Source organism: Periplaneta americana, chromosome 12 (assembly GCF_040183065.1).
Source record: "Periplaneta americana isolate PAMFEO1 chromosome 12, P.americana_PAMFEO1_priV1, whole genome shotgun sequence".
NCBI classification, from domain to species: Eukaryota; Metazoa; Arthropoda; class Insecta; order Blattodea; family Blattidae; genus Periplaneta; species Periplaneta americana.
Genome location: NC_091128.1, coordinates 6890633 through 7178990, shown reverse-complemented (window position 1 = coordinate 7178990; position 288358 = coordinate 6890633). Strand labels below are relative to the sequence as shown.

Here is a 288358-nt window from a genome sequence, read left to right as displayed (position 1 = left end):
AGAAGAATGAGAAGAGAGTCTGATATTTGGTCTAGTGATTTTTCCCCTATAATTATTACTGGTTTATTTTTTTTTATAGAACGGAGGATATTATAAAACAGAAGAAACAAGCCAAACAGTGACAGTAAGCAATTCTTCAGTATTCATAGATCATAGTGTGTACTCCTTACAGGCTGCCCATAATAGTTATATGACTGAATATTTACATGGAAAGCTATCTTAAAGAAATATTTTGATAATGGATTACTTATTAGAACAGAGATATTGATAACAGTTTCGCATTATAAACTTTACCTTAAGTACTTTTATTTTTCTCCATCCATATAAAAGTTGCTAAGAGTAAAAGTCTCCATGTTACACACCTTCCTTAGTTCTTAATCATTCATTGGCACATTCTCTTCAGAAATTTGTTGCTTGAGCATGAGTTATTTGATTTTTTAGTTGAAGAGCCATGTGCCAGAAGAATTCATAGAATAAGAAAATAAAAGTGTTCAGATGGAAGATAGCTGTAGATTCTTTTCTTTATTGTTATTAGGATTGGTAATAAATCAGTATCAGTATCTCTTACTGGTAAATACTGAGCCATTGATATATTTTCATCATAATTATTATTGCTTTATTTTCTCTTTATAGGAGTTATACCACCCAGATCTAATGGCAGTTGTAATGGCGCATATTGTAAGTTACTTCAGAATATACCAATTTACAGTAACATATTATTTATAGTACATAGATATTTAAAAGTTGTGTCACTGGATCACCATATGAAAGGTATTAAATGAAAAAAAATATAAAATAGATTTGATTTTATGACATAGATACCGATAGACTATCAGTTTTGGATTATACCGGATGTCTCAAAAGTCCGCTGTCTTAGTGCAAATCGCAAGGCTTGAAATAATGAATGATGTATAATATTGATACTTTAGTTTTTTGTATGAAATAGAAAAAGCATTAGTGTAAATGATGTTTAAGTTGGTTTCTCTCATGAGCCTTAAAAATATAGATGCGAGCTTCACAAGAATCAGTTCTTTGATTTCTTCATCGCATCGATCTTATTACTTCTGGACAACATTATTAGAAGAAACAAATCTAAGCATAGCATGCATGTTATCATCGGACAAATTGACCATTAATCATTGCTTAATTAGTTCTTTCAATAGAAAATGGTTTAAATATGTATGTGAAACTAAAAATCAGTTGCGCAGGGAATTTACGAATCTTCGGATTCTGTTCAGAGTTTAAGTAACTGTTAAAGGTGCGGCAGTTCTCGTTATTTTACGAGTTTTTGAAAAGTGTAGGATGTGAAAAATCAATTATTTCCAGCTGCAACTCTAAGGATAAGATAACAAAAGGGTTCTAATTTGGATTGAATCACGTTCACCTAGCCTAGTGTCTCTGATTACTTTTTTTCTTTATATTCATAGATTATCCACGTATTGACCGCATTACATCTCTTTTTTTACTGATCGCAGACTTCTGTATCTCCATGCTGAATGCTAAAGGTACAGTGTACAGTGTACACCCCTTTCTCATACTAACCAGGCCGCTGAAGCTTAATATAGCAAGAAGATTGAGACGAGAGTGACATATTTGGTCCAGTGATTTTCCCCCTATAATTATTACTGGTTTATTTTCTTTTATAGAACCGAGGCCACTATTCTCTACAAGAGAAGTGCCAGACTGTTTCCGTAAGTAATTATTCAGTATTCATAGATCACAGTGTGTACTCCTTGCAGGCTGTCCATAATAGTTATATGACTGAATAATCACATGGAAAGCAATCTTTAAATAATATTTTGATAATAGATTACTTTTTAGAACAAAGATATTGATATCAGTTTCCGATTATATACTTTATCTTAACAAAGTTTATTTTGCTCCATCCATACAAAAGTTGCTAAGAGCAATAGTCTCCCTTTTACACACCTTCCTTAGTTCTTAATCATTCATTGGCACATTCTCTCTAGAAATTTGTTGCTTGAGCATGAGTTACTTGATTTTTTAGGTGAAGAGCAATGTGCTAGAAGAATTCATAAAATATCTCAGTTGTTCTCAAACATAAAAATAAAGGTTAGAAGAAAGAATTCTTCTTATGCCTAATATTCAAACACTCCATAGACAGTACGTCTAGTAAACACTTAAGTTTGTGTACGTTCTCCTCTTGCAAGTCTTGCCGAGTGAATAATAATTGGAGTTGCAGTCACCTCCACTGAAGGGCGATGACCTCAAGGAGCACAGCTACTCCTTGCAGTGTTGCAACACGTTACATTTCATATTCTCAAAATTATTGGACGTATCAAAAACGTATTGACATAAGTTGTTCGCATTGACTTCGTCTATTAATGTAATAGATTTCCTTCCACGCCGTATAATGCAATGACTTTTTTAAATAAACTTTTCCCTCGTTTAGTCAAATGTTCGAAGACTGGTCTGAACCTCATAAGTTTTTCCGAGGTTTTTCCAAACCGCAAGGTGAATGCCTGGTAATCTATGGCGAATCATCGGCCTCATATCGCCAAATACCATTTCGCTATCACCAATCTCATCGACGCTAAATAACCTCGTAGTTGATACAGCGTCGTTAAATAACCAACTAAAAAAACTTTCAAAGGGACACTCATGAATCGATTCTAAAGAAATGTGAATGGATTGCAGATCCATTTCCAGTTAAGTAAAAACCAGCAGCCCTCACTGCGGCAGAATATGAGGTCCTTATAAATATGGTTTCGGAAAGCCACTGTCAGGCAAAGCACTTCTCGAATTTTGGGCTACGTTAGGGGAGCATCTTTTGATGTTAAGTTCAGAAGCAAAATATCTCTTACCACCTTTTGGTATTATGTTTGGTACTACGTACCTTTGTGAAACGACCTTTTCGAGGTACACAGTAACAAAAACAAAATATCGAGCTTGTTTGGACGCAGAAAACGATATATTATGTCTTCAACTGACTTCTATGACACCGGACATTGACAAACTCTACCGCAAGAAGTAGGCATATTCTTCACATTAACTTCGGGTGTATATGTAACATTGTAACATGTTTTTAAATATCTTAACTACTTGTTATATAATTTTGTAGATTTAAATAATATTATCTTCAGTACTTTTTTACTATTGTTTCCTTTATTAATGTAGCCTTATATAACTTATTATTCATACTTCCGTATATACTTACTTACAAATGGCTTTTAAGGAACCCGAAGGTTCATTGCCGCCCTCACATAAGCCCGCCAGCGGTCCCTATCCTGTGCAAGATTAATCCAGTCTCTATCATCATACCCCACCTCCCTCAAATCCATTTTAATATTATCCTCCCATCTACGTCTCGGCCTCCCTAAAGGTCTTTTTCCCTCCGGTCTCCCAACTAACACTCTATATGCATTTCTGGATTCGCCCATACGTGCTACATGCCCTGCCCATCTCAAACGTCTGGATTTAATGTTCCTAATTATGTCAGGTGAAGAATACAATGCGTGCAGTTCTGTGTTGTGTAACTTTCTCCATTCTCCTGTAACTTCATCCCGCTTAGCCCCAAATATTTTCCTTAGCACCTTATTCTCAAACACCCTGAACCTATGTTCCTCTCTCAGAGTGAGAGTCCAAGTTTCACAACCATACAGAAGAACCGGTAATATAACTGTTTTATAAATTCTAACTTACTTCCTTCCGTATATGTATCGTGTGTAATATGCTTAATCTGGTTTCGTCTAGGAGCTTGGAGGGCACTTAAAATCGTAAATGAAGAGGGGGCGAGAATATGTCCTCTTTGCGGTAGAGGCGAGACATCACACCATATTTTATCGGAGTGTGAAGCCACAGAAGCTCTGAGGAAACGATTCCTGTCAGAGTCCTTCATTACATCTAGCAGGAGGCACTTGGCAACATACGATATATTAAATAACGCTATATTCTGTGACTGTGTGGAAAAATTTATGGCAAAAGTTCGACAGTTGAGGGTGGAACTGGCCGAGGGGGAGGGAGCCGAGAAAATAAGGGAAAGAGTTATTAATTAGTGTTGTAATGAGTAGTATTAACACTGAGCGAATGAGGTAATTAGGGGATAATGTTCTTTTTGCATTTATTGTGTCTTTTTTTTCTATTTGTATTTTATTGCGTGTGTATGGTTTTTTATGTATTACCTTCATATTTATTATTTGGGTTATTTGGTGCAGTTTCAATAAGGAATTGAATTGTTTATGTATGTATGTATGTATGTATGTATGTATGTGTGTATGTATGTATGTATGTATGTATGTATGTATGTATGTATATGTGTGTGTGTTTCACTGTTTTTCCTTCATATCTTACATTTATTTTATTTTTATTATTTTTTGTGAAATTTGGTATGAAGTTAGATTAGTTATAATTGTGATAATTAATTATAACGGTAGTAGCAATAATAACTGTTGTTTTACTATTTTATTATTAGTAGTATTATTTTTGTTTTGAAGTTTCACACTATGCATAGTTATAGCACGAATGGCCGTATGGGCTTGTGCGAAGGATCTTGTGTACACGAGTTTGTAATATGTTTCATAGAACGTAGACAGATAAAAAATAATAACTAAATATTTCTTGGAGCTCCAGGAGAAAATTTTGCTTCAAATAGGGCTCCGTGGCTGAAAAAGTTTGGGAACCGCTGCTTTATAGAACAGAGATATTGATATCAGTTACTTCTTACAGGGTAATTACAAGTTTCTTTTCTTTTCACAGGTCCACAATTCTCATTTCAGAACAGTTACGAGGTGTGTTAGGTCTGTGAATCTGTTCTGAGAACATGAAGGTTAAGTAACATATCTTCATACAGAGACTACAGCGCCATTACCGTGTCGTTAGAAAGGAACAGAGGACAACAGTATGCAATTCTTCAGTATTCATAGATCATAATGTGTACTCCTTACAGCCTAATTACTAGTTTCTTTTTTTTTTTTGTCACAGGTCCACACCTCCAACTCTACCATCATTTGGAGGTGTCAAAGGACTGTACGCCTGTTTTAGGAACAGGCAGGGTAAGTAAAATGTCTTCATACATAGATCGCAGTAACGTGTAAACAGAACTTCCATTTCAAAACTTTCTAGTCTAAATAACTACTTATGTCAATTAAATGAAATTTAAGCAAGAAACACGTCAATTTAGGTATTGAGGGGAAAGTTTATAAAACCAGTGTTAATTACATTTTAGGTTCGACGCCCTCCGAGGCACATTTCAAATTCCAAATGCCACCCATGTATTTTTGTTTTTTAGACAACTGTCCGAAGACTGATCTGAACCTCACAATTGATACCAAGAAGTCACCACTTATGAGGCAATTAAGATAGGAGATAATGGGGTAATTTAAGGTATTCCACGTTACAAAGTTCAGCTTGTAGTATTTCCCACTTAAACATTCTTCTCATCATTACATAATCTGTTATTCATGACATTAAATACCCGCTCTGCAAACACGTCTTGCACTACTATTCTTATTTGTGAAGATTTCTCTGAGGCACCTTTACTATGAAGATATTTACCTAGTTTCCTAAAACTTGTCAAATATTCATTTTTGACAAAGAAAGGAAACACTTCATTTAATCAGCACAGGTCACCATAGAGTATATTTTCATCTAGGTGTAGCCCTAATTTTTAACTAATACTTGAAATTTATCCTTCTTTTGGTGTGCAACCATCAAGACAGTGAAACTGAGAAATACTTCAAAATTCCCTATCTTCAGCTACACGAAATAGAGAAAAATTCCTTTCATACTATTTAATAAAAACTCTTATCACAAGTTCTCAAACTTATTTGATAAAATTACCGGGCACAATTAGAATCTTTAACGGGTTGATAACAATGATAACAGCCAAGGTCCTTATAATGAGAACACTTAAAACTAAAAAAAAAAAGATTTATGATTGCTTCTGGTGTGCCATTAGTGCTAGAAGAATAATGGGAATCGCTCGACATACACTTTAAGGATCTGAAAGATAACACTGAGTTAGAAATTACAAGAACTACAGTGGACGAACTGGAGAGAGTCAACGAAGACATATTACGTGATATTACACTTGTGTGAGATAAGGGGATCGACTTTTCAGTATGTGTTGTTGTAGTTAAATTGCGCTATTACGATACTAATTCTGATGGCCGTAACTCCAATCCTCGCCGAGGATTCGTCGATCGGTACATCGGAAAACCAGACCGATGACCACTCTATACTTCTCCTCCATAGTCGGCTTCCAAATAAGAAAAAATGTGACTCTTATTGTACTTTACATGTTTGGATTTATCTTGGAAAAAACAGAAAATTCTGTAAGTAATGTCACTAAATTTTCATGTGTTTTGTGTGCAGAACCACACAACCCGCTAGAGACAGACTGCAACTCTACCCAAAAAGTTCCAGGTTCTTAACTACAGCCGCCATCCGCACCTCCACCACATGAGTCACCACCCAAGAAGTTGCAGATTCTTAATCACCGCCGCACCCGCACCTCCACCACATGAGTCACCACCCAAGATGTTCCAGATTCCATTTTCTGAGTGGTTGCTTCAATTAGAAAATGGAACACATCAATCTAGTAATCTCGATGAAAATATATTTAACATTTCAAATAATTTTATGTACATGCAAGAAGAACTTTGTTGTCAGCCTCGTTTTGGTAATTTATTAAATGCTGTTATCGTTGATGAATATTTGACCCGAGTTATCTATTATGTGTCCTCTCAAAGACAATTATTATCAAGACAAGGAAGTAACGCATTTAAATACAGGGGATTCCAAGGAGTACTGCAGAGTCGACGCAATCACCACAGATGACCCGGTAGAAAAGTTAATCATATCATTAGAATATCTGAATTCCATTACACCTCAGGAATGTCATCACAGAAACTCATCCTCAAAGTTGGTGCAATTGTTATGCTCATTAGGAATACGAACATGGGCTCTGGCTTAGTTAATGGAATTCGCATGAAGGTGCATGGCTTAATTGAAAAATCTGTGAAACTTGAAATTATTACAGCTGCTGGAAAGGGAAACATCGTTTGTGTGAGATCGTGCGTATTTGCTTGTTTTCCGCACAAAACCAATACGCGGTAAGTGTGAAATACCACATTCAGTATTCCCAACGTAACACACATAACAATTTCCCTCTTCTTACCGCTTAAGCGCGATATTCATTTTACTGCTTTAGGCTTTTAACATATTATTTTTAGAGACGTTTTACATAGTAATAATTATAAATTGGAAACTTACCACTGCAATTTCACCTAAATTGCACTGTTAATTATTGTTTTTAAATATTTGCAAAAATTAAGTAAAGTTTACTACTCCACGAAACTTATTGCATTCCTGATACAAGTAACATTAAGGAAGCCGTGAAAAAAATCAACAAGATTCCAGATGCCGATGTTATTACTGCAATATGTTATATAAATAATATTGTTAAAATATTAAAATGAAAAATAAATCATTACATAACCTTACCGTTTGTTTTAAGTTCGCATTTATAGACTGGGGGAAAACAGAGACAGACGTATTTCACAGCCTCCTGGAGTATAGCAAACACAGAAAACATTTTACAGCAACAATGTTGAAGAAAGATATTTTGGTGTTCCGAAGTTGGCGTCATTAAACAGAAACCAACATGGAGATTTCATTGCAACTAATTAGAAATTCGTCTTTCAGGTATGTAATAAACGATCTTCGCACAAAATAATGTACGATACACGAGCGGTATGTTTGTTTTCATGTTCTCGGAAATTAAAAAAGCTCAACTACGTTTCGTTTTTTCAATCTTTTCCTCGACCATGAAAACGTCAACATATCGCTCTTGTAACGCATATTACTATTTTATGCCAAGGGTAAAGCTAATTTCTACTGATCCAAATATACCTTCCTCAATGACAAGGTTCCAGTTCCCATTGAGGCTGGCATTTGCTATGACCATCAACAAAGCACAAGGGCAGACATTTAAGATAGTTGGCATCTTGCTTTCTAAGCCTATGTTCACCCCGAGCCCCTTCAGCCGAGGCTGGGCAGAAGTTTACAGTAGGGACAAATTGAAGCTTGCGTCCGCCGCCATGCTTTGGGAGAAGCACCGGCTAGCAGACGGCTGCGCTATACAATGCTGAGTGTTTAATATATATGTTTGGTGTCTCTTATAAATCAATCTGAATGGATACATGAAAAAAAATCTTATTAACATTTAAAGCGACCACGTTAAAGACATAATCAAGCTTAGTTACCGTTAGTTTGACATGAAACGAAAGAAAACTGTAACAATTTGATACCGAAACTAAAGATGTTGTATAGTTATTTGACAACATATAGAGCGAACAGAAATACAAAAGCATATAGTAGTAATAATTCAGATGAAAAGAAAATTATTAGTATTAACTATTATTAACAAAACACTGCCTGTGTAAGACGTTACATTAGGCCTATATTGTAAACACGTTTGCTTTGATGTGGACGAGAAATGAACAATTATTATTTATTCGCTTCCATATCACATAATATAGGCCTACACCTGTAAAATAGCAACACGTACCTAATGTTTTAGTTTGAAACATAAGTATGCCTATCGTGCAATACCTTATTATCACAGCTGTAGAATGAAATAAACGTCACATGCATGAATTAGTCAATTAGTCATATAATAGAACTCAGGCCTAGTATACAGAACATCTTGCCTATTGATGTATTATTATTATTATTATTATTATTATTATTATTATTATTATTATTATTATTGACTCCGTTAAATATTGTCTTACAACATTTTATGTAAAGTCGTGTTGTACTGGTAACCTTCAGCTGTGTGCTAACATCTGCTCTTTATGTAATACTTTCTTTTATTTGATTATTTAATGACGCTGTATCAACGACTAGACTATTTAGCATCGATGGTATTGATGATAGCGAAATGATATTTGGCGAGACGAGGCCAAGGATCCGCCATAGATTACCTGACATTCACCTTACGGTTGGGGATATAAGAAAAAACCCAACCAGGAAATCAGCGGGAATCGAACCCGCGACCGAGCGCGACTCCGGACCGACAGTCCTTAGTCCACTGAGCTACGTCATTAGATCTTTATGTACTTTTACGGTCAGTTTAACAAGTTTAAAATATGATTCTCGGGAGGGATCTGGGATCCATTTTCTGAAATATTTTCCTATACGTGTAGAAAGATTGTACAAGTGTTCTACTTCTAGAGCACATTGTTTTCACACGATGTAAGGGTGGGTGGTAATATGCCATTGAACTGTCAACGTGTGTATAATCGCTCTTTCACTTAAGCGGCGTATTTCTATAATCTCAGATGATGATATAACAAGACTCCCATTATTCTTTCGTTAAAAAAAATAAAAGATTCTGTTTATTGCTGTTAGGCTACGTACCATAAATTGAGTCTTTAGATTTATTACACCATATCTTTATTAATGATTTAAGAACTAAGCCAGCAATGAATACAGTCACATTTTGACAATATTGTATCATTGAGAATGATGTAAGAATGAGGGAATTGCAATCAATGTCTGCAGTAGAAAAAATACCATTGGGTATATAGACATTTTTAGCTGACATCCCTCTCTTTGTAATATAATTTAAATAAAATATTTACGTATTTTTTAACGTATATAAAAACCATAATTAAAAATATTCCATGTATTCGGTCATAGGAAATAGAAATAAACTAATAAGTCTATTTATGAGCAATATAAGGCGTTTATATTTAAAACAATGCTGTTACAATATTTAGATTTACTTCTGTTATTTTATATCATACGTTAGAAAATACGTAAATAAGTTTAGTTATATTACAGTGAAGGAGGAAATCCACTAAGAAAACGCCTATATACTCAATTGTATTTTCTAAACTCCGAATGCTTTATAGAAACAATCATTCGTGCTCCCAAAACATGGCGTCGCGCGAACCTGCGCGAGAGGTTTCAAATTGATACACACCAGCGCCAATTGTGTGTCTAGATATATAACTACAACGTCTTTGGTTCACCAATGGACAATTTATTGTTGTTTCATTCAGCCGTGTCAAGAATCCACAAGATATACAAGTGAACAAGGCTAATATACTCACAGCACATACAAAAAACATTGTTTACAAAAAATGTTATAAATACGTCTCATTCTAATTGTGTCAAGTTATGTTTTTCAATTAGTGTTATGCTTGACTCAATTATTCGCATATGCAGTATGTAAAGTTAGACTTATACAAATAATTGTGTTTTGATCGAATTGGTGCCTTCAAGTGTTCCTTATTGCTTTAATTTTTAGTCTAATTGTCCTATTCATTTTTTTAAATAGTCGTGCAGTATACAAGCTGCTATGGTTGCTTCATTGTTTAAATAGTCGTGCAGTATACAAGCCGCTATGGTTGCTTCATTGTTTAAATAGTCGTGCAGTATACAAGCCGCTATGGTTGCTTCATTGTTTAAATAGTCGTGCAGTATACAAGCCGCTATGGTTGCTTCATTGTTTAAATAGTCGTGCAGTATACAAGCTGCTATGGTTGCTTCATTGTTTAAATAGTCGTGCAGTATACAAGCCGCTATGGTTGCTTCATTGTTTAAATAGTCGTGCAGTATACAAGCCGCTATGGTTGCTTCATTGTTTAAATAGTCGTGCAGTATACAAGCTGCTATGGTTGCTTCATTGTTTAAATAGTCGTGCAGTATACAAGCTGCTATGGTTGCTTCATTGTTTAAATATTCGTGCAGTATACAAGCCGCTATGGTTGCTTCATTGTTTAAATAGTCGTGCAGTATACAAGCCGCTATGGTTGCTTCAGGCAATTAGTCTTAAACCAGTTCCATTGGTCACTTATAATTGATATGACTTATCTTAAAACTGTACATTTGGCCTTGTCGGGGTTATTTTCTTCCAAGTATTATGAATCCATGATCTTTTTATTTATCCCATATGTGAAGTAATAGTTCATTACAGTGTTTTTATGAAGCAAATATGTTTATGCTCGACCATGCCGAAATGTAGTAATTATACACCTGGTAGCAGTCCTTTAATGCATGTCATTAAAGTACACCTATTCATTAAAGTTCAGGTTTTCGATTATTCTCGGATATGCAATCGAAAGACAACGAGGGAAACGTCACAGAGGCTGGAAATCCAATACTGTCGCAGAGGGTTATGTTCTGTTACTATAATAATTAGCGTTAATTGTAAATAATATTCAAATAACTTCAATTTGTCATCTCGTTTTTCAATTCTAAATCAATTTCCAGGTTATGTCAAAATTAGTTCATGTTATTCTTTACATTACATCAAGGTCAATGACATTATTGTTCCCCGGAAAAAATCAATACTTTCGCATCTGCGCACATCTCACAATATACGAACTATGCACAAGGTCACTTCCGATCTTCAGTCATATACAAATAAAATGAATACTTCTGAATAATTTCAAGTTAGAAATATGTTCGAGCATAAAAAGTCGTATGAAACTTGCCTATAATGGTAATTAAGACGCTCGTATGAAAATTATGAAACTCGCTTGCGCTCGTTTCATAAACAAACATACACTCGTCTTAATTACTATCATTAGAGGCTCGTTGCATAATGTACTATTAGCGTAAAATTATACCTCTTATTATAATTATGGCTTTAAATTTGTCATTATTAAAATATATCTCCAGAGAGGTTATCAAATAACATATTTTCCCTTGAAATCTTTAGTAAATAGTTAACAAGTGACTAAGTTGTATGCACTTTACTTATGTACACCGTCCAGTTCGACAACAGCACTAAGCAAGAAAACAAAAACAATAATTGCTTATGAAATGTAGACATCTCATAGAGAAAAAAACGACACAGGTGAACTCCAAATGCTCCTCTCTACTTGTACGCAACTTCCATTCTAATTCATGTACAATGAAGAGTTACTCACCCTCTGGCCGCCTCCTGAGGTGATATCACAGATGTCAGTACGTTCTGTGGCAATTTCTGGGTCTAAGTTGGTGATGTCCTGCAAAACGAAATGAATAAAAGAATATCAGGCATTTTATAAAATCGTGTATTCGTCTTCAGGTCTACAGAATTTTCCAGAACGAAATATGCTTACGAAAGAAAATTTAATTATAGATCGTAACAAATCTGACACAGAGGGTTTGGACTTGAACGAGTTACATCAGCTTCTTCTATGTGGATGACGTGAATATGTTAGGAGAAAATCCACAAACGATTAGGGGAAACGAGGGAAATTCTAGTTGAAGCAAGTAAAGCGATTGGGTTAGAAGTAAATCACGAAAAGACTAAGTATATGATTATGTCTCACGACTAGAATATAGTACGAAATGGAAATATAAAAACTGGAGATTTATCCTTCGAAGAGGTGGAAAAATACAAATATCTTGGAGCAACAGTAACAAACATAAATGATACTCGGGAGGAAATTAAACGCAGAATAAATATGGGAAATGCCTGTTATTATTCGGTTGACAAGCTTTCATCATCCAGTTTGCTGTAAAAAAATCTCAAAGTTAGAATTTATAAAACAGTTATATTACTGGATGTTCTGTATGGTTGTGAAAATTGGACTCTCACTTTGAGAGAGTAATAGAGATTAAGGGTGTTTGAGAAAAAGGTGCTTAGGAAAATATTTGGGGCTAAGAAGGATGAAGTTACAGGAGAATGGAGAAAGTTACACAACACAGAGCTGCATGCATTGTATACTTCACCTGACATAATTAGGACCATAAAATCCAGACGTTTGAGATGGGCAGGGCATGAAGCACGTATGGGTGAATCCAGAAATGCATACAGAGTGTTAGTTGGGAGGCCGGAGGGCAAAGACCTTTGGGGAGGCCGAGACGTAGATGGGAAGATAATATTAAAATAGATTTGAGGGAAGTGGGATATGATGGTAGAGACTGGATTAATCTTTCTCAGGATAGGGACCAATGACGGGCTTATGTGAGGGCGGCAATCAACCTCCGGGTTCCTTAAAAGCCAGTAAGTAAGTAAATAAATAAGTAAGTAAGAAATCTGACATAATCATATCCCTAAAACATATAAGGCCTTTTATATTTATATTATAGTAACGTAAAGTTCTTAAAAGTTTTATAATTATTAATATTTCTCAATTATATTTTCGCCTAAATTTTATCATTTATCTCTAAGTTACTTCTATTCAAATAAAATGAAAGAATCAAGACATACATTTCTCTACTTTCCTGCAACCAACACAAATTACAATAGGTATTAATACTTCTAAAGAACACAGCAAATGAATATATTGTAGTCAAAAGACAGTGGAACAGGACGAAGGGATTGTGAATTTGGAGAAAGACGTGGCAAAAGTGATTTCTAACGAAACTGTGTCATATTTGAAATTTCCGTCCCTAGATAAAATAAAGTATTTCATAAAAAAAAAACGAGCAACAGGCAAAAGAGAAAACACAGATTATTACTGTTATTATTATTATTATTATTATTATTATTATTATTATTATTATTATTATATTATTTGGTAATTATTGGAGACTGTGAATGTGGTTTTAGGCGTAATAGGTCGACTTTTAATAAGATTTTCTGTATTCGACAGATATTGGATATTTGTAGACTTAAAAAATGCACATGACTCGGTTAAGAGAGAAGTTTTATATAACACTCTTGTTGAATTTAATATTCCCAAGAAACTAGTTCCATTAATTAAAATGTGTCTCAGTGAAAAGTACAGCAGAGTCCATATAGCTAGGCCAGTTTCTGTCTGACGTTTTTCAAATCACTGCGGGCTAAATCAAGGAGATGCACTATCATATTTACTTTTTAAATTTTTTCTAGAACATGCCATTAGAAAACTGGGAGGGTTTGGAATTGAACGGGTTAATCTGCTCCTTGATATGCGGATGACGTGAAGCTGTTAGGAGAAAAACCACAAACCATTAGGGAAAACACGGGAAATTGACTAGAAGCAAGTAAGGCGATTGTCTTTTCGAAGTTTAGGGGTGAGTCGGGTAGTATCGGACATCGGGTAATATCGGACAGTGAGTTTCTTTCATCTACCACCAGATGATAGTAACTGAATGACATGGTTACGTTTCTGTATGCGACATCACAGAAACGTAACCATGTCATTCAAGTACTATTATCTGGTGGTAAATGAAAGAAACTCACTGTCCGATATTACCCGATGTCCGATACTACCCTACTCTCCCCTAAAATGGATTTGAGGGAGGTGGAATATGATGGTAGGGACTGGATTAATCTTGCTCAGGGTAGGGACTGATGGAGGGCTTATGTGAGGACGGCAATGAACCTCCTGGTTCCTTAAAAGCCGTAAGGAAGTAAGCATAACAATAGGTGAATAGTTGAATCAACGAGAAATTAATTCTGTGCGTGCTGCAGAAAGCATTCTTCACGTTCTGTATTCCCTTGAATGTTAACACACAGCTGCATATTGAACAGTATTACCAGTATTGTTGTTGAAATTTCCCTCAAAAACTGTATGAATGACATGAATACGTGCGTTGCGTATTGACTAGTACAAGGAGCTCTTGCGGTTCTTCATCCGTCAGTACGTACGAGAGTGCATTCCTTCTGTTAAATTCATCAAATCGAAACAAAGCCATTGTGCAGTTTCTGTAAAATTTAAATTTTCAGTACTTCATTGAAAACAGTCTATTATAGGCTATTGGTTTTCCAAGTCGGATAATTTTATTTTAATGGGTTATTTTACGACGCTTTATCGACATTTCTGGTTGTTTAGTGTCTGAATGAGATGAAGGTGATAATGCTAGTGAAATGAGTCCGGGTTCCAGCATCGAAAATTACCCAGCATTTGCTCTTATTGGGTTGAGGCAAAGCTCCAGAAAAAACCTCAACCAGATAATTTGCCCCGACCAGGAATTGAACCCGGGCCATTGGTTTCGCGGATCGCGCTAACCGTTACTCCACAGGTGTGGACGAGTTCATCGCTGTGGAACAAGGGTTAGCATGTCTGACGGCGAAACGAGTGGTCCTGGGTTCAAATCCTGGTTGGGACAAGTTACCTGATTGAAGTTTTTCCGGAGTTTTCCCTGAACCTATTAGGAGCAAATGCAGATAACTTTCGGCGCTGGACCCCGGGCTCATTTCGCTGGCATTATCTCCTTCATTTCAGTTACACGCTAGAATCATCGTAGTTTATAAATCGTCATGAAATAAAACAATTTTAAAACCTATAATGCGTTCGGAGTTTATAAAATACTGTTGTGTATATAGAAGTCTCCTTAGCGGACATTCCTCTCTATGCAATACGACTAAAATTAGTTATTTTCCGCTTGGTCTGATTAACTGGTTGGGTTTTATTTTATAGCTCAGTTTTTCATTTTGAAATTTTAAGCTAAGTTTGTAGAAAAATAAAATAGAGTAGAATATTTTGTAAAAGCATCTTAAATTATTTTCAGTGGATTTTTCATAAATATAATAAAAACTGTTTTAGACAGTAGGCCTATATGCAGATACCAGCATGAAAATTGTTTTCTGTGTATATACTACTAACATTCCTTATTAATAATAATGTCTGTTTGGGAAAAGTAAAAGTTTGGCTTCATAAAGTCAGGAGCAACAATGTAAACTCGTAAACTGTAAATTTTATATAAAGGGCCAAATTGAAGACAAACATGACTTTATGTTTTAAACAATTAGGATAAAATAAAACAATTAGAAAACGAGAGAAGCAACTTATAATATTAAGTATCTTTAAAAATGTTTTAATCATATAGTTTTAAACGTTTATTGTTATTAACTGAGAAATAAATAATGTAAACATAACAGAGAATTCTGTTTGCTTAAAAATTAATATAATCATATAGGCGATATACGGAAAAAAGGGCAATTCCACGTTTTTATCATTCTGAGATAGTCCATTTTGACAGTTTTAATCTTTCATATTTTCTGCAATACCGGTAATTGATAGGCCTATAGAAATGGTGATACATATTTAGCCCAATGTATTAGCATCATTCCTACATAATAATGAAAATATTGACCAAGCTTTTGTATGTATACAAAAATAGAAAATAATATCAAGATACATTTGTCACGAAAATAATGGGGACTCTCAGTGGCATCATAACAAAAAATTGTGATTTTCACACACACTATCACATCACCAAGCTTCTACTACTTATTTGAATATTAATTAATTTATTTAAATATTTATTTTTATTTATTTATTTATTTTTATTTATTTATTTAACCTGGTAGAGATAAGGCCATCAGCGTTCCTTATCTTTTTTTTATTAGTGTCTGTAATCATAATGAGGCAGACCATCAACAAAGATCTTACCTCTGGTCCACAAGATGACCTAATGACTTGCGCAAGTCAGCAAAGTTTTCATTGGACATCGCATATAGACCTGCAAAAGAAATTAAGAACATAAAAACATAATCTTTAATGCAGGTTAATGAATGAAAAGCTACTTAATATAATTCTTCCACTTACATTCATATAATATCTCTGCAAGGACAAACTCGTTGGCTGATGTTGCTGGTAAGTGTAAAGTTGTTCTTGGACCATTTATAACAGATCTCTCCCAGTGGCCATTGTAAGTGTCTCTGTAGTCAATGAATCGTGGTTGCTCCATATAAATGATGAGTTCCATTATGGGTCTTGTTTTGAATGGGCATACTTTACGGTTCATTAGGGTCAAGTACATGGTCCATTGACGAATCATTCTTTAATCGACTTCTGTAACATAGAAAAGTGACGGCTTATTTCGGGCACTCTGAAATGGTTGCCCCAGCTTCTGGCATGTAGGCTCGAAACTTTTGATTAATTAGTATGATATTTCTATCGCACTCTAAATACGAATGCCCACGAATTGGAAATATCATTTTAACAATTAGGCATTCGGCATGATGAACAACAAAATGGAGAAACCGAAATTAAACTGTCTGGCTTTTGTTCTGTCTACGTGCAGAATCACAGAAGAATGTTTTATATTTTTGTCAAGTTCACAAAATATAAAACGATGTTACATGTAACACACTTCATCTGCCTCTTTACGTGAAACTATCTCTGGGTATGTATAAAAAAACAGAATGTTCACTAGACAAAATGTAGGCCTACAGCTCTTATCAAAAGTTTAAGGACACAAATTCATAAGTGATGTTTCACTCCGGTCCTTATACACCATCTACCAAAAAGTAATTGGGCACCCAGGATTTTACGTGCTAGATGTCATGTTTCGGTGGCTACTATGCAATGGTATGCAGACAATAATGTTCACCGGTTGGACTGGCCTGCACAGAGTCCTGATCTCAATCCCATTGAGCACCTTTGAGACGAATTGGACCGGCGATTGAGGTTTCGGGAAATTCGGCCAACTTCCATTGTCCAACTGAGTGTCATATTGCAAGAGGAATGGCGACGCATTCCAGTGGATATCCTACACAAACTAGTGGAGAACATGCCTGACCGGGTGGCTGCTGTAATAGCAACAGGAGGTGGTTCCACGAGGTTCTAAAGGGACAAAAACTGTGCCCAATTACTTTTTGGTAGATAGTGTACGTATGTGAAACCTCCTGAGTTTATAAAAGAAACAGATTCCTTTGAAAAGCGAAGTTTTTACTACAAACCCAATCTATATATCTTCAAAGCTGTGGATTATATAACAACTAGTGGCTTGTGCAGCAAATACTGCTGCAAACTAAGTTCGTTAGACGTTCAAATAAAAAATTTTTAGATTTATTTTCAATGAAGAATAGGGTAAGGTGGTACATTATGGATCACTAAAGACAGATTTTATTGTTCCAACCAACATGCATGTCTGTGCATTATGATTTTATTTTTATATAATCTTTGGACATTTTCTGATATGATACAAGTGTTTAAACAAAATTACTTCACTTAAGTTAAGCACTGAAAAATAAATTACATTTAACAAAAAATGATCCATAATGTACCTCAGTGAGTACAATTCGGATCCCTACATAGTACATGTAGAATCACTGGAATTTGCCACAAATAAACTGTTTTTTGCCTTTTCCACCTACACAGATTTCATGATACCACATTTGGCACCCTTGACAACAAATCCAGTCCCCTTTCCTTATGGAATCCGGACTATAATAATTCAGCAAACAGAATCTACATACATATTTTCTTTTTGGTGATTCCTTGATGACACCAACACATTCCTTTTAACACTGTTGCGCTTCTCGTCTTGGATTTTTGTTTTATTTGTGGTTTCATTGCGACATATCTTAACACGAGTGGTGCCAATGTCTTGTGGGAAAGGAAGGTGGACAGAGGCCTGCAGTTTCCGTTTTCGACACGACTCCTTTCTAGGTAGAAAAGGCAACAAATTTTTTATTGTATCCTCTGGTGACGAAAAACAACTTTTATGACTCGAGAAGTTGTCACTTGAGAAGTTGCCGCTAGTTTTGGTGGATGATCCAGTGGTTTGGGGCCTACTAGTGCTAGCAGTTGCATGAGCAGCATTATTTTCGGAACAATGTCATCGTTGAATGGGAATATCCCAGTACATTGAAACCTTTTAACAGTTACACCTACGGAATCCGCGCTGTTCCAAGCCATGTTGAATATGCGACAGATTTTAATTTGGATGAATCCATTCAATTGCATTCTTATGGTATTTGGTCTTCAGTGACTTAAACAATGTTTTGTCTAATGGTTGTAAGACATGATTGCTATGTGATGGTAACCCTAAAAATTCATCTCATTCATCTGAAAATATTCCAAGGCTTGCAAACTCACATGGCTTGAATGATTGTCCAGAAGTATCAAGACTCTGCCTGGGGTTTTGTATGTATTGAAGTGATTCAACCATGCCAAGAAGAGATTTTCATTTATGTACCCTGACTCGCTCATTGCCACTACCGAGTCTGGAGGCAAGCTGTCCTGAAATTCTTGGTGTTTCCTAACACTTTCAAAAATGACTATTGGAGGGATGAATCCACCGGATGTGTTACAACATGCAACGATGGTTACATTTTCCTCTCTTTCTGCATTGATAATAGCAACAACTTTTCATTTCCCCTTTTGATATACTATCTTAGAAGGCCTGTTATTAAGTGGAAAACCACACTCATCCATAAAGGACACATTATAAGGCTTGTCACACAATTCAAATTGGTCCGTAACTTCTTTCAAGTTGCCGAAAAAATGCGCAACTGATTGCCTATTTAACCCTTGAGCTCTGGCACGTGACAGACACTCGGGTTCCCTTACACTCGAATTTGAATGCCTCGTTAGAAATGCGAGAAACCAATCAATCCCTGCAACTGTGTTCTCCGTATTCCATGGGTGTTTCACCTGACTTCCCTCTGCAAAGTTAAATGCGGCTTGCCTCACCTGAAGAGGTGATAAACCAAGACTGTTGCATCTCCTACACGAAGCTTTCACCCAGTAGCTCTCTGTTCTTCAAGCTTCAGTTTTCTATGGATTGCAGTAAAAGTAACTCGAAAGCCTCACGTATAAACAAATACCCTTCCTTGACGCTCTTAATTGCAGTGTTCATCACCGATGGCTTACACTTTCGTCTGCATTTAGGTTCTTTTTTTACCCTTGACGTCTACCCATGAACATGTAAGAAAAAATATTAAAATCAACAATAAAACGAAAAAAAAAAAAATTGTAATATATAAAATATACGCGTAGGACTACATATCAAAATAATTACAACAAAAAATAATCGTCTAGCTTCTCCCGATCCCATTTGTACTACTAGGCTATATCCATATTGTAGCTAGACTACTGATCCATATTGTACCTACACTACTGATCCATATTGTACTTTAGTAATGTTAAATGTATGGGGATCATTCATTGTTACAATGCAACAATAGATGACAGCACTTGCACCTACAGTCGTCTATTTCATGGCATCATAAGACTGTATAAAAAGGAAAATGATTCTGCTATGTTTGAAGCTACATCAGGAACTTAAATACTGTGCAGTTTTATAAATTGAATATCTTCCATGTGCAAGTATTTACCTTGCTATGCAAAATAAATTGTAGAGCTTCAATGAAAGGCTCAGCTGTACTGAAACTCACACGATAAATACAACAAGGATCCTCCTTCTTGACGCACTGCTCAAAACAGTTCTACCAACAATAGTCTTGTAGAGAATTACGTTAATCTTAGCGTGATCCGTTTTGTACCTATATCCATAATGTACCATCTTACCCTACTTGTCTTTTTGATAGTTATTTGCTTCCATAATAATGAAACATACTCCCTCTGAATTGATTTTTTTAGGCCAAATACTTTTTCTTAAACCTATCAAACTTCAGTTTTTGAGTTTCAACGCGAAAACGCAAGTATCAAAGTCAGGACGATAGCAGTAGCTATTTCAGGTCATTGTGGATTGTAGGCAAAAGTTAAAAAAAATGTCAGGTTTGCTAAGCTTTCGAACAATAGCATTTTCGTATAGCTGCTGCATGTAGAACTTGAAATGTAGATCGTAAAATCATTTTATCCTACTAAGAGATCCTGCTGAAATTATCTGGAGAATACAAAATTTTCTAGGCCTCTTATTTTATCAGTAAGTAATACCTTTTTATCTTTCCTTAGGAACTGTAATTTTTGTGCTCTCTCGAGCCAATACTGAAGACAATGACACATATCAATATCTACACTACACCGCCATTAACTATATGAAAAAGACCCAACCCCACTGGGTTAACAAGTATAGGCCTAAACATATTTGATTTTTAATAACAATATTATTATCTTACTTAAGTTTTGCAGTTATATATAGCAGCCACTCAGTAATAGAAATGACGATCTAAATTAAGATATTCTCTACATTTACTTACATAACCACAAAACGTTTCACTTTCATGTCATCAATATAGCATCAATTTTATGTACAATTAAAGAAAAAATAGATGCATCATGATATTAACTATAATAATATATAATTCCTAATGGCAATAATGTCATCAAACCACCTCAAGTTTCGTAGAATTGAATATCCAATACACAGCTGTACTCAGAAAATTGTACACTGCAGAATCAGTTTTTAATAACAAATTGAATTGAGCTCTAAATATGTCGGCAATCCTGCAGGTCATGGCCTTCGTGTAATAGCCTATTGTTTATTGTAGTGTGTGTGTTTTGTTCTGAAATTCAATCAAGTCGGCCGTGATTGAATAAAATAATTCTCAAAACTGACAACAGATGGATTTTGGAAAATAGGAAAATTATGTAGGAAAATTGACATTTCACTGAGAACTACTACTTTTCCGAAAAACTTTGGATTCCAGGCATGAAAATGAGGAGTCACTCATTAAAATCCGTTCAGTCATTTTCCCGTAATTTCCATTACCAGTTCAAATTATATATATATATATATATATATATATATATATATATATATATATATATATATATATATATAGATTTGTCGTTTGTGAAAATTATGCCTGATAAGCATACCGTGCACATATCCGCCTACTGTATTACATTGCACTGCAATAATGATTATTATCTAGCGTCTAACTGAAATGAAATATAATGCACGCGAAATGAGTCCTGGGTTCAGCGCCGAAAGTTGCCCACCATTTGCTCTTAATGGTTTGAGCGAGAACTCCGGAGAAACCTCAGCCAGGTAACTTGTCCCAACCAAAATTTGACCCCTGCCCACTCGTTTCAGGTTCAAGCAACATCATGGTACATCATGTAGGCTTATCACTATGATAATACTGAAAAGTGCTGTGTGGCTACCCTACCTCCCGAAGATATGTTGTTTCTTAAATGTGAGAAATTCGTCGAGCATGAGCATTGCTACGTGATAAAATTCGAATAAGTAGGCTGCCTTTCTAACAGTGTCAACCTTTGAAGAGCGTATCCATGACTAAGAAGCGATACCTCGAACCCTATCTGTAAATTTGCAGATGAACTAAGAATTTATTTTATCCCCTTTCATTATGTAATGTGGACTTTATATCACTAATAAAAATGGTGTGAACACATTCATTACGCAACTAAATACTTACTTACTGGCTTTTAAGAAACCAGAAATTCATTGCCGCCCTCACATTAGCCCGTCATTGGTCCCTATCCTGAGCAAGATTAATCCAGTCTCTACCATCATATTCCACCTCCCTCAAATTCATTCTAATATTATCTTCCCATCTATGTCTCGGCCTCCCTAAAGGTCTTCTTCCCTCCGACCTCCCAACTAACACTCTATATGCATTTCTGGATTCGCCCATACGTGCTACATGCCCTGCCTATCTCAAACGTCTGGATTTAATGTTCCTAATTATGTTAGATGAAGAATACAATGCATGCAGTTCTGTGTTGTGTAACTTTCTCCATTCTCCTGTAACTTCAATCCTCTTAGCCCCAAATATTTCCCTAAGCACCTTATTCTCAAATACCCTTAACCTATGTTCCTCTCTCAAAGTGAGAGTCCAAGTTTCACAATAATAAAGAATAACCGGTAATATAACCGTTTTATAAATTCTAACTTTCAGATTTTTTGACAGCAGACTGGATGATAAAAGCTTCTCAGCCGAATAATAACAGGTATTTCCCATATTTATTCTGTGTTTAATTTCCTCCCAAGTATCATTTATAAATGTTACTGTTGCTCCCAGGTATTTAAATTTTTCCACCTCTTCAAAGGATAAATTACCAATTTTTATATTTCCATTTCATACAATATTCTCGTCACGAAATAAGTAGGTGATAATACTTTATTTGACGATAATTAAGTAGTTGCTTAATAGAAGTATTATTATGCAACTAAATAGGTAATAACAATTCTATTACGCAACTAGTTAGATAATGATCGTCAAATAAAGTTTGTTATCTGCTTTCAGTAGGAAACTGTGAATATCTTCTTTGGAAAAGATATTAGATTTCTTAACATGGTAGCCTTCAGCTTTTCGTTTCAAAAACGCGTACAACTGCATGTACTTTATTTATGTCGGCCTTCTTAGAAAATAATGTTCTCCTTACTATCAAATAGTATAATAGTCCACAATGAACTTGGCATTACGCATGCAGCTTTCTCATTAAATTATATCAACATTACCTTCTTCGACACACTTCCTACATTTTTTTTTTGGAACACCAATCTTCAAATATTTTATATTCCACTTCATATCACACACGGGATTTCGATGGTACTTAACACTGACTTGCAGAATTTGCAGCATTTTTAATATCTGATTCCTCGTTTGAACTCATTTTAACAATATTTGTTTATTTCTCCTGCTGTTCTTCTGTTATAAACAAAACCCTATCGTGTTCAAAACACTGCGTGCTGCTTACGCAGCCATAAGATGTGATCCATCAGGCAGTGGTTCAAAACTAATAAAGCCGAGTTTACGATAGACGTTCGTTTGATTTACGTTACGTTGCGTTCATCTGTACTTCGAATTTCTACCAAACTTTTTTTTAATAAACTGTGCTATCAGAAATTACGTGGTGAGGTGTTTCAGTCCCCATCACGCGAAAGATAAATCATATAATTCATATCTTTCAATCATCACACAACACAGTTTAAAGTTCCCCCCCCCCTTATGCTAATACTTTGTAAGTTGCCCATATTTAAACGTTAATCCAGAAAATCTGTGAAACTAAACAAACATTCAAAGTAAACTGACCACACTAATGATTAGGATTTTAAACAACATTTTCAACAATTAGATTAGAAATTCTGAATTTAATTCTTACAACAAACTAAAGGGGTTATTCCAACAAGCTCTAACGTAAAACTGCAACTCATCTCAGGCATCACGATGCCTGCATGCCCGCTATAAGACACGTGATTTCTAAACTTCACAGGTGCACTGAGAATTATCACGTGACAAAGAACACACTCATATTATTAAAGGAAGTAACTATTCTTCCGTAAGGAAGTCTAACGTTTGAAGTTTTTCCCTAACATGTACAGTTGTCAAAAAAAGTGGCCGCACTCGTGAACAGCGAATATTTTCAAAGTCCACTTCGGGTCGCGGCGATGTTACACGATGCATGTGCTTGTACAAGCAGTTCCGGAGCTATGAAAGTGTGCCATATCTGCGCCTCGTAGACCAGCGGTAGAGTGCTTGTTCAATGATTCAAAGGTCGTGGGTTCGGGCCTTCTGCAAGTTTTCATTTTATTTTTTAATCTTTCTTTAGCGATGTAAATGATATTCAAATTATCATTTATATCCAGTTATCGTTCTTTATGGATATCACGTTATTTATATTTTGTTATCGTTCTTTAGAGATATGAATAAAATCTAAGTCATCATTTGTATTCTGTTATCGTTATATAACGATATGAATAATAATAATAATTATTGTATCTCCAATGGGGGTTAGCTCTATTTTACATATGCATGTTAGGGCTATAGTTTTATACACAAAAAAGACAAGCATAAAGAGAAATGGAAAAGAAACTTAAATTAGCTCACGCGATGTAAACAAAACATAAACAATCCTTAAATTAGGTATTGCGATTGCAGAACAAATATCAATTATCAATATGAAACATACAAAAACATTAACAACACACATACGTAACACTTCTATAACAGAAATATGCAGCTTTCCGTACCATACATCATAAATTAATACACAATAGTCACACAAACACAATCAAACTATAATTACGACATTGCGACGACATCAAGTATCCCATAACTGACTCACATACATAACAAATCAAGCATCCGTTGCAACACATACACTTCAACATAGTAACCACACTTTTAAAAGTTACAAATTTGGCTCCAAGAAGAATAAATAGGACACTGTTACTAATTACTATTCTTCTACAATTTCTTAAATACATTTGTAATAAAACTGTGAAATTCCGATATGAATAATATGCACGTTTTTTATATTCTGTTATCGTTCTTTAGCGATATAAATAATATTCAAGTTATCATTTATATTCTGTTTTCCTTCATTAGCATTATAAAATAATATTAAAGTTATTTATATTGTTATTGTTCTTTCGCAATATAAATCATCTGTATTTTATGTAAGTAATTATTATAACACAAATAACCACCTTTCTTTGTAAAATAGGTTATTTTATTTAGATAATAAAATACGTACTATATACTATCTTATATTAATTAAACAAACCGATATTTATCATTTATATTCTGTTATCGTTCTTTAGTGATACTGTATAAATAATATTCAAGTTATTTATATTATAATCGTTCTTTAGCGATATAAATAACATAAATTTAATATTATGTTTGGAAAAATCCTGTTGCATAATACTGGTATTAGTTTTTCTTTTTGTATTATTACATTATACTATCTTGAGCCACAATAAAATGGAAAGGAGTAACGAGGAATTGAACCTGAGACGTTGACATCTAAATTCCGACGTTCTTCCGCTGAGCTACGAGGGCAAAAGTGTGGAAACATTTTCGGAAAAATTGGCCCAATCACACTCTAAGACATTCTGATGATTTGTAGAAGCTAGTCCAGGATGCGGGGGGAAAAGGCTAATTGGGATTTCCCGGTCTCTGATCGGGTCAAATATCCTGATAGAACTAATATTTAACCCTTGCCGTGACTTTCGGTGAAGTCCGGAGGGCCCAGTTAGTCAAATCCACTCTCCTCATCTCCACGCTTGGGCCCCCTGGAATCTAATAAGATGCGAAAGACATAGTGGTGTGCGGAAAGTAACGGGAAGTTACTGCATTTATCCTTCCCAAGAAAAACTGCAAACATGAACAAAGCAAGCTTTTAATAGAAGAAGAAGGATCTTCTGCGGACCTCTGGAAAAAGAAATAAGGAAGAGACTAGTGAAGTGCTTTGTGTGGAGTGTGGCATTGTATGGGGAAGGAACAAAGACATTACGACGAAATGAAGAGAAACGAATTGAAACATTTGAAATGTGGATGTGGAGAAGGACGGTGCGTGTGAAGTGGACAGACAGAATAAGAAATAAAGTTGTGTTTGAAAAAGTGGGTGAAGAAAGAATGATGCTGAAACTGATTAGAAAGAGAAAAAGGAATTGGTTGGATCTCTTATTGAAAAGAATAATAGACGACATTAGGATATGTGGATCATATGCGGAGACTAAGAGTAAGGCAGAAAATAGGAAAGATTGGAGAATGCTGGGTTTGCAATGAAAGATCTGCCCATGGGCAGGACACTTATGTGTGTATGTTCAGAATACCTGGAATATCGTATCTAAGAACAGTCGCTATTTGCAAAGACCAGTCGATTCCATGCCCACTCGACTGCAAGATGATCGAGATAAGAGGAAGATAGACTAAATATTGAATTGTGGCTTTTTGTTTTGCTTTTTTCAACGCTTAATTGCTGGAATGTTCTAAGGGCGACGCCAGTAAATTTGTTTTGTTTATGCCACGAAAGATATTTTTATTGAGAATAAAATATTTTTTCTTACCATTTGCAGCCACAATGTCATAATGTTAAAGTCATGGTATAATATATTAATGAACCTGATGTTAATTACTGAAATAATCGTAAAAGAGGAAGGAGCAATTATGTATATTTTGTCTCTCTCTTAAAACGAGAACAAAAAAGAACATTAAAAAGCACGAGGTTGTATCCGAACGCAGGACCTCACGAATAAGAGGCCGGAACGTTACCATTACGCTATCGAATAACACACAGACTACTTCAATTATAACTAGATATCAGGCATCGTGGTCCAACAACATGTAACATCGCCTGTCTCCGAATTGTAGCGAAGATACCCGAAGGGAACTTTGTTTCAGGAGAGCGGCCACTTTTTCTTTTGACAACTGTACATATCAGCCAGAACCTCAACCAGAGGTATGTAAATATATTACAAACTTTTAATGGCAACTGGACAAACAAATACTGCATGTGGGCCTATTCACATACAGGCCTGAATATTATGATCTAAAATATAAATATGATTATAAACAAGTGGTAGAAGACGAGAGTATTGATTTGTTAATGTGTTTGAGGGAAGAAATAATAATACATACGCAACGAGCCTATAATGATAGTAATTAAGAAGCGAGTATGGATCTTTATGAAACGAGCGCAAGCGAGTTTCATAATTTTCATACGAGCTTCTTAATTACCATTATAGGCGAGTTTCATACGACTTTTTATGCTCGACCATATTTCTAACTTGAAATTATTCATTTTATTTGTATCTAACTGACCTTGAGCAATACCTCGTAAATTGTGAGATGTGCGCAGGCGCGAAAGTATTGAAAGTATTGAGGAACAGATGTCCACATTGACCTTGACAGCCTATAAGAACCTACAGAGTAAACTAAATATTAACTATGATATAACATTGAAATTAAATTAGACATTGAAAAACGAGATGACAAATTGAATTTATTTGAATATTATTTACAATTAACGCTAATTATTATAGTAACAGAACATAACCTTCTGCGACAGTGTTGGATTTCCGGCCTCCGTAACTTTTCGCTAATTCTCTTTCGATTGCATATCCGAGAATAATCGATACTTGCGATTTTATAACGGTACAAAGCTGACTCGTCATGGCTGAACACCTGTAATTTTATGAGTACGTGTACTTTAATGACATGCATTAAAGGACTGCTATCAGGTGTATAATTACTACATTTCGGCATGGTCGAGCATAAAATTAATTCATATTATGAATCTGGAAGAATTTGAAACGTTTTGCTTTTACAGCTTTGGTAAGTGAACACCTATTAACTGCGACAGGAATTAATTATTAATACTGATATATAATCGACTATTTGTTAGTTATAATAACATTAAGACCGAACAAATGTTCACTTGGAACTGTATTAACGGCTAATTATGAAATAGTTTATAATACTAGCTTCGCAATACCATCCGTTCATAGATGGGCATTTTCTGTTATGAAACTGTTAAAAAACCGACAACAGGCGAATGTAAATGATACAGTATTACATAATTTGAGAAATATTATATGCATTTTTGTATCTGACATAAAACACGATTTCATCTATATAGAAATAAAAAGAAATTCAGGAAATGAAAAGAGGAATTAGCCCTCGAAAAAGATTCAGCACGTTAACACTAATTTTTATATACGTAGGTTAAACAAAAATTATTTGAAAATAGTTTGTGACATCACTAAATTAAATTAGCTAGCATCTTACGTATTAACTTACATAATATAAGATATAATTTATACAACACTATTCATATTACAATACATGATATCTTGTGATATATTAACAAATGAATTACATAATAAGCATTATTTATAACAGTACACAGAAGAACAATTTGAAGGAAGGCTGTTATGTAATGCCTTGAGCAGTTGAACGTGCTTTCTCATTCTTAGAGACCTGCATAAGGTGATCGAAATGGCCAGAATATGACATTTATTTTGACAAAATATGAAAAAATATTTTAATGCTAAAATGTATTCTACCTTAAATCATTTGTTGCTGACATATCGCTATTTACAAAATACACCTTTACAAACTATGTAGTAACTTTACCTACAGATGATGCATGTATACAAGGTTGCCTACGCTGCAACCATACAGCGGTCAGATGTGAACAAGAGCAGGTTCGAACATGCGAAGTGCAGTGTACTTCGGTGGAACATAAACTGTTGAAATGAAATATAACCAATTTTACAGTTGTTACTCTTGGTAGTCTATATGGAGTGTACAATTCAACTAAAGCCTACATATGAGTCGTTCGGAGCTAAAGGGTGTAGATCAAAAATGGTTAATGAGGTTTAAAGTAAACATTCTGTAAAATACAGTGCAAAGTAGCAATTAATATTCAATTTATTTAAACTATTAGTATTCAGTGGATAGCACGAAGGACATATTAATTGCTACTTTGCGCTATATTTTACAGAATTTTTTACTATAAACCTCATTACCCAATTTTGACTTACACCACTTTTGCTCTGAACGGCTCATTTATTAGAAAGACTTAATACATAAAGTAACGACAGTAACGCTGCACTGCAGGTTAGAAATCGACTCGCTCACTTACTACCGCACTTTTTTTTAAGATAAAGATTATTTATTTACTACTGTTTTAGTAATCTATACTAATAATAAATCTGTAGCCGAAATTTGTCTGGTAATTTTCGATTTTCTAAAAATAATTGATCCTAACATATATAATTAATCACCCTGAAACCGAAAATTGCTTTTTTGAAATTTTTATTTGTATGTCTGTCTGTCTGTATGTTTGTTACCTTTTCACGCGATGATGGCTGAACGGATTTCGATGAAAATTGGAATATAAATTAAGTTCGTAGTAACTTAGATTTTAGGCTATATGGCATTAAAAATAGATTATTTACAAGGGGGTTATAAGGGGGCCTGAATTAAATAAATCGTAATATCTCACTTATTATTGATTTTTGTGAAAAATGTTCCATAACAAAAGTTTCTTTACAAATAATTTGCGATAAGTTTTATTCCTTGAAAAATTTTGATAGGACTGATATTTAATGAGATAAATGAGTTTTAAACTTAAAATAACTGCCATCTAAGGCCGTGTAATGAATTAAAAAAAAATGACTTCGTCTATAAGGGGCCTTGGACAGCAACAATCGAAAGTTATGAAAGATAGCCTACAGAGAATGTTTCTGTTTGTATGAAGTAATATCGAAAGCTAAATTAACCGATTTGTATAATTACCGGTAATTATTATTTCACCATGGGAAAGTGTAGTTTCTCTAGATGGACATAATGCTATAATGTTATTACAGTAACTTCTGATATAATATAATATAATATAATATAATATAATATAATATAATATAATATAATATAATATAATATAATATAATATAATATAATATAATATAATACAATATAATATAATACAATATAATATAATACAATATAATATAATATACAGTAATATAATACAATTAAGAAACATGTTAAAGGAATTGTCATTGCACCAAATGAGTGGTCTCTGGACCAAAATGATCGCATTTTAATTATTTGGATGCAATTTAAATTAACATAATAAACGATTTATCCTTCTATCAAACACCAATGTTCCCTGGATCAAATGTCCTATTTTAATTATGTAATTACTTTATATTTATTTCTAACGGGTGCAGCGGAGCGCACGGGTACGGCTAGTACAACAATAATTCAAGAGCTTACATCACACTATACCTAAACGATAGAAACATATTATTCATATTATACACACTTTCATTTGCCTAAATAACGTTGAAAAATTAATTCAAATTTACTATCTTCACTGGAGAAGAAAAGAAAGAACACTTTCATTCTTAGCAGTCACATTACAAAGGCCAGTGGCACAAATTAAATAACATTGTTGATACATTGTAAAAACAGGATCCAGATGCAGACACGTGTAGCAGTGTATTACCACATGGCCGACTTCCCCCCCCCCCCTCGGTGCTGCCAAAGCTGAAGTCGCCCTGTGTTCCTAATGCTGACGTCACTCTGTGTTGCCAACGCTAAAATATTCAAAGCAGTAGGCCCTAACTATTCTTCCGTAAGAAAGTCTAGAATTTGAAGTTTTTTCTAACGTGTACACCAGTTTGTAGACATACCCTTCTGAGTTCGGGTGAAGTTATTGTTTTGATTTGCAGCATATAATAATAAAACCCATTGCAAGCCACAATATACTAAAATAATGGGGAGTCTGTGGTAAGTCCAGTTCAAGAACGATCCGCAGATTCGTGTTCGGGTTTCTTGCCTTGTGCACATTGTTTAGCTGTTGCTGTACCATAACCAAATACCACTTTAAGTTCTGAACATCTTGTTAGTCTGTGCCTAATTGTATCAATATTCCCACATGTCTTGCACTGTGGAGTTGGAACAATGTGACACATGTACAGTGAAACCTGTCTAAAGCGGCCATCTGAAGTTACCTTGTAAAATGGCCGTTTTATCAGGTGGCCGCTTGATTAAGGTTGAGGTTTTTTATGAAAATACTGAATTTCATTGACTTTTTATTACTGTGCGCGTACAACAATCGTCCATATTAAAGTCAGCCTCTTCCAATTCTTGCAGAACTGAAGGCAGTCTATTTTTTCTATTCTTCAATAACATTGGTTGCAATGTCACCTCCTTTACCAGACACAGAACGAAATTCAATGTTATGCCGTTCTCTAAAGCACTCTACTCTAACCTCCCATTACTAGCAACAAAATTGCTTACATTGAGTTTTTTTGGCAATTTCAAGAGCTTTCTCTTGAATCATAGGCCCACTTACTGGCAATTTCTTCGCCTTCGCACACTTGAATCATTCATAAACTAAATCATTCACATTACTAAACATAGATTCTCTCTTCTTTTTTGGCATATTTTTTCCCAATTCTTTCAATATTTCATCTTTATTCTTAATTATACCATTTATTTGTGTCCTTCCACATTTGAATATTTGTGCAATTTTTCTCGCAGATGTTCCCTTCTCACTTTCTTCAATCATTTCTCGTCTCACCTCTAAACTACTCTAGATTTATTGTTAGACATGATTTCTCTCTCAAACTAACTTCACAGTTCCTCTGAATCAACTGAATGAAAAGAAGAAAAATTCGTAAAAGCTGGTCCAAATAGAGAAAGATAGAAAGAGGAGAAAAAAATTCGAATGGTTAACTACTGACCTGAAGCATACTGTGACATTGTCGATGGAAAACATCAGTGTTTCAATCCTTCAAAAACGAGTATGAATTTATAGCTGTGCAGGGTCGAAGTGGAAAGTGACAAAAGAGTCATAAAACTGTAACCAACTAACCCCAAGATATGGAGGGTGTACTGTTGTACACTTAGGTATTGTCCTCGTGATATTGCTTCCTGTCCTCTAACCATCGAAAAAATAGGTCAGACAGTATCCGTGAAAAGATTTCTTGTTGGACAGTGACTGTTATAGTCAGGTTCCAATCCAAATAGACCCCGGCCACTGGCCGGTGCATGAGGTGGCCGCTAAATAAAGAGAGAATTTGTATTGATCTTGTGGCAAATCCAATTGGTTCCAGAGAAAATTGGCCTTTTGGCCAGGTGGCCGTTTAAATGAAGTGACCGCAAAGGCAGGTTTCACTGTAGTTTCTTCCTTCATAATTATCCCATTAATTAGCGCATGTCTCCCATTTCCAACTTGATGGTATTTTAAAATATGACCAAATCTTTGTCCAGTTCTTATTAGGAAATTTACATTCTACATTCGATAACAACTTCACTTGGTCTTGTAAGTAGCTGTAGATCAGTTTAGTTATTTGTTCTGGTGCAATATTTGTGTCTTCCAACAATTTTTTGGCGTCACTGGTGATGAGTTTTTTCAAAGACCTGTCATACTGGATGCATGAAATGAAGAAATATAGTTAGATATGAACACGAAAGTGTCTATACTGTGGACAGCGCGTAATATATCTTTTATAAATAGAGCATCACATTCAGATTTTACAGTAGTTAACTGTAAACCTCCTTCCTTGATCGACAATCTGCACTGAGGTCGTGCGATACGAAATACGAAACCTTTCCACAAATAGAATCCTAAAATCTTTTCAATTTGTTGAGTTGTATGTTCGGGTATCGGAAGAACTTGCGCAATGTACCATATTTTGTGAGGGTGTCGTGTATAGTTCCTGGGGTAGCTCAGTCGGTAGAGCGTTCGCGCGCCAAGCGAAGGGTCCCGGGATCGATACCCGACCCCGGAACAGTTTTTAATTGAAATTATTTAAAATAAACGTGTTTATATGCCACACGTTTTGGATACCATTCAAATTTCGACTGAGATGTCTTTGTATTCCATATCTGAATTTGTTAACAATATCCTTCCAATTTAATTCAATAACATCCATAACATTGGGTGTAAATAGTATCCCTAAAATTTTCATTTCATTAACATTAGTAAATCGAGTTGATATCGTTTGCCCCTTTGGAGTTAGGGCCATGAAAGTAGTTTTCGTAAAATTAAAGACAGAGTTTGACGCACTTCGGAATAGGCTACCTGTAGCACTTCTTGAATACGAGGGGGGTCTGTTGTTTCTTTGCATAAAATAATCACATCGGTGGCATAGGCATAAACCGGTGTTATAGACGCCATCTCTCTGTTACTACACAAGGAAAAGGTCAGCATCCTCAGCAGCGTTTCTAATGCACATATAGATAATATCATTGGCATTGGACAGCCTTGACGCACGGACCTTTGTAAGGCGATTGGTTTCATAAAATACCCGTTTATTTGTACACGTGAATATGCATTCTGATATAATTGTTTGAAGGTATTGATAAGTTTTATAGGGATATTCAATTTATGTAACACTGCAAACAAATAGGAATGATTGATATTATCAAAGGCTTGCTCAAGATCTATGTTCAATAACCCAGCAATATTATCTCTTTTTTCAATAACAAATCCCTAATAGTAGAGAGAATATTGGTTATCTTTCTTCCTGGCACTGCGCACGTTTGCCCTATATCTATAATTTGAGGAAACAGAGTTCTTAATCTATTTGCCAAAATCTTCATTACAATTTTATAGTCGGTATTTAGAAGTGTAATCGATCTATAGTCTTTAATCATTCCGGTACATTGCTTTTTTGGAATAAGAATTACAATGCCCTCCGTAAAACTCGTACAGTCTACTTGACACATAAATACTTCATTAAACACTTGTAGGAGTTGCTCTTTTACGAAGTCCCAATCAGCCTTATAAAAAGTATAGGTAATTCCATCTGGACCTGGAGCTGATTTTGAACTTGCAGAAATTATCGCTCTTCTAATTTCCTCTTCAGTAATGGGTTGTTCTAATAATTGTTGATCATCAAGTGAAATGGCTCGTTGCAAATATTGAAGTACGGTATGTTGATCTTGCTCAGAGTGTACTCTATGGCGAAATCTTGCTTGAAAATATTCGAAAGATTCTTCCAATATTAAGGGGGTACCTGTGATATTTTGGTTATCTGGTGTTTTTAACTGATGAATAAACTTTGTTTGACCTTTATTTTTTTCTGTAGCAATATGAAAAAGCGCGGCTTTTTCTTCAGCAATGATAGAACTATTTGTGCTTCGTGTTAAGGATCCTTGCAATGCACGCTCTTGAAGTAAGTTGAGTCTCCTCTTAGCAGCTTGCATTTGTTTAAAAACATCTTTACCGCCACATTGTTGTTGATAGATGTTCTGCAGGAGTTGATAATGATAGCGCAGCTTGTTACGTGCAGTACGTGCCCTTTGTATGCCTTGGGATTAAAAAAACTGCTGAATAGCTGGTTTAACAATGTAGGTCCATTTATGAAGAATGTTGGATGAAGACCGTCTCACTCTATCAGTCACTGCCTCCCAAAAAAATTTAAAATCTTCGGTAATTTTGTCATCACGTAATAACTGAGAGCTCAGTTGCAATAACTTTTCCCGATCTGTGGTACATGATGAAGTTTTTCCACTTTCAACATTACGCAATCATGGTCAGTAAAGGAAACTGGTATCGTACTGACCGTTTTAAGTTTATCTGTTGAAGCTGCGTTCACGTAAATTCTGTCGATACGAGAAGCTGCATTCAGGTGATGATACGTAAACCGAATGTTGTTGCCATGCAGTTATTCCCACACATCATATAAACAGAGTTGAAGGATCATGCGGTCTAAGGCTAACGATGGATTATATTCTCCAGTTTGGTCTTTTGCATGGAGCACACAATTAAAATCTCCACCAAAAAATAGGTGATCAAAATTATGTCTTACATAATAAGGTAATTCATGTGTAATAAAGTGTTCTCTTTCTTCTCTTTTATTCGAACCAGACGGGAGGTAAACATTTACATATAGCGTATTATCATTTGTTAGCAGCGTCGTTATTCTGCCGCTTGGATGGATTTCGAATTGTTTAATATCAATACTGGAACGATACACAACGGCAATACCTCTTTGATTTTCCCCAGGGTTGCATATCGCATGAAACCGTGGACCCAGAAAATGCATATTATCTACATTTATTTCTTGTAACAAAAAAATATCGATATCATTGTCATTAATAAATCTTGTTAATTGCTGTTGCTTAGATCTACTGCGAAGAAGATTAACATTCAGAGTTGCCACTACATTTAAAGGGAGTGCCATCAAAAATAAAATGCACAGGCAAAGGTGCATTTTATAATAATACAACTAATAATGATATTATTACCCTTCGACTTTGGAAGTTACGGTTTGTTTCTTTTTAGCAAGACGAGGATCTCTTGAATTAACCTGCCTCTTTAAATACGGTCGAATTATTAAATCAGTCGTTTCACTCTCCATTAGCGTATCCGGAAACATTGCATCATAAGAATCATCTGTTCCGTGTTCTTGATTCACCGTAGAAATAGGAAGGCCATTCACACGATCGACAGGCATACTTTCTTTCGTGTCTTGTTGTGAGGCAGTTTGTGTACTGACCTTGACATTGACATCGTGCGTAGAAGGACTATTCTGCGCTGAAGCGGTGTTAGGATGTGGGGGAGTGCCATCCTCGGGTATCTTGCCTGACGTTGTCTCTGTTGTTATGGTTGAACTGTTAAGTGATAAATCAATAACTTCAGATACGTCTTCTTTGTTTACTGATGACGTCGAAGCGGTAGCTTTAGTTTCCGTCGTATTGCTGGATATATTATTTTTGCTAACATCCACTTCCAGTCGTTGAGAAATATTATGCTCTCTTTCTGCAGGGTCGTGGTTATTTACATCCATCTGAAGCACAGATCGTCTCGCCGGCAGCGTCCCAGCTACCAACTTAGACCAAGCAGATTGATCACTTTTATTACGAGAAATCATATTCGCGAGGTCTTTTTTGTTAGGACAATTATTTCGCAAATGGCCAGTTTGATGACAGTATGAACAAGTAGTAGGTTGATTTTCATAACTTACTAAGGCTTTAAATCCACAAACATCAATATATGAAGGGATATGCGTTTTCAGACCCATTTTAACTGTGCGCACTCCATTCTTAATCTTATATCTAAAAGCCTGTCCCCATGAATCATCAGTAACTGAATAAACAGAGCCGTATTTTTCAAGAACAGTACTTATATTAGTATTAGAAAGTTCCGGAGGAAGGTTATAAATTTTGACAGATTTAATGCCGGGTCCTGCTTTCTCTATTTTCACTTTGGTTCTCTGTCCATTAGAAAATGTGAACGACAACTCACCTTTGGTTCTTTCTAATATTTCTTCAGCAATGTTAGTGGAATTACATTTAATGAAGACTTGCCGTGTCACTCCATTCAGTTGAATCATCTCTAGTTGTTCTTCCATTAGTCGGAGATCTTCATAAATCCATTCGTGAAGTAAATATGGTTCTCGTCGAGGAATATCTTGCTCGGTGAAGGATATCACAAGCGTTTGTTTCCTTTCTATCATCATAATTCTTATCAAATAAATATCAGGAGACTTAGTCAAACGTATATAGACGCAAACTTGTGCAGGAACACTTAACAAAAATAATCACAGTTTATAACTCCCACAAAAGTCACTGAAATCTAATATGTCACTTATGAAACTGAAACACTCACTACTCCACCAAAGTTTGCTCGCAACTGAACGTTCAGAGGCTGTGTATTATGATCGACGTTCGTGACAAGTATCACGCTCTGCCGGCCATAATGAATACTGAAATGCACACGCCAGTCAGTCAGCTGATTATGATAAACATTGCATTTTATGGTAACTTTGAGATAAATAAAATAGGCCTACCGGTATTACAAAAATATTTTACGGCAGAATAATATAGAATGACGATAATAATAATAATAATAATAATAATAATAATAATAATAATAATAATAATAATAATAATAATAATAATAATAATAATAAAACCATATACTAGAGAAGACTGTTGTACCTTGAAACATATTTCACTTTTTTTTTTTACTTTTGAGAAATGAAATATTTTAAATGAAAAATGCTTGAAATAATTATTGAAGTTTCCTTTACAACTTCCTGTATATATTTTCCTGTTTTACAGACCTATTAAGGAGGAAAAATAAAATAAAGAGATGTGTAATGTGTTCGAAGGTACAACAGATTCACGTACAGTTACCCTTAAAAAGAATGAGACGATTCTTGGTCGTCGGAAGTTAAAGTTCTACAGCGCGGTTCACTCGATATCGACGTAACGATACATAACATGACAAATAGTACAAGAATTGTTACAAGGACCACAACAAGGACAAGGACCAGAATAAGGAACACGAAGAACACTGCCATTTAAGGCAAGGATTTCACAACATAGCTCGAGTCACAAAATATCATTGCTTCACTGTACCGAATGGCAAATGCCTGCTAAGGGATCTACATTCTGGACTGCTGCTATCACTGTCTTGTCTCGGTAGCTCATATAGTAGCCTGTTGGTTCCGCTGTATAACCGAAACGTCTCGTGTTCGATCCCGGGTAAAACTTCTTTTTTATTGAGGTGTAATTAATTTGTTCAGAGTTCCTCGACTGTCTAATTTGTCGAAAAATATGGAATAATTTATGCCCAATTTCTGGGTTTTACAAGTTGGCTGAACCTCGTCAAAAAAATAAAAATAAAACTTACTTGGAAGTTAAAAGTATTCTTCCTCAAACAAAAATCATAAGAAACAAAAAGAGACCTGTTAACTTAAGATCTTGTCCACATGTCATCAGCTTCTATTACAGATCTAAGTCGATCCGGCATGGATGTCACGAGATTGTGAAATAAGTTCTGATCCCCGGCGAGATCTTCCCAGGTGTCAACAACTTGATCCCACAATTCGTCTCGATTTCGAGGGCGTCGGTGGGCATAGGGACTATCCTTCTATTTTTCAATTCCACCTATAAATTTTCGATGACATTCAAATCAGGTGACTTCGGAGGCCAATTAATGATTTCGATCTCGGGTCTCCTTTGAAACCATCTTTGAATGCTTGCAGCATAGTGCACGGGATGGCTATCCTGCTGGAAGAGCAATGTTCCTTCGGGAAAACGTTCTCGGGCGGAGGGAAGGAATATATTTTCCAGAATGTGCTCGTAAGTTCCCGCATTAAACCGGCCATAGATGCTTCTATAACGCCAGGTCCATCGTAAGACATCCACCCCCAACACGATATGCTAAAGCGCCCCGATCTTTCACGTCGGTGCACATAGCGCTGGTCATGTCGGAGACCATCCTCACGATAGACACGGACAGGACTTTCGTAATCACTCGAGATGGTTGTTTCGTCGGAGAAAATTACATTTCTCCAATCGAAATACACTCGATTGGTAGCGAAGGCAAGACGGTCGACAGCTTGTGCTTCCCCCAATATTTCCATTTGCGCAGCCCTCCAGCTCCTAATACCGCGGTTCCTCAACCTGCTGATCACAGTCTGTGAAGAGCCGGGAAAGTTAGATGCTGCTCTTATTTCGTTAGCAGTCAGAAAGGGGTCTTGTCGAACTGTCTCCAATAAGAGAGCATCCTCTTCCAATGAAGAAATCCGCGGACGCCCAGGAATAGGGCGATTTTCGACCTCCCCTAAATTTTGGTAACGATAACCCACCTCGCGGCTGTACTTCCAGGAACACCGACCAAACGGCCAGCAGATCTAGCCCCATATCCAGCCTCAACTAGAGCTATAACTCGCTGTCTCATGTCACGTCGGTTCGCCATTACGATGAGAAATGAGGGATGACGATAATACTTTAGTGTAGACAATGACTATTTAACGTGATATAGAATTATTGAAATAAGAGGCATCTTGCATAGTAAGAGTTAATAAATCAACCCTAAATTAAATATCTAAATAACAGGATATAACAGGAAGTCCACTGTTGCGAAACTAATCAAATTAAATCTAAGCTGAAGTAGCACAGCCATTGATACATGTTTTGTACACAGAATTAGACTGAATTCCTATTCGACAGAACCTATAATCAATGGCTTGTCTGAACATGATAAACAAATCCTAAGTGTTTCCAATGTCACTGAACAATTTCAAAATATTAATTTAAAAACTAAGAAAGGATCGTAAATTTTGTATCTAATGATTATTTACATTTATGTCTACAAAATGAATCTTGGAAAAACGTATATGATACTGGTACTACTGATATTAAGAGTTAATGTATTGCATTTTTCACTTAATTTCATAATCACTTCAGTGGATTTTCTCCACTCAATGTTGTGAAAAAATTCAAAAGTAAAAACATGTAGATAACGCAGGGACTTCAAAATCTCATGTATTAAAAAGAAGAATCTATATGTAATGAGTTGCAATGTAATGATCCTCATGTTCTTAATTACTGCAAGAAGTACAGTGTAATTTATAAAAAATTATGAAAGAGGGAAATAGAATATATTTGAATAGAAAAGTACAACATTCAGATAATGCAGTTAAATCTATCGGAATATTATTAAATTTAAACTTGTAGATATCCTAAGAAAGAAAATATTTTTTCACTAAAACCAATGATTATAAAGTAGAGGATCCCAAATCTATTTCAAATTCTTTTAACGTATTATAGTATATAGTACAGAAATATTATTGACAACTTAAACATTCAAGATTTTGCAAAAGATACTGCAATTGGTTACTTAACAGATGCATTTAATAATTAGTATTAATATATGTAATTAGTTAATAACTGCAACGGTGCTTTTCCATTCAATCATAGCATGAATAAAATTGAATGCATACTAAATTAAACACTATTGCAAACACGTAGATAAAATAGTTAAAATTAACTGAAGGTGTGAGAATGAAATAATCTAAAGCCATACTTTTAACAAAAATTGTTTTGTGCGAGTGCATTTCTTACACATATGGGAAAGCTATTAATAAAATATTGTAATAATTACTCAACAAATTACATAGCCTAAGGACTCTAAACCTTTGTAAAAGTTTGTCTATTATTAAATATATTTTTATAATTTCATTTTAATTGTTAGTTTTTAATATATATGCATTTACATTGTATATGTGTGCGTATAAATGCATTCATTAGATTAACGTTTATAATATTATAACTTGTAATTTTGTATTGTTTGCGATCATTAACACTTAATCTCAGGACTTTGTAAAACTCTATTTCAACGTTACTTAGCTATTTCAACGTTATTAAGACAAAAAAAAATCGTTGTATAGACTAAGAATCAAACTCGCACTCTTCTACACAACACGCAGAAGTCTTACCGTCTGAGCTATTGAAACGACATGAAAGCTTTCCTTTCTGTGCGGAGTGTCGATCTAGTCATGAAGGTCCATTGTCGATTTAACTACACGATTTATGTATATATTTATCTTTTATTTACGTAATATTATCATATTTTTTGCAGTTTTTGAAGTGAATTTCGGAACGATGCTAGTAACAAACCAAATAGTCTGAATTTAAGTAACTCAATATTCGTTATCTTGTGTATCAGTGCTCTGGTCTCCGATCATGCGCAGTGTCTCACATCTGAGACTTAGGAATACTCAATCGTCTCATCCTTTTTCAGGGAAACTGTACCTTGGAATATACCCTTTTGTAAGTTGGGGCACTAAGGCTTACTCTGACTGAGATTTTACTTCTTGGTTTTGTGTTAGAAACATATATCAATGAACGAAATGTTTACTTCTGATACTAAAAAGATTGTTTCGTCCACAGAACTCACACTTTGCAATAAATCAAACCGAAATTACGACCAGAGCTACTGAGCGACTCTCTCTACAATCTGCTTCAGTTCGAGTCCTCTGGGGAGCAAAAAAAAAAAATGTTCAAAGCTATACTATGCTGAAAGTATAACAGTCTTCCCTACTAAATAGCTGGACTAGTGCGAATTAGGAATATATTATTTATGAGGTAAAAACCCCTTTATTTCGGGTTAAAATAAAATAATGTATCTAAAATAATGTAAATAAATTATTAAAAAGATAAAAAAAATAGTTTAACCAAGGCTCGAACCGGAGCCCATCTACACCACGACCAGTCCCTTGACCATTAGGCTACGGAGAGATACGAAATACAATTGTTGAATTAGGATATAAAAAGCGTTTCATGTTTTCTGCCTATAGTGTTTAATTTTAAACAAAATGTGTTTTATGCCATATAGAGGAAATATATTCATGTGAAGTGACAATTTCAATCAAAGATCGTTTCTCGTATTAGCCTATGTAATTTTTAATTAACATGATTTTATTTAATATTTCAGTAGCAATATGGCGCATCTACAACGAAGGAAGAGATGAACACATATGAAGGACTTCTGATTCGTGATTGGTTGACGTTCAGCTTGCGTTTCTTTGCGTTTGTGAAAGCTTGACCTTGGCAATGTTGAAACAACGCCGTCATGCGTTCGTTCATTCTAACGCTGATCGTAATGAAATACACGGAGCTTGTATTTGTCGAACTTCTACGGACTGCACCGCGACGTGACGTAACGCAAACGAACGTCGATCGTAATCCCGGCCTAAAACAAACATGCTTCCTATGGTATAAACAGCCATCGGATTCGTTCGAACAGGCGGCGAAACAAATATAAAAAAATCGCCTCTCGCATGAAGAAACTAATAAATTCAGATGATGAAGGATGGGTAGAACGGAGAAAAACCGGCATCGGGACCCGAATCCGGGTTTTCAGCTCTACATGCTGACGCTTTATCTACTAAGCCACACTGGATTCTAGTTCCGATGTCGGATTGAATCCCTCTCATTTTAAGTTCCACGTATTATTTTTCCTTTGGTGGCCTACTCTCATGTAGGCCTACTGTGTCACAAAATATGTGTCAGTAGCATAATGACCAACACTATGTACAGAGGTGCACTCATTACGAGTGATCAAGTGGCCGGGATCCGACGGAATAAGCGCCGTCTTGAATCACTACGTGATTATTTAAGCGTATCATATTACTATGATGTACCGAAGTACATATGATATTTCCGTGCAGGTATTCTGCGTTACCATCCTAAGAAAAATAAAATAAAATGAAAAGTAATAAATTCAGTCTTAGGAATTCATAGTCCCTAACTCAGAATGAAGGGAAATGAAGTTTATGTTGTATGCGCTGTGGCGTGGCTGTGGAAGATGACGTCACAGAGCTACACGTAATATACATGTACTAATCAATGAAATTCAATGATTTTTAATAAATCTGGACTATCTACATCTGAATGGGTAATCTGCCTTAAAATTAATGTCAATTTAGCAGCAGTTAGAGGAGTATCTGGTCGCCTTTTGGACGGATCCCGGTGCAGACATGGATGCCCGCAGACTGAAACCACTGCCCACGTCCAAGGTCAGTGTAACAGAGGTTTACTCCTCCGAAAAGCCAGACATTATCATGTTCGATCCTTAATTGCAACTGCTTTGAAAAAAAAGTCTTGGACAGTAGAAGAGGAAGTTTTTTGCCTTGCTACTAATGGCTCCTCTAGACGTATTGACTTTATAGCGTATTCCCAGACTACCAAGAAAGGTTATATAAATTATCCTACCATAAGGATTGAAACGGGGAGTATCCAGCCGGAGGATGTCAATCAAGAAAATATCAACATTTATCTGCCAACAGTTGATTACTTCAAAGTATAATACCAGCTTGAAAACATTCAGGTGATTGGTCTTCTTATTGGAGCTCGTGGTGTGATTCCCAAGTCCTTTGAAAGCTTAAGGAAAACTTTTAAACTACCACAGACACTTACTGCTGACATCATAACTTAAGTTTTGAAACGCTCTTGCCAAATTTTGAGTCATCATATTCACCCTGTTTAATTTCTTTTTCTTCACTTTATAATTCATATATGTTTATTTTAATTTTCTGTCAACAAATTTATGTAAACATTTAATATTGTAAAATTCATATATTGAACACTACCATTCCAACCAAAAAAACGGAATTGATTATGTAGTTGTTCTGCATAATTAATAAATATGTTTATGCATAATATGTAGTTGTATTTCCACTTGTTTCAATAGCAAATAATGTAAAGGGTTAATGAAGCCATTAGAGTTGTGAAATAAAGTAATATATTTTAACCACATAATAAAAATATAAGGCATAGGACCCTATAGCCATAAACTGCTTCAAGGGACATTATGTTAAAAATGTAACAAACATCTCTTATATGTAATATGACTTTCAATAACATACAATCGTATACTTCGCTTAGTGTACAAAACACATTGATGGAATAACGGTCTATGTTGCCCGTCCGATAGTAAATTTATGAGTGGAATTACGCTGTAACATTTTTGTTTCTTCTGCATTAGTAGATTGTAACATAAACCGTTATTCGGCCCAACGCTTCAATTGTAATTTTCGTACTTCTGTTCGAAGCGGTCATTCGTTAGGGAGACAAGCTGCACATATTATAAAAAAATTTGTATACCTATTTTTCCTTGAAGGAGAAAGCAAAGAAAAAATATGTACCGGTAACAATAATTACAGAATATACGAAGTTTGCAATATTTCTCATATTATGCAGCTTTTATATAAAATAATACTGTTACATTAAATACTATTCAACATTTCTTAAGTGTCTCATATAGGCCTATTATTCCATATTAGTACGTACCTCACGTTGTAAATAATAGTCCGATTCCCGCTTTGTTAATATTTTTGTGTTTGTGGTCGTAATACCACACCTCTCCGTTAGCTGTCGGATCCGCAACATTTCACACTAACGTCAATGATGCTAGCAAATACCTTACTATAATAATACCGGACAGCTGTATACTAACAGCATTGACGTGAATGCGAAATATATAAGGACTTGACATCTAGTGGAGCGGCGTGGAATTACGTCCACAAATACAAATATTAACATAGCCGAATTCGACTGTTCTTTAAAATGTGAGTTACTAATGTGTAATAATAATTTGAAACACTTAAGAAATGTTGAATAGTAGGCCTATTCAATGTAAAATTATTATCTTCTATCAAAGCTGCATATTATGAGAAATATTGCATACTTCATATTACTTTCCGCAATTAATTGTTGCATATTTTTTCTTTGGTTTAGTGAGACAAAATCAAGAGAATGAATTTACAATAATGCTTTATATATGCATTGCTGACAACTGCAAAGATAAAACTGATAGTAATCTGATGCTTGTAATAATTAGTAAAGGCATGTGGACATCAATAAAACTTAATAATATGATAAAATCTTAAAATTCCAAATACCTATTAACTTCTATTCATTTATTAGGTCTGAATAAAAAAGCTAATTTGTATTTTTCTATCAACACAAAGACGAAGGAATTAGGCCTACTAAAGAATCTTGTTGACTCACGTTTTACGATCCCTCGGAAATCGACAGTACGATTTGGAGTAATTTGTAATGCTATAATTGTAGCAATTATAAACAGCACATATACACCCTGACATTTTAACACAACACTAATCAATAAAACTATTAACTAGCCCAGCAACAATATACATTGCAGGTGATTATAGCTTGTTTCGCGAGTATCACCACACCGGCCGCCTAGGTAGCAGCACCAGTGTCGTTCGCGAGCAGAACTGCTAGCTGTCCGGTATTATTATAGTAAGGTATTTGCGGCTAGCATACAGCTGTCCGGTATAATAGTAGTAGTAATAATAATAATAATAATAATAATAATAATAATAATTCTTTGTTTATACTGACAGAGTTTAGGCCATAGGATCTTCTCGTACACTCTACCAGGTCACAAAGTATACAAGCAGTGAAAATTTAACAAAAAGTTAAAGAACAGAATACTAACATATTACAATAATAATAATAATAATAATAATAATAATAATAATAATAATAATAATAATAATAATAGGGTAATAAAATCGACACTTAAACAACATGAAAATAATACCATAATAGAAAAAAAAGTAAAATACATTGGAATGTAGTAAAATGAACTTATTTATTTATTTATTTAACCTCGCAGAGATAAAGCCATGAGAACAAAAAAGGGGAAAGGAAGGAATAGAAATACATATATATATATATATATATATATATATATATATATATATTTATATTTATATATTTACAAAACTATCGCAGAGAAAAGGGCTTATAACTGAAAGGAATCTGAAATGAAAAAGTGCGATTTTAGTTTATTTTTGAAACTACACAATGTCCGACAGTCTCTGACATGTTGTGGTAGAGAGTTCCAGAGATGGGCTGCAGAGACGGTGAAAGATGAAAAGTAGAAGGATGTTCTGTGTTTAGGAATGGAGAGTGTGATATGGTGTTGTGAGCGAGTATCTATTTCGTGATATGAGGACAAATGTTGAAAACGAGAAGCTAAGTAGCTAGGGTTAGAGTTTTGAAGAATATTGAAGAGTAAAGTGAGAGAGTGAATAGTTCTTCGCTCTTTGAGACGGACCCAGGACAGCATATTTAGTCAAGATGTGATACGGTCAGATCTACGGACGTTGCAAATAAATCGAACGCATGCATTATGAACACGCTGTAGTCTGTCTGTCAGTCTCATGTTAAGGTCAGTGTAGAGAGTGTCACAGTAATCAAAATGAGGCATCAAGAGCGACTGCACTAAATTCTTCTTCAGAAGCAACGAAAGGAAATTTCGAATTCTTTTTAGTGTGTGAATTTTTCATAAAAATCATTTTACATATGTTTGTGATTTCAGTATACCAACTTAAATTTTTGTCCATATAAATTCCTAGATTGTATACTCTATTACTGTAAGGGATAATAGTTTCATTCATTTTCACATGAGATAAGCACCTTGTGTTCAATTTACTTAAAAGTCGATGATATCCCATTGCAATTGTCTGTGATTTCTCTGAGTTCAATACTAGTTCTAATTTTTTCGTCCATGAAATAACTGATAGTAGGCTATTATAGTAAGGTATTTGATATTTCTCAATGTAGACTTACGTAGCAATCAACCTTCGGTTATAAAATGTAGTAATTTAATATCCAGTTACTAGATAGTCATATAAAAGTTGCATAGCTATTTATACTTAATGACATACTATGTATGTTTTGATTTAAAAACATATCGCAACAATGAGTATCAAATTATTCCTGACTGTATAATGGGTTAAAGGATGGATGTTGATAACAGAAAACCAACTTAACAAGTCGAAAAATGTAAACTCGGATACTTCTTGTCTTCCGTTGACAGTTTTATGAAGACAAATAAATAAATATAAATAGTTTATAGGTAAATGAAAAGTATTCTGCTGTTCATGTCAGTTATTTCTACTTCATTCACAGACAGTATACTGACGTTAAGAAAATGCAATGATTTTACTCGAAATTATATCTTGGTAACTTAATACTGTAAATTATTGTATTATCGTATTATGCTGAACGTTCTCGTTTCCTTCTTGTGTGATTAAAATCGCGGACGCGAGATTGGTATTTTAGTGATTGAAGTGCTATCAAATACTGTACCTTACTATAATAATACCGGACAGTTGTATACTATAGTCGCGACGCTGTTATTCCCAGCGTGAATCCTCCGTCTTGCTTACGTCTTAGGAAGTGAAGACTCTATAAAGTCTAGGTACGTAGTATCATTCGCCATTTTTGTTCTCTCGTTGTCGAACTACCATACGAGGAATCTATTTACCACACCGTTAAACATTATCATGTTGCAGCTCCTATGATAATAAATCAAACGCACTGTAATTCAGCAAATAATTGAGCGGAAAATAACGTCTTCGTGTGCTTTCTGCAAACGACAACGAAAGAGGCAAAATGGCGGGCGATTATATTAAGTATTTATCGAGCCTTAAGAAATGAATAACGTCTTTCTCAGCGGATCACAAGACGCACACGTTTAAATGTAGCCGATCTGCAACGCGATTGGCTGCCGGAAATTAGAGCGACGGGACTATAGCAGCATTGACGTGAGTGCGAAATGTCGCGGACCTGACATCTAGCGGAGTGGTGTGGGATTACGTCCACACATCCCGTCGCTCTAATTTCCGGCAGCCAATCGCGTTGCAGGTCGGCTACATTTAAACGTGTGCGTCTTGTGATTCGCTGATTCATTTCTTAAGGCTCGATAAATACTTAATATAATCGCCCGCCATTTTAGCTCTTTTGTTGGCGTTCGCAGAAAGCACACGAAGACGTTATTTGCCGCTCAATTATTTGCTGAATTACATTGCGTTTGATTTATTATCATAGGAGCTACGACATGATAATGTTTAACGGTGTGGCAAATAGATTCCTCGTATGGTAGCTCGGCAACGTAAGAATAAAAATGGCGAACGATACTACCTACCTAGACTTTATAGAGCCTTCACTTTCTAAGACGTAAGCAAAGAGGCGGAGTCACGTCGGAAATAACAGAGTCGGGACTATAACATAGCGGGAATCGGAACATTGTTTAAAACGTGAGGTACTGATGTGGAATAATATACGAGACACTTAAGAAATATTGAATAGTATTTAATGTGACATTATTTTATATCAAAGCTGCATACTCGTATTATGATAAATATTGCATGCTTCATATTATTTTCCGTAATTAATTGTTGCGTATGTTTTCTTTGCTTCAGCGAGACAAAATTAATTCTGACATTAAAAATGAATTTACAATAACGCTTTATATACCCATTGCTGACAACTGCAAAGATAAAATTGGTAATAATCTGATGCTTGTAATAAATAATAAATGCATATGGGCAACAAAAAAAAAAAAACTAAATTTGCTAAAACTTCAAAATTTCCAATACCGGTATATTTTAACTTCTAGTCATTTATTAGGCCTGAATAAAGGAAGCTAAATTTTTTTGTTCTATCAACACAGGGACGAAGGCATTAGGCCTACTAAAGAATTTTGTTGACTCTCGTTTCATGATCCCACAGAAATGAAAAGCAGGATTTGTAGCAGTTTGTAATGCTTTAATTGTAGCAGTTATAAACAGCACATAGACACCCTGACATTTAACACAGCACTAATTAATAAAACTATTCACTAGCACAGCAACAATACACATTGCAGTGAATTACAGCTTGTTTCGCGGGTTTCACCACACCGGTCACCTAGGTAGCAGCACCAGCTTCGTTCGCGCGCAGAACTGCTAACTTCCGGGGTGATATCTTACTATTATAATTTGTTGCGAAAAATGTGAGTAATAACGTTTGACTATTTTTGGACAATTTTTTTAATCTTCCATTTTCGCAGTATTTTACCGTTGTAAAAAGGATAGAAATATTATCATTTGTCGGATATCAGCTATAACCTAAACTAACATAACCTAAGAATATTAAGTTAGGTTAGATTATGTTGTTATAATAAATCCTTAACCATCTGTTACAGCATGAATCATGGCTGCCAGGGAACATATTGTTACAAGCTGTATTACATCGAGATATAGGCTATTTACAGTGAAAACAATTAGCTGCACTCAATATTGAAGCCTTTTTAATTACATACAGATACGTTCATAAATACTAAAGTGATTGATATTAATATTAGCACTGCATCAGCAATAAAGGAAGAAGGGTAGTTTCCTAGTACCCGTATTCATTACATAGGTCGTATTTATATTTACCCAGTGGCTTTCTGAAAAGAATTTTAATAGTTTGTTACTAGATATGATTCTAGTCAGTTTGTAATATTCTTTTGGACCAGGGAAAATATAAATCTTTTATGATTATACAACAATGGCTGACTTAACAGCTTATGTAAGGAGTATCGGGTACAAGGAAACTTCCAAGAGAAGATGCGTGCTTATAACGTAAGCATTTCTGTGATTATTAGTCCGTATTAATAATTATAGTTGCAGATTTTCAAAACGATATTTCTTTACTTCACTAATGTAACAGTTTATATTTCATTATGACTAATGACGTGAAAATACGTTATCTAAGATATGAAAACAATGTTAACACTCACCATTGTATTCAACATCACAATCACCTTCATTTTCTATTGGTTCTCCTTGATCCTGGATAACTGAAAAAATCTTCGCACCCATATCTTCAACTTTGAGAGTGAAAGTACCACAGCCAGTTTTCAGACGTTACACTTTATCTTATGCATGACCCTTTTTAGTATTTCTCTTAATACTTTGATAACATCGATTTGTTTTATAGTTGGCGTTTTCACATCCAAATGGCGATTGAAATATTGGGTTAAAGAAACCAATGCTTGTTCCACCACTATGTTTGGCTACAATTACATTTTTATAATTAGTAATTGTTACATCTACTAAAATAATTATATTTTATCATATGAGATAAAATTACTGCTATACACGTTTGTGTTCTTCATTTCCATTCGAATTATATTATTGGTCTCTAATACTTCGACAATGTAACAATACAATTTTAAGCTAAAACAAATAACTACTCCACAACCATAGGCACATTCAGTAAACTTTCACATGATCACTGCCTCTTTGATTCTTGTTACATAGCTCAACATCATATTACTTAACCGAATTTTTTTTTTTTTTACTGTTATATTTTATACTCGCCTTAACGTCTCTGGTCATATCGCGAGTTAATCTTTTGGGTGAAATCCGAAGGTCTATGTACTAGTGTTGAGACTGGTCCTATTGTTGTGAAGTAGATATTGTACATGAGGAGAAACGAGCAATCTACGTTCCAAACCATCCCGTTTTTCTGAATGAACTGGCCCTCCTCATAGTTAGAGAGTCAGTCAAACTTTTACGGAACCACCTAATTCAGTGTATGGAAAAAATTGACGCACCATTATCAATTTTCTTTTTCCTTCTTAGCTTTCATTGATTCTTTACTTGAATTTTTTTTTCTATAAACTACCATTGTTTGTTTGTGTATTTGCCTTTTCCTTACTCTTTTAGCTCTCATCTTCTATTTGTTCTTGTATTGTTTTGTATGCTTTGTCTAATGGCAGCCTCTAATTTGAGGAAACTTTGATAAATACTGTAAATAAATATTACTGATTTGTTATATGATTTTTTTGGTGACGAATGAAGCCGGTGATATTCAGTGATGTTGTAGTCCGAATTTCCTGGAATTTTCTTTACACATAGTAGCCTCTTTTTATACAATGCTGTAGGCTGTGTAATTTTCTTTACACATAGTAGCCTCTTTTTATACAAATGATGTAGGTTGTATAAACATCTTCAAACATAGTAGCACAGTCTAGTATATACAGTCGCGAAGCACAATACGTAGTAAATATGCAAACAGATAGTTGCTCACCACTAGGATCGCTAATATCGCCTCATTACAGGCAATGCAAAATAGCACCGTCACAGTCTATTGTTTCTAGCACCCTCAAAACTCAAGCTTCGTGACTGTAGACTGTAGACTGTGATAGTTGCCTCTTTTTATACAAATGCTGTAGGCTGTATAATTATCTTCAAACATAGTAACAAATGATGTAGGCCAGTGACCGTCAACTCGACTGAAAACGGGCATGGGCGCTCATCACCCCTTCCGTGCGGGGCAAGCGTGCATTACCTCGTGCTCGGCATTATACAACCCTGTCTCCCGTTCAGTAGCGGCTCTTGGCAGAAGCTAGCTGCAATGTTGAAGTAGTAGGCTATGTCTCAACAGTCGTCAGGAATTTCATTCACAGTTTCAAGACTTGAACGTATGATTTCAGATTTCAAGATTTTCATAGCCTAGCGTTGGGAAAAATCGTTCTTTTTCTGGAACTTTTCCAAGAGTTTCGTTTCCAAGAAAGTACTAGTTTCAAAGAACAGTTCAGAAATACGAGCAAGCGTCTGACATAACGTAATAATCACCAAAATGTTATATTGTTTCGGAACTAGCTCCGTTTTCAAAAATCTTAGACAATAATGCAATTCGAACCACGACAGCTGTTGCAGTCAGGTGTAACAGTAATTTATACAAACCATAAAACGTCGCAATAATTTGAACATTCCTTCTTTTAAATATGGGATATTACTACTACGTGATATTAGTCTCTACTAAAGCTTCTTAATTTATTTGTAATAAACATTGAGATTAGTTGGGCTACATTTGCACTGTTGTTACCGTTGTCATTCATTCATAGTGCTCTGCCCAAGGGCAGGTATTTCACTGCAAATCCAGCATTACCCAGTCTTTCCATTTTCTGCCTTCCTCTTAGTCTCCGCATTAAGATCCATATAATATCTTAATGTCGTCTCTAATCTGATATCTTCTTCTGCCCCAAACTCTTCTCCCGTTCACCATTCCTTCCAGTGTATTCTTCAGAAGGCAGATATGTTACAATATACAAATTTTATAACACAATAGTGCAGTATATAAATCTGTGTATTTTTTTCATTTTATATTGTAAAACAGTGACTTTAAAATAGTAATAATAATAATAATTATTATTATTATTATTATTATTATTATTATTATTATAGGCACAATCTCACAATTTGATTTTGTTTTCATTCTTATTGCTATATTAATAGTAAACAATGTAACTGAAGCTGATTTGCCAATCAGATTGATTATTTAATATTGAAACGCGCCCTGCAAATTCATTGTAGTAAAAAATTTCGCTCTCCTTCCAACATACTCAATTGTGAGAACATTTAGCCCGGAACTGTTATGGTCTCTGAGAGAGTATCTGGAGTGTTCCAGACAAGATAATTGGACGGTAAGTTACACAGTATTCTAATTCCTATGAGAAAGATTCTGTCAGAAACTCCTACAGTTATTTTGGAACAGTGTTTTCCGACCTATAGGTCTTTTTCTGGAACTGTTATTTTCTCGGAACTGTTTCGAAAGTACTGTTATATCACTTTTCCCTATCTCTATCATAGACCCATCTACTGTGAATGTTGATTGTGCTCCTGCTTAGCTTCAGCTAGAAATTACAGACTGATAGTGTGATTTTTATTCACATTTTTCATTAGTCAGATTTCTCAGGCTTCATCAGCAGCTTTCGACAGACTGCATATTCGGATCCACATACATATACGAACATTTAAACGGTAGCCGTCGCAAACATAATTTTGTACATTATTAATATTATACGACATAGAGTTGAATGTACAATTTTTATCAAGTTTGGAGATATGAATGTTTTTTGTCATAATGTTTTGCATGGAATTACCCAGGTATCATCTTAGACACAAATAATGATCAGCAGCCATAGGCTAAGTCCCCTTCGGAAAAATTTCGTGTGCTTTCGTGAGAACTTACATAGTTTCACGCGTGAACGAATGTATTGCAAATATACGGCGGGACAGATCCAATAACTTGTCATTGTTTCAAATGACCCTTATTGTAAGAACACGTAACTGTCACCTCGAAACCAAGGTTCACATGGCGGTTTAGTAACAGAGAGGGTGTGATTGCAATACTGCGCTGTGTGTTTCTTTTATTTCGTTTCTCTGTTCTTCTTTCTGTTTATAAATTAAGTATTGTAAATAATTCAGGACAAATATGTATTCAATTATATATAATTGTAGTGTTAATACATACATACATACATACATACATACATACATACATACATACATACATACATACATACATACATACATACGTGGTACAGTCATTAAGTTCTTGGACTGACGCCTGGAGAGTAGGCAACCATAAGAATCTGGCTGTCTCACAAGATGCCGCGTAACACGGCGTACACTTAAACAGATCCACATCCTCCCTCAAAACAGTCGCCGTTGGCCGCTATGCACGTCTGCCAACGTTGGTATAGCTGCTGGAAGCACCGCTGAAAGCACTGGAAGGTCCCGTACGGCTTCTCTTGTGGCAGTCATGTCCTCTTCAGCCGAATTAAATCTACGCTCACGTAGGATTGCTTTCAAGTAGGGAAAGAGAAAAAAATCGCATGATGCGAGATCAGGTGAGTACGGAGGATGTAGCAAAACAGCGACCTGTTGCCTTGCAAGTATCTCTTGGACAAGAACAGAGCGATGAGTAGGGTCGTTGTCGTGTAGCAACAGCCAATATTCTTCCTACGCCAAAGTTCAGGACGCTTACAACGAATTGAATCGCGGAAACGGCCAAGGATCTGCTTGTAGCGGGTGTTGTTTATAGTTGCACCTTGTGGGATGAATTCCATGTGAACAATTCCTTTTGAATAAAAAAACAGTTCAAGCATCACCTTGCCTTTCGACCCGTCATCTCACGGTTTTTTTCTGTCGTGGCGATAATGGCGTTTTCCTGGTGGCGGATTGTCACTTCAGTTGCGGATCGTAAAGGAAACACCTGCGACTCATTGAGTCGTCACCGTAAACTTGCTGCATCATTTGAAACGATTCGATAGCGGTTTTGCCTGATTTCTGGGAGAACTTGACTGCGACATACTCGAGTTCCGACGCGCGCATTCAAATCACCGTCACAACAAAGACCGTAGTTCTGCTTACACTGTATGCACACAACTAACTCTTGCTGGGTCGAGAGACTAACTGACAAGGTACCATACCATGGCGCCACCTATCAGCCCTGGTGCACCACCTGTCATTATGCCCCCAGTCTTAAAATTTAATGACTGTACCACGTACATACATACATACATGCACACATACATACGTACGTACATACATATATACATACATACATACATACATACATACATACATACATACAAAATAAACATCTTTTCCCTCGTAGTGTGAACCAGGTGTTGTCTGAAGATGGAAAAGTGTAGTTGTCTGAAGTCGGAAATAATATCAGTCATTGCATTTGTGAGCTGATTCTTGAAATTATATCAGGATCTCAATTTTTATTTAGCCAGATTCATCTGCGAAAAAAAAACTGTTCGCATATGTAGGTGGAGCCAAATATTGATGCAATTTTCACAGTGAAACTATGTAGATTTTTATATGTTAATTTACAAAGTTGTTTATATCTGTCCAAGTCAACAGTATTAGTATTTATTTACTTTAGGTAAATGTGTTATTTTGTAGACGAATAACCTCCAAATGGAAATCTAATCGAACATATCGGATATCAACAAGAAAGGGGTTTGAAAATAATAAGTAGTTCTCCAAATTTTAAAATCAACAAATATATTATTGGAGAATTGTGAGGCTAATTTGTCTAGCACTTGGGTGGCATTATCATGATTATACAAATACACTGAACATTTTCAAATTCTTGAAATAAATAACATGATGTTGAGACCATTCAATTACTTAGATATATATCTTAGTTCTAAAATCTATACTAATAATAAATCTGTAGCCAAAATTTTTCTGGTAATTTTCGATTTTCCAAAAATAATTGGTGTTAACATGTATAATTAATCACCCTGAGACCGAAAATAGCTTTTTTTTTAATTTTTGTGTGTATGTCTGTCTGTCTGGATGTTTGTTACCTTTTCACGCGATAATGGCTGAATCGATTTATATGAAAATTGGAATATAAATTAATTTCGTTGTAACTTAGATTATAGGCTATATGTCATTCAAAATACTGTATTTAAAAGGTGGGTTATAAGGGGGCCTGAATTAAATAAATCGAAATATCTCGCTTATTATTGATTTTTATGAAAAATATTACATAACAAAAGTTTCTTTAAAAATGATTTCCGATAAATTTTATTCAATGCAAAATTTTCATAGGACTGATATTACTATAATGTACCGAAGTACATAATATTTCCGTGCAGGAATCCTACATTACCATATGGCGAGATATCTGTTTTAAAATAACAATGTTTTTTATATCATGGCCAGGTCCAAATAAAATACGAGTAATAAAGATAAACAAATGACTGCATTTATTTAAGGCGGCCTTGGAGTCCTTGGACAACATGGATGATATGATGTGTGTTTTATAATCTATACTAATAATAATCTGTACCCGAAATGTTTCTGGTAATTTTCGATTTTCCAAAAATAATTGGTCCTAACATATATAATAAACCACACTGAAACCGAAAATCGCTTTTTTGAAATTTTTGTTTGTATGTCTGTCTGTATAAAGTATACACGTTAAATCTAAATGTTGCCAATCTTCATTAAACTATGGTTGCATGTAATAAAAATTAAGAAACACGTTAAAGGAACTGTCATTGCACCAAATGAGTGGTCTCTGGACCAAAATGATCGCATTTTAATTATTTAAATACAATTTAAATTAAGTAGCATATTAAACGATTTATCCTTCTATCAAACACGAATGTTCCCTGGATCAAACGTCTTATTTTAATTATGTAATTACTTTACATTTATTTCTAACGGGTGCAGCGGAGCGCACGGGTACGGCTAGTAATACATAATAGTAATATGCGTTACAAGAGCGGTATGTTGACGTTTTCATGTTCGAGGAAAAGATTGAAAAAGCGAAACGTAGTTGAGCTTTTTTAATTTCCGAGATACACTTGTCGTATCGTGGGATCAACTTTTGTATCCCTCTGTCGTAGAACTCTGTCGCCTGTGAATGGAATCAGCGTGTGACAGATGTCTTCAGCTCTTCGTTGTTGCCAAAACGCCCACCGGAGGACAGGAATTTCTTGAGGTGCAAGAAAACATGAAAATCGCTGGGAGCAAGATCAGGACTGTAGGGTGAATGATCAAACAACTCCCAGCCAAATACCGTCAAAACAGCTGCTGTGCGCCGAGCCGTATGTGGACGAGCATTGCCATGGAGGAGCACAACACCTGCAGTAAGCATTCCATGCCTCTTGTTTTGAATGGCACGTCGCAATTTTCGCAGTGTTTCACAGTAACGGTCAGCGTTCATTGTTTCACCTCTTGGAAGGAAGTCAATGAGCAGAATGCCCTTCCTGTCCCAGAACACCGTGCACATCACTTTCCGTACCGACAGCGTCTGTTTCAATTTCGTTCTGACCGGAGATCCACTATGCCGCCAATACATTGACTGCTGCTTGCTTTCCGGGTTGAAGTGCGAAATCCAAGTCTCATCGCCCGTGACGATCCTGTCGAGGAATTCGTCGCCGTCATCGTGATACCGTTGCAGAAATGTCAGTGCTGCTCCTAAACGATGCATTTTGTGTTCGAGTGTCAGGTTTTTCGGCACCCACCTGGCACACACTTTTCTGAACAGCAGGTGCTTAGTGACAATCTCATGCAACAAGGATCGCGATATCTGCGGAAAATGGCTGCTCAGCTCCGTAATCGTGAAGCGACGGTTCTCCATGATGCACTGCCGCACCAGCTGAACATGATCATCATTGATGAGGGAAGGTCGCCCACTGCGCTCTTCATCGTGGACACTTTGACGACCTTCGGAAAACTGACTACACCAGCGACGCGCCATCTGCTTACTCATGATATTCGGCCCATAGACCTGACAGAGCTGCCGATGAATTTCAATGGGGGCAATGCTTTGTGCATTAAAGAACTTTATCACCGACCGAACCTCGCAGGCGGCGGGAGAAGGAATAAGAGCTTCCATTTCGGACCACTGCTGCCACGCTACTGGCACCAGACGGGACATGTCCGGCTGGCATATGATTGATACGTCATAGATCTGTTACGCATGCGCAACTGACACGGCTAATTACGTTTACTTTCAAGGGGAAAAAATCGGGAAACTTACTTTCTGGATGCGCCTCATAAATAAGTTATAAGGAGAAATGTTTCTATGTATGTGAATTTCTTATGAAGATATAAATAAGTTATAAGGAGGAATGTTTCTATGTATGTAAATTTATGATGAAGATATAAATAAGTTATAAGGAGAAATGTTTCTATGTATAATACATTATGTCATGCTATCATTATTAACAGGTTGTTACTACATCTAATATCGTGCGTAATCAGCTTATTATGGCACGCGTGCCAATAATAGCAATGACGTATTGACTATGACGTAATACCGGAACGCTTGGGTGCGGATGCGTGCAACTCGTCTGGATATCTTGCTTACCCGTTCTACGCCACACGTAAAACGAAATGAAACGAAGGGTTCAGAACCATAGTGGACCAAGTGCTATATATTAAAGACGTAGGAATTAAGGGTTAAAATTAAGTTATTACCAGGGAAAGGATTTATATGTAAATACATATTTACTTATAAAGCTAATATAATTTATATTTTGCATTATCTTTATGTTTCACAATGTGTAGGGTTGAAAAATCCTACTTTTATTTTCCATATTTTTCCATATTTTAGAGTTTAGTACATATTTTCGTTAATTTCCATATATTTTCCATATTTCATATAAAACAGTCCATATTATATTAGGTTTAACAATAAAACAAAACAAAATTCCATTAACTTTTAAAAATACATTTCAACAATAGAGATTTAAACACATGTTCAGTAATCCCTTTAACATCAGAGTTATTTGAAAATTAGCAGTCCTATCAACAATGGGAAAGTAAGTTACAAAACTGTATTAATTTAATTTAAAATTTTTAACAGACTTCAGTTGTGCAGCTCAACAGTTAAATGCCAGTCAGAGTACACATAGGTTCAGTTTTGTAAATCATACTATAAAGACGGTAAATATGCCAAAAGTACGTCATTCAGTCAATTTAAAATCAAAACTGACAAGTTACATTTCAGAATTTAAAGAAGATGGTTTATCAACTGACAATAAAATATTATTTTGTAATTTGTGTCAGTGTGCAGTATCATCTACACAAAAGTTCCTGGTGCAACAACACATTACAACTAGTAAACATCAGGCCAACAAACAACTAAATTCCAAGCAGAGACAATTGTTTTTAACACAACCAACAACATCGAATGTAAGATCTGAGTTTAACATCGACCTGTGCCGTTCTCTCATCTCTGCTGATATTCCTCTCTACAAACTAAAGAATAAAGTCTTCAGGGAATTCCTTGAAAAATATACTCAACATACAATCCCGGATGAGTCAACACTTAGGAAGACATATGCTCCATCCATCTACGATGAGACAATACAGAAGATAAGAGATGAAATTAAAGATAGTTCAATTTGGGTTTCCATTGATGAGACTCCCGACAAAGAAGGTAGACTTGTTGGTAATGTAGTTATCGGTTTGTTAAGTGAACAATATTCTGAACGAATTCTTTTACATTGTGATGTTCTAGAAAAGTGCAATAACAAAACTATAGTTAAACTGTTCAACGAAGCTATGGGTATCCTGTGGCCAAAGGGTATTATGTACGATAATGTGTTATTCTTTATTAGCGATGCTGCCCCTTATATGGTCAAAGCTGGACAAGCATTATCTGTTGTATATCATAAATTGACTCATTTTACTTGTGTGGCGCATGCATTTCATCGTGTGGCAGAAGTGGTCAGAGACAATTTCCCTAAAGTAGATTTGTTGATTTCATCAGTGAAAAAAGTATTTCTCAAAGCTCCCAGTAGAGTTAACGTGTTGAAAGAAATGTACCCTGAAATTCCATTGCCACCAAAGCCAATTTTAACTAGATGGGGTACATGGCTAGAAGCAGTTGAATATTATGCCGAACATATAGACTCTATTAACAATGTTCTCCTTGCATTGGACTCTGAAGATGCAGTCTCAATTGATACTGGGAAAACAGTTACCTGTGACATAAGTGTGAAGAATGACTTAGCTCACATTCAGCATACATTTTCATGCATCATAAAAACGCTCAAAAGTCTCCAAAATAGGCACCTTTCACTATCTGAAAGTTTTGAAATTATAAATAGTACTGTGGAACAACTGAATCGTGGTAGAGGTAAAGTTGCAGATGCAGTAAGAGCTAAGGTGGACACTGTACTTTCAAAAAACCCTGGATATGAAGAACTACAAAAGGTTGTTGCTGTGATGAGTGGTGAATCAACAGTGAAGATTAACTTGGACTTATCCCCAGCAGACATTGTGAAATTGAATTATGTACCAGTTACTTCTTGTGACGTCGAACGCTCTTTTAGTCAGTATAAATCTATCCTCAGAGACAATAGAAGAAGATTCACTTTTCAGCACTTGAAAGAAATGTTTGTAACCTATTGTTATGGTAACAGACAATAAAAATTGTGTTTTGTTGAAACTACATTGGAAGATAAGGTACGTCCATTATATTTTTTGTTTAGTTTGATTAAAATGTACCAATATTTAACGTACATAGTCATTTTTTTATAATTTTAAGTCCATATTTAATTCCATATTTTGGTAAAAATCCATATTTAATTCCATATTTTGGTAAAAATAACTACATATATATTTACATATTTCATATATTTTTAGTCCATATAAATCCGTTCCCTGGTTATTACCATAATTCAATGGAAACATATAGCAAGTAATATAAAGTATGCAAAATAAAACTAAATGATATATCAATCTTCATTAAACTACAGTATTCACTTACATTTAACCCTTATTTTCTCCGTTTTTAATAAATGACGCTTGGCCCACTATGCCTTTGAACCTTTCAAATGCAAGATAGAAGGTAAAGTATCATTTATTTCCAGTCTTTAACAATTTTGTATCTCTTTCTTAATATCACATAAAGCAGTTCTGTGGTTCAGAGAACCTATGTTAACAAAATAAAAGACTATATGTAACATAAAATTTCATACCTAAGCTATAACTAGAATTTGTAATACCTGCAAGGTCATCCATTTCTCTTTATTCAATGCCAATGCCAGGCGAAATTAATCGATACAATCAATAAGAACATATCAACACTTATGTCAGCTATGGATGATTTATAATTTATTTCCTACAATTTATAGTGCTAAGATGCCATAAAATGTTGTATCAGATCGTGGATAATCTCATGAAAATTGTCGCATCCACTATCGTTTGTGCAACAAATATTCGCTCATACCATAATCATTAATATTATCCATTTGTTGCGTAAATAGCTATTATGTGCTTTTTAACAATGAAAAATAAGCTGGATATAAAAGAAAGAAATGAACAAAGATAGTTTTACAAATATTTTGACGAGACTTCGTGTTACAGACTTGTAAAATGTAGAATACTACCCTTACTTTTAATTTCACTGTATTTACGACGATTATTTTTTTTCCTTCCCGTAATAGCTTCGAAAACATCGAACATCGAATTTGGTCCTTACTCTTCACGAAAAAAATCTTCCCATTCTTTGTGAACATATCTTATTTTATATTATTATGATGAACCGAAGTACATATTATGATATTTCCGCGCAGAAATTCTGCGTCATCATATGATGAAGGTTGAGTGTAACAGAGAAAAATTCTCTCCGGCACCGGGATTTGAACGTGAGTTTTCAACTCTACGTGCTGACGCTCTATCCACTAAGCCACACCGGAATACCATCCCGATGTGGGATTGAACCATTCCACGTGACATCAAACAGTCCTATTAGTGACCCGAAAGGACTGTTGGGTTCCGCCGACCTGCGCCAGACTGTGCTGCTGGCAGATGCATGGTAAATATCAACCACGTAATTCAAGCCTGATATGAAGCATACAGATATAGACAAACTACTGAAACTTGATTTGTTGTTTTCTGAAACGTAATAAATACAAAGAAAACTATTTCTCGTCAACATAATATCCATTAAATACCAACAGCTTTTATAAATTACTTACACTTTCCTTTTCATCATAGTAGGCCTAATGTAGATGTAATGCAAACCGTTCAAACTTTCAGCTTAACAAATAAAAAGATATCTTTCCCTCAGAAGTTAAATAGCAAATCAACATTATTCTGCAGAACGAAAAAGTTTTTTTGCATTTTACAAGTCTTCATGAGGCTTTTAATAATATTTGTTGATAAGGAAAAAGTTAAAATGGAATATTGTACGTAAAGATTTATTTATCACAATTATCAATATATCTTCTGTATTATTTTCCTCTCCTCTTCTTTCCTTCACTCTTCTGTTCACTCTCTCCTTTCTTCATTTCCTCTCCTCTTCTCTTCTCGACTGGTAACAAGTTACGAAATGTTACTATTGTGTTGAGTCAGATACACTTTGCATTATTATTATTTCATGAATTCTGTAGCGCAATAAATTGTAGAACTGTGTTTTTAATCAAGAAATATCTGACGTTCTTTCGTGAGTTACATACACTTTGCAGAAAAAATGAATATATATTATATTTATCTTATTATTTTATGAAATTCTATAGCACAATAAATTCTAAAACTGTGTTTCTTTAATCAAGGGATAGGGTCTATCTGCCGTTACTTCTTGAGTCCGAAACACTTTACAGAAAAATAAAATATATGATAATTATCGTATTATTTCATGAAAACATATAGTAGAATAAATTGAAAACTGTATATATTTAATCCAGAATTTTCTGTCGTGTGGGAGCAGAAAACACATATGTTTTGAAGTGATTAATAGCGAAAGAACTTAGATTTCAAATCAGTACTTTTTCATCTTAACCAGCGCAGACTGGCTTTCGTGAATGCAAGTCAATCTACTTTACAATGCGAGCAAACAGGCAGGTCTTCTTGGGTCCCGCCTGGACCGAGCTTAAAAAACCCGGGCTGAATGGGCCAGTCTTGAAAGTTAACATGCTTTGTAGGTTCATCGAAACTCAAGTCAGACGACAGGCTCTTACGGGCGCGAGACTTTGTGATTTGCCGGTGTCTATTTTCTATAGGTTTCATTCGATGTGCAATAGCCGTGTCTATTTTTAATTTAACATTCCAGATCTTTATATCAGAAATCGAAAGAGTGGTCGCAAAGATCTGTAGCTGCTCTCCATGCCGAGATATTATTGAAGTAGGCATCGCGGCAAAGCTAATGTTATACGTAATTTCGACGCCCTCATGCTCATAGCGAGGGGTGGTGACGTCATTGGATGTGGTCGCAGAAGTTACATTGGTTCATGTCCTAAGTATTAATGATATTAGCATTCGATTGTGGTTTCAAGAGTAGTTACAGTAAGTACTTGAAATAGTCACTATTTGTGTCACTATTGATTTCGGAACGGATAGCCTAGCCTGCATTTCTTCGCTCAATATGAATCGGCAACATTGATGGCAAAAGCGAAATTAATGACTTGTTGTATCCAATTTGTTCTTCTGAGCAAAACATGACAAGAGGTGCTCTACGCAAACTGCTCATGAACTATTTCAAAGGCAAATTATACAGGTCAGTTGTTGCTTTGGCAGAAGAATTTATGCTAAATAGTCACCATGCTTCTATTACAATCTTAAAAACAGCGAAGTTCATATTGAAGGAGGTAAATGAATTGTGAACTATTTTGCTAGTAATATCAATATAAATTTTTCAGTTTAATACTTTTCTTTTCTTAGAACCAAGATTTTGTTGTATAGTGTCGTGCTGTGAATTTAATATTACTACAAGTTACATTTTGCTGCTAGGGCATGCATCCTATTCTATTTCGCTACTTTTCCGTTACTCGCCCGGTATAAATTAATATATTGTGATTGTTCTTTACATTATAAAAATAACGGATTTCGCAATATGGCTGTAGACATAATAAAGTAATTTAATTTGGCTATAAACACATCCGACATTTCAACGCTTCAGGGCTATGCATTCTGAATAAAACATAGTTATATTTTATGTTAACGTCAACACGCAAAAAAATAACGACATTAAATATTGTGAGAATGGACACAGTCTATTATATACAGTCATTAAGCTCAAAACGTAGTAAATATGCATCCACAGATATATCCTAACCACTAGTTTCGCTAAAATCGCCTCATTATAGACAATGCGAAATATTACCGGCACAGTCTATTGTTCCTAGACCCTCACAACTCACGCTTCGTGATTGTATTTCCTAGACTGTGGCATTGATACATACAGTGGTGCACCCAAGGGGATATTAAAAGTGCTCTGGTCAACCCAAATTGAGAATGGGGAAAGGAATAAAAGATTGTAAGAAAAAATAAATAAAGTTATTAATTTAATTAAATGTATGTATATATTAATTAATAAATGAACAAATAAAATAATAAACAAATCGGTAGGTAAGTAAATAAATAAATACATAAATATATAAAGATGGAAAGAGGTGCTATGAAGGATTAAATTACCTTACCGTCTTACTTTTTGTTACTGTAGGAAGTGTGTGTGTTTGAAAATTAATATGTAAACACGCCAGTAGGTGATTAGATTTTCTACAACAGACTGTAATTTTGAAAGACTCGAACTTTCCACAATATCTGAAGTTGTGTTAACTTTTATTTGGAGCGTGGCTACCAGACTTAACTCTTTACACAGACAAGCACATTTAATTGACAATGTCTGCACTTCTCAAAATATCCTAGTTCAGCGTAGGGTTACCGATATACAGGTCTAATGCTGGTCCATAACAATGACATTGGTTATAAATGACTTTCCCACCCCATATTTTAGGGTGCACCACATGCCTGCACAGACACGAACGATCATCCAACCAGAATGGGGGGAAACGCGTGGTAAACACGTTAATGGCCAGAGTGTATTAAAACGTTACGGTATCTGTAGCAGACTGATTATGAATTGACTTTCCAAACCATATTTCTAGATGTACCAATTTAACAAAAAAAGAATAGTAAATATAAACTCACCTTAAGCACACAAAAACAGCGGGGGGGTTGGTAATTTTTCGGCCTCTTGTTGGGTACTCTAAAGAAAAGGAAATGACAGTCTATAATAAATTATTGTCACTAAATAATATTTATAGACAGAAAGTAACACCAATTAGGTTCATGCAGCGTTGAATATAAAATATCTTTGATCGAAATTTGGACTTTTCGCCCACTGATGTCTACCTGCTTCACAACACACTGCTCAAAAGAAATGTATTAAAAATTAGAGTTTACTACCTGAGCCGTATGTCATCATCTGTGGATCAAAGAACTACAACAACAAGGATACTTATCATATATCAAGCATCACAGTAAACCAATAAGAATACATAATCATTAACCCCTATGGAAAAAAAGCATTTAACGACTCATCAAGAAATGGCAAAAAATGCTTGATCTGCAAACAAGTAAATTGCCTACACCGTACAAGAACTAACAGGTGATGATGATGATGAATACGAATCTGAAACTTGATGAAGTTGGCAGAGAGAAACGCATGAATACAATGACAAAAATATTCTCATCATCACGTAAATAAGTAACTGGTAAATTTACAATTATTATTAATTAATCACTAATGTAGAAATGTAACCTTAATTTGTATACATAATGAACACAAAATAAGACATAGGCTACTTAGTATGTAATCTGAATTATTTTTTCTAGCATCAGACTGTATGTCCCCCTTCAACCTATTCCCAGACTGTGGGTCCTACTACAGTGTGTGGCTGAGTTCTCGGATACGAATACATTATTTAAGCCATATTAGACAGTTGAATATCAATTAAGACATTAAGAGTAATCCCTGTCGCACCTGCAAATGAAGTTCTAGGGCCAATCTTCAGGCTGTTGGGATGACGTTCACTTGCTTGCAGAGAGGTTAACGATCATCCAACAAGTATGGGAGTAACGTGCTTACGTAATACAAATATTTGCTGGGAGTGAACAAAAGTATTCATAGCACCAATCCATCACCCTACTAAGTCCGCGATACTAATTCTTCATTCCTATTCCTTTTCAAATTTTATAAGACACTCAACATTATCATATACGCCTACAAAAATATTGGCACATTTGCAAGGATTAGGGCCTATCTGCCGTTATTTCTTGAGTCACATACACTTTTGAGAAAAATGAAATTTGTATTTATCTTATTGTATTATGAAATTCTGTAGTGGAACAAATTGTAAAAACGTATTTCTTTAACCAAGAATTTTCTGTCGTGTTGGAGCAGAAAATAAGATTTTTTGAAGTGACTAAATAGCGAACGAACTTAGATTTCAAATCAGTACTTTTTAATCTTAACCAGCGCAGACGGGCTTCCGTCAATGCAAGTCACTCTACATTACAATATGAGCAAACAGACAGGCTTTCTTGGGTCCCGCATGGACTGAGCTTATAAACCCCGTGCCCAATGGGCCAGTCTTAAATCTTAACTTGCTTTGTAGGTTCATCGGAACCCAAGTCTGACGACAAGCAGTTACGGGCGTGAGTCATGTCTGATGTGCAGGTGACTATTTTCTATAGCTTTCAATAGAAGTGCATTATCCGTGTCTATTTTTACTTTAATATTCCAGAACTTTCGATCACAAATCCAACGAGTGGTCGCAAAGATCTGTAGCTGCTCTCGATGCCGAGATATTATTGAAGTAGGCATCGCGGCAAAGCTAATGTTATACGTAATTTCGACGCCCTCATGCTCATAGCGAAGGGTGGTGACGTCATTGGATGTGGTCGCAGAAGTTACATTGGTTCATGTCCTAAGTATTAATGATATTAGCATTCGATTGTGGTTTCAAGAGTAGTTACAGTAAGTACTTGAAATAGTCACTATTTGTGTCACTATTGATTTCGGAACGGATAGCCTAGCCTGCATTTCTTCGCTCAATATGAATCGGCCACATTGATGGCAAAAGCGAAATTAATGACTTGTTGTATCCAATTTGTTCTTCTGAGCAAAACATGACAAGAGGTGCTCTACGCAAACTGCTCATGAACTATTTCAAAGGCAAATTATACAGGTCAGTTGTTGCTTTGGCAGAAGAATTTATGCTAAATAGTCACCATGCTTCTATTATAATCTTAGAAACGGCGAAGTTCATATTGAAGGAGATAAATGAATTGTGAACTATTTTGCTAGTAATATGAATATAAATTATTCAGTTTAATACTTTTCTTTTCTTAGAACCAAGATTTTGTTGTGTACTGTCGTGCTGTGAATTTTATATTACTACAAGTTACATTTTGCTGCTAGGGCATGCATCCTATTTTATTTCGCTACTTTTCCGTTACTCGCCCGGTATAAATTAATATATTGTGATTGTTCTTTACATTATAAAAATAACGGATTTCGCAATATGGCTGTAGACATAATAAAGTAATTTAATTTGGCTATAAACACATCCGACATTTCAACGCTTCAGGGCTATGCATTCTGAATAAAACATAGTTATATTTTATGTTAACGTCAACACGCAAAAAAATAACGACATTAAATATTGTGAGAATGGACACAGTCTATTATATACAGTCATTAAGCTCAAAACGTAGTAAATATGCATCCACAGATATATCCTAACCACTAGTTTCGCTAAAATCGCCTCATTATAGACAATGCGAAATATTACCGGCACAGTCTATTGTTCCTAGACCCTCACAACTCACGCTTCGTGATTGTATTTCCTAGACTGTGGCATTGATACATACAGTGGTGCACCCCAGGGGATATTAAAAGTGCTCTGGTCAACCCAAATTGAGAATGGGGAAAGGAATAAAAGATTGTAAGAATAAATAAATAAAGTTATTAATTTAATTAAATGTGTGTATATATTAATTAATAAATGAACAAATAAATTAATAAACAAATCGGTAGGTAAGTAAATAAATAAATACATAAATATTTAAGATGGAAAGAGGTGCTATGAAGGATTAAATTACCTTACCGTCTTACTTTTTGTTACTGTAGGAAGTGTGTGTGTTTGAAAATTAATATGTAAACACGCCAGTAGGTGATTAGATTTTTATACAACAGACTGTAATTTTGAAAGACTCGAACTTTCCACAATATCTGAAGTTGTGTTAACTTTTATTTGGAGCGTGGCTACCAGACTTAACTCTTTACACAGACAAGCACATTTAATTGACAATGTCTGTACTTCTCAAAATATCCTAGTTTTGCGTAGGGGTTCCGATCTACAGGTCTAATGCTGGTCCATATCAATGACATTGGTTATAAATGACTTTCCCACCCCATATTTTAGGGTGCACCACATGCCTGCACAGACACGAACGATCATCCAACCAGAATGGGGGGAAACGCGTGGTAAACACGTTAATGGCCAGAGTGTATTAAAACGTTACGGTATCTGTAGCAGACTGATTATGAATTGACTTTCCAAACCATATGTCTAGATGTACCTATGGAAACAAATAAAGAATAGTAAAAATAAACTCACCCTTACTTCAATAGCCCAGGGCGGTGGGGGCCGCTTCAGTTGCACTTTGTCGGGCGCTCTAAAGAAAAGAAATGACAGTATATAATAAATTAATGTCATTAAATAATTTTTATAGACAGGAAGTAACAATAATTAGATTCATGCCGCGTTGAATATAAAATATATTTGATCGAAATTTGGACTTCTCGCCAGCTGATGTCTGATGCAGAACACACAGCTCAAACAAAATGAATTAAAAAATAGAGGTCACTACCTGAGCCGTGTGTCATCATCTGTGGCTCAATGAACGAGAACAACATCAATTCGATATATCATTTATCCAATCGATTAACACTGTAAACCAAGAAGAATACAGAATCATTAACCCTACGGAAAAAAACATTTAACGACACATCAAGAGATGGTGAAAAATGCTAGATCTGTAAAAGGAAAATTGCCTAAACCGAGCAAAAACTAACGGATGATTGTGATGAATATGAATCTGAAACTTGCATGAAGATGGCAGAGAGAAACGCATGAATACAATGACAAAAAAGTTCTCATCATCACGTAAATAAGTAACTGGTAAATTTACAATTATTATTAATTAATCACTAATGTAGAAATGTAACCTTAATTTGTATACATAATGAACAGAAAAAAAAGACATAGGCTACTTAGTATGTAATCTGAATTATTTTTTCTAGCATCAGACTGTATGTCCCCCTTCAACCTATTCCCAGACTGTGGGTCCTACTACAGTGTGTGGCTGAGTTCTCGGATACGAATACATTATTTAAGCCATATTAGACAGTTGAATATCAATTAAGACATTAAGAGTAATCCCTGTCGCACCAGCAAATGAAGTTCTAGGGCCAATCTTCAGGCTGCTGGGATGACGTTCACTTACTTGCAGAGAGGTTAACGATCATCCAACAAGTATGGGAGTAACGTGCTTACGTAATACAAATATTTGCAGGGAGTGAACAAAAGTATTCATAGCACCAATCCATCACCCTACTAAGTCCGCGATTCTAATTCTTCATTCCCATTCCTTTTCAAATTTTATAAGACACTCAACATTATCATATACGCCTACAAGAATATTGGCACATTTGCAAGGATTAGGGCCTATCTGCCGTTATTTCTTGAGTCACATACACTTTGGAGAAAAATGAAATTTGTATTTATCTTATTGTATTATGAAATTCTGTAGTGGAACAAATTGTAAAAATGTATTTCTTTAACCAAGAATTTTCTGTCGTGTTGGAGCAGAAAATAAGATTTTTTGAAGTGACTAAATAGCGAACGAACTTAGATTTCAAATCAGTACTTTTTCATCTTAACCAGCGCAGACGGGCTTCCGTCAATGCAAGTCACTCTACATTATAATATGAGCAAACAGACAGGCTTTCTTGGGTCCCGCATGGACTGAGCTTATAAAACCCGGGGTCAATGGGCCAGTCTTATATGTTAACTTGCTTTGTAGGTTCATGGGAACCCAAGTCTGACGACAAGCAGTTACGGGCGTGAGTCATGTCTGATGTGCAGGTGACTATTTTCTATAGCTTTCAAAAGAAGTGCATTATCCGTGTCTATTTTTACTTTAATATTGCAGAACTTTCGATCACAAATCGAACGAGTGGTCGCAAAGATCTGTAGCTGCTCTCCATGCCGAGATATTATTGAAGTAGGCATCGCGGCAAAGCTAATGTTATACGTAATTTCGACGCCCTCATGCTCATAGCGAGGGGTGGTGACGTCATTGGATGTGGTCGCAGAAGTTACATTGGTTCATGTCCTAAGTATTAATGATATTAGCATTCGATTGTGGTTTCAAGAGTAGTTACAGTAAGTACTTGAAATAGTCACTATTTGTGTCACTATTGATTTCGGAACGGATAGCCTAGCCTGCATTTCTTCGCTCAATATGAATCGGCCACATTGATGGCAAAAGCGAAATTAATGACTTGTTGTATCCAATTTGTTCTTCTGAGCAAAACATGACAAGAGGTGCTCTACGCAAACTGCTCATGAACTATTTCAAAGGCAAATTATACAGGTCAGTTGTTGCTTTGGCAGAAGAATTTATGCTAAATAGTCACCATGCTTCTATTACAATCTTAAAAACGGCGAAGTTCATATTGAAGGAGATAAATGAATTGTGAACTATTTTGCTAGTAATATCATTATAAAATATTCAGTTTAATACTTTTCTTTTCTTAGAACCAAGATTTTGTTGTATAGTGTCGTGCTGTGAATTTAATATTACTACAAGTTACATTTTGCTGCTAGGGCATGCATCCTATTTTATTTCGCTACTTTTCCGTTATCGCCCGGTATAAATTAATATATTGTGATTGTTCTTTACATTATAAAAATAACGGATTTCGCAATATGGCTGTAGACATAATAAAGTAATTTAATTTGGCTATAAACACAACCGACATTTCAACGCTTCAGGGCTATGCATTCTGAATAAAACATAGTTATATTTTATGTTAACGTCAACACGCAAAAAAATAACGACATTAAATATTGTGAGAATGGACACAGTCTATTATATACAGTCATTAAGCTCAAAACGTAGTAAATATGCATCCACAGATATATCCTAACCACTAGTTTCGCTAAAATCGCCTCATTATAGACAATGCGAAATATTACCGGCACAGTCTATTGTTCCTAGACCCTCACAACTCACGCTTCGTGATTGTATTTCCTAGACTGTGGCATTGATACATACAGTGGTGCACCCAAGGGGATATTAAAAGTGCTCTGGTCAACCCAAATTGAGAATGGGGAAAGGAATAAAAGATTGTAAGAATAAATAAATAAAGTTATTAATTTAATTAAATGTGTGTATATATTAATTAATAAATGAACAAATAAATTAATAAACAAATCGGTAGGTAAGTAAATAAATAAATACATAAATATATAAAGATGGAAAGAGGTGCTATGAAGGATTAAATTACCTTACCGTCTTACTTTTTGTTACTGTAGGAAGTGTGTGTGTTTGAAAATTAATATGTAAACACGCCAGTAGGTGATTAGATTTTTCTACAACAGACTGTAATTTTGAAAGACTCGAACTTTCCACAATATCTGAAGTTGTGTTAACTTTTATTTGGAGCGTGGCTACCAGACTTAACTCTTTACACAGACAAGCACATTTAATTGACAATGTCTGTACTTCTCAAAATATCCTAGTTTTGCGTAGGGGTTCCGATATACAGGTCTAATGCTGGTCCATATCAATGACATTGGTTATAAATGACTTTCCCACCCCATATTTTAGGGTGCACCACATGCCTGCACAGACACGAACGATCATCCAACCAGAATGGGGGGAAACGCGTGGTAAACACGTTAATGGCCAGAGTGTATTAAAACGTTACGGTATCTGTAGCAGACTGATTATGAATTGACTTTCCAAACCATATGTCTAGATGTACCTATGGAAACAAATAAAGAATAGTAAAAATAAACTCACCCTTACTTCAAAAACCCAGGGCGGTGGGGGCCGCTTCAGTTGCACTTTGTCGGGCGCTCTAAAGAAAAGAAATGACAGTATATAATAAATTAATGTCATTAAATAATTTTTATAGACAGGAAGTAACAATAATTAGATTCATGCCGCGTTGAATATAAAATATATTTGATCGAAATTTGGACTTCTCGCCCGCTGATGTCTGATGCAGAACACACAGCTCAAACAAAATGAATTAAAAAATAGAGGTCACTACCTGAGCCGTGTGTCATCATCTGTGGCTCAATGAACGAGAACAACATCAATTCGATATATCATTTATCCAATCGATTAACACTGTAAACCAAGAAGAATACAGAATCATTAACCCTGTGGAAAAAAACATTTAACGACACATCAAGAGATGGTGAAAAATGCTAGATCTGTAAAAGGAAAATTGCCTAAACCGAGCAAAAACTAACGGATGATTGTGATGAATATGAATCTGAAACTTGCTGAAGATGGCAGAGAGAAACGCATGAATACAATGACAAAAAAGTTCTCATCATCACGTAAATAAGTAACTGGTAAATTTACAATTATTATTAATTAATCACTAATGTAGAAATGTAACCTTAATTTGTATACATAATGAAAAGAAAAAAAAGACATAGGCTACTTAGTATGTAATCTGAATTATTTTTTCTAGCATCAGACTGTATGTCCCCCTTCAACCTATTCCCAGACTGTGGGTCCTACTACAGTGTGTGGCTGAGTTCTCGGATACGAATACATTATTTAAGCCATATTAGACAGTTGAATATCAATTAAGACATTAAGAGTAATCCCTGTCGCACCAGCAAATGAAGTTCTAGGGCCAATCTTCAGGCTGTTGGGATGACGTTCACTTGCTTGCAGAGAGGTTAACGATCATCCAACAAGTATGGGAGTAACGTGCTTTCAACACGATGAACACTTGTCCACTAAAACTTTACGTAATACAAATATTTGCAGGTAGTGAACAAAAGTATTCATAGCACCAATCCATCACCCTACTAATTCCGCGATACTAATTCTACATTCCTGTTCCATTTCAGATTTTATAAGACACTCAACATTATCATATACGCCTACAAGAATACTGGCTCATTTGCAAGGATTAGGGCCTATCTGCCGTTATTTCTTGAGTCACATACACTTTGGAGAAAAATGAAATTAGTATTTATCTTATTATATTATGAAATTCTGTAGTGCAATAAACTGTAAAAATATATTTCTTTAATCAAGAATTTTCTGTCGTCTTGGAGCAGAAAATAAGATTTTTTGAAATGACTAAATAGCGAACGAACTTAGATTTCAAATTAGTACCGTTTCATCTTAACCAGCGCACACTGGCTTCCGTCAATGCAAGTCACTCTACATTATAATACGAGCAAACAGTCAGGCGTTCTAGGGTCCCGCATGGACTGAGCTTATAAAACCCAGGGTCAATGGGCCAGTCTGAAATGTTAACTTGCTTTGTATGTTCATCGGAACCCAAGTCTGACGACAAGCAGTTACGGGCGTGAGTCATGTCTGATGTGCAGGTGACTATTTACTATAGTTTTCAATAGAAGTGCATTGTCCGTGTCTATTTTTACTTTAATATTGCAGAACTTTCGATCACAAATCGAACGAGTGGTCGCAAAGATCTGTAGCTGCTCTCGATGCCGATATATTATTGAAGTAGGCATGGCGGCAAAGCTAATGTTATACGTAATTTCGACGCCCTCATGCTCATAGCGAGGGGTGGTGACGTCATTGGATGTGGTCGCAGAAGTTACATTGGTTCATGTCCTAAGTATTAATGATATTAGCATTCGATTGTGGTTTCAAGAGTAGTTACAGTAAGTACTTGAAATAGTCACTATTTGTGTCACTATTGATTTCGGAACGGATAGCCTAGCCTGCATTTCTTCGCTCAATATGAATCGGCCACATTGATGGCAAAAGCGAAATTAATGACTTGTTGTATCCAATTTGTTCTTCTGAGCAAAACATGACAAGAGGTGCTCTACGCAAACTGCTCATGAACTATTTCAAAGGCAAATTATACAGGTCAGTTGTTGCTTTGGCAGAAGAATTTATGCTAAATAGTCACCATGCTTCTATTACAATCTTAAAAACGGCGAAGTTCATATTGAAGGAGATAAATGAATTGTGAACTATTTTGCTAGTAATATCATTATAAAATATTCAGTTTAATACTTTTCTTTTCTTAGAACCAAGATTTTGTTGTATAGTGTCGTGCTGTGAATTTAATATTACTACAAGTTACATTTTGCTGCTAGGGCATGCATCCTATTTTATTTCGCTACTTTTCCGTTACTCGCCCGGTATAAATTAATATATTGTGATTGTTCTTTACATTATAAAAATAACGGATTTCGCAATATGGCTGTAGACATAATAAAGTAATTTAATTTGGCTATAAACACATCCGACATTTCAACGCTTCAGGGCTATGCATTCTGAATAAAACATAGTTATATTTTATGTTAACGTCAACACGCAAAAAAATAACGACATTAAATATTGTGAGAATGGACACAGTCTATTATATACAGTCATTAAGCTCAAAACGTAGTAAATATGCATCCACAGATATATCCTAACCACTAGTTTCGCTAAAATCGCCTCATTATAGACAATGCGAAATATTACCGGCACAGTCTATTGTTCCTAGACCCTCACAACTCACGCTTCGTGATTGTATTTCCTAGACTGTGGCATTGATACATACAGTGGTGCACCCAAGGGGATATTAAAAGTGCTCTGGTCAACCCAAATTGAGAATGGGGAAAGGAATAAAAGATTGTAAGAAAAAATAAATAAAGTTATTAATTTAATTAAATGTATGTATATATTAATTAATAAATGAACAAATAAATTAATAAACAAATCGGTAGGTAAGTAAATAAATAAATACATAAATATATAAAGATGGAAAGAGGAGCTATGAAGGATTAAATTACCTTACCGTCTTCCTTTTTTTACTGTAGGAAGTGTGTGTGTTTGAAAATTAATATGTAAACACGCCAGTAGGTGATTAGATTTTTCTACAACAGACTGTAATTTTGAAAGACTCGAACTTTCCACAATATCTGAAGTTGTGTTAACTTTTATTTGGAGCGTGGCTACCAGACTTAACTCTTTACACAGACAAGCACATTTAATTGACAATGTCTGTACTTCTCAAAATATCCTAGTTTTGCGTAGGGGTTCCGATATACAGGTCTAATGCTGGTCCATATCAATGACATTGGTTATAAATGACTTTCCCACCCCATATTTTAGGGTGCACCACATGCCTGCACAGACACGAACGATCATCCAACCAGAATGGGGGGAAACGCGTGGTAAACACGTTAATGGCCAGAGTGTATTAAAACGTTACAGTATCTGTAGCAGACTGATTATGAATTGACTTTCCAAACCATATGTCTAGATGTACCTATGGAAACAAATAAAGAATAGTAAAAATAAACTCACCCTTACTTCAAAAACCCAGGGCGGTGGGGGCCGCTTCAGTTGCACTTTGTCGGGCGCTCTAAAGAAAAGAAATGACAGTATATAATAAATTAATGTCATTAAATAATTTTTATAGACAGGAAGTAACAATAATTAGATTCATGCCGCGTTGAATATAAAATATATTTGATCGAAATTTGGACTTCTCGCCCGCTGATGTCTGATGCAGAACACACAGCTCAAACAAAATGAATTAAAAAATAGAGGTCACTACCTGAGCCGTGTGTCATCATCTGTGGCTCAATGAACGAGAACAACATCAATTCGATATATCATTTATCCAATCGATTAACACTGTAAACCAAGAAGAATACAGAATCATTAACCCTGTGGAAAAAAACATTTAACGACACATCAAGAGATGGTGAAAAATGCTAGATCTGTAAAAGGAAAATTGCCTAAACCGAGCAAAAACTAACGGATGATTGTGATGAATATGAATCTGAAACTTGCTGAAGATGGCAGAGAGAAACGCATGAATACAATGACAAAAAAGTTCTCATCATCACGTAAATAAGTAACTGGTAAATTTACAATTATTATTAATTAATCACTAATGTAGAAATGTAACTTTAATTTGTATACATAATGAACAGAAAAAAAAAGACATAGGCTACTTAGTATGTAATCTGAATTATTTTTTCTAGCATCAGACTGTATGTCCCCCTTCAACCTATTCCCAGACTGTGGGTCCTACTACAGTGTGTGGCTGAGTTCTCGGATACGAATACATTATTTAAGCCATATTAGACAGTTGAATATCAATTAAGACATTAAGAGTAATCCCTGTCGCACCAGCAAATGAAGTTCTAGGGCCAATCTTAAGGCTGTTGGGATGACGTTCACTTGCTTGCGGAGAGGTTAACGATCATCCAACAAGTATGGGAGTAACGTGCTTTCAACACGATGAACCCTTGTCTACTAAAACTTTACGTAATACAAATATTTGCAGGTAGTGAACAAAAGTATTCATAGCACCAATCCATCACTCTACTAATTCCGCGATACTAATTCTTCATTCCTGTTCCATTTCAGATTTTATAAGACACTCAACATTATCATATACGCCTACAAGAATACTGGCTCATTTGCAAGGATTAGGGCCTATCTGCCGTTATTTCTTGAGTCACATACACTTTGGAGAAAAATGAAATTAATATTTATCTTATTATATTATGAAATTCTGTAGTGCAATAAACTGTAAAAATATATTTCTTTAATCAAGAATTTTCTGTCGTCTTGGAGCAGAAAATAAGATTTTTTGAAATGACTAAATAGCGAACGAACTTAGATTTCAAATTAGTACCGTTTCATCTTAACCAGCGCACACTGGCTTCCGTCAATGCAAGTCACTCTACATTATAATACGAGCAAACAGTCAGGCATTCTAGGGTCCCGCATGGACTGAGCTTATAAAACCCAGGGTCAATGGGCCAGTCTGAAATGTTAACTTGCTTTGTATGTTCATCGGAACCCAAGTCTGACGACAAGCAGTTACGGGCGTGAGTCATGTCTGATGTGCAGGTGACTATTTTCTATAGCTTTCAATAGAAGTGCATTGTCCGTGTCTATTTTTACTTTAATATTGCAGAACTTTCGATCACAAATCGAACGAGTGGTCGCAAAGATCTGTAGCTGCTCTCGATGCCGAGATATTATTGAAGTAGGCATGGCGGCAAAGCTAATGTTATACGTAATTTCGACGCCCTCATGCTCACAGCGAGGGGTGGTGACGTCATTGGATGTGGTCGCAGAAGTTACATTGGTTCATGTCCTAAGTATTAATGATATTAGCATTCGATTGTGGTTTCAAGAGTAGTTACAGTAAGTACTTGAAATAGTCACTATTTGTGTCACTATTGATTTCGGAACGGATAGCCTAGCCTGCATTTCTTCGCTCAATATGAATCGGCCACATTGATGGCAAAAGCGAAATTAATGACTTGTTGTATCCAATTTGTTCTTCTGAGCAAAACATGACAAGAGGTGCTCTACGCAAACTGCTCATGAACTATTTCAAAGGCAAATTATACAGGTCAGTTGTTGCTTTGGCAGAAGAATTTATGCTAAATAGTCACCATGCTTCTATTACAATCTTAAAAACGGCGAAGCTCATATTGAAGGAGATAAATGAATTGTGAACTATTTTGCTAGTAATATCATTATAAAATATTCAGTTTAATACTTTTCTTTTCTTAGAACCAAGATTTTATTGTATAGTGTCGTGCTGTGAATTTAATATTACCACAAGTTACATTTTGCTGCTAGGGCATGCATCCTATTTTATTTCGCTACTTTTCCGTTACTCGCCCGGTATAAATTAATATATTGTGATTGTTCTTTACATTATAAAAATAACGGATTTCGCAATATGGCTGTAGACATAATAAAGTAATTTAATTTGGCTATAAACACATCCGACATTTCAACGCTTCAGGGCTATGCATTCTGAATAAAACATAGTTATATTTTATGTTAACGTCAACACGCAAAAAAATAACGACATTAAATATTGTGAGAATGGACACAGTCTATTATATACAGTCATTAAGCTCAAAACGTAGTAAATATGCATCCACAGATATATCCTAACCACTAGTTTCGCTAAAATCGCCTCAAGATAGACAATGCGAAATATTACCGGCACAGTCTATTGTTCCTAGACCCTCACAACTCACGCTTCGTGATTGTATATACTAGACTGTGGCATAGATACAAACAGTGGTGCACCCAATGGGACATTAAAAGTGCTCTGGTCAACCCAAATTGAGAATGGGGAAAGGAATAAAAGATTATAAGAATAAATAAATAATTAAATAAATAAATAAATAAGTAAATAAATAAATAAAGTAATTAATTAATTAAATTATATGTATGTATATATTAATTAATAAATGTACAAATAAATAAATAAATGAATAAATGTTGCGACCGTTATGTATGTGAGTCAGTTATGGGATGCTTGATGTCGTCGCAATGTCGTAATTATAGTTTGATTGTGTTTGTGTGACTATTGTATATTAATTTAATATGTATGGCACGGAAAGCTGCATATTTGTGTTATAGAAGTGTTACGTATGTGTGTTGTTAATGTTTTTATACATTTCAAATTGATACCTGATATTTGTTTTGCATTCGCAATGCCTAATTTACGGATTGTTTATGTTTTGTTTACTTCGTGTAAGTTAATTTAATTTTCTTTTCAATTTCTCTTTATGCTTATATTTTTTGTGTATGAAACTATAACCCTAACATGTTTATGTACTCGTAAAATAGGGCTAACCCCCATTGGAGATACAATAATAATAATTATTATTCATATCGTTATAAAACGATAACAGAATACAAATGATGACTTGAATTTTATTCATATCTCTAAAGAACGATAACAAAATATAAATAACGTGATATCCATAAAGAACGATAACTGTATATAAATGATAATTTGAATAGCATTTACATCGCTAAAGAACGATTAAAAAATAAAATGAAAACTTGAAGAAGGCCCGAACCCACAACCTTCGATTCATTAAACAAGCATTCTACCGCTGGTCTACGAGGCGCAGATATGTAACACTTTCATAGTTACGGAACTGCTTGTACAAGCACATGCATCGTGTAACATCGCCGCGACCCGAAGTGGACTTTGAAAATATTCGCTGTTCACGAGTGCGGCCACTTTTTTTTTTTACAGCTGTACATAATGCGTTGGACAGTTTGCCACTGTCACATATTCTGTGACACAGTACATGAGGGTAGACCACCAAAGGGAAAACTGAGAGACAGAACTTAAACTGAGGGGATTCGATCAGGCATCGGAACTGGAATTCGGTGTGGCTTAGTGGATAAAGGGGCAGTACATAGGGCTGAAAACCCTGGTTCGAGTCCCGGTACTGGAGACAATTTTTCTCTGTTCCATCCATCCTTCATCATAAGATAATTCCGAATTCCTGCACGGAAATATCATATGTACTTCGGTAAATAATAATAATATTTTTAATCAAGTCAAATACGTAATATAGGCATTCATATGGTCACTATGGCTTAGCTCTCATTATAAGAAATCACTTATAACCTCTAGATCGCCTATATTGTTTGGTCACGACGAGTCTGTCTATATTACGATGAATACTGTTACTATATAAACGACATAAAGCAGTTACGAAATGATAGGCTTTAGGCGTGTACGCGCAATATTTTTCAACAGGTTCATTTTAGAAAAAAAATGTTCGTAGACACAAGTGGATTCAAAGCATCTTAGCTGTGAAATTACCTAAGTTAGGGAACTTTTCATTAGGTAATAATTCATACAACTTCTTGCTGGTTTTACATAACATTTTAAAAAAAGTATTGTTCTCTATGACACGGCTATGTCTATCGGACAATAAATTTATCGGACTGCATTTTCAACTGGCAGTGATTGTAGGTTCGCTTTTCCATTAACAAATTATTCTTGTAGATTCTTGGAAACTTTCTCAATATTTCAACCTGCACAACAAACTACATTAAAATAACACAGTGCTTTATCTCGTGTAACAACTATTTTATTCATATAAAACATTCTGAATAATCCTATTTTAAACTCTAACCTACAAATTTATGTTCGCCAAAATCCTTCTTATGTTCAAGATCGAGGTACATTCTGATCTTATAATGTTTTATATAAATCTCTACTAAACAGATGAGGCATTGAACTTTACCTATATTGAAAATAAGAAAATAGTCTTGTTTCGATGCTTCTTCGAAATTAAAACGAAACCTACAAATTATTCGTCATTTTTCATCACTTTACACACCCCTGATTAGAACGATGTGGTACCGAGATCAACTTCTGAATACTGTATGCACACGCAGTCAGATAGAATATTTGTGGATGGAGAAATGAAGGGGTGATGTATATAGTGCTCGTGCGGGAACATATTGTCCATGCCAGTGTCGGAAATAATTTTGAATTGTATTCTCATAGTTTTGAAACAAAAGGTATGAATTTTTTAAGATTGTTTGAACCAAAATGCAACACTGCTACAGTATTTAATCATAGTAGTAATGTAGGCCCAAGAATATAAAACAAATTTATATTTAAATATCCTAATCTTGTCTATTCTAATAGTTGTAGTATTAAATTTAAAAATTATGTATGGATTTTATAAAAATCGAAAAATTGTAAATTTAAATTTATATATGCTTATTGTGTAATAGACGTAAAACAAATTGTATTATATAATTCTTAATTTCAATTCAGGAATCCTCCCCGAGCACAGGAGCGAGCTAAAGTTTTTCTGTATATATTATATTTTATGTTACAATTATTAGCAAAATAAATGAACAAATGAATGGCTGGATGGACGAGCGGACGAACGGACGGACGGACAGACGGACGAACGAACGAACGCACGAACAAATAAATAAATAAATGCCTGTTCTAAACACACAGCAGCATGTTTCACTCACTGTTGTACAGTAATAATATTGGTTGAAAATCAGTTACTTAAACACCCTACAATTGTGTTTCATTTTTTACTCAAATGAATAAGTATGAAGAGATAACACTGTGTTAATTTTGTTAGGAATGTATCATACCAGGTTCTGGATCGCCAAGAAATGTGTTTAACCTCAATTTAACGTTTTACCTGCATTTTCATTACCCTAGTTGTCAAAGGTTGGGTCGGTCATCGATATAGCTCTAGAGCAGAGAGAGGGACACGTAATCCGAGGCTGGGTTCAAATCCCGCTTGGATTCATCGCCTGGTTGAGAAGATTTCTCCAACTTCAAGATGAACGTCAGGTAATCTCATGGCAAAACCTCGGTCTCATTTCGTCAGAATACTCTACCACTGTCACTAATTTCATGAATTTTAGATAAATAATCGATTAAAATACTTCGATTCCTCTCGAATTGCGAGTTACAGGCTATACCGCTTTCTCTCAGTTGAGCACCTGCTGGCGCTGTACAATTCTGCCAGTATAGCAGCGCTCTGCTCGACCGACACGTCAGATATGGCGTTGCGTTTCTTGTTGCTAGTGCACCGTCAAGTACTCGAGACAGTGCCCTACAGCTCGGCGCTAGCCGCCGTTATGATGCCCACGCTCGTGCTGTCTGCCTTCTACAGGACCTTCATCGACTTGTTCGTCATGGTGGTCAGCGTCGCACTGGCCAGCAGGTTCCGACAAATCAACAAGAGCCTGCGGGCCAGCAGGGAAAAGGTGGGTCACTTATCCACACATAATCTATTTATAGTCCGCTTTTAATGAATTCGGAGGAACATATCACCACCCAAAAGAACTAGCGGTGAGCAATTATTTTATTTCATCTTAAACCTGGGCCAGCTAATCCTTCGAAGATTACGAGTAGTATTAATTCTCGCTCCGGTCGTGTTACGAACGCTGCGTACAGCTAATTTTGGTGTATGGGGCTGCCACCTTACTGTCTCCAAGCTTGCAGGGTCTCTATTCGTGTTACAAATACTTCACAGGTTGACTTCCATCTCTTTAGAGTTGCTGCAGGGATGAATTACTAATGGGATTCAAAATGCATAACTTTCTTGTTTTCTTACGTCGTTATCTATCGAAGCTGTATCAATTACTGAGTTATTTGGCGTCGATGAACAACGATCGAGAAAACGAGACTAACAGCGCCCGCAAAGCCAAAAACCCGCACGACAATGTTGGACTGGTTGTGAGTCTTCCGAGACCCGATATTGATCAACTCCCGAAGTCCCGAAGTCAGCAGTTGTTCATACCTGACTGAACTTTTATCTACTTTGGCAACTGTTGCATATGTATGAACAATCAAGTAGCCTATTTGAAACATCATCTCTACCTTTCAGTGTATAATAATCCGTTCCCCAATCTTTATTTAATTACAAGGCCTTATTAAAAGGCTAGGAATTTTCATTTCAAATGTTTAAGATCAAGTGTGCAATCTCAAGTAAAAAGATAATAACGTTATGTTTTATGTTTCTTAGAAATGCAAATTTATTTCAGAATTGGTTTTTTTTCTATTTATATAACCATAGGTAATATATAATAGAACCAGAACATTTTGATAACTAAGATACTGTTCTGTTTTGTCTTTTTGTCTCATTTAAACATTTATAATGTTATATATTTCAATGATGTATGTCATTCAAAATTACGAAATCTTTCCACGCCGACCAAATGCTATTTCGAGAATGATGAGCGAGACTTGAAGCGCACGAGAATGACTTGCCGAGACTCGAAAGACAAATGTAACTAACACAGCGAACGAGAGCGGCAGTTAGTTTTGTTCATCTCTAGTTCAGTCACATTGTGGAAGAATACAGTAAGATGAATCTGCATTTCATTAATTGCCGTATTTTATGTTAACTATGAATCCTGCCTAGGACTCGCGTTACGGAATGCGCGCTGGTTCGAGTCCTCATGGGGAAAGAAATTTTCTCATGAAATTTCATCCAGTGTATGGGACCGGTGCCCACCCAGCATCGTGATGCACTTGGGGAGCTGCGATAGGTAGCGAAATCCGGTTGCGAATGCCAGCTATAACGACTGGGGGGATCATCGTGCTAACCACACGATACCTCCATTCTGGTTGGATGATCGTCCACCTCTTCTTCGGCATGTGGGCGTGAGACCAGCAGCCGGCTGGTCGGTCTAGGCCCTCCACGGGCTGTAGCGCCACGGATTATTATTATTATTATTACTATTATTATTATTATTATTGTTATTATTATTATTATTATTATTATTATTATTATTATTATGTTAACTATGAAGTTTCGATTCAACTAGCTGTGGTAAGTGTGGCCTAATATGAACAAAAAGGAACGTCGGCTTCACTCAGAACAAAATTGATTGCGTAAAATTCAAGCTGTAGGTCTTAGTGACGTGTAACGGCAAGGAAATTAGAATAGTAATCATATGAAGCTACTTCTCTGGCTACCGTTTCACAGATGACATCATAACATTACAGACAAATGACAAAATGATCAGAGAATTCTCCAAATACGAATTCTTGAGACGCAGAAGATGCCGACTACCCACATGAGATATGGGCGCGAAACGATTGAACTTTTTCTGGGAAAATGTCTTCAGCTGCCATTATAAGAGCTAATGTAGAAATTTATCTTGCTTCCACCTCTTTTGTTTAGGAATAACAAATTACTCGAGGAGTCTAACAGCGCACCAAGTGGCACCACGTGCATAAAATATGTCCCCTCCTCCTTCTGAAACTAACAAATTTAATTTAAATCAAATAATATAGATTTTTATTCTTCCCATCTTCCATTGAAAATTCACATTGGAACCAATTGGGACAATGATTGACTAACCATGTAGCTTTCACGTGGTGATTTCTTTCTCCCTCAGTTTCTCTCTCTTGGCACATACATGAAAAGAGCTGATGTCTAAGGATAACATGAATTCCAGTCAGAAGTAATTAAATAAGCTAAGCATGAGGGGATTTACCAGCTATACAGTCAAAAAGCTTACAATTATCAAAAGCTTACCTGTAAAACATAAAGTGTATGGACTACCAACTCTATGACTTTCAAGAATATCCAACAATATCTTTGAAGTCTTCTCTTCCACGTAACAACACCATGAAACCGATCAAACACCTGCTTCGAATTAACGTTCCCGATGAACATATAACGTGTCAAACTTACCGTCACTGCCTCGCCATAATGGCAGATGAATGTGTAATTACGTCATAAATTTAGTAAATCTGAACAACACATTAATCAAAATTGCTACACACGATTAAAATTAACGAAACCTTAACCACTGATTGCCAGTTGCTGGATGTTTGCGCGAGGAAACGTTACACAAGCAGCGCACTAGGGCAATTAAAATTCGATTCCAGTTACAAGCGAATTCCCACCCCCTCATATGGGTAAGCTGCTATAATTGTAGTTTAATTTGTTGGTTGATTATATAATTTTATTAATGAATTTATTGTTTCAGGGATATCTTCGTGCATGATCTTAAGCTACCGATCTTTTTTAATCGTGTGTTTAAACTACCGAAAAAAAAAATGATTTCTAATTTGAATTCCTCTAAGAAAAACAGCTAATATCTAAATCTTTGTAATGAGGTCATCGTAGGGAAATTCTGCCTATTCATAGGATGGTATGTTAAGTATTAATTTAGTGTTATTCCTATTAACTAAAGCGATTTTATATACGTAACACTAATTAATCGCCTTAATACTCGCTAGGAAGCTATTAATGATTTCATGTACAAGTCTCTTTTCAAAGTTAAAATCCACAGCCGATAGTAATTCCCAAATAGGGGGGCAAACTTCCGTAGGTCCTATGAACATATGTTTCATAATTCACATCTATGCAAAATACAGAATTTGAGATGCAAAAATAGCATTGTGTAATTATCCCTCGACGAGCCACAGTAGATTCTCCAAGTGTTGCCCATGGCTCTCAATGTATGCGGTCACACGTCGCACGATACTTTTCAGATGCCCTCAGAAGTAAAAAAAGTAAATAGGGTTTAGATCTGGTGACCTAACCGGCCATACAACAGGACATCCTAGCCCAATCCATCAGTCAGGGAAAATGTTTTTCAAATAATGGCAAACGATTACATAGAAGTGAGATCGAATTGCATCACTCATCAACAACATGTCTAGTCTACTACAAACGATACAGAGAAACAACGCACTGCGAAGGCACTTTCACTGATACGATTGCTGATAATGACTGAAATCGTGAAGAGGAGTATTGATATCTACCTCGGAAAAAATGCGCTTGAATCATTTCCCTGTCTAAAAATATGGCGTAAGTTACATCCTGTTCACCTGAGAAATGGCATTTAAGTTGCATTTTCTAAGTGTACGTATGATGAATTACCCGACATTGGTTGTTATGGATATGAGACATTGGTATTCACCCGACCCGATATTTTTACGATACACGGCGATGCATATTATGCTTCAATGCTCGTACACTCGAATGCATTGATAGTCGGAAGATGTAAACAAAAGTTCTCTTTCTTCCCAGAGCATATCCATACATTGGGAAGGGGTGTGGTAGGTTGTTTATACGTTTTAGACCGTACGACAATCATTGCACTCTCCGTATGACCTTCTCTGATGACCCAGCACTATAAAGCTAAGGCATCTATCCCACTTACGTTCTCTGCTAGGTCTACTACTCACAAGCTGTTTATCTCTATTGCAATGATGGAACTGAAGACAAAGTAGGCATATTTTATTTTGTGCAACGATAGAACTAATAATATTTGTGGATCTTCTCCTTAGTTCAATTGCAATTATTTGTGTAAAATGAAAAAAATTATACAGAGTGTAAGAGGTATAAGTGCCGTCCTTTTCACAGTCGTCGGGGACAGTCTACAGGATCAAAAAATGTCCATACAACATAGGATCAAAACTTGATAGTTTTCCCAGAAAAAATATTTCTTCTGTTTTTATTCGCATTATACTGCTTATATCGTTAGTAAAATTACGAAAACAATTACATCAGTAGGTATATCTAGCAAAGCATTAATATTACTTTAAATAGATATTTGTGTGTTCTATTATGTTTTCGTGAAATTAAATAAAATTTCATGCTTAAATTTGTTACTATTCTGGCGTGAGGGACATGGCAACGTGTTCAGCAGGCAGTACTCTGCACAGACGTACGTACGAGTCAGCTGAGTTCAAGCTCCCTGTGCATAGGTCTACTGCCGAGCGGATGGCAGTTTGGTACCAGGTATTCGATAAACAACTTACCATTACATTCAAAGTTTAGGAATATCATATGTTATTAATTTATGGAGAAAGTCGTTGTAATTCAAGTGAGGCAAGAAGATGTACCGTCAATGTTTTCCGCAATGAAGATTACCTAATCGGCGAACTTTTGTAGCGATTTCTCAACAATTATTACAAACTAGGAGTCTCTTACCTCGTTTCGAAAATCACACAAATAGAAATTTCTTTAAAATGGTACTGCTTTATGGAAGCGAGCGATATTAAAATGTTGCATTTAAAAAAAAAGTCCGTGTGATTTTGTGCAGTAAACCTTTATTGTTTATTTTTTAGACGTATAATAAAAATGGACCAATATTGCCAATATTGTTAAATAAAATAGAAATTTACTATAAAGTTATATTAAGGAGATTGAATGTTTGTATTTGCTGTTCGTTTTATGTAAACAACGGTCCGCCCCTTCATTAGAACAGAGCACCTGTTTTGTACCGCTATGTCTGTATCCGCTTGAGCTGTACCTTGTGCTTGTAAACTCTCTCCTCCTCATCCAGCAACGTTGCCAAACGCCTAATATTGTAAACTTTAATAATTAGATAAATATTGCAATTAGAAAAAAAATTGTGCCCGAAGATTGAAATTTTAGCACACGTCTTGGGATTCTATGAACAGGGATTGCTCTTGAAGAACTCTAGACATCATCTTGGGAGATCCAAAATTGCTGCCGCATTAAGAAATAAGGGCTGGATTGTAGAAGAAGAAATCTCCTGTCTAGCTGAAAATGGGTCAACAAGACAAGTAGATATTTTAGCGTACAATGCTGACACTAAACAGGGCATCATTGTGGATCCCACGATACGTTTCGAAGTAGGATGTCATCAGTCAGTCGAGGTCCACCTTGAGAAGAAGTCGATCTATGAGCCTACAGTCAACTATTTCAAGCTGAATTATGCCTTAATTCATGTTGAAGTATTCGGCTTGCTCATAAGTGCTCGACGGACTATACCTGCTTTTTTCGAAGAATTTCGACGGCATTTTTCTCTACCAACATCTCTGAGGGTTGACATTGTGATACCAAATCCGAATTAATCACATGGTGCCACATTAATAGCAATTGTAATTTTTCACGCCCTTTTCTTTGTTTCCCTTCTTTAAAATTTAATATCTATGTTTACATATGTATAACAATTTTTTTTGAGTATATACTGAGTCCGTAAGGGCTACCCACAATGGGGAGTAGTTTATTATTATTATTATTATTATTATTACTATTATTATTATTATTATTATTATTATCATTATTATTATTACATGAATAATCATCAGTTAAAACAATGACACTTATACCCCTTACACCTTGTATAAGAGGAGTACGAAGGGAACTACCACAGCGCAGTTTAGCCTAGGCGGACTTTGCAAAAAGAAGAAATTCAAATAATTACATCTTACTTTTAAAAACTTTTCTCCATGCATTTCACTAGCAATGGAAAACGTTTAATTTCTGCTCTTCTCAGCAATCAATATTACTTTCCTGTGATTCATAGCAATGAAACGTCCACACCTGTGGAATAACGGTCAGCGCGTCTGGCAGCGAAACCAGGTGGCCCGGGTTCGATTCCTGGTTGGGGCAAGTTACCTGGTTTGAGGTTTTTTCTGGGGTTTTCCCTCAACCCAACATGAGCAAATGCTGGGTAACTTTCGGTGCTGGACCCGGACTCATTTCACCGGCATTATCACCTTCATCTCATTCAGACGCTAAATAACCTTAGATGTTGATACAGCGTCGTAAAATAACCCAATAAAATAAGCAATGAAACATTAATTTATGTTCGTTCCCTCGTAGGATTGTGGCGGTCACAATTGTGTAGCATTCAGATAGAATGTTAACTATTACTCACCACTCTTGGCAGACGATGGCGGCGGACGGCCCGCGAGGGTTACAGCGACCTGTCCTTCCCTGTCCTTCCTCACCAAGCAGCTGGATGCGCGGGTCTCGGCCCTCGTGCTGCTCTCCTTCTCCTCCAACCTCTACTACATCTTACATCTGCCAGCAGCTCTACAACAGCATGACGTTAGTACCTAGAGATTGGCCTCCAACGCTTGACGCAATGCGACGGTGAAATTTAGACTATCTCTTATTATTTAATAATTGTCTTTATTATTATTATTATTATTATTATTATTATTATTATTATTATTATTATTATTATATTTTATGAAGAGGTAGAAAAATCAAATATCTTGGCGCAACAGTAACAAATATATATAAATAATACTCGGGGGGAAATTAAACGCAGAATAAATATGGGAAATGCCTGTTATTATTCGCTTGAGATGCTTTTGTCACTTAGTCTGCTGTCAAAAAATCTTAAAGTTAGAATTTATAAAACAGTTATATTACCGGTTGTTCTGTATGGTTGTGGAACTTGGACTGTCACTTTGAGAGAGGAACAGAGATTAAGGATGTTTGAGAATAAGGTTCTTAGAAAATATTTGGGGCTAAGTGGGATGAAGTTACTGGAGAATGGAGAAAGTTACACAACGCAGAACTGCACGCATTGTATTGACTTGACATAATTAGGAACATTAAATACACGTATGGGCGAATCCAGAAATGCACATAGAGTGTTAGTTGGGAGGCCGGAGGGAAAAAGACCTTTCGGGAGGCCGAGACGTAGATGGGAATATAATATTAAAATGGATTTGAGGGAGGTGGGATATGATGATAGAGACTCGATTAATCTTGCTCAGGATAGAGACCAATGGCGGGCTTATGTGAGGGCGGCAATGAACCTCCGAGTTCCTTAAAAGCCAGTAAGTAAGTAATTACAGACGTCTGAGATAGGCATAGCAAGTAGCACGTATGAGCCAATCCAGAAATGCATATAGAGTGTTAATTGGGAGACCGGAGGGAAAAAGACCTTTGGGGAGGCCGAGACGTAGATGGGAGGATAATATTAAAATGGATTTGAGGGAGGTGGGATATGATGATAGAGACTGGATTAATCTTGTACAGCAGTAGTGTCAGAGTTGTAAGCTCCAAAACCGGTTGTGGAGCTAGAGAGTGCAGTCGGAGCGTGAATTTGCTTATGTCTGTGGAAACACCGGAGCACGCAACGGTCATAGTGGAGCGCTCCGCTCCGTTTAGTCTCTGCCTGACAACGCTGTTGTACAGGATAGGGACCGATGGCGGGCTTATGTGAGGGCGATAATGAACCTACGTGTTCCTTAAAAGCCATTTGTTAGTAATTATTATTATTATTATTATTATTATTATTATTATTATTATTATTATTATTACTATTATTATTATTTAACGAAACTGCATCAACTGCGAGGTTGTAAATACAGCTTCGATGGAATTGGTGATGCCGATACGAAATGGAATTTTGACAACATGACTCCGAGGATTATATATTGTATTACCTGACGTTCGCTATACAGTTCAGAGAAGTAAACAAACCTATCGGCCAAGCGAAACTCGAATCGCTTGCGAAACCAATCCAGGTTGGCAGCTTCTTAATTGTTATCTTGAAAATTTAAAGTTGACGGAAGAATAATTCATTTATTTACTTGTTTATTTACTTATCAATCACTCGAGCAATCAATCCGTCAGTTTGTCTCTGCCTGCCTACCTACTTACGCTCATCCATCTATCCTTCCTTCGAAACATCTATCCTTCTGTTAGCCAACAGCTATTAGCCAATAATAAATTATTTCAAAACAAGCAATGCATCTCTTCTCTTGCGATAATTGCGGCGCCATTTTCCCATTTTTGGCGCTGTGCAGGTTTTTAATATCTTCGGAGCCACCGGCGTGGCTCAGTCGTTAAGGCGCTTGCCTGCCGCACAGTGTGCAGTAATGCAAATCTAGCTGGACAAAATGCATAACTTTCCTGCATTTCAACGGATTGTTATGACACTTTGTACAGACCTTATAGATAACACATATTCTTTGTGTACAAACTCTAACTACGATTGTGCAAGAGGAACTACCCCTTTAACCGAGGTGGTTTTAGACAAAAATAGTAACTTCTCTCCTATGTAACAGATGTTTATGAAAAATTGTAAGGAAGTTACAGGTAGAATATATTTTTTGTGTACAAACTATATACACAGTTCCAAAAGAGGGGCGTATATTTACACAAGATTAACTTATGAAACTTTGTACAAGAGTTACAGGTAGCATATATTTCTGTGTACAAATTCTGATTACATCTGTATGCCACCTGTAGGCCTAGTAGTTATACAAAGTTGCATAAAAATATATTATATAGGAGAGAAATTGTCAATTTTTTCTAAATGCACCAATGTAAAGAGGCAATTCCTCTTATAAAACATAATCAGACTTTGTAGACAAAAAATATGTTCCACCTGAAACTTCTGTACAAAGTTTCATAAAAATCTGTTAAATAGGAAAGAACTTATTAATTTTGTTTAAATGCATTTCTAAAAGGAATAGTTTCACTTATGGAACACTTCCACCGGATGCTTGCCAACTTGCAGTGTAAATAAAAATACACACAAATATAGTTTGTGCACAAAAAATATATGCTACTTGTAACTTCCGTACAATGTGTCCTAAAAATCATTTAGATAGGACAGAAGTTATTAATTCTATCTAAATGCACCCGCTATAAAGGGGTAGTTTTTCTTGTCCAAACGTAATCAGGGTTTGTACACAAATGATATGTACCACCTGTAAGTCAAGTACAAAGTTTCATAACAATTCGTTAGACTGCAGAGAAGTTATTAATTTTGTCCAGCTAATAATTTGCGTTCTGATCCACTGTGCATTTGTTAAGGATAGATAAAAATGTGTCCAATGTATTTTTAAACTGATATTCCTTATCATGTGAATAATATTGTAAGTCTAAAACACTCTCACAGTGATTAAAAACTTCCTTAGTCAATGATTCTTTTCTGCTGTTAAGCCAAACATGAAATAGTTACCGTATGTCCCACCACTGAAAAAATTAGTTACATATAAATGCGCAAGAACGCGCAAACTTTAAAACAAGGATTCAACACTATAAATGCTGCTGTATTAAATGGTGAAGGAATTGTTGTAACCGGACGTGACCGGCTATACTAAAACTCACATTATATCTGGAGAACTTTAAAAACATAAGTTTTTCAATTGTAATGTAAACCTACTGTAAGAAGGAAAATATTTTATAAACTTGTAATTGAAGTTACTTTAGTAAGAACGTACCTATTATGAACAAATTCCATGTTTCACAACACAATAAATCACTAACAATTGGCTCTCTCTGTCTACGACTGAACCGGAGCTGGACGTGTTAGGAAGAACTCAAAGTTTATACCCTTCTAAATATAGTTTGCCGCTGATAAATCAGTAAAAGCTATTACTTATAACCAGGCTTAGAGACTTTAGACCCGATAGATGAAAACAGTGCGATTTCAAGTTGGAAAGCAGGACGGTAGTGGGTGGGGGCAGTGAGGGTAGCGACCTACCTGTCGTCCCATGTGCTTTATTTACTCAGTCATACTCGTAAGGCAGGGAGAGGAGGTACTGCTCTGATAATAAAAACAGTCCCGTACACCTAGTTCACTTCATGAGAAGAGAGGACAGGAGATAGCTAGTAGTCTAGTTTTTATCTGTGCATCTATCTGATTAGTCTAAGAATATACAGTGAATGTAAAAAGTATTCGCACAACGATGTTTTTATTACAAATTGAACCTTAAATGAAGTATATATTTTGATGTACCGAAGTACATATGATATTTACATGCAGATATTCTGCGTCATCATATGATGAAAGAGTGATGGAACGGAGAAAAATTCTCTCCGGCGCCGGGATTTGAACCCGGGTTTTCAGCTCTACGTGCGATGCTTTATCCACTAAGCCACGGCGGATACAACCCCGACGCCGGTTAGAATCGTCTCAGATTAAGCTCCATCTCTTGGGTTCCCTCTAGTGGCCGCCCTCTGCACTACGTCATAGATGTCTATGAACGCAGGACCGAAGTCCATACATGTGTTGAGGTGCACTCGAATGAGTGACTGGTTGGCCGGGATCCGACGGTATAGGCGCCGTCTTAAATCACAAAGTGATTTATTACGCATATCATATATATTTTGATGTACCGAAGTACATATGATATTTCCATGCAGATATTCTGCGTCATCATATGATGAAAGAGTGATGGAACGGAGAAAAATTCTCTCCGGCGCCGGGATTTGAACCCGGGTTTTCAGCTCTACGTGCTGATGCTTTATCCACTAAGCCACGCCGGATACAACCCCGACGCCGGTTAGAATCGTCTCAGATTAAGCTCCATCTCTTGGGTTCCCTCTAGTGGCCGCCCTCTGCACTACGTCATATATATACTCCCGGCGCCGGAGAGAATTTTTCTCCGTTCCATCACTCTTTCATCTTAAATGAAGTATTATTAATTCTTGGTATGAAATAAACTGTTCACGTATAATAATAATGCATCACATAGCAAATACACACAATAAATGTTAATAATTTTGCATGTAGGTTCTGTCATAGTTCAGTAAATTGAATGCCTAACAAAACTACAGCATAAAAAGTATTCGCACACTTAACTCTGTTGACGAATAAAAGCATTCATCCGGAACGCAGTAGGCACATGGTACTAAGAAAATGCTCCTAATGCATGTTCCAAGTCAGTTTGATTCTAGAATCACAAGTAGTATATAGCTATCACGCCAAATGGGACTCAGAGGGAAGGAAACTTCTAAGAAAGAAAGGGCTGCTATTATTCGTCTGCATAATCAATGTAAAGCACTGAGTGAAACATCAGCGATTGTGAATAGAGGTAAGTCAACCATCAAGGGAATCATAGACAGATGCGGGGAAAGAAATTTAAGGAGAAGTGGCCGGCAGAGGAAAATAAACGAATACAGTGGCAGAACAATCATACGAACAATTAAAGAGAATCAAACACACGGCCCACAATACTCGACTGTGGATTCTCTATAGCATCCCTTCATACCTTCAGACACCTCCCCAGTCACCAGACATGAATCTAATCGAGACCTTTGGGATTATTTAGAAATAAGACTTAGAACCAGGCATATTACCAGCAAAGAGTCTCTAAAGACTGCAATTGTACAAGAGTGGAACATTCCGGCAAGTATTACTTCAAATTTAGTTAATTCTATCCCCAGGAGGTTAGAGGCTATTCTAAAATGCAAGGGCTACCCTCCAAAGTATTGAAATTGAAAAGGAACTGACTTAAGTGAGACCAGTGTGCGAATACTTTTTCTTCGTATTTTTCTTTGGTATCATTGTGTTTTAATCAAACATAATTGTTTATTTTGAGAATTGTGCAATTAATTTTGTGTTTATATGTAAACAAATAACAGAGAATGTGTATACTTGTACTTAACTTGTGTTCATGTCTAAAAAGTTGAGAGTATAGGATTTGAAGCACATTAATTACTACTATATATTTTTATTACCCACCGTGCGAATACTTTTTACACTCACTGTATGCGATATTCTGTGACATAAAAGACATGCTAGCAGGGAAGAGGTCTACGGACACTGCTGGGTTAGCGAAAATAGATTTCAATGACTTAGTGTTTTTTCGTTTTGCATCCATTACATCATCCACACCTGTGGACTAACGGTTAGCGCGTCTGGCCGCGAAATCAGGTGGCCCGAGTTCAATTGCCGGTCGGGGCAAGTTACCTGGTTGAGGTTTTTTTCTGGGTTTTCCCCTCAACCCAATGTGAACAAATCCTGGGTTACTTTCGGTGCTGGACCGCAGCTCATTTCACTGGCATTATCATCTTCATCTCATTCAGACGCTAAATAACCTAAGATGTTGATAAAGCGTCGTAAAATAACCTACTAAAATAAAATAAATCCGTTACATCATGTGATGTAGAGCGGAGCGTCTCCCAATATAAACTTTGTCTTGCTGACTACCGAAGAAAATTTAGTTTTGAGACCTTCAGAATGTGTGTTGTAGTAGGCTACATTGTAACAGTACCATGTATTGTACATCATAAGTTGTGTATATTGTGTAGGATTATTATGTGTGTTGAGTAAGTATTGCACTTGTGCTTATGACAGAAGCCGAAAGGAAATGCATATTAATTTATTTTGAAAATTTCGCATTATAGGTTTGTTTATTTTAATATATGTAAACATTAATTTTTTGGTCCAATAGAATTTTTTCCTCTAACAATCGTTTTACTTTAATGTTTGATAAATTAGTTGCTGTTTTTTGGAACGTCACCGTTACAGCACCAGCAGACTGGACTGAACTGGGTTTCATGTACACATGCCTCTTCTTCTGCCGACTCCCATCCCCCTCTAACACAGTGAAAAAGCTGCCTATAGTATGGACTTAGTAAACTTATTCTATCGGGTCCAAAATCTCGATGTCTGCTTATAACTAAAGATGAGGGGTTTGTGCGCAGCACGAAAAACACGTTGACTCGACAGGGAGCATAGGTGGACAGACAGTTGAACAACTACGACCAGTGCGACCAAAATAAATGCAACTACATGCTATCCATGTGCCTACCTGCCGTCTTATCATAACAACACGGAATGAACACAGGCCTTCATAGTCCAATGCACTGCAGTGGTGAACTGACGTAGTGAGCAGTAGTTACCTGCAACGACGGCAACTAAGCAGACAATTGTATGCACAGTGTGTGAGTATGAAATTAAAATATTGTGTAGGAAGTATTACGTAGAAAGACGTAACAGCAGAAAATATAAAGACAATATTTCACGCGCTTTAAAGGTGGTGATTCTCTCAACATCAAAATTAGTATGAAACGCAAAATCAGAATTTGCTAAGGATATATGTGCGATGATGATTAAAACACACATTCCGTTCGAGGATTTTTCCAAAAATATACCAAGCAGAGCGTTCCGAATCAGACAACGCTCCGTAAAGACTATGTATCTGATTGCATAGCAATAATAAAAGAAGTGTCAGAAAAAATCAAGGAAGGACCTCCAGGACCTTGCACACAGAGAATAAAGAATAAATAACAGAAAAATAAGAACTATTTAACAATTTGTAACATGCTGAATAATGCAACATCATCAGACGATAGGATAGTATACTTGACATATGCACCGTTGACGTCCTGTGACATTGAAAGAAGCTTTTCGCAGTTCAAAACCTGTGTGAGTGATCGACGACGACGTTTGACATTCGATAATTTAAGAATGTTAGTAGTGGAGTGCAATTCGGCTTGTGATGGCTCTGAAGCTATGGATGAATCATAAAGGCAAGTTTCTTCTCCTAACTATACTAATGTTTCTACAGATTCCTCATATTTGTATATTGTCATCTGCTAGACCTTAACGGAGTGTTGCATTTGTCATTTTTAGGCTGTACCCTTCGCATGGTTTGTTTACGTCGGAAGTCAACACAGGCACTGGGCATACAGCTGTGTAACGTCTATGTACAGGCAACCTGACGACAAACCGCACAAATCTCTCAACTTTAGTCATAACATTCTTCAAATGTTAAAGAACATGAATTCATATTCACCTGTGCATCACTAAACAAGTTGAAATTTGATTTTTGTCCACCTAGATCGGGAAAATTGCACACTGTGTGCCGGTTTGAAGTTGCATTCGGGCTCCGGTTCGATCTCGGCTTGGGCTGGTTACCTGGTTGAGCTTTTTCAGAGGTTTTCCCCAATCGTAATGTGAATGGAAGGTAATGTATGACGAATCCTCGGCCTCATCTCGCCAAATACCATCTCGCTATTACTAATCTTATCGACGCTAAATAACCTAGTAGTTGATACAGCGTCGTTAAATAACCAACTTAATATATATAATTATCTTCGGCGATCCTGTCTTCTCACTATTCTGTCCTGCTACGTTCACCCCCTCATGTGGTAGCTAATAGGTTCGTCTATTTCCGATATTTCCTTCAAAATTCTCTAATGTTCCTTCATATGAAACGTGAAACATCGAAGTAAGCCAACTGACCAACAAGCTACGAGCTCACAGAGACATTTTCTCTTAGCCCCAATTCCCTTAGCAAGCACGCGTTTCCTCCCATTTCCCCAGCATTTTTATTGGTATAAAACAGGCCTGGACGTTAATAACTCAATCGAGTCACTGCAGACTACCCCTTAACTTCCCACTCCACATTTCCAGGCATGTTTCGGACCTATACGAGTAGACAGGTAGGCAAATTGCTGAATGACAGATTGTATAAGGCAGGCATCATAGCTTTCGGCTCTCGCTGGTCGCCTAAAATCCACCACTGATGCACAGTGCGTTACTGTGTGTTTGTTCCTAAAGCGGTGTAAACGAAAAGGACATGGGCGGGGGGGGATCTCCTTTCCTTTTCCCTTCCCCTTTGCATCAGGGGCTAGTATAGAATTAAGCAAAACTACTTACGTTTTTATACTATCAATCCAAAATGGAATTATTTTTGTTTCAATTCTAAGCAAAATTTGATGTGGAACAGAAATTTAGATTTACAATAACTTTGTCTGATTTGATTGAAAATAAAATTGTAGCAACCTTGAACTCATGCCTGGCTTGGTTGGTACCCACAGGAACACGGCGTCCTTGGTGGAGAAGGTGTATTTCTACGGTCATTCGGAGTCCTGCTGTGCAGGGCCATGCCGTCAACCTGTACGCAGCCAACATCATCGACGAGAGTCTGGCAGCCAGCGGCGTGCTGTACGACGTGCCCACCCACAGCTACCATCTGGAAGTGAATAAGCACACTAGTCTTACTTTATTATTCCACTTATCAATCATAAACTGCTGTATAGGTGAGGAGGCGAGACCTGGCATGTGAGCTGTGCGAGAGGGGAAAGAAAGAGAGTTTGTTTCATAATGGTTAATACATGGGTCATTCAATAATTAGTGGCAACAACGTTTGCATGTGGCGCTATCAGCGGTAAATGATGCAAGCTGATAACAATGAGAAAGAAGAGAATATGATGTGTGTTATCTGTGAGTTTGAGGGTAATAATCTCATTTATAAGATATTTGTAGCGGTAGTGAATTTATTTTGTAGACTGTTATCTGTAGTGCTCTAAAATGTTAGGAAATATGAACAAAGTTGCTTCATTAAAATTCAGATTGCAAGAGGCAAGAATGCTCGACAATGCCACAGCATTACGGGAAGCTTGTGGTAGAGAGACTTCACCATATCGTCCAAAATTGTTTGACGCTGATTTGCCTTTTTCTTCCTGAATGGATAGATGGATCAGTGAGTGAGTGAGTGAGTGAGTAAATGAGCGAGCGAGCGAGTGAGCAAGTGAGTGAGTGAGCGAGCGAACTAACTAATTAACAAATGAATGTATTCCCTTTGACTTTGTTAACGCTAAATCTCTGACAAGCAAACATTCTGATGGGGACAGATGAAAAGGTTAAATTTTTTCACCATATTAATGTTGTCAAAACAAGTGCTTAGGTATACAAATTTTGGCCACTCGACCGCAATTACCGAAGGCCGTAAAAAAATCAGTTCGCTAGACGCCGTTAACAGAAAGAAAACACAATTTCACAGGACAAATTGATTGGAAGAGATAAAAATTTGTTTAACTATTTTCCAACATTGAGACATTTGCCATGTCATGGGATCGGCAGAGAGGTGCAGACAGCTGTCAAACGCAGGTTCTGATCCCAGGCTGCTAACTTCTACGATAAAGGGATACAAAAATTGGTCCTGTGGTATGACAAATGTCTCAATTCCAGTGGGGATACGTTGACAAATAGCGCAACAATTGCTGTATCTGTTCCAATAAACCTTTCCATGCAATTGTGTTTTTTATCTTTAAAAAGAAAATCACCTTCCGGACAGCCTCGTAATTGCGGTCGAGTGGCCAAAATGTGTATAAATACTTGTTTTGACATTTTTAACATGATGAAAGAAAAAATTAACTTTCTTATCTGTCCCCATGAGAATGTTTGCTTCTCAGAGATTCTGTAACCGCATGTTACGTTTGAGATGATATATCACACATAGCAGGAATTAACCTGAAGTCATTACTGTGTATTTGTAAGATGTTGAATATTGGATACTGCGCAAATTCCATGCACATATTACTTTATTCATTGCGAAGCTTTTACGGAACTCTCCCGTTTTCAACTGACTAATGCTTTCTCCTTACAGGCACATCGGCTGCTGGTGCAAATGACCACGGACACTGTGGCCCTGACTGGCCTCCGGTTCTTTCCCGTCACAAGAACACTGCTCCTCACAGTATGTTTGTCGCTCTATTCAATCACATTTAACATCATCATCATCATCATCATCATCTTCTTCATAGTCTCTTCTTATGTTTTTAGCTCGCTGGCACCATCGTGACGTATGAGGTAGTGCTGGTGCAGTTCCGTGACACTTCAGGCATCAGCACTACCAATACTACGGCGCTTTGCCTCAGCATCGCAGATCAGTCTTTCTCTAATTAGACAGCTCTAGTCTATACAGTAGACGCTGTATTGAAGAGATCCTCTGTACTTTGACCACCCCGCATGGCTAAATCCAAGTCTCAGCTTTCTTCTAGAATTTAATTCATTCTCTTTGAGGGCTAAGATTGCTGTATTAGCGATGCACCACAAAAGGTTAAATGTGGTACGAAATAATTAATCTGTAACGAATGTGGCTCAAATTCATTGATTGACTTTCAATGCTGGATCCAAGTTACTGTGGAACCCAAATTACCTACTACCCCGTCAGATATAAAAATTGTACATCTTGATTACAACTGACAACACACAATCAACACAAACAAATACAACAACGCAACAGCTTCTACATATGACAGACAGGCATGAAATAAATATAATTATTATCTTTTGCTTCATGGATGCAAGTGTTACAGTTCATCATAATATATTTTCTGAATGTATGAAAGGTAAATCGCATACTGCCGTATTTTTATACCTGGAAAAACTTTGTTATACATCGCACAATGCAGTGGGTGCAAATTGAAAACATGCAATATCAGTGTTGTTTATGTCTTCTTGAGTATCTGTCGGATACAGGGGGGAGAGCCATTAATCCTTCCCATTGAAGGCTTTAAGGAACCAACCTGGACAAATACCCAATGTCCCATCCCTACCTTCCCGTGGTGCAGCTGTTAGTAAGCATAATTTTACGAGCTGAACTAAAGGGAGGGGCTACTCATCAATTAGCACTGGTCAGCTTGATGAGTTAATGACCGAATTTGGTATAATTTTCCTCTATCCAATACCTAATTCCCTCCTTACCCTTTCCTATCCAGTCCTCTGACTGAACTCTTACTTTCTTCGACCCCAACGGCATTCGAGCATTCGAGGCCTAGGGGTTCATTTCCCTTTCCTTCCTCCTCTTTCTACTTTTCTGTTCCTAGTGCTGACCTGCTATGGCACTAAAATCGTCCTCCAGTGGCTTAAGGAGGGAAAGCTGGTGATCAACAAGATCTCCCAGCTAGGTCCAATGGACCCGTCGACCAACAGCAAGTGTGGTCCTCCAGACAATCTGGGGGTGTGTGTGAATGAAGTAGCCACCAAAACGTTAAAATATGGTGTTCACTTAAATAGGCTACAACTTGCCATTTAAATCTGTGCTTCAGTGGCTGGTCATGATAATACTTTCGGAAAATATTGGAGTGCAAGAGGGCAAATGACTTTATTGTCAAACGCCTGGCATTAGAAAACAACTACAACAAAATTTAATAAGGAATATTTTAATTTCCAAAAGGAGAATGATCACTGTGTTGTCTGTTAGGTAAAGTAAGAATATCAGAGTAAGATAAATGCAGAGATAAGTATTCACTTTAAACGATGTTTGTCTTGGGGCCATAATAACTTGAATGTCACAACGATATTAGATAAAATGAAAGTGCTTAGAAACAAACAGTGACAAAACCACGGGAACAAAGCTCGAAACAACTTCATATATCCCCGTTAAAAGAGAAAAAGAAAAAGTGGCATTGCATTTACATGCCTTCTTTTATTATTTTGGGAAGTATGTGCACTTTAAAATATTTAATTTCATACAGGCCTGTGAGTGAGTAGAATTTTACAACAAAACTTTGTTGTAAAAAGTTGACTTTTGGAGCGTATCTATTAGCCCAAGACATTCCCACCAGCCAATCATATTCAATAACGCGAAATATTATTCTCAGTGCATCCAATCCTTGTGTGTGAATAAAGTTAAACAACTTTAATTTTCCTCTGTGACATAGATTAAGAATAGCCTTCCCAAATAATGTTTAGATGTACCAATGGAAAAAATAAAGAATTGTAAATATAAACTCACCAGTACGTAACAACTGGAGGGCAGCGGTCTTTCCGTGATGGTGTCGGGCTGTAAATAAAAGAAATGACAGTCTATTATCAATTCAAGTCATTAAATGATTTGTATACACAGGAAGCAATGCTAATTAGGTGGATGCAGAATTCAATTTAATATAAATTATACTGATCGAAATTTGGACTTTATGCCAGCTGATGTCGAACTGATGCGGAACACATTGCTCAAACAACATGAATTAGAAATATTGTTCATAACCTGACTCGTATGTCATCATCTGTGGATCAGTGAACGAGAAAAACATGGACAATTATTAGGATAGCTTTTTCTCTGAACACCAAGAAGAATGCATAATAATGAAACCCTAGGGAAAAAAGCACTTGACGATCAAGTGATGGCATAAAAGGCTTGATTTGAAAACAGGTAAATTGCCTACACAGTGCATGATGTAACAGATGATGATGATGAAGATGGAACTGAGAAACACATACATACTGAGACGAAAAAATTCTCACCATCATATGAATAAATAATTGGAGTACTTACAATTACTATTAATTCATCACTGGTGTAGAAATGTAAGCTTAATTTGTATGGCCAATCAACACAAATGAAATCTATTTATTACGTAATCCGAGTAATTTCCCATGGATCATGTGTATCGGTATCACTTCTAGCATCAGACTGTATATCCCCCTTCAACCTATTCCCAGACTGTAGGTCCAACTATAGAGTGTGGCTGAGTTCTCGGATAGGAATAATTTTTTTAGCCGTATTTCACAGTTGAATATCAATTAAGACATTAAGAGTAGTCCGTGGCCCACCAGCAATTGAAGCTCCAGGGGGCAATCTACAGGCTGATAGGGTGACGTTCACTTGCTTGCAGAGAGGTTAACGATCATCCAACAATTATGGGGATGACGTACTATCAACATAATTATGCTCCGTGTCAATTGACACTTTACGTGATGTAAATATATGCAGAGTGTGAACAAAACAATCAATAACACCAATCCATTACTCTACAAATTCCGCTCATTCTATGTCTTCATTCGTGTTCCTTTTCTAATTATTTAAGACACTTAACATTAAGATGTAACGCCTACAAGAATATTGGCACATATACAAACTACACGATAATTGTAACCATACTCAAATCCATTCCTCAAAATATCCCGGTTTTCTTAAATTCTTTCATCAACGTTACCCATTGTATTAACACATTATTTTCATTCAGAAAACCCAGATATAAATTGTTCATACACATCTCTGATATTATTTCCTCCATATTCATCTCAGTTTCTGAAGATTTCTAAGTTCATTGAGGTTCTCGCATTTACATCATATACATTCTTAGAAGCCCTGTAGCAAAATGCGTTGAATACGCATGTGGAATAAACACTGTATAGTACAGAACTTTGAGAAAAATAGAGATCAGTGTCCTATTAAGAATGAAATTGTAAGAGATTGTGCATATGAATTTGTTAAACGCAACAATTTCGTAATGTTAGCTATAATTTCCTGAAATCCATTCCAGATGATGTGATAGAGCTTATTTCATGAAGCGACATTTCATCAATTGCTAAGGTTATATAAAGTCTCAATGAAATGTAAGTGATAAAGGATGCGAAATGGATCCAGCGCCCATCGTCGAAAGTTATCCAACATTTACCCTTAATGGCATGAGGGAAAACCCTGAGAAAAATTCACGCATGTAGGCTAATTTGTCCCAACTCCATTGGATAAAGAACCCGCTCGCTTCACGATCATGTGCACTCATATGATAAAAAATGTCACAATATTTAATAAGGAATATTTTAATTTCGAGCGGGAGAATGATCACTGTGTTGTCTGTTAGGTAAAGTAAGAATATCAGAGTAAGATAAATGCAGAGATAAGTATTCAGTTTAAACGATGTTTGTCTTGGGGCCATAATAACTTGAATGTCACAACGATATTAGATAAAATGAAAGTGCTTAGAAACGAACAGTGACAAAACCACGGGAACAAAGCTCGAAACAAGTTCTTATATCCCCGTTCAAAGAGAAAAAGAAAAAGTGGCATTGCATTTACCTGCCTTCTTTTATTATCTTGGGAAATATGTGCCCTTAAAAATATTTAATTTCATACAGGCCTGTGAGTGAGTAGAATTTTACTACATAACTTTGTTGTAAAAAGTTAACTTTTGGAGCGTATCTATTAGCCCAAGACATTCCCACCAGCCAATCATATTCAATAACGCGAAATATTATTCTCAGTGCATCCAATCCTTGCGTGTGAATAAAGTTAAACAACTTTAATTTTCCTCTGTGACATAGATTAAGAATAGCCTTCCCAAATAATGTTTAGATGTACCAATGGAAAAAATAAAGAATTGTAAATATAAACTCACCAGTACGTAACAACTGGAGGGCAGCAGTCTTTCCGTGATGGTGTCGGGCTGTAAATAAAAGAAATGACAGTCTATTATCAATTCAAGTCATTAAATGATTTGTATACACAGGAAGTAATGCTAATTAGGGGGATGCAGAATTCAATTTAATATAAATTATACTGATCGAAATTTGGACTTTATGCCAGCTGATGTCGAACTGATGCGGAACACATTGCTCAAACAACATGAATTAGAAATATTGTTCATAACCTGACTCGTATGTCATCATCTGTGGATCAGTGAACGAGAAAAACATGGACAATTATTAGGATAGGTTTTTCTCTGAACACCAAGAAGAATGCATAATAATGAACCCCTAGGGAAAAAAGCACTTGACGATCAAGTGATGGCATAAAAGGCTTGATTTGAAAACAGGTAAATTGCCTACACAGTTCATGATGTAACAGATGATGATGATGATGATGATGATGATGATGATGATGATGATGAAGAATGAAAAAAAACGTGCTGAAGATGGAACTGCGAAACACATACATACTGAGACGAAAAAATTTTCACCATCATATGAATAAATAATTGGTGTATTTACAATTACTATTAATTCATCACTGGTGTAGAAATGTAAGCTTAATTTGTATGGCCAATCAACACAAATGAAATCTATTTATTACGTAATCTGAGTAATTTCCCATGGATCATGTGTATCGGTATCACTTCTAGCATCAGACTGTATATCCCCCTTCAACCTATTCCCAGACTGTAGGTCCAACTATAGAGTGTGGCTGAGTTCTCGGATAGGAATAATTTTTTTAGCCGTATTTCACAGTTGAATATCAATTAAGACATTAAGAGTAGTCCGTGGCGCACCAGCAATTGAAGCTCCAGGGGGCAATCTACAGGCTGATAGGGTGACGTTCACTTGCTTGCAGAGAGGTTAACGATCATCCAACAATTATGGGGATGACGTACTATCAACATAATTATGCTCCGTGTCAATTGACACTTTACGTGATGTAAATATATGCAGAGTGTGAACAAAACAATCAATAACACCAATCCATTACTCTACAAATTCCGCTCATTCTATTTCTTCATTCGTGTTCCTTTTCAAATTATTTAAGACACTTAACATTAAGATGTAACGCCTACAAGAATATTGCCACACATACAAACTACACGATAATTGTAACCATACTCAAATTCTTTCCTCAAAATATCCCGGTTTTCTTAAATTCTTTCATCAACGTTACCCATTGTATTAACACATTATTTTCATTCAGAAAACCCAGATATAAATTGTTCATACACATCTCTGATATTATTTCCTCCATATTCATCTCAGTTTCTGAAGATTTCTAAGTTCATTGAGGTTCTCGCATTTACATCATATACATTCTTAGAAGCACTGTAGCGAAATGCGTTGAATACGAATGTGGAATAAACACTGTATAGTACAGAACTTTGAGAAAAATAGAGATCAGTGTCCTATTAAGAATGAAATTGTAAGAGATTGTGCATATGAATTTGTTAAACGCAACAATTTCGTAATGTTAGCTATAATTTCCTGAAATCCATTCCAGATGATGTGATAGAGCTTATTTCATGATGCGACATTTCATCAATTGCTAAGGTTATATAAAGTCTCAATGAAATGTAAGTGATAAAGGATGCGAAATGAATCCAGCGCCCATCGTCGAAAGTTATCCAACATTTACCCTTAATGGCATGAGGGAAAACCCTGAGAAAAATTCACGCATGTAGGCTAATTTGTCCCAACTCCATTGGATAAAGAACCCGCTCGCTTCACGATCATGTGCACTCATATGATAAAAAATGTCACAACATTTAATAAGGAATATTTTAATTTCGAGCGGGAGAATGATCACTGTGTTGTCTGTTAGGTAAAGTAAGAATATCAGAGTAAGATAAATGCAGAGATAAGTATTCAGTTTAAACGATGTTTGTCTTGGGGCCATAATAACTTGAATGTCACAACTATATTAGATAAAATGAAAGTGCTTAGAAACGAACAGTGACAAAACCACGGGAACAAAGCTCGAAACAAGTTCTTATATCCCCGTTCAAAGAGAAAAAGAAAAAGTGGCATTGCATTTACCTGCCTTCTTTTATTATCTTGGGAAATATGTGCCCTTAAAAATATTCAATTTCATACAGGCCTGTGAGTGAGTAGAATTTTACTACATAACTTTGTTGTAAAAAGTTAACTTTTGGAGCGTATCTATTAGCCCAAGACATTCCCACCAGCCAATCATATTCAATAACGCGAAATATTATTCTCAGTGCATCCAATCCTTGCGTGTGAATAAAGTTAAACAACTTTAATTTTCCTCTGTGACATAGATTAAGAATAGCCTTCCCAAATAATGTTTAGATGTACCAATGGAAAAAATAAAGAATTGTAAATATAAACTCACCAGTACGTTACAACTGGAGGGCAGCGGTCTTTCCGTGATGGTGTCGGGCTGTAAATAAAAGAAATGACAGTCTATTATCAATTCAAGTCATTAAATGATTTATATACACAGGAAGTAATGCTAATTAGGGGGATGCAGAATTCAATTTACTATAAATTATACTGATCGAAATTTGGACTTTATGCCCGCTGATGTCGAACTGATGCGGAACACATTGCTCAAACAACATGAATTAGAAATATTGTTCATAACCTGACTCGTATGTCATCATCTGTGGATCAGTGAACGAGAAAAACATGGACAATTATTAGGATAGGTTTTTCTCTGAACACCAAGAAGAATGCATAATAATGAACCCCTAGGGAAAAAAGCACTTGACGATCAAGTGATGGCATAAAAGGCTTGATTTGAAAACAGGTAAATTGCCTACACAGTGCATGATGTAACAGATGATGATGATGAGGAAGAATATGAAACGTGCTGAAGATGGAACTGCAAAACACATACATACTGAGACGAAAAAATTCTCACCATCATATGAATAAATAATTGGTGTATTTACAATTACTATTAATTCATCACTGGTGTAGAAATGTAAGCTTAATTTGTATGGCCAATCAACACAAATGAAATCTATTTATTACGTAATCTGAGTAATTTCCCATGGACCATGTGTATCGGTATCACTTCTAGCATCAGACTGTATATCCCCCTTCAACCTATTCCCAGACTGTAGGTCCAACTATAGAGTGTGGCTGAGTTCTCGGATAGGAATAATTTTTTTAGCCGTATTTCACAGTTGAATATCAATTAAGACATTAAGAGTAGTCCGTGGTCCACCAGCAATTGAAGCTCCAGGGGGCAATCTACAGGCTGATAGGGTGACGTTCACTTGCTTGCAGAGAGGTTAACGATCATCCAACAGGTATGGAGATGACGTACTATCAACATAATTATGCTCCGTGTCAATTGACACTTTACGTAATGCAAACATTTGCAGAGTGTGAACAAAACAATCAATAACACCAATCCGTTACTCTACAAATTCCGCTCATTCTATTTCTTCATTCGTGTTCCTTTTCAAATTATTTAAGACACTTAACATTAAGATGTAACGCCTACAAGAATATTGCCACATATACAAACTACACGATAATTGTAACCATACTCAAATCCATTCCTCAAAATATCCCGGTTTTCTTAAATTCTTTCATCAACGTTACCCATTGTATTAACACATTATTTTCATTCAGAAAACCCAGATATAAATTGTTCATACACATCTCTGATATTATTTCCTCCATATTCATCTCAGTTTCTGAAGATTTCTAAGTTCATTGAGGTTCTCGCATTTACATCATATACATTCTTAGAAGCCCTGAAGCGAAATGCGTTGAATACGAATGTGGAATAAACACTGTATAGTACAGAACTTTGGGAATCATATTCAATAACGCGAAATATTATTCTCAGTGCATCCAATCCTTGTGTGTGAATAAAGTTAAACAACTTTAATTTTCTTCTGTAACAAAGATTAAGAATAGCCTTCCCAAATCTTGTTTAGTTATACCAATATAAACAAAGAAAGAATTGTAAATAAAAACTCATCTGAAAATACCAAGATTCGGCGGCTGTATTGTGTCGTGTAGTGGCTTTAAATAAAAGATATGAGAGTCTATAACAAACTGAAGTCATTAAATGGTTTTGATACACAGGAAATAATGCTAATAAGGGGGATGCAGCATTGAATATAATATAAATTATACGTGATCGAAATTTGGGGTTTATGCCAGCTGATATCGAAGTGATGCAGAACACATTGCTGAAACTACACGAATTGGAAACAGGGTTCATAACCTGACCCGAATATAATTATCTGTGGATCAGTTAACGAGAAAATGATGGACAATTGTTAGGATACGATTATCTCTGAAAACAAAGAAAAATGCAAATTAATTAACCCCTAAAAAAAAATAATTTAACGACACATCAAGGGATGACGGAAAATGCTAGATCTGAAAGAGGTAAATTGCCTACACCGTGCATGAACTAAAAGATGATGATGATGATGATGATGATGATGATGATGATGATGATGATGAATCTGAAACCTACTTAAGATGGAGATGAAAGACACATACATACAGAGACGAAAATCTCTCACCATCACGTGAATAAGTAATTGGTGAATTTACAATTATTATTAATTCATGACAGTGTAAAATGTAAGTTCAATTTGTATGGCCAATCATCACAAAATAAAAGGTGTTTAATACATAGTCTGAGTTATTTCTCTCAGATAAAGTGTACCGGTATCACTTCTACAATCAGACTGTACATCTCCGTTCAATCTATTCCCACACAGTAGGCCCTACTACTGTGTTTGGCTGAGTTCTCGAATAGCAACTCTTTTCCCTAGCCATATTTGATAGTTGAATATCAAATAAGACTTAAGAGTTCCGTGGCACATCAGCTAATGGAAACCAACGGCTAATCTACAGGCTGGTGGCGTGGCGTTTACTTACTTGGGCAGAGGTTAACGATCATCCAACAAGTAAGGGAGTAACGTGTTTTTCAAAACGATGATGCCCGCAGTCAATTAAGACTTTAATACAATCATTTGTAGAGAGTGAACAGAAGTATCCATAACACAAATCGATTACTCTGATAATTCTGCGATTCTACATATGTGTTTAATTTCCAATTATTTAAGACACTAAACATTAACATATTCGCAAACAAGAATATAGCAAACTATACCTGATTTGTAAAGACACTAAAATCCTTTCCTCAAAATATCCCGGTTTCCTCAAATACTTTCATCAACGTTGCACATTAAGTTAACATTTTATTTTCATTTCGAAAACGCAGAAAATATTAGTTAATACACATCTCTGATTTTATTTCCTCCAAACTCATCTTCGTTTCTGAAGATTTTCAAGATCACTTAGGTTGTCGCAACATGCATATATACTTTTTCAGTGGCCCGTAGCGAAATGCTTCAAAAGCGTCTGTGGAATAAACACTGAATCACCAAAAAATTTGGAAAAAAATTAATTTATTGTTAAGACCAGTGTCCTATTCAGAAAGAAATTGTAAACGAAACGAAAGTCCGTGCAAGTTTGTTTAACACAACAATTTCGCAATGCTTGGCTATATTTCCTGAAATCCATTCCTGATTATGTAATATAGGTAAGTTTATGACACGACACTTCATCAATTGCTAGGGTTACGTAACGTCTCAATGAAATGAATGTGATAATGGATGCGAAATGAATCCAGAGCCCATCGTCGAAGATTATTCAACATTTACTCTTTATGGGATGAGGGAAATCCCTGAGAAAAAAATTCAAGCAGGTGGAGTAATCTGTCCCAACTCGATTGGATCCCGAACCCGCTCGTTCACGATGAGGTTGCGCAACAACTGTGCACTCATATGATAAAAAGTCACAACATTTAATAAGGAATATGTTAATTGCGAACAGGAGAGTGATCACTGAGTTGTCTCTTAAGTAAAGTGAGAATATCTGCGTAAGACAAATTCAGAGATATGTATAATTGTCAGAACGACATTAGATAAAATGAAAGTGCATAGAAAGAAACAGTGACAAACCACGTGGACAAGGCTCGAAGCATGTTCATGTATCCCGTTTCTAAGAGAAAAGAAAGAAAGGGTAAATGCATTCACATGTCTTTGTGTAATATTGTGGGAAGTGTGTGATATTTAAACAATATGTTATACAGACCTGTGTGAGTAGATTTTTACAACATACCCCTATTATAAAAATCCACTTTTGGGTAATGTTGTAATTTCTGTGACTTAAATATTGAAGCGTGTCTGCTAGCCCAAAAGATTCCCACCAGACATTCATATTCAATGCTGATAAATATTATTTTCAATGCATCCAATCTTTGTCTGTGAATATAGTTAAAAAAAACTTTAATTTTCCTCTCTGGCAAAGATTAAGAATAGCCTTCCCAAATCATGTTTAGATGTACCAATGGAAACAATTATAAACTCACCAAATTTAGCACACAGATTGAAGCAGACACATACTAACATGTCCGGGCTGTAAATAAAAAATTGACAGTCTATAATAAATTGAAGTCATTAAATGTTTTTAATCACAGGAAGTAGAGCTAATTAGGGATGTAGTATTGAATATATTATCAATTATACTTGATCGAAATTTGGGCTATATGCCAGCTGATGTCGAACTGATTCAGAACACATTGCTCAAACAACACGAATTAGAAATAGTGTTCACAACCTGACTCGTATGTCATCATCTGTGGAATAGTCAACGACAAAATCATGGACAAAGCATTATCTCATAAAACTAATAAGAATGCATAATTATGAATCCCTAGGGAAAAAAGCATTAAACGATGAAAATACTTATTCTGAAAACAGGTAAATTGCCTAAACCGTGTATGAACTAACAGATGATGACGATGATTATGAATATGAATCTGAAACCTGCTCAAGATGGAACTGAGAAACACATACATACAGACCCGAAAAATTTCTCACTATCACATGAATAAGTAATTGGTATATTTACAATTACACAGTCATCAGCGAGTTTTAGCCGAGTAAAGACGTGTGCTGAAGGAGCAGAGACTGAACAGCGTAGAGAGGCATTGACCTATGAGCGAGTGATAGAGCAGGAGGTACAATAGAAAATGGATAAAGTGCTACAACGAGAAGTGATACAGAAGGGGAGAAATGAAGCTAGGAATGGAGAACTACAAATGCAGAACAGTACAGGAAACTCGAAGAATCAAGTGGATATATCATCAGAAAGCTTGAAGTGCAGAGTGGATAACATCAGTGCGAAGATTGATTATCTGGTACGGGAAAATGAGCAAATGAAAGAGAAAATCAAATATTATGAAGATAAGCAAAGGAAGAAGAATTTAATATTCTTCGGGGTGGAAGAAGAGGGTCATGAATATGAAATGGATACATATGAGACTGTATGTAAAGTGTGCGATAAGATTTTTGGTATCGATGTGAGAGTGGGCCATATTGAACAGACTTATAGGATTGGGAAAGGAAGATTAAGACCTATTTTAATATCATTCGTAAGCATGAGAACAAGAGAAGTTATCTTAAGAAACTTAAGAAAATTAAGAATGACGAAAATAAGGGTTGAAAAAGACGTAAACTATGAAACAAGAAGCAGACGCAAATCACTGATACCGTTCATGAAAGCAGCTAGAAATAAGGGACATTTTGCTAAGATATATGAAGACAAACTGAAAGTCAACGGGAGATACTATGACCTGGAGTTTTGTGAGAAGAACGTAAATCATCCGGAATTTTGATTAAATAACGTGGCAGAGAAACATCAGAGGCAGCAATGTTTTGGTTTAATACCGAGTAATGGGACGAAACAGCTGTTACAATCCGAACGTGACGTGAAGCATGCGGCGAAAAATGATGAATCAGGAGTCGAAGCAAGAAGGCGACATACGCAGAAAGAAGACATTGAACCAAGGAGCAAAAAACGGATCACCAAGCATAATCCTACCAAGCTAGCAGACAGGGAGAATGACACTTCTAAGAAGAGTGGCATAAAGGCTACAGCGGTAAAGAAATATGCGAATGATAAGATAAAGAAAGGTTTAAGCTGTGTAATGATGAATGAGTCTAGTGAAGGAGGAGGAGCTACTGGTGGCTATGAATCAAGTGAGCGGATAATAGAGGTAAGAAGAAGGAAAGAGAAGGAGAGGAGTCCAGGGTCGGGAAAAATAGGAGAATCAGCGAAGAGGAATACGGAGACTATAAGGAAAGGAGTCTTTGCGAGTGCAGGTCCCAGTGTAAGTTACGAAAGGGACTGCGGGGAAGAGAAGAACGAAGTCGAGAATACAACAGAGTCCAACGTCCATTCGTCGAAAGGTATTCAATATTAATTTACTCTTAATGGATTGAGGGAAAACCACGAGAAAAACTGCAACTAGGCAGGTTAATTTGTCCCAACTCGAAATGATTCCGAGGCAGCTCGTTTCACTATCACGCTTGCCGACCATTGCGCCAAAACAGTGGATGATACTAAGTCACAATATTTATTAAGGAATATATTAGTGTCAAGCAGGAGAATGACGTCTGAGTTGTCAGATAAATTGAGTATATCAGATTAGGATAAATGCAAAGATATCTTTCATAATTGAACAATGTTTGTCTTGTGTCCAAATTGCATAACAGTCACAACGACATTAGATAAATTGAAAGTGTTTAGAAACAAACAGTGACAAAACCACGGGGACAAAGCTGGAAGTATGTTGAAGTATCCCCATTCAAAGAAGAAAAGAAACAAATGAGTGAGAATAGTTTCTAATTGCTTCGACGTGACTTCATCTCTTATATTGGGAAGTTTGTGAACTTAAAGAATTTCAATTTTGTACAGGCCTGTGTGTTTGAGTAGATTTTTAACACATGCTTTGTTCTACAAAGCTCAATCGAAGTTCTGTGACTTTCATTTGGAGCGTATCTAGTAGCACAAAACTTTCCCACCAGCCAATCATATTCAATGACGCTATCTATTATTCTCTACGCATCCATAATTCTTTTCGTGTGTATTAGTTATGCAACTTTAATGTTGATCTGTAACAAAGATTAAGAATAGCCTTCCCAAATCATAGTTACAAATGTACGAATTAACACAAATAAATAATGGTAAATGTATAATCACTAGACAGTATATGCGAGACAACTTAAGGAAAAGTGAAGTTCTTTCGTATCAGAGTATATGGCACTTGCCGTGTCGTCCGTCTTTTGTGTACCTGGCGAGTAGAGCAGCGTACAGAACGAAGGGACCCCGGTCCGTTCATAGTAACATTTCAACGCAATGTGTGCAGTTGTGTTATCCTGCAGGATAGGCGAAGACGCTTCAGCTTCGACAACTTACGAGACTATATCGTCGTTTACTGCAACGCTAGTAATTACATCAATGAAGACGAGGGATGAGCTACAGTACGTCATTTTTCTTTTCATTCTGACTGTACAGAGATGCAGTAGCATGTTGACGTCGTCTGTTTACTTTAAAACCTGTTCAGCCAATGATCTGAATGAAAAAATTTTAACATATGGTAAATGTGCACCTACATTCAACGATAAGTCATCCCGCATCCGCTGTCTAATAATCACCATCACTTAATAAGGGGAGAACGGCGACTTCGCCTGCGTGTGTTGGGCATCGTAAAGGAAAGAAGTGGAATTAATGGAATTCAATAAATGAGTAGCTTAATATCAAAGACGGACATCTGACTTCAATCGAAATTTAGATAGCTGTGGTTTTTTATACAAATTTTCATGCTGTTGCCAGTTATTTTGAAACCATATGCAAACTCTAACACTATATTTATAAAATAAATTGTGTTAAATATTACAGAGAACACTGTGAATTAAAAAATTGCCTCTAGATCAAAACTATGGAGAAGACAGATGTCCGTCTTTGATATTAAGCTACTCAAATTACGTAACACTAATTTGGTGGAGCAGCATCGAATATAATATAAATTATATTTGATCGAAATTTGTGTTTTTTGCCAGCTGACGTCGAAACAATGAAAACAAATAAAGAATGGTAAATATAAACTCACCGTTACTTAAATTATGCGGCGGCGGTTTTCTGTCATAATCCGGGTCTGTAAATAAAAGAAACGACAGTCTATAATAAATTCAAGTCATTAAGTGATTTTTATAGACGGGAAGTAACACTAATTACGTGGATGCAACATTGAATATAATACTACATTATGCAACGAGCCTATAATGATAGTAATTAAGACGCAAGTATGATTGTTTATGAAACGGGCGCAAGCGAGTTTTATAATATTCATACGAGCGTCTTAATTACCCTTATAGGCAAGTTTCATACGACTTTTTATGCTCGACCATATTTCTAACTTGAAATTATTCAGATGTATACATTTTATTGTATCTGACAAGATCGAAAGTGACCTTGTTCTAGGTCGTGAATTGTGAGATGTGCGCAGACGCGAAAGTATTGATTTTTTTCCGAGGAACAATAATGTCATTGACCTTGATGTAATCCCGTTAATCTTGATATAAGCTTGATTATTGAATTCGACATTGAAAAACGAGATGACAAATTGAATTTATTTGAATATTATTTGCAATTAACGCTAATAATTATAGTAACAGAACATAACCTTCTGCGACAGCATTGGATTTCCAGCCTCCGTGACTTTTCGCTAATTCTCTTCGATTGCATATCCGAGAATAATCGATACTTGCGGTTTTATAACGGTACAAAGTTGACTTGTCATTGGCTGAACACCTGTAAGCTGAGTTGTCATTGGCTGAACACCTGTACTTTAATGAGTAGGTGTACTTTAATGACATTCATTAAAGGACTGCTACCAGGTGTATAATTACTACATTTCGGCATGGTCGAGCATAAAATAAATTATATTTGATCGAAATTTTGGTTCTGCCAGATGATGTCGAATTGATGCAGAACACACTGCTCAAACATTTTGACTATTATGTCGTCATCTGTGGATCAGTGAACGAGAATGACATGGACACTTGTTAAGAATGGATTAACGCAGTAAACCAAGAATAATGCATAATCATGAAGCCCTTGGGATAACGACACATGAGAGATCTCAAAACAGGTAAACTGCCTAAACCGTGCATGATATAACAGGTGATGAGGATTAGGGTCCTTAATCATGCTGAAGATGGAATTGAGAAACCCATACATACAAAGACGAAAAAATCTCATCACGTAAAGAAGTAATTGGCAAATTTACAATTATTATTAATTCATCACTAGTGTACAAATATAACCTTATTTTGTATAGCCAATCAACACAAAATAAAATTATTTAACACGTAACCCGAGTTGTTTCTCTTAGACCAAGTGTACCGGTAGCGCTTCTAGCATCAGACTGTTTATCCCTGTTCAACCTATCCCGGGACTGTAAGCACTACTATATATTTTTTTAGTTTGTTATTTAACGACGCTGTATCAACTACGAGGTTATTTAACTTCGATGAGATTGGTGATAACGAGATGAGGGCGAGGACTCGCCATAGATTAACTGACATTCACCTTACGGTTGGGGAAAACCTCGGAAAAACCCAACGAGGTAATCAGCCCCAAGCGAGGATCGAACCTGCGCCCGAGCGCAACTTCAGACCGGCAGGAAGGCGCCTTAACCGACTGGGCCACGTCGGTGGCTTCATAGTTTGTAGCTGAGTGCCCGGATACGATTACTTTTTCCTTGCCCTGTTAGACAGTTGTATATAAATTAAAACATTAATAGTAATCGTAGCGCAATAGTCCATGAAGTTCCAGGTTAACCAGCAGACTGCTGGCAGAAGTGAAAGATCATCCAACAAGTACGGGAGTGACGTGTATTCAAACGGTTATGCCACGAGACAATCAAAACGTTACGCATTACAAACATAAGCATGGAGTGAACAAGACGTTCGAAAATTATCGATAAAACCAAACGATTCATTACTATGCTAAATCCGCGATTCTACACGCGTGTTTGCTTTCAAATTATTTAAGAAACTCAAGATTAACTTAGGGGTCTGCGGGAATATTGCAAACTATAAGTGAACTGCAACAACAATGAAGCAGTAGCGGACAGTGGGGCTTGAAGGTTGAGGAGGCCAAGATGATTAGCAGGGACGACACTTTGTTCCAGGTTGGTTGTTGCTTGCCTATATTGACGTCACGGAGGCCATGGGTTCGAAGGTACTGTACTGTGATAAAGAGCAACACGTGTGTGCTGCGTCGGAGAACGAACGTATGTTTCATCTATTTAGGATTCGAACCTATGCTGCTCTCTGCCACTGCCTGCTTGTTTTGCATTGTAGTGGCTTACCTGCAGTTCCTTAACTGTTGTCACTTAATGGCAAGGTGATTGTGATCGTGACTCTGTGTGCAGTATTGTAAACATAATACAATGTAGTCAGACAAGAACCCTAAACTGAATGTAATTGCAACTGCGTTTGGAAGTGAGTATTCTAGTGTGGAGGGCGACAGCATGCGCTGTAAAGTGTGCAACACAGAACTAAAGGTCGTCAAGATTTGCAAAAGCACTGTGAAACGAAAAAGCATAGTGAATGTGTGCCGTTATTCCTCTCATCTGCACGGTTTACATACTCTTGAGTTTTATAATGATTTGTGTGACGTGATGGTATTCCAATACACAGCTCAGTAATCCACATTTTCAACGGTTTAAGGAAAATTACACGTCTAGAAAACTGTCTAGTATAACATCAATGCGTACAACCTATTTACGAAAAAACTGTAAACCGCATTCAAACAACTATAGGTAGTAACAGAATATTTCTATCTATAGATGAGACATCGGATGCTGTGGGACGATATGTAGCTCGCGTTGTTGTAGGAGTGATGTCCTCCAATGAACCAGAAAATAAATTTTTGTTGACATCGGAAGTACTAAGAAAAGTAAACAGTACAACTATTGTTAATCTTTTTGAGACATCTACTGTTTAGTGACAGACAGTATTGCATATATGATCAAAGCAGGAAATTAATTAAAAACCATATACCCCAACATAATCCACCTCACTTGCGTAGCCCATCCACTCCATGGTGGCGATGTTGAGATAACTTTCTCACAGTACAAGCATATTTTCAGTGAAAACAGAAGGAATTTCACTTTTTCACACTTAAAAATGCACATTGTTATATACTGTAACGGATTACAGTTGTATCAGAACAATGTACGTACCTCGATTGCAAATACGTATGTGTAATTTGACTAACTCGTCGTTATTATAAATATGTGTAAGTAATATTGTACAGATGTAACTAATCAAGGCATAGTCTATGCTACGCGCATACATACTATACGGCAGTAGTAATCTGTAGAAATGTTGCGTTTTTGTTCCGCCGATCTGTACCAGCAAACAGTCGCGTGTTGTCGCTGGACTGCTCCTATCAACTAGTAAACACAGGTACTCTATACACCAGTACCAGTGAACCTCGTGGCGAACTGGGACAAAGTGTCGTCCCTGATGATTAGACTTCGTGGAATTGCCAAGAGAATCGCAAGGTTTACTGCGCACGCGGTATAGACTGTATGAGAAGGGGGCGTGCAACGGATGGAGTATGCCTCTAATATAAGCACTGAGCAGTATACTGCGGTTACAATAAAACCTGTATCCTGCATTCAAGAAATATAATGAATGATCATTGAAGTAGGATATGTCTTAACAATTATTTTATAGTGAGATATATTAACTCTTAAAATTTAATGTAAGATACTCACATCATCCTCAATACGTGCACTGCAGTGAAAAGTTACGTACATTTTGAGCGACTGCAAAGTAACCTCCTCCGATGGTCACTTAAACAGTTTTCATGTTGGGAAAATGTACGTTCAACATCACATGATGTAATACATACATATTTCAAGAAGGGAAAGTCACAACTTTTTAGTACACCAACTTCAGATGTATTGTCGAGACCTCATAGTACACCATTTATAGTACGAATTTATGAATAGGCAGAATATTTAGCAATAATGTTTCTCAACTTACATCTCATTTTTTCTGAAATTAATGAATTGTTATTTTGGATAACGGGTTGTGATACTTTATCCACTATATTAAGGGCTTCTGAGAGTTGTAGTTTAGACGATTCTAACAGGATGATGCTTTTGGACACGATTTTAAATTAGAATAAATGAACAGAATATCTTCCAATAGCTGTTCAGAAGGCAATGATTTTACAGCTGCAACAGCGGAACTGTCTGTGCTATCCAATGTATCAATTACCTCCATTATTTTTCATTAATGTTCTGCATAATAATGAACAGCATCCAACCACGTTCCCCAACGGGTCAAGACTGGCTGCGGGGTAAGGGTATTCAAGGGGCAATTATTTGGAATAGTAACACTCTCATTGTAGTATGTTTGATTGAATTCTTGTCTGCACTGAACAAATGTTAAGCTTTGACTATTACAACCACAGTAATGTAAAAGCAAGTAGGTATATATTAGCTGTAGCTGCTCCATCTATTTGAACCGGTCACAACTCTTAACATGAACTGCTGCTACTACGAGACCGGGCGGTCGCTCACCTCCTCTATACTACCGTACATCGGTAACCTGATTGCATGCTGCGTGTGGCAATTTAACGAAGTCTACTTATGAGAATATAAAAATATAAGGCCTGTGACGTACTTCATTACCAAGCGCAGAATTTATAGATTTTAAGAAATTAAAATTATGTTTTCCAATTTATGTTTTAGGATTTTAAATCTTATGTTTAGGAATTTATGTGGTTTTACGGGGGAAAAAAATAAAAATAAACAACACACTGTTAATATATTACAACGGCTTGGTAAAGTTGTCTCTCTTTAGGACATTGTAAGTCCTAACCTACGAATTAGTTCTTTTCAGCTCATATTGAATTTAAGAATGTTACCCTTCGCTACATAAAACTAACAAGGAAAGCAATATTTCGAGAGTAACGAGATAGCAAGAAAATTGATTCGAACCTAAGAATCCGGGTTTGCTCATTACTATTACATAGCCTAATTTTACAGAAAATTAACTGGACGTTCCTCTTTCTTCGCAAACCAATCAAATAGATCACAACATACTGAATCACTGCTACTAGAAGAAGCTAGAAACAAATCTACATTTGTTTCTAAACTCTCTACATATTTGAAATACTGTATAAGTAAATACATCTCGTAACACAAAAGGATAAAATAACAAGAACACCCGCAAACAAGAGAAAATCTAACAACATAAATGAAAACTTTTACGCAGGAAGAGAAAACTAACAACACGTGACTCAGTTTTCTAAAAGCAAGAAGAGAAAAAGAGAGAGAGAGAGCTTCCCAATACAGCCGAAACCGGCCGTGACTATAAGCAGTACAGTTGTCAGCGGTGGGTAGGACGTCTCCAAATCGGCTCCCTTCGCGCGTTCTAGTCAAGTTTAAACACTCTTCTAACCAGCTATCTTATTGGTTGAACTACTGTTGTCATGGTTACTGGGGAGTAGCGTTATCCAGCCGACTCCTCTCTCCCGCTCTCGCATAGACACTGCAGGCTGCTAGATGTCGACTATACAGGTTACAGCGCTATCTGTTATTTTTCAGTACGAATTATTTGTACTATCTACAGTATAGCCAGCGGGCATCAACAACCGAATGTGATCGACTTTACGTAACTTACATCTTAGTCGTAGTGCATAATGAAATTAATATACAAGGAAAAATGTTCATCGTTTGCTGTAACTTGTCTGTGATCTTAATTCAGCTGAAATTATTACTGTCATATTGTGTTCTGGTAAAATATTGGGGGAGGCAGGGCCTCCCTTGCCTCCCCTGAAAATCCGCCGCTACAATGAAATCCATTCCTCAACATGTCTCGGTAATCTTAAATACTTTCTACAACTTTGCCAGCTGTATTAACATTTTATTCTCATTTAGAAAATCAAGGAGTAATTAGATCATACACAACTCTGATTTCATTTCTTCCACTCTCATCTTCGTTTCTGAAGATTTATCAAGTTTGTGGTTCTCAGATTTTGTACATACCGGTATACATTTTTTGAAGCCCCGTAGCGAAATACTCGAATGCGACTTTGAAATAAACCCTGCATCATGTACAGGGACATCATTTTATTTTTACTTAGATTTTTATTGTACCTGAGCTTTTGAATGTACTTCACTCCCACCCCTTCTACTAATGAAGTACAACCGTACTCCACACAGATCAGAGGCCGCATATACAGTCAAAGTAGGCTTACGGTCATAGTAAATAGTACGTTCCAAAAATATGTTCGCGTTTTCCAGTGACGAAAGAGCTTTCAATATTGAATCATTTTCTCAAAGGTACTGTCGTCCATTTGCCTACGTCGTATCCCGGTTTCCCCCCACAAACTTTTATTCGCCAGCTAGTGGTTGGGCTGTCTTAGCTCTTTTCTGAGAGCATTAATTTCTGTTAGGAATTGAACGTCTACGTGATATTATACAACTGTTTAAAATAACTTAACTGGTAATTGGAATTAGGTACAATAGTTTATAGTGCGATAATATGCACATTAGAACTGAAGCCACCATTTTAAAAAAATGTTTAAATATCCATATTATGGTTATTTTTCAATTTAGATTCATTCTCTATATTGTACGCTAATGTGCTGTAGACAGTATAATATACACTGCATAATGAATTCGTCCACATGGACAGCTCAGTTCGTGAGTAAAAACACTCATTGTTAATAATGTACTGTATTTTGATTAAACAAAAATCTAATGAAAATTATCAAACTCAAAATTGCGATATTTACTAGTTTACGTAAATGGATGAACTACTTTTCTTCCCTCCTATACCTAGTAAAGTGATGTGTTTGTATATTACGTCAGTATAATCGAACTCCAGTCGTGGATGGGGGTAGGAAACGGCGTTGATCCAGAGGTATAGGCAAGTTAATATTAAAAATGTTAGTAAAAATAAACTGATGTCCCTGTATCAACTTGGGGTCGGCCTGGTTCGCTGAGTTGGTATAGCGCTGCCTTATATGCCCGAGTTTGCGGGTTCGATCCCATGCCAGGTCAATGGCATTTAAGGGAGTATAACTGCGACAGGCTCATGTCAGTAGATTTACTGGCACGTAAAAGAACTGCTGTGGGACAAAATTCCGGCACGCCGGCGCCGCTGATATAACCTCGGCAGTTGCGAGCGTCGTTAAATAAAACATAACACTTTATAATAATTATTAAGATCAGTAGGCCTATGCTATTGAGAATGAGACTGTAAGAGAATCTGCAGAACTGCATACATTGTATTCTGCACCTCACATAATCAGGAACATTAAATCTAGACGTTTTAGATGGGCAGGGCATGTAACACGTATGGGAAAATCCATAAATGCATGTAAAGTGTTAGTTGGGAGGCCGGAGGGAAAAAGACCTTTGGAGAGGCCGAGACGTAGATTGAAGGATAATATTAAAATGGATTGGAGGGAAGTGGGATATGATGGTAAAGACCGGATTAATCTTGCACAGCATAGGGACCGATGGCGGGCTTATGTGTGGACGGCCATGAAGCCGCGTTTTCCTTAATTGCCATAAGTAAGTAACTAAGTAAGTTAGCTTGAAATAGGATTATAATTGATTGGACACTTTGGTACATTTATCTTCATAACTAATATATAAATCAACTAATGGACACCGGTAACAACAAAGAAAAGAAACGTAATGCATAGATGAAATCTGACATGTAAACAAATTAACACTTTAAATTATACATTTACCAAATCGTTAACCAATATACATACCAACTCTAAATCATATAACTATTTCATGACCTTCTTGAATAGAATATTCGCGAAATTGTAAAATGTTAAATTATTCTGGGGGAAAAATCGTATTAGTTCTAATCAACTATTATGAAACTATAAGTCTTCAATTTCGCATACTATTGTATTATTGATTTTATTTTATTTTATTTTATTTATTTATTTATTTTTAATTATGTATTTAATTTCCGATTTTGAGCCATTTCTTGTAATACCTCCTTATTGCCAATTGTTGTTAGTAAATAATGCATTTAATTCGTAAATTTCAAGTCATCTCTTGATATAGCTATTTATTGCTTTTAAATAATGTGTTTAATAACTATTTCATTTTTATTTATATATATATTTCTTCCTATAACCATTACAGGTTGCCATTGACAAAGAGTACCGTGATACAGTAAGTATAGAGAAATGCCTTGAGGCTTTATGAAACATATTTTGTTGTTACAGTGAAAAACAACAAATTGAAATAGATTGAAACACAAAATAATATACGAAATAAAGTCAAGAAGATGTGAATTAAAATCATGGTCCCTTTGAATGATGCCTGAAAATAGCTATTAATCCTTTGCGTGTTTGTTTTTTAAAATAATGTGTTTAATCTGTAACTACAGCCAGTGTATTGTTATTAGTATCTCTTTGTTGTTACCTATTGCTTTAAAAAGAATGTGTTTAATTTGTAATCTTAAGTCATTTTTCTACTATTCCTTTACTGTACTGTTTACATTTGTTTTTAAATCTTTTGTATTGCCCTACCATTATATATTGCCCTTCAAGAAATTCGGTATTCGTTAGTTGTAAGTCATTACTTGTGTTATATTTTAATTATTGTAATTTATTCCTGAATCATGTATGTAAACTGAAACCGTAAATCATTGCATTTTGATTAAACAAAAACGTAATGAAAATTATCGAACTCAAAATCGCGATATTTCCTAGTTTACATAAATGGATGAACTACTTTTCTTCCCTCCTATACCTAGTAAAGTGATTTGTGTTTTACGCCGGTATCATCGAACTCCAGTCGTGGAAGGAGGTAGCGAACGGTGTTTCCGGTTCTCTAAAGGTATAACCAGGTTAATATTAAAAATGTTAGTAAAAGTAAAATGATGTCCCTGTACATGTTTATCACATCTTCATTCAAAAAGCTCAAGATTTTGATAATGTTAGAAGATCTGTAACTTTTACTTGAAATGTGTTTAATAGCCCCAACCATTGAATCATTTTCAGTGATGCCGTCTGTACTTCTCAGCACATCCGCGCTTCACAGCTATAGCAAATACTGATTACGGTTAGTCCCCCCACCAAACCATATTTCTAGGTGTGTCACTGGAAACAAATAAATAACGGTAAATATGAACTTACGTTATCGTCAGCCTGATGTTCTGGCCTCGGTGATGTAGTGCTGTAAAGAAAAGTAGTGACATATTTTGTTAAAACCAGGTAAGTAACAGTAATTTACAAGGGATGCAGCCATTAAATGTAATATAAATTATGTTTGATCGTCTTTTAGAATTTTTCCAACTGCTGTTGAAGCATTAGAAATATCTGGTTCTGAACTCTGTATTCAAAACTAATTAGAAACATTGTTCACAATTTGAATCGTGCTGAAGATGGAATTGAGAAAGGCATATTCCTACGTATAAAAACAAAAAATACCTCATCATAATGTAAATAAATAAAAGATAAATTTAGAATGATTATTAATTCATCACCAGTTTAGAAATATAACTCCAATTTATATAACTAATCAACACAAAACAAAATACGAGGCGCATCCAGAAAGTAAGTTTCCCTATTTTTTTTAAAGAACACACACTTTTAGGAAAACATTTATTGGCAACAGGTACAGCAATGTTTCAGCTATTTTCCAACATAGCCACCATCAGAATTGAGACACTTGTCGTATCGTGGGATCAACTTTTGTATCCCTCTGTCGTAGAACTCTACCGCCTGTAAATGGAACCAGCGTGTGACAGACGTCTTCAGCTCTTCGTCGTTGCCAAAACGCTTATCGGAGTACAGGAATTTCTTGAGAGAGAGAGAGAGAGAGAGAGGGAGAGAGGGGAGAGGGAGAGAAGGGGAGAGAGGGGAAGAGGGGGAGAGAGAGGGAGAGGGAGAGAGAGAGAGGGGGGGTTCGGCCCATAGACCTGACAGCTGCCGATGAGAGCTGGCAATGCTTTGTGCATTAAAGAACTATCACCGACCGAACCTCGATGCGGCGGGAGAAGGAATAAGAGCTTCCATTTCGAACCACTGCTGCCACGCTACTGGCACCAGGCGGGACCTGTCCGGCTGGCATATGAATGATACGTCATAGATCTGTTACGCATGCGCAATTGACACGGCTAATTACGTTTACTTTCAAGGGGAAAAAATCGGGAAACTTACTTTCTGGATGCCCCTCGTATATTTAATTAACTGAGTTTTATCCCTTGAATCAAATCTATTGCTGCCAGCATCACTGTCTGTCATTGTTGTAGTTTCGACATACTAGGTATAAGAGTAAGCGGATGGGAATACTTTTTCCTACCCCTATTTATAATTTTAATCTGAGGCATGATAGCCCATGAAGGGCCATGACCGACCAGCCAGCTGCTGACCTCAAGTCCACATACCAAGCAGAGGTAGACGATCATATCCCTATTAATAGCTGTATATAAATTAAGACATTATTAGTAATCCGTGGTGCGACAGCCCATGTAGAGCTTCCGGAAATTCCGCTTTCTGTCTATCTAGCGTATTCCGGTGAGCAATCCGATGGCATCACGGTGTTCCGAATTCCACCGATGACGTCATTGATGCTCCACCGGTGTCGCACCGGTGCCATCAACTTGCAGAAGTGGTGGCAGTCTCCATCAGCCGCCATCAGTGAATCTGATTGGTTGTTGTATAGGGCGGGAATTAGCAGAAGAATAACATCGTGCACTGTTGTGTCATGGCGGTGTGTTCTGCTGTATTGTTTATAATGAGCACAACGTAAAAACAATATGTTAATGGCTTATGAGCGAACACATCAACGGACCCGTTATTGCTACCGGTTGAAGAAATAAATTGTTTATGCTATCTTTTCTTTGAACGAGATGAGAGTACGAAAATTTTGCTAGTGTAGCACAGACAACAACCTGTACAGTCGCCATGACAGCCATGGATCCTTCCAGCAATCTTTTTGTTCGTTATTTCGCTGCAACGTGACGTCATTGATGCCACCTGACCGGTGAGATTCGGAATACGCTGATACGGTACCGAAAGCCCAACAAACCGATAACAGCCAGTCACCGATCGCTTATTTTTCCTTCTAGATACACTCATTTCAAAAGCTCTGTATGTATATCTCTCATAATTAAAACTGACAATATTTAACAGATTTACATTTTTGTCTCTGGAAGGAAAAATTGATGTAATGTTTTCAGTTTTGAAACTTCGACTGTTTAAACTGTAGCATTGTGTCTCACAACAATGGGTTGGAAATATCCCAGTCATCTTTTGCCACAATAAAATACCATACAAGTACATCATACTTTTAGGGTTGGTAGCCTGCCGGTATTTTACCAGCTCAGCCGAACATTTTGGTGGGTCTCATCATGAGGCCGTTGGCTGTTATCATTATTAAAGACTCTAATTTCGGCAGATAATTTTATTAAATCAGTTTGAAAACTTGTTATAGGAATTTTTATTACATAGGCTGAAAGGGATATTTCTCTATTTCGTGTAACGTGAAGATAGGGAATTTTCAAGTATTTTTCAGTTTTACTTGATGGTTCCACACCAAACGTAGAAGAAATGTTATGTATTAGTTGAAAATTAAAGCTACAACTTGATGAAGATACAATGCATGGTGACCTGTGCTTATTAAATGAAGTGGTCTCTTCCTTTGTGAAAGATGCGTATTTGAAAAGTTTTGGGAAATTAAATAAATATTTTCAGACTAAAGGTGCCTCAGAGAAATCTCCACAATTAGAAATAGTAGTTCAACACGTGGTTTATACTCGAACCCATGCTCTCAGAAGTCGAAATTCCGATAGAAAATCTGAAAAAGTACAAGTCTCCAGGTATCGATCAAATTCCAGCACAATTATTACAAGAGGGTGGAAGTGCATTATATAGCGAAATTTATAAAATTGTACTTCCTATTTCGGAAAAGGAAATTATACAAGGACAATGGAAGAAGTCCATAATTGTACATATTTTTAAGAAGGGGGACAAGACTAACTGTGGTAACTTTCGAGGAATATCACTTTTGTTGACGTCGTATAATATTTTGTCCAATATTCTTTTGAGAAGATTAACTCCGTACGTAGATGAAATTATTGGGGATAATCAGTGTGGTTTTAGGCGTAATAGATCGACTATTGATCAGATTTAGTGTATTCGACAGATATTGGAGAAAAAATAGGAATATAAGGGCGGAGTACATCAGTTATTCATAGATTTCAAAAAGGCACATGACTCGGTTAAGAGAGAAGTATTATATGACATTCTTATTGATTTTGGTAATCCCAAGACACTAGTTCGATTAATTAAAATGTGTCTCAGTGAAACGTACAGCAGAGTCCGTATAGGCCAGTTTCTATGTGATGCTTTTCAAATTCACTGCCGGCTAAAGCAGGGAGATCCACTATCACCTTTAATTTTTAACTTCGCTTTAGAATATGCCATTAGGAAAGTTCAGGATAACAGGCAGGTTTTGGGATTGAACGGGTTACATCTGCTTCTTGTCTATGCGGATGACGTGAATATGTTATGACAAAATCCACAAACGATTAGGGAAAACACAGAAATTTTACTTGAAGCAAGTAAAGCGATTGGATTCAAAGTAAATCCCGAAAAAACAAGGTATATGATTATGTCTCGTGACCAGAATATTGTACGAAATGGAAATATAAAAATCGGAGATTTACCCTTCGAAAAGTTGGGAAAATTCAAATATATTGGAGGAACAGTAACAAATATAAATGACACTCGGGAGGAAATTAAACGCAGAATAAATATGGGAAATGGGTTTCATTATTCGGCTGAGAAGCTTTTATCATCTAGTCTGCTGTCAAAAAAATCTGAAAGTTAGAATTTATAAAACAGTTATATTACCGGTTGTTCTGAATGGTTGTGAAACTTGGACTCTCACTTTGAGAGAGGAACTGAGACTAAGAGTGTTTGAGAATAAGGTTCTTAGGAAAATATTTGGGGCTAAGAGGGATGAAGTTACAGGAGAATGGAGAAAGTTACACGACGCAGAACTGCATGCATTGTATTCTTCACCTAACATAATTAGGAACATTAAATCCAGACATTTGAGATGGGCAAGGCGTGTAGCACGTATGGGCGAATGCAGAAATGCATATAGAGTATTAGTTGGGAGACCGGAGGGAAAAAGACCCTTGGGGTGGCCGGGACGTAGATGGGAGGATAATATTAAAATGGATTTGAGGAAGATAGGATATGACGATAGAGACTGGATTAATCTTGCACAGGATAGGGACCGATGGCTGGCTTATGTGAGGGCGGCAATAAACCTTCGGGTTCCTCAAAATCCATTTGTAAGTAAGTAAGTTCAAAACGTGGTTGCAGAGTGTACAATTAATATCATGAATAGTCCTAACAGATTACGAAATGATGAGAGAAATCGTTTAAGTGTGGAAATACTAAAAACTGAATTTTGTATCATTGGAAACCTTAAATTACCAGATTATCTCCTATCTTAGTTCTCATAAGTGGTGACTTCTTGTTTCAATTGTGAGGTTCAGATCTGTCTTCACACAGTTGACTAAATAACAAAAATACATGGGTGGCATTTGGAAATTGAAATGGGCCTCGGAAACCTAAAATGTAATTAACACTTGTTTTATAAACTTTACCCTCAATACATAAATTTACGTGTTTCTTGCTTGAATTTCACTTAATTGATATAAATAGTTATATAGACTAAAAAGTTTTGGAATGAAAGTTACTGCGATTTACTTATGAAGACGTTTTACTTACCCCGCCTGTTCCTAAGACAGGCGGACTGTCCTCTCACACCTCCATTGGATGTTGTTGGAGGTGTGGACCTGTGAAAAGAAAAGAAACTAGTCATTTTTTTTTCTTGACCCAGTTTGTGTCAAAAAATTATCTTTGTGTTTATCTTTGTGTTTAGATATCTCCCTGAGCACGAGTTTTTTACTCCTTCAGGGAAGAACTAAGATTGTATTTCTGTCAATGTTATTTAATAAACAATAAACAATTATTTTTATGCTTCTGATTGAGGTTCGGCTGATAAATACAGTAGTGTCGATAATCCGAACTAATTGATGTTCATTCCTGTTCGAAGTATCGATTCGTTCGGATTTTCGAACATAGAGCAATAACAACACCACAAATAATTTAACTGCATGCTATATTAACTTTAAAGATTTCAATAGACCAACTGACTGTACTACAAGCAACATTAGACAGATTTTAAAAAGTCTTTGATCATTTTTTAAATTTTTACTGTGTTTCGTCTCTTTGCAGTCAAATCTCTAATTTGTAGACAGACAAGCTGTGTTAACGTATACACAGGCATTTTATTCAGCCAATTTTAAAAGTCTCTAGACCACTGATTGCTTCACCGTGAATTGACCTCTAGGGCTTCTTTCATCCTAGTTTTCTGTTACGCCGTCATCTTCATCTACAGGTGCTTCATTATCTGTTACAACAGTCAGAATTTCATCGTCGTTCAAAATTTGGTACCCGAAGTCATTTTGGTCAAGATTCAACCATTCGTTAGCATCGACCTTCTCACAATTTCTGAAGCTGTGTATGGCGTTAGAAAGAGTCGTAGCTTCAGTTAAATCTTAATTTTGCACACATTTCCATTCCTCATTTTTTCTTGCTTCTATACGTATAGGCCATAATTTTTTCATCCACAACTTTTTAATTTTCTTCTGTAAAATTATCCAAAACATCAGAAACCATATAAACACAGTCCTTCAAGTTAAGTGTTTAAATTATTCGGTGTTAAATACTTTCTTTTTAAATTTTTTGTAGAATAATTCAACTTTCGTAGAACACATCACAAACTCCAACCATAGCTACAGCAACATACACACTGACATGAAATACTACACATTGAACCAAAGAGCAAAAACTCAACACCCTAGAACAATACGAAATTTATAAACCTTAAGAACTTCAAATGAAGGATATGTGGGTCGTTATCTAGGATTAAAAAAACTTTCCCTTTTTTATGTTCTATCTGACTGTTTTAATATTTGATGTAAGGTTATTTCCGTACCAATCCTTGAAATATCAGCAGTCATCCAGGAGAATTTTTGGGAGTTATAAGTCACAGGCAGACAGCTTTTTCATTAAAAAAATTTTGAGCGTTCGGAGTCGGATATTCGACTGTTCAGACAACGACTTTCGGATTATCGACGGTCTACTGTAATCTATTATCAGGCAGTACATCTCACTTTACGATATTTGTCAGAGGAACAACAATTTGTTTGCATCTGAAATCTGATTAGTGTTATTTGTAGCTAGTCAGCGATGTATGCAATGGAGGGGAAAAGAAACCGGCTACACTAGCCCACTGCCTCCTGTCTTAGTTGCTTCATAAGTGATACTTCATGGTGTCACTTATGAGGTTCAGACCAGTCTTCGGACAGTTGACTAAATGAGGGAAAAGTATATTTAAAAAAAGTCACTGCATTATACAGCGTGGAAGGAAACCCATTACATTAATAGATGAAGTCAATGCGAAAAACTTATGTCAATACGTTTCTGATATGTCCAATAATTTTGAGAATGACATGTAACGTGTTGCAACACTGCAAGGAGTAGCTGTGCTCCTTGGAGTCATCGCTCTGCAGTGGAGGTGACTGCAACTCCAATTATTATTCACTCGGCAAGACTTGCAACAGGAGAACGTACACAAACTTAAGTGTTTACTAGACGTACTGTCTATGGAGTGTTTGAATATTAGACATAAGAAGAATTCTTTCTTCTAACCTTTATTTTTATGTTTGAGAACAACTGAGATATTTTATGAATTCTTCTGGCACATGGCTCTTCATCTAAAAAATCAAGTAACTCATGCTCAAGCAACAAATTAGAAGAGAGAATGTGCCAATGAATGATTAAGAACTAAGGAAGGTGTATAAAATTCTTAGCAACTTTTGTATGGATAGAGCTAAATATGAGTTCTTAAGATAAAGTATATAACCCGAAACTGATATCAATATCTCTGTTCTAAAAAGTAATCTATTATCCAAATATTTTCTTAAAGATTGCTTTTCATGTGAATATTCAGTCATATAACTATCATGGACAGCCTGCAAGGAGTACACACTGTGAACTATGAATACTGAATAATTACTTACGGAAACAGTCTGGCACTTCTCTTGCAGAGAATAGTGGCCTCGGTTCTATAAAAGAAAATAAACCAGTAATAATTAGAGGGGAAAAATCACTGGACCAAATATCTCACTCTCTTCTCAATCTTCTTGTTATATTAATCTTCAGCGGCCTGGTTAGTATTAGAAAGGGGTGTACAGTTAGCATTCAGCATGGAGATATGCCTTCAGTAAAAAGAAGATATAATGCGGTTAATACATGAACAATCTATGAATATTAAGAAAATACGTAATCAGAGACACTAAGTGAAAGTGATTCAATCCAAATTAGAACACTTCTGTTATCTTATCCTTAGAGTTGCAGTTGGAAATAATTGATTTTTCACATACTGCACTATTGAAAAACACGTAAAATAACGAGAACTGCCGCACCTTTAACAGTTACTTAAACCCTGAACAGAATCCGAAGATTCGTAAATTCCCTGCGCAACTGAATTTCAGTTTCACAAGCATATGTAAACCATTTTCTATTGAAAGAACTAATTAAGCAATTATTAATGGTCAATTTTTCCGATGATAACATGCAAGATATGCTTAGACTTGTTTCTTTAAATAATGCTTCGGCATTTTTCAAATTAAACAGGTCGATATTAGTTACTACAATTAAAAATTTGCCGATCTGTAATGTCATTACACTATTTGAGGAAGGATTCTTACAGGCTATGCAATAAAATTGAAAATATTGTCGACTTAGAATGTTGTTGACAGCATGAATGACAAAGATGGAAAACACTCTCACAGCCGCCTCTATTGCGAAATAAGTGGCTTGATTTGTCTTAATATTATCGGCAGATTCAGTAATAGAAGCTTTTCTTTCTTAATCTTCTTGGGTGCTATTCATAGACATTTCGCTAGCCCGTGCTACGAGCGTGCTAAACTAGCCCCGGCTATCGACTGGTTACTTGTTCAGGATTAATATGAATTCATATCGCTAATTCTGGTTTTTGAATACGAAAAATTTGGTACGCTGATGATCCACCGGAAGTCCGCGCTAAGAATGTCTATGAATACGGCCCCTTTGTTCTAAACACTTCCCCCAATAAAAATGTGCTTTTTCTGACAAAGAATTTAATCGTAAAGCAAATAATGAAAATTATTTTGATCTCATTCCTCCAAACCTAAGGAGAAAAAAGTCGCATGAAAGTGAAATTGAGAGAGGAGTACAAGGATGTCCTTTATCACCTACCCGTTCAACATCTACTTGGAGGATTTAGTGAAGAACTGTTTTCATAACATCGGAAGAATGGTAACTGGAGGAAGAAGAATAACGTGAATAAGATTTGCTGATGATATGGCGTTGTTAGCAGAACAGGTATTCTACTGGAGCTGAATGACAGCTGTGAGCAGTATGGGATGAAGATGAAGATAAATGCAAATAAGACGAAGACCATGGTTTTCGGAAGAATAATAAAAATGGTAAACCTGCTAATTCTAAATGACGCAGCAGTGCAAGTGAACAGCTTCAAATACTTTAAGTGTGCTATAAGCAATAACATGGGCTGCTGCTAGAAGCTGAAAGGTGGATAGCAATGACAAAAGCAGCTTTTAATAGAAAATGGAGAATCTTCTGCAGACCTCCAGAAAAAGAACCAAGGAAGAAACTAGTGTAGTGCTGTGTGTGGAATGTGGCATTGTACGACATGGGACAGAAATAAGGACATTAAGAGGAAGAGAAGAAAAGCGAATAGAAGCATTTGAAATGTGAATACGGAGAAGAATGGAGCGTGTGAAATTGACAGATATGAAAAGAAATGAAGCTGTGTTGGAACGCGTGGGTGCAGAAAGAATGATCTTGAAATTTAACAGGAGGAGAAAAAGGAATTTGTTGGGTTACTGGCTGAGAAGAAATTTCCTATTGAAGGATGCACTGGAAGGAATAGTGAATGCGAGAAGAGTTCGGGGCACAAGAAGATATCAGATCATAGACGACATTAAGTTATATGGATCATGTAGTAGTAGTAGTAGTAGTAGTAGGTTTATTTTGCCTGGCAGAGTTAAGGCCATGAGGCTTTCTCTTCCACTCAACCAGGTTTCAATAATATACATGGAATACAAAATTAGATTACAAAACAAAACAAAAGAAAATACCTTAGAAATTACATAAAATATAGTAGAAAATTACAATAGTCAAGATCAGTTACATAATATAAAAATACAAATAGTCAAGATCGGTACATAATATATAGAATAAAGTAGAAAATTACACATAATCAAAATCAGTTACATAACATAAGGGGAATATACACACTTACACACAATTTATAAGGCCTAAAATGCTCGAGATAAATTCGACGATTATTTCACTTGAGATATATTATACAGTTAATATACTAATAGGAGAATACATGTGGGTTACAAGACATAAAATGTTGATTAGCAAAGTCTACTGAATGGCATAGAAATACAAATGATTAAGTAATATATCAAAATAATAAAAAAAGAAAAAAAGAAGAGAGAAGAGAAAAAAATAACAACTAGGTCATTTAAGACTATTTAGAAACTTCCGCAAGAGTGTAGTTCTGTTCATTAAAATCATTTGTAAGTAGAGTCTACTTAAAATATTTTAGACTCAGACTTCTCCTGATTTCCTATGACAATGAATTCAAGGAACGAGCTGTGCGTATTGTGAAGGAAGCAGAGTAGAGAGATGTGTGATGGAATGGAATTGATAGAACAAGGTTATGCTGTGAACGTATATCACGGTTGTGGTGGGATGCTAAAAGTGTGAAGCGAGGAACTAGGGAGGAGAAGAGGAAAGCAGAAAAGAAGAAAGATTGCAGAATGATGGGTTTGCAGTGAAAGATCTGTCCTTGGACAGGAAACTATGAATGAATGCTCTAAACATCGAATTTATTGTGGTTTCTCTGAACTTGATAACTGGAACAACAGTGCATTCAAACTTTACAATTCTGGAAATTAAGGAAGCTATCCCATGTTTATCCCGAAACGTTTACATTTTCACTTATGCAGACTGATAACGATTCCTGCAACAAGGACATGAAACAAATGTTCTTTTGCTTTCCCCATTGTCAGCAGTATTAAAAAATTTATTATATGACAAATTCACAGATTCAGTAGAGTCGCCATTACTTACACTGAAGATCATAGACATAACTCTGCTGCTGAGACAATTCTGGCCCTATTTCCTTGATAATGCACTGGTCAGCAATGATTTTGTTAAATGTACAATTTCTGCTGTTTGTTACGTAATGTCATCTGCTGATTCCAAAAATGAAGTCAGAATTTTTCTACCACCCACCATTCTTTTTTTCTTTTTTCTTTTTTTCTTTTTTTTTTTGTAATTTTAGAAAAATACATCTATTTTTTTTGTACATACTGTCCTTAACATGCGAATGGAAAGAAAATATGTCAAACATTTCATTTTATTGCTCTAACAATTAACCTAAAGCTTTAGACCACTGTTGCGTATGAAGCCACAATTCATAAAAATTAATTTCATTCCTCATAAAACTGAGAGAGATACTGTAGTATTAATTTATTCTCAGTCGAGCTGGAACTTACAATCATGAAACAAGTTTCATAACCTGTGTTTTTTTGTCCTAATTTTAAATGTAGTAAAAGTATCTTGTAAAGTGAAACATACCTCGAAATACTGTGTAAATCACAAACAAGTTTTGTTACGTTTGTGGTTAGTTAACTTTGAAAACACGCAGGTTAATTTTAGCTACTAAACGAATTACAAGAGCTTGCGAGTGTTCTTTTGATTGCAAAATAGATGAGGACTGGAACTGAGTCCATGAAATCTGCTGTGCTCTACTGAGAATAAATTAATACTTACTCTAATTGGCTAAAAGGATCCCGTCATATATCTTTTCCAGTTCCAATGATATGCCGGGAACCTAAGCAACATTCAACAGACTGTTACTTTCTAGGAACCTCAGATCAGAAGATTACAGAGAACTTGTCAGCCAGCTGATTCAGAAATATAACGTGATGGCGTGGCATGTATCTCTGAAAATAACTTCTTGGATTCTCATCTATTTTTTTTCTTTCCTCAAAACCTTCGGGTAGTCAGCGACAAACATGGGGAGTGTTTTCATCAGTATTTTTCTGAAATGGAAAGGAGCTGCCAGGAAAAACTGACCCCAAATGTTCTGTCAGATTACTGTTGGACACTCAAAAGAGATAATTTCGTGCAATATAATACAAACTTACAGAAGATCTTATGAAATGACTGTCAAATGTCCCATGTGACCAACAAGCAGGCTACGTTCACCTTAACTCTTCTTTGCACAGTCTTCAATTCTACGGGGCTTCATACTTCACCCTTGTCTTGCTTTCAGATATTCAAATGAAGAAAATCTTATCGAGAGAATTGGCGTCTGGAAAGGTTCCCAAAATGCTGACTGCGTTTCCACGTTGGATGGCTATTCCTATTCGTTGCCGTAGGTAATTGGTGCAGTGAGGGTCTCCAGTAACAGTCACCAAACTTCTATCAATTTCGGAAACCAGGTCTTTTGCTTGTTTACACCAGGAGCCTATTGTTTCCACGGCAAAGACGATGAAGATGTATTTGTCTACTAGATGTACGTATTTACGACGTTTATTGAGTACGGCAGATTCTGCTGCAGAGCTAGCGAGTTTAGAAGTTGTTGGCAAGTGGGATGGAGCTAAGGTATCCACACATGTATCCCACATTAGTGATTTTTCTCTGCTCCACGGGACCAAGGTTAATCCATCAGGGCACTTACCATCCGTGCGACTAATCCCAGAGGATTCTAAAATAGCTGGGATACCAGAAGATGTTAATGCTCTCTTGATTATGTCGTTAATTGTTGAATGTCTATAAAAACGTCCCTTACTCTTGACATAGCTCAGAGCATGGTGACCGAAAGTGTCGACAACTTCCCCACATACATATTTATGTGGTACGCAGATTTTCCATCCAAGACGTAGAGCGACTGCAGTCTTAAAAGACTTGTTGTTCATCAGCGTTCCAATATTTGGGGAAGGTAGAGCTTGTAGCCAGGAACCCGCTTCTTTTTCTTGTAGAGCCAAAAGTCGAGCTTGGTCTGTTTCTGACGTACAAGATGTTACAAGAGAATCTAGGATGTGCCTAATAATTATATCAAAAGAGAGGTTTCTCAAGCGAAGTATAGAATAAAATCTATTTCACACACATATTTTAGGTAAATAAATATGATTTTAGGTAAAATGTTACAAGATATCAATACTAGAAAAGTCTGAAGTACATTTGGTAATTATTCAAAACCCTTGGGTGATAGCAAAATTTTGAAAACAGATTTGAAATCAGCATGAAAAATGCTATAAGAATCACCCATTCTTTATCTTTTAACAAAATACATGTTTAATTTTGTTGACCAGTGTAACAGAATTGATTAGTTTACAGCGATTAATGGGAAGTTCGAAATGGCATATAAATGATAAAGGTAGATTTCTGAAATTCTATACACCCATTCTGCAATTCATACAACAACAAACAATAATAATAATAATAATAATAATAATCACAGTTGCTTCATTCCTTTCACAAGACACGCTACACCGCTCCTGGTACCTTATGAATGATTTCTAGCATAACCGGAATATATTCACAGTCCATATCTCGCAACGTAAATAAGAAAGTAGAACTGGAACAATTATATACTGTTCTGAAATTTTGGTTTCATGGGAAAAATAGGGAGTAATTGAACTAATATAATCATATGTAACAGGCTAATGTAGAGGAAATGGTTGTACAGTAGTGGCAAAAAAATCCGGACCGACCCTTGGAGCTGATTTCAGAGTCACAGATTCAAATTCTGCTAGTCACAAAACACATCCATCTTGTACAATTAATTTCTAAATTACAAATTAAAATACTACATTTTAACACATAAAAAAAATAAAAAAAAAGAAAAAAAAATTGTAACAATGAAATTTACTGCATTTGTTCGATTCTTACCGTCTTGTGTTTCCTTCAGTGCCTCAAACTTACAGACGAAAAACTTTGAGAGTTTTATTTTTATCTGGCATCAATATTACATTTCTACCTCTATTCGGCAAAGATAACTGCGTATTTTTACATTAAATAGCAGTACATACCTCTGGCTTCACTATCCATATTGAAATTACTACAGTTTGACACAATACACAGCACAGGATTCTTCTGTATCAGCTACAAGGGTCGGTCCGGTTTTTTTGCCACTACCGTACATTATGCAAGGTAAAGCCGAAATTGTGATTCAGCATAGCATGCCTCAGGTCTTTCTCTCTCAACCGCGAACATGGGTTGAATTTCACCGTCGTCACCCAAAGACCTGAATCTAATTTTCAAACTCTCAGGATACCTGTTCTGTAGGAGGACGACAAACTGGGCGATCCACGATAATGACAGTTCTTTTGCGGTATTAGATCAAGGTAACAGCAAGTGTCACCCGATCAGATTGAAAGGAACTTGGAATTCCTAAAACTCTATGCACCGTATTCTGCAATATCATACATATCATTCTTATAAAATCAACTTTTGCAGGAACTGCGTACTCGTAGTGGTGATTCTGATCGTCCCACAGTGGGGGCATTTGGCCACCGATTTAGGCGGCCGAAAATCGATTTTCTAAAACTCACTTTGGGTAGAAAAAAATATGACATGGTAAAGCTGAATGGAATTGACGGGAAATAATAAACTACCCTACTGCCATCGCTTCGCGCAAATCCTGAGACTGTATGACAGTGGAAACTTGATCGTCTCTTGCAGTGCTCGCACCTTTTCTCGGCATTGTTTGTGTAAGCTCAAGTTCTACAGTGAATATTATTTGTTCGGTGTATGGTTTGAAGTGAATAGTTGCTGATTCTGATGAAACTGGAAAGTTGAATACATTTTAAATATTTTTATCGGTATTACAGGCCTAACTATTTTGACGAAGACAAAGCGATATCAAAAAATGACATTTCTTTTCATTATTTTTTAAGTTAATTTAAGCAAATTCGAGTACAATAGTTCACTTCCGGATATTTCCCGGTACTGTTTTTACTGTAAAGGCTAGTTCACAATAAACCGGGAACGAAAACGACAACGAGAACGAAAATGGAAATAATCTATACTAATAATAAATCTGTAGCCGAAATTTTTCTGGTAATTTTCGATTTTCCAAAAATAATTGGTCCTAACATATATAATTAACCACCCTGAAACCGAAAATCGCATTTTTGAAATTTTTGTTTGTATGTCTGTCTGTATGTTTGTTACCTTTTCACGCGATAATGGCTGAACCGATTTATATGAAAATTGGAATATAAATTAAGTTTGTTGTAACTTAGATTTTAGGCTATATGGCATTCAAAATACTTTATTTGAAAGGGGGGTTATAAGGAGGCCTGAATTAAATCGAAATATCTCGCTTATTATTGATTTTTGTGAAAAATGTTACATGACAAAAGTTTTTTCAAAAATGATTTCTGATAAGTTTTATTCTTTACAAAATTTTGATAGGACTGATATTTAAGGAGATAAATGAGTTTTAAAATTAAAATAACGCCATCTAAGACGGTGCAATGTATTAAGAACAAATGACTTCGTCTATAAGGGGCCTTGGACAACAGCAATCGAAACAGGGGCCTTGGACATCAACAATCGAAAGCTATTAAACATAGCCTACATAGTCATAGTATGTATGACGTAATATCAGAAGCTAAATTAACCGATTTGTACATACTAGGTTCAAAAAGTTCCCGGAATTTGCTAGTATCATAGAAACAACGTACCTTAAACACTATTCTACAGCATTCCCTTCAAAATAGTTTCCTTCCGCAACAACACACTTTTACCAACGCGTGCAGAGTTCCTGGAAGCAGGCCTGGAAGCCATTTTATGAAACCCGTCTTAGTGCTCTCGTCGCGTTTGCGATAACCTCTTCAGCATTGAATCTCCGTACTTTCAGATGACTTTTCAGACGGGGAAACAGAAAGTAATCAGGTGGTGAGAGATCAGGAGAGTATGGTGGGTGATCCAAAGCAGTTATGTTGTGCCTGGCAAGAAAATTCTTTATAATAATTGCGCGATGAGCAGGTGCATTGTCATGCATAAGCAACCAGTTGTTTTCTACCCACTTTTCTGGACGTTTCCTTCTCACTGCGTCCCGGAGGCGACGGAGGATTTCTACGTACAATTCTTTCGTTACAGTATGACCTTCTGGAATGAACTCATGGTGGATGAGACCCTGAGAGTCGAAGAAAACTTCCAACATAACTTTGCCTTTGGAAGTGTCCCTAGGAAATTTTTGCTTCCGAGAAGATGTTTTCGATTTCCACTCAGATGACTGTCGTTTAGGGACTGGGTCGTACAAGTAGCACCAAGTTTCATCACCAGCAATAATTTTGTTTAAGAAATCACCATCTTCATCAGCCATACTGATCATGTCCCCAGCAAGAGTCATTCTTGTTTCTTTCTGTTCTGCCGACAACATTTTCGGAACTAACTTCTGAGACACGTAATGCATGTTGAGATGCTTGTGAAGAACATTGTGTACACTTCCGACTGATATTCCGACCTCTGCTGCTATCTCTTTTATGGTTTTACGTCGGTCGTCCCTCACAACATTACCCACACGCTGAGCGATTGCTTCATTTGTTGCAGTTGTTGGTCGGTCATCTTTGATGCTATCGCGGCCACCAGAAAAGCGTTTTTGCCAGGCATACACTTGAGTTTTTTTCATTGCTGCTTCGCCATATGCTTCTTCCAACAATCTTAATGTCTCTGCAGGAGTTTTGTGTAACAAAACACAAAACTTGATGTTTGTACGTTGCTCTGTGGACATAATTACAAAATGCGACGAACAAACAAAACACTATGATAAACAATTGCCTACAACTCAAAACCAACAATCGCCATTATCAACAAACTTTAAGGAAATGACATCATGAATGTCACCAACAAAACAAATGTATAATATCCCTTGTTATATATTAATACGAAAAATGGTAATAAAATTCCGGGAACTTTTTGAACCCAGTAGTATAATTAATTATTATTTCACCATTGGAAAGTGTAGTTTCTCTAGATGGACATAATGCTATAATGTTATTACAGTAACGTCTGAGTGAATCGAGGACAGGTAAGATTAAAATAGCTTCTTATGCACAGAAAATTTGATAGGCTATTTTGTACATTCGTTTTCTGTATTTCTTAAAATAATATTTATGTACACTCATTTTAATCTCAGAGAATTAAAGAACAACGAGAGTGTATTGATTTAGTATGCAGTAATAGTACGTTAGCTTAGCAATCCATTATTTTATCATTCAAATTTTAACTATGCTCAATTGAATCGTGTTAAAATACATAAAATATATATGCAATAAATGCAATGCAAAAAAAATTGGGTAATGAGAGCGAAGCATATTATCTTGCGCTGTTGTAAAAGTTGTTCCCTGGATCAAACGTCCTATTTTAATTATGTAATTACTTTATATTTATTTCTAACAGGTGCAGCGGAGCGCACGGGTACGGCTAGTGTTAAAATAAATGTATTGAAATGGGAGCATTCACAATTAACCATTGTGAATGCTCAGATTGAAAAATATATATTTTAACATTATTTTCGTTCTCGTTCTCGTCGTTTCCGTTCCCGGTTTATTGTGAACCAGCCTTAATAAAAACTTTAAGGCTTCTACTTCACTATTAGGCCTACTTAAAAATCAGCCACGGAATCGCGCGGTTTTATAGGATAAAGATTCATCAACTATTTACGACCTTGCGTGCATGATTATGTTACATCACCAAAATTTCGTTTTTCTTTTCAGCTTAAGTGCACAGATTTCATGAAATTGCACTTCTTTCTGTGTGTTGAAGTATTAATTTCTAAATTACTTTGTAAAAATATACCATTTACACGTTGAAGAAAAAATGGAGGGGGAGCTAAAAGCATTTTCTTAATTTTGAAAATTTAAATTTGCAAGAAATGACCTTCAGGACCCCACATGTCAAAATGTGAAGGGGAAAAAAGAACATTATTATGTAAAATTGAAAATTCAGGTTTGAATGCATGAAGCAGGGTAGACCTATTAGTAAAACGTAAGCTAGAAATGTTGGTATAAATGTAGATATTTTTAAGCTATGTTTATTTCTGTTTTATATTATACAAAATTTCAGGGCACCGGACGTCAATATAACATCTCGAAGGAAGTTATGTAACATGATGCAGCGGCAAAGTTTACCAAAATTTAACGCAAAATTGGAATCTGTAGAAAATTAGCTGCTAGCCTATGAAAATTACATAGGCGAACAAATTAAGGAAATAAAGCATAAATTTTCACGTTATAAATCTGAATTGAAATGAAGATGGACCACAGCACACAAAATGGAGCATACATTCAGTAACAAAAACAATGACTTGTTCGAAGGAATATTCGCGATTACTAAGATAGTGGATCAACCGGGACGACCATGAAGACTTTGCAGAAATTGACTGAGAGTTGCAAAGAACGGAAGAAAGAAAGAAAGAAAGAAAGAAAGAAAGAAAGAAAGAAAGAAAGAAAGAAAGAAAGAAAGAAAGAAAGAAAGAAAGAAAGAAAGAAAGAAAGAAAGAAAGAAAGAAAAGAAAGAAAGAAAGAAAGAAAGAAAGAAAGAAAGAAAGTAAGAAAGAAAGAAAGTTTGTATAGAACTACATACTGTATACGGAAATATTGACTTATAGTTTCCCAGGTGAAATTAAGAACTTTGGCATGTTTGTTGAAGCTGGTGTTTCAATAAGACAATATGAAATAACAAGAATTAATAAAAAGTTATAACCTTGCTACAGTGTGTTACAGAAGGCAAAATTGGATTGCTACGCGAATGAGGAGTCATACGATGCTACTATTATTTCTGCTAAGAAAAAGTTACAAAGGTTATTGGACTATAGGATTACACGATTGTTGACGCGTCTTATGAGTTGTACAAGCTTTAATTGAAGAAGAAAGAACGAGTAACTGGTTGGTGTTAATTTGGAATGAGGATGTGACTCCATTTAAACAGAAATTTCAGAATGATGCTGATTCCCATAAAAATATTTCTTGGACTTTTTTCCCACTAATTTGTTGCAAAATAAAAATTACATCTGGCACAATCCAACTCCAACTTCGCCACGTTATTGTTGCCCTATTAAAATAAGAGTTGTCAAAGAATCTACTGACATAGCAAGTGAAATGATCCATGGCACTCAACATCATCATAAGCAACACCATCATCATCCGGCTGATCAATGTGAATCAGATTTTAAGCAATAATAAACATGAATATTTAGGTTGAACTTATGTCTTGATTTTAATGTATTATTAAATGGCTTGAAAATGTAGAAATAATATTTTTATTCATAAAAATATTTCATGTCAATTAAAATACAATATATTAGTAAGAAAACAAGTTTAGACTCAATTCAAGTACAAAAATAGCTTTGACCGCCTAAATCTGCCAAACATCCCACTGTGCGCCGGGAAGAATTTTGTAATTGGCTTACTAATAATGAAATAAACAGGCAGGACCATGGTCATGTGCACAAGCACAACATGGTGAAGTTATCGCAAGAGAATCCTCACATAGCATAATATATTGATACCCAGAATAACAGTGCGCGAGTTTTCTTCGAAGGACACGTCAACACTGAACGATATCTGCAACTCCTAAAAGATGTATTCGAACCGTAAGTCGGCGATATGTCAGTAAAGGAAGTCGGAGATTCAAATTGCAACAAGACGAATCTCTCCGCACTTCGATGTTCGTTGTATGAGAACGACTTCACGAGAACATTGATCCTGGACGATGGTTCAGTCGTAGAGTGCTTACAGAATGGCCCGCCAAGGTCCCCAGACCTCACACCTCACATACCGTAACTCTTTCCTGTGGCGAAACCTTAAATCTATCCACATTCAACTGATATCTCAAAGAAAACATTAATGCTGCAATGCTGCATATCACGCTATCCCAAGAACAATGTTCATAACGTACAAAGATCTTTCCATGCTCGCATCCATATTTTTAACGCTGAAGAGGGAAATCAATTTGAACATATTTTACATTAATGCTTTTTCTATTTCAAACGAAAACTCAAATGTCAATATTGTGCAACATTCATTACATCAAGACTTGAGATTTGCACTAAGACAGCTGACTTTTGAGACATCCGGTATAATCCAAAACTGATAGTCTATCGGTATCTACGTTATAAAATCAAATCTATTTTATAACTTTTTTTTCCATTGAATACGTTTCATATGGTGATCTAGTGACACAACTTTTAAATATCTATGTGCTATAAATAGTATAATATTGTAAATTGGTAAATCGTGAAGTTACTTACAATTAGGGCCATTATAACGGCCAGCTTCTCCGGATGGAACAGGTCCTATAAAAAGAATATAAAACAATAATAATTATGCTGGAAATACATCTCTGGCTCAGTAATTGCCAGTAACAGTTACTAATACTGATTTACTACCAATCCTAATAACAACAAATAAAAAAAATGTAATACTTTCTTCCCTCTGAACACTTACCAGATACTATCTTCACAATATATGTGTATATGAATTGGTGAGACGTGAAAGGAGCTAACTACACTTTGAGTGGATTTCGGCAAATTTAAAAAATGTGTCGGATGGTTAAATTTTTAATGTGTACGTTTATTTTATTTTTGGGACAGGTAAAGATTGGATCATTGATTTTAAAAATTGAATATAAATTATAATTTTGTATTTTAATGTAGTTAGAGAAATAAATGAATGTATTGTAGATAGTTCCTTTTAATTTTACACGAAAATATCACACAATCAATATTGGCACTACAGGTTATTTATTATTATTTTTGCAAACATAAATTTGAATTGCATCCTCATAAATAATAACTGGACATAATGCGAAACAGATGAGACATCATTATCATCATTATAGAAATAAATGAATGTATTGTACTTTCAATTCTACTTAAGTATTAGAGTATAAGTTGGCACTTCAGATAGTTTGTTGTTATTTTTGCAAGCATAAATTTCATATCCTAAAATGTTAACACGGTAAAGAAGTTGCAAGTTAACCAGTGACTAAATTTCAATCTGTGAAATTAAAATGTAATTTAGAGGTTAAAGAAATTTCAACTGGAAAAGAATCTGTCATAATAAACCTCCTTACAGATATCTCGTGGGACTCCGTCAGACATTTTGTTGTAACTTCTGCCGCCTTTTGAACTCCAGATTTAGATCAAAAGTGAATACCATTTACTGTCTTATAAACTGAAGTTTCACAAAAGATTTTCTATAAATTTCTAAGCGGTTTGAGTCTTGTCTTTACCAAGAAAGTCTATCTGATCTCATGCTTTTTTCAGAATCTATGTCAAACTATTGTTTTTTTTAATTATTTCAAACAAACCTTTTAAAACTACCAAATTAAACTCTCAGAGGGTACTAAGGTTTACTTCATGCAAATACATATTTATTTGTCATATAAATGCAGCCAGTATTAAGACAGGTGACTCAACTTTTGGATTTGAACAGAAATTTCTTCACCAACTCTAAAATAGGGTTAGTAATCTGCTGTCCTACACAGTTACTGTAACTAACATTACCAAAAATGTTACTTAGTGCCTTTTAATACTCATACATATATATATATATATATATATATATATATATATATATACACTGATTTTATTAATATTTATCGTGTGTATTAAGCTTAAGATTCATTGACCCGGTTATTACAACTGACTGCTTTTTACTGTGATTATTGAATGCTAATACATTCTATGTCTGTCCAAACTCATTGGTCAGAAGTGGTCCTTTTGGTAAACTGACGTTCAAAGATATCTGACCTAAGATTTTATGATCGTGTAAGCGAATTTCTACTCAGTCGATAAGTCAGAACCAAAGATATAAAAAACTGACAAATTTTAAAATAATTCCTCTAGTTTTCAATAGGCAGACCATTACAGGGGCGGCTTAAAAAGTGTCTGGGAAACTGATGATGCAGATTAGGCATAAATTCTTCTTATAATTGACAATATCAGCGGTTGTCAGCTATACCCAGTGTTGGTTTACAATAAAATTAGCACACGTGGATGCCATATTGAATTCTATAATGAGGGTATACTTATGTATCATCGGCAACACTTGTTACTATCATCGCCATCTATTCATAGAAGTAATAACTAAAGGAGCCGCACTTACACCAACAAATTAACTATAGTGACCAATAATCCGATAATTTGTTAGTGTAAGTGTAGCTTCTTTAATTATCATTTCTATGATAAGACGGCGAAGATAATAGTCAGTGTTGCCAATCGTACATAAATATACCCACATTATAGAATCGAATTTCTCATACCATTCTACTGATTGTAAAAGAACACTGGGTTTATCTGGAAAGCGCTGATACAGTCAATTAAGAGAATAATTTATTCTTAATGTACATCAGCTATCGGCAAATTTGTACTCACGATGCGCAAGCCGCAATATATATATGAGGTAATATCAATCAAGGTGTATAGAGCACTCGGTTTGGATCCCAGTGGCGGACTCGCAATCCAATCATGTGACGTATACTGCACAATAATGATTTATAGATGGATAGATTATATTTTATTTCACCTTTATTCTTAGTGTGCTGCAACAACCTAGGAAACACGTCACAATTTGCCACTCTTAATACAAATCGTAAATTATTGTCTCCTAGTCACGATCTTTGTTTAGACTTTACAGTTTTCATTCAGAAAACAAGTGTTCGTAAATATACTGAATAGAGGCGACAGGCGACCTAAGATAGGACAATAGATATTTTTTCTATGGAGAGAATCTATATAATAACAATAATAATAATAATAATAATAATAATAATAATAATAATAATAATAAATCTGTAGCCGAAATGTTTCTGGTAATTTTCGATTTTCCAAAAATAATTGGTCCTAACATATATAATTAACCACCCTGAAACCGAAAATCGCTGTTTTGAAATTTTTGTTTGTATGTCTGTCTGTATGTCTGGATGTTTGTTACCTTTTCACGCGATAATGGCTGAATCGAGTTATATGAAAATTGAAATATAAATTGAATCGCATTTTTTAGAAAGGAACTAAGTCAAAATTTGCCATTTTTGTTTTTATTCGCCAAATGATTACTACTTCCAAGACACATTGATTGGCGAAGAAATGAACTTAGTCAGACCTTTCCATGTGTCTCTAACATCACCGTGATATTTATACTACGGTAAAGAAAAGAACTAAGTCAGGAAGTTAGTGCGTTTCTTCACCGTTTGGACATCGAAAACATGACAACATATCATTTGTAACTCTGTTATGGTACTGGTACATTGATTTTTGGTATATTGTTAAACTTGCTTACGAAACATGTGTTTATACAGACAACAGTGTATGTTTGTATAGGTAATAATTAAGTAATATGTTGTTTACATAATCATTATTATTTTATTCTTACAGTACGATATTTTCATAAGAGAGAAAGTTGTGTGCGTCAATACATGAGCCAGTAATTTCACTAAGATGACTCCTAAAATACAAAGACATTATGAATGTTGTCAGCATAATATTATAAACCTGCCCTTCCCCCAATTACCAGTTCAAAGAAGTCTTCTATATGAGGTAATTATAGGTTAATATATTTTGCATTCATGATCTTAAAGCCAACCAATTTGTGCTGTACGTGTATTACGAAGGACAGGCTCGAAAGGGAGCCAATGATGTTTGTTCGTTTTTGAAATATTATTTTGATGAAAACATAGACATGTTCTCAGATAGCTGCCCAGGCCAAAACAAAAATCATACAATAGTTAGGTTTTGTCTTGGTCTGGCAGCTTCTGGAAGATTCAAAACTATAAAAAGAATTATTTTCCTGAACGAGGCCATTCCTTTCTCCCTTGTGATAGGGATTTTGGGGTTTTCAGAAAAGCAATAACAGGGGGCCGATATGGTGTATACAATAAAAGAATATATAGAAATAACCGTACAAAGTGGACTCTGAAAAACTGATCAGTAACTTTGGTATGTAATGGTCTAATTTTTCAAAAAGAATATCATATCGGAAAAAAACTTCATAGAATCCTCGTGAGAGAAAGATTCATTTCACACCCTCTATATGAAAGGAATTCACATAGAGCTGAGACAGTCCTGGCGTTGTAGAAGCTCGCTCATACATCAAGAGTTATGTAAGCAATATGATTCTCCTTGGGAAGGGGAATTTATGAGTTTGACACTGGAACTAACAAAGGCATATCCAGAAGGAAAAGTTCCCATCAATGCCCAAAACATTGAAGACCTTAAGAAACTAATTAAGTACGTCAGTGATGAAAATGCTGAAGCATTTTACGAAGAAATATTTTCATATTCCACTACACAGGTCCTGGTGCACCATGAATGAGACTCACTAGTCATTTCACATGTGTTAATATTTTATGAAACATGTCCATTTTGAATTATTTTTTTATTCATAACATTATTTTAAAATTTTCTAACATGTCAATTTAATCAAAATATATGTAGATCTGCATTGAATAACTGTTGTAAACTTAATATATTTACTTCGTTCTTTCAAAAACAATTTCCAGTGAAGAAAGGAACCAAGTCTCAAATTTAGAAATTTATGTATACTATTGTAGCACAACATTTTCTTCAAAAGTCTGTTATCATTCAATTCAATCCCATGTTATCTTTATATAATGTAATTCTTAAATATTTTATTCAGCTATATGTACATGAAAAAATGTTTTTATGCCCTCCTGAAAAGTAGCAAATTTTGAATTAGTTCCTTTCTAAAAAGTGCGATTCAATTAAGTTCGTTGTAACTTAGATTTTAGGCTATGTGGCATTCAAAATACTTTATTTGAAAGGGGGGTTATAACGTGGCCTGAATTAAATAAATCGAAATATCTCGCTTATTATTGATTTTTGTAAAAAAGTAACATAACAAAGGTTTCTTTAAAAAAAGATTTCCGATAAGTTTTATTCTTTGCAAAATTTTGATAGAACTGATTTTTAATGAGATAAATGAGTTTAAAATGACGCCATCTAAGGCGGTGCAATGAAATAAGAACAAATGACTTCCTCTATAAGGGGCCTTGGAAAACAACAATCGAAAGATATTAAACATAGCCTAAAGAGAATGTTTCTGTGTTTGTATGAAGTAATATCGGATGCTAAATTAATAATTTGTATAATTAATTATTAGTTCACAATTGGAAAGTGTAGTTGCTCTGGATGGAGATAATGCTACAATGTTATTACAGTAACGTCTGAGTGAATTGAGGACAGGTAAGATTAAAATAGCTTCTTATGCACAGAAAACTCAATAGGCTATTTTGTACATTCATTAAACTATGGTTGCATGTAATAACAAATAAGAAACCTATTAAAGGAATTGTCATTGCACCAAATGAGTGGTCTCTGGACCAAAATGATCGCATTTTAATTATTTAAATACAATTTAAATTAAGTAACATATTAAACGATTTATCCTTATATCAAACACGGATGTTCTCTGGATCAAACGTCCTATTTTAATTATGTAATTACTTTATATTTATTTCTAACGGGTGCAGCGGAGCACACGGGTACGGCTAGTTTTGAAATAAATCTAAGTCAGCCTGGTGTGTTATACAATGGAAACATTTCATGTCTTCACTAATTCCATTAAACGTTAGTCCCCCTACTAGAATTTTTAAAAGTCATATTTCGAGTCCCGTCTGTTACTACAGATACAAAATACTTTATGCTGCAAGTCATATATTCTACATATTTTCTTCATGCTTGAATCTGTTGCATTCTCCTTAACTGCAATGAAATGGAGAAAATATTCTTATACAGAGGGATCCTTCGTAACCACGTGGGTAAAAATTAACCCTTCTACTACATCAACATCTGTGTTTCCACCTAAAGCGAGAGATTAGACCACAGTTCGATGCATCTTTGATATTATTACTCGTTTAGCTAGTGTTTCAATATCCCTTATCCTCCTTTGTATTGTCCGTGTGGATAATTTCATATTGTTAAAAACTTCTGGTTAATCGGGACAAATAATGTTAGCAACTTTATTCAGGCATTTTTAATGAAATGCCCTTCATTATAACACTTTAATGATATTATTCATTCATGTATGTATGTATGTATGTATGTATGTATGTATGTATGTATGTATGTATTTATGTATGTATGTATTTATGTATGTATGTATTTATGTATGTATTTATTTATTTATTTATTTATTTATTTATTTATTTATTTATTCTGGTGTAGTTAAGGCCATCAGGCCTTCTCTTCCACACCACCAGAAATACAAATACAATAACAGAAATAAAAAGAAAAAAAAAACATTATAAACAAAGTAAAGTCACACGAAAATATACACAGGTTGCAGTCACACAAACTTTAAATGAGTGATTAAGTTTGTTTGAAAAAATTTGAAATTTGAAGTGATCATGCTTCATTTAATTTAGGATGGTCCTTATTATTATTATTATTATTATTATTATTATTATTATTATTATTGTTGTTTTTTTATTAGTTGTGTTTATTATTAATTGTCATTATTGAGTGTAATTAGTTACCACTGCCACGGGTACATACCCATTTGCAGTGTGAATAAATACATAGATACAATAAATGAAAAAAAAAGTAAAATTAATTGTATCCTAATTAACTAACATAAACAACAAACTTGCGATTTTACTCTAGATTAAAAAACCACAAATCAACACTTCTAGCAATACCTAAAAAGCATTAAACAAGACAAAATTTTCCAATTTAATTTTGAATTGTGATAAAGTCCGGCAGTGCCTGACGTCATTAGGTAACGAATTCCAGAGACGAGGTATTTCTACAGTGTAGGAGGATGAGTATAGAGACGTTCTGTGATGAGGGATAGAAAGAAGTACTTGATGCCGGTTTCGAAGAGTTGTAAGAAATTGAAAGCGCGATAAGAGATAATTCGGAGTAGAAGCATGCATGATTCTAAACAGAAGAGACAGTGAATGTATTGTTCTTCGTTCCTTCAGACGCACACATGAAAGTAACTGGAGGGAAGGTGTTATATGGTCACATTTACGAGTATTGCAGTTGAATCGTATGCACATATTATGAACACGTTGTAGTCTCTCAGCTAAGAGTGAACTTACATTAGTTAGTAAGGAATCGCAATAATCAAAATGGGGCATTACAAGCGTCTGAATAAGATTCTTTTTTAGACTAAGTGGTAGAAATTCTTTCATATGAAACAAAGAGTGAAGTTGAGAAAATATTTTTTTTTTGCAAGTGTGTGTTACTTGAGTGTTCCAATTTAGATCGCTATCCATAAAAATGCCAAGATTTTTAACTGTTTCACTGTATTTAACAATAATCCCATTGAATATTATATGTGGTATACGTGGTACAGTCATTAAGTTCTGACACTGACGCCTGAAGGGTAGGCACCTACAAGAATCTGGATGTCTCAGAAGATGCCGCGTGATACGGCGTACACTTAAACAGATCGACATCCTCCCTCCATATAGTCGCCGTTGGCCGCTATGCACGTCTGCCAACGTTGGTGTAGCTGCTGGAAGCACCGCTGAAAGATGTTGGCAGGAAGATGCCGTACGGCTTCTCTTGTGGCAGTCATGACCTTTCGGCCGCATAAAAATTACGCCCTCGTAGGATTGATTACATGAGGGGAAAGAGAAAAAAATCGCATGGTGCGAGATCAGGTGAGTACGGAGGATGTGGCAAAACAGCGACCTGTTGCCTTGCCAGTTCCTCTTGGACAAGGATGGAGCGATGTGCAGGGGCGGTGTCGTGTAGCAACAGCCAATTCTTCCTATGCCAAAGCTCAGGACGCTTACGACGAATTGAATTGCTTAAACGGCCAAGAATCTTTTTGTAGAGGATCTTGTCTACAGTTGCACCTTGTGGGATGAATTCTATGTGAACAATTCCATTTGAATAAAAAAAAAACTGTTAAAGCATCACCTTGCCTTTTCACCTGTCTTGTTGCGGATTTTTCTGTCTTGGAAATAATGGCGTTTTCCAGGTGGCGGATTGTCGCTTCAGTTGCGGATCGTAAAGGAAACACCATGTTTCGTCTCCAATTATGATCGGTTATAGCAGTTTCGCCTAATTTCTGACAGAACGTGACGTTTGCCCGTTGCTCAAACTGCAACATACTCGAGTTCCGACGCGCGCATTCAAATCGCCGTCACAACAAAGACCGTAGTTCTGCTTACAGTGCATGCACTCAACTGTCTCTTGTTGGTTCGAGAGACTAACTGACAAGGTATCATACCATGGCGCCACCTATGCGCTATAGTGCACCACAACGCCACTATGCGCTCAGTATTAGAACTTAATGACTGTACCACGTAGTACCACTATCAAGAGTACTTCGTAGACGATTATGTCCCATTACGATTGCTTGCGATTTCTCTGGATTTAACCTTAATCCAAATTTGTGTGCCCACAGTGAAATCTAATTTAAGTCTTCGTTTATTTTATTTTGCGATTTCCAAAGCAATAACATAACTTGCATGGAGTTCTCTTTGATTCATATCTTGTTTCATCATATTTCAGTACCAGAACTCTTATTTGAATTTAGTTTCTTTTAATGATTTAATTGCTTCGCCCCGTCCAGCCTTATGAAAAGAAAATTATTTTTATCCTAATTTTTAATGTATACATTTCCGTTTTGGATATAGTCATGCTTACCTATGATTTCGTGATAATTCTACGACATGAGCCATAATGTCGCTAGATGTTTGATTTACAAGTGCTTATTAGAATTTTAGAACACAAAAGACGTCTACATTGCCACCATATGCACAACAAATACTGTTCCTCTCATTCTTTCTAAAGCATAGTTTCCGAACAGACGTTGAAGGTTTTGAGAAAGAAGCAATCCAAATCTCCCCAGGTAACCCGCCACTGATAGATGCCTGTGTACTGGAGTTGTAGGGGAACTGGACGGAAGGGGAGTGAAGAAAGTGCCTCTCGACGTCACTATTGCAAGTGATCACGATGAACATTTTTACCGATCCCTGATCTACATAATCATTTTCCCTGATATATTTTCAACCGTCCAATAATAGTGTCATCTATTGAGAACTAGTATAACTGTTTCAAACTTTGTTAATTTTTTATATCTTTGGTTCTGACTTATCTCGTTATTGGTACGTTCGCTTACACGATCATAAAATTGTGTGTCAGGTACCTTAGAACATCAGTGTACATACCTTACTGAAAGAATATTAATAAATTCAAATCTCTAACGTCTTCAATGCATAATGATTAGGCCTATTATAAAGCCATTCAACATCGCTGTTAATCTGTTATATGTGATCGGGTTTAGTAGCTACAAGTACTTTCTTCACTACTGGGTGTTCATTTCAAATTGTTTCATGACGTCACTGTTAAAAGTCAGCGATTTAAAGCGAGTTTCAGCTTTTATGTCAGAGAAGTTGCATATTAATCAAGGCGTTCAATCTGAACTTGAGAACATGTACGGTATAACTTGAACGTCATAGCAACAGATGGCGGTCTGTACGGTCTGTGTGCTACCATAACCTCTTTCGAACTGTATTTTGCGCGGGCTAGTCGTACGCAGGGTATTTGTTATCATCGGTTGCGTACGGCAACATTCCACAATACAAATCAAATGCTCCGTGTTCATGTTGACCGTCGAAGTTAATGTCAACAAATACGTAAGTAATCGTCTTAACACTCTCCACATATCCCGACAGTAAGAAAAAAACTCACCTCAGTACGTGTTTCCAAAAAGTTCATATTCTTGCCACTACAGGTGTTACCGTACGTATCGGTAAGTACTCTTCAGAATGAACGCCGTACTTGCTAGGCAACTTCTCTGGCACATACGTAATACGCCTCTGTGTAAGTGTAGAAAGATTGAATTCTCTAGGCCAGCCGTGGCGAGAAAGTGACTGGCGAGACTTTGTGGCTCTTAGTGATAGCTGTGATTTCGCTTGTTTCTAACCTCCGACAACCTCCACCCTCTCACTCACTGGAGTGTATTTGTCTCTGACCTGCGAGTGGCATATGTCTCTCTCGAAACCATGTACGAAAGTTCCAAGTAGGATGGGAGGACGCATTTTTTTGCTGTCAATATGATGAGAATATTAAATGTATGATTTGTTCACAAGTATTACGAGGAAAACGGTTGTATAACATAAAACGGCATTATACTATATGACTGTTACTGATGAATCTTTAAAAGGTTAAGTGTTATTGTTGTTATCATCATCATCATCATCATCATCAACATCATCATCTCTGTACGTCGACCCTTTCTCAGCAAATGTACGACTAATGCGGTTAGCTCTTTAATTTGAACTCATTGATTTACTATGTGATGTCAAATGAAAGCCAGGTGTAAGCACTTGTCAAATGTTGAACTTTCAAATCTTTGCCAAAAAATAAATATCCGAAGCTTCGTTCTTTCTCTTGCTCTGTTGAAGCCATGTTCGTTACAACTTACGTTTGTGAAATATTATTTTCAACAATGAAAATAGTAAAAACCAAATTTAGATCACGACTGACAGACAAATACCTTCGTGATCAACTACGACTGACAGTAAGTGGCATAATTCCTGATTTTGAGACTTTGTCGCAGAGATATTCTGAAGACAGTTAATTTTAGGTTGTGATATTGTTCATTTATTTCTTCGTTACACGTACTAAACATTAGTTTGTAGCCTTGTACTGTATAAAATTATATTTAAGTGCTTGACGTAAGGAAAATGAAAATCCGTTAATAAGTCAGATAGTTGCTTCACTTCCCCTTCGGGTGTCCGCCTCCTTCCATAGGTGCTATGCACGTTGCAGGTTACACAGTGGCACGGCGCACGATTACATGACGGCATACAGCGAGCCATGACACACTTTGAACTGAACACGCAGTAGATCTTGAACACGATACCAATTACGTTCGTTCCTATATGTTATCGGAAACTAAAACGCCTATTATTAGAGGGCTAATTACTGTCGTAAATGCCAGACGTATAAGTAATACTGTTCTGTGAAATATTCTAAGCGTTGTTTCAGTTAGGTAAAGACCGTTTAATTAGTAGAGAATATCATGTTTGACTTGTGATATACCATATTTAATCTGGTACAATGGCATGATTTACGATTTTAAAGAACGTTGAAATTGCAGCTTTAGTGACAATGTCTAGCCTATGCCTAGAAATTAATACCGCTATCACATGTCATTTCATCAACCAAATTTAACTACCTATATTTTTAAGTAAGGAAGGTGGATAAAAATAACTCGTTGTCTCCATTGTTGAGACTGAACAAAATAGAATATTCTTGGGGTAAGGTATACATACCGCTTATTAGTTACTTACCAGACTTGTCTTCTTCCGAAGAATTTTGTCTTCGTTTGTAGCGATCTATAAAAAAAAAAAAGAGCCAGTATGAATTATGCATGTCAGTAGTAGTTATTGAACAGCAATGCCGATAAGAAGAAACAAAGAAAACAATAATCTATAACCGGGCTTCGTCAGTGCGCAAGCCATGACATCCTTACACGAATCCACAAAACAAACTAACAAACAAATAAATAGATAAATAAACAAGCAAGCGAACAAACAGACAAGCAAATAATAGTACACTATGCAACGAGCCTATAATGATAGTAATTAAGACGCATGTTTATGAAACGAGCACAAGCGAGTTTCATAATTTTATACGAGCGTCTTAATTACCATTATAGACAAGTTTCATACGACTTTTTATGCTCGACCATATTTATAACTTGAAATTATTCATAACGTTCACGTTATCTTATGTGAATGGGAAGGGAACTGACCTTGTGCAATCTCGTGAATTGTGAGATGTGCGCAGACTCGAAAGTATTGATTTTTTTCCCTGAAACGAATGTCGACGACCTTGATGTAATCTCGTTAAACATGATATAACCTTGAAATTGAATTCGACATTGAAAAATGAGATGACAAATTGAATTTATTTGAATATTATTTACCTTTAACGCTAATTATTACAGTAACAGAACATAATCTTCTACGACAGTATTGGATTTGCAGCCTGCGTCACGTTTTGCTAGTTGTCATTCGATTGCATATCCGAGAATAATCGAAAACCTGAACTTTAATGAATAGGTGTACTTTAATGACATGCATTAAAGTGTACTTTAATGACATGCATTAAAGTGTACTTTAATGACATGCATTAAAGGACTGCTACCAGGTGTATAATTACTACATTTCCGCATGGTCGAGCATAAATAAAATTTTATATACATGAAGTTGTGAGAATTATATAGTTCTAAGCCAAAGAGAAAAGAAAAATTATTGAGAGCATATTGAAAATTGAGTCCAATGCTATTAGGTGCAGTGTCATAATTTCCTGAACATATATGCTATTTACGTCATTTGTTGAGTAAAGTTTATAATATCCAACAAGTAGATGCTCAATATGTATGAGAAATGAATTCGCACATAAAACAATTTCGCTTAAAATGTGGCTTTGCACTATCTCATTCTCATCCCTTCTTATAAAGGAGTGATTCATAGGGGTTACTGCCACTAACAGGGATTATCTTGAAGACATTCTGAGAAAAAAAAGTCATTTAAACATGGGTGCTGTTCTCAATATTTTAAGACTTACACTATTTTGAAATTGCTTGTAAAATACCTCTCTTATAGAGAACGAGCTATTCAGAATATAATTTCTTTAATGTTGGCTAGTATTCTGAAGCTAAAAATATGTTATTAATTCCTTAGTGAGGTTGTACAGATTTTGTTTTCAATTTTTAACTAAAAATTTCATTATTTTTCAGCACTTATCGCAAGACTTGTTACAAATCACATAACTTCTAGCAACTTGGTTCTTTACAGTTCAGTGTTTCATCCTAATTTACAGTCTTAAAGAGTTTACAAGGGTGGCGTGATTTGTAACAATTGTGTGTGGTAAGTGCGTAAGTAAAATGTCGTTTTGTGATTAAAAATTGAAAAAGAAATTCTGTAAGAAACAATTATGGAATTAACAATTCTTTTAAAGCTTCAGAATAATAGCCAATTAAAAAATATATACTTCCCTATTTGTAATATTCTTTGAACTTTAATACTAATTACAAAAAGTATTTTAGAAACAACTTCAAATTACTGTAATTCTGAAAATACTCGTGTTTATATGACATAATTTAGCCCAATATGTCTTCGGAAATATGCTTCGTAAGTGGCGCTAACTCCTTCTGTATCACTCTGTACATTTGTAGATTATCTACTATTTGCAATAAACGGTAACTCTGTTATAAATATGAACCAAATCACGGAATGTAAAAGTCTAAACTACATGAAAGCATCTACTTTGACAGCATCGTAATGGGAAGCCCGAAGATTGAGAGACTGCCATTAGACGACAACAAGAACAACAACATATCGCGGGCTCAAAATAAAAAGGTTCTATCTGACATTTTTAGCAAAATAGACATTTTTGTTGCATTGAATTCTGCTACTTTTCACAGCTATCTACAATGTAAATTATACGTTGATATCATTATTATTGTTCGTGATAAAGTTAGTTTGAAAAGGTTCTAATTACACACCGAGTTCTTTTATGAGAATGACAAGGTTCTTTCTGAATGTTTCTTCTTGAATCAGGTAAACCAACGTAATCAACATTATGCTTTTAAAATAATATTTCATGATGAAGTATGAAATTTATCATTCAGCACCATTAATCAATTTTGATTGTTATGTGACGGTATTTGAGTGACTGCTCAATATAATTATAGACTAGGCGTACTTTGAAACCACAATATTGTTGCAAGAATAATTTCCCTTTTATTGGTAGCACTGGTACATTTCTTCTAATGTGTTACGTTACCTACTGCAATAATTTAAATTCAGACGACGATTATGTACCAGAATACAATGATTTATCAAGCAGTGCTGAAGATATTCCACAGCCTTTTCCTGTAGGCATGATGTTCCAAAGGAGAAGATAAGTAATGATTGCAAATTGTGCTCTTAATCACTTCGGATTTATAATTAGACCTGTAAATAGTGGATATCATTGAATGAATCCTGCTATAATAGCAAACATTGCTCTCAGCAATTATTAAAGACAGAACCTAATTCAACGGATATATTAATTCTTAATTTTAAACTTGGTTGTCAACAAAACAGAATGATGCTAATTTTACCCTGTGTTAAGGATTATCAGAGTCATCATGGACAGACGTGTAAATATAACACAAATTAGCTTTACCTAGCACATTGGTCAATAATATGATTTTTTCTTATGGAGCAATAATAATAATAATAATAATAATAATAATAATAATAATAATAATAATAATTTAAATCTCACTTGTAGTGAATAAATCTTTTGTGCGAGATCGTACGTATTTGCTTGGTTTCCGCACAAGAACAATCCGCGGAAAGCCTAAAATTCCACATTCAGTATTCCCAACCTAACACACATAACAATTTCCCTCTTCTTACCGCTTAAGTGACATATTGATTTTACTGCTTTAGGCTTTTAACATATTATTTTTAGAGACGTTCAATATAGTAATAATTATAAATTGGAAACTTACCACTGCAATTTCACCTAAAATGCACTGCTAATTATTGTTTTTAAATATTTGCAAATATTAAGTAAACTCTACAACTACACTAAAGTTACTGCATTCGTGATCCAAGTAACATTAAGGAAGCCGTGAAAAAGTCAACAAGATTCCAGACTCATCATAGACGGGGGGAAAAAAAAGACAGACGTATATCACGGGCTGCTGGAGTATAGTAAACAGAAAAACTTTTAAAGCAACAATGTTGAAGATAGATATTTTTGTTTTGCAAATTTGCCGTCATTGAACAGAAACCAAGATGGAGATTTCATTGCAACTAATTAGAAATTCCTCTTTCAGGTATGTAATAAACGATCTTCGCACAAAATATGTACAATACACGAGCGGTATGTTTTCTTTCAATACTTGGAAACTAAAAAAGCCCTACTACGTTTCGCTTTTTCAAACTTTTCCTCGAACATGAAAACTTCAACATACTGCTCTTGTAACGCATATTACTACTTACTTTACTTTTAGGTTATTTGCAGAGAACGATTAAGGTCATTTCTTCACCTCCACTTCTGGACATGGCATATCCATTTAGTAAAGTCAATCAATTGATTTTCGATGTTCCTCTTTTTTTTTAGTGGGTTATTTTACGACGCTTTATCAACATCTTTGGTTATTTAGCGTCTGAATGAGATGAAGGTGATAATGCCGGTGAAATGAGTCCGGGGTCCAGCACCGAAAGTTACCCAGCATTTGCTCATATTGGGTTGAGGGAAAACCCCGGAAAAAACCTCAACCAGGTAACTTGTCCCGACCGGGAATCGAACCCGGGCCACCTGGTTTCGCGGCCAGACGCGCTGACCGTTACTCCACAGGTGTGGACCTTCCTCTTTCAAACTTATATATATATATATATATATATATATATATATATATATATATATATATATATAAGCTTTCCCATGGAGATGATGAATTTTATGTTGTTAATTTGGCGTATGCAGAAAAAATATGTGAAACAAACGCGGTTAAATATCCACAGATGCAGCAAATACTGACAAGCCTAAACTTGTAAAAGAAAAACTAGCTGACGTTCAGTTAATGTGTAAGTGCATGCCAGAGGTTGACAAAACTTATTTCAAAAACCTCTTCAAACAGTAATCATTTTCTGTAAAAAAAATGTAGTAAAAGTATCCCCGTCACACGCCATGAAGGCACTTGGGGGGCATGGAGGTAGAGCCCCATGCTTTCCATGACCTCGGCACTAGAATGAGGTGGTGTGGTCGGCACCACGCTCCGACAGCTTTTTACCCCCGGGAAAGACCCGGTACTCAATTTTATAGGAGGCTGAGTGAACATCGGAGCCGTTCTGGAAGTTTGGCAACGAGAAAAATCCCGTCACCACTTGGGATCGAACCCCGGACCTTCCAGTCCGTAGCCAGCTGCTCTACCAACTGAGCTACCACAAGGAAATATTATCCAGAATTAAGAAGAAAATATTTTAACAGCATATTTATGTTAATATTAATGCTATATACTATTTAAAAATTTAAATTATGGTTTATTTAACGACGCTCGCAAGTTCAGGGGTATATCTGCGTCGCCAGTGTGCCGAAATTTAGTCCCATAAGAGGTTTGTTACATGCCAGTAAATCTACTGACATAAGACTGTCGCATTTAAACGCACTTAAATTCCATCTGGGCCGGGATCGAACCCCCAACCTCGAACATAGAATGCCAGCGCTACTCTGGCCGACTATAAACTATTAAAAAGAAAACAATATGTAATATAAATAAATGTGATATTTGTTTAGAAACACTAATGCTATATTGTATGTAATGCACAATGTTTAACGTTGAAAAGTAGTGGTTAAAATTGAACTTATTAATCCTTATTCTGTTTTATTTCTACACTACATTTTCAAAGTGATAACTTGATCAAACCAGTAATATTTTATTTATGGATACAAAGTTAAAAATGGTTTCTTAATGCTTTCCTTTTCATTATCTAAACTATATTGAGATGAATTTAAGAAAAAAGGACATTAATAGTGAATTTAACTATGTAAAATAATACGTTGATCTCTTTTGTTTTATGACGGTAATGAAACTAGAAAAATTAGTTTGGAAACACAAATCTCTATTTGACAATAAAAAAATCACAATTTGGGAACATAAGGTTCTATACGAGAACAATCCATGAATATTAATTGAATCCGCGTTTTAAACTTGAGTCATTCAATATTCTTCCCAGATTGCATTTTATTTTTATCTCATTCCATTACAAATAATTTCATTATTAACACATGTTAAACAATGACTTTAACTATCTAAATGTTCAGAAATATTTTTAAAAACTTCATCTGCATTGATTTTATTAAGAACCAAACTTTTAAAATTCTCTCCTGTAAAATTTACGAAACACTAGATAGAACCTTGTCATTGTGAACCAGCGATATATCAGCGGACTGAAATTAATATTCCCTTGATTTTATTAATCTCCTTGGTATACTGTATATTAAGCTTTTATGTCCTGGTTAGTATAAATGACTGCTGTTACTCTCAATATCTGTCCCATTGCTGTGTAATTTACGGAGAGGCATGCACACAGACAACGATTACTGATCTACAATCCTCTTACATTATAAAATGACACCGACATAATCTTCAGTAAGAATTTTAATGGAACGGTTTGCAGAATCATTAGTAATTTCATTTTGGAAAAAGATGCTTCAATACTTTATCTTGGGAAGAACTGGTTTAGAGAAATAAAATAGCATGATGAAAAATGTGTTTGCTTACAAAACGGAATTTCGAATAACATTACAAATAGACAAACATTTAACGAACAAACAGGTCATCTTCACTAAAGTTCTGGAAGATGGTGATGGCGGCGTAGGAGACAGTAACGATTAGTGAGATATCTTATAAAGGTGGTAAACGGTCATAAGAATTGAATTGAATTGGAAGAGGACAATTGGGAGGACAAAATTTAAAAGGTACACAAATCGCGTCCTTGCAAGGGGTTCGGGGCTGTAAGAAACTAAATATGTGAGCTCCAAGCCTGTTGGCCACTAGTCTCACTCCAGGTTACGCTGCTCCACTGAAGGAGCTCTAGAAAATTTTGAAGGGGAAAAACCGAAAATGGACGTAACCTCTTAGATACCACATACGCGAGGGGACGAAAATGTGGTCAAAGTGATCACAGAGCGGGACGAGGAACAAATGGCTGGTGTCAATCTGCACATTGAAATGAACTGTGTCATATCGCAGTGTAGGTAGAGTCGAGAAGACTGCGTCATCTGTTGTTCGATGACAAGGCAGGTGAAGGGCGTCAGAAGAAGCGCCGTGTAATTTGAATCTGCAATTTGAAAGGTTCCCTGTCCTTTCGCATTGCGACTAAATGAGTGACCTCGCACATTTTATAGGCAATTTATAGGTTCTGAACTAGGGCATTACGTCGTTTGCTAGAAAAGGGGAATATATGGGGAAGGACATATGGGTCTGTGGCCCATTCCTTTTAGGGCTCATCTCGACATTTGTCTTACACCTTAGGAAAACTACGGAATACCTTAGGCGGGATAAGTTGTCTCATATAAGAGACTAGCCAATTTGGCTATTAGGTAGGAGGTGATTGATTGGCATGAGCCTTGTTGAATCGTCTCAATTTAGAGACCAGCCATTTGGCTTTATGGTGACTCAATTACGAAGAGATGGCAGGGAGATATGTAATTATTAATTAAGTTTCTAAGTTTCTTGAGGTTTTTTCTATTTATTGTTGACTCACAATTTAAAATAATTATTGTCCCAGCACATTGCAAATTAATTCCTGTAGGCATATGATTTGATTACAAGATTAGTCATAAAATTATGTTTTCTTTCTAACCTTTATTTTATAATTAAAAACCAGGAGTTATTTTGATAATTATCCTACTCTCGCTTGTCTCTTCATTTATCCAAATTCAATTTATACATGTTCGAATGACAAATTGTAACTGAAAGGTTTCTGTGCCAATGAATGGTTATGCTATTCTGTTAGCTATTTAGTTAGTTAGTGGTGTTTAAAAAGGGCGCGTCAGCTACTATGGCTATTTGCAACCTTATACAAAATCCATTCTAAAAAACAAAAATACTAACAATACAATAGCTGAATGCTATGAATCAATGATTATGAAAGCAGGAAGATGTCTAAAGGGGAGAAAAATCATATTACATACTGTGTAAGTGCAATAAAGTAAAACTTCTTAAAGGAAGGAAAATAATCCGAAAGTGACATCAATATCTTTGTTCTGAATAGTAAATAAAATTTTTAATTTCTTTAATACATGATTTTCATATCAAGATTCAGTGATATAACTATTAAAGAGGGCCTGTAAGTGGGATGGGTCTTAGTGGGAACGGTAGGAATGGGAAAGATGAATGTTCAGTCGGTTTCCCTGGGACAGGGAGAGGAGTGAATAATTTCCCTATAATATAATGAGGAAGAATTTTTTTAAATTTTCCGTGTTCTTTACTTCATAGCAGAAAAAACTACGGAAAATTAAATTAGTCCTCAAACTGTAAAATTTCAGATTACCAAGATGATGTAGACAGAAGAGTTATCTCGTAATGTTTGAATTTGCAATGTGTTGGAAAACACGATCAGAATTGTTTCAGAATTTTGAAATTATTTACTGGAACTATGTTAGGTGGATTAATTATAGGAGAGAACAGCAAAGAAGGAGTAAGTGAATGTAGGTAGGTTTGAGTATTAACAATGGAGATAATTCAGATAATTAAAGAAAAGAATATATAACATAACAGTTGGAAGATCGAGAAATGGAAGGGAGGCAGTATAGGACTGGAATAGATTAAAGAGGATGGATTAGGGAGGCAGAGGTGGCTAAATAAAACAGGGTAAAATGAGAGGAATAAATGAGGAAGTAATTAGCAAATAAATTATAAATTGAAACAGTTGGGTTGTTTTTTTTTGTAGGTTATTTTACGACGCTTTATCAACATCTTCGGTTATTTAGCGTCTGAATGAGATGAAGGTGATAATGCAGGTGGAATGAATCCGAGGTCCAGCACCGAAAGTTACCCAGCATTTGCTCATATTGGGTTGAGGAAAAACCCCGGAAAAAACCTCAACCAGGTAACTTGCCCCGACCGGGAATCGAACCGGGGCCACCTGGTTTCGCGGCCAGACGCGCTGACCGTTACTCCACAGGTGTGGACACAGTGGGTTGTAAAACAGATAAAGCGATTAAAGAAATTTCAAAAAGAGGAAATGAACTAGAGCGGAAATGACAAACAATGGACTGATGTGCAAAAGTTCGAAAATGTTAAAGTGATGGTGGACAGATCAATGATTATATCATATCATATCATATCATATCATATCATATCATATCATATCATATCATATCATATCATATCATATCATATATCATATATCATATATCATATCATATCATATCATATCATATCATATCATATCATATCATATCATATCATATATCATATCATATCATATCATATATCATATCATATCATGCTTAAGGATAATAAACTTTCTTCTAGCGTATATTTTTATATTTAAGGCAAAGAGTCCTAGAGAAATTTTATCAATATCGCTGTCACATGCCTTTCCATAAAAAATCAAGAATGGGTAATTATTCATACTCACATGGCATCACTGTAACTGAAGGAAATAAGTGTAAGTATGAATGATTATGATTTAAGGAAGGTGGATAAAAAGGAGACAATAAATCATTGTATCCAATGTGAAGATGTAACTAAGTAGACTTCTTTAAGTAAGGTATAGGCTAGTCCGAAACTGGAATTAACATCTCTTTTCTAAAATTAATTCTATTTTCGAGAATTTTTGTTTTTCGGTGAACACTTAACCAACGGAGATCCAGTGATGTCACTATTATGGACGAGCCTTTAAGCAACATATTATACGAGCACTATTGTACTTACGGTTATGTTAGTTCATGAGTTACTTACGGTTTTTCTGAATGTAGCGACTTTGTCGCCGTATATCAATTCCTATAAAAGAAAAAAACAAATTAGTAAAATTATACTCAAAATATAGCACTGAGTCAGTAATTTCCAGTAGTGGTGACTCATTTAGCACCAATGCTAATAAGAAACCAAATAATAATAATAATAATAATAATAATAATTTGTAGTGAGCTTCAACTGAGCACTTGCCATCCACAGTTTTACATATTAGATGATAACAACAATAAAGCAATAGATATCAATAGACTAAATTTAATATTTCACTGTTCTTAATAATCTTCTTAGTAGAAATTAAGCTTTAGTGGCTTCGTTTTTTATAAATAAGTGCTTTCACTTTCAATATCTGTCCAATTGCTCAAAGTGGCAACCCCTCCCCCCTCTACTGACCTACCTAGCTGAAAAGGTTATTAATAATTTTAAACATCCAACGTGTTCAATGCACAAAAATTCGGATGGCAATATAGGTATTGTTTAACTACTTTATACACTGATTTAGACTTCAGTGGTTGGGGGGGGGGGGGAGCAGGGACCCACGCTGCGCTCTCATTGCTAATGGAGCTGTACGTCCATCCAGTCGGCAAATAGTCCGCTGGTGCAGTGAAGACAGCTTCCCAGCAGATCACCTTATATATTGACCACAAGGCATTGAAGTTAAATAGTAATGTTCAATTTTGACGTAATTTATTTGAAGTCACCTGGCAAGTTTACCTCAATTTTCGTGCTTAGCATTAAAAAATTAATTTAGCAAAAGCTAATTCCACTGCCATTACATCAGTGATATCATTCGGTGCCCATATCTACCGCAGAGCACGTGGACGCAGCTAGAGTACGCTAGGAACGCAGCAACAGAAAGTAGGTAGGCCTGTGAGAAAGTGTAAGTTTGGAATTCAACAAGAAAACACGGAAGAAGGCGTACAGTATAAAGTGGTAGGTATGATGTGCTTATCATGTGGAAAATATATGATTATGAAGGAAAAACACTATTTACAAACACTAAGTGGAAGTAATCAAGTTCAAATTGGAGCTCTTCTCTTCTGTAACTACGGAGAATTTACCACTAGACTTGCAGCTGTAAATAATCGAGCTTTCACGTATTACATAATTGCAAAACAAGTGCCTGTAGCAATGAGGACCAACGTAGCGTTTAGAATTCCTAAACCCTAAATAAAGCAGTATCAAAAAATTATAGTCCCGTCGTTCTAATTTCCGGCAGCCAATCGCGTTGCAGGTCGGCTATATTTAAACGTGTGCGTCTTGTCATTCGCTGAGGAAGACGTAATTCATTTCTTAAGGCTCGATAAATATTTAATATAATCGCCCGCCATTTTGGCTCTTTCGTTGGCGTTCGCAGAAAGCACACGAAGACGTTATTTGCCGCTCACTTATTTGCTGAATTACAGTGTGTTTGATTTATTATCATAGGAGCTACGACATGATAATGTTTAACGGTGTGGCAAATAGATTCCTCGTTTGTTGTTTTATATTTGATTTTACATTGTTGACATTTCGGACTTTATACATCCGAATATTTTATAAAATTTCATGGTTTTAAAATATGATTGACAAGTGGTCTTAGTTTTATTGTTTTATTTGTTCGTCTTGAATACCACCTAGTGTGGTAGAATTGCTCACTTTTATGACTCTGTAGAAATCACCTTATGTATACTGCATTTGTGTCCCTCGTTTTATCGTGACAACGCTTTTTAGTTCTTTTAGCACTCTGATTATTATATCATTTATGTATTTGTTACATTAAGAATTTTAGATAAGGGCGCAAATAGCCATAGTAGCTGACGCGCCCTTCTTAAACCCTACTACTACTACTAGATTCCTCGTATGGTAGCTCGGCAACGAAAGAACAAAAATGGCGAACTATACTACCTACCTAGACTTTATAGAGCCTTCATTTCCTAAGACGTAAGCAAAGAGGAGGAGTCACGCTGGAAATAACAGCGTCGCGACTACAGTAAACTTACAGCAGATTAATATGATTTTCCACAGCACATGCATATTTGCACAATTTTACAATTGACTATTACACTCTTACTACGTCATACTACTTTTGACCAATAAAACGGTACGAAAGGAAGTATTTCAACCAATCATGGCTGCTTATCGCACAATTTTATCACGTCCCTAGCATTTGTTTAATTTTATCGCGTCCCTAGCATTTGTTTAATTTTATCGCGTCCCTAGCATTTGTTTCTTTGTTTGCCAACACTTGAAACTGCGCTGGTCTGGACGTCAAAACCACTCCAGTTGATGCACAGCAGTTTCAAATATGACTCGCATTGGCATTCAAGAACAAGAATTAATAAAAATCACTGATCATACCTATACATCTTCTGAAATCCGATTTACAAATAAATGAAGAGCACCATTCGGAAATCCTGAATAAGTTGAATACACAATGTAGGCCTAAATCAACGAGTTCCACTTCTATTACGCACACGTCCAATATAACATCAATTGAACCGCCAACCACATTCAAATTTGAAAATTGTACATTCAATAATTATTCCTTTTAAAATTATTCATGTTTATTTTTTATGTCATCGTCGTTAATTAAAACGTTTCTAACACTTATGTACAGTATATTAGTTAGGTTATGTTATAGCTTCTGCTATATGATATTATGGATAGTCACGTATCAGAGATTGTTTAATATTAAGATTTATTGAAAATCATCTGTCAAGTGACGTTGATTACTGGGATTCGGATAATTGAAGTGGAATGCAACTGTTTTAATAATAAAAAATGAAACTGAATCAACAAAGCCTTCTTGACTAGTAACATTGCCATCGTGTATAGATCTAGAACTTCTGCTCACTACTGCCATCTAGCATGCATCTAGCGTAATATTTGTAATGTTGAGATGGTAGGTACAATAATACATTTGAAGACAGTTGTATTTTCGTAAGTCAATTAATATTTTCTTGTATTGGAGTACTTCATTACTTCTAATCTTTATATACTTTCTTCTAATCGTGTAATAGTCAATTAAATCCCAGTCGAGTTTTGATTTTCTCTAGATAAATCAAAACGTCTAGTGAGATTACTGTTGATAAAATTAACATAGCCTAGATTACGAGTAAATGTTTCACGATTACATGCGTTATATGCTTAAACTTGCTTCTTTCACTAACATTTTATCGGAAGTAACACGATTGATACGATCCAGATTTGCGCCCGGACGCGGGTTCGATTCCCGCTTGGACTGATTGCCTGGTTGGATTTTTCCGAGATTTACACAACCGTAAGACGAAAATCAGGTAATCTACGGCGAATCCTCCGCCTCATCTCGCTTCCACCAATCCCATCGACGCTAAATAACATACTAGATGATATAGCGTCGTTAACTAGGCAAGGGAAAAAGAACAATAAGATTGGTGCGAAGCAGAAGTGAACGAAGAGATTGTGGTGAATCTGCTATTTTCGAACAACAATATTGCTTTGCAATGCAGTTTCAGAATTTCTATATGTCGAAGAAACTTATTTTTATGTAATTCGTTTGGTATTGCAGTATAAGGGCGCCGCATTAGAACCGATCGTAGCGCGTGTGTTCAGTGGAGAAATTCTACAGCTCTTTCGCACAGAGGAAAACAAATCTGCGGTGAGTTGCGGTGATTTAGGCCTATACGCCCTTAGAAATAATGCTCCGCTAAAAGATAACAAGGAAACGTCATGTTGATCTTATATTTTATGAAAAGATATGTTGAAAATGATATCCAACTTATGGATGCAAGAAGTGTTGAAAATTATGAAACACATTCTATACATACTTTTTGAAGTGAAGAAGAACTTAATGCACATAGGAGAGTTTTAGGTGTCCCACTGCCTTGTATTCTAAGAGAGGACATAATCAAATCTAACTAAGCTCTGTTCGTAATTATAAATTGAGATGAATCAAGAGTCCCGCCAGAAGAGATTGCTACATTGACCAACAAAATTTCGCACGAATAATTGAACCCATTTGCTGTAATTGATAAACCACTTACTTACTGGCTTTTAAGGAACCCGGAGGTTCATTACCGCCCTCACATAAGCCCGCCAATGGTCCCTATCCTGAGCAAGATTAATCCAGTCTCTATCATCATACCACCTCCCTCAAATCCATTTTAATATTATCCTCCCATCTACGTCTCGACCTCCACAAAGCTCTTTTTCCCGGTCTCCCAACTAACACTCTATATGTATTTCTGGATTCGCCCATACGTGCTACATGTCCTGCCCATCTCAAACGTCTGGATTTAATGTTCCTAATTATGTCAGGTGAAGAATACAATGCGTGCAGTTCTGTGTTGTGTAACTTTCTCCATTCTCCTGTAACTTCATCCCTCTTAACCCCAAATATTTTCCTAAGAACCTTATTCTTAAACACCCTTAATCTCTGTTCCTCTCTCAAAGTGAGAGTCCAAGTTTCACAACCATAAAGAACAACCGGTAATATCCTGTTTTATAAATTCTAACTTTCAGATTTTTTGACAGAAGACTAGATGACAAAAGCTTCTCAACCGAATAATAACAGGCATTTCCCATATTTATTCTGTGTTTAATTTCCTCCCGAGTATCATACATATTTGTTACTTGTAATAATAAAAGTTCAACATTTTCAGTTCCTTCAATATTGACCTTTGTAACATGTTGCATTATTGTGCTAGACGGCATGAAGATTTCTTAGAGCTTAGCTGCATTCTTTCCTGTATATCTGCAAGTTTCTCCTATCTCAAAACTGTTCTCCTTCGGTATCTCTTTTTCACACAACAGAAGCTTTCTTGCACTTAATAAACAGTTCAGCTATGCATTGTCTTGATGGGACTACAGCTGCAAGGAAAGGATGTCAAAATATACTGTACGTGCACTAATATCTTAAGATTCTTGCATCCAGAAAGGTGGGCGTCATTTTCAACACAACTTAAAATATAAAAGTGAATGTAATGTAATGCAATGTAATGTCTGTATGCATGTACGCTTTGACTGATATAGGCAAAGTTTTCAGATTAAATCTTCACAACCAGGAGAAAATGAGAGGCTATATTAAAATTGGAGAAATGGGCGTTAAATTATTAAAACATAAAAAATAAAAATAAATACGGTCAAACCTACATGTATAATATTCAAATAGTCTTTTCTACAGTCTGTTGTTGTTTATTTCCGTAATATTGAACATCGAATTTCATAAGGTCGTGGAAAAATAACATGAAATTAAATAATACGGTTGAAAGGCAAAATCTAAAAAATTAATGCAATAAATAGCTATTGTGAGTCTCTCGATACAGTTGTAGATAGTGACCAGGCTATGTTTTTTCAACTGAATTCTTGAATTCTTTGAAACTACAGGAAATTCTAGCACATAATTTAATACTAAATATTGAATTACTAGTGAAACTATTGCGAAATACTGCTCCAACAAAATCACGCAACGAAACAAGTGTTGGTGTGAAAAAACTCGCGCGAAACGTATCAGAAGCGAAAATATTAACTGGCGAAACGAAATGAGAAGATGCTTTATTCCACGTATTCCTATGATAATCACCAACATGACCTTCGATTTGAAAGAACTGCAATTCCCAGTGCCACTAGCATTCGTAATGACCTTAATTAAAACAAAGCTCAAGGGCAGTTTCCCAAAAGTTGCCGGCATTAACTTAGAAACAGTGTTTTTCACATTGTCAACTACGTATGTGGTTTGCAGTCGAATGGACACACCTAAACATTTATATGTACAGAGTGGACCATTTAAGTTGATACTGTACAATATCTTCAAAACTATGGGCTGTAGAAAGAAATATCTTGAATAAAATTTGCTTGATATTATGGGAAAAAGTAAATTTCATTTGTCGTGTTTTATTTGGAGAAAGTTTGGATGGTCATTTGAGGGTCAAGGTAGGTTTTTTTTAAATAATGACCAACATTTTTTATTTTGTTTCCTTATTCCTTATCTCAAAATAAACAGCTTTTGTAAAACCATTTTCTAGTACACGATTATTTCACTGGTGTAGACAATTAAACATTGATGAAAGTTAGGTACACAGAGTATCACCACTGTACGGGTATTGTACAGTATTACTTCATAAGCATCGTACCTTAGCGTAATAAATGTTCAAAATGATACCCTTCTACCGCAATGCATTTTCAAACTCTGTGAAGGAACGATTGATGTGTACGTAAAACCATGTCTCTTCCAATAAGGGCACAACCATTTCGTAAGCGCGCCTTCATGTTGTCCGCAGTCGTTGGTATGTCGCAATACACTTTCTATTTAAAGTAACCCCATAAGAAAAACTCTGGTGATGTAAGGATAGGAGATCGAGCTGGCCAATTGATGGGACCTGAACGTCCAATCCAACGATCATGGTAATTGTTATTTACAACATCCCTAGCAGTATGTGCACAGTGAGAAGGGAATCCGTCGTGCTGATACCACATGTGCGACATAGTACATCTTTCAAAAATAACGGCAACTCCTCCGTTAAAACGTTTCTGTACCTGTTAAGGTGCCATCAATGAAGTACGGTCCAATTATCTTATCACCCAAAATCCCGTACCACACATTAACAGACCAGGGTCTCTGATGTTCCACTTTTCGTAACCAACGTGGATTTCCCACAGCCCAATAGTGTATATTATGTCGATTTACTTCACCATGATTTGCGAATGTACACTCGTCACTAAACAATACTAACTGAAAAAAGTTATTATTATTCCGCAGGCTGTCTTGTGCCCACCTACAGAACGTTAGTCTATTCACAAAATCATTACCATGTAGTTGTTGATGTAATGACACTTGGTAGGGATGGAATTTATGTCGTTTCGACATTTTGAGGACACTGCTTTTGGACATTACCGCGTTGGTAGCTAATTCGCGAGAACTTACATGGGGGTCGTAATCCACTGCGACTAGAACCGAAACTTTCCTATCTTCTTCCGTAGCGGTTCTTCTGCGCCTCCTTTTCTTTGGCTGGACACTGCCTTCTTCGGAGAATTGTTTTATCACACGATAAAATGAAGCTCTCGATGGAGTTCCGCGTACACCAGAATAGCCTGTTACACATCTCTCCTACATTCCCCGTAAATGAGAACCATTTCCACTTTTTCTTTTGAGAAAGTTGGTCCATTTCAACCCACAGACGACTGAGTACGCTTCAAATGTTAAACGACTTGCATGGAACTGATGGTTGTTACTCGATAATGGGTAATTGTAGGTACATACTACCGGTGGATCCACGTGGACTCGAAGGCGGCTGCAAGTACATTAACGACAGACACAAGGAAACCGTCCTACCGTGGAAAGTAAACAAAACAACGGACACAATGTCTTATTGCCTCTTCGCCTACTGTTACTGTTATGGTGGACTGTTTCGAATGGGTCAGACCATTCATTGCACTTTTCGTACACAGCCATTCATATTTTTTTTAGTTATTTACGTTGGTTTAAGAACAATTGCAAAGTGCTTTATACGAAAGTTTTTTATGAGGAATGAGAAAACAACATAAAAAATGTAGGTTCTCATTTAAACAAGATTAAATTGACCCTAAAATGACCATCACAACGACGTCCAAATAAAACACGAAAAATGTCAGTTACTTTCCCCCATAATATCAAGTAACTTTTATTCACGATATTTCTTTCTGCAACGCTTAGTTTTGGAGATATTGTACAGCAATAATTCAGTGATACTTTTGCCATGTTGCTAATGTAGTATGCGAATGTAGGCTATGTATCCCACTGAAATAAAAAACAATAATTATATTGATTCTAAAACGCATGCCTTTTCTTTTTATGTCCGAAAATTAACCTGGCTCTCACGGTAGTGGCTAGAAAAATTTTTGTTTTATAATTTTAATTTGTACTCACAATGTCTACTAGCTAGCTAAAATACTCTAACTGTATTATATATATTAAATAAAAACTAATATAATAATTAATATGTTCTGAAATTTCAAGATGTCATTTTGAAGTCATATTTAAAAAACTTGATATAAGCGGGCGTAGAGGGGTGAAAAATAATTCTATATAAATTACACACACGCACATCGATTGTTTGGTAGGGCCGATAAAGAGGTAAATTTTAGCTCATCATAACACACCGAGGGGAGCAACTGTATCTAAAGTTCAAGTGAAAGCACCCATGAAAAGGAAATTACATGAAATGTATGGTAGCACAACTTCCGATCAATGTGGAACATTGAGTCAATGCTAAGCGGGCGTATACGAGTAGGGACCGAGAGGGGTGTTTTTTTAGCTAAATTTTAAGATAATGCTAATTAAAGACAAGAACATTTGAACGTATGGCAAATGATTAAATGTTTTCTTCCGTCCCTGATCTCCAACTATTTCAAATTGAGTTAACCCCGACAGATATTTTGGCTAAGAAAATCATTAATTCATGTAAGTAACGCTATGTAAAGATTCATCTTTAGGGAAGGCGAGAGCTTCATTTTCTATAGTTGAGTTGCCGAGATCTCAGAAAGCCTGCAGGCAAAAAGGAAAAAGCGGGCAACGTCGGGTGTTTTAAGAAAGTTCTTTCATAAAAGATAAGTTCAACATAACGTTTTTTATTACCTTCTACTGATGCATTATTTCTACGGAACAATTAGATCCGAATGATGAATCAAGATTAAATTATACCTGAATATCAAGATAATTAAAATGGTAATCCTTTATTGTTTCTCGTGCAAAATATTAACAAAAAACCCATAGCGGATTTTGGAGGCGCAGCGACGTAATGCTTTTTATGTGAAGGTCCAGTGATAGAACCATTACAGATGGAGCCTACACGTTAGGGATTGGTTTTGGGGCTAACGGCAGGATTGGGAAATTCGATTGTTAATCGTTTTCGGTTAGATTGGGAAAGGAGTGTATGATTTTTCAGTACCCTATTAAAACGAGAACCGACAGGAGTTGGGGTAGTAAGGTAACGTCAGTGAGTCTAGGGTTGCCAAGTAGCTCTATTTCACCTGCAAGGCCGGAAATTTTGGCGAATCTCTACATAAGACCGATGACCGGTATCAACCCCTTACTGGCCCTACTTGTGCCCGGTAATATTAAACGAGTTTGAAAACTTCTGGCAACAGCTTTTAAAATACGTGCTAAAAGGGATTTTCCCCTATTTCATGGGATATTTTAACTTTTAATTCAGAGCAGCTGAAGATAATAGCCTATACATCTTGATTACAAAACAACAACAAATCCATAAATTTTCTAGACATCACAATAATGAAAGTAGACAACAAACACACACAAAATATACCGAAAACCCACAACAACAACAACAACAACACACATACACAACACATCCAACCTCCCCACACAACACAAACAAGCTGCATCCCGAACAATGGTACACAGACTACTCAACATACCAATGAACCAACAGGATTACAACGAAGAACTAAAAACAATCAAATATATAGCACAAGAAAATGAATACAACCTTAACATAATAGACAACATAATAGACAAACATAATCACAAAAAACATAAGAATACAACACAAGCACAAGAACACAAAAAATACATCGCACTAACATACGAAAACAAAAACACGCATAAAATTGCAACATCATTCATGAAATTAAATTACAACATCGCATACAGAACAAATAACACTCTACAAAAACATCTCAACACACAAACAACACAAACAAACAAATACAACCAAAAAAGGTGTATACAAACTCAAATGTAACACCTGCAACAACTTCTATATAGGACAGACAGGCAGATCATAATACATCCACATAGAACATATCATAAATGCTGTCCACACCTAGAGACATCAACACACACATGGAAATACTACACATCCAATCAAAAGGCCAGAAACTAAACACACTAGAATAATATGAAATATATAGACACGCGAAAACACACTCCAATGAAATTCGCAGAACACAACTCAATTTCAGAACACTCACACTCTTTGTCTCCACATTACACCACACAAACACACCCTCACAGAAAACTAAACGAGAGGCGCCAAGACCAACAATGACCAGTTCTGAGGATAACCCATAATAGGTCGAAACATGTAAACCAGGTACGATAGAATTTAACACAAGAAAGTTATATAATACATTTTCCGAAATAATAGCCTGTGTGAATTTTTAAGTATTCTTCAGTCCAAATATTTGATGGTTGTACATCAAAGTGGAAGAAGTTTTAAGTATTAGACAAAAATGAAGGCTGCAACTAGATGAAGATATATTCTATGGAGAACACTGTGCTTCTTAAATGTGACGGGTTCTTCCTTTGTGAAAAAGAGAAAAGAGTGTAACTATTTTTCGGGTTAGGGATGCCTCAGAAAAATGTTCACAAATAAGAATAGTAGTTCAACACATGTTTGTTTTTTTCTGCAAGCAATTGTTTTGTGGAGCGTGCATTCGGTATCATGAATATCTCGAGGCATAGTAGGAAGAATCGTTGAACTGTGAAAATAGTAAAAGTTGAACTTCGTCCTAGGGAAAAACTTAAATTAAGTTGTGTAGAATTGTATCCTTTTATAGGAAAAGAAAAGGAAGTTCTTAAGCCTGTGGTATCAAGCTTAAAATATAAAATTTTAAGTGCATTTTTTTCAACAGTGAAGCAAAGATTGTTGCTCGATTTAAAATAATTATTTTTTGCTCATCTCATATAGCAGATTCTGTATTTAGTACACTATATATAGGCCTATTCGTCCAAACTTGAGTTTGTAATATGGAAGGTAATTTTATGTACCAGAGTTGGCAACCCTATGACCGTCTTAAGACTTTAAGTGCTTGTCTTCAAAGCAAAAAAACAGCGGGAAACGAAATTAGTCATGAAACCAAAATATTGTAAATTATGATGACGGTTATGATGATGATGATGATGATGATGATGATGGTGAATAGGTTATTTTATTACGCTGTATCAACATCTCAACTTATTTAGCGTCTGAATATAGTGAAGGTGATATTGCCGGTGAAATGAGTCAAGGTTCCAGCACCGATAGTTACTCAGCATTTGCTCATATTGGGTTGAGGGAAAACCCGGAAAAAACCTCGACCAGGTAACTTGCCTCGACAGCAATTCGAACCCGGGCCACCTGGTTTCGCGGCCAGACTCGCTAACCGTTACTCCACAGGTGTGGACGGATGATGATGATGATGAGATGATTATGATGATTAAAGACCACTGATGAGATATCATATAATGTTGGAGCATTGACATGATTAAAGAATTTGCAAAGTATTGTAAAACACGATCTGAATTGTGCCAACACATTTGAGATAATTTAGTGGATCTCTATGGCTTATTTGCAATATGAATGATGAGAAAGGTTCTCTTTCTTGTAGCATTTACTTTTATATCTAAAGAGAGTAAGAAAAAAAAATGTTATGTTTTATTTAACGACGCTCGCAACTGCAGAGGTTATATCAGCGTCGCCGGATGTGCCGGAATTTTGTCCCGCAGGAGTTCTTTTACATGCCAGTAAATCTACTGACATGAGCCTGTCGCATTTAAGCACACTTAAATGCCATAGACCTGGCCTGGGATCGAACCCGCAACCTTGGGCATAGAAGGCCAGCGCTATACCAACTTGCCAACCAGGTCGACAAGAGAGTAAGATCCGGAGAAATTTTATTAATTACGAAGCCACTTGCCTATTTCATCAAACAAAATCAATTACCGATAATGCATGCTCGAATAACTAATTGTAAAAAAAAAGAATATGTTTGCGTAGAAATGATTACGAAAGTGACAAGAAATCGGATCCATTCTGCAGTTAGAACAAAATAGAACTCTTGAAGTAAGGTATGTAGGTCGAAACTGGTATTAATATCTTCGTTCTCAAATTAAATTAGATTTTGAAAAAAAAAAGTAAAAATAAACACTTAACATAAGAAATGGGTTGCACACAATGTACTACATTTTTATTAATGTACAGTCATGAGTTACTTACAATTATCTGTTCCTTTATAATAATATTTCCATCAGGAGTGGCTTCCTGTAACAAGAAAATAAACCAGAAACATTATAACATAATATGTATCGGTCATACAAAATAAATTTCAGAACCAGGTACAATGAACATGTTGTAGATTTTCATAACAATCCAAAAAAAAAAAAAAATTGCAACTCGTTTAATCGAAGAGGGCCGCGAACTGACTAACATTAATAACACACTTAAAATTTTGAAAGTAATATCAGTAAAATTATTAACACCGCTGAAAAGTGTTACATTGCTAAATACTAAAATAAGGAATTTTATTGCTTAGTGAACTTCTTCCGAATGTCAATAATCCGTTATACGATAGCACCACATATGCAGAATAGCGAGCAGTTCCTGCCGGCAAAGTCAGTTGCGGGGGTAACGTAACCCTTCTCTGGATAATATTTTAGTAGGTTATTTTACAACGCTTTATCAACATCTTAGGTTATTTAGCGTCTGAATAAGATGAAGGTGATAGTGCCGGTGAAATGAGGCTGGAATCCAGCACCGAAAGTTACCCAGCATTTGCTTATATTTGGTTGAGGGGAAACCTCGGAAAAACCTCAACAAAGTAACTTGCAGGCTATGTGTTTTAAACATAGTCAATGATATATGACCTTCAAAGTTTTTACAAATTTTAATTGAATTTTATTTCAAATAGGCCATCAAATTGTAATTTTTTTAGTTGGTTATTTAACGACGCTGTATCAACTACTAGGTTACTTAGCGTCGATGAGATTGGTGATGTCGAGATGGTATTTGGCAAGATGAGGCCGAGGATTCGCCATAGATTACCTGGCATTTACCTTACGGTTAGGGAAAACCTCGAAAAAACCCAACGCGGTAATCAGCCCAAGCGGGGATCGAACCCGCGCCCGAGCGCAACTTCAGACTGGCAGGCAAGCGCCTTAACCGACTAGCCACGCCGGTGGCTTTCAAATTGTGAATGTTGGTATGATATGATATGATTATGATATGATATGATATGATATGATATGATATGATATGATATGATATGATATGATATGATATGATATGATATGATATGATATGATATGATATATGATAATGATATGATATATTTGTCGTTAAGGTACTTCCGGTGAGATGACACTTTACATATTTTGTATACATGCCAATTGTAAATACCCGTTTCAAGATATTGGCTATTGAAATAAACTGTTTCTTTTATACTACATTTTATTCAAGAAGTATTGAGACATTGATACCATTACAAGAAATAGCACAAATAATACCAAAGAAGGTTAACCGATTTTTAACAAGAGACTAGCAGTTGAATTAATATTTCAAAGCAAAATAAATAAATTAATTTTATGCAATAAACGAATTTTTCTTATAAATAGCAGCAAATTCAGATATGGTATTCTTGATTTCTTCCGACATAAATTAGCCTGCCATTAGCAGATTTGTGCAAATTTCTCTTTTTTATTTTTCTTCCCCCCCCCCCCACCCAAATTGCCGGTTGGTCTATTACTGCGAAACTCCGTCCATTATAATCCCTGTAAATTCTTATGCATGTAACCATTTTACGAATAAAGTGAAACCTCAACTATATGGTAGCACCGACTTTGGCTACATTGAATAGAAAGCTAGAAGAGGTTATAAACCAAACATTCTGCCATTTGACAACAATAATGAAAACAACAGATATAGTGGCCAATTGCTCAAAGTTACATCCTTCTAATCAAGGGATACCTTTTGATAAACATCTGCTTGAAAGGATATTAATAATTTCAAATCTGCAACATGTTCAACGCACAAACATTCTGATAATGATAATCTAGAGAGTATGATAACTAGTCTAGGACTATATACACAGGAATATAGGAAAAAGAGGGAGTAGGAAAACGGGAACCCATGGTGCGCTCCTGGTTGCTAGTGGAGTTACGTTATCCAAGTGGGAAAACAGTCTGCTGGTTGAGTAAAGGTTGCATCACAGCAAATTATATTATTATTGTTGATCACAACGCATTTAAATAAAACTTTAAATATGCAATTTTGTCATTTTCTTTTAATTGGAGTCACTTGGAAAGATTAATCTCAATTTGTACAGACACACAAAACTACGATAAAAATCTGTTTGTGAATGTTACTTATGTCCCGGCCACTACAGGAACTTGATAAAATACCTTGAAAATGCCTTGGATTATTGATTATTAGAAATTGATGTGATCAATGAGTGAGTTTGTGTCGCCAACATCGTAAAAATACTACACACCTAATCAAACCTAACCTATCCTCTCTCAATACTACACACCTAATCAAACCTAACCTATCCTCTCTCAATACTACACACCTAATCCAATCTAACATAACCCTAACCTCTCATACTACACACCTAATCAAACCTAACCTATCCTCTCTCAATACTACACACCTAATCCAATCTAACATAACCCTAACCTCTCATACTACACACCTAATCAAACCTAACCTATCCTCTCTCAATACTACACACCTAATCCAATCTAACATAACCCTAACCTCTCATACTACACACCTAATCAAACCTAACCTATCCTCTCTCAATACTACACACCTAATCCAATCTAACATAACCCTAACCTCTCATACTACACACCTAATCAAACCTAACCTATCCTCTCTCAATACTACACACCTAATCCAATCTAACATAACCCTAACCTCTCATACTACACACCTAATCCAATCTAACCTAACCCTGACCTCTCATAATATTACATACCTAATCCAATCTAACCTAACCTTAACCTCTCATAATATTACACACCTAATCCAATCTAACCTACCCTAACCTCTCATAATACTACACACCTAATCCAACCTAACCTTACCTCTCTCATAATACTACACACCTAATCCAACCTAACCTTACCTCTCTCATAATACTACACACCTAATCCAATCTAACCTACCCTAACCTCTCATAATACTACACACCTAATCAAACCTAAACTCTCTCATAATACTACACACCTAATCCAACCTAACCTTACCTCTCTCATAATACTACACACCTAATCCAATCTAACCTAACCCTAACCTCTCATAATACTACACACCTAATCAAACCTAAACTCTCTCAAAATACTACACACCTAATCCAACCTAACCTAACCTCTCTTATAATACTACACACCTAATCCAATCTAACCTACCCTAACCTCTCATAATACTACACATCTAATCAAACCTAAACTCTCTCATAATACTACACACTTAATCCAACCTAACCTAACCTCTCTCATAATACTACACACCTACTACAATCTAACCTAACCCTAACCTCTCATAATAATACACACCTAATCCAACCTAACCTCTCATAATACTACAAACCTAATCAAAGCTAATCCAACCTCATAATACTACACACCTAATCAAACCTAACCTAACCTCTCTCATAATACTACACACCTAATCAAACCTAACCTAACCTCTCATAATACTACACACCTAATCAAACCTAACCTAACCTCTCTCATAATACTACACACCTAATCAAACCTAACCTAACCTCTCATAATACTACACATCTAATCAAATCTAACCTAACCTCTCATACTACTACACACCTAATCAAACCTAACCTAACCTCTCATAATACTACACACCTAATCAAACCTAACCTAACCTCTCATAATACTACACATCTAATCAAACCTAACCTAACCTCTCTCATAATACTACACACCTAATCAAACCTAACCTAACCTCTCATAATACTACACATCTAATCAAACCTAACCTAACCTCTCTCATAATACTACACACCTAATCAAACCTAACCTAACCTCTCATAATACTACACATCTAATCAAACCTAACCTAACCTCTCATACTACTACACACCTAATCAAACCTAACCTAACCTCTCATAATACTACACACCTAATCAAACCTAAGCTAACCTCTCATAATACTACACACCTAATCAAACCTAACCTAACCTCTCATAATACTACACACCTAATCAAACCTAACCTAACCTCTCTCATAATACTACACACCTAACCCAACCTAACCTAACCCTAACCTCTCATAATATTACACACCTAATCCAACCTAACCTCTCATAATACTACACACCTAATCAAACTTAATCTAACCTCATAATACTACACACCTAATCAAACCTAACCTAACCTCTCTCATAATACTACACACCTAATCAAACCTAACCTCTCTCATAACACTACACACTTGATCTAACCTAACCTAATCTAAAATAACCTGTCACATAATACTACACATCTGTAGTAACATTCCTCACATTTAGTAGCATTTCGTTTGCATGTATTGCCGGCCCTGCTACTAGTGTCGGTAATCATCTAGTGGAAGTGGATCGTAATTCCAGGAAGAAAATATGGCAACTTTCATGGCACTTCGTTCGTTTAGTGTGTTTTGTGATATACTAAATTTGTTAATGTAGTAATAATTCTATAAGAATTCAAATGTGTTGTGGTTGTGATAAAGGTATTGAAAATTGGCTTATAGTGCCACATTGGCAGTGACAAAAGTGTGTAATATTCGTTCAGTGGCCGGTGGATACTCTACACTGACCGAAGTATATAATAAACAAATTATATCAACATCTCTCTTCTAAAAGCTAAATCTATTCTTAATTCCTTGTCGATAATTTCTTTTCATATGTAAATCCAGAGAAAGAACTGCTGAGTATTTCGCATAAAACTAACATATTTCTTTCTTTACACATTTCAACAAGAATGATTCTAACCACTGTTTTTACTCTACCTCAAATGTAGAGCATCTTTTTGGAGATTACTAACCTCTATAATGTAGACCTCTGCATTCTTTTGAAAACGGCCGACCGAACTCGTCAATCAGTCCCCGGTTGTGAAGAAGCCAGTCGCGAAATGATAAGCTCGAGAGCATGCAGTAGAAAATTTATAACCCATCGCGAGCGCTCGAGGTTGTTGCACTAATATTACTTCACGTTTTTATCCTGGTACGCAAAACAGCCTACCTGAGGTTACCATTTTGTTTCTATTTCAGAGAGCACGAAAATTAGAAAGCATTTGAAGAATTAAACAAGAAAAATAGTTTTTAAATAACACAAATTTTGAAATGAAATAATGCTTTACATTATCAATTATTCAGCATCCATCTTGTCGAAATTATTATAGCAATAATAAAATATGTTTAAAGAAGCTTAGTAAATGTGTGATTGCATATATATATATATATATATATATATATATATATATATATATAAAAGAGGTTTTGTGATGCGTTACAATTTTCTTCAATACCAGATGTAATCTATTACAGTCACAGTATTTAATAAAAATAAACCAAATCTACATGTTCCCTTCGCGTAACATTTTTACCATAATGTAGGCTATATTAAGAGATGCTTAATCACAGACAATGATTGACGTTGGAGCTACTATTGGTAAGGTGGATGCACATTCTATTATTCCACATTCAACGATCATATCACGAAATATCGAGGATGGAGATAGCAAAATACGTGCTGAAATTATTCCAAAATTAAAAGAATCGTCATTTGGTTATAAAATTAATATTTTTTAATCTTATCTAGAATTTCTTTTTTGGTTTCTTTAATATATTTAATTTTGTCACATGGCATTAGGAATACAACTGTTACAAAATATTATTATTGTTCCGTTCAACTAGGGGAAAAAGGCGAACAATTTTTTTATCTTTTTTACTGTTGCTTATACTTTATTTATATTCTTATTGATAATGTTTGTTATATTTTTATTTCATTTTATTGACTCTTTCTGTTATTATTCAAATATTTTATTGTACTTTATTATTAAATCTGAAAGCCTCTATACCTACTAAGTTGACTATCAGGCGATAGGGCTTCACGCAGTTTAAAACTTCCATACTGCAAGCATTACTTCGAAAACAGTTTTCAGTCTACGATACTTTCAAACGATCGAGACGACAGATCCGCACATATGCTTCATTGAGTGTTTAGTCTTTTGCGGCGTCAGAGCACGCGACAGCCAGTCTGCTGTGTATAGTACGAAGGGAGCGACCGATAGAGTGTATTATTATGAATCTCGGTCGTGAAATGCAAAGCTCTGCTGTAGAAAATGCCGTCTCTCTTGCTCGAGGCACTACTCAACATGTCATTTACTGTTACTGGCCGCTCATTAGAAGATTCTGTTGTCAATGTCTTTGATCTCGTTTATAATAGTCTATTCTGCTTAAAATCGTCCAATCTCTCTGGCCGTGATTCGTTAACTCTATCCTTTGAGTAACCCAACAGGAACAAGTCGAGTATTGAAAAATTAAGATATCTCGGTGTCAACAGGTTCTTCGAAGTTAACCGGTCGTCAAGGAAACTTTCCACTAGGTCCATAAACTCAATTCATGTGTGGCATGTGGCAGCGTCTTGTTGAAATATTCTTGACCCACCTCTACATCTTCCAAGTTGCTCAAAAACTTCATGAAAATGCGACGTTACTCTGCAGTTTTCACAGACTGGTTAATAAAATTTGGTTCCACTATCCTGTGTGCGGAAATTGCTCACCAAACCACTACTTTCGCTGGGAGCATAGGTGTTTGTTGAATGATATGCGGATATTGGATGCTTTCAACAAGACGGCGCCACATGCCACAAACCAAACGAATCCATGAAGCTAAATGAATGTTTCATTGACGACCGGATAATTTCCAAGAAAATGTGGCCACTGAGATCTCTGGATTTAACAACACCAGAATTCTTCCTGTGGAGTTACTTGAAGGACTGAGCTTACGCCACACGATTCCTAACAATGGACGATTTGAAGCAAAATGTTACACACGAGATCGATGGTATTGACAACAGAGTACTCTAACGAACGTCTAGTAAGAGTGACATGGATTGACATGAAGAGTTACGCCTTGGACAGGAGGGGGGTCAATGTCATCTCTGTAATCCCCCTATAAATTATTCTTAGCATAATTTTTGTTGAAATAAATAAAGCAATGTGTTAATTTTATATTAAACATTCTGCATTATACACAGCCTGTGAATAGGGCTGAGTTTTGGTGTGAATATAAAAATATAATATAATATAATACAATATAATGAATTTATTGATAGATTCCGTGTTCGGTGGAGGAATGGGAAAAGCGAATGTTCAATTGGTATCTATGGGAAAGCAGTGAATAATTTCCTGGTGTTGCAACGAGAAATGAAAGACAAGAATAGGGTTAGTATGATGACGTCACTGAGTGACCCTCTAAAGCAGACGTCTCCAAAGGCGTACTCGCGAGTAAGCCCCTGAACGGAACCGAAGCCAGTACGTTTTGAGCACGCTCCGCCTCGCCCATCCCCACCTGTACTGTACTCAATGTTTATGCGCAAACGAAGAGTAGTGGCGGACTGCCATTATCATTGTGATGGTCGGAGTATTCCACGTTTCACAATGTCTTCTAATCATGGACGTAGTACATTCAAGGATGAATAGGAAGAGAATTTTTTTTGTGTTAGTGGGGAGAATGTGAAATACTTAATGTGTTCGAAAATTTTTAACGATGTGTTAAAGTTCAACATGCGACGACAATACTCGACTCTTCACAAAGAATATCATACAATTACAGGCATGTTGGACATGTGAAAATAATTTATTTTGGGGCTATCTGTATAACTGTTGATTATAATAATAATCAGTATAATGCAATACGTTTACACTCAGTTCGGCTTGAAAAACATATAGCTTTCGTTTAATTTTAGGTGAAATGCGTAGGCCTACAAATATTGATAAATATAAAACAAGAAAATACAAACACAAATCAAACACGTGTCCTCAGTCAGTCTTAAACAAAGAAAAGCTTCTTTTTAGCTATGTTCTAGCTTGGAATATTGGAAAATCAATGAAGCCCTTTACAGAAGCATCATTCGTAAAATCGTGCATACAGAAAGTTACAAAAATACTGTGTCCAGAACAAAGTCAAAGTTTAAGAAAATTTAATTGTTTTCAATTACAGTTCAGAGAAGGAATTTCAAGATTGTAAATGTAATTGAATCTGATGTCGAAACCACAATTAACCAGTTTGTAGCTTACTCACTTGCATTGGACGAAAGCACAGATAGAAATGACAAAGCTCACGTAGCCATTTTCATCCGAGGAGTTAATGAACATTTTACTGTGTCTGAATGTCTTCTAGATGTAATTACAAAATACAACTGGAGAAGATCTTTTCCAGGCACTGAAAGGCACCATAGAACAGAAGAGGTGGAATTTGCAACGGCTTGTGTCAATAGCAACAGACGGGGCTCCAGCTTCATAGTATTTGAAAATAATATAGAAACGTATGATATTTCTTATTCTTTTGATGTTATTATTTGTAAACATAAGCAGACCGTTGCCGCGATCCCCCACTGACTGCTCCCATCTGTTGAGGTACGAGTCTCTTCCCCTTCTCTAGCCTTACATCACAATGTGTTCGGCGGGCAGCATCGAGAGCACGAAAGACGATACGCTTTTTGGAGACCTCTGCTCTAAAGTCTCCCTGTACTTACCCCCGTAACAGGAAAGAAGATCGGGAAATTAAGTGTCCAGAAACTGTAACACTTATTGCTAATTATGATGATGGCGACAATTAAAATGACGATTATTAATGGCCAATGAAGTAACTTATAATGTTGTAAAACTGATATAAATCGTGAATTTGCAAAATATTGCAAAACATGATCTGAACTTTCCAACCACATTTAATACTCGTATTATATACTGGAGCTACATGGTGTGTTTGCAATATTGGACATAAGAGAAATTGTCTTTCTTGTAGCATTAATTTTTAATTAAACACTATAGGCCCTCACTTAATTACTTATGGCTGTTAGAGAACACGAATGTTCATTGCCGCTGTCATACAAGCCTTCTATCGGTCCCTTCCTGAGCAAGATTATTTCAGTCTCTACCATCACATTCCACCTCCCTCAAATTCATTTTAATATTATCATCATACCAACTATGTCTGTGACTCCCAAAGGTCTTCTTCTCTCCTGACTCCCAACTAACATTCTATATGTATTTTTGGATTCACCCATACGTGCTACATGCCCTACCCATCTCTAACGTCTGGATGTATTGTCCAAAATTATGCTACGTAAAGAATACAATCCGTGCATTCTGTATTGTGTAACTTTCTCCATTCTCCTGTAACTTCATCCCTCTTAGCCCCAAATATTTTCCTAAGTATCTTATTCTCAAACACCCTTAGCCTCTGTCCCCCTCTCAAAGTTAGAGTCCAAGTTTCGCTACCATACAGAAGAACTGGTAATATCACTGTTTTATTAATTCTTACTTTCAGCTTTTTTGAGAGCAGACTGGATGAGAAACGCTTCTCAACCGAATAATAAGAGGCATTTCCCATATTTATTTTGCGTTAATTTCCTCCTGATTTATGTTTCTATTTGCTGCTGTTGCTCGAAGATATATCCACATCTTCAAAGGATAAATTTGCAATTGTTCTATTTCCATTCCTTTCTATGTTCTGGTAACGGGGCATAATGAATTTGTATACTTCTTCTTATTGGGATTTACTTCCAAACATATCTCTTTACTTGTTTCAAATGAAATTCGAGTGTTTTCCCTAATAAACTTGTGGATTTTCTCCTAACTAATTCGCGTCATTAGAATAGAAAAGCAGCTGATGAAACAACACTTTAGGTCCTAGGGAAATTCTATCAATACTGCCGTCAAATAGCTGTTCACAAAACAATTAAATTACCGATAATGCATGCGCGAATAACAAATTCTATCTGACGGGAATATGTGTGCCTATGAATGATTATGCATTAAGGGAGGCGGATAAAAAAGATGCAATAACTCGTTGTATCCATTGTGGGGATTGAAGAAAATTGATATATTTAAAGTAATGCATATAGTCCGAAACCGGTATCAACACCTGTGTTCTAAAATGAAATCAATTTTTCAATTTTTTTTTCAGTAAACACATTTGATACGGGCCGCAGTGGTACTGCTATTAAGGAACAGCCCCTAAGCAATATATACTATTACCTGTATAGAAATATATTTACTTACGTTGTTATGCACGCTCGTAATTAGGATTTCCTGTCTTGGAACAACCTAGAAGAGGAAAAGAAACTATTATAAATCATGTAAAAACATAGCACTGCGTCGGTAAATGCCAGCAGTACTTATTGATTTATCACTAATGCTAATAAGAACAAACCAGGAAAACAATCTACTCCCGTGTTCGTCAGAACAACTGTAATTAATTCCATCTTCGAAGACCATGGCGTAATAAACCACATCAAAACATGCATAAATAAGATAGAAACCAATATTCTATTTCGCAATTTTTCCCAATTGTCTATTGGATCAAATATTATTTCCGTGTGAAACGCTTTTGTATGCAAGATTTCAGTTCAGACTGTGACTCCGACTTGTCCACATCAAACATCCCGCACTTCCAAATTACACTTCCTTACTCCAAGCATGACGCACACAGGTTTGCTAGGATTTGGTCCAACGCCGAACATCGGGTGAATCGCACAACACATTTTGAAAACCGGCGTCTGCGAGACGTTCGCAATGTAAACATCACGTGCTTAACTTACTGCAAAATGAGAAACAGGTGAGTATTGTAATGCCAATTTAAACTGTGACATTGCACAGAGAACTCGCTGTGCAGTACTTGAAAACAAACCAACTGCAGTTATTTTCTTCGCAGTTGTTGCGTTTAAACCGAGATATCAGGCCATTTCAGGGACAGATGGGTGCATGTCGCACACATCACACCGTTGTTGTGTTTTTGACATTTTACTTCAATTACTAAGCGCTGTGGATCAAAAGTAACTATTACTCCATTTGACTACTGCGTATTGCCTCTCATAACTCCATAATTAATCACCATACCATGGCGGTTCTTATCTCGAATTTCATCGCCACAAAATCGTCTGTCACGCTCCGGTCTTCGAAGATGTCATATATATCAACATATTTGTGCATTGAACATATTGGACATTTGAAATTAACACTTTTTAAGCTAAATATTTAGAGGAACAAAGGGCAACAGTGGACTAAATGTAATATTCCACTGTTTTCATTAATTCTGTTAGTAACGATTGTGCTTTAGTGGCCTGGTTAGTATAAGCCAGCGTTTCTCAAACTATGGTCCTCGGACCACCTGTGGTCCTCGAGGTCTGCTCTTGTGGTCCTTCGAAAAAGACAGAAGAAAAAATAAAATTCAAACGAATTGCGTATCACACCATAGCTGAAAATCTCAGAGTTTGAAAATGACACAATCATGGCAATCGCCTTTCATTTTTTCTCCCAGTACTTACACCAATAACAGAACTTGCCAAATTGCAGCTTTACTTGTTGAAAATCGGACATGTTTTTTTTTTTTTTTTTCATTTCTGTTTTTCTGGATGATATAAGAAATTTTAGACTCCGCCTATTTTAAAATCCGGGCGAATCAGATCCAGAAATACAAATTATAATACCTTTCTAATTATATTTTTTGCAGCCAATCACAAGCAACTTACAACACATTCTGTGCAGTATTGATTCATCGCTTGCCTGTTACTTGTTTAAAATCCTTCTTATGTGGTAGTTGTCCATGTCTCTGTTACATAGTGTCCATTATACATCTTTGAAAAGAAAGGAACATGATGATACGCTTCATTTAGGCAGTGCTAATAATTCAGAAGCTGTGTGTGAAGATGTTAATATCAGTGATTCTAGTGCCGTGAAAGAAATATCTAGTCCTAGTGGTAGCTGTTCAAAGAAAAAAATACTTTCGTAAATATAACAAGAGTTATTTGGAACTTGGACTTACTTGGCGTGGCAATGAGAGTGAAACAAAACCTCGGTACGTTGTTTGTTATGAAGTGCTTTCAAACGAGTGTATGGAACTCTCAAAATTGAAACGGCACTTAGAGACGAAACACAGAAGTGTAAAAAGTAAACCTGTCGGATTACAGTATTAATGTGAGTACTAATATTTACTTAATTTTTTAATTAACAGTTAAATATTATCCAAACTCTAATCGACTTGTATTATTAAAAAAAACTAAAATGAATTTTCTTCTATTAACATTAAGTTAATTAATTAATACTCATATAAAATTAATTGAAATAAATTAATTCTAATTAATTAATTACGTTTTAAAATATAAGTAAACTGGCATTAAAATATGCTACAAAAATGATAAATTTGCTTTCGAAGAGAATAAGAATAAGGTGGTCCGCAGAAATGTTCTGACTTAAAAAAGTGGTCCCCACTTTAAAAAGTTTGAGAAACGCTTGTATAAGCGAATTGTGACACTTTAAATATCTGTCCAATTTCTCTAAATGACACCCTGCTACTGAAGCGATACCTTCTGGTAAATACCCGGCTAAGAAGATGGTTTTAATTTCAAATCTACAACTTGTTCAATGCATAAAAAATTGAACAACGTTACAATTAAAAATGATGTATGTAATAAAGAATAACTATGAACTTTTTGTAAGTCATTTAAACATCTCCCATTAATGTATTTAGATCCACCAGTGCATTATCATCATTAGTAGCAATTACGTTTCTCGAATCTGTGGTTAAACTTCGCTGAAGTTTCAAATTTAACATTAATTATTTCTCTAAATATTCTTCTACGTCGATTATGTTGATAAATATTAAGTTCATCAACACCAGAAGAAGAATACATGCTTTTTTTCTTTTAACAAAACACACTTCAGACAATTTTAGGATCTAAAATAATGCGGTATAACCTCCAAGAGTAGGATAAGAATTTGTTACAAAATTTGTAAATTTGTAACAAACCATTTGTAAAATTGTAAACAAATCACAATTATCATGGCCTTGAACCTGTTACTTTCTACTTCACTTACAAATTTACAAGAATGTCTTTGTGAAACAAAACTTTGTGAATTTGTAGATCTGTAACTTTTCTTGCATGTAATTTGTAATTTATACAATCGTGAAATAGGCGCAAGGTCATCGACCGCAATGAATGACGTAACATTGGAATCTGCATTGTGAGCGATGTAGATAAGAAAAAGAAACCGGTTGGTGGGAAATTACAAATGTCCAATCGCCTGCCTTTGTCTGATGTAATGACACAGAACTCGCAGATAACACAAATACACTCTCATTAGTTCACAGCAGTTCAGTAGTTATACAGGTACAGTTATCGGAACTGTTAAGTTGTGTTTTTCAAGATGCCTTATAAATTTTCGACTAAAGGATATGTCGATATTGTGTATATGTATGGTTTGTGCGATGGAAGTTCCTTGCGTGCCGTCGCTGAATATGAACGACGCTTTCCGAACAGAAGGGTACCATATCGAAGGGTACTTCCTGTATATGGGGTTGGATGAAAGACTAGATATAGCAAAGGAATGGGGAAACAGGAGAAGCGCTAATCGACCGTATTTTGGATGCGGCATAATGAACAGCCACGTGCATCTCTCCCGAGCGACGAGCGCGATTCACGCCCGAGCGCAACAGTGCATTGAAGCAGAAGGAGGTACCTTTGAAAATGTGCGAAAAAATCGACCACTACGTCTAGAAATTTGTCCGTTATCTGTGTCTAAATGAGAGTTAGTACAATGGAATCTCAGAATTTTTCGTGAAATCAAACAGCCGTATCTCCGTAACCGTTCGAAAACGGACCTATATTCATATGAACATTTTGACTCAGAATGACTTCAGAATTCACATCATAAATGTTTTACCTTTCCTCGTGAATCACACTCTATATCTGAAAATACATTACCTATCAAAACTTCGTATGTAATTGATTATTTTTTAAAGCAAAAATTAATTATAAAAATCATGTATTGCTATTTGTGGTTTGTTTAAAAACCATTTTGCAAGGACACTTTAAATTTTTAAGTTATTAGGAGCATTAACTGGTTTTTGGTATCTTTCCGAACTTCCAAAAACGTCTCGTGTAAATTTTCAAATTTGCACATATCAGTTTATGGCTCCCCACCACAGGTAGTACATGACCTATTGTATCCCCTTCGAGAAGATTCGACGTAATTGGTTGAACCATTAGATGTGCTATTCCTGAATGTAGGGCATTAGAGGATTTATTTTAATTATTGTAACACATCCTCATTCCTTTAACGGCCCATTTCTTTATACCCTGCCATTCTTCTCATCCTTCCTTCATTCTTCCTTTTGTTCACGTTTCACATTCGTAACTTAATACAAGTCTTGATAATGTTTTATAAAGTGATAATATAGTATATATTCGCACCTAGAATGGCTTCAATACTTTATTAAATTCCCATAGTACTGTATGATTTGAGGCTTTCCCGGCGTTTGATGTAGAATAACTCTTCTCGGGTTCTCAGCCAGGTGAGTTGGAGATTTGTTTCCAAGCTTTCGACGGCTAACTCTGCCATCTTCTTCATTCCCTGAAGAAGATGGCAGAGCTAGCCGTCGAAAGCTTGGAATCAAATCTCTAACTCACCTGGCTGAGAACCCGAGGAGAGTTATTCCCATAGTACTGTTCTACTTGACAATTTTATCTCGCATATCAAGTTCTTCGACAAATGAAAGCTTGAAAACTAAATATGTAAAGCTGTTAACTTTTTCCAACAATTTATTATTTCAACATATTTTGCTCCGTACAGAATATTTTCCACAAAAAACGAGAACTTTAGATGAAAGTTAAAACTGAACGTTGCAGATTATTCCCTGAAGAAGTTGTAAGAGTCAAACAACATACAATCTAGTTGTACCATTATTTTGAATTATAGCTATACTTCCATTAGGTGAATTTCTCTTTAACAAATTCCATCCCCACCCTTCCGTAGTATAACCTTATTTTACAAACGAGGCTCTGGAGACAGAATCATGGCGATAGAGAAAATATGCTGTAAGTACCTGATATGCCTCTCTACACGCTTGGTAGCAGCCCTGCTAGACTAGATCCCTATTGGCTGGCAACCAACCGGAAGGAATTCTATTGCTATCACATCTCATAAGGAAGATATAAGCTGGTGAATATAGTTTTAGATAAAATAGTAGAGCAGGTTTAGCAAATTTAAGATGGGGGGCATGGAAGGGTAATAAAATTGTCAACGAAGAAGGAGAGCGACTTTGTCCACTGTGCAAAGAAAGGGACTCCTATAAACAAATTTTATTACAGTGTCAAATTGGAACATGTACGAAGAAAATATCTACCACCCTCGATGCTAAATCACAACAGGAGTTCGCTTGCATGTCTCGGCCTCATGGGGAATAGAGAATACGTACTAAAGACTGAATGGTTCCTCTTGAAGGCGAGACAGATTAGAACTTCAGCTGTTGAAGTTTGCGACACGAACTGACGAAGGGATAACGGTATTTACCCAATTATACACTTTATGTCTATTTTAGGTTAGGATATATTATATAATGTGATTTGTTGTGTCATTTTCATTTTAATAAGTGTGTTTTTTAGAGAGTGGTTGGATATAATCATAGGTGAGGGGAGTGAAACCTACAAAGTAGAACTTGTTTTAGGTACAAAGCACGTACGGTCAGAAGACCCGTGCATTGGATTTTAGAGAAAATTAGGATAATATAAAATCGGTATGTATAATATTACTCAATAAATCCATCTACTTATCTATAAGCTGGCGAATATAGTTTTAGATGTTAGGGTTTTCAGAGGTCCTAAAATTGATTCAGATCTTCACTTGTTAGTCTGTTGTTTATGTTTAAAACCCACATCGCTTAAAAAAAGAAATCTACCCTAAAAAATAATGCCGTCATTGATTCAAAGTGAGTCTGTTCAGGAATTCCTGAAGAATTTCGTTACATCAGAGACGACTAGATCATATAATAGAGTAAGCTTCAGTTCTATAAAATCCTGAGAAATGAAGGATGCTTCAAACAATTCTAAAGCAGAGAGAGCTAAGGGAATTACTGGAATGAACAGACAGAGGAACAGAAAGAAGGGACTAAAAATTTGGGATGAAAATGTGGCAAAAGTTATCATTGACAAAAATGAGTCATATTCGAAATTCCTTACCACAGACGTACATATAAAGATAAAACTGAATAGCTCATAAATATAAGCAACAGCCTAAAAATAAGTACTCAGAAAGTCTAGACTACCATTGTTATAACTAGGTATTTTAAATTATTCTAAATATTATTATTACGTATCTATTTTCAATAATTATAGACCTGGTTGAGTACAAGAAAAGACCTCAAAGTCTCAGATATCTCAGGTAAAATAAAATAATTTTTTTATTATTATCACTGATTAATATTATTGAACGAATAATAAGTGTTTTACTGTGTTAATAACATAGAATTACCCGTCTGACTAGTTTCTACGTCATTGTCCGAAGCTCAGTCTATTATCATCATTATTATTATTAATATTATAATTATTATCATTAACATTATTATTATTATCATTAACGTGATCATTATCATTATTATCATTAACATGTTCATTAATATTAATATTATTATTATTATTATTATTATTATTATTATTATTATTATTATTATTATTATTATTATTATTATTATTAGAGTCTGTGTACTTAACTTCGTAGCAGAAGAAAAGCACAGGAAATTAGTCCTGAAACCGTAATATTTTACGAGTATATTAATAGTTTACATCCAAATAACATGAAGTAAGATTATATGAATATTCGAACATAAATTTTAGGATAAATATTTTCTTTAGGTAACTTTCCTTAATAGTACATTATGCAACGAGCCTATAATGATAGTAATTAAGAATCGAGTATGGATATTTATGAAACTCGCTTGCGCTCGTTTCATAATTTTCATACGAGCTTCTTAATTACCATTATAGACGAGTTTCATACGACGTTTTATGCTCGACCATATTTCTAACTTGAAATTACCGGTATTGAGATGTATACATTTTATTTGTATCTGACAAGATCGGAAGTGACCTTGTTCTAGGTTGTGAATTGTGAGATGTGCGCAGACGCGAAAGTATTGATTTTTTCCGAGCAATAATAATGTCATTGACCTTGACGTAGTCCCGTTAAAGTTGATAATATTATAATATTATAACCTTGATTATTGAATTCGACATTGAAAAACGAGATGACAAATTGAATTTATTTGAATATTATTTACAATTAAAGCTAATTATTATAGTAACAGAACATAACCTTCTGCGACAGTAATGGATTTCCAGCCTCCGTGACTTTTCGCTAATTCTCTTTCGATTGCATATCCGAGAATAATCGATACTTGTGGTTTTATAACGGTACAAAGCTGACTTGTCATTGGTTGAACACATGTAAGCTGAGTTATCATTGGCTGGAGACCTGTACTTTAATGAGTAGGTGTACTTTAATGACGTGCATTAAAGGACTGCTACCAGTTGTATAATTAGTACATTTCGCCATGGTCGAGCATAAATAATATTGAAACATCACGAAAGAATTTAATTCGATCATTCATCCCTTGACCATGGTCTCTAAAAGCAACGCTGTAGTTTTCCTTATTCGTTATTTTTTCTATAATATGATAGTAATTTTGCTCATTTGATGCAGTTCAAAAATTCATTCGTTAATTCTGTATGATACCGGTTTCATTAAAATTGTTTAAAATTAGTTTTAATAAATTTTTATTAATAAATTTTTTTCTGGTTTAGATGGAACTTTCTCATCCTCTATCACAAGTTTCAACTGATTGCAGTAGCAGGGTTATGAGCATGTAAACTTAAACTAGTTACATTGGTCATTTAGAAAGTTTTATTTATTTATTTATTTATTTATTCACTTATTTAAGTATGCATGTATTTATTTATTCATTTATTTATTTATTTATTTGTTTGTATATTTATTTATTTTGCTAATAATTGTAACATAAAATATAATATATACAGAAAACTTTAGCTCGCCCCTGAAAGAGTAGAACTTGTGCTCAGGGGCGGATTCCTGAACTGAAATTAAGACGTATATAATAAAATTTGTCTTATTTCTACTATGCAATTAGAATATATAAATTTAAATTTACAATTTTTAAATTTTTATAAAAGCCATTCCTAACTTTTTAAATTTAATACTAGAACTATTAGAATTGACAAGATTAAGATATTTAAATATAAATTTGTTATATATTCTTGGGCCTAAATTACTACTATGATTAAATACTGTAGCAGTGTTGCATTTTGGTTCAAACAATTTATACCTTTTGTTTCATAACTATGAGAATATGATTTAGCTTAAAAAACAAAACCCATCACCACAGTCAGAAGTGTGTCACAAGTTCCCCTTTGTTATCTACTCTTTTTCAATCTATGTATTGATCATATTTTGAACGAACTTAGTGAACAGGCATGACTACTCAGAATGGATTTAACTTAAGTCCATCTGAAGATCAATTTAACTGTAATGGGCTTCACAGATGATATTGTTATCATTGGTAAAGACAAAAAACCTGCTTTAGCACTCTTCAATCATGCAGTTCAACAATTCCATGAAATTGGACTAGATATTAACATTAACAAGTGTAAAGGCATGTGTATTAAAAAGGGTCAGCTGTTTGAAGAAAATTTCAACATCTCGTCTGGAAATGAAATAGCTGGTTTGCAAAAAGGTGACTTCATTCGCTATCTAGGAGTCAATTTTTATGACGAGATTAATTTTGATCATCTTTCAACATTGACTAAATTAAGAACAAACGTAGAATTGCTTATTTCTTCACCACACTTATAAGCGGATCAAAAATACATCATTAACACCTCAATCTGTCCTAGACTACAGTAATATATATTATTTCAGACAGAGCTTCCAAAAAAAGTTTGTAATAAATTCATTCTGGATGCAAATATTATGATAAGGCGTGTGCTGAAAGAAATATTGCAACTGCCTAACGACCTTCCTATATATATGTTGCATACACACACAAAATTCAAGGGATTAGATTTATTTTGTTCGGCATGGGAATTATACTTACAACATATAAATGCATGTAAGATATTGCTTAAATCAAATAATTCCTTCCTACATGCTACAAGGCAATTAACCCAAGAAATTACATCCAGTCTCACAGCACTCAATATCCCCGAATCACAAAATATTTTAGACAAATACGGCACTGTAGATACGCAAAGGTACGGCAAGTACAAAGATAAAAAGCGTTTGAGAACTGGAGCCAGAAAAAACATAAAGGCACAGGCGTGCTCTGATATCAACAATATACCTCGGCCAATAAGTGGATCCGGAATCACAAGGGTCTTTCCTGTAGTGAGTGGAGGGAAGCAATCAAGATGAATGCGAACGTATCAGCTGTGCGTAGTGTACCTGGCAGGTCTTCGGGCAGTAATCTCTGTCGACGTTGCGACAGGGAGGTTGAAACTCTTGCCCATGTCCTGAGGGACCTATCCACACGGTGAACTTCTACGAAATACGCGGCATCATACAGTAAGATCTATAATAGCAACTGCCTTAAGGAACAAAGGCTATTCAGTATATGAAGAAGTACACGGCATATCCAGTGAGGGCAGTAATCGAAGAATCGACATAATTACATTTAAACCCCCTCTCTTCAAGGTTACATCATAAACCCTACTGTGAGATTCCAATCGCATGAACACCAGCCAGAAAAACTACACGAGGAAAAAATGAATATATATACACCTTTCATCAGTTTTTATAAATACCAATGCCATCTGTAATCAATCGTCATTACGGAACTAATGACAGGAGCCCGTAGAACCATATCTCGATTCCAAGTCGACTTCTGTAAACATTTTGGTCTGTATAAAGATATTTTAAAAGATCTAAAGATTGCAAAACTCAAAGGATCAATTGCAATTTTCATGCATCATACATATGGACCAGGACTTTAATTCGCATCTCCTCGACGTTATTTCGTTTTATTAGCATGTGTTTCATTGTTATTTTTCACTCTAACAACAATATATCACTAAGCCTCAAGACATTTGCTGTATTTATTGTATCATGGTACTCTTTGTCAATGGCAACCTGTAGTGGTTACAGGATAAAATGATTAAATAAAATATTTGACCTTGGCGGGGTTAGTTTCTTCGAAGTATTATGAAATCTATGATATTGTTATTTATCCCATATGTGAAGTAGTAGTTCATTACAGTTTATGAAATGGATAGAAAGAACCAAATACAATTAAAAAATATTCATGCCGTTTTCTTTTATGAAACAAATATGTTTATCGTTAAACTGTACCTCTTGTTACAATGGTTATGGCTTTAAATTTATTTTTATTAAAATATATCTCCAAAGAGGTTATGAAATAATATTTTGTCCCTTGAAATCTTTAGTAAAACGCTAATGAGTGAATAAATTGTGTGCAGTTTACTTATGTACACCGTCCAGTTCCAAAACAGCTTTAAGCAAGAGAACAAACATAATAATTGCTTATCAAATGTGGAAATGTCTTAGAGAAAAAACGACGCAGGTGAATTCGAAATGCCCCTCTCTACATGTACACAATTTCCACTCTAAAAGTACGGTCACACGTCGCTACTTTTGCAGCGCTGCAGTACAAAAAACTGCGCAACTATTATACTGCGATGTGTGAACAACGGTGCAATCCGAAAAGTAGCGGCTGCCGAACCTGCTGTCCGCTACATATCCATGCTGCGCGCAACTTAAAAGTAGCGACGTGTGAACAGGGTTCTCAGGGTTGCAGTCGCAGCATTTTTGATTTCTGTTTTGTTGAAACTTTTGCTGCGGTTGCAACCAGTGTTACCACCCAAATGTGCGAATGATACTTTTATTGTAGGGATATATTTTAATGTTAAATGTGATGAAAATAAATTATTTGTAACAGCTATTAAATACACAACACAGTCTGAACATAATTGCTGACGATATAATTCATTTTTTAAATTTTCCGTAGCGTAGTTCCAAACAGGATGGTTGCCAACATTGATTACGTGAATATACTGTTGGTTATCATTTAAGTAAATAGGCGTTTTTAAAAGCTTTACAGTAAAAATAATGTCCATTTTGAATACTAGATACGACAGAAAAACAAATAATAGAAAAGGAATCTTTCGCATGAGTTTCTTAACAATGCGAACATAACCACAAAATGTATATTGAGAAGTTAACCCGGAGATGGAAACCTGCAGCATGACTGCGGCTACAAAAGTAGCGCCTTGTGTGTGAACAGACTCGCAACCTCCAGTTGCTACTTTTGCAGCACTCGGGTTGCGCAGCACGAAAAGTAGCGTGCAGCGCGCTACTTTTGGCTTACGTGTGAACACGACACGCAACTTTTGCAGCTGCAGTACAAAAGTTGCGCTGCAAAAGTAGCGATGTGTGACCGTGCCTTAATTCATGTAAGGGTTACTCACCCACTGCCTATACCCTGATGTCTCAGAGCTGTCCTCATGCTCGTCTAAGTTACCGTTGTCCTGCGAACGAAATGAGGAAGAAGAATATCAGGCATTGTACAAAATTGTGAAATCATTTTCAGGCCTAAAGAATTTTCCAGAACGAAAGATGCGTACACATTTTAGTAGGGTGGAATGTAGACTTCAGTGTTCTCAGAAAACGCCCAATGTCCAGAAATAGATTTATTTGAAAAGTACTATGGCTTTCAATCAATCTCATAGAGTTATCTTGCCTAACATCTTAAGAACAAGAATACTATGCTTAATAGTAAATAAAAAGAACCGTCAGTCTCAGCAACAAAAAGTATCATAGAAAATTAAATTATCAAACCGCAAGAAATCTGATAATATGACTATCATAGACATTAATCATGTACCTAAAGCATAAAAGGTTTTCATATTTTAGTGTTAAATACAGAAATGATGAAATTTAGTAATGTTGGGTGTTTAAATTTTCTTTTTCTTTTATTACTATTTCTCAATTATGTTTTGTCTAAGTTTTACAACTTATCTGCAAGTACATCTATTCATATACAAATTAAAAATTAAGTAATTAATTTCCCTATATACCTAAGCAAGAAAAACTACAATAAATATTAACAATATTTAACAAGGCAGCAAAGGAATATATTGTATGAAAAGAGAGTGAAACAGGAAGATGTGGCAAAAGTTATCTCTGACAAAATAAGTCATAGGCTATTTGAAATTTCTGTCCACAGATATATAAAGATAATATTTTATAATATTAAATGGAGCAACAGTCTGAAAGGAAGTAAGAACAAAGGAAAGACTATTACTAGTATTATTACTATTATTGTTATGATTAAATTATTATTATTATTAATACTATTATTAACATTATTATTATGTATTTTAATTGCAGTCCTGGTTGAGTGAAACAAAAGGATTCACAGAATAAAAAAATTAGGTAAAAGAGAATAAAAAATAGTATCATTATCTTTATCAATGTGAGCATTATCATTAATATTATTACCACTATTATTATTATAATAATAATTATTATTATTATTAATTTTGTTATTATTATTATTATTATTACTTACTTACAAATGGCTTTTAAGGAACCCGCAGGTACAATGCCGCCCTCACATAAGCCCGCCATCGGTCCCTATCCTGTACATGTACAAAATTAATCCATTCTCTATCATTATGTCCCACCTCCCTCAAATCTATTTTAATATTATCCTCCCATATACGTCTCGGCCCCCCCAAAGGTCTTTTTCTCTCAGTCTCCCAACTAACACTCCCAACTAACACTCTGGATTCGTCCATACGAGTTACATGCCCTGCCCATCTCAAACATCTGGATTTAATGTTCCTAATTATGTCAGGTGAAGAATATAATGTCACAAGTTCTGCATTGTGTAATTTTCTCCACTCTCCTGTAACAACATCCCTCTTAGCCCAAAATATTTTCCAAAGAAACTTATTCTTAAACACCCTTACTCTCTGTTCCTCTATCAAAGTGAGAGTCCAAGTTTCACAACCATACAGACAAACCGGTAATATCACCGTTTTGTAAATTCTAAATTTCAGGATTTTTGATAGCAGACTAGATGACAAAAGCTTCTCAAACAAATAATAAACGCATTTCCGATATTTATTCTGATTTTAATTTCCTCCCGAATGCCATTTATATTTTTATTACTGTTGCTCCAAGATATTTCAATTTTTCTAGCTCTTCGAAGGATAAATCTCCAATTTTTATATTTGCATTTCGTACAATATTCTCGTCACGAGACATAAACATATGGTTTGTCTTTTTGGGGTTTACTTCTGAAAATATCGCTTTCTTTGTTTCAAGTAAAATTTCCGTGTTTTTCTAATCCTTTCTCGATTTTCTCCTAAGATATTCACGTCCTCTGCATAGACAAGAAACCGATGTAACACTTTTAATTCCAAACCCTGTCTGTTATCCTGAACATTTCTAATGTCATAATCTAGAGCGAAGTTAAAAAGTAAAGGTGAGAGTGCATCTCCTTGCTTTAGCCTGCTATGAATTAGGAAATCATGAGACAGATGCTGGCCTATACGGACTCTGCTGTAAGTTTCACTGACACACATTTTAATTAATCGAACTAGTTTCTTGAGAATACCAAATTCAATAAGAATATTATATAAATCGTCTCTCATAACCGAATCATATGCCTTTTTGAAATCTATGAATAACTGATGTACTGTACCCTTATACTCACATGTTTTCTCCAATATCTGTCGAATACAAAGTCTTATTAATAGTCGATCTATTACGCCTAATATAGCACTAATGATGTCCAATAATTTCATCTACATATTGAGTTAATCTTCCCAAAAGAATATTGGACAAAATTTTGAACGACGTCAACAAAGTTATTCCTTAAAGACACTACAGTTAGTCTTGTAGCCCTTTTTAAAAATAGGTACAATTATAGACCCCTTTCATTGATCTGGTATAATTACCTTTTCCCATATAGCAAGTACAAGCTTATAAATTTCGCTAGGCAATGCGCTTCCGCCGTCTTGTATTGATTCTTTTGGAATTTGATCGATAACTGGAGACTTGTATTTTTTTCAGATTTTCTATCTCAATTTCGACTTCAGAAAATGTTGGTTCGGATATAAATGGCTCAGCAGTTTCTATCTGAAATTCGTATCGATCATTTCTATTTGACCTATGTACATTTGAATAAGGAATATGCAAAAGGGACCAAGCCCGAAAACGTAAATTTTAAGAACACAACATAAAACCTTTTTGTATGGATCTGGATTTATAACAGTCCAAACATGTTGATACACAATTTAATGTGTACATTCTATAAAAAGTGGTTCCTTTTAATGCCGAAATCCAGAAAGAATGTATGGAGAGCCAGAAACGGGTATAAACTCAATTTGCAAAGAAATATGGACTTGATCGCTTTTGCAAATTCCTGATTCATTTAGTAATTGCCAAAAATAGTTTTTCTATCTGTTCAGAATTGAATGAGAAGAGTCTGCAAGTAAGTCACCATTCCAATCCTTACCACATTTATCCTTGCCTGATATCCGTTCTTAAATCTCTTTATACCCTCATATAAATCTCGAATGTTCGTATTGTTACTATTTGTTTCTATCTCATTCAGTTTTTCTTTCAAGTAAACTCTCTTTTTATTCCCGTTTATCACTGAAATAATTGTCTCTATCCTCCTCAACTAGATCCTGTAAGAATTGCTTGTTTCTTTCTTTCTACTACCGTGCAACAATCATCAAACCACGATTTAATTTTCTTAGTTTCATAAAAACCTATTCTCTGCTCAGCTGCAGTTTTGATACTATCTCTGATATTTTCCCACATACTATTAACATCTAACTCTTCAACTTCATCAGAGCTTTCTTAAGTGGAAAACCTATTTGAAATTTCGACCTCGATAATGTTGCTTAGTTTCTTTGCCCTTTTATTTCAGGATATTGAATCTACTAATATTAACTTGTTGCTCTACCCGCTTGGCTATTATTATTATTATTATTATTATTATTATTATTATTATTATCATCATCATCATCATCATCACAGGAAATAAATTACTCCTATAATCAATATATTTTAGATTGATAATCTATATCCAAAAAATATTTAACAAGATTTTATTAGTATTCGAACATAAATGCAAGGATATTATCTTTCGGTATGTTTTCCTTAAATAACAGTGAAACATCACGAAGGCATTTAATTCGATCATTCACACTTTGACAGTATTGTCTAAAAGTAACACCCTAGTTTTCCTTATTTATTATTTTTTCTATATGAAAGTAATTTTGCTGAACGCAGTTCAGTAATTCATTCTTTAATTCTGTATAGTACTGAATTTGTATTTATTTATTTTTTTTTTTAAGAAAGGAACAAAATGTTTCTACTGCAGTCAGATGAGATCTCTTCAACTTTCTTGCGTGGCATACACCGATTTGTTTAGATGGAACTCCTTCATCCCTTATCACAAGCTTCAACTGATTGCAGTAGCAGGATTTTGAGCATGTAATCTTAAACTACTTATATTGATCACTTACAACTGATATGTTTCAGCTTAAAACTGTACATTTGGCCTTGGCGGAGTACTTCCTTCGAAGTATTATGAATCCGTAATATTTTTCTTGATAGCATATGTGAAGTAGTAGTTCATTACAGTTTACGAAATAGGAAGAACCACAAAGAACTAAAAAAATATTGATAGTTTTTTTTATCACAAAGGAAATTTCTTCATCGTAAAATTATATCTCTTGATAAATGATTTTGGCTTCAAAATTAACTTCATTAATATATCTCCAAAAGCATTATCAAATAATACTTTCTCTCTTGAAATCTTTAGTAAAATATTAGTAAGTGATTAAGTTGTGTGAACTTAACTTATGTACACCGTCCAGTTTGATAACAGCACTAAGCTAGGGAACGAATATAATAAATGCTTATCAAATGTGGGAATCTATTAGAGAAAAACGATTCAGGTGAATTTCAAATCCCCCTCCCTACATGTACGCAACTTCCATACTACTTCAAATACATAGAAGAGTTACTCACCTTGTCATGTCTCGAGGCAAAGGATTCTGTTGTTGGATCTTGCTTTGTATCGGAAGTATCCTGCAAAACGAAATTAAAAGAAGACTAGTAGGCATTTTACAAAATCGTGGAATCTTCTTCAGGCCTAAAAAAATTTTCTAACACTTCGTAGTAAGTTTAAATGTAAACATCAGTGTTCTCAAAAAATCCCCAATGACCAGAAAAAGTTTTACTTGAAAAATGTTGGGGTCTTCAATCAATCCCACGGTATTCCTTTTCCCATCATCTTATGAATAAGAAGAGTATGCAACTTCAGTCTCAGCAACGACAAATTGAGGAAAGCATTTGAAAGAAAATTAAATTATCAGATCGTAATAAATCTGATATTATGACTACCATAGACCCCAATCACATCCGTAAGACATATAAAGACTTTTATATTTCAGTGTTCAATACATATAAGAACCTTCAAATTGAGTAACGTAAAGTGCTTAAAATTTTATTTATTACTATTGATATTTCTCAATTACATTTTGCCTAAAATTTATAACTTACAGTATATCTAAGAACTTCTACTCAAATAAAATTAAAGAATTAAGAAACTAAATTCTCTATATTCCTGTTACTAACACGATCCGCAATAAATATTAATAATTATAATGAAGACAGCCAAGGATTATACTATAATGAGAAGACAGCAAAACACAACGGGAGGATTGAGAATTTGTATGAAGATGTGGCAAAAGTGATTTCTGACGAAACAGTGCCATATTTGAAATTTCTTTCCCCAGATGAATTTGAATAATTCATAAAAAAACCAGCACCAGACAAAAGAGAACTAAGAAGAAAATGCAGATTATTTCTATTATTGTTATTACAAATATCATAATTATTATTTTAAGTACTATTATTATTATTATTATTATTATTATTATTATTATTCCAATTCACTGCGGGCTAAAGCAGGGAGATGCACTAACACCTTTACTTTTTAACTTCGCTTTAGAATATGCCATTAGGAAAGTTCAGGATAACAGGCAGGGTTTGGAATTGAACCGGTTACATCAGCTTCTTGTCTATGCGGATGACGTGAATATGTTAGGAGAAAATACACAAACGATTAGTGAAAACACGGAAATTCTACTTGAAGCAAGTAAAGAGATAGGGCTGGAAGTAAATCCCGAAAAAACTAAGTATATGATTATGTCTCGTGATCAATATATTGTACGAAATTGAACTATAAAACTTGGAGATTTATCCTTCGAATGGGTGGAAAAATTCAAATATCTTGGAGCAACAGTAACAAATATAAATGACACTCGGGAGGAAATTAAACGCAGAATAAATATGGGAAATGCGTGTTATTATTCGGTTGAGAAGCTTTTATCATCTAGTTTCCTATCACAAAATCTGAAAGTTAGAATTTATAAAACAGTTATATTACCAGTTGTTCTGTATGGCTGTGAAACTTGGACTCTCACTTTGAGAGAGGAACATAGGTTAAGGGTGTTTGAGAATAAGGTGCTTAGGAAAATATTTGGGGCTAAGTGGGATGAAGTTACAGGAGAATGGAGAAAGTTACACAACGCATAACTGCACGCATTGTATTCTTCACCTGAGATAATTAGGAACATTAAATCCAGACGTTTGAGATGGGCAGGGCATGTAGCACGTATGGGCGAATCCAGAAATGCATATAGAGTGTTAGTTGGGAGACCGGAGGGAAAAAGACCTTTGGGCAGGCCGAGACGTAGATGGGAGGATAATATTAAAATGGATTTGAGGGAGGTGGGACATGATGATAGAGACTGGATTAATCTTGCACAGGATAGGGTCCGATGTCGGGCTTAAGTGAGGGCGGCAATGAACCTTTGGGTTCCTTAAAAGCCATTTGTAAGTAAGCATTATTATTATATTGGGAGTAAAAGGGCACAGTACATCAGTTATTCGTAGACTTAAGAAATTCATGTGACTCTGTTAAGAGAGACGTTTTACTTAATACTCTTATTCAATTTATTATTTCCAAGAAACTAGTTCCATTAATTAAAATATGCCTGAGTGAATTTTACAGCAGAGTCCTTTTAGGCCAGTTTGTGTCTTACGCTTTTCAAATTCATTGGGTGTAAATCAACGAGATGCAATATCACCTTTACTTTTTAACTTCGTTGTAGATATGCCATTATGGAAGTCCAATAAAACTGGGTGGGCTTGGAATTGAACGAGTTACATCGGTTCCTTCTTTATGCGGATGACATGAATGTGTTAGGAGAAAACTCATAAACGATGAGGCACAACACGGGAAATTTAGTTGAAGCAAGTAAGGAGATAGGTTTGGAAGTAAATAACCCCCCCAAAGTAGTTGATTATGTCTCGTGTCTAGAACATGGTACGAAATTAAAATATAAAAATTAAAAATTTATCCTTTGAAATGTGGGATAACTGAAATACCGTGGAGGAAGAGTAACAAAATATAACTGACACTTGAGAGGAAATTAAACGCAGAATAATATGGGAAATGTTTGTTATTATTCGGTTGTTCTGTATGGTTGTGAAACTGGGACTCTCACTTTGAGAGAGGTATAGAGGTTAGGATATTCGAGAATAAAGTGCATAGGAAAATATTTGGGTCTAAGAGGAATGAAGTTACAGGAGAATGCAGAAGTTACACAACGCAAAATTTCACGCATTGTATTCTTCACATTAAATGAATTTCTTTGAGATGGGAAGTGCATGTAGCACGTACAGGTGAATCTAGAAATGCATACAGAGTGTTAGTTGGCTTGAGGGGAAAATACCGTTGGGGAAACCAAAGTGTACTTGGGAGGATAATATTAAAATGTGGTCCTGCATACGAATGGGCCCTCAATTAATTTTCTGTTTTTGTTTCTTTCTACGTCAGAATTGAAAATCTAACATTTAAAACAAAAGTTTGTTGTCGATAGAAATAATTTCAACATTTTACAACGATTTCAAGTTAATATTATGAATTGCTCTTCTCTGGCTTTAAAGTTACGGTAAGTAACATTGAACGTAAAAATAATCATCATTCTAAAATCCAGAAATAACATTTTCAAGCAAGTCAAGATTTTATTTATCCTGTAAAATTATGAGTTCGGAATTGGCATCCCTAAGCGTGGCAAAAATTATGTTTATTTAACGACGCTCGTAACTGCAGAGGTTATATGAGCGTCACCAGTGTGCCGGAATTTTATTCCGCAGGAGTTCTTTTACATGCCAGTACATCTACTGACATGAGCCTGTCGCATTTAAGCACACTTAAATGCATCTACCTGGGACGGGGTCAAACCGCAACCTCGAGCACAGAAGACCAGAGCTATATCGACTACGCTACCCTCCGCATGGTCACAAATACATTTGAGGGAGGTGAGATATGATGGTACAGTAGGGACTGGATTAATCTTGCTCAGAATGGAGACCGATGTTCTGCTTATGTGTGGGCGGCAATGAACCTCCGGGTTCCTTAAAAGCCATTTGTAAGTTAGTGTCATTATTATATTATTAATATTATTATTATTATTTTTATTATTATTATTATTATTATTATTATTATTATTATTATTATTATTATTATTATTATTATTATTATTATTATTGAGTTTGGTATTCCCAAGAAACTACTTCGATTAATTAAAATCTGTCTCAGCGAAACGTACAGCAGAGTTCGTATAGGTCAGTTTCTGTCAGATGAGTTTTCAATTCACTGTGGGCTAAAGCAAGGAGATCCACTATCACCTTTACTTTTTAACTTTGCTCTAGAGTATGCAATTAGGAAAGTCCAGGATAACAGAGAAGGTTTGGAATTGAACGGGTGACATCAGCTGCTTGTCTATGCGGATGACGTGAATATGTTAGGAGAAAATCCACAAACGATTAGGGAAAACACGGGAATTGTACTGGAAGCAAGTAAATAGATAGGTTTGGAAGTAAATCCCGAAAAGACAAAGCATATGATTATGTCTCGTGACCAGAATATTGTACGAAATGGAAATATAAAAATTGGAAATTTATCTTTTGAAGAGGTGGAGAAGTTCAAATATTTGGGAGCAACAGTAACAAATATAAATGATACTCGGGAGGAAATTAAACGCAGAATAAATATGGGAAATGCCTGTTATTATTCGGTTGAGAAACTTTTATCATCCAGTCTGCTGTCAAAAAATCTGAAAGTTAGAATTTATAAAACAGTTATATTACCAGTTGTTCTGTATGGCTGTGAAACTTGGACTCTCACTTTGAGAGAGGAACAGAGACTACGGGTGTTTGAGAATAAGATTCTTAGGAAAATATTTGGGGCTAAGAGGGATGAAGTTACAGGAGAATGGAGAAAGTTACACAACGCAGAACTGCACGCATTATATTCTTCACCTGACATAATTAGGAACATTAAATCCAGACGTTCGAGATGGGCAGGGCATGTAGCACGTATGGGCGAATCCAGAAAAGCATATAGTGTGTTAGTTGGGAGGCCGGAGGGAAAAATACCTTTAGGGAGGCTGAGACGTAGATGAGAAGATAATATTAAAATGGATTTGAGGGAGGTGGGATATGATGATAGAGAATGGATTAATTTTGCTCAGGATTGGAACCAATGGCGGGCTTATGCGAGGACGGCAATGAACCTCCGGGTTCCTTAAAAGCCAGTAAGTAAGTAAGTAAGTAATTAAATAAGTAAGTAAGTAAGTAAGTAGGTAAGTAAGTAAGTATTATTATTATTATTATTATTACCACTACGTATGTGTTTGTACTAATTATAGATCTAGATGAGTGGAAGAGGAGGTTTGTAACCTTTGAAGCACTGTTATCATAATATTGATGCCAAAATATGAAATATATTTAGTTTCCATATTATAAAAAAATGCACAAATTCAAATTAAATCCCTACTGTTCTCCCCATATCAACAAAACTTGGAAAACTACAGCGTGAATATCAATAGCTATATCTTTTACGATAATAGTATCTTCTGTATTTTTAACATTAGCATTACATCGATTTTATTTATTAGACCAGTTTTTTTTTTCTCCTGAAAAGTTATGTTTTTTTGGGCAGGGCATAGTTGCGCCCCACGGTCAGATAAAATGCAGCAGATAAAAAAGAGTCCCTGTTTTGTGGCATAGTTGCGCCCTGTTCCCATCAGGTAGAGAAAAGGGGATGACATAGTTGCGCCCCGATGAAATAGGTAGAGAAAAATACACTACGGAAACCCGAGCCTTGTAATCAACCAACCTTATTGATTTCTTATGAGATTTAATATTCATTATCGATACCGTTAAAATGAACACCATGAAGTTGGCAATATTTTGTTAACTATATTTATACTATTTATGAATAGATTATCGATAGCCTACCGTTAAAATGAACACCATGAAGTTGGCAGTACTTTATTAACTGTTTTTCTACTGTTTATGCAGTAATTATCAATAGCCTACCGTTAAAATGGACACCATGAAGTTGGTAGTACTTTATTAACTGACATATTGAAATGAATGACCTGTTGGAATATGGGGCCTAAGCAGTCTTGACATTTTGTTAGTGATTTTCACACCGTCTGTTGCGTATATAGAGGTTAATTTAAAATGAATGTTAAGTTTAGTGAAAAGGGTAAAGAGTTAATAATTCACAATGGTTCTAAGTTTCAATTTTCGAAACCCTATACCGTAGGGTTAAGATATCGATGTACAAACAAAAAATGCAGTTCATTTATTGTGTGTGATCGATAAAAAAGTGTTACCGGTATTTTAAATAGTAAAATTGATCATATGCTAGGGCTACATGATTTCAATGCAGCTATCACTGTAATATTTGTATGTAATTTGTTTATATTATGACAATAACTCTCGTGTGTACTATGTCCATTGGGGCGCAACTATGCCATGTCCATTCAGCTACCTGGTTTCTTCGGGGCGCAATTATGCCATGTCCATTCTGCTACCTGGTTTCTTCGGGGCGCAACTATGCCATGCCTAGGCCTCCCAATTGACAGCGGGGCGCAACTATGTCATATCGTTTTTTTATTTACACTACTTATCTATCTCATGTGCAATGTGTCAGCTCTTTCCAAATTATATACTTAATAGGGATATACAGTCTATGGCTCATTTCGAATCTCAGTTACGAATAAGAAGTATTCTTTCTTTTTTTTTCCAGGGCCGTATTCATAGACATTCTTAGCGCGGACTTCCGGTGGATGATCGGCGAACCAACGTTTTTCGTATTCATAAACCAGTGTTAGCGATATAATATAATATGAATTCCGTACAAGTAACCAGTCGATAGCCGGGGCTAGTTTAGCATTCTCGTAGCGCGGACTAGCGAAATGTCTATGAATAGCATCCTAGTCTTCATATTTATATGTGTAAAAACAATGGAGATATTTGATCTTTTCCACTGTCAAATGCTGCTTCATTAAACAAAACTTCAATTAATTCATGGTGTTAAGACAAAAAAGGAGAATATCGCCACAATATTCCATGTTATTTGAATAAAAGGGGCAGAAGAGGGCGCAAGTATGATGTCTAAATTCTAACAGTTACTGTCAATCAAAATATTTTAACCAAATGACACCTTCCTCAAGCTCAATTCTCTGTTCAATTGGCAGATGTTCCGTGAAGAATCACACACAATTACGGCCTCCTGAGTGCTAGTCATCAGTTTTGAGGTATGCAGATTCCCATCCAGACGAGGGTGACGGGCTTTAAAAGTATTAAAATTCCAAAGCATGGAAAGAAGGAAAGTTGAAAATTCTGAGTTGACATCTGTGTCATATAAAAGAACCCTGTTCTTAAAGAAGAGAGTTCTTAGCAAAATTTATGGGCCATTTCACGAAACTGGAGCTAGCATAATAGGGGCTCATATAATCTGTTATCATATCATTAAGTTCCTTAAAATTCACCTGACAAAGAAAGAGAACATCACAATGGAAGTCTTGTTTGCGAATAAAAGCAAATTTCGAAGAATTTTACATTGAAGAAACATTTACCATTCACTTCGCTTACAAAGAAAAACATATAATGAAAAATAATATTTTATGACATCGGTTTTTTAATATTTGGAATAATATTATACTAATAATTTCAAAAATATACACTTTCTTCAAATTATATTGTATTAATAAATAGTTTAATAATATAGTGTAAAGTGTTCCACGTACCGATTTACGTTTCCTACGTCTGGAACACAGGCGAAACCACGACAAAAACCGGTGCTGGAAACGTAAACAATTTACCATTATGAGTACAGGAAATCCTAGAAAGTAGATGTTCTTCGAATAGGTGCTTTAATCTTCAAAGATATCTGACCTATCATATTCTGTTAGTATAAGCGAAATTTCTAACCACGCCATAGGCTAAATAAAAACCAAAGATGTAACTATTTGACAAACTTTTAAATGGTTCCGTTAGTTCTCAATAGGAAACACTATTACTGGGATAGTTAAAGATGAGTTAGGTAAAATGCTGACGTAATTTAGGTATTAAGTATCTTCATAATTAACAATATCAGCGGTTTCTCGCTGAATCTAGTACTCTTTACAATCAATAGAGAGGAATGAAATTTTGAATTCTATAATGTTGGTGTTCACTTCAGATTGAGGTTCTGGCTGATACGCACATCCATTATCAGGCAGTACATCTCACTTGACGGTATGTGTTAAAGGAAGAACAATTGTTCGTATGCATCTGAAGTCAGATTAGTGTAGCCTAATATGTAGCTAATAGGATATGTATGCAAAGGATCTGGCCACTCTACACCATTATCCCTTGGCCTAGTTGCCTCATAAGTGGTGCCTTGTTGGTATCACTTGTGAGGTTGAAATCTGTCTTCGGACAGTTGACTAAACAACAACAATAAGAATGTGGGTACCTATAGTCGCGACGCTGTTATTTCCGGCGTGACTCCACCTCTTTTCTTACGTCTTAGGAAGTGAAGGCTCTATAAAGTCTAGGTAGGTAGTATCGTTCGCCATTTTTGTTGTTTCGTTCCCGAGCTACCATACGAGGAATCTATTTGCCACACCGTTAAACATTATCATGTCGTAGCTCCTATGATAATAAATCAAACACACTGTAATTCAGCAAATAATTGAGCGGAAAATAACGTCTTCGTGTGCTTTCTGCGAACGCCAACGAAAGAGCCAAAATGGCGGGCGATTATATTAAGTATTTATCGAGCCTTAAGAAATTAATAACGTCTTCATAAGCGAATGACAAGACGCACACGTTTAAATGTAGCCGACCTGCAACGCGATTGGCTGCCGGAAATTAGAGCGACGGGACTATATATTTATGCACTATTGGCGAAACTGACTGCTATCTTCGCCATCTATTCATAGAAGTAATAACTAAAGAAGCCTCATTTACACAAGAAAATTATCGATCAATAATTTTTAGTATGTGTCAGATATCTTTGAACACCAGTGTACCGAAGAAGATGTCGTAATACGTTTCTTTTGGCCAGAGAATATGGAGCAATCAGCAGGACGGTGGATTGAGACCATAACTTAATAATCAATGAATTCTAAAACTGAACTGGGCGAAGAAGAAATTTGCTAAGAATAACTGTATTAATTGAGATGTATAGTAAATTTGTTAAGAAATGTGTTTTTATGTGTTTACTACAAAATGTATTAAAGTTCGATTAATGAATTATCTTGATAAACATTGCTGATTGCTCCATTAAGTGATAATCAATTTGGTTTTCGGAAAAAATTCAGTACAGATAACGCAATATATCAAGTTACTAACAAATTTGTTAGAGAATTTGATCAAGGTAATGTATTGGTATTATCCTGGACATAAGAAAAGCATTTGATACAGTGAAACATGATATCTTAATTGAGAAATTAGACTTATTAGAAATCAAAGGTAATGCTTTAAACTTAATAAAATCGTATCTTAACGACAGAATTAAAATAACGAAAATTCACCATTATTCAAGTGAACCTTCAATTATTTATATAGGTGTTCCCCAAGGCACAGTTCTAGGCCCTATTCCATTTTTAATATATATTAATGACTCATTAAAAATTTACTTACAACAATACAATGGTGTTCACTATTCTTATATAGATAACACAGTTTTAATTTTTGATGGAAAAACCTGGTATGATGCATATAATAATTCAAATAATGGACTTAAATTAATAAAAAAAATGGTTTGACATAAACTATCTTTCTATCAACGAAAATAAAACCATAATTATTACATTCTCATTATCTGAAAAATGTACTATACCTCCTACATCTATATTAAGTATTAAATTACATAATTCTGATTGTTGTCTTATACAGTGTAAATGTTCCATTATTAAAGAGTCGCTGAAGTTAAGTATTTAGGCATAATTTTCGATAATCATTTAAAATGGAACCAACACATTAATTACCTTTGTAATAAATTACGTAAAATAGTATATTATTTTGTCTTATTGGGGAATTACTTGTCAATAATTTTATTACGCACAATATATTTAACTTTATTTCAATCGGTAATTATGTATGGGATATTAGGATGGGGTAGCTCATTTAAATCCAATTTCAATCCACTTTATTTATTACAGAAGAAAATAATTTAAATATGTCTTCATAAACCTATTGATTTTCGATCTCAAAAATTGTTTTTAAGACTTTAATGTACTTAACATAAGACAAATTTATTATATTGTATTAATAAAATTCATACATAAAAATCGAAATAATTTTGAATTGTATTCTCATAGTTATGACACAAAAGGTATGAATTCTTTACAATTGTTTGAACCAAAATGCAACACTGTTACAGTATTTAATCATAGTAGTAATTTAGGCCCAAGAATATATAACAAATTTATATTTGAATATCCTAATCTTATCAATTCTAATAGTCCTAGTATTAAATTTAAAAAGTTATGTATGGATTTTATAAAAATTGAAAAATTGTAAATTTAAATTTATATATTATAATTGCATAGTAGACATAAGACAAATTGTATTGTATACTTATTAATTTTAATTCAGGAATCCGCTAAAGTTTTTTTTGTATATATTAGGCTATATTTTATGTTACGATTATTAGCAAAATAAAAATACATAAAAAGAAATAAAATAAAAATAAAATATGTTCAAAATATGTTACGTTAAATATTTTGTTATTTTACTATTATATTGTTAAAGTACTAATGGGATTGGTTAATTAATATTTTAAAATTTAGATTTATAAAAGGATGTCGATAATACGAGTATGTGGAGACTGAGAATACGACATAGAATAGGAAATATTGTAGAATGCTGGGTTTGCGGTGAAAGGCCTACCCTTGGTAGTAAACTATAAATGAATGAATGTATGTATTTATAAATGGAGAAGTGAGAGTACAAAATCGATTTCTTTTTTTTTAAGTCGCTAAACGCAAAGATATAACAAGCTTATATTTAATTAAAATATTATATTTTAATCCATATTTTATTAATTTTTTTTACTTAACAGTTTTAAGAAGTACCCACAAAGTAAACTAACACAATAACATTACACATTTTTGTAAAAACAAACTCTATTCTTACAACAATGATAACAGTTGAATAAATTAGGTAAAAAGGAAAACAATCTGCTAAAATAACATGAAATATAATATTTCCACCCTGAATTACTCACACGCAAATTTGTGCCTAAAATACGAAGAGTCTCCTAGTAATAATGAGAACCAACCAAACATTCATATTGTCATCCATTGATAGCGTTCTGCAAACACATCTTTCTCCAATCTTTCCTATTCTTTTTCCATCCTCTTAATCTCCGAATATGGTCCATATAATTTGACATATTCTTCTTCTCTGAACTCTTCTCCCGTTAACCATTCCTTCCAGTAAATCCTTCAGTAGGCAGTTCCTTCTCAGTCAGAGACCCAACCAATCCCTTTTCCTTTTCCTGATCAGTTTCAGCATCATTCTTTCTTCACTCACTTTTTCCAACCCAGCTTCCTTTCTTATTCTGATTGTCCATTTCACATGCTCCATTCTTCTCCATATACACATTTCAAATTCTTTTGGTCGTTTTTCTTCACTTCGTCGTAATGTCTATATTCCAAGTTCGCAGTTTTTCTTCGTAAAGATAAATACGGTAGCTTCCCTTTGCTTTCCGCACACCACTCTCTCTTTAGCACCTTAAAAGCTGCCAGTGGACCCCAACGTGTAGGTGATGAGAGTGCATTTGAGTAATTAGCCCTCCAAGATAAGGAAAATTGTTATGGATTTTCTCAAAACACAGATTCCTCGACAGTTTGTCTTCTCGAAACAGACATTCAATGTAATATGAATTCTCAGTAATGTATTTTTAAAATGCTTTAGCTAATGATAGTATTTCAAAGGTTCAAGACGTCCTTCTTCATGCTGACCATAATCTACTTTGGCCAGGTAATTGTGTTAAATTTTATTTGGATACAGGTTTGATTTTAATATCTCAACTTCAACGTGTTGTCCAATGAAGGTGTCCGCCACTGATAACAGTAGGCCTACTTTGTTGTTTGATTATCTTTAAGCCAACACTCGTTGGGTTGTAATTTTAGATAACATGAAAAGTAATAATTGAAATCAATTTATCCTTAAAATATTATTGCTACAAAATATATGACAACAAAGTAGCTTTTAGATGGCAATAGAATGAATCTTGTGGGCTGTGATCGGAAACGTGAACGCCAAAGTTGAAACTTGGCCAACTCTCCGTTCCCGATCCCGAGCTCTGACAAGCTTTTCGTTAATTGTGAATGCTCACATTTAAATGTACACATTTTAACAATTTTACCGTTTTCGTTTTCAAAGGTTCAAGACGTCCTTCTTCATGCTGACCATAATCTACTTTGGCCAGGTAATTGTGTTAAATTTTATTTGGATACAGGTTTGATTTTAATATCTCAACTTCAACGTGTTGTCCAATGAAGGTGTCCGCCACTGATAACAGTAAGCCTACTTTGTTGTTTGATTATCTTTAAGCCAACACTCGTTGGGTTGTAATTTTAGATAACATGAAAAGTAATAATTGAAATTAATTTATCCTTAAAATATTATTGCTATTTCATTATTACACATTTATTTTAATAATATTCATTTCCTTCTTATTAGAATTAATGATGGTTCACAATAAACCGGGAACGAGAACCAGAATGAAAACGAGAAGCAGATGAAGTGAATATGAAAATGTTTTATTCACAATAAACCGAGAACGTAGACGACTATGCATATCGATATGCATGTCAATAACGATATATAAAGTCGGTATTATGCATTCTGATGTTATTCGTGTATAATTGACCAATGGCATTCTCTCATGAGTACGAGGCAGCCAACGTAAACACAGGTTAACCAACTTCGAAATTTCAACTGAAACATTTCATTAGGTACGGTACTATAAATATGCCCATCCATCTTTATTATCACAACCTATTTTAAATCTACCATAACGTAAAATAATTAGAGAAGAAACATTTGTAATAGAACAAAAATGAACAACAGCAGTTATTGAATTGAAGCATGAATATGTAGTGTGTAATACAACCAATACAGTAATAAAATATGATTCCCTTACGATGGGTGTTCAAAGATGCAGCTATTGATAGCCACGTATTCTCCTTCATTTTCTCATCTTTATACGAGGCGCGCCGCTTATCGTAAACGTAAGGATTTTCCTCAACACTCAATATTAGAATCTCATCAAATAAAACTTGCTCTATGATGCACAGCACAGAACAAAATAATGCATAGGTTATGTCACGGTCTTCTTGCTACAAAATATATGACGACAAAGTAGCTTTTAGATGGCAATAGAATGAATCTTGTGGGCTGTGATCGGAAACGTGAACGCCAAAGTTGAAACTTGGCCAACTCTCCGTTCCCGATCCCGAGCTCCGACAAGCTTTTCGTTAATTGTGAATGCTCACATTTAAATGTACACATTTTAACAATTTTACCGTTTTCGTTTTCATTCCGATTCTCGTTTCCGGTTTATTGTGAACTAGCCTTTAGTTTCATTATTACACTTTAAAACTCGGTATCATTCTCGTAGTACAATTCGCCCACTTTTCTTCCATTTTAATCTCCGCTCACGAGGATTTTTATCAGCTTTCTGCGTTGTATTATTAAGTTACTCTTCTTCTAATATGACCAGGGACATCACTTCATTTTTACTTCAATTTTTATTGTACCTGAGTTTTTTAATCTACTTCACTCCCACCCCTTCTACTAGTGAACTTCCACCCGTCTTCCGCACAGAACCAAGGCCGCATATGCAAAGTCGTCTTACGGTCACAGTAAACAGTACTGAGTGAGTGAGTGGGTGGGTGAGTGAGTGAGCGAGTGAGTGTATGGGTGGGTGAGTGAGTGAGTGAGTGAGTGGGTGGGTGGGTGAGTGAGTGAGCGAGCGAGCGAGTGAGTGAGTGGGTGGGTGAGTGAGTGGGTGGGTGAGTGAGTGAGTGGATGAGTGAGTGAGTGAGTGTGTGGGTGGGTGAGTGTGTGAGTGAGTGGGTGGGTGAGTGAGTGAGTGAGCGAGCGAGCGAGCGAGTGGGTGAGTGAGTGGGTGAGTGGATGAGTGAGTGAGTGGGTGAGTGAGTGAGTGGGTGGGTGAGTGAGTGAGTGGATGAGTGAGTGAGTGGGTGAGTGAGTGAGTGGGTGAGTGAGTGAGTGGGTGGGTGAGTGAGTGGGTGAGTGAGTGGGTGGGTGGGTGGGTGAGTGAGTGAGTGAGTGGGTGGGTGGGTGGGTGGGTGAGTGAGTGAGTGAGTATAGTACGTTCCAGTGAAAAAAGGACATTCATTATTTAATCATATTTTCGTACAGGTACTGTGCGTTCTTTTAGTTACGTCGCATCCCGATTTTCCTCATCCGCTTCCGCTGGGCTGTCCTAGCCCTGTTTTGAAAATATTTTCTGTTAGGAATTGGAAGTCTACGTAATATTATACAACTGCTTAAAACAACTTAAATAAAAGGACCTCGTTAAGTAATTAACTGTCACGTCATTTCTACGATCCAACGACATAAACATTTGGACGGACAGTAGATAGTATGTCTGAGTAAATTTATCTGTGCGGATCGGGCAGAAGTGAATATTGAATTTACAGTACGTAAGGTACTCTTTTATAGAGTAGGTACGGAATTATGACAACATGAGTTACTGGTACGAAGGACGAAACCGGAAATTGGAATTGGGTACAATAGGCTATAGTGCGATAATATGCACAAAAGAACTGAAGCCTCTATCGAAATAAATAGGCACAGTTATTTTGCTCATTTGATGCATTTGCATAATTCATTCGTTAATTTTGTATTATTAAGGGATTATTAAAATTGTTTATAATATATTATTTTTAATGTAATTTATTGTAATTAAATCTTTTTCCATAACAAAGGAACAAAATGCTTCTACTGCGGTCAGATGAGATCTCATCAGCTTTCTTGCGTGGCCTACATCGATTTGTTCAGATGGAACTTCCTCATCCTTTACCACTGATATGACTTAGCTTAAAACTGTATAGGACTATATAGCCTTGGCGAGGTTAGTTTCTTCGAAGTATTATAAATCCATTATCTTTTTCTTGATCCCATATGTGAAATAATAGTTCATTACATTTTATTAAATCGATACAAAGAACTACGTAGCCTACATGCGACTAAAAATATTAATGCAATATTATTATTTGATAAAGCAAATATGTTTATCGTAGAATTTTACCTCTTGTTATAAATGATTATTGTTTTCAATTAATGTTTATTAAAATACATCAGCAAAGAGGTTATCAAATAACATTTTCTCCCTTGAAAACTTTAGTAAAATGTTAACAAGAGAATAAATTGTGTGCACTGTCCAGTTCGACAACAGCACTGAGTAAGGGAACAAATACAGTAATTCCTTATGAAATGTGGAAATCTATTAGAGAAATAACGTCGCAGGTGAATTTCAAAAGCCCTTCCCTACCTGTACGCAACTTCCACCCTAATTCAGTTGCTAGAATTTGGAACTCGCTTCCGAATGATGTAAGGGGTTATTGGACAATAACTTCATTTAGGTCAAAATTACATCAATTCTTACTTAACAGATTAATTGCTGATTAATATTTGTTACTTATAATGAAACTAACATCTGTCCATTCTTATTATTATCATTAATTTCTCTAAATAGATTTACAAAACCTCTAATGGCAATTACATTAATTTTATAATTATAGAAATATATTTTAGATTTATATTTTTTTTTCTCCCTGTAACATAGTCCTAGTAAGCTTATATTAAATTCATTTTCATAATTTTACTAGCTATCTCAAATCTTAAATTAATCATAATTGATTGAATTAAATTAGGTCATAAATTAAGTTACTACTTTACCTTATAGGTTTATCTAAATTTAAATAAATATGTAGTCTACTAGTCCTTAAAACTTAACTGAAGAATATAGCTGGAGAACCTTTCAAGTGTAGTGTAAATATTTGTAATTTAAATAAATATTGTATTGAGCTGGTTGAGTGGAAGAGAAGGCCTTATGGCCTTAACTCTGCCAGCGAAAATAAAACATTATTATTATTATTATTATTATTATTATTATTATTATTAATTCATATAAATGGAAGAGTTACTCACCATCGGACCCCGCACCGATTTTTTGTTGGACGACATAGGTTGTTCGTTTTCATTTCCTGCGTTTGCCTCCAAGGTGTCCTGAGAAACGAAATCAATAGAAGATTAGCACGAAATTGACAAAAGCGTGGAATCATCTTTATGCCTAATGAATTTTCCAGAACGAAATATGCGTATTGCAATAGGGTGCAATGCTGACTTCAGTGTTCTAAACAAGTAACCAATGACCACAAAAAGTTTTATTTGAAAAATGTTGGAGCCTTCAATCAAACCCATAGCGTTCTCTTGTCAAAACATCTTACGAACGAGAAGAGAATGCCTAATAGTAAACAAAAAGAAACTTCAGTCTCAGGAACGAGAAGTGTCATGGAAATTGGAAAAACCATATCAAAGAAAATTAAATTATCAGATCATAAGAAATCAGACATTTTGACTGTCATAAACATTAATCACATCCCTAAAACATATCAGACTCTTATACTGGGTGTTCAGTTCAAAGTGTGTCATGGCTCGCTGTATGCTGTCATATGGCTAGTCGATGAGCCTAGAGAATTCAATCTTCCTACACTTCCGTAGCAGAGGTGTATTACCTATGAGTGAGAGAAGTTGCATAGCGAGGACGGCGTTCATTCTGAAGAGTACCTACTGATATGTACGGCAACGCCGGTAGTGGCAGGAATGTGAACTGTTTGAAAACATGTACTGAGGTGGGTTTTTTTCTTACTGTCAGGATATGGGGAGAGGGTTAAGACGATTTCTTACGTATTTGTTAACATTAACATGGACGGTCAACATAGACACGGAGCATTTGATTTGTGTTGTGGAATGTTGCCGTACGCAAACGATAACAAATACTCTGCGTACGACTTGGCCGCGCAAAACACAGTTCGAAAGAGGTTATGGTAGCACACAGACCGTACAGACCGCCATCTGTTGCTACGACGTTCAAGTTACACGTTTTCAAGTTCAGATTGAACACCTTGATTAATAGGCAACTTCTCTGACATAAAAGCTGAAACTCGCTTCAAATCGCTGATTCACAACAGTGACGTCATGACACACTTTGTAATGAACACCCAGTATTTCTGTGTTCAATATAACATTATCAAATTGAGTAACGTAAAGTGCTTAATAATTTTTTTTATTATTAATCATATTTCTCAAATATATTTTGCCTAAAATTTATAACCTATCTCTAAGTATTTCTATTCAAATAAAATTGAAGATTTAAAGAATTCATTTCTCTATACTCCTGTAAAAAACACGAACTACAATAGATATTAATAATTCTAATGAAGGCAGCAAAGAAATATATACTGTAATGAGAAGACAGTGGAATAGAATGAAGAGTTTGAGAATTTGGATATAGAAGTGGCAAAAGTGATTTCTGATGAAAAAGTGCCATATTTGAAATTGCTGTCCCCAGATAAAATTGAATAATTAATAAAATACAAGCAACAGGCAAAAGAGAATTAAAACAAAGCACAGATTATTATTATTATTATTATTATTATTATTATTATTATTATTATTATTATTATCGTTATTATCATCATCATCATTATTACTACCAATTTTATTGGCATTATTGGGACAATCAATGAAGTTTTAGGCGTAATAGATCGGCTATTGATCATATTCTTTATATTCGACAGATATTGAAGAATAATTCGCAATATGAGTTTGCACTACATCAGCTATTTGTAGATTTAGAAAGTCATATGACTCGGTTAAGAGAGGTTTTATATAATACTCTTATTTAATTTACAAGTACTATTCATAAGAAACTAGTAGCATTAATTAAAATAATAAAATTTACAGCAGAGTCATTATCAAAGCTCGGAACTTGGGGACTTGCGTGTCGTGCGCTTGAGTAAGGTTACAGGTACAGCGTACACAAAGCTCAAGCTGCAAGAGCTCAGGGACAGTCGTGTGTACTAAGAAAGTGGTCACATCGAATGGCAAGAAGACGAACGAAGAAACTGTGTCATGTCGAAGCCAATGACATTAAGACAATTACAGGTAAATGGTCTGTCTGAGGAATGAGAAAATACGTGTTATTCGAATGGGTGTTATGGAAGTTTGAAAATACATTTCTTAAATTTTAGGTACAGAATTTCGTGGAGGAATTCTGAAGAGATACATTATTTTCTTCTAATGCAGAGTTTATATTTTGTAAGTTGTGCCACACATAAACTAGAGCTGGAAACGGGCATTCATTGAAAGACATTGCAGTCCTTTAAATTGATGGAAAATTTGTCCATAGCCATGGATCAAGTCGTAGAGGGACCTTCCCTAGTAGTGATACACTAATTGAAAACTATTTGCGAGAAAAATTTAGGATATACTTATCTTTCTTAGATACGAGATCTGCTGAAAATCGAACAGGAAACAGTGACAGTGAAAATATTCAGTATTTTATTTAGGCCCAAGGCTTTATAATAAAATTTCAAACCATTTTCCAAATTTGAAATTTTTTAAAATTGAAACTTTTAAAAAAGAAATTTGTAAAATTATCCATGATATATAATAGTAACAAATGTACTTTTTTACCTTTTATTTCTATCGACTATATTCATGTTTTTATTGAATATCACTGGCTTCTGTCGGATTGTCAATTTATATTAAATGTGTATTTTTCTCTCGTTTTCTCTTTCTTCTTTATTCTTGCTCTTGTGTTGTATTTATTGGTTTGAATTAAGTTACTTACTGTATTTAGTAAACTGCCCTTGTAAATTTTATGTTATATTATTCACTAAGACCACACCGTACACGAGCCTGGCTCTTACGGTAGTGGCTAGAAACATTTTTATTTTATAAATGCAATTTGTACTCACTAGGTAGCTAGTTAAAATAAATAAAATAAAAAAATTTAAGTTTCCTCCCGTCACTTCATGTGACGTGGAAATAAGTTTCCTTCGTTTCAAATAATGTTTAACTAAGAGACGAAGAATTTATGGGTTCGAAAATCTTCGAATGCATTAGTCATACACTGTAATGAAATGTACAGAGCAGAACTGTAAATTTGATGTATTTTGCATGTTTATTTATATATATGCTATAAAATTAGGTGTTTCAACCTATCATAATATTACATTATGTTGTTCCAGCCAGGAACCACTTTTATAGCAGACCTGACAGTACCTCTGTGCTGGAAGCGGGAGTTTGTTGACATTGAAGTCCGGTCGCTTAGCCAAGTTCAAAGACATAAGTCCCCAAGTTCCGAGCTTTCCGACGCTTTTCAAATTCACTGCGGTGTAAATCAAGAGATGCACAATAACCCTTATACTTTCAACTTGTTGTGATATATGCCATTATGCAAGTCCAAGGAAATCTGGTTGGTTTGGAATTGAACGGGTTATCTCAGGTCTTTATTAATGCGGATGACGTGAATGTGTTAGGAGAAAATCTATAATCGATTAGGGAAGACACGGGAAATTTACTTGAAACAAGTAAGGAGATACGTTTGGAACTAAACCCCGACTTGGCCACATCAAACATCCCGCACTTCCAAATTACACTTTCTTCACTCCAAGCATGGCGCAGTTCCGGTTACTTTTGGGTCCACCCTCGTATGTGGATATCGGATGCTTTCAACAAGAAGGTGCCACATGCCACACACCAAACGAATCCATGAAGCTAATTGAATGTTTCATTGACGACCGGATAATTTCCAAGAAAATGTGGCCACTGACAAGGGAAGGGTTTCGGCTCAAACAGGAATTTCGTATCCAAAATTTGTATACAGGCCCATCTTTACATCTCTGTAAAGCTCCCAAAAGCATTCGTTTTTGTAATGTGTGGTTTGTCTGTTAGAGCACTGTACAAGTTGAGGGGTAGGGAGAGCACTGCACAAGTTAAGGGGATGGGACACCTTACCCGTAAGCCTAGCCTAGCCTAGAAGCTAATGCGCGTGGTAAAATGTTTAAAGCCCATTTAAGAACATTTATCTCCAACGTTCTGTCTGAAAATATTGCAGGTAATCAAAACTGTACACTGTTGTATGAGTCACTGAATGCGCACAAGGACGCAACCTTAATAAATTAATCATTCCAAGGCTAGGATATGGAATGTATGATCATTCCACCTAAAAAAGTAAATATATCCAGCCTCTGAATATCTATTTACTTAGACAATACAAAATATATGCTCGGAGGATAACAGATTACATAAGGACTCTTGCTGAGAATCCAGAACTTAACTTGGGAAATCGAGTGTTTATAATGAAAACGCACTCTGTTATTCATAACCAGTTGTCTGCTCCAGTGTACTGACCTATGCTTCAGTATTCCCGGCTGTCAGCTGGTTACGTGGATTGTGAACAAGTCTCGGAGTTCAAAAATGTAATTCAGGTGGCATTTGATTTTTCAGCACTGGAGTGTGGTTCAGAAGATTGTTCAGGTGTGCTTCTGCGTGTTGTGCTTATTGCTCTGCTCCATGCTGTTTCATGCATTTTATAGAGAATCCTCACGTACATTTTCAAAGAAGTGTACCAACCAAACGAAGAGTTACACAAATGAATGCTTTTACGGTCTTTGTACAATGTTAATATAGCCTATGTTTTTCTCCAGGTTATGAAGGTTAATAGTGCAAACTTTGGTACATATCAGTCAAAGCGTGTAGATCTGTATAGATAACTTTCACTTTTACCATATATATTAAGATTTCAGTATAATTGTATTTTGATTTTTTTTTTATTATTTATGTAGTAAAACTCTCCTTGTGGCGGACTAAAATAAAATAACGTACCTAAAATAATGTAAATAAATTATCAAAATAATAAAAAAAAGAGGAGTAAACTGAGCTTCGAACCTGTGACCCCATACACTAAAGCCGCTCACATTACCACGACGATACAGAGAACTACGTATCGAAGAGATTGAATTAATGTATTAGGAATGCTTTCATATTTGCTATATTATGTTTGATTTTGAATTTTTAAAAATTAAACAAAAATGTGTTTTATGCCATTTGGTATTGTATATTATTGCCCATGATACATTCAATCAAGAGATCGTCCCTCATTTACGTAGTTTTAATTTAATATTATTTTATTTTATATTTCAATAACAATATGGCCGCTTTTACAACGGAAGAAGACATGGCTGGATGACGTCAATAAAAAACAATTGATTGTAGATTAGGCCATTTTACTATGATAAATGCCATTTTTCGTTCTAATTTTTATTGTTTTCAATAATTTAACGTCCATCTGTCCAATTTTAATGTAGCCTATGTTCTTCTCCGGGTTATGAATATTAAATGTGCAAACTTTGGCAAATATGAGTCAAAGCTTGTAGATTCGTATTGAGTACATACACACATACATACACACATACATACATACATACATACATACATACATACATACACACATTGACTTTTATATATAAGATTATTAATATTATTATTATTATTATTATTATTATTATTATTATTATTATTATTATTATTAACATTTTTCAATTATAAATTGTTTAAAATTTATAAGTCAGACTATCTCTAAGTACTTCTGTTCAAATAAAATTCAAGAAAAAGGAAATTCATTCCCCTATATACTGCTGTAACCTGCACAAACTACAAATGATGTTAATAACCCTAAAGACGACAGCAAAGGGATATAGTGCATTGTAAAGAAAACAGTGGAACAGGACGAAGGCCTTGAAAATTGGTTGAAAACGAGGCAATAGTGATTTCCGACGAAACAGTGTCATATTTCAAATTTCTGTCTCCAGATAAAATTGAATAATTCATAAATGACGAGCACCAGGCAAAAGAGAATTAAAAAGGTGGCACAGTTTATTAATGTTACCACCACCACCACCACCAACACCAACGTCTTTTTGTTGGATCAGTAGAAGAGAAGGCCTTACGGCCAGATAAAATAAATGATTATTATTATTATTATTATTATTATTATTATTATTATTATTATTATTAGTAGTAGTAGTAGTAGTAGTAGTAGAAGTAGTAGTAGTAGTAGTAGTAGTAGTAGTAGTAGTAGTAGTAGTAGTAGTAGTAGTAGTAGTATTATATTATGTTTATTATTTTATTATTATATTATTATTATCATTATTATTATTATTAATATTTTTATTATTATTATTGGTACCTATAAATGTGGTTTGAGGTGTAATCGATCGGCTTTTGATAGGATTCTTTGCTTAATTTCACAGAGCACGAAAATTAGAAAGTAAAATTGAACAATTTAACAAGAAAATTTATTTTTTAAATAACACAATACGTTTAAATGAAATAATACTTTATGCTATTTATGATGTTATTCAGTATCCAGCTTGTCGAACTTATTACATCAGTAATGAAAGTATTTAATGAAGCTTAGTAAATAATATGTGATTCCAATAAAATAACAGAGATTTTGTCATGCGTCTCAAATTTATTCAAAAGCAGAGGCAGGGGCAGACAAGGCCTGACGGCCATATATCTACCAGGTTAAATAATTAAACACTAACGGTCTTACTAATAAAGACTCTATATGCAGACGTTTAACTGTCTGATACAATGAGCAGCGCCACCGGCGTGGCTCAGTCGGTTAACGCGCTTGCCTGCCGGTCTGAAGTTGCGTTCGGGCGCGGATTCGATCCCCGCTTGGGCCGATTACCTGGTTGGGTTTTCTCCGAGGTTTTCCCCAACCGTAATGTGAATACAAGGTAATCTATGGCGAATCCTCGGCCTCATCTCGCCAAATATCATCTCGAAATCACCAATCTCATCGACGCTAAATAACCTAGTAGTTGATACAGCGTCGTTAAATAACCAACTAAAATTTAAAAAAAAAGCAATGAGTAGCTCGTTTATAAGTCGTGTGTAAATTCCTTACTAATAATCACTACATACGTCGTGTATAACAGTATAGCTGTTACACAGCTACGTCATTACTTCATTACGAAAGTAATAGAACATCTGAGGTTCTCTATTGAATCCGGTAGAGCGCTCTAGTGTGCCGTGTTAAGTATCGATAGTACAACTAGCTCTGATCGATTACCACACTATATTTTAGTCAAAGAGTACAAGCTACAGCAATATTATTCCTATTATTCTGTGTTCTTTGGTTTGTTCTTCTGCGGTTACAAGGCAACCATCATCATTAAATGACTGTCGACACGAACAGCTGTTAGAGGGGCGGCCAATTTTTCTCTATATACAACGCTTAATCAAGGGGTTTTCGTGTATATAACTACTGAAAAGGAATTCCCATTGTATAGTTACAGCATGTTTATACATCCATCGCTTATGCAAGGGTTATTAGTAACGTTTTCTGTCTCAATTCTGCATACGCCTAGTTTAGAAACTACACACGGTTTATTAGTAAGACCGTAATACTAATACAAAAACACTAATACTAATACAATCTATAACTTATCTGTCACATTATTTAATAAAAATAAACCAAATCTACACGTTCTCTTCCCTTAACATTTTTACCATAATGTAGACTATATTAAGAGATGCTTAATAACAGACAATGATTCACGTTAGAGATATTTATGGTAAGGTGGATATACATTCTATTATTCCACATTCAACGATCTTATCAAGAAATATCGAGGATGGAGAAAGCAAAACACGTGCTGAAATTATTCCAAAATTAAAAGAATCAATGGAAAAATTGTCATTTCTTTATAAAATTAATATTTTTTAATCTTATCTAGAATTTACACCTTGGTTTCTTTCATATATTTAAAAAATGAGACAATTACTCATTGTATCCATTGTGGAGACTGAAAAAAAAATTGAGATTTTTCAAGTAAGGCATATAGTCCGAAACCAGTATCAACACCCGTGTTCTAAAATGAAAATAATTTTGAAATTTTTTCTTTCAATAGACCCATTTGGTATGGGAGCCAGTGGTACTAATATTAAGGAAGAGCCTCTAAGCTTTATAATATAATACTGCTTGAATACATATATAGTTACTTACATCTTCGAGTAAGTTTGTTTCTCCTTTTGATCGATGTAATTTAACCTAGAAAAGGAAAAAAAACTATTAAAATTAATGTTAAAAACATAGTACTGCGTCGGTAATTACCAGCAGTACTTATTGATTTATCACTAATGCTAATAAGAACAAACCAAGGAAACAATGTAGGCTACTGCCATGTTCGTCTGACAAACTGTCAAGAAATCCTTACATCTACGCATATAACATATACATCCAGGATGAATACTAAATGCCGTCTTCGAAGACTAGGTCGTAATAGGCCACATCAAAGCATTCATAAATAAGATAGGAAGGTCTTTTCCACTCCGATCTCACAACTAACACTCTGTATGCATTTGTGGATTCGCCCATACGTGCTACATGACCTGCCCATCTCACACGACTAGATTTAATGTTGCTATTTAAGTCAGGTGAAAATACAATGCGTGCAGTTCTGCGTTGTAACTTCCTGTATTCTCCTGCAACTTCATCCCTCTTAGCCTCAAATATTTTCCTAAACCCTTATTCCCAAACACCCTTAATCTCTGTTTCTCTCTCTAAGCGAGAGTCCAAGTCTGACAATCATACAGAACAGCTGGTAACATAACTGGTTTATAAATACGATGTAAGAGTAATGGAAAGGAGAAAAATTCTCTCCGGCGCCGGGATTTGAACCCAGGTTTTCAGCTCTACGTGCTGATGCTTTATCCAATAAACCACACCGGATACCACACCGACGTCGGAGAGAATCGTCTCAGATTAAGCTCCAACTCTTGGGTTCCCTCTAGTGGCCGCCCTCTGCACTACGTCATAAAGTCTATGAACGTAGGACCGAAGTCCACACATGTGTTGAGGTGCACTCGTTATGAGTGACTAGTTGGCCGGGATCCGACGGAATAAGCGCCGTCTTAAATCACGAAGTGATTTACGCATATCATATATATTATTTTAATGTACCGAAGTGCATATGATATTTCCATGCAGATATTCTGCGTCATCATTCGATGTAAAAGTAATGGAACGGAGAAAAGTTCACCTCAACACATGTGTGGACTTCGGTCCTACGTTCATAGACTCTATGACGTAGTGCAGAGGACGGCTACTAGAGGAAACCCAAAAGTTGGCGCTTAATCTGACGCGGTGGTATCCGGTGTGGCTTAGTGGATCAAGCATCAGCACGTAGAGCTGAAAACCCGGGTTCAAATCCCGACGCCGGAGAGAATTTTTCTCCTTTCCATTAATCTTACATCGCATGATGACGCAGAATATCTGCATGGAAATATCATATGTACTTCGGTACATTAAAATAATACATATGGTTTATAAATGCTAACTTTCAGATTTTTTAGACTCAGACGAGATGACAAAAGCTGCTGAACCGAATAATAACAAACATTTCCTATAATTTATTCTGTGTTTTATTTCCTCTCGAGTGTCATTTAAATTTGTTATTTTCTCTAAGATATTTGAAATTTTCCACCTTTTTCGGAGAATAAATCTCCAAGTTTTATATTTCCATTTCGTGCAATATTCTGGTCACGATACGTATTCATTCCCCTTGTCTTTTCGGGATTTACTTCCACACCTATCGCTTTACTTGCTTCAAGTAAAATTTCCGTGTTTTTCGTAATATTTTGTGGATTTTCTCTTAACATATTCACGTCATTCGAATGGACAAGAAGCTGATGTTACCCGTTCAATTCCAAATCCTGTATGTTATTCTGAACTTTCCTCTTGGAATATTCTAGAGCGAAGGAATATAACGCTTCTATTGCACTCAGATGAGTTCTAACCTGCTTTCTTGCTTGGCTCAAATCGATTTGTTTAGATAGAACTTAATCATCCTCTATCACAAGCTCCAGTTGATTGCTGCTGGGTTTTGAGCAAGTAATCTCAACTAGTTTTATTGATCACTGATATGACTCTGCTTAAAGCTGTGTATTTGGCCTTTGTGGAGGTAATTTTTCGAAGTATTACGAAATCCACGTATTCGTTATTTATACCGTATGTGAAGTAGTAGTTCGTTACAATTTATGACATCGATAGAAATAACCCCATACAACTAAAAATTATTCATGCAGTTTTTTTTATAAGGCAAATATATGTCTTAAAATTGCACCTCTTGTTGTAATGATTACGGCATTAAATGTATCCTTTTTCAAATATATCTCCAAAGAGGTTTGCCCTTGAAATCATTACTCATCATCAATATCATCAACAGTATGGCTTTGGCCTTTGGCTCTTCCGGCTTCAAGTATTGTGCTTACATGAAATATTATAGTAATATGGCCTATTATAATTGTACTGAGTTTTTATAAAATGTTGAAATTTACAGTTCAAAAGACTGAAATATTATTCAATATTAATTAAATTGATCTCTCCATCGTTTACATGGACGTCCTTGGTCTCTTCTGCCCTTCTGCCGCAGGTGAATTCTAAATGATTCTCCCAAACTATACGCATATTCCACGTCAATTCATGTATATATGATAAATTTACTTACCCCCTGATCACTGGACGTGGACGCTCGCTGGTCAGCGTATTCTGTCGCTTTCTGATGTCGCAAATTGGGGGATTGCTGCAAAACGAAGTGAAGAATATCAGGCATTGTACAAAAACATGAAAAACGTCTTCAGGCCAAACAATTTTCCTGACCGAAATATAAGTACTCATTGTGGTAAAGTGGAATGTAGACTTCAGCGTTCTCAAAAAATATCTAATGACCAGAAAAAAGGTTTTATTGGGAAAGTGCTGGTGCATTCAATTAATGCCATAGTGTTTTCTCGTCAAAACATCTTACGAACAAGATGATATATGCCAATAGTAAACAAAAAGAAACCTCAGTCTCAGCAACGAAACGTGTCATGCAAATTGAAGCAAACACATCACAGAAAATGAAATCATCAAATAGCAAGAAGTCTCACATCATGACTCTCACAGACATTAATCAAATACATAAAACATACTGCATAAAGACTTTCAAGCCATCCTAGCATTATAAACAGATTGTTACTACGTCGAAAGTTGTGCGTAATTGCCTTTATGTGGCACGCGTGCCGATAAAAGCAATGTCGTATTTGCTATAATGTAATACCGGAACGCTTGCTATCTTCGTTTTCCATTCTACGCGCAAAGTAACAGGAAATGAATTGCAGGACAGAAAGTAACGTAACATTTATTTTCAATCTTTAACACTTTTGTATAAATTTTGTAATATCACATAACACAGTTCTGTGGGTCCGACAATTTTTAGTAGCTTATTTTACGACGCTTTATCAACATCTCAGGTTATTTAGCGTCTGAATGAAAATATGATAATGACGATAAAATGAGTGCGGAGTCTCGCACCCAAAGTTACCCAGCATTTGCTCATATTCGGTTGAGGGAAAACACCGGAAAATAAACTCAACGAAGTAACTTGCCTCGACCGGAAGTCGAAACTGGACCACCTGATTTCGTGGCCAGACACGCTAACCGTTACTCCGCGGTTGTGGACGAGAATCTACATTAACAAAATAAAGGAACATTTGTGATGTAACCTACAAGGTCGTCCATTACTCTTTGCTGCATGTAAAAGCGAGGTGTAACTAATCGATAACAATATATTATTTCAATTTGTCAGCTATGGATCCCGAATAGAATATCTTTCATATGTTTTTTCCCACAATTTATAATGCTAAAATGCCTTAAATGTATTGTATCAACTCGTAGATAATCTTATTATGAAATTCATGAATATTGTAGCACTCATTATCGTTCGTGCGACAAACATTCATCATGCCATAAACATCAAGATTACCCATTTGTTGCATAAATAACTATTATATTTTATTGTTCAATATAAGAATCTTCAAATTGAGTAACGTAAAGTGTTTGTTATTGATATTTATATTTTTCAATTACAATTTGCTTAAAATTTACAACTCAGACTATCTCTAAGTATTTCGGTTCAAATAAAGTTGAAGAAAAAGGAAAATCATTCCGCTATAATTATATTGCAGTAACCAATACAAAATACAAATGATATTAATATCCCTAAACACGACAGCATAGGCATATATTGCGTTGTAAAGAAAAACATTGGAACTGGACGAAGGGCTTGAAAATTTGGTTGAAAGCGAGGCAAAAGTGATTACCGGGCTAAAAAGTATCATACTTCAAATTTCTGTCTCAAGATAAAATTGAATAATTCATAAACAACGAGCACCAGCCAAAGAGAATTAAAAAGGAAGCACAGATTTAGTACTGTTATTATTTTATTATTATTATTATTTCTATTATTATTTTTATAATGTATTATTATTATTATTATTACTATTTTACTTTTTGTTCGTTGAGTGGAAGAGAAGACCTACGGCAGGTATGCTCAAAATTGTAAAAGCGCCGATTACACGGATGATGCTGCACTGCATAACACACACAGCGTACGGACTGGGCTCCGCAACTATATTGCAGCACCGACCGTGGCATAGCTCTCACTGTCTTACAAATACGGATAAGAAACTGAATTTGAAAAAGGAAAGAGTATACACTGCAATATTCAGTTATTACATTATTTATTATATTTTATACAGTTATGATACTATTATATCATAAATAATGTTATTTTCATATTCCACATTCAACATGTGTATTCTTTTCTGCAAGTAATCGGAAATCTATTTCCAACTAATTTACTGCAATGCACAAAAGATTCTCATCTGTTAATCGGGATCTACGTTTGGATTTTTGGATTTAGCAACCTTCATTCTCGAAAATAATTGTTTGCACACATATTTCGAGTGACAGCGAATAAGCTCATCTTGGGATATTGCGTTTTGTTCATTTTTTAACACTTCTATGCTTGGCAAGTCATATTCTCTGCATTTAGTTCAGAATAATTCTGCGTTACTTTGTAGATCAATTAACTCGTCCTGGAACTGCACTCTCACAGATTGTACTAAATTTACTATGAAATATTAACAAAAAGATTAATATCACTTTCCGTACGTCTAAAATCATTAAATCTATGTTCTGTGAATTCACATTTGTGCTGTTCCAGTACAGAGATGTAATTAACTATATTTTGTTCAGGCACCATACATCTCTTTAGAAGTTCACCATCCGTGAAGGCTTTTTAGTGCCTTAGCTAATTCCCAACATACTACATAACTTGCTCCTAAACAAAGACTCTGAACTGTTCGACTCTCTTCAATGTTTGGCCTATCATGAAGTGCTTTCAATTTTTGAAACTTTATTGCACGTTGGACCCCTGAAAAATTATTTTATCATAACATATATTTCTATTGGAATAAAATCACCACAATAACAATAGTTGTAGTAGTAATAACAATAACAATAATAATAATAATAATAATAATAATAATGTTGATATATGAATAGGCCTACATATTACAGAAAACAGCTTCCCTGTCACTTCGGCATGTTCTGGATGGCAGAGCGTATAATGTTTTATGTTGCTCAGTAGTATTCCTGACAATACCTTACAACATAGTAAACACTTTACGTTTTCACAACAAAAATAGTCTTCCTCCCACACTGTACGGAATGATCGTTTGCTTACAGAAGGTTTTGACTGTGTCATTGTCCCGCACTGTTCGTGCGTTCACTAAGTAATTGAACTGCCTTCCGCAGTCATCCGTCGAGCTTCGAACGAGGAACAGCACGCTCTACATTCGAAGGTTGCGATTACAGAACGTAATCGGGAGTCAGAGAATGAGCATACCTGGCCTACGGCATTAACACTGCTAGCTAAAATAAATTATTATTATTATTATTATTATTATTATTATTATTATTATTATTATTTATTGTTGTTATTGGGCACTATAAATTTGTTTTACGCATAATCGAACGGCTATTAGATTCTTTGTTTTATTCCACAGATCACGAAAATTAGAAAGTAATATTGAACAATGAAACAATAAAATTTAATTTTTAAATAACACAATTCTTTAAATCAAGTAATACCTTATATTATGTATTATGTTATTCAACATCCATCTTGTCGCACTTGTTACATCAGTAATGAAGATATTTAATGAAGCTTAGTAAATATGTGATTGTTTATAAATAACAGAGATTTTGTGATGCGACTCAAATTTATTCAAAAGCAGACAATCTGTATCAGTCACATCGTTTAATAAAAATAACCCAAATCTACATGATCTCTTCCCTTAACATTTTTACCATAATGTAGGCTATTTAAGAGATGCTTAATAACAGACAATGATTGACGTTAGATATATTTATGGTAAGGTGGAAGTACATTCTATTATTCCACATTCAACGATCTTATCAAGAAATATCGAGGATGGAGAAAGCAAAATACGTGCTGAAATTATTCCAAAATTAAAAGAATCAATGGAAAAATTGTCATTTCTTTATAAAATTAATATCTTTTAATCTTATCTAGAATATACACCTTGGTTTCTTTCATATATTTAAAAAAAAGAGACAATTACTCATTGCACTCATTGTAGAGACTGAAAAAAATTGATATTTTTCAAGTAAGGCATATAGTCCGAAACCGGTATCAACACCCGTGTTCTAAAATGAAAACAATTTTGAAAATTTTTCTTTCAATATACCCATTTGGTATGGGAGCCAGTGGTACTAATATTAAGGAAGAGCCTCTAAGCTTTATAATATACTACTACTTGAATACATATATATAGTTACTTACTTCTTCCAACAGGTTCGTCTCCGCTTTTGTGCGGTGAAGATGAATCTAGAAAAGGAAAAATAAAAACTATTAAAATTAATGTTAAAAACATAGTACTGCGTCGGTAATTGCCAGCAGTACTTATTGATTTATCACTAATGCTAATAAGAACAAACCAAGGAAACAATGTAGGCTACTGCCATGTTCGTCTGACAAACTGTCGAGAAATCCTTAGATGTACGCATATAACATATACATCCAGGATGAATAATAAATGCCTTCTTCGAAGACCAGGTCGTAATAGGCCACATCAAAGCATTCATAAATAAGATAGGAAGCAATACTCTATTTTGCTATTTTCCCCAATTGTCTATAGGATCAAATATTATTTCCGTGTGAAACGCTTTTGTATTGAAGCTTTCAGTTCAGACTGTGACTCCGACTTGTCCATATCAAACATCCCGCACTTCGAAATTACACTTTCTTGCTCCAAGCATGACGCACACAGTTTTACTAGGATTCAGTCCACATCAGAAGCTGATTAAAGTGAGCTATATATTGAACTTTTCCTATTGTTGGTTTGGAATATATTATTTAATTAAAAAACACATAATGCATAGTATATTGTTTCTACTTTGATAATAGAGACGTAAGTAGTTTAACAAACAGCCATGTCTTCACTCATGTAAAATTGAACAAGCACGTTTAACCATATGTTTGAAAAAGGCATTCCCTGTCAAAACTGGATATGGTATTGAACATTTTTTTAAACAAAAATGAATGATAAAATTGATCTATTATTATTATTTGCGGTTTGTTTAAGAAATAATTCATAAACACACTCTAAATCTGAAAATTTTTAGCAGCACGAAGAGGTTTTTCGGAGCTTGCGTAACTTCCAAAACCTTCTCATGTAAAGACGCAAACTTGCATACATATCAGCTTATGGCTCCCCATCACAGAGAGTGCATGACCTGTTATATCCTCTTCGAGGAGATTCGATTTTGTAAGTTGTAAGTATTATTATTATTATTATTATTATTATTATTATTATTATTATTATTATTATTATTATTATTATTATTAAGAAACTAGTGAAGGGCTTTGTGTGGAGTGTGGTATTGTATGGGGCAGAAACATGGACATTACGATTAAGAAACAAATAGAAGCATTTGTTTGAAATTTGAATATCTACAAGAATGAAGAGTGTGAAGTGTGTAGACAGAATAAGAAATGAAGTTGTGTTGGAAAAAGTGGGTGAAGACAGACTGATACTGATACTGATCAGAAAGAGAAAAAGGAATTGGTTGAATCACTGGATGAAAAAAAAACTGGCTACTGAAGGAAGGAATGGGGAATGGGAAACGGGAAAAGAGTTCGGGGCAAATGAAGATTTCAGATGATAGACGATATTAAAATATATGGATCATTATGCGAAGGCTAAGAGGAAGGGAGAAAATACGAAAGATTGTGGAATGCTGGGATTGCAGTGAAAGACCTGCCCGGAGTCAGAACATGTATGTATGTATGCATGTATGTATGTATGTATGTATGTATGTATGTATGTATGTATGTATGTATGTATGTATCTATATATATATATATATATATATATATATATGTATATAAGTATGTATGCATGCAGGTATGCATGTATGTATGTACGTATGTATGTATTTATGTATGTAGCCTACGTATATACCATTATCATTGTCAGTTTTATTGTTATTACCGTAAACTGGGGTTACTTTGAACACAGAGAAAACTTTGACCATTTTTTTCAGAAAATCACATTTAGGCTTCTACATGCTGCACTTGTTATAGATGGAGGTAAATTTGGTATGAGAATGATTTTATGATAATTTACCTCCATCTATAACAAATGCAACATGTAGAAACCTAAATATGATTTTCTGAAAAAAAAAAATGGTCAGAGTTTCCTCTGTGTTCAAAGTAACCCCAGTTTACGGTACTTACAAATGGCTTTCAAGGAATCCGCAGCTGCATTGCCGCCCTCATATAAGCCAGCCATCTGTCCCTATCCTGTGCAATGTTAATCAAGTCTCCAACATCACAATACATTTTCATATTATCCTCTCATCTGTGACTCGGATTCCCAAAAGGTGTTTTCCCCTCCGGTCTCACAACTAACACTCTATATGCATTTCTGGATTCGCCCATACGTGCTACATGCCATACCCATCTCAAACGTCTGGATTTAATGTTCCTAATTATGTCAGGTGAAGAATTCAATGCGTGCAGTTCTGCGTTGTGTAACTTTCTCCATTCTCCTGTAACTTCACCCCTCTTAGCCCCAAATATTTTCCTAATAACCTTATTCCCAAACACCCTTAATCTCTGTTTCTCTCTCTAAGTGAGAGTTCAAGTCTCACAACCATACAGAACAACCGGTAATATAACTCGTCTATAAATTCTAGCCTTCAGATTTTTTAACCGCAGACTAGATGACAAAAGCTGCTCAACCGAATAATAACAAGCACTTCCAACATTTCTTCTGCGTTTTATTTCCCCTCGAGTGTCATTTATATTTTTTACTGTTCATTCAAGATATTTGAAATTTTCCTCCTCTTCAGAATATAAATTTCCAAGCTTTATTTTCCATTTTGTACAATATTCTGGTCACGAAACATAATCATATCCTTTGTCTTTCATGGATATACTTCCAAACCAATCGCTTTACTTGCTTCAAGTAAACATTTTCTTGTTTTCCCTAATCCCTTGTGGATTTTCTCTTAACATATTCACGTCTTTCCAATAGACAAGAAGCTGATGGTTACCCTTCCACTCCAAATTCAAAAAATGTCTAATGACAAGAAACAATTTTTTTTGGAAAAGTGCTGGTGCCCTCAATTAATGCCATAGTGTTTAACTCGTCAAAACATCTCACGAACAAGAAGATATATGCCTAATAGTAAACAAAAAGAAACGTCAGTCACAGCAACAAAAAGTGTCATGCAATCATAGAAAATTAAATTATCAAATCGTAAGAAATGTCATATTTTGACTCTCATAGACATTAATCAAATACATGAAACATACTGCATAAAGACTTTTATGCCATCCTAGCATTATAAACAGATTGTTACTACGTCGAAAATTGTGCGTAACTGGCTTATTGTGGCACGCGTGCCGATAAAAGCAATGTCGTAGGCTATATGCTATAATGTAATATCGGAATGTTTGGTGTCTTGGTTATGCATTCTACACGGGAAGTAACAAGAAATTAAATGCAGGACAGAAGGTAACGTATCTTTTATGTCCAATCTTTAACAATTTTGTATCACTTTGGAATATCACATAAAACGGATCTGTGGCTCAGGGATTTTTAGTACCTTATTTTACGACGCTTTATCAACATGTGCGGTGCCTCGCACTGAAAGCTAGCTAGTATTTGCTCATATTCGGTTAAAGAAAAAAAAAACGGAAAAAATATCAACGAGGTAATTTGCCTCTACCGGGAATCGAAACTGGGCCATATGATTTCGCGGTCAGACACGCTAACCCTTACTCCTCGGTTGTGGACGAGAATCTATATTAACAATATAAAGGATCATTTATAACGTAACCTACATTACTTTTTACTCAAAGTCAATGCCAAGCACAAATAATCGATAAGAACATATGAATACAATTTGTCATTTGTGGATTCCGAATTGAACTTCTTTAATAATTTTTTCCCACAATTCATAATGATAGAATGCCTTAAAGTGTTGTATCAAACTCTTAGATAATCTTATTATGAAACTCATGAAAATTGCAGCGCTCTTTATCGTTCGTGCGACAAAAAAATATTCATCATGCCATAAACATCAATATTATCCGATAGTTGCATAAATAACAATTATAATTTATTGTTCAATATAAGAATCTTCAAATTCAGTATTGTAAAAAGTTTGTTATCATTATTATTATTATTATTGTTATTATTATTATTATTATTATTATTATATTATTATTATTATTAATATTTTTCAATTATAAATTGCTTAAAATTTATAAGTCAGACTATCTCTAAGTACTTCTGTTCAAATAAAATTGAAGAAAAAGGAAATTCATTCCTCTATATACTGTATTGCTGTAACCTGCACAAACTACAAATGATGTTAATGACTCTAAAGACGACAGCAAAGGGATATAGTGCATTGTAAAGAAAAACAGGGGAACAGGACGAAGGCCTTGAAAATTTGGTTGAAAACGAGGCAAAAGTGATTTCAGACAAAACAGTGTCATATTTCAAATTTCTGTCTCCAGATAAAATTGAATAACTCATAAATAACGAGCACCAGGCAAATGAGAATTAAAAAGGTGGCACAGTTTATTAATGTTACCACCACCACCACCACCACCACCACCACCACCACCGTCTTTTTGCTGGATCAGTAGAAGAGAAGACCTTACGTCCAGCTAAAATAAATGATCATTATTATTATTATTATTATTATTATTATTATTATTATTATTATTATTATTATTATCAGTAGTAGTAGTAGTAGTAGTAGTAGTAGTAGTAGTAGTAGTAGTAGTATTATACTATTTTTATTATTTTATTATTATTATATTATTATTAATATTATTATTATTATTGGTACCTATAAATGTGGTTTGAGGTGTAATCGATCGGCTTTTGATAGGATTCTTTGTTTTATTTCACAGAGCACGAAAATTAGAAAGTAAAATTGAACAATTTAACAAGAAAATTTATTTTTTAAATAACACAATAAGTTTAAATGAAATAATACTTTATGCTATTTATGATGTTATTCAGTATCCATCTTGTCGAACTTATTACATCAGTAATGAAAGTATTTAATGAAGCTTAGTAAATAATATGTGATTGCAATAAAATAACAGAGATTTTGTCATGCGTCTCAAATTTATTCAAAAGCAGAGGCAGGGGCAGAGAAGGCCTGGCGGTCATATATCTACCAGGTTAAATAATTAAACACTAACGGTCTTATTAATAAAGACTCTATATGCAGACGTTTAACTGTCTGATACAATGAGCAGCGCCACCGGCGTGGCTCAGTCGGTTAACGCGCTTGCCTGCCGGTCTGAAGTTGCGTTCGGGCGCGGATTCGATCCCCGCTTGGGCCGATTACCTGGTTGGGTTTTTTCCGATCTTTTCCCCAAACGTAATGTGAATACAAGGTAGTCTATGGCGAATCCTCGGCCTCATCTCGCCAAATATCATCTCGACATCACCAATCTCATCGACGCTAAATAACCTAGTAGTTGATACAGCGTCGTTAAATAACCAACTAAAATAAAAAAAAACAATGAGTAGCTCGTTTATAAGTCGTGTGTAAATTCCTTACTAATATTCACTACATACGTCGTGTATAACAGTATAGCTGTTACACAGCTACGTCATTACTTCATTACGAAAGTAATAGAACATCTGAGGTTCTCTATTGAATCCGGTAGAGCGCTCTAGTGTGCCGTGTTAAGTATCGATAGTACAACTAGCTCTGATCGATTACCACACTATATTTTGGTCAAAGAGTACAAGCTACAGCAATATTATTCCTATTATTCTGTGTTCTTTGGTTTGTTCTTCTGTGGTTACAAGGCAACCATCATCATTAAATGACTGTCGACACGAACAGCTGTTAGAGGGGCGGCCAATTTTTCTCTATATACAACGCTTAATCAAGGGGTTTTCGTGTATATAACTACTGAAAAGGAATTCCCATTGTATACTTACAGCATGTTTATACACCCATCGCTTATGCAAGGGTTATTGGTAACGTTTTCTGTCTCAATTCTGCATACGCCTAGTTTAGAAACTACACACGGTTTATTAGTAAGACCGTAATACTAATACAAAAACACTAATACTAATACAATCTATAACTTATCAGTCACATTATTTAATAAAAATAAACCAAATCTACACGTTCTCTTCCCTTAACATTTTTACCATAATGTAGGCTATATTAAGAGATGCTTAATAACAGACAATGATTCACGTTAGAGATATTTATGGTAAGGTGGATATACATTCTATTATTCCACATTCAACGATCTTATCAAGAAATATCGAGGATGGAGAAAGCAAAACACGTGCTGAAATTATTCCAAAATTAAAAGAATCAATGGAAAAATTGTCATTTCTTTATAAAATTAATATTTTTTAATCTTATCTAGAATTTACACCTTGGTTTCTTTCATATATTTAAAAAATGAGACAATTACTCATTGTATCCATTGTGGAGACTGAAAAAAAAATTGAGATTTTTCAAGTAAGGCATATAATCCGAAACCAGTATCAACACCCGTGTTCTAAAATGAAAATAATTTTGAAATTTTTTCTTTCAATAGACCCATTTGGTATGGGAGCCAGTGGTACTAATATTAAGGAAGAGCCTCTAAGCTTTATAATATAATACTGCTTGAATACATATATAGTTACTTACATCTTCGAGTAAGTTTGTTTCTCCTTTTGATCGATGTAATTTAACCTAGAAAAGGAAAAAAAACTATTAAAATTAATGTTAAAAACATAGTACTGCGTCGGTAATTACCAGCAGTACTTATTGATTTATCACTAATGCTAATAAGAACAAACCAAGGAAACAATGTAGGCTACTGCCATGTTCGTCTGACAAACTGTCAAGAAATCCTTACATCTACGCATATAACATATACATCCAGGATGAATACTAAATGCCGTCTTCGAAGAATAGGTCGTAATAGGCCATATCAAAGCATGCATAAATAAGATAGGAACCAATACTCTATTTTGCAATTTTCCCCAATTGTCTATAGGATCAAATATTATTTCGGTGTGAAACGCTTTTGTATGCAAGATTAATCTAGTCTCTTTCATCACATACTTCAAAATTATTTTAATATTATCCTCCCACCTGTATCTCGGACTCCCAAAAGGTCTTTTCCCCTCCCATCTCACAACTAACACTCTCTATGCACTTCTGGATTCGCCCATACGTACTACATGACCTGCCCATCTCAAAGTTCTGGATTTAATGTTGCTAATTATCTCAGGTGAAGAATACAATGCGTGCAGTTCTGCGTTGTAACTTCCTGTATTCTCCTGTAACTTCATCCGTCTTAGCCCCAAATATTTTCCTAAAACCTTATTCCCAAACACCCTTAATCTCTGTTTCTTTCGATAAGCGAGAGTCCAAGTCTGACAATCATACAGAACAGCTGGTAAAATAACTGGTTTATAAATGCTAACTTTCAGATTTTTTAGACACAGACGAGATGACAAAAGCTGCTCAACCGAATAATAACAAGTTTTTCCTATAAATTATTCTGTGTTTTATTTCCTCTCGAGTGTCATTTAAATTTGTTACTTTTCTCTAAAGTATTTGAAATTTTCCACCTTTTTCGGAGAATAAATCTCCAACTTTTATATTTCCATTTCGTACAATATTCTGGTCACGATACATAATCATACCCCTTGACTTTTCGGGATTTACTTCCACACCTATCGCTTTACTTGCTTCAAGTAAAATTTCCGTGTTTTCCGTAATATTTTGTGGATTTTCTCTTAACATATTCACGTCATTCGAATGGACAAGAAGCTGATGTTACCCGTTCAATTCCAAATCCTGTATGTTATTCTGAACTTTTCTCTTGGAATATTCTAGAGCGAAGGAATATAACGCTTCTATTGCACTCAGATGAGTTCTAACCTGCTTTCTTGCTTGGCTCAAATCGATTTGTTTAGATAGAACTTAATCATCCTCTATCACAAGCTCCAGTTGATTGCTGCTGGGTTTTGAGCAAGTAATCTCAACTAGTTTTATTGATCACTGATATGACTCTGCTTAAAGCTGTGTATTTGGCCTTTGTGGAGGTAATTTTTCGAAGTATTACGAAATGCATGTATTCGTTATTTATACCGTATGTGAAGTAGTAGTTCGTTACAATTTATGACATCGATAGAAATAACCCCATACAACTAAAAATTATTCATGCAGTTTTTTTTATAAGGCAAATATATCTGTCTTAAAATTGCACCTCTTGTTGTAATGATTACGGCTTTAAATGTATCTTTTTTCAAATATATCTCCAAAGAGGTTTGCCCTTGAAATCATTACTCATCATCAATATCATCAACAGCATGGCTTTGGCCTTTGGCTCTTCCGGCTTCAATTATTGTGCTTACATGAAATATTATGGTTATATGGTCTATTATAATTGTACTGAGTTTTTATAAAATGTTGAAATTTACAGTTCAAAAGACTAAAATATTATTCAATGTTAATTAAAATTGATCTCTCCATCGTTTACATGGACGTCCTTGGTCTCTTCTGCCCTTCTGCCGCAGGTGAATTCTAAATGATTCTCCCAAACTATACGCATATTCCACGTCAATTCATGTATATATGAAAATTTTACTTACCCCCTGATCACTGGACGTGGACGCTCGCTGGTCAGCGTATTCTGTCGCTTTCTGATGTCGCAAATTGGGGGATTGCTGCAAAACGAAGTGAAGAATATCAGGCATTGTACAAAAACATGAAAAACGTCTTCAGGCCAAACAATTTTCCTGACCGAAATATAAGTACTCATTGTGGTAAAGTGGAATGTAGACTTCAGCGTTCTCAAAAAATATCTAATGACCAGAAAAAAGTTTCATTGGGAAAGTGCTGGTGCATTCAATTAATGCCATAGTGTTTTCTCGTCAAAACATCTTACGAACAAGATGATATATGCCAATAGTAAACAAAAAGAAACCTCAGTCTCAGCAACGAAACGTGTCATGCAAATTGAAGCAAACACATCACAGAAAATGAAATCATCAAATAGCAAGAAGTCTCACATCATGACTCTCATAGACATTGATCAAATACATAAAACATACTGCATAAAGACTTTCAAGCCATCCTAGCATTATAAACAGATTGTTACTACGTCGAAAGTTGTGCGTAATTGCCTTTATGTGGCACGCGTGCCGATAAAAGCAATGTCGTATTTGTAATGATGTAATACCGGAACGCTTGCTATCTTCGTTTTCCATTCTACGCGCAAAGTAACAGGAAATGAAATGCAGGACAGAAAGTAACGTATCATTTATTTTCAATCTTTAACACTTTTGTATCAATTTTGTAATATCACATAACACAGTTGTGTGGGTTCAACAATTTTTTAATAGCTTATTTTACGACATTTTATCAACATCTTAGGTTATTTAGCGTCTAAATGAAAAGATGATAATGCCGGTAAAATGAGTGCGGAGTCTCGCACCCAAAGTTACCCAGCATTTGCTCATATTCGGTTGAGGGAAAACACCGGAAAATAAACTCAACGAAGTAACTTGCCTCGACCGGAAGTCGAAACCGGGCCACCTGATTTCGCGGCCAGACACGCTAACCGTTACTCCGCGGTTGTGGACGAGAATCTATGTTTACAAAATAAAAGAACATTTGTGACGTAACCTTCAAGGTCGTCCATTACTCTTTGCTGCATGTAAAAGCGAGGTGTAACTAATCGATAACAATATATTATTTCAATTTGTCAGCTATGGATCCCGAATAGAATATCTTTCATAAATTTTTCCCACAATTTATAATGCTAAAATGCCATAAAGTGTTGTATCAACTCGTAGATAATCTTATTATGAAATTCATGAAAATTGTAGCACTCATTATCGTTCGTGCGACAAACATTCATCATGCCATAAACATCAAGATTACCCACTTGTTGCATAAATAACTATTATATTTTATTGTTCAATATAAGAATCTTCAAATTGAGTAACGTAAAGTGTTTGTTATTGTTATTTATATTTTTCAATTACAATTTGCTTAAAATTTATAACTCAGACTATCTCTAAATATTTCGTTTCAAATAAAATTGAAAAAAAAGGAAAATCATTCCGCTATAATTATATTGCAGTAACCAATACAAACTACAAATGATATTAATAACCCTAAACACGACAGCAAAGGCATATATTGTATTGTAAAGAAAAACATTGGAACTGGACGAAGGGCTTGAAAATTTGGTTGAAAGCGATGCAAAAGTGATTTCCGACGAAAAAGTATCATATTTCAAATTTCTGTCTCCAAATAAAATTGAATAATTCATAAATAACGAGCACCAGCCAAAGAGAATTAAAAAGGAGGCACAGATTTATTACAGTTATTATTTTATTATTATTATTATTATTATTATTATTATTATTATTATTATTTTATAATGTATTATTATTATTACTATTACTATTTTACTTTTTGTTCGTTGAATGGAAGAGAAGGCCTACGGCATTAACAATGCCAGTTAAAATAAATCATTATGATTATTATTATTATTATTATTATTATTACTATTACTATTACTATTATTATTATTATTATTATTATTATTATTATTTATTGTTGGTATTGGGCACTATAAATGTGTTTAAGCGTAATCGAACGGCTATTAATCAGATTCTTTTTTTTATTTCACAGTGCGCGAAAATTGGAAAGTAATATTGAACAATTAAACAAGAAAATTTAATTTTTAAATAACAGAATTCTTTAAATGAAGTAATACCTTTTGTTATTTATTATGTTATTCAACATCCATCTTGTCGCACTTGTTACATTAGTAATGAAGATATTTAATGAATCTTTGTAAATATGTGATTGTATATAAATAACAGAGATTTTGTGATGTGTGTCAAATTTATTCCAAAGCAGACAATCTATATCAGTCACATCGTTTAATAAAAATAAACCAAATATACATGTTCTCTTTCCTTAAAATTTTTACCATAACGTAGGCCAGTCTTGCGATGGTGACTAATAATTTCGAGCTAGAACTCTTTTATGCCAGCTGCGCGCGCGCGGAGCTCTTTTACCTGTAAACATTGCTAAAGGATGTACAGATCTTAAAATGCAGCGCATCATGACGGAACGGAAGCGCTTAAAGCTTTCAAGGAATATTTATGCTTCGAACATGGTGATGAAGTCCAGTGTTTGTTGTGTAAAAAAAATATCATTTGCAAAAAAAAGCAACATAAAACGGCATTATGAGACGCAACATGAAAAAAATAGCTTTATTCAGGAGAAGAGAGAAATAAATTGATGTCGTAATTGTCATCGAAGATAAATTAATTTACATTAAGATCAATATTTTGTATCTAGATTCCTTTTATTTCTTTATTTTAAATGTATTGTTGATGTTTTATTTGTTGCTCGTTTCTGGATATTTACTTTTATTGGACTACGTGTATCTTTAATTTAGAAATAATATTTTATCTTTGATTGCACCTTAACTTATACTATTACTAAGCTCAAAAAGCTAATTCACTTTTATTCCAATAACTATTTTCAAGATTTTGAGCAAATATGAACTAAACTTTTTGAAAACTTTGATGCAAGAAACTTTTTTAGTAACGTCAATATAAAATATACTTAAAAATATAATTTCAAAACTATTAGACCTAATTGTATCAAATTTTGTACCGATGATATTATTATAGATCTGTTGATATAGTTTAAATTTCACAAATTTAGGCTGAAATTGTGGAAGTTTTCAAAGTCATACATATCCATACATATCCCCTTAAATTATTGACCCCAAAAATTACGATGTCTCTCAATATCTTAATTTAATCAATTTGTTTTTTCGTGTTACGTGCATCTCACAAATCACTCTAAGAAAACTCATTACATAATTACGACTGGAGAGTGAGGACTACATTTTCATAATCACACAATCGATATACTCTATTTCAATCAATATTGCCATTAATATTTTTTCAATGAATACTCAAAAATACTTAGAGATCACACACGTCGAGCAGGTAGACCCTATTAGTTTCTCCTAACCAATGAAGTGAAGTATTTGCATAATAAATAAATGCTTTTAACAAGAAAATGGTTTACATACAATTAACTTTTCCTATTTCTCTTTTTGTTCCTAAAAAACCTTTCCCTTTGCGATTGGTTTATATATACACATGTATATTAAATAACTGAATAATATGCCCTATTACATAGTTGAAATTTAGTAGCCCAAGTTATTGTAATAATTGCTGGCTTTATTCGCTGCATGTGCATGTACATGCCGGATGTCTACTTTACGATGTTATATAGTGGCTGCGCTATGCGCTCGTGATCAAGGTCGTGCTCTTCTATGGTCATTGGGAGCTAATATCGTCTCACCCCTGATATAGGCTATATTAAGAGATGCTTAATCACAGACAATGGTTGACGTTAGAGATATTTATGGTAAGGTGGATGTACATTCTATTATTCCAAATTCAGCGATCTTATCATGAAATATCGAGGATGGAGAAAGCAAAATACGTGCTGAAATTATTCCAAAATTAAAAGAATCAATGGAATAATTGTCATTTTTTTATGAAATCAATGTTTTTTATCTTATCTAGAATTTCCACCTTGGTTCCTTTAATAAATTAAAAAAGAGACAATTGCTCGTTTTATCCATTGTGGAGATTAAACAAAATTAATATTTTTAAGTTAAGGCATATAGTTCGAAACCAGTATCAACACCTGTTCTCTAAAATGAAATCAATTCTTGAATTTTTTTTTTTTCAATATACAGTTTGACATGGGAGCCAGTGATACTAATATTAAGGAAGAGCTTTATAATATACTACTACTTGTATACACATATAGTTATTTACATTTTCCAAAAGATTAATGTCACCGAATTCACGATGGATGCGACTCTAGAAAAGGAAAAGAAACTATTAAAAATCATGTTAAAAACATAGTACTGCGTCGGTAATTGTCAGCAGTACCTTCTGATTTATTACTAATGCTAATAAGAACAAACCAAGGAAACAATGTACGCTACTGCCATGTTCGTCAGACAAACTGTGACTAAATCCTTAGATCTACGCATATAACATATACATGCAGTGTAAGTACTAAATGCCGTCTTCGAAGACCAGGTCGTAATAGGCCACATCAATGCATGCATAAATAAGATAGGAACAAATACTCTATTTTGCAATGTTCCCCAATTGTCTACAGGACCAAATATTATTTCTGTGTGAAACGCTTTTGTATTGAAGATTTCAGTTCAGACTGTGACTCCGATTTGTCCATATCAAACATCCCGCACTTCCAAATTACACTCTCTTACTCCAAGCATGACCCACACAGGTTTGATAGAAATTAATCCAACGCCGATTTTTTTGTTTTATTGGGTTATTTTACGACGCTGTATCAACATCTAGGTTATTTAGCGTCTGAATTATATGAAGGTGGTAATGCCGGTGAAATGAGTCATGGGTCCTGCACCGAAAGTTACCCAGCATTTGCTCGTATTGGGTTGAGAGAAAACCCCGGATAAAACCTCAACCAAGTAACTTGCCCCGACCGAGATTCGAACCCGGGCCACACGGTTTCTCACCCAGACGCGCTGACCGTTACTCTACAGGTGTGGACTCCAACGCTGAACAACGGGTGAATCGCGCACCACATTTTGAAAACCGGCGTCTGCAAGACGTATGCAATGTAAACATGACATGCTTACCTTACTTCAAAATGAGAAACAGCTACGTATCGTAATGTCAATTTAAACTGTGACATTGCACAGAGAACTCGCTGTGCAGTACTTGAAAACAAATCAACTACAGTTATTTTCTTCGCAGTTCTTGCGCTTAAACGAAGAATTCCGATTCTTTCAGGGACAGATAGATACATGTCGCACACATCACATTGTTGTCGTATTTTTGACATTTAATTCCAAATACTACGCGCTTTGGGTCAAAAGTAACTAATACTCCATTTGACTTCTCGGTATTGCCTCCAATATCTCCATAACTATTCATCATAACATGACGGTTCTTATCTCGAATTTCATCGCCACCGATCGTTTGGTGTGCCTTCGGAAGTGATCCGTCGTTTGTCGGTACATCAAAGAAAGTTGTTATTCGTTGTGGACGGAATTTGCCACTAGTTTGTAGTTCGTAGCGGAACGCAGCGCTTAGTTTCACCAACAGGATGTCGAAACTGGAGTGGACGGAAGAAGAGTGTTATAAATCTTATTAATGCATATAAGCAGCAGGAAACTTTATGGAATCCCTAGTATCCTCTTACCACACACTAAAGTAAGAAAACATGTTTGGAAAGCTATTGGAAAGATGTTTAGCAGCAAGTTAGACGAGTCAAACACTTGCTCCATTTGAAAATTATTTTTGTTTATTTATTTCCAGTGGATACATATTTGTTGTTTATTGTAAGGAAAAGAAAATTGAGTCCCTAGTCCCTACTGACATCATTCCGGAGGGAAAGACAGAAGTTCATAAAAAGATCTGGAATGGGGAGTTATGAAGTGTACGAGTCAACTTGGTTCGCGTATAAACATATGTCTTTGTTTTTCGACAAATTCACGCCCAGAAAAAACAAAGTTCCAACCTTGTGCACACAAAATAATTCATTGGAACTGAAAAATGCCTTTTCGTAAGCATGATGTGAATTCGACAAACACAGAGAAATCTTTCTTTTTAATATTTTAAGATAATTATTGTCAGTGAGGTATCCGTATATTGAAACTTTCCCCTGTATTGCAGTCGTAACTTAATAAAATCTTCCAGTTCCTCAATTATAGCTGTATATATTTCTGGAACAATCCTGGTATCAACTGTTTCGACACTTTCAATTAAGACATTAAACTTGTATACGAATCTCCTGTAGCGAGATTTCGAAGTGTTAATGCTAGCCTTTCCTGAATAGATATTGCTTCTCGCCAGCTTGGAAATTGTTGACCCTATTTTGCACAGTAATATTTCGAAGTCAGTTTCTGAAATGCGACAGAAGTTGTGAAACTGTCCCGATTCCATTCGACGTAAATCATGAAGCAAGTCAGTGCCTCTATACTGATTGCGACTTTCGTAGAGTGGCGTCTGACACCATCGCCTTTTGTTTTTTAACTTTCTCTTTGTTAAACTGCCTATAATAATAACGGCTGCACTTGCTATAATTATATTTTCGTCTACCATTATTGCGGATAATCAGCGAACGTGAATGTTTTCTGACCATTTGCGAATGATTTGTACGTTGCTCCAAACAGCGAACGAACAACGAAGTGTCGCTTCATCATTCGTTCGTTGTTCGTTCGCTAAGTGAGTACCCACCTTAACACGCTCCTGTCTTCGAAGACGACGTTTAGTAATCAGCCTGTATACATACAGAGTGTCCCAATTAACGTTTCACCTCCAATAGCAAGATAAATATTTCAAATATGCACAAACCGACAATTACAAGTTAAATAAAGTTACATCGAAGGACACATCTGATACATGAAAAGGGTTTTTGTACCTGATATAATTTTCAAGATATTAGAGTCATCTTTGTTTTTTTAAATGGGACCAACTATGTTTTGTATTACAAATGATGCGTTAGCTCTGTCTAATAACAACTGGCTATTTTATTGGCTTTTTGAATGTCATAGGTAAGAATACACATTACCAATGTCTGACCAAGATTCGAATACGAGGAGGATAATTCTGGTTAGATTTGTGCGTCAATTAAACCACAATCACAATGTAGGTCCTGTATATTTTAATACTAGTATGTGTTGCACATGGTGAAGTGAGACATAATAGTAGTGTACAATAAAAAATAAATAATTATTCACAAAAACAAAACACAAAATCTCCGGTGTGCAATCAGATTTCTCGCCGATGCCTAATCTTTATATTTTCCAGTACAGAACTGAAGAAATAAGGGTTGTATTGGGTAGTATACAGAATTATAGGTGTGTTCGATCTTCAATTAAATCAACATGATAAGGGTGCGACACACGTTATTTATCTTTGCTCTTACCGGTGACATTCAAACAGTCTGTAAATTAATCAGTTGTTATTAGATAGAGCTAATGGAACAACTGCAATACAAAAGTTAATTCGTTTCCTTTTAAAAATGACATTTATTTCTCATACATTGAATATTATTTCTTTTACAAAAAATATATTAAGGGAAGCTGTTGTCCCTAGGCTGGGGACGCCTCGTTTATTTTCAAACTTATGTGGTGTAATTTTTGTTTTAGCAGTTGATCACTTTAATTTCATCATTCAGCTGTTCTGTGAATGATTTAGTTTTTGTTGAAGCAATGTGTTTTTTAATCTAAAACGTAAGTAATTTTCAAACTAATGAATTATTTTAATTCATTCTTTAGTTACATGATTAAAAACTTAGATTTTTATTTTTAAAACCTGGTATTTTCGCTACGTATCCATGTGGTTATTGGTTTATTTTCGGTACCTGAGACTTGAAAACTTGCTGAGATATATTCTACTAATTTCTGATGTACTTAGCGACGGTGTACCTGGGGAGAACTGTTTTCAGAAGGACTCGTTATATTTTAAATAATTTCGTAAATAAGTTACTCTTATGAGTAATCAAGAACAGTATTTAGTAATGGCTTTTGTGGGGTTTCAGCTTCGGAGGATTTGCCACGAAGCAAATGAAAATTCAAGAGGCAAACCCCGGCAAAACTAAATTATGTTCTTTCCAGAAAAATAAAACTCATAATCATAAAAACGAAAGGCACTTGTTCTAATAGATACGCCAGAGAAAACCGAGATAGAAGAAAGAAAAAAGATAGTTGTGTGAAAAGAGAAATATGACGGATAAAGTTCAAAAATGGAAGAAGTTGAAACCAATGCCATTTTAAGTGTAAATGACACTGAGTTGATTGCTCGAGCGAATTTAGAACAATCAAGAGAAGAAAATTTTGTTCTCATTTTTGTGGAAGGAAAGAGAGCCTAATTGTAATTTTTTGTTTCCAGAATTTGTAAAATGATTTGTGAAACAGAATTCGAAGTTCAGTATCTAAAGAAGACGAAATGGAAATATAAAAAATAAAGAAATTAAGCCTTCGAAGAGGTGGATCAATTCAAACATCTTGGAGCAACAGTAACAAATACAAATGATACTCGGGAGGAAATTAAATGCAGAATAACTATGGGCATTGTCTGTTAATGTTCGTTTGAGAAGCTTTTGTCATCAAGTCTGCTGTCAAAAAATCTGAAAGTAAGAATTTATAAAACAGTTCTATTACCGTCGTGTTCTAATGGTTGTGAAACTTAGAATCTCACTTTGACAGAACAGAGATTAAGGGTTTTTGAGAATAAGGTTCCTAGGAAAAACATTTGGGCTAAGATGAAGTTACAGGAGAATGAAAAAGTTACACAACGCAGAACGCACGTAATAATTCACATCACTTAATTAGGAACATTAATTCCAGACGTCTGAGAATGGCAGGACATGTAGCAAGTATGGGCGAATCGAGAAATGTATATACAGTGTTAGTGTGGAGGCCGGAGGACGAAAGACCTTTGGGCAGGCCGAGAGGTAGGTGACAGGATAATATTAAAATGAATTTGAGGTATGTGATGATAGGGACTGGATTAATCTTGCTCAGGATAGGGACCGATGGTGGGCTTACGTATGGAGGCAATGAATCTCCAGATTGCTTAAAAGCCATAAGTAAGTAAGGAAGTAAGTATCAAAAGAAGTTTACTAAATTTGATAATTTATTTTTTTTTTTTACATGATGAGCAATCAGATATTTTTGACCTTCCTTCAGAGGATATTGTGATCAAACTTCCCCCTTGATAGATAAACGAAGACATACGAGTATAGCAGACATTCCAACATTCGGGGGGGGGGCAGAATGTAATATCTTACCATTGTTTTTAATTGGAGAATTAAGAGAAAGACTACCAGTAGCTAAGCGAGTAGAGCATCAAGTTAATATTAGTAAATTCATTATTCTGAAATTAAAGGATGAGTTAACTAAGCAAAATTATCAGGTCGAAATTTCGAATAGTTTTGCCACTTTAGGAAGTTCCGACGAAGTTGAGGAAGAGTTTGATTTTAATAGCGTTGGGAAAATATCAGAGATAATATCATAATTACAGCTGAGCAGAGCATAAGTTATTATGAAACGAAGAATAAGAAACCGTGGTTTGTTGAAGATTGTTACATGGTAGTAGAAAGAAGGAAACGGCCAAAATTGAAATTCTTACTGGATCCAGTTGAGGAAAATAGAGTTAATTATTTCAATGAAAGACGGAAAGTAAGTCGTCCAATTGGGAATAAAAAGAGAGGTTACTTGAAGAAAAAACTGAATGAGATAAAAACAAATAGCAAGAATAAAAACATTCGAGAATTATATAAGACTATAAAGAAATTTAAAAACGAATATCAGGCAAGGGTAAACATGATCAAGGATGAGAATGGTGACTTGCTTTTATACTCTCTTTCAATCCTGAAGAGATGGAAAAACTATTTTGGGCAAGTACTAAATGTACATACGCCAAACAGAAATGATTGGAACGAAATTAAAATATAAATTTGAGCCATTTATACCGGAACCCACACATTCTGAGGTCGAAATTGTGATATATATTATAAAAAAGTACAAGTCTCCAGGTATCGATCAAATTCCTGCATCATTAGTACAAGAGGGTGGAAGCGCTTTATCTAGCGAAATTTATAAACTTGTACTTGCTATTTGGGAAACGTAAATTGTACCAAAACAATGGGAGGAGTCCATAATTGTACCTATTTTTAAGAAGGGCACAAGACTAACCGTGGTAACGTTCGAGGAATATAATTTTTATTAACGTCGTGCAATATTTTGTCCAATGTTCTTTTGAGAAGATTAACTCCGTACGTAGATGAAATAATTGGGGATAATCAGTTCGGTTTGAGGCGTAATAGAACATTTTTTTTATTCAACAGATATTGGAGAAAAATGGGAGTATAAGTGTACAGTACATCAGTTATTCACAGATTTCAAAAGGGCGTATGACTCGGTTAAGAGAGACGATTTATACTGTGTGAACAGTATAGAGCAGAACACGTTTCACGGCAGGCCGGCTTTGCGCACAGAGGTGAGGGACTCAAGGTCATGCGAGTTGTAAAACCTGTTCTGCTCTATACTGTCCACCCAGTACAATATTCTTACTTAATTTGATATTCACAAGAAACTAGTTCGATTAATTAAAATATATCTCGCTGAAAATTACAGCCGAGTCTGTATAGGCCAGTTTCTATCTCATGCTTTTCCAATTCACTGCGGGCTAAAGCAAGGAGATGCACTATCACCTTTACTTTTTAATTTCGCTCTAGAATATGCCATTGGAAAAGTTCAGGACAACAGATAGGGTTTGAAATTGAACGGGTTACATCAGTTTCTTTCCTATGCGAATGCCGCGAATATGTTAGGAGAAAATCCACAAACGATTAGCGAAAACACGAAAATGTTACTTGAGCCAAGTAAAGCGATAGGTTTGGAAGTAAATCCCGAAAAGACAAAGTATATGATTATGTCTCGTGACCAGAATATTGTACGAAATGAGAATATAAATTTTCGACATTTATCCCTCGAAGACGTGGAAAAATTCAAATATCTTGGAGCAACAGTAACAAATATAAATTATACTCGGGAGGAAATTAAACGCGGAATCAATATGGAAAATGCCTATTAATATTCGGTTAAGAAGCTTTTGTTATCCAGTCTGCTGTCAAAAAGTCTGAAAGTTAAAATTTATGAAACAATTGTATTACCAGCTGTTCTGTATGGTTGTGAAACTTGGACTCTCACTTTGAGAGAGAAACAGAGATTAAGGGTGTTTGAGAATAAGGTTCGTAGGAAATCATTTGAGGCCAAGAGGGATGGAGTTACAGGAGAATGGATAAAGTTACAAAACGCAAAACTGCACGCTTTGTATTCTTCGCCTGACTTAAGTAGGAACATTAAAGCCAGACGTTTGAAATGGGCAGGCATGTAGCACAAATGGGCGAATCCAGTAATGAATGTAGACTGTTAGTTGGGAGATGGCAGGGATAAAGACCTTCGGGGAAGCGGAAACGTAGATAGGAGGATAATATTAAAATGAATTTGAGGGTGGTGGGATACGATGGTAGAGAGTGGATTAATATTGTACAGGATAGGAACGGTTGGAGGGCTTATGTGAGGGCGGCAATGAACTGCGGGTTCCTTAATAGTAATATTATTATTATTATCATTATCATTATTATTATTATTATTATTATTATTATTATTATTACTAAGGTCTCTGTGTACTTAACTTCGTTGTAGAAAAAAGACTGGACATTATATTTGCCCTGAAACAGTAATATTTTAGATTAATAATCTATACCTAATTATTATAATCTGTAGCAAGCTTTCATGAATATTCCAACATAAATGCAAGGATAAATATGTTCTTTGGGTACCTTCCTTTAAATAATATTAAATCACTACGAAATAATTTAATTCAAACATTCATCCTTTGACAGTTTAGTCTAAAAGCAGAACTCCATTTTTTCTTATTGATTATTTTTTGTACGAGTATCTGATAGTCAATTTGCACATTTGATGGAGTTCAATAATTCATTCGTTAATTCTGTATGGTATTGAATTGATTAAAACTGTTTAAAATAAGTATATTATCTTTTAATATAATTGCAATGAATTGTTATTTAATAATTTTTTCTATAACAAAGGAACATAACGCACTCACATGACTTCTCGTCAGCTTTCTTGTCTGGCATACACCGATTTGTTTAGATGAAACTTCCTCATCCTTTATCACAAGCTTCAACTGATTGCAGTAGCAGGGTTTTGACCATGTAATCTTAAACTAGTTATATTGATCACTTGTAATTGGTATGGCTTAGCTTAAAACTGTACATTTGGCATTTGTGGGTTTATTTTATTCGAAGTATTATGAAATCCACGATCTTGTTATTTATCCCATATGTGAAGTAGTAGTTCGTTACAGTTTATGAAATGGATAGAAAGAACCCCATACAACTAAAAAATATTCATGCACTTTTTTATAAAGCAAATATGTTTATCGCAAAATTATACCTCTTGTTATAATGATCATAGCTTCAAATTTATATTTTTAAAATATATCTCCAAAGTAGTTATCTCTTGAAATATTTAGTAAAATATTAATAAGTGAATAAGTTGTGTACACTTTACTTATTTACAGTGTCCAATTCGACACCAGCACTAAGAAAAGAAAACTATATTGGTTATGAAATATGGAAATCTCTTAGACAAAAATAGACGCAGGTGAATTCTAAACACCCGTCCCTACCTGTAAGCAACTTCCATTTTAATTCATATATACGAGAAAATTACTCACCCAGTGACTATCACGTGACTTAAGGGTCTCATAACTGCTTATTTGTTCTCGTGTAGCTCCATTCTCAGAGTAACTTGATCCCTGCAAAACGAAGTGATTTGAAGAATATCAGGCATTGTACAAAAACATGAAATCGTCTTTAGGCCAAACAATTTTCCAGAACGAAATATAAGTACACATTGTGATAGGGTGGAATGTAGACTTCAGTGTTCTCAAAAATGTCTGATGACCAGAAAAAGTTTTATTGGAAAAGTGCTGGTGCCTCCAATTAATGCCATAGTGTTTTCTCGTCAAAACATCTTACGAACAAGAATATATATGTCTAATAGTAAAAGAAAAGAAACGTCAGTACCAGCAACGAAAATGCCTTGCAAATTGAAGCAAACACATCATAGAAAATTAAATTATCAAATCGTAAGAAATGTCACATTATGACTCTCATAGACATTAATCAAATACATAAAACATACTGTATAAATACTTTTATGCCATCTTAGCATTGTAAACAGATTGTTACTACGTCGAAAATCGTGCGTAATTGGCTTATTATGGCACGCGTGCCGATAAAAGCAATGACGTATTTGCAATGACGTAATACCGGAACTCTTGCTGTCTTGGTTTCTCTTCTACGCGCGGCCTAACAAGAAATGGAATGCAGGACAGAAGGTAACGTATCATTTATTTTCAATCTTTAACAATTTTTGTATCACTTTTGTAATATCACATAAAACAGTTCTGTGGTGCAGAGAAACTATATTAACAAAATAAAGGAACAGTTGTTACATAACCTGCAAGGTCAGCCATTACTCTTTACTCAATGTCAATGCCAGGCGCAAGTCATCGATCAGAATGTATTATGAATATAATTTGTCAGTTATTGATCCTGAATTGAATTTCTTTCATTATTTCTTTCCTACAATGTATAATGCTAAGATGCCATAAATTGTTGTATTAACTTGTGGATAATCTTATTATGACACTCATGAAAATTGTAGCACTCGTTATCGATCATGCGACAAACATTCATCATGCAATAAACATCAGTTATCCACTTGTTGCATAAATAACTATTATACTTCATTGTTTAATATAAAGATCTCCAAATTGAGTAACGTAAAAGAGTTTTGATATTATTATTAATATTTTTAATTACATCACTACGTACTTCTATTCAAATAAAATCGAAGAATTAGGAAATATATTTCTCTATACATAGCTCTAACCAACACAAATTACAAATGATATTAATAATCCTAAAAATGACAGCAAATGAATAGATTGTAAAGAAAAGACAGTGGAACAGGACGAAGGGTTTGAAAATTCGGATGTAAACGAGGGAAAAGTGATTTCTGACGAAACAGGTATTTTGTTCTCCTGAAAAATTATGTTTTATGAGTTACACTACTTATCTATATCATGTGCATTATACTGGCTCATTCGAAATCAGTTACTTAATAGGTCTTATACAGTTTTGTAGCGCATTTCCAATCTTATAGTCCTGTTGCTCTAATTTCCTGCAGTCAATCACGTTGCAGGTCGGCTACATTTAAACGTGTGCGTCTTATGATTCGCTGATGAAGACGTTATGCATATCCTAAGGCTCGATAAATACTTAATATAATCGCCCACCATTTTAGCTCTTTCGTTGGCGTTCGCAGAAACCACAGGAGGTCGTCATTTGCCGTTCAATTATTTGCTCAATTACAGTGCGTTTGATTTATTATCATAGGAGCTACGACATGATAATGTTTAACGGTACGGCAAATAGATTCCTCGTCTAGTAGCTCGGCAATGAAAGAACAAAAATAGCGAACGATACTACCTACCTAGACTTTATAGAGCCTTCATTTCTTAAGACGTAAGCAAAGAGGAGGAGTCACGCAGGGAATAACAGCTTCGTGTCTATAGCTATGCATAAGAAGTATTCTCCCTTTCTACACATATACTCACTATTGTCATCTATTATTCACAACTTCCTTATAACGTAGGCCTATATTCAAGTATTCGTTCAGTATATATAATGTTTCGGAATATGTATGATGAGACTTTGTGTTAAATTTTAACATACCTTGTTAACATATCCCACACAGTACAACATTAGCAACTTTCGACATAATTAACCTATACACAAACATACCCATAAAAGATACACCACAGATACTAGAACAAATGCTCAAAAACAACACACCACAAGAACAAATGCAAGAAATCATCCACACCACAGACATCATCACAAAACAAAACTACTTCACATACAATAACATATATTACACACAAACCGAAGGCCTACCCATGGGATCACCCATTTCCAGCATACTAGCAGAAATATTCTTACACCACGTAGAACAGACATACATACAAAACAAAGGCAATAACAAACACGGAGACAACATATATGGCACAGATACGTAGATGACATAGGCCTACTAATAATACTATACAAAGGAAACAAAAGACAGATCCAAAACCTACATCAACACATAAACAAAATACACCCAAAGCTACACTACACATTAGAAATTGAAAACAACAAACCCATAAATTTTCAAGTCATTACAATAACAAAAGTAGACAACAAACACACATTCAAAGTATATAGAAAACCCACAACAACAACAACACACATACATACACAACACATCCAACCACCCCACACAACACAAGCTGCATTCCGAACAATGGTACACAGACTAATCAACATACCAATGAACCAACAGGATTACAAAGAAGAACTAAACACAATCAAATACATAGCACAAGAAAACGGATACAACCCCAACATAATAGAGAACATAATACGTAAGACAAAACAAAACCTCAAAAAACAGAAGAATACAACACAAACACAAGAACACAAAAAAAATACATCATACTAACACACGAACACAAAATCGTACATAAAATTGCAACCTCATTCAAGAAATTAAATTACAACATCGCATACGGAACAAATAACACTCTACAAAAACATCTCAACACCAAACAAATACAACCACAAAGGCGTATACAAACTCAAATGCAACACCTGCAACAACTTCTACATAGGACAGACAGACAGATCATTTCAAACACGTTACAAAGAACACATCACAGCCATAACAAAATTACAAAACACCTCCACATATGCAGAACACAACACAAATTCCAACCACACCTACAGAGACATCAACACAGACATGGAAATACTGCACATCTAATCAAAAAGAAAGAAACTCAACACACTAGAACAATATGAAATATACAGACACACGAAAACACACCCCAACGATATTCTCAACACACAACTCAATTTCAAAATACATACACTCTTTGACTCTACACTACGAACGCACACTCACAGGAAACAACAGGCGCCAACACCAACAACGACCAGTTCTGAAGATAACCCAAAATAGGTCGAAACATGTTCACAAGGTATGTTACAATTTAACACAAGAAAGTCTCATCATACATACTCCGAAGTGATACAGTGTTAAAAGTTGTGTAATCAAAATGTGTGTGTGTGTGTGTGTATATATATATATATATATATATATATATATATATATATATATATATATATAATGTATTGGATAGGTATACTATATTGTAAATGAAGGTGGCAGTTTCGAGCCGAAAACATTTATCTCTTAATATGTGCAAATATAATTTTTAAAGAACTCGGAGGTTCATTGCCGCCCTCACATAAGCTCGCTATCGGTCCCTAGCCTGAGCAAGGTTAAACCAGTCTCTACAATCATATCCCACCTCCCTCAAATTTATTTTAATATTATCCTCCCATCTATGTCTCGGTCTCCCCAAAGGTCTCTTCCACTCCGGCCTCTCTCTTAACACACTACATGCATTTATGGATTCGCCCATACGAGCTACATGCCCTGCCCGTGCTTAACTTCATAGCAGAAAAAACCGCGGAAAACGATATTAGTCATGAAGCCTAAATATTTCAAATTATGATGATGATGATGATGATGATGATGATGATGGTGATAGTGATGGTGATGATGATGATGACGACGACGACGAAAATATGGATTAAAGACCACCGATGAGATATCGTATAAAGTTGGAACATTGACTGAATTAAAGAATTATCAAAGTATTGTAAAACACGATGTGAATATTGTGCGCGCACATATAAAATTATTTACTGAAGGTCTATGGGTCGTTTGCAATATGAATGATGAGAAGTGTTCTCTTTCTTGTAGCATTTATTTTTATATCTAAAGACAGTAAGTCCTAGAGAAACTTGATTAATTACGAAGCTACTTGCCTATTTCATCAAACAAAATTCAATTACCGATAATGAAGGAAGGTATGTAGTTCGAAACTGGTATTAATATCTCTGTCCTGAAATTAAATTTAATTTTGAAAATAAATAAACAAATAAACACGTATCATAAGAAATACACTGCACACAATATACTACACTGTTGAATAATTTTAAAGGAAAAACTTTTCCGGAGCCGGGTATCGATCCCGGGACCATTCGCTTAGCGCGCGAACGCTCTACCGACTGAGCTACCCCAGGAACTATACACGACACCGTCACAATTTTTCCTTTTACATCCACACAACTCAAATGAGCTGACAAGATGCCAGAACTCAACTATGAGTGCACACAAAATACTGTGTGACTTAATTTGTGGCACTCACAGTTGAGTTCTGGCGTCTTGTCAGCTCATTTGAGTTCTGTGGATATAAAAGGAAAAATTGTGACGGTGTCGTGTATAGTTCCTGGGGTAGCTCAGTCGGTAGCGCGTTAGCGCGCTAAGCGAAGAGTCCCGGGATCGATACCCGGCTCCGGAACAATTTTTCCTTGAAATTATTCAAACCTGCTTTACAGGGAGCTCCTACCTGAAAGCCAGATTTGTATATTACTACACTGTTACTTATGTACATCCATGAGTTACTTACATTTGGTTCTTTCCTAAAGTAGATTCTACCGTCTGGATTGGCTTCCTGTAACAAGAAAATAAACCAGAAAAATTATAACAAAATATGTATCGGTCAGACAAAAGAAATTTCAGAACCAGGTAGAGTGAACATGTAGATTTTCATAACAATCGAAAAAAAAAATTTGCAACCCGTTTAATCTTAGAGGGCCGCGAACTGACTAACTTTAATAACACACTTAAAATTTTGAAAGTAATAGCTAGGGCTAGGATTTTGATGACGTATAAATCATGAAAAAATGACCTAAAACAATGCATTTATGACCTAAAAATCTTTCAAAAATGCCCTTAAAATACCCTAAAAATTGTTCTTACATAATTGGCTTAGTAGGAAAAGAGGTTTTGTACTACTTAATATTTAAACTAGTAATTAAAATTAAATTCTAATGGCCGGGTTGTCGAAGTATTGTTAGAAGACTTAACGACTGTTAAACCTTCAACAGTTTGTTAAATACAGTTTTTCCATTTGTTCAACACCAGTTTGGCTTAACAGATTCTTAACCGTCTGTTAACTTTAAATGTAGGATTTCAGGCCGTTAACTCATTTAACAAACAGTTAAACATGGCGGATAACACCACAGCTGTTCAGACAAAAGTTGTGAAAGTAACATGTTATGTTTCTCTTTGAGGAATGTTTAGAGTAAGGGACGGTTTCACCAAGCTTCAGTAAATCAGTCCAAATGAAACATTAACTAGTACTGAATATTGAATTATTTACACGGTCCGTAGACTTCAAGCCTAGCATCTATATGTGCCTCGTCGCGCTGATTACGTCATGGTACCCAGATGGAGTAGTCAGTAGCGTGTTGGTTTGCCATCCCAGGGGCCCGTGTTCGGTTCTCGGCGATAACTTTTTTTTAACGTAATTAATTTTTATACATGTTACCTTTCTTCATTTTTATAATTTTGTGTAGTGGAACTTATTATTTCGCAACTTTGGCTCCACTAGGAGAATTTAAGAAACTCTTGGGAGATCAATTTTCTTCCCGAAATAAAACAAAGATAAACAAACAAATTAAAGAAAAATAAAAGAAATACACATGTGGATCTAATACATTGTCCACATGCCATCGGCGTTTATCACTGCCTGGCATTTTCGGGGCATTGAGTCCACCAGGTCGCGGAAATAGTTCTGGTCCTTAGCGAAATCTTCCCAGGTAACCAGAACTTGATCCCAGAACTGATCTGGATTTTGAGGTGGGATGTCTCTATATTTGTCAATCCTCTTTTTCATGCTTTTCCGTGAACCGTCTTTGAACGTTTATGACGGTGTGCACGGGGTGATTATCCTGCTGGAAAATTAAATTTCCATCGGAAAGAAAACGATTATAAATTCCAAGAATCCAGCTCTTTCGCTTCTGTTTTAAGCCAGTGCAAACATATCTCATCGCTAGCTATAATATAACTGTAATAAATGAAAGTTAATATATCAATTAAGTTTTGTTATGTTTGAATGCACATTATGTATTAATTTACTAATATTTCTTAGGTACCGGTATGTAGTTATAATAATCACTTTCATGTCTTAAAATAAAACTCAGTTGTATGTTACCTAGTTGAAATAGGCCACTTGTTCCAATTCACTAGCTACTATTAACTCTAGATTCTATGTTACTAGCTCTTCAACTATAGCCGATGTCAATAGTGCTTCAAAATACGCAGTGAGTAAACAATAAAATGTTCCAGCAGCAATTGCTTCTTTAGGACGAAATTACATATAATTTATGCATGAACCTAAATTAGAGAATTTTATATGATACGGAATTCTCCTCGGGGTTTTCTGTACAGTTGACTACACACACATTCGTGTAATTATTGTCACCTGGTGGTCATAATGCTGAGATTTTTCTAAACAGAAATTCATATTTAGCATTATAAAATGTAACCATACATAATAATTATTATTATTCAATAGCAGTCAATGCAACTTTCATTTATCAATTCTCTGTACTGTATGAATGAATCATGGCTACTGTAATAGGTTACGATTTTACACATGTTTCATGACTTACTCCATAGTACAGAATTTAAATAATAATATCAGCCAATAAGAAGTTGTCTTATATATGCAAAATCATTACCAACTGCTGTTGAGTAGTTAGAATAGTATTAACGACAGTTAAAGTTAAGTGTTGGTTATTTTAAACAAAATTATGTTGGAAAAATGGAAAACATCTTAACAAAACGTTAAAAATAAACCAGCTGTTAATTTAACATTTGTTAAGCCAAATTAAACATTACTTGGAAAAACTGGCCATAAGAGTAGTACCAACATTTAAGTTTATTTAATTTTACATAATTTTTTCTAAGTGGTACACTTTAATTAATTATTTTACCTTATGTAATTTCCATGTAGCTCACCACAAGGCCACTCTTACCCAGAATTAGCAGGAATAGAGGAGTCTATATTGGAGGGGTGGTTGGAGTGTACTACGTTAAAATGGCAATATTTGTGTAGAAAAACGATTAAAATATTAAACAAAATAATGGGTATTAGCCATCGACGTAGCTTGGTCGGTTAAGGCGCTTGCCTGCCGATCCGGAGTTGCACTCGGTCGCGGGTTCGACTCCCGCTTGGGCTGATTACCTGGTTGGGTTTTTTTCCGAGGTTTTTCCCAACTGTAAAACAAAGGTCAGGTAATCTATGGCGAATCATCGGCCTCATCTCGTCAAATATAATATCGCTATCACCAATTCCATCGACACTAAATAACCTCGTAGTTGATATAGCGTCGTTAAATAACCAAGTAAAAAAATAATGGATATTAATGGACAAAATATGTAGACAAATATTAAAGGAAATAAAAACATTATTTTATATTAATAATGGAGATTTATGGCCAAAATTAAATGAAAATTCCTCAAAAATGTCCGAATAAAACAAAAGCTGCTCTTATGAGTTGAAACAGGCAAAAAATGCAAAAAAAAAAAATGCCCTAACAAATATGTCTTAAAACACTCAGTTTATCACATAACATATAAATACTAAAGCAGCTATGTTTCTGGCTTACTAGAAAAAAAGATGCAATGTCATCAAAATCCTAGCCCTAGTAATAGCAGTAAAATTATAATCACCGCTGAAAAGTGTCATATTGCTAAATACTATAATAAGAAACTGTATTGCTTAATGAACTTATTCTGAACCAGTTATACGATTGCATCACATATGCAGAATAGCAAGCAGTTCCTCCCGGCAAAGTCAGTTGCGTGTCAGAAGATATATTTCTGTAAACTTCATTCAGTACGTGGGTAACGTTCCAGTCTTCACCATCCTTCTTTGGAGAATGTAATATGTAAGTAACAGTGCAACAGATAATTCCGCATAAAAGATATATCACTTCAAATTTAAATTTTAAATAGAAATTAATTTTCCAGACTTCCTCATCTTACTGCCACGTCGAGGCTACATCGTCAGCACAGTGCACATTATTTTACATAGAATTTGTCACAACATATCGAATTCCAAAACATGTAATCTACTGGAACACATTTCCAATAAATTACTCAAAATTAAGTAAATTATACAAAAGTCTTGATTTTAACTACATACAGCAGGCATGTCAAAACCCTGCACATTGTGCAGTCGCGCACATTGTGCACTAGTCTGCGAGCAACGTGCAGTTCCTATTCCCCTACCTGGAGGGAGCGAATCGGCTTGGAGGGGAACGCGACAGGGCTGTACAGTACCTATAGTAGCAGATCAGCTTTTGTTTCAGTAACACAGATCAGTACTGGTGCTCATTGAGCTGTGATTGTGAATACGTTATGGAAAATAAAGTGAGGAGTCCACAGATATAACAAAGAGACATCATATAACATAAATGTTATGATGTTTTCCTCAGCCAATAGTAATTATTTTAAAATGAAAGGCTTTCATCATATCATGTGGACCTAATAGTGATATGAGAATTTAAATCATATTAGTAAAGTTCTCAAAATATGATATTCGCCAGCTCTTATTTCTTAATTAGTACTCTCACGGCAAGACAAACATGAAAATGATGTTGTTTTGGAGTCTGTACTAAGACAGCCATAAATGGTTAGACGACTTACAACTTTTATTTGATAAGCTGATAAGTGATGAGGATATAGTGAGTAATACATGTGAGGCTCTTGAGGTTGTAAAGGAAGGAAGAAAGCAACTATTTCTAAGGCGGAAAAATTTTCTGGAAAAATAATACATAATGGCGAATTTTCCATCTCACGTTACTATATTTTCTAATATACTTACGTTAATAAATCTTTAAACCTGACATAAAGAAAATGACCTCGCTTCACAGCTTGTGAAGTACTCTTTTAACTCAATTCAGTAACGCTCCCAACTTGCTAATACTTGCTCTCAACGTTTTCCAAATAAACTATATATAAATTTAAATTCAAGCTTAATTTATCCAATTTATTAATAATAATGTGAATTTATATTAATATACAGCAAGGAAATGATTCCGTCCCGCGCCGTGGCGTCGCGGTCTAAGGCATCCTGCCTAGGACTCGGGTTACGGAATGCGCGCTGGTTCGAATCCTCATGGGGAAAGAAATTTTCTCATGAAATTTCGGCCAGTGTATGGGACCGGTGCCCACCCAGCATCGTGATGCACTTGGGGAGCTACGATAGGTAGCGAAATCCGGTTACGCAAACCAGCTATAACGGCTGGGGGGCTCATCGTGCTAACCACACGGTACCTCCATTCTGGTTGGATGATCGTCCACCTCTGCTTCGGCATGTGGCCGTGAGGCCAGCAGTGTAAAAGCCTCACAATGTCCTATTGCATGTAACTGGGAGTAAAATAGTTTCTTTCTTAGCATTTGTGCACCAATAGTCCCAATAATGCTTGAGGAACAATGAAGAGTATTACTTTGAAATAATCAGTACCTACTATGTAAAATGAAATATTGTGTTCGTTTTTTGTTGTTTCGAAATTACTGTAATATTTATATTTTCTTCAAATACTGAATACAAATCATGTAAATAAATGATTCTTTACAAACGACTGCATTGTGAATTGTAACTGAGTAAGTCTATTCTTTCTTGTGTTACAATTATTGTCAAATATAGACACTGACAATAATTGTGTTTTTTCCTTCTCCTAAATATGTTCATAATGTCCAAATGTCAATTTAATTGAACACTAGAAGCGCAGAATAGCTTCTTGTACATCACTCCCGCTAAGAACTGGTAAGAGCAACACGTGAATGGCGCAATCTGCACAGACCGGCGTTCCGCGCACATACACTGCACTTTCAGTGTCTGATTTTTAACATGCCTGACATACAGGGTGGAATTGAAATAACCCTGCATATTTTCAAATCGAACAGATCATGATTTCTCTAATAAAAAAAGTGTGCAATATATTGGAAAGTTCATAGATTTCTCAGAAAAAATGTTTTTTTATTTTCCCAAATGTTTAATACCCTCTTATTCGTTAACTATTGCGATAGGATAGTGACTTTTCTCCATATCGATAGAAAATCTAATAAAAAATCATATATCCCCCTGGTGTATTTCAATATTGTGGACGCTTTTCCTGTAAATTTAATTTAAACCACTAATTTTCAGCCACTGAACGCTGCGAACAGATTGTAACGTCGTAGTGAGAAAGTCTCGCGTACAGAGACAGACCTGAGTTCTTTGACCTTTTACATCTTTATTACTAGAAAAAAAATTACTCTGTTAGTGGCGATGTTGCCGGACTGCTGAAACTTCAAACTGAATTTTGTAATTAACCGTGCATTTTATTGCTAAACGAATATGTCTTCTATTCCTTCAAATGTACTTATCGTCCCTGTCAATCTACAGGGTTATTTCACTTCTACCCTGTATTATTGATATTAACCACCGTAATTGGGTGACCCCAATTTTGCATGCTGTGTGTTTTAAACAAATCTTTGATATAATATTTTCAAACTGTTTTTAAAATTTATAACTGAATTTTATTTCAAATAGGTCATAAAATTGTAAATGCTGATGTGATATCATATGATATATATTATTTTAATGTACCGAAGTACATATCGTCGTTTAAGAAACAATACCGCGTAACTGACATGTTTGGTCAAAACTGTTTTTTTGCACAGATGGTGCCTCCACTGTCACTGCATGCATTGACAAGCTCGGGAATTTAATTACATGTATGGTCTGCGTGCGAAGGAGGGGGGTACAATACCGCGTATCTGAAGTCACGAGAAGTCTGTTGGAAATACCGCGTATCTGACTGACAACAGATAGGCTGTTATGTCTACTCCCTGCGCGCCCTCAGTACGGAAGCTGGTTCTCGTTACTGCCTTGTGAAATTGTATCAACAGTGTGTAATATTCTGAGAAGATTAAAGAAGTGTTCAGTTTCAATTATTTAAAAGGTAAATATAATAGAATTATTTCACTAATTGAATGTTAATTGAGCTGAATTCCCGCAGAATATTACTGCAATTTCATTCACTGAAATATAGTACATTTATTATTTTATTATTATATAGGCCTACAGATACAAGAAAAGAAGAGGATAATGAATCAGACGACAGTCAGTTCAGCGAGAACGAAATCCTATCTGTGCTATGTTCTGCATTCAAGACGGGAGAAACTTCTGTGAACATTAACGAAGGTATGGCATAAGAAATATCACAGTTATTAAACGTTTATTTTTCTTCAGTTACGGAATCATAACAACAAACTTAATTTAAGTACTTTATGTAAATAATCATGAATGGGCCGCTAAAATAATTTACGCTACATTCAGTGGTGCTGAGCTTGTTCCTTCCATTTCCTCCGGGAGGAGGAAGATCTAAATTGATGATAATATTTACTACACATATTTTTAATCCATTTATATCACATTTATAAACACTAGTAATCTCATCTTATTCGTAGGTGTACTGCCTGATAATTCAAATGCAAAAGAAAACCGTCCTTCTGAAAATGGCTGCTGCAGATCAGGCATTGTCCGTCCAGTGTTAACGGTAAGGTTATGATCGTATTATGCAGTCTGGTATGATTTAAAGCACACTATTAAAATAATACCGCTAGAAATAGGATAGGACAGAAACTGAAGACAATACCCCGTCAATGAAGGATCTACACCAAATTTCGGATGCGTCTTCAGATGTAGACGACCCCGAAGAATTCGTGAGTGCTACTTATTCTACATCTTTACATTCGTCAGAAAAAGGTAAAGAGAAGAATCTACAAGTGTTTCATGGAAATTTGACAGAAAAGAAAAAGTAGTTCAAAGCCACAAAAGGGTAAGTGGAAGAAAATGGAAAATAGAAAACTTAGAATGGAAGAGGAAGCTTATCTTAGCTACAAGAGGTGGAAAGATGGCAAAGTGACACATGATACGGAAAGAGATGCAAGGAATTTGGGGCCAGAGTGTAGTTATAAAATGTGCCAAAATTCGAAAGTAAGGGGCTCTAATTTAATTTCTAATGAGAGAAGACACATCTTTCAGGCATTCTGGAAAACTATGACTTGGGAACAGAAGACCCTTTACGTATCAAATCTTTCAGTTGGATTTCACTCCTACGAAAAGACCTGGTAGTACAAGTTCTGAATCGAGAAGAAAGGGAACATTTGTCTACAACCTAAAAGTTGCTGAGAAAAAAAATTCAGGTTTGCAAAAAGATGTTCCTGTGTACATTGGGAATTAAAGAATGAACTGTGCGATATAGGTTAGCTAATAGTACTGATGGCGTCCCTTCAGTATGAAAAAAAAAATCTCGTGCAAAAGCACAGAAAAAAAGAGCATTAGTAGCCTACCTAAATTACCGTGACATTATTGTATATAGAACCAATTGTGCCATAGTTTTTATTATAGTATTCCACACTAGGGTTACTCAAGGACTACTTTTTGTGATTTCAGCATAGACCTATAATTATTTCTTTATTATGTTTAACAAATATTGTGCCTGAAAAATTATCATCATTATTACATTTTTATATGATTTTCTTTTCATTATTCGCAAGTCAGTCAAGTCCATTGTCAATAATAATAATAATAATAATAATAATATTGTTATTATTCATTATTTTATTATAAAATTATATTTGTTAGCAACATTTTTAGTAACAATTCTACTTATCTATTCAAATACGTAGTGTAAAAATAAAGTACCTGGTATCAGATTATTATTATTATTATTATTATTATTATTATATTTTTATTATTATTGTTCTTATTATTATAACAATAAGCATTGAACTGTGTCTTCTTTTTCCTTTCCCAGTTTCAGCATTTGAGTGACTAAGAATGCAGCAATCATTGTCTGGAACGTAATCTAGTGCTGATTCAAGCTACAGCCTACCGACCTTGACCTCAAGTCAGATGGTAGGACAACAATTCAGATAACACATTGACATATACAAGAGCACGAATAATATTTCCAGAAGGCAGTTTTCATGCAAAGAAAACGCTTGTCGGCATGTGTCCTGAAGCTGCTAAAGTTGTCTCACAATACCGCGTAACTAACAAAATGTAGTCAACGGCAGAATTCCAATACCGCGTAAGTGACATGGCCAAATGTCTACGGCCGTGATCATCCATTTTCACTTAGTTACAAATTAGTTATGCTATTTCATAGCCATACACCACTTTTCAAGACTATTGCGTTATTTTTATGGTTTTTATTCGATTTTTTCCTTCTCCTGTAAAATTTACATTTTGTCAGTTACGCGGTATTGGTTCTTAAGCGACGATATGATGTTTTCTTGCAGATATTCTGTGTCATCGTATGATGAAAGAGTAGTGGAACGGAGAAAAATATTCTATCCGGCACTGGGATTTGAACCCGGGTTTTCAGCTATACTTGCTGATGCTTTATCCACTAAGCCACACCGGATTCCCATCCCGGTGTCGGATCGAATCCTCTCAGTTTAAGTTCCACCTCTTGAGTTCCCTCTGGTGGCCGCCCTCTTCACTACGTCATAGATGTCTATGAACGTAGGACTAATGTCCACATATGTGCGGAGGTGCACTCGTTATGAGTTAATGGTTGGCCGGGATCCGACGGAATAAGCGCCGTCTTAAATCACGAAGTGATTTACGCATATGATATATATATATATATATATATATATATATATATGTATATATATAATTTTAATGTACCGAAGTACATATATATGATCTTTCCTTGCAGATATTCTGTGTCATCGTACGACGAAAGAGTAGTGGAACGGAGAAAAATTCTCTCCGGCACCGGGATTTAAATCCGGGTTTTCAGCTCTAGGTGCTGATGCTTTATCCACTAAACCAACGTCTCTCAAACTTTTTTGAATGGGACCACTTTTTAAAGTCAGAACAGTTCCGCAGACCACCTTACTCTTGTTCACTCCGAAAGCAAATTTATCATTTTTATAGTATTTTAATATCAGTTTATTTGTATTTTAAAGTAGAATTAATTAATTAATTAATTAATTACAATACTTTTGTAATTATATTTTTTGTAACCAATCACAAGTAACTTATAACAAATTCTGTGCAGTATTGATTCCTCCCTTGCCTGATAGCAATCAGTTGTTTGAAATCCTTCTTATGTGGTACACGCTAGTAGTTGTCCATGACTCAGTTAAATAGTGCCCATTATAAATAATGGAAATCTGCCTTCGACCCGGATTTTTTTATAAGAAAGTAACATGATGATACGCTTAATTTAGGCAGTGCTAATAGTTCGGAAGCTGTGTGTGAAGAAATATATTAATTACAGTGCCATTATAGAAATATCTAGTCCTAGTGGTAGCTATTGAATGTATGTATGTATGTATGTATGTATGTATGTATGTATGTATGTATGTATGTATGTATGTATGTATGTATGTATGTATGTATGTATGTATTTATTTATTTACACTGCAAGTGGGCAAGCACCCGGTGGCAGTGGTATATACAATATTAAATACTTTCGTAAATATGACAAGAGTTATTTGGAACTTGGATTTACTTTCTTGTGGCAATGAGAGTGAGTGCGTTGTTTGTTACGAAGTGCTTTCAAACGAGTGTATGAGACCCGAGAAATTTAAACGGCACTTAGAGACGAAACACGCAATTGTAGAAAGAAAACCTGTCGGATTTTAAAATAGGCGGAGTCTAAAATTTCTTATCGTCATCTGGAAAAACAAATAAAAAAATTAATACATAAACATGATCGATTTTCAACAAGTAAAGATGCAATTTGACACGTTCTATTATTGGTGTACGACATACAGTACGTGCCCATTTCAATGTGCAGACTCAGTGTCGGTACTTTGGTCCTCTGTTATGAATTCGGGTGGTCCCTGGCTGGGTTACAGGCTCGGTGCCAGATATGCAGGAAAAGATGGCGAGAATCGCCACGTTCATAGTGCTTTAAACCCCTCTTTTGTTGCTGAGAGTATAGTGGGAAGTGGGTAGAAGGATAGAGTAAGAAATTTCATAAAATATTAGTACTGGGAGAGAAAGTGAAAGGCGATTGCCATGTGCCATTTCCTAACTCTGAGATTTTCTGCTATAGTGTGATACGCAATTCGTTTGAATTTTATTTTTTCTTCTGTCTTTTTCGAAGGACCACAAGGGCAGAACTCGAGGACCACAGGTGGTCCGCGGACCATAGTTTGAGAAACGCTGCCGCTAAGCCACACCGGATTCCCATCCCGGTGTCGGATCGAATCCTCTCGTTAAGCATTACTTCCGGCAAGATGGTAATTCACATATCCCATTTTGTATACAAGTACTGTACTCCAACCAAGAGAAAGTCTCCAGAGAATGAGACGGGGTGATGCTGTGAATGAATTTGTATGTCATAAGATGACATAAGGTCACACACGTGGGTACTCGTATCTCTATTGGCTAACTCTCACAGCACAAACAATAACATTGTTACACACATATTTACACTACCCCAGTTACAAAATTAGATCACTCTTAATCTCCTGATCTTTTAATCCCTCCATACAGGAAATAACATATGCAGGAGAGCGCATGGTTCTGAAACTGACGTTATAACGGTAATATTATCTATCTACTTCGCTCCAATAGATGACGCAATAGTAAACACATTCCTTTCACGGTTGATCTCCTGGTTGGAGAACAGTACAGTGCCAATTTTAAATATTATATATTATAATTCCTGTAAATTACTCAAACATTAACCATTGTCCGAGTAAATTGAAACACGAACTAAATGGTAGCACCGATTTTGGCTACCTTGAGTAGAAAGTTAAAAGACGTTATAAACCAAGCAGTGTGCCATTAGACAACAATAACAAAAACAACATATATCAGTGCCTAATTGCTCAAAGTTGCAGCCTTCTAATCAAGGGGTGCCTTTTGGTGAAAACCTGGTTGAAAAGATATTAATAATTTCAAATCTGCAACATGTTCAACGCACAAACATTCTGATAATGATAACCTAGGGATTACTAGAGTTAGTCTAGGCCTATATACAGGAATATAGGAAAGAGAGGATGTGGGAAAATGGGAACCCATGATGCGCTCCTGGTTGCTACTCTCTTTCCAGCTAAAGATTGATGCAAATGTAAATAAATGCACGTGGCGTAATGGTTCCTGATTGGCTATTGGACGCATAATGTCTCCAAACTCATACTTGTCATCTTCTTCCTCACATTAATATAGTTCCTTCTAAAATAATAAAATGTATAATATACATGGAATATGAGTGAATTAAACATGCTTATAAGAACACTTTCTTACGATTTAAACAACATGTTTATATTAGTAGTTTCAGACATTGCGTGTTAAATCATTGTAACGTTTATTATGGCAACACGCATGCGTAATAGGCATTAAATCCCTCCCAAGGTGACTTGCAGCTTCACAGAGCACATCAGCACAACTGGTATAACACAGTGCGAGATTCAGTGTTGCCAACCTCAAATAAATTTCTGTAGAATTAAAGAAATTCTCCACTCTTCAAAGACTAACATTCAATCACGAATCTACAGAAAAAGAAAATCCACTATTCCCAGTAGAGAAATAATAAATATTAACCCTCTGTGAGCATTTTACAGGTTAGTTCAATGAATGTGTTGAAATGGCTGCCCTGCGTGCTCACTTGCTGAAAATAATGCGCCCTGGTGGCTGCTTTGGTAGCTAGCTTGCGATTGCGGAGTAATACATTTCGGTTTTGTTTACGTCTACTTCAATCTTTAGTTGGAAATAGTTTAGTGGAGTTAAAGTTCATCCAAGTGGGAAAACAGTCTGCTGGTTGAGTAAAGCTTGCATCACAGCAGATTATATTATTATCAGGCGCGTTGAGTTTTGTTTACCTCTGCGTTAGTGTACAATCCGGATCGTGATCATAGGTACAGTATTCTTCCGTCTCTCCCTACGATACGAACTCAGGCCATCATAGTGTATTTTAAATATTGTATAGTGAATAGTTTTTTCCAACTAATTGCAAGTATGTACTATATGGATATTCACTGTAACGCTAACGACTTCAATGCCGCTGAGGGACATGAAAACTTGTAATGTATGTATGCTATTTCATTTTCCACCTTCACTAGATTGTAATATTAACAGTAGAATATAACACAGCACATTGACGTCGTTGTTTACATTCACAGTATGTCTCTCTACTATGCTCAAGGAACTCTATAGTCAAATTGTACGCACATTGGTTGCTAAAGTGTACCGGATCCTAAGTCTGATTATTATTGTTAATCATAGCGCATTTAAGTACAATTTGAAATACCTATGCAATTTTATCATTTCCTTTGAATTGGAGTCACTTGGAAAGATTAGTCTCGATTTGTACAGAGAAACAAAACATCACGATGAAAAACCTCTGTGCCAAAAAAAAAAAAAAAAAAGACGGATTTCCATATTAGGGGGAACAAAATTACATTTCTTAAAGGGAAGTACAGTATAATTGATACAGTCAAAATTAAAACTGACCAAGTGCAAAAAAACAAAGTTGAGGAAGCTAACAAGCTGACCCATATATCTAAATGTGAGAAAATAAGAATTAATTCAACTTTATTATAGTAAACTCTATGCCAATAAATTATACTTGTAACATTTTCAGGTCATTATTCACATGAAACTGAATAATATAGTTTTTTTTTTTTTAGTTTTCTCAAAACTTTCCTTTTTGCACTTGGTCAGTTTTCATTTTGACTGTATCAATTATAATAAAAAATTAATATCAACATCTCTCTCTTCTAAAAGGTAAATCTATTTTTAATTGAAGAGTCCACTGCAAGAATGATGGATGTCATTTGGAATACATTTTGCAGGAGAAGCAATTGAAAGTTTGAAATGCTTAGCGCTCAAAGCTTAACTGAGATTTTCCGACCATTACTGGACAATGACTATCAGTGTTAATGCCATATAACTCTCTATGTACATTCTATATGTCTTAAGCTATGCATTGACAGTCTTGGTTCATTTTCGATAAGAAAGTGACATCCATCATTCTTGCAGTGGACTCTTCAATTCTTTTAACAAGAAAATGGTTTACATACAAATTAACTTTTCCTATTTCTCTTTTTGTTCCTAAAAAACCCTTCCCTCTGCGATTTGTTTATATAATTATGTAAGTTACATGTATATTAACTGAATAATTAGCCCTACTATATAGCCAGAAATTTAGTAAAACAAGTTATTGTAATAATTCCTGCCTTTATTCCAGGGCTGGGCATCGGGAGCGGAACCAGTCTCTAAACGGGGACGCTTAATATTCATCCGTCACTCAATCAACGCTGCGCGGTTTTCGGCGGGGAAGAAAGGCGATGAAGAGAAATCATAGGGCTCCCCGTGAGAGAGTAGAATCCGCTCTTGGTGCCCAGCCCTGCTTTATTCGCTACAAGTGCATGTACTTCCCTGATGTCTACTTTACGACGCTATGTACTGGATGCGCTATGCGCTCGTGATCAAGGTCGATGTTTTCTACAATGATTGGGAGCTAACATCTTCTTATCCTTGCCCTAGAGGATTTCTATGAAAACTGCTGTCACATACCTTTTCACAAAACATAAATCAATTATCGAAAATGGACGCGAATAACAAAGTCTATCTGACAGAAATATGACATGTGCCTATGAATGATTATGAAGTAAGAGAGGTGGATAAAAATAGTACTTTATGCAACGAGCCTATAATGATAGTAATTAAGACGCAAGTATGGATGTTTATGAAACGAGCGCAAGCTCGTTTCATAATATTCATACGAACGTCTTAATTACCATTATAGGCAAGTTTCATACGACTCTTTATGCTCGACCATATTTCTAACTTGAAATTATTCAGATGTATACATTTTATTTGTATCTGACAAGATCGGAAGTGACCTTGTTCTAGGTCGCGAATTGTGAGATTTGCGCAGACGCGAAATTATTGATTTTTCCCGAGGAACAATAATATCACTGACCTTGATGTAATCCCGTTAAACTTGATATAACCTTGATTATTGAATTCGACATTGAAAAACGAGATGACAAATTTAATTTATTTGAATATTATTTACAATTTACGCTAATTATTATAGTAACAGAACATAACCTTCTGCGACAGTATTGCAATTCATGCCTCCGTGACTTTTAGCTAATTCTCTTTCGATTGCATATCCGAGAATAATCGATACTTGCGGTTTTATAACGGTACAAAGCTGACTTGTCATTGGCTGAACACCTGTACTTTAATGAGTAGTGTACTTTAATGACATGCATTAAAGGACCGCTACCAGGTGTATAATTAGTACATTTCGGCATGGTCGAGCATAAAGAGACAATTACTCGTATCCATTGTGCAGATTGAACAAAATTAATATTTTTAAAGTAAGGCATATAGTCCGAAACCGGTATCAACACTTGTGTTCTAAAATGAAATCAATTCTCGAATTTTGTTCAATAAACACATTAGATATGGGATCCAGTGGTACTAATATTAAGGAAGAGCATCTGAGTAATATAATATATTATACACATAGAGTTACTTACTAGTTTGAAGATGTTGATATGCGCTTCCACACGATGCAACATGTGCTAGAAAAGGAAAAGAAACTATTAAAAATCATGTTAAAAACATAGCACTGCGTCGGTAATTGTCAGCAGTACCTTCTGATTTATTACTAATGCCAATGACAGCAAACCAAAGGAACAATGTAGCCTGCTGACATGTTCGTCAGAATAACTGCCACGAAATCTTAGATGTACACATATAACATATACATACAGGATGAATACTAAATGCCGTCTTCGAAGACCAGGGCGTAATAGACCACATCAAAACATGCATGAATAAGGTAGGAACCAATACTCTATCTTGCAATGTTTCCCGATTGTCTTTTGGGCCAAATATTATTTCCGTGTTAAACGCTTTTGTATGCAAGATTTCAGTTCAGACTGTGACTCCGACTTGCCCATATCAAACATCCCGCACTTCCAAATTACACTTCCTTACTCCAAGCATGACGCACACAGGTTTGCTAGGCCGTACAACGGGCCACTCGCGCACCACACTTTGAAAACCGGCGCCAGTTTGACGTAGGCAATGTAAACATCACGTGCTTACCTTACTTCAAAATGACAAACACATACGTATTGTAATGCCAGTTTAAACTGTCACAGTGGACAGAGAACTCACTGTACAGTTAGGTCCGAAAGTATTGTCAACCCCTTTGTTTGTATGTTGATTTGCATCCATTTTGAACATATCATAGCAGATGTGTGACGTTTCAGCTTGTTGGGTGATCCAGACCTTCATTATTACGGAACATGTGATGCGGCGCCAAGTCCTGTGTGAAGTTTTCAGCAGCAAAGGCGTGTGATTTCCCTTTGGGGAATAATTAAGCAGCATGTCTCGAAACATGGATACCAGACAATTCAAGATTTGAAGCAAGCTGTTAGGGAGGCATTCAGGGAAATCACAACGAATTTTCCTTCGGAAAATTTCGCACAGGACATGGCGCCTCATCATTTTGTGCAGCGACAATGATGGTGCCCATACTGATGTTCTGGATCACTAAACAAGCTGGAACGTAAAGCATCAACCATTGCCATACATCAATTGCAACATAATAAAAATGTATGCACAGCAACATACAAATAAGTTGGTGGGGGTGACGAGACTTACGCACCTTACTGTACAGTACTTCAAACAAACCAACTAGCCTACTGTTATTTTCTCTCAGTTCTTACGCTTAAAAGAAGAATTCCGATCATTTCAGAGACAGATATGTAATGCGAGTTTAAACAGTGATATTGCACAGAGTACTCACTGTGCAGTACTTGAAAACAATCCAACTAGCCTACTGTTATTTTCTTCGCAGTTCTTGCTCTTAAACGAAGAATTCCGATCATTTCAGAGACAGACAAGTAATGCGAGCTTAAACAGTGTTATTGTACAGAGAACTCACTGTACAGTACTTGAAAACAAACCAACTAGACTACTATTGGAGTGTAGACTTTCACGGCCGGCGTCAATAGTAGAAAAGTTTTCCGGGCTATGAGGCCGTGGTCTGTTGGTTGTGAGACCAAACGTTTCGTTCACTGCTGCGGTGAACATATTCAGTGGTGTCTATTGCTGGTGCGGCTGGTTCTACTGCGTGTGCCGATTACAGTCTGCGCTCGAAAAATCGAAAAATCGAAGGAGAATTGGGAGGAAAATTTTAAAAGGTACGCAAAACGCGTCCTTGTAAGGGGTTGGGGGCTGTACAAAACTAACTATGTGAGCTCCAAGCCTGTTGGCCACTAGTCTCACTCCGGGTTACGCTGCTCCTCTGAAGGAGCTTTAGAGAATTTTGAAGGGGAAGCCGAATTTGGACGTAACCTCTTAGGTACCACATACGCGAGGGGGGCTGAGATTGATCAAGTGATCACGGAACGGGGCGAGGAGGAGTTGGCTGGTGTTTGCCGTTAGGATGGCAAGACGCCGTCATCTGTTGTTCGATGACAAAGCATGTGAAGGCCGTCGGAAGAAGCGCCGTGAAATCTAATCTGCAATTTGAGAGGTCCCTGTCCTTTCAATTTGCGACTTATTGAGTGACCTCGTATATTTAATAGACTACTTATATTATCTGAACTAGGGCATACATCGTTTATAATAAGGGTGGAATATATATGGGGAAGGGCATATAGGTCCGTGGCCCATTTCTTATAGGGCTCATCCCGACATTTGTCTTACGCCTGAGGCAAACCACGGAATACCTTAGGCAGGATGAGTTGTCTCAATATCAGAGACTAGCCAGTTGGCTCTTAGGTTGAATGACTCTATGAATCGATGGATATATACTAGCCAATTGGCTCTATGATACTTCCATCGATCAACAAAAGTAGATATTGTTAGGGAGGGATTTTGTTTAGCCCAGTTAAGACAAGGTCATTTTAAAGCGGTTGCACTATCCAAGGAGTCTCATGGAGTTGAGTCGTGGCTACCAAAACCTGGGAGTAACGCCAGCCTCCCTGTCCTCCTGTCTCAATAGTATAGCTAATGGACCTGTCTGGTGTCTACGCCGTAACCTAGGATCATACTGGCCGAGGCCAGATATGAGCGGGTTGGGGTTAGCACGAGCTTCCGCATACAGGTTCCTAGCCAGTCGAGCAATGAACTCGTCTATGGTTGGCAACTCTAGGTCATCATGGAACTTTCTTCTCGAGGCGACTCGGGTGAGATGGGTAATAAGTCGAATCACCTGGTTTTGGACAACTTGGAGTTTACGGAGATGGGACACTGCCGCAAACCCCCATGCGGGTGCGGCATAGGTAATGACAGAGCGAATGAGGGCCTTATACGTGGTAAGTCCTACCCTCAGGTTGTCAGGAGTTAAGGCCGCTAGAATGGGATAGTGTCTAACTATCAGCCCGTTGTCCTTACGAAGAAGGGATTGGATGTGATCTCGGAAGTTGAGATGAGAGTCCATAATGATCCCTAAATATTTAATTTGGTTCATCCACGGCATTTCTCGTCCGAAAAGTGTGGGTGGTGGTGGTATGTCTTCGAGCCTCGCTCTTAGTGAAAAGAGTATGGCCTGACATTTCTCTACATTGACCTTGATTGTCCAGTCGTGGAACCACGGCTGCAGGTGATCTAAGATCGACTGCAATCTACGGGACGCTAATCTATAGGTTTTGCCCATCGCCAAGAGGGCAGTGTCGTCTGCATAGATATACAGATGACTACTTCTGCCGTGGGTATAGCGGAACGGGAGGTCATTAATGAATATATTGAAAAGTATGGGCCCGATAATGGAACCCTGTGGGACTCCTGCGTGAATTTCACGGGGGGTGGAGAAACTAGTGCCTAAACGGGTTTTGAATGTACGGCCTCGGAGGTAGTTAGAAATGAGGCGTATCATTCCATCTGGGACTCCCATGCCCAGTAACTTAACGAGGAGTCCCTCATGCCAAACCTTGTCGAATGCTCGCTCGATGTCCAGGTAAGCTGCAGCTACGACACGCTTCGTGCTCATAGCCCAGGTATTGTCCTCCGTCATGCGGAGTGCCTGGAGTGTAGTGGAACGACCAGGGTGAAAACCGAACTGCTCGTTCCTGATTTGGGGCAATACTACTTCAGTGAGGCGTCTATGTATGACCCGCTCCGCCAGTTTGCTGAGACAACTGAGGAGACTAATAGGCCTATAGTTGCTTGGATTCGTCTTATCCTTTCCGGGCTTTGGAAAGAGAACTACGTGAGCCTCTTTCCAGGGAATGGGATAGTGACCGGAAGCCAAGATGTTATTAATTATCTCTGCTATTCGCTTCATAGCTGACCTTGGGAGATGCTGCAATATAATTCCTTGGATACCGTCGGCTCCTGCGGCCTTATGAGGGCCGAGGCGACGAATGAAATGGGCGACCTCGTGGGTGTTCGTAGGTCGTATCCCATTTTCCGGCTCCCTGCTAAGGAGGTCTCGAACCGATTCCTCAACAGCTCTGATATGGGGAAAGTGTAAATTTTGTTCCACGGGTTGAAAAGTGGTCTCTAGAACGTCTGCCAGTGCGGTATCCTTCTCCTCAGGAGTAAAGGCCGTGACATCTGGACCGACTACTAATGGGTGAATATATTGAGACGGATTGGACAGAGCTCGAGATACACGCCAGACATCTGACATGTTTCTGCTGTCCATAGTTTCAACCTTGGATTTCCAAGCATCCACGACCGTTTCGTGGACCGCCTCACTGATCCGCCTGCGCAAGCGGTTCATTTCTATTCTATGTTCATCTAACCTAGTACGCTTCCACAATGTTCTTGCTCTATTGCGGGCGATCTTTAGGTCTCTAATATAGGCTGGAAGCTGCATCCGTCTCGGTATTGCAGCAACCATTGCCTTCTTTATGCACTCCGTCAGGTCGCTAACTGACCTATCTATCCCTGCCGGAGTGACTTCAGGGGGGAGTGGTGGAAGCGTAGCGGCTACCTGGTCTTGGAAGAACACCCAGTCTGCCGCCTTGTAGTTGAATTTCTCAGCGGTTGGGGAGAGTTCAACTGGGTGCATGATCTCCATTATCACCGGTAGGTGGTCGGACGGAAGATCATCCAGGGTTGTTAGTCTCGCTCTAGTTGTGAGACCTTTCACCAGAGCGATGTCTAATATGTCAGGCAGTTGATTTGCAGCAGCCGGTACGTGTGTGGGTTCCCTAGGGGCCATCACGACGTATCCGTTTCCTGTAGAATTTAGAAAAAGCCTATCGCCCTGCCGATTGGGGCGTTGACAGTTCCAGCTAGCGTGCTTCGCATTGAGGTCGCCGGCGATTACGAATCTATCGGATAGACTTGTCACTATATCTAAATCGCGTTCATTTAGTGTGCCCGGAGGACTGTAGGCAGCCATAAGCAGAAAGGGGAGTCTGCCTATGTAGGCTCTAATAGCCACTGCCTCTAATGCCGCTAGCTGGGGAAGGAGATACTCACAGTGCGCGATCGAAGAACGAACGAACACCGCTACACCTCCGCCTCTTCTACCCGCTCTATCTTGTCTATAGACTTTAAACCCCGCGCATCTTAAATTTACTTGGGGTGTCAGGAACGTTTCTGTTATAAATGCTACGTCTATATTATTAGCGTCTAGGAAAGCCCTGAACTCATGTCCAGTCTGCGCTGGCTGCATCATTGTATATATAGTGCGGGAAGGGGGGGGGGGCTAGCGGACGCGGAGCGCGTGGAAAACAGCAAACCCGCCCGCGAAGCACACTCGAGCGTGGACCGAGGCGACAACAGCAAGCCCCCCCCCCTTCCCGCACTACTGTCTTCGCGCTACGAGTTGGCGCGGAGAGTAGATAGGCGGGACGGAGGAATTTTACGCTACACTCTGACCTGAAAACTTCAGTCCGCTTACTTGGCTACAAGGGAACGGAGTCAGACATGAAATATTGTTGCTATGACTATCATCACATTTTTCAAAATTGCTGGAGTATGATCTGTCCATGACAATCGTCTGTTTATGTTCCAGCCGTGTATATTAATTCGAATCTCTCAACAAAGCCATTAGCCCCACCGCCCCCATCCTGATGGACAACAATGAGTGTTCTGGACACATTTATGGTAGTCAAAACTCCCGTAACATTTTTATCGTGCCAGCACTTGGGAAACGCTAAATTGGTAGACCTATCTATCCGCATTTCGTCCAGATACAAAATCGGTTTTTCCACTTTCCTAAGCTTTCTTATTTGCTGTAGATATCTTAACGTATTCTAATTTACAGTGTTTTCCTATATTTTTTTCCTGCACACTTCTTCCACCACAAATCCTTCTTCTTCAATATTCGTCTTAATGTTGTCTTTCATTTCAAATCAATTTTCTCTTGTAAAAGGGTAGAAGTTTGTTGCAGCTTGGTACTATTTTTTTTACTTGTTATTTAACGACACTGTAATAGATACTAGCTTCTTCAGTGTCGATTGAATTGATGATGGCGAGATGGTATTTGGCGAAATGAAACCAAGGATTCGCCATAGATTATCTGACATTCTCTTGGGAAAACCTCGGAAAAAACCCAACCAGGTAGTCAGCGCAAGCGGGAATCGAACTCACTCCCGAGCGCAACTGCAGATCAGCAGGCATACGCGCTACCTCCTGAGCTACGCCGGTGGCCCTCTTTCTTTTTCAAATAAAAATTCTCAATTATATCTTTTTGTCAATCTCCCGTCGAAGTCATCTACATTTGCGTTTCGCTAGTCTGGAAGTTTCCGTTTTTTTTTTCTCCCTCAGGTGTCGACAACGCACTTTGTTCTGTGCAGTCTTTCATTTCATTCCTTATACGCTGTATTGTTCTTGTGGATACATTAGAGTACTTTTCTACCTTTGCCGTAGGTTTCGTAAGAGGAATGCAAAGGCACTGTTGTTCTTTTTCTTCATCGCAGAATTATTTTGTACTTCTAATAATATTTCTTTCTTCGCTATAGATTGCCAATCCTTGTTTCCTCTTTGTCGACATATTTACAATAAACAAAAAACTGCTATAAACCTAAATAACAGTATACAATAACATAAATTCTATTAACTATATTATTATTAACACGAAAAGCAAAGGATAACTAAAGCAATACAAAGATTTGCGGTATACTGAAAACAATTGTCTTGTTGAAACTAATAAAACACTACAATAAAAACCGCACTATTATTTTCACAAAGTCGCAAAGACTCACAGACACATGTAGTAGATGTTTGTGAAACAGGAATATTGCAGTGAACAGCGCGCTGCGCATGCGCGACTGTTTCCCCTCCGCCCCGTCTAAGTACTTCAGCCGCCTTCTCCTGGCGTGACAACAGTATATATACAACGATGCAGCCAGCGCAGACTGTATCATCCTGCCTAAGGTTTTTCCGTGGTTTTCCTAAGGCGTTAAGACAAATGTCGGGATGAGCCCTAAAAGAAATGGGCCACGGACCTGCATTCACTTCCCCAGACATTGGTGACGGCTCAAAATTAATGATTATTCACATCGAACTCGGGCCCTAACAGAATTCAATCGTCCCCTTGTACAGATCACTGGAGTCACCAAAGAGCCAATTGGCTGGTCTCCTGATCTGAGAAAAATCATCAAAGAGCCAATTGGCTATTGTAAGATTAATACCTACGCGTTCGAATCTTCAAACAGCCAAACTGGCTATCACCGTTTCGTGCCTAGACTTCTCCTCCATCGCGTCTCTCCTCCGGATCAGGTCGCTGTACTTCTGCCGCTCCTCCCCCCCCCCCGTATGTTGTAGCTAATCAGTTACGTCCATTTTCGGCTTACCCACTGGAAATTTCTAGCGCTCCTTCACTGGGGCGGCGAAACCCGAAGTGAGACAAGTGGCCTAGAGCCTTGGAGCTCACATATTCAGTTTTTCACAGCCCCAACTCCCCCCTTGCAAGGACGTGTTTTCACGTATCTTTAAAGTTTATCCTCCCACTTCCCCCCACTCATTCACTCAGCGCGGACTGTAATCGGCACACGCAGTAGAACCAGCCGCACCAGCAATAGACACCACTGAAGATGTTCACCGCAGCAGTGAACGAAACTTTTGGTCTCACAACCAACAGACCACGGCCTCATAGCCCGGAAAACTTTTCTACAACTAAACTACTGTTATTTTCTTCGCAGTTCTTGCGATTAAACGAAGAATTCCGATCATTTCAGACACAGACAAGTAATGCGAGCTTAAAAAGTGATATTGCACAGAGAACCCACTGTACAGTACTTGAAAACAAACCAACTAGCCTACTGTTATTTTCTTAGCAGTTCTTGCGCTTAAACGAAGAATTCCGATCATTTCAGAGACAGATATGTAATGCGAGTTTAAACAGTGATATTGCACAGAGAACTCACTGTACAGTACTTGAAAACAAACCAACTAGCCTACTGTTATTTTCTTAGCAGTTCTTGCGCTTAAACGAAGAATTCCGATCATTTCAGAGACAGATATGTAATGCGAGTTTAAACAGTGATATTGCACAGAGAACTCACTGTACAGTACTTGAAAACAAACCAACCAGCATACTGTTATTTTCTTCGCAGTTCTTGCCATTAAACGAAGAATTCCGATCATTTCAGAGACAGACAGGTAATGCGAGTTTAAACAGTGATATTGCACAGAGAACGCACTGTACAGTACTTGAAAACAAACCAACTAGCCTACTGTTATTTTCTTAGCAGTTCTTGCGCTTAAACGAAGAATTCGGATCATTTCAGAGACAGATATGTAATGCGAGTTTAAACAGTGATATTGCACAGAGAACTCACTGTACATTACTTGAAAACAAACCAACTAGCCTACTGTTATTTTCTTAGCAGTTCTTGCGCTTAAACGAAGAATTCCGATCATTTCAGAGACAGATATGTAATGCGAGTTTAAACAGTGATATTGCACAGAGAACTCACTGTACAGTACTTGAAAACAAACCAACCAGCATACTGTTATTTTCTTCGCAGTTCTTGCCATTAAACGAAGAATTCCGATCATTTCAGAGACAGACAGGTAATGCGAGTTTAAACAGTGATATTGCACAGAGAACGCACTGTACAGTACTTGAAAACAAACCAACTACAGTTATTTTCTTCGCAGTTCTTACGCCTAAACGAAGAATTCCGATCATATCAGGGACAGACAGGTACACGTCGCACACATCACATAGTTATTGTGTTTTTGACATTTAACTCCAAATACTACAGGCTGTTGGACGAAAGTAACTAATACTCCATTTGATTTTGAGTATTGCCCCTAATATCTCCGTAACTAATCATCATAAAATGACGGTTCTTATCTCGAATTTCAGCAACACAATATCCTCTAACACACTCCTGTCTTCCAAGACGACGTTTAGTAATCAGCCTGTATATACACAGTGTGTCCCATTTAATTTTTTACCTCCAATAGCGTGTGAAATATTTCAAATATGCACAAACCGACAATTAAAAGTTAAATTAACTTACATCTGATACATGTAAAGCAGAGGTCTGCATCGTACGTTTTCGCTCGAGCGCCAAGTAGTTCATAGCATAATCCGATAGGTAGCGCACATGCATGATGGGTAAAATTGTCGCGAGCGATAAATCCTCGAACGACATAAGCCGAGCGTTAGACATCCGTGCTTGTTACAGTGATGAACTGTGTAGTAACATCATAGATGTTTATCATTTCGAAACTTTGCAGTGTTTAACTAACCTCTCCATAGCACTACTACAGAACTTGCTTTAAAATGTAATATAAATATTGTAGGTAAACTTCCCCCCCCCCACACGGGAGTGATTTTGTTTTTGCCTCTTCTGATAGCTGTTATTGTATGTAAATGTAATTATTATAAACGAAGAACACAATCACGATAATGCAAGAACCGTATCAAGTTTTCTAGCAACAACAATAATCTCTAATTAATAAGGTATCAATCGTTGCGTCTGTACATTTGTCCCGCATGATTATTCGTTTTATTATATTTTCTGTGACGTTATCTCTGTACTAATATTGTTATTAATCTACTGCTATATCAATAATATTTTGTAAAACGTTTCTACATTGTCGCAGTATATAGGCGGAACACTATAGGCCTATATGCACCTATCATATTATATAATATGTGGTACATCAAATATTGAATAATTATTAATTGGCAATAATAACTATATATCGGAGTTTTTCGTACTATTTTATTCAGAACTTCACGTTACTGTTTTGGTACGTTCCATTAAACGTCTGTCATAAACGCAGAAAATAAAGCCTTATTTTTACCGTGTGAGCAAAACATATGTGCATCTTATCTGTCGCCTTCCATACAAGATAACACATGTCGGTGAGATGACCTTGTACTGTGCTTCTATTCATTACGAGCGTATCACGACCGATCTTATCTCACTCGAGGGTGCGACATTCGACCGAGTTCAAGTGAGCGATTTAACTCCAATGCAGCACTGTGATGTAAAGTAATTTTTGTACCTGATATAATTTTCAAGATATTAGAGTCATCTTTCTTTTTTTAAATGGGAACCAACTATGTTTTGTATTGCAAATGATACGTTAGCTCTGTGTAATAAGATATGGCTGCTTTATTGGCTGTTTGAATGTCACCGGTAAGAGTAAACATTAACAATGTCTGACCAAGATTCGAATAAGAGGAGGACAAATCTGGTTACATTTCTGCGTCAATTAAATCACAATTAGAAGGTACATTTTAATACTACGTACGTGTTACACATGTTGAAGTAAGACATAAAAGTAGTGTAGAATAAAAAATAAACAATTATTCTCAAAAAACAAAACAAAATCTCCGGTGTGCAATGACATTTCTCGCCGATGGCTAATCTTTCACTTGTCCAGTACAGAACTGAAGAAATAAGGGTTGTACTGAGTAGTGTAGCCTACAGTATTATAGTGTGTTCGGTCTTCAATTAAGTCAACATGATGAGGTTGCGTCAGACATTGTTTATGTTTACTCTACTAGGTGACATTCAAACAGTCTGTAAATTAATCAGTTGTTATTAGACAGAGTTAATGGAACATTTGCAATACTTACATACTTACTTACTGGCTTTTAAGGAACCTGGAGGTTCATTACCGCCCTCACATAAGCCCGCCTTTGGTCCGTACCCTGAGCAAGATTAATATATTCTCTATCATCATATCCCACCTCCCTCAAATCTATTTTAATATTCTCCTCCCATCTACTTCTCGGCCTCCCTAAAGGTCTTTTCCCCTCCGGCCTCCCAACTAACACTCTATATGCATTTCTGGATTCACCCATACGTGCTACATGCCATGCCCATCTCAGATGTCTGCATTTAATGTTCCTAATTATGTCAGATGAAGAATACAATGCGTGCAGTTCTGTGTTGTGTAACTTTCTCCATTCTCCTGTCACTTCATCTCTCTTAGTCCCAAATATTTTTCTAAGCACCTTAATTTCAAACACCCTTAACCTATGTTCCTCTCTCAGAGTGAGAGTCCAAGTTTCACAACCATAAAGAACAACCGGTAATATAACTGTTTTATAAATTCTAACTTTCAGATTTTTTGACAGCAGACTGGATGATAAAAGCTTCTTAACCGAAAAATAACAGGCATTTCCCATATTTATTCTGTGTTTAATTTCCTCCCGAGTATCATTTGTATTTGTTACTGTTGCTCCCAGATATTTGAACTTCTCTACCTTTTCAAAAGATAAATTTCTAATTTTTTAATTTCCATTTCGTACAATATTCTCGTCACGGGACATAATCATATACTTTGTCGATGTTTTCTACAATGATTGGGAGCTAACATCGTCTTATCCTTGCCCTAGAGGATTTCTATGAAAACTGCTGTCACATACCTTTTCACAAAACATAATTCAATTATCGAAAATGGACGCGAATAACAAAGTCCATCTGACGAAAATATGACATGTGCCTATGAATGATTATGAATTAAGAGAGGTGGATAAAAATAGTACTTTATGCAACGAGCCTATAATAATAGTAATTAAGACGCAAGCATGGATGTTTATGAAACGAGCGCAAGCTCGTTTCGTAATATTCATACGAGCGTCTTAATTACCATTATAGGCAAGTTTCATACGACTTTTCATGCTCGACCATATTTCTAACTTGAAATTATTCAGATGTATACATTTTATTTGTATCTGACAGCATCGGAAGTGACCTTGTTCTAGGTCGCGAATTGTGAGATGTGCGCAGACGCGAAATTATTGATTTTTTCCGAAGAACAATACTGTCACTGACCTTGATGTAATTCCGTTAAACTTGATATAACCTTGATTATTGAATTCGACATTGAAAAACGAGATGACAAATTGAATTTACTTGAATATTATTTACAATTTACGCTAATTATTATAGTAACAGAACATAACCTTCTGCGACAGTATTGCATTTCCAGCCTCCGTGACTTTTCGCTAATTCTCTTTCGACTGCATATCCGAGAATAATCGATACTTGCGGTTTTATAACGGTACAAAGCTGACTATTCATTGGCTGAACACCTGTAAGCTGACTTGTCATTGGCTGAGTAGTGTACATTAATGACATGCATTAAAGGACCGCTACCAGGTGTATAATTAGTACATTTCGGCATGGTCGAGCATAAAGAGACAATTACTCGTATCCATTGTGCAGATTGAACAAAATTAATATTTTTAAAGTAAGGCATATAGTCCGAAACCGGTATCAACACTTGTGTTCTAAAATGAAATCAATTCTCGAATTTTGTTCAATAAACACATTAGATATGGGATCCAGTGGTACTAATATTAAGGAAGAGCATCTGAGTAATATAATATATTATACACATATAGTTACCTCAGGGGTGAAGACGTTTGTCTGAGCCCACACACGGTGCAACTTGCGCTGGAAAAGGTAAAAAGAAACTATTAAAAAATCATGTTAAAAACATAGCACTGCGTCGGTAATTGTCAGCAGTACCTTCTGATTTATTACTAATGCCAATGACAGCAAACCAAGGAAACAATGTAGGCTGCTGACATGTTCGTCAGAATAACTGCCACGAAATCTTAGATGTACACATATAACATATACATACAGGATGAATACTAAATGCCGTCTTCGAAGACCAGGGCGTAATAGACCACATCAAAACATGCATAAATAAGGTAGGAACCAATACTCTATCTTGCAATGTTTCCCGATTGTCTTTTGGGCCAAATATTATTTCCGTGTTAAACGCTTTTGTATGCAAGATTTCAGTTCAGACTGTGACTCCGACTTGTCCATATCGAACATCCCGCACTTCCAAATTACATTTCCTTACTCCAAGCATGACGCACACAGGTTTGCTAGGATTCAGTCCAAGGCCGTACAACGGGCGACTCGCGCACCACACTTTGAAAACCGGCGCCAGTTTGACGTAGGCAATGTAAACATCACGTGCTTACCTTACTTCAAAATGACAAACACATACGTATTGTAATGCCAGTTTAAACTGTCACAGTGGACAGAGAACTCACTGTACAGTTAGGTCCGAAAGTATTGTCAACCCCTTTGTTTGTATGTTGATTTGCATCCATTTTGAACATATCATAGCAGATGTGTGACGTTTCAGCTTGTTGGGTGATCCAGACCATTATTACGGAACATGTGATGCGGCGCCAAGTCCTGTGTGAAATTTTCCGCAGCAAAGGCGTGTGATTTCCCTTTGGGGAATAATTAAGCAGCATGTCTCGAAACATGGATACCAGACAATTCAAGATTTGAAGCAAGCTGTTAGGGAGGCATTCAGGGAAATCACAACGAATTTTCCTCCCGAAAATTTCGCACAGGACATGGCGCCTCATCATTTTGTGCAGCGACAATGATGGTGCCCATGCTGATGTTCTGGATCACTAAACAAGCTGGAACGTAAAGTATCAACCATTGCAACATAATAAAAATGGATAAGTTGGTGGGGGTGACGAGACTTACGCACCTTACTGTACAGTACTTCAAACAAACCAACTAGCCTACTGTTATTTTCTTCGCAGTTCTTGCGATTAAACGAAGAATTCCGATCATTTCAGAGACAGACAAGTAATGCGAGCTTAAACAGTGTTATTGTACAGAGAACTCACTGTATAGTACTTTAAAACAAACCAACTAGACTACTGTAATTTTCTTCGCAGTTCTTACGCCTAAACGAAGAATTCCGATCATATCAGGGACAGACAGGTACACGTCGCACACATCACATAGTTATTGTGTTTTTGACATTTAACTCCAAATACTACAGGCTGTGGGACGAAAGTAACTAATACTCCATTTGATTTTGAGTATTGCCCCTAATATGTCCGTAACTAATCATCATAAAATGACGGTTCTTATCTCGAATTTCAGCAACACAATATCCTCTAACACACTCCTGTCTTCCAAGACGACGTTTAGTAATCAGCCTGTATATACACAGTGTGTCCCATTTAATTTTTTACCTCCAATAGCGTGTGAAATATTTCAAATATGCACAAACTGACAATTAAAAGTTAAATTAACTTACATCTGATACATGTAAAGCAGAGGTCTGCATAGGACGTTTTCGCTCGAGGGCCAAGTAGTTCATAGCATAATCCGATAGGTAGCGCACATGCATGATGGGTAAAATTGTCGCGAGCGATAAATCCTCGAACGACATAAGCCGAGCGTTAGGCCTCCGTGCTTGTTACAGTGATGAACTGTGTAGTAACATCATAGATTTTTATCATTTCGAAACTTTGCAGTGTTTAACTAACCTCTCCATAGCACTACTACAGAACTTGCTTTAAAATGTAATATAAATTGTGTAGGTAAACGTTTTTTTTTTTCTTTTCCCCCACACGGGAGTGATTTTGTTTTTGCCTCATGTGATAGATGTTATTGTATGTAAATGTAATTATTATAAACGAAGAACACAATCACGATAATGCAAGAACCGTATCAAGTTTTCTAGCAACAACAATAATCTCTAATTAATAAGGTATCAATCGTTGCGTCTGTACATTTGTCCCGCATGATTATTCGTTTTATTATATTTTCTGTGACGTTATCTCTGTACTAATATTGTTATTAATCTACTGCTATATCAATAATATATTGTAAAACGTTACATTGTCGCAGTATATAGGCGGAACACTATAGGCCTATATGCACCTATCATATTATATAATATGTGGTACATCAAATATTGAATAATTATTAATTGGCAATAATAACTATATATCGGAGTTTTTCGTACTATTTTATTTACAACTTCACGTTACTGTTTTGGTACGTTCCATTAAACGTTTGTCATAAACGCAGAAAATAAAGCCTTATTTTTGCCGTGTGAGCAAAACATATGTGCATCTTATCTGTCGCCTTCCATACAAGATAACACATGTCGGTGAGATGACCTTGTACTGTGCTTCTATTCATTACGAGCGTATCACAACCGATCTTATCTCATTCGAGGGTGCGACATTCGACCGAGTTCAAGTGAGCGATTTAACTCCAATGCAACACTGTGATGTAAAGTAATTTTTGTACCTGATATAATTTTCAAGATATTAGAGTCATCTTTCTTTTTTTAAATGGGAACCAACTATGTTTTGTATTGCAAATGATACGTTAGCTCTGTGTAATAAGATATGACTGCTTTATTGGCTGTTTGAATGTCACCGGTAAGAGTAAACATTAACAATGTCTGACCAAGATTCGAATAAGAGGAGGACAAATCTGGTTACATTTGTGCGTCAATTAAATCGCAATTTGTAGGTACATTTTAATACTACGTACGTGTTACACATGTTGAAGTAAGACATAAAAGTAGTGTAGAATAAAAAATAAACAATTATTCTCAAAAAACAAAACAAAATCTCCGGTGTGCAATGACATTTGTCGCCGATGGCTAATCTTTCACTTGTCCAGTACAGAACTGAAGAAATAAGGGTTGTACTGAGTAGTGTAGCCTACAGTATTATAGTGTGTTCGGTCTTCAATTAAGTCAACATGATGAGGTTGCGTCAGACATTGTTTATGTTTACTCTACTAGGTGACATTCAAACAGTCTGTAAATTAATCAGTTGTTATTAGACAGAGCAAATGGAACATTTGCAGTACTTACATACTTACTTACTGCCTTTTAAGGAACCTGGAGGTTCATTACCGCCCTCACATAAGCCCGCCTTTGGTCCGTACCCTGAGCAAGATTAATACATTCTCTATCATCATATCCCTCCTCCCTCAAATCTATTTTAATATTCTCCTCCCACCTACTTCTCGGCCTCCCTAAAGGTATTTTTCCCTCCGGCCTCCCAACTAACACTCTATATGCATTTCTGGATTCACCCATACGTGCTACATGCCATGCCCATCTCAGATGTCTGGATTTAATGTTCCTAATTATGTCAGATGAAGAATACAATGCGTGCAGTTCTGTGTTGTGTAACTTTCTCCATTCTCCTGTAACTTCATCTCTCTTAGCCCCAAATATTTTTCTAAGCACCTTATTCTCAAACACACCCTTAACCTATGTTCCTCTCTCAAAGTGAGAGTCCAAGTTTCAGAACCATAAAGAACATCCGGTAATATAACTGTTTTATAAATTCTAACTTTCAGATTTTTTGACAGCAGACTGGATGATAAAAGCTTCTTAACCGAATAATAACAGGCATTTCCCATATTTATTCTCTGTTTAATTTCCTCCCGAGTATCAGTTGTATTTGTTACTGTTGCTCCCAGATATTTGAACTTCTCCATCTCTTCAAAAGATAAATTTCTAATTTTTATATTTCCATTTCGTACAATATTCTCGTCACGAGACATAATCATATACTTTGTCTTTTCGGGATTTGCAATACAAAAGATAACAGCCATTATTTAAAAGGAAACCAACTAAGCCTAATATTTTGAAAATTATTTCATATACAAAAAATACATTACGTATATTAGATGTCCCCTTCGATTTAATTTAACTTGTAATTGTCGGTTTCTGGATATCTGAAATATTTCACACGCTATCGCAGGTGACGGCGTTAAGTGGGCCATCCTGTATATATCTTCATATTTGTGCATTGAATTTATTGGACATATGAAATTATTAACACTTCTTTAGCCAAGTATTTACAGAAACAAAGGATAATGGTGGACTAAGTGTAATATTCCACTGGTTTTATTAATTCTATCAGTAACGATTGTACTTTAGTGGCCTGGTTAGTATAGGCGAATTATGACACTTTAAATATATGTCTAATTCCTTTAAGGAGAGAGGATGTTATTTTTTTTAACTTTTTTTTTTTCTATTTGGTGTAAATTATTAATTTTATGTATGTAGAGAGCTCATATCTGTGGCAACTCAATGAAATAAAAATATTTTGAAAAAAAAATTATTTGGGGGCCCAAATTTTTAAAAAATATATGCCCAATGCAGGATTGTCCAAAAAACGATATATCTAAACCGTTTTTAAAGATAGATTCAAAATGTTTTTGCAATGTATTTGCAAAAGTATGTTCTACAAACTGTCTGTAACAGAATTTTGATATTAGTCCCTAGGTTTGTAAAATAAACAATTAAAATTTAGTAACAATTTTCTGATTTCCTTTCTTGCAAACAAACGGACGTATTTTTAAAATGAAATCAATTAACAAAATTCTGTTACAGACAAAAGTTTCCTAATAGTCTAAAGAATGTGTGTTCTAAATTTCATGCATGTATCTTTAATAGTTCAGAAATTATAATCATTTTGTCTGGTAATGTAGCAAAAAAATTTAAGTTACTGGAAACGGACAAAAGCGGGCGTGTGATTTAAAAATACATAGCGCAGGAAGTTTAAAATTGACGTCTCAACGTGCGATAAGGGCACAAATACCCACAAAATGTTATGCAATGCATTCCACACATATCAAAGGGTATTTTAAAGAAAAAAATCAATTTTTTGAAAATTTAATTTACCGGAAAGAACAATAAAAGTGGGCGAGTGATTTAAAAATGCATAACGCAGGAAGTTTAAAATTGGCGATCCACAAATATCACAGAGTATTTTAAAGAATTATTTTTCTTAAATTAAGTCATTTTTCATCAAAAATACCATCATCTCCCCTTAAATAACAGCCTGATACTGAAGCGGTACCTTCTGATAAATACCCGGCTGAGAGGATAGTAATAATTTCAAATCTAGAACTTGTTCAATGAATAAAAATTGATAAAAGTAATCTAGGTCTTATAAAGACTAATCTATATAGTGGAATACACAACAGAGGGGGAGGGGGCGGAAAGATGGGAACCCATGATGCGCTCCTCAAAAATAAATCAAATTAAAATGATAGAATAGTCACTGTCGGGCTTCATGTTCATAGCAACCAACCGTGAGGAATTCTATTACGAATATGGTTTTAGATGTGAGTTTTTTCAGAAGTCCTGAAATTCACTCTATTCATCATTTCTTAGTCGGTTCTTTACGTTTAGAACTACATCGATCGAAAAAAGGAAATCTACCCTAAAAAGTAGTACCAATCATAGATTCAAAGTGAGTCTGTTTAGGGATTTCAACAAAATTAGGTTACATCAGTTACATCTAGTAGAATAAGCGTCAGTTCTACAAAGTGCTGAGGAATGGAAAATGCTTCAAACAATTCTAAACAGAGATCAAAGGGATGTATTGGAATAAACAGACAGAGAAACAGGAAGAAGGGATTGAAAATTCGGGATGAAGGCGTGGCAAAAGTCATCTTCGACAAAAAGGAGTCACATATTATGTGAAATTCCTGTCCACAGATACAGTATATAAATGTAAAATTGAATAATATTATAAAAATAATCAATATCCATAAGATAAGCAAGAAGAAAATTTGAACTACAATTGTCGTAACTATTATTTTAAACTTTTATTAAATTACTATTATTATTATTATTATTATTATTATTATTATTATTATTATTATTATTATTATTAAATGGTAATTATTCTCTTAGTAATGTCATAATTACTAGGAGAGATAGTATTATAGATCTTGGTGTCTTACTTAATTCTGGGCTACATCATATAGGAATGGGATGGGTGTGGGATAGAAGTGATAATAACTGGAGGAATATAGGGTCTAATGTGAAGATGCGTTTAATTGATATCGAGAGGCAAGAGATTGAGCTCCAATGTTCGGAAAAGTCCTCACTACATTTACAATCAGATCCCATGCTTAACTGGGGGAGGTGTGACTGCATAAATTCTTGTAACAAAGGCAGTAGAGCAGGTTTAGCGTGGCTAAGATTGGGGGTTATGAAGGTTAATAAAATTGTCAACGAAGAAGGAGAGCGCCTTTGTCCCCTTTGCAGAGAAAAGGACTCCTACAGGCATATTTTAATACAGTGTGTCGAATTGCAACAAGTACGGAGAAAATATCTACCACCCTCGATGCTAAATCAGAATAGGAGTTCGCTTGCATGTCTTGACCTCATGGGGAATAGAGAATACGAACAAAAGACTGGATTGTTTTTCTTGAAGGTGAGACAGATTAGAAGTGCAGCTGTGGAAGTTTGTGATACGAACTGACGAAGGGATAATGGTATCTACCCAATTATATACTTTTATGTCTGTCTATCTATTTGAGCATGTAATCTTAAACTAGTTATATTGATCACTTGTAACTGATATGACTTAGCTTAAAACTGTACATTTGGCTTTGACAGGGTTAGTTTCTTCAAAATATTATGAATTCATGATATTTTTCTTCATCGCATACCATGAAGTAGTAGTTCATTACAGTTTATGACATGGATAGAAAGAAACGCATACAACTAAAAAATATGCATGCAGTTTTTTTCATAAAGGAAATATGTTTATCGTTAAATTATACCTCCTGTTATAATGATTATGGCTTTAAATTTACCTTTATTAAAATATATCTCATAAGAGGTTATCAAATAATATTTCTGCCTTGAAATCTTTAGTAAAATATTAGTAAATGATTAAGTTGTATATACTTTACTTATGTATACCGTCCAGTTCCACAACAGCACTAAGCAAGTGAGCAAACACAATAATTGCTTATCACATGTGCAAATATCTTAGAGAAAAAAATACGCTGGTGAATTCAAAATCCCCTTCCCTACCTGTACGGGCTATTCCGTATGAAATCGATCAGTAAAAAACCTCGCATTTTTTATACTCTAATTTTTTCCCTATTTATACAAGATGGTGAGGGGAGTGCATTTTCAAAAATATACTATCGAAAGTCAAACGGTTTTCGTATTA

The 288358-nt window shown here is 35.6% G+C and overlaps 1 protein-coding gene, 2 long non-coding RNA genes and 2 other non-coding genes across 5 annotated transcripts in view; 1 reads left to right on the top strand and 4 right to left on the bottom strand.

Moving 5' to 3' along the window:
* The first annotated feature begins 32518 nt into the window (after nt 1-32518).
* On the top strand, nt 32519-32592 carry TRNAG-GCC (transfer RNA glycine (anticodon GCC)). Its single transcript has one exon. It is a non-coding gene; the product is annotated as a tRNA-Gly (tRNA).
* Nucleotides 32593-70108: 37516 nt separating this feature from the next.
* On the bottom strand, nt 70109-95033 carry LOC138710008 (uncharacterized). Its single transcript, XR_011335012.1, has 4 exons — nt 94867-95033; nt 86254-86411; nt 73618-73675; nt 70109-70168 (listed from the first exon to the last, which is right to left on the bottom strand). It is a non-coding gene; the product is annotated as an uncharacterized lncRNA (long non-coding RNA).
* Nucleotides 95034-125381: 30348 nt separating this feature from the next.
* On the bottom strand, nt 125382-248884 carry LOC138711285 (uncharacterized). The gene is made up of 9 exons (XM_069842714.1): nt 248830-248884; nt 236095-236169; nt 234137-234181; nt 227721-227765; nt 223539-223613; nt 221036-221080; nt 213097-213174; nt 197515-197574; nt 125382-125535 (listed from the first exon to the last, which is right to left on the bottom strand). The coding sequence occupies exons 1-9, from the start codon at nt 248859-248861 to the stop codon at nt 125382-125384; spliced, it is 609 nt and encodes a 202-aa protein (XP_069698815.1). The 5' UTR covers nt 248862-248884.
* Nucleotides 248885-253284: 4400 nt separating this feature from the next.
* TRNAS-GCU (transfer RNA serine (anticodon GCU)) lies at nt 253285-253358 on the bottom strand. The gene has a single exon. It is a non-coding gene; the product is annotated as a tRNA-Ser (tRNA).
* A 27612-nt stretch (nt 253359-280970) lies between these two features.
* The window catches only part of LOC138710007 (uncharacterized), a 13000-nt gene continuing 5612 nt past the window's right edge, over nt 280971-288358 (bottom strand). Inside the window, exon 4 of the long non-coding RNA XR_011335011.1 lies at nt 280971-281018. This is a non-coding gene — a long non-coding RNA (uncharacterized lncRNA). The remainder of the gene's footprint in view (nt 281019-288358) is intronic.

What these genes read in the sequence shown, in the direction of transcription:
- LOC138711285 (XM_069842714.1), bottom strand. Translation starts at nt 248,861, where the DNA reads ATGAGACCCTTAAGTCACGTGATAGTCACTGG. An exon ending in AGTCACGTGATAGTCACTGG is followed by an intron (nt 236,170 to 248,829) that starts GTGAGTAATTTT and finishes TTCGTTTTGCAG; the next exon opens with CAATCCCCCAATTTGCGACA. An exon ending in AAACAAACTTACTCGAAGAT is followed by an intron (nt 213,175 to 221,035) that starts GTAAGTAACTAT and finishes TTCGTTTCTCAG; the next exon opens with GACACCTTGGAGGCAAACGC.